The 288,358-nt window shown below is 40.3% G+C and overlaps 1 protein-coding gene across 1 annotated transcript; it reads right to left on the reverse strand.

Annotated features, from left to right (window-relative positions):
* Positions 1-880: 880 nt before the first annotated feature.
* Positions 881-196,276, reverse strand: mas (masquerade). The gene is made up of 9 exons (XM_067138673.2): positions 196,174-196,276; positions 92,650-92,909; positions 63,685-63,739; positions 47,610-48,335; positions 42,640-42,829; positions 26,700-26,921; positions 17,624-17,901; positions 13,822-13,976; positions 881-1,048 (listed from the first exon to the last, which is right to left on the reverse strand). Exons 1-9 carry the CDS (start codon positions 196,274-196,276, stop codon positions 881-883), a joined length of 2,157 nt encoding a protein of 718 aa, XP_066994774.1.
* Positions 196,277-288,358: the final 92,082 nt, after the last annotated feature.

The raw sequence follows: 288,358 nt of genomic DNA on the forward strand, positions 1-288,358 counted from the left end.
ATGAATTTAGGTGGTTTGGATGTGATAAGAGGATGGAAGAGAGAAGGACGCCACAGAGGATGATGGAGACCCAGATAAAAGGAGGGAGTACACGAGGGAGTGCAAGAGGGAGACCCAGACAAAGGTGGTTAAAAATGATCAAGAATAGTATAATTAGAAGAAACCTGGACTGGAACACAGCTAAGGAGGAAAAATGGTGGTTGGATAGAGGAAGATGTAAAGGTGCCATAAACGTACCAACCCAGTGGGAGCTGGACAAGGCAAATGGAAGATGATGATGATGATCTGCAATTCCTTCTCTGTTACTATCACTTAGTCATCATAATTGTCTTTAAAAACCCTTTCTGAATCTGAAGCATAGGTAATTATGGTAAGAACAACTGACTGAAGAAAAGCTTCTCAGTGAATGCTGTCACCTGATCACTAATTCTTATTTATCTTATTTTCACTGAACAATTTCTTGAGTCATACAATTCTGAAATGGTAAACTGGTTTGTAGTACAACATCTACTGTAATTATTTATAACCTAGAACATAGAAAAATGCTGGAAACACTGTCAAATGTCCTAACATATAATTCCAAAGTTCTTCTTGTCATGGGAAATTCTGTCAAAATTGTGGCACTATTTGCAAGTTTCCAAGGTCACAGACATTTAAAAGCATTATTTTTAAAGTCCTATGCTTTTAAAACATCATATTAGTTACAGGATTTCTCACTGGCATCAAAGTCACTGCTCTTGAGTCTTTTAATGATTGTCATGTTGAATGATTTAAGTTCTATAAATTATGATGATATATATACAAGATGACACTGAAATGTCTTATGAATAATGATGATCATGATGATGATTATAATGATGATTATGATGATGTAGGTACTTTATAAATTATTAACACTGATAATTTGGTTTATCCATCCAATAAATGATGAAACTTTGACATATACTCCAGGCACATCTACACGTCCACAGCCAAATCCCCAGGATACAAGTCCTGCCAGTTCATAGAATCCATCATCTTGACACACCAATGGACCACCACCATCTCCCTGGAAAGGTGAAATAAAGCATAAATATGGCTGTTTCATAACATTAATAACTAAGAGTGCATGGCATGTATGTAGATTAAAAGGATCTAGATATTTCATTCACGGATGGTTCATCATAATCAGCAACAACATTTGATTTTTGTTATTGTCATTGATAATTAAAATGCTAATAAACTGAAATATAACAGAGAATTGTCTTTGTGTACCTAAAATGATCTAGGTTACTTAGGAGTGCAATCACTTCCAGAGAATACTGCTGTATTCTGAGAATCAAATGACGTGACCTTCTGTTTAAGGCTCTTCAAGTTAAAGATCTGGAGGTTTATGAACAGATTAACTATCCTACTCTTTGATTTGAAATTTCTAGTGTACAATCAATAGAAATTAAGAAAGTAAGAAAAGACATTTAAGAGGAATACCCTATTGTTTAGACCCAGCATCATACCAATACCATCAAAATGTCTGGTCTCTTTCCTGGTATGTAGGGTACTACTCCAAATTCTATGTTATTGATTGACACAGAACCTACAAACTTGTGTGAGGCAGTGATTTGATAACAAATTCAGGTACTTCTGTACAGGAATGCGGATGCAGGTCAGTATAGTGTGTGCTCACCTCGAGCTGCAATACGTAACTTAAAGAACTGATAGTGAATCTACCACCCAGGCAACCCTAAATCCATATCATTGGTGATTGATTGGTTTGATGATTGAACCTCTTATTTCTTTCATTCTTAACTAATGACAACTTCAAACTTAAAAAAACAATTTAAGAAAAGTCTACGTAAACAACTGATAGGCAATGTGCTGCCTGACTAAAAGCAGATCATTGATTGATTGATTGATTGATTGATTGATTGGATTGATTGATTGCACAATATGGGGTCAATAAGGCCATGGACATGTTCTAGGAATTGTAGCCCATGTCCCACAGATATTTAATAGGGCTTAGGTCCATCTACCTAGTGGGCCAATGCAGAAGTGTAATGTCTTGGAGATCTTCTCTAGAGATGCCTGCAGTGTGAGGGCAGGCACCATCTTGCTGGAACATCCCATTTGCAATAGTCGCCATCAGGGGGACAACTACCGTACTGACAACTCTGTCCACATACTGTTGAGCAGTCATTGTGCCCTCAACAATCGCTAATGCGATTTCAGATGCAAGCCAATGCCTGGGGTTAGCCCTGTGTACCTCTTGACAATAAGATTGGTGCGGCCGCTCTCTCTAGTAGGTGATTGGACACGACTGCAACGATCATTGCAGCCAAAACCAAAGCACAATTCATCACTGAAGATGATATTATGCTATTTGTCATCTCAGCATGACTGTTTCTGACATCAGGACAGCCCCAGCTGGTGACAATGTGGGATCAGTGGAACACTTGCCACATTGCCACAGGATTGTAAGCCAGCTGTACATGAACCAGTTTTGTTACTGAGTAATGTATGGTGCCACGGTAACTTAAATTTCTGTTGTTTCCTGGAAGTCTATCCAGGATATCCAAATTATGTTCCGATCCTCCTGCACTGTTTTCCATCAAGTTGATCCTGTTGCAGGTCTCCAAGCATACTTACCATTACTTGACCACTGCAGCCATACGCATTGTACTGTAGATATACTTTGGCCAAAATATGCAGCTACAGCCTGCACAGATAACCCACCCTCATGCGGATCAATTATAAGGGCCCCCCCTCATCTGGTGACAACTGCTAATATCCCACTTGAACCATTCAGCATGGCATATTTTACAAGCAGAAATGATGGTTACTACTTTGTTGTTTTATTATATACTGTACTGTATGGCTGCTGTGACAGTATGTCCATAGTAGTAAAATTATAACACTAATATAACAGATCCAATCAATTTTAAACATAAACCTAGTGTATTAGTAGTATCAGAGCAGTGTCAGCTGAGCCTGCCATACATACTGTACATTAATGGTACAACCATCCATTTTGTATTACGTATCAGAATTGGAAGACACATTGTATATCTTACAAAATGAAATGGCGTATGGCTTTTAGTGCTGGGAGTGTCCGAGGCCAAGTTCGGCTCGCCAGATGCAGGTCTTTCGATTTGACACCATAGATGACCTGCGTGTTGTGATGATGACACATACACCCTGTCCCCATGCCAGGGGAATTAACTAATTATGGTTAAAATTTCCGACCCTGCCAGGAATCGAATCCGGGACTCCTGTGACCAAAGGCCAGCATGCTAACCATTTAGCCATGGAGCCGGATGTATATCTTACAAATCAAAGTCCTTTCAAACAATGAGCTTGACCAAGCCAAATGCAATTGTCTGTATGAATTTTTTTTTTCAATCACTACTGATCTGCGTTTAGGGCAGCCACCCAGGTGGCAGATTCCCTATCTGTTGTTTTCCCAGCCTTTTTTCTTAAATGACCACAAAGAAATTGGAAAATTATTGAACATTTCCCTTGGCAAGTTATTCCAATCCCTAACTCCCCTTCCTATAAACAAATATTTGCCCCAATTTGTCCTCTTGAATTTCAACTTTATCTTCATATTGTGATCTTTCCTACTTTTAAAGACACCACTCAAACTGATTCGTCTACTGATGTCCTCCCACGCCATCTCTCCACTGACAGCTCGGAACATACCACTTATTGCAGGTTATAAATTTCATTTTCTTTGTCCGTATTGAAGATCTACTTGTGATACAAATCCTTATAGTTTTGTTAATTACCATACACTGGAACCATACTCTAGTTGGGGTCTTACCAGATACTTATATGCCCTCTCCTTTACATCATTACTACAACCCCTAAATACCCTCATAACCAGGTGCAGAGATCTGTACTCTTTATTGACAATCATATTTATGTGATTAACCCAATGAAGGTCTTTTCTTATATTAATACCTAGGTACTTACAATGATACCCAAAAGGAACTTTCACCCCATCAACACAGTAATTAAAACTGAGAGGACTTTTCCTATTTGTGGAACTCACAACCTGACTTTTAACCCCATTTATCATCATACCATTGCCCACTGTCCATCTCACAACACTATCGAGGTCACCCTGCAGCCACTCACAATCTTGTAACTTATTTATTATGATACTCTGTACAAAATAACATCATCTGCAAACAGCCTTATCTCTGATTCCACTTCTTTACACATATCATTGATGAAGAAAACATAAAGGTCCAATAATACTGCCTTGAGGAATTCCCCTCTTAATTATTACAGGGTCAGATAAAGCTTCACCTACTCTAATTCTCTGAGTTCTATTTTCTAGAAATATAGCCAGCCATTCAGTCACTTTTTTTTTCTAGTCCAATTGCACTCATTTTTGCCAGTAGTCTTCCATGATCTACCCTATCAAATGCCTTAGATAGGTCAATTTGGCCTCCTGAATCCAGGATATCTGCTATATCTTGCTGAAATCCTACAAGCTGAGCTTCAGTGGAATAACCTTTCCTAAACCCAAACTGTCTTCTGTCAAACCAGTTATTAATTTCACATACATGTCTAATATAATCAGAAAGAATGCTTTCCCAAAGCTTACATGCAATGCATGTCAAAATGACTGGCCTGTAATTTTCAGCTTTATGTCTATCACCCTTTCCTTTATACACAGGGGCTACTATAACAACTCTCCATTCATTTGGTATAGCTCCTTCAACCAAACAATAATCAAATAAGTACTTCAGATATGGTACTATATCCCAACCCATTGCCTTTAGTATATCCCTAGAAATCTTATCAATTCCAGCTGCTTTTATAGTTTTCAACTTTTGTATCTTACTGTAAATGTCATTGTTATAATAGGTAAATTTTAATACTTCTTTAGTGTTACTCACATCCCCTATCTGGACATTATCCTTGTAACCAACAATCTTTACATACTGCTGACTGAATATTTCTGCCTTTTGAAGATCCTCACATACACATTCCCCTTGTTCATTAATTATTCCTGGAATGTCCTTCTTTGAACCTGTTTCTGCCTTAAAGTACCTATACACACCCTTCCATTTTTCACTAAAATTTGTATGACCACTAATTATGCTTGCCATCATGTTATCCTTAACTGACTTCTTTGCTAGATTCAATTTCCTAGTAAGTTCCTTCAATTTCTCCTTACTTCCATAATCATTTCTAACTCTATTTCGTTCCAACCTGCACCTCCTTCTTAGTCTCTTTATTTCTCTGTTATATATAATGGATCTTTACCATTCCTTACCACCTTTAAAGGTACAAACCTATTTTCACATTCCTCAACAATTGCTTTAAACCCATCCCAGAGTCTGTTTACATTTTTATTTACCATTTTCCAGCGATCATAGTTACTTTTTAAAAACTCCTTCATGCCTGTTTTTTCAGCCATATGGTGTTGCCTAATAGTCCTAATTTTAATACCTTCCTTTCTTTCACATTTATTTTTAACTACGACAAAAACAGCTTCATGATCACTAATACCATCTATTACCGTACTTCGGTTTCTCTATAGAGCTCATCTGGTTTTATCAGCACCACATCCAAAATATTCTTCCCTCTAGTTGGTTCCATCACTTTCTGAATCAGGTGCCCTTCCCATATTAACTTATTTGCCATTTGTTGTTCATGCTTCCTGCCGTTCGCATTACCTTCCCAATTGACATTTGGTAAATTGAGATCACCCACTACAATCACATTGCTTTCCTTATCGTTTCCCACATAGCTGATTACCTTATCAAATAATTCTGAATCAGTCAGCGCTACCCTTTCCTGGTCTGTACACTCCAAAGTTATCAAGTTGCCTATTATCTTTTGATCTGAGCCTTACACCCAGAATTTCATGTTTTTCATCCTTAACATTTTCGTAGCTTACAAATTCTTCTTTCACCAGAATGAGTACTCCCCCTCCTACCATTCCTATCCTATCTCTACGATACACACTCCAGTTGATGTAGATGTTGATTCCCATAGGGAATCAGAAATAATTGTTCCGAATGAGTAAATTTATAATACCAATATAAATGGTCCGTTATTGGACATTATAAATTTTCCAGCTAACTCATTCCTGGTTGCCAGCGTTTCGCCCCCGTGTGCTAGGCTGGGCTCATCAGTTGGTACCCAGCACACCTACCAAGACGCTGGACAGTGCATACTGTGGAGGCCACTGCGTAGGCTAATTGTAGCCACCGGCAGTGCCAATGCACTATGAGAGACATTGTCTTATTATCAAAAATTGTTGCCTGCTTGGCCATCAGATGATGTAGATGTTGATTCCCATAGGGAATCAGAAATAATTGTTCCGAATGAGTAAATTTATAATACCAATATAAATGGTCCGTTATTGGACATTATAAATTTTCCAGCTAACTCATTCCTGGTTGCCAGCGTTTCGCCCCCGTGTGCTAGGCTGGGCTCATCAGTTGGTACCCAGCACACCTACCAAGACGCTGGTCAGTGCATACTGTGGAGGCCACTGCGTAGGCTAATTGTAGCCACCGGCAGTGCCAATGCACTATGAGAGACATTGTCTTATTATCAAAAATTGTTGCCTGCTTGGCCATCAGATGATGTAGATGTTGATTCCCATAGGGAATCAGAAATAATTGTTCCGAATGAGTAAATTTATAATACCAATATAAATGGTCCGTTATTGGACATTATAAATTTTCCAGCTAACTCATTCCTGGTTGCCAGCGTTTCGCCCCCGTGTGCTAGGCTGGGCTCATCATTTGGTACCCAGCACACCTACCAAGACGCTGGTCAGTGCATACTGTGGAGGCCACTGCGTAGGCTAATTGTAGCCACCGGCAGTGCCAATGCACTATGAGAGACATTGTCTTATTATCAAAAATTGTTGCCTGTTTGGCCATCAGATGATGTAGATGTTGATTCCCATAGGGAATCAGAAATAATTGTTCCGAATGAGTAAATTTATAATACCAATATAAATGGTCCGTTATTGGACATTATAAATTTTCCAGCTAACTCATTCCTGGTTGCCAGCGTTTTGCCCCTGCAACAATTTTTGATAATAAGACAATGTCTCTCATAGTGCATTGGCACTGCCGGTGGCTACAATTAGCCTACGCAGTGGCCTCCACAGTATGCACTGTCCAGCGTCTTGGTAGGCGTGCTGGGTACCAACTGATGAGCCCAGCCTAGCACACGGGGGCGAAACGCTGGCAACCAGGAATGAGTTAGCTGGAAAATTTATAATGTCCAATAACGGACCATTTATATTGGTATTATAAATTTACTCATTCGGAACAATTATTTCTGATTCCCTATGGGAATCAACATCTACATCATCTGATGGCCAAGCAGGCAACAATTTTTGATAATAAGACAATGTCTCTCATAGTGCATTGGCACTGCCGGTGGCTACAATTAGCCTACGCAGTGGCCTCCACAGTATGCACTGTCCAGCGTCTTGGTAGGTGTGCTGGGTACCAACTGATGAGCCCAGCCTAGCACACGGGGGCGAAACGCTGGCAACCAGGAATGAGTTAGCTGGAAAATTTATAATGTCCAATAACGGACCATTTATATTGGTATTATAAATTTACTCATTCGGAACAATTATTTCTGATTCCCTATGGGAATCAACATCTACATCATCTGATGGCCAAGCAGGCAACAATTTTTGATAATAAGACAATGTCTCTCATAGTGCATTGGCACTGCCGGTGGCTACAATTAGCCTACGCAGTGGCCTCCACAGTATGCACTGTCCAGCGTCTTGGTAGGTGTGCTGGGTACCAACTGATGAGCCCAGCCTAGCACACGGGGGCGAAACGCTGGCAACCAGGAATGAGTTAGCTGGAAAATTTATAATGTCCAATAACGGACCATTTATATTGGTATTACACACTCCAGTTCCGTGAGAATATTTCTGCATCCATTATATCATTTCTCAGCCATGATTCAACTCCTATTACAATATCTGGTAAGTATATATCTATTAAATTAATTAATTAAATTAATGCTTCTACAATTGAGATATGGATGTTTCAATTGCAGTCATAAAATCTATCAAATTAATTTCAAATTGGGTACACACTTAGCTGTGCTCTTTTTATTATTACTGGTCTACAGAAAGTATATTATTTGAACTTATATTACAAATTTTTTAAAATTTCATCATTTTGTGGTCAAAACAATGAAGAACTCTTCATTTTAAATACTAATATTCCTTGGATTTGTAAAATTAACTGTGCAAAATTTTGGGATTGCTTGTCTTTGGAGATGTGTTTTTGTCTAAAACTTCCATTTCACCTTTTAAATTTCAACATTTTGCAGCTGCAGAATCAAGTGGATTGTCTCCAAATTTGACACATCTAATCTTGGAAATATACTGTATATTTGTTGGAGATTGATGGTCAACAGGAAGGACTTTTAAAATGAAACTTAAGTTTTGTCAGTTTTTATTCCATTACCCTTAGAGAAACACCAATGGTTATTATGGCCAAGGTAGACTGGTTCACTTGTCTCTAAATTGTATTGCACCCAAAGACTTGGAAGAATGGATGGATACTTCCTTTGCATGGACTAGGTTGCCACTTACTTTGGCATGGGCAGTGATAATTCATAAATCCCAAGGTCTAACTATTTCCAAGATTATGTTGAATGAAGGTCTGAAGAAGTTTACTTTTGGATGTTCTTATATTACATTGTCACAGATAAAGAGAATGAAAGAATATTCAAACCTAGTTTCAATGATCAATATTTTGGTTATATAAAGAAATGGAAATTATTTAAACAGATATTTGAGGAAGAAAACAACTTAGAAGCAAAGTTAAACTAGGAAATGAACACAGCCAAAGAGGAACATTAAACTCAGTATGGACTGAAATGAATACCTATTGACTTGAATAAGCACTAGTATGCAAATTAATCCGAACACAGTCATTTCTAAGTCTTGTTATATATATTAGCTAGCAAGATACCCGTGCTTCGCTACAGTTTTAAAGTGAAAGTTTTTTCAAAATTTAACATTTTGGAGAGTCTATTTTCAACTGAACCTGAAAAATACACCCTAAGTTTGTACGTCAAACAGTTTTGGGGGAATGATTATTAATTTTCTTATTTAACAGATATTTGAACCCTGTACAGAAGAATTGGAATGTTTTAAAACCCTATCTTATTTAACATCTAAGATGTAAAAGTGATCAACCTGTGAAATTTAGATGTTGTACATCAAACAGTAATGGAGGAATGAATGTTTCTTAGGCAGTGAAAGTTTTAAAAATTTTACTTAACATCTGGGATATAGAAGACTACCTACCCTTCATATAAAATTTTAAGATCATGCCTGAAACAGTTTCAGATGAAGGGATATTGTGGTTTTTGAGTCAACCACCATTAAATCCCTTAGGGAGAAATATTTTGAAGTATATGATATTTTACATCTAGGACATAAAGGAAGAACCTTCTCATAAAATTACAAATTTGTACGTTAAACGGTTTTGGAGGGATGAATAATTTTGTTTGCGGAGATAACTTCATTTAACACCTTAAGGGTGGGATGTTTAAAATATTTCCTAATTCACACCTAGGGTTTAAAATATATACCATTATTTGGAATTTTGTCTTCGTAGTTAAACTGTTTCGGAGGAAGGAATGAATATATCTGTTTTTGAATCTTAACCCCCATTTAAATTTAAATTTGTCTCAAACTTTCTGCTATTTAACATGATTTGAAATTTTAACTTAATAATTCAAACGATTTCATAGAATTGAATATTTTGTCATCATTCATCACCCCCCAGTCAGAACCCCTTAGGGGTATATTGTTTGAAAACCACTTCTTATTTAAAATCTAAGAATTTAGTATGTACAGAGGGCAGCACCAATATCTGATAAAAATCAAGATGAAACCTCCTTTATTATTTAGGCCTATTACCAAGTCGTTAGTAATTTGAGGGATTTAAATCTTTAAATATTATACATTCAACATGTGCAAGAATTTGTAGGTACCATTAATGGTATACAGTCTCAAAAAAATGTCCCTCCCGTTGTCTATAAGTTCAAGATTATTTCAGTTAAACCCCTGAGTTTTACAAATAGCTTTCTTTGGCAATAAAGGAAAGGAGTCGGAAATTTGGTCGAGTACTTGGCTGTTGTGGAGACTTAGTTTTTCAACTTCAACAACTTCTACACAATCCCAATCCTTACACGTGAAGTATTTTGAATTATAGTGGTACCATATTTGACACCTACAACATTCAAAGATCTTGTAAAATGTTAAGTTCATACGTCAAACGGTTTGAAGGGATGAATAATTTCATCATAAGTCATCATCTCCCAGCCAAAACCTCTTAGATGTGTATTGTTTTAAGATCTCGTCTTGTTTAAAATCTAAAACATATAGGAGCAACCAACATGTGAAATTTTGACCTCGTATGTCAAACAGTTGCATAGAAATGGATATTATGTCATCAGAACTCACCCCCTGTCAAAATCCCTTAAGGGTGTGTTGGTTTAAGACCACTTTTTAGTTAAAATGTAATGCACATAGGATCAATCACCATGTGAAGTTTCAACCTCATATGTCAAGGGTTTCAGAGAAATATCTCTTTTTTTTTTCTTTTTCTTTTTTTTGTCAACAGGCCCCAAACTCCAGTCAAAACCCCTTAAGGATATATTATTTCAAGACCACTTCTCATTTAAAGTTGAAGATATAAAAGAGCAACAATCATGTGAAATTTTAACCTCGTATTTTAACGGTTTCAGAGAAATAAATATGTTTGTCATCGGACATCACCCCCAGTCAAGAACCCTTAGGGGTGCACTGTTTTAAGACAAGTTTTTAGAAGATATTGAGGAGTAACCACCATGTGAAATTCCAACCTCGTATGTCAAGCGATTTCAGAGAAATTGATAATTTTGTAAACAGGCCTCACCCCCACCCCCAGTCAAAACCCCTTAGGGGTGCATTGTTTTAGGACCAGGTTTTATTTAAAAATGTATTACATATAGGACAACCATCATGTGAAATTTGAGGCCCATATGGCAAAAGGTTGGAGAGAAATGAATATTTATGTTTTCGGCCCCCACCCCTAGTCAAAAACCCTTAGGCGTGCATTATTTTAAGACTACATTTTATTGAAAATCTATGACATACAGGAGGAGCAATGTTAAATTTCAACCTCATATGTCAAACGGTTTCAGAGAAAGGAATATATTTGTTTTCGGGTATTAACCCCCATTTTACCCTTACAGTAAGGGCTGAATTTATTTCTAAACTTGTCTTTTTTAATATCTGGTACATAAGGAAGCAATCATTGAGTGCCATTTCAACCTTTGTGTGACCACTGGTTTCAGAGGAATTAATATTTTGGTCTCAGGGTTTTACCCCCATTTCATCCCCTTAGGGTTGACATTTTGTGAAACCCTTCCTTAGTGGGTGGCAATTGCCTTTTATATAGATATATACATACCAATTTTCACATGTGTAACGTCTTCAGTTTTAGAGATATAAGTATTCTCATAAAAAGAATTCAACTCCAAAAACCAATTTTAACTTCTATAACATCTTCAGTTCTTGAGATATACTCTAGATTTACTCATTTAAAAAAATCACCTATATTTTCAGATGAATGGATTTTCTGGTAACAAAAAGAATGTGTTTCTTTATTTTTAAAGGAGATTCCAAAGACAAATTTTCATGTCTGTAATATCTTCAGTTTTTTATATATAAGTATCCTCATAAAAGGAACTGAACCCCTTTTTCACTTCTTTTCACCCCTCTTAAAAGGTTCAGAGAAAGAAAAATCACATGCTTATTTATTTTTAAAGAAGATTCCAAATACCAATTTCTACGTCTCTAAACTGTCATGTTTTTGAGATATAGATATACTCATTTAAACAATTCAACCCCCCTTTTCACCCCATTAGCGATGGAATATCCAAAAATCCTCTCTTAGTGAGGAATGTAATGGAAATGTATTCCCTAAATTTCATTTCTTTATTTCCAGTAGTTTCGGCTTGGCGATGATGAATCAGTCAGTCAGTCAGTCAGTCAGTCGGTCAGGAAATGTTACTTCATATAGATAGATGTTGGCAGAATCATGTGTTCTGGCTAAATACTGTTCCTGTTTTCATATGAGTTGCATTGTAGATGTATGGCAGCATTATTGTTAACATAATTAGATGTTCTTTATAACACAGTCATTAGTTGAATGTTTTCTGTATTGTGTCCTGTTATTGCACTGTAAGTTGACAATGGACATCACCACATGAAAAAATTGTGACATTAGCTGAGCATACCTCTATGACATAAACACAAACTACTTCACAATTTGGTGTTGGTGTGGCTACTGTAAATTCAATTTTGAAGCGATACTAAGAAACTGGGTCCTTTTTATTTGCTGAAAGAAGAAAACTGTCTTGGTAAGGGCAAGAATACAACAAAAGAAAATCATTTACTCATTAGGATGAGTAAAATAAACCCTAGGCTCTGAGCTGTTGGCCTAAACTGTGATTTAAGTCAGACTGAGCTAATTGTTCACATTACAACAGTTCACAACAAACTGTTAGAGGCAGGAAGAAGAGCATATAGACCAGAAGCAGCTTTTGATGGATGTAATGTGCAAAGAGTGATTGATATGGGCTAAACTCCATACCGGTATGTACAAAACTGTGGAAGACTTAAGAAAGTTGTATTTTCAGATGAAAGTCATTTCGAAGTTTCCTTATATTTGTTTTTAAAAAAAATCAGAGAAAAAGTCACCAGCCCACATTCAACAAGTTCCTAAACATCCTCCAAAAGTTATGTTCTGTTTTACCAACAAGGGGCCTGTTACAGGTCTGATGACCAGTGAGCAGGACAGAGAAATCCTTCAAAGGAGGGTAGTGCCCGATTTACCAAAACTCTCTCCAGATGGTGATAGTGTTTTTAAACAAGATCTTGCACCATGTCACACATCCAAATAGGTGAACAAATTATTTGAAGATAAACACAGTCAAGTGCTCCCTTTGCCCACTAACTCACCCGATATCAACCCTCATAGAAAATTTATGGGATATTCTTAAGATGAGGATGACCAAACTGGATGTGATCATTTATCACGGTGTGGTTTCATGATAAGAGGATAAAGAAAATTAGCACAAAATTGGTAAAATCCATGCCAAAACATGTTGTTGCTGTTTTGAAGAACAAAGGAGATCACCTCAAGTATTAAACTGTGATTTTATGTAATTGTAGAACTGATTTTCAGTATTTTCAACTTTTAATATGAGAACACTTTTCTGTATCTTGTTTGATTTCATTTTCACACTCGTGTACCACATACGTGCTTACTGTGTATATCTTTGGTTATATGTTGCACTAACATCAGTGTCTATGACAAAGATACTTTCTGTTCACATTATCCACATTTTAAAATAATTATGTTATGTCAAATTATGTACTCACTTTTCATCTATCAGAAAGCTAATATATAATTCTGTTATCTGAAAGAGCAGCGAATGAGCAGCAGTGCATAATCAGTGAAGAGTTATGAATGGAAATATAAATCTATGTTATTATAGTTCAATCTCAGTTGGTGATTTTTCATGAGCATCTGGATTACAGGGTCCAGTTCATTGTCAAAATTAATAAATCCATAATAACTCTTTGATTCAGTGAGGAAATTCATTGATCCACAGTTCACCTAGCCTTAAGAAACATAATATCTTAAGGGAACACACTATCTGATTTGCCTATGTAATTCTAATTACGGTATCTAGGAAAAATTATTTATCTGTTTTCTCATTTGTATTATAGGCTATATCTCCCTGTATTACTGGTATTACAATTCTTACCTGGCAGGCATCATTGCCCTCTTCACCTCCTGCACAAAAACTGCTGGCTGGCAATATGAATATCTTTTCTGTCACTGCATTTATTTTACGAATACATTCTGCATCACTGACAATTGGAATTTCAGCTTCTCTGACTCGTAGTGGAATTGGGCCAGCTAAAACATAGAAAAGTTAATAAATAAACAATATTCTGATGGTGGAATATTTTTTACTTTTCAGGGTCAATGAATATCTGATATGCTTAAGATTTTATTTTATGTGTCACTGACATGCATAGATCTTATGGCAATAATTGGATAAGAAAGGGTTAGGACTGGAAGGAAGTGACCATGGCTTTAATTAAAGTACAACCCCAGCATTTGCCTGGTGTAAAAATAGAAAACTATGGAAAACCATCTTCAGGACTGCCGACAGTGAGGCTTGAACCCACTATCTCCCAAATGCAAACTTACAGCTATGTAATCCAAACCTCATAGCCAACCCGGACAAAACTGTCTTTACATTGGTTTGTTTCCAGACCAACTTTGCTTTATGGGAGTGAAAGCTGGGTGGACTCAGGATAATTTATTCATAAGTTAGAAGTAGCAGACATGATTGCTGGTACAAACAGGTGGAACAATGGCAAGAGGGTACTCATTATGAGGAGATAAATGCTAATTTAGGAATGAACTTGATGGATGAAGCTGTATGCATAAACTATATTTGGTGATGGGGTCATGTGAGGCAAATGGAGGAGGATAGGTTACTTAGGAGAATAATGGACTCTGTTAGGGAGGGTAAGAGGAGTAGAGGGAGGCCAAGACGATGACAGTTAGACTCGGTTTCTAACAGTTTAATGATAAGAGGTATAGAACTGAATTAGGCCACAGAACTAGTTACAAATAGAGGATTTTGGCGTGGTTTAATAAATCACAGAAGCTTGCAGACTGAATGTTAAAAAGGCATAACAGTCTGTAATCAAGATATATGTATGTATGTATGTATGTATGTATGTATGTATGTATGTATGTATGTATGTATGTATGTATGTATGTATGTATGTATGTATGTATGTATGTATGTATATTTGAAAAAAGTTTTTTTAAGTTTTGAATAATTTTGGAGGACCTGCATAACTGCCAGCAGTTCTATTGTCAACAAAATACAGGAATCGCATTATGAACTCACCCTGGTCCTGTTTCATAGTTTGCAGAAAATTGGGAACTCTGGAATGCATCCCTACTTAAATAACTTTCCAGAGTGAACTTCTACATTATAGACCTACCAATCAACATATTGAGACCAAACACCACATAAATTTCATAGGTCCTATCAAGGGACTTTTGTTTCACTGAAAGTATTGTTCAGCATATCTTTTCATGTTCTCTGCTATGATATTATAACCTACTCATCAAAGAAGTGAAAAACACATTTAAAACATCAGAAAAGTTCTTTTGAGGTCCCGACTGTCCAGTAAGGGGAATTTTCTGGTTGCCATACACAGTATGCAACTCATGTCATGCCTGCAGAATCTTCATAATTTTCTTCAAGACAAAAACATTCTTCTTGAACGTACCTACATCACCAGCAAAACATCTTACAGTAATGTGTTCCTCTGCTACTAGAGAACCTGAAAGATTATATGAAGTCCCTGCCATTTTTCATGGCTCTGACAAAACTACCTTCCTCTTTCATCTGTAAGATGTTTAAATTCTTAGCACTGATGACAGTCAGGATCTAGGTGCCTAGGAGTAGATAGTTTATATTTTGTGTCAACAGAGGACACATGGCAAGTTATACTTCACTTCAGTGATACATAAAGCAACAAGCTAATGAAATGTATTATTGTGAAATATGTAGATGGTCAGAAAGATCAAGTCTTCTAGAACACATTGGTATATGCAATTAACAACAACACTTCACTGATGACATACAAATGCTGTCTTCATATAGTACTGTGGAAAGAGTACACATATACGGCACACTGTTGTGGTGGCTGTTAAGCACTCTGTGTAATCATTGGAGACACTGTACCCCTGTTGCTGTGATCATGTCTGAATTCACTTCATCCACTCCATGCAATTTTCTTTTAGGCATAGATCAGGTGATCGGGGTGTCCTCTGAGAAGGCTTCCACATCTGACTGTTTCTCTTTCTCTCTGATCCGTTCAGCAGGTTGTTGAAATTATTCTTCAGGATATCTTTGATATCACATTCCATTCTGACTATATTCCGTTTTCTTCTAGTGCCTTGATGGTATCCATCGATTTCCTTTTGCCTTTGACCATGTTGTATATTAATTTCATATTGCCTCTGCTATCTTCATCCAGATTCTGTGTGAAAATTTCCCAACTCTTCGTCTTCCCATCTTGAAATATCCTTCTGACATTTGACTTCGTATCTCGGTACACCTGTTCAAGGTTTTGATTTTTGCAATCCATCAATCAATCATTGCTCTGCATTGGGCTGTCACTCAGGTGGCAGATTCCCTACCACCTCCTCTTCCTATACCTGAATATTTGCCCCAGTTTATTGTCTTGAATTCCAACTTTTATCTTCCTATTATGATATTTCTTACCTCTAAAAGCTCCACTCAAGCTTATTCTTCAACTAACATAATTTCACCGTCAGCTCGGAACATACCATTTAGTCAAGCAGCTTGTCTCCTTCAGTCTTCCCAATCCAAAGTTTGCAACATACAGTACATCATACTTCAGTTGCTTCCATTATAAAGATGTTTTCCAGTTGGTCCATTCTTCTTCTCTGGTCTTCACTTTATCACTTGGCAATTGACCTCTCATCCAGTCCTGATAGTTGGCTCTCTTGTCTGTTTCCTGAAGTTCTCACACCTTGATTTTTGGTATTTTCCTGGTCAGTATTATTGGTACATGAAAGTCTTTCAAACCTGCTACTAATAGCCAGTGGCCACTGGCAAGGCTCTCACTAGGTATTACTGTGACAACTGTCACAAGATACTCCTTTCTTCCAACACGTTAACAGCAATATTATTATAATGATAGCTTTACTTTGCATAACAATACCAGTATACAATAACAAGTTATCTACTAACTTATTTTACATAACCTGATGCAAAATGTAAATATAAATAAACATCATTAAAGGTACAGAGTAAAATGTGAAGAAACCCTATTTAGTTAGATATGGTTGCATCTGGATTGAATTTTATTTATGACTTTCACACTTTATAATCTATTCAAGAAACTATGCTTTTATACACTAAAGCACACAATCCTTATTTAAAATATCAGAGTAGTTTGACTGACGGTTTGTCTAAGTACACTACTCAACATGGAAATTAAAACACTGTGAGGGAACAGCAAAGCTGCAACTGAGATATGCTCCTTGATTCTTTGTAGTTGGATGCTGATTACCATTTTTGATTTCAACTTTGTGTCCAGTTACTACTGAAGTTTGATTTTGTTTTGTTTTAAACTACAAGTGAACATGAAAGAAGAAAATGTTAATTCAGTGATGCACTGAAGTCAGATTTCCCTTTTATAAGGAAAGCTACAACATTCTTCATGAATTCTTCAGACTTCAGTCAGACGTTTAGGATTTTCTACTATCTCATGTTAAACAAGAAACTCTTGAAGCAAATACATAGTTCTGAAAAATACACTTGAGGGGCTTTAATTATTATGTTATTTAAGTGTAATTTTCTTTGTTAGCTTGGGATAGTAAAGAAAAATTTGCTAAAATGAATGATACGCCAAAAATAGTGTCAATTTTAGCATTAAACAAACAAACAAACAAACAAACAAACAAACAAACAAACAAATACAGTATAATAAGTATGTCATTACCTTCTCCCATGTATCCATATCCAGTAACTGTACAGCGCTTGCCTGCTGCCTGGCTCACTCCCCTAGCTGGAAGACACACTAGACACACTCCATCCTTAAGCTCAGCCTGACCATGCAGCTTCAGCAATGCAATGTCATTATCCAATGTCTGGCTGTTGTGATTGTGATGTATGTATGTGGTAGCAACTCTCAGAGTCTGAGCTCCAGGACTACCATACTTGCGAGTCAAGTCATGATCACCAACACGCACGTAGATTGCATCACCCGATCGTACTATACTGTTGAAATAAGAAAAAATGATTAACAGATTACTGAAATTAAAGTTATAAGTTATTTTTTAAGGGAAAATGTGTAAACTCTCAAGCATTTCTTTACCATTCACTGAGTGAACTATACTATATGAGTGCCCTCTTAACCAGCCTCGGGTTTATTGGCTGACCCCATGAACAATATTGCTTCCTGTTTCCTACAGTTATACCTCCGCACTGCATCTCACCCTACCCCACTCTCAGACAGTCAGTTTCATATTGCTTATTGCTTATAATATAGATACCATTTTTAATCAGTTTGCTGATTTATTCAGTGCAGTAAACAGGTTTATTATTTAAGTGATTATTAAATTAGTGATGGGAAAAGGTAATAGAATTATTTAATAATCGATCAGAAGCTTAGTACTTTAGAATGTTTCAATGAAAGTGAGTCTGTGCAGTTAGTTTGTATAAATTAGGCCCTTTATTTTTATATTGCCAATTAACCAAGGGTCCAGTCCCAAGAAGGTCAGTTAAGATCATGTCCAGTGTGTATGAGAACTATAGTTTAAAGTTATTTTAGTCGATTCGCAGTAAATCATAGAAAGTATGTTCCGTACTGATCAATCTACATAGCCATTTCTGAATTAATTTTCCTGTGATCTTCTCTTCAACTTCAGTAATTAATCTGGGAAAGAACTTCTCCATTTACTGTTGTCTACTTTTTTCTAAATTCCTGTCTAACCTAAGTTATTATGATTTATACCTTTATATGGACTTAGTTTCATCAAATGGGCTTTGTGATGGACTGGTCATCTCACATTATATTACAGATCGAAGGAGTCCAGCTCAAGCGCCTGTAGGATGTTACAAATATGGTTCTCATATAGTTTGAGGTTAACCATGGAGAGGTGGCACTTACATGAATAAATACTAGAAGTGGTGCAGGGTTGTTTCCATCCTCAATGAAAAATAGCAGGGATATAACAGGGAAATAGAGAGATTAAGAAGGAGGTGCAGATTAGAAAGAAATAGAGTTAGGAATAGCTGAAGAAGAAGGGAGAGATTGAAGGGCTCAGTAGGAAATTCAATTTAGCAAAAAAGTCAGCTAAAGCTAAAAAAAAAAATTTGAGCAGCAACATGAATTTTAGGGAGCAATGGAAGGATATGTATACATATTTTAACCTTCCGTCGGTCATGCCGTATCTGTGAGATATGAGACTCTTTCAGCATATCATATTTCTTAAATGATAAGAATCATTGGCCCACATATTTTAGTAGCTGCTTATCACTGCCCTGGGAATTTCCTGTTGGGATTTCATGTCTTTGTGTCTACACGTTCCATATTAGTCTTGTCTCTGAATCATTGGGATACAGCACGACTGATCGTGACACAGCATGACATCCTTTAGTAGGCCTGCATGTGTTAGCGGCTGTAAACATGGAGCACTTCAACCCAGAAAACATAAATGATGCTGAATTAATTCATACAATTCTATATGAAAGTGACAGTGACTGAAATAATGAGTGTATGAGTGATTAGGGATCTGAAAGTGATTATGATTATTATTATTATTATTATTATTATTATTATTATTATTATTATTATTATTATTATGGCAAAAACAAGGATACATTATAAGTACATATAAATACATATAGTGATTATGATATTGTTGAGGAAAGAGACAGTGACTCAGAGTTAGATAGATGCGGATGACTCTTGTTCTGTTGAAGAGTCTGTTACATACTTTAGAGGAAAATATGGTGTGATGAAGTGGAGAAAGGTGCAGTATTCTTCCCAAGCCACATAACATACTGACTAAGCTACCTGAAGCCAGTGGTGAAGCAAGAAACGCAAAGACACCATTGGATTTGTGGATCTGTTTAGTGACCAAAGATATGCTAGATGATGTATTTCAGTATACACATCAGTACAAAGGATATGTACACGTTGATTTCAGCAGAGATCCGTCCGTCCGTCCATCCATCCATCCATCACTACTGATCTGAATTTGGGGCAGTGCCCAGATGACAGATTCTCTATCTGTTGTTTTCCTAGCCTTTTCTTAAATGATTTCAAAGAAGTTAGAAATTTATTGAACATCTCCCTTGGTAAGTTATTCCAATCCTCAATTCCCCTTCCTATTAATGAATATTTGCCCCAATTTATCCTCTTGAATTCCAACTTTACCTTCATATTGTGATCTTTCGTACTTTAACAGACACCACTCAAACTTATTCGTCTACTAATGTCATTCCACTCCCATATCTTCACTGACAGCTTGGAACTAACTGCTTATGCAAGCAGCTTGCCTCCTTTCACCCAAGTCTTCCCAGCCCAAACTTTGCAAATTTTTTGTAACTCTACTTTTTGTCAGAAATAACCTAGAACAAATCAAGCTGCTTTTCTTTGGATTTTTTCCAGTTCTTGAATCAAGTGATCCTAGTGAGTGTCCCATTTGGAGTCTTACCAGAGACTTTATATGCATTCTCCTTTACATTCTTACTACAACCGCTAAACATCCTCATAATCATATGCAGAGATCTGTACCCTTTATTCACAATCCCATTTATGTGATTACCCCAATGAAGATCTTTCCTTATATTAAAACCTAAGTACTTACAGTGATCCCCATAAAGAACTTTCACCCCATCCATGCAGTAATTAAAGCTGAGAGGACTTCTATTTGTGAAACTCACAACCTGACTGCTGTCTATCTCACAACATTACCGAGGTCATTTTGCAGTTGCTCACAATCTTGTAACTTAATTATTACTATATATGAAATAACATCATCTGCAAAAAGCCTTCTCTCTGATTCCACTTCTTTACTCATGTCATCTATATATATAAAAGAACATGTCTTGACTGACTGACTGACTGACTGATTCATCATCGCCCAGCCAAAACTATTGGACATAAAGAAATGAAATTTTGGGGATTTATTTATATTAACATGTAGGCGCTCACTAAGGGAGGATTTTTGGATATTCTGTCACTAAGGGGGTGAAAAGGGGGGTGAATTTTAAAAATGAAGATATCTATATCTCAAAATCTTAAAAGTTTACAGACGTAAAAAATGGTATTTAGAATCTCCTTTAAAAATAAATAAACACTTTTTTTTGTTTTTGTTTTTGGAAAATCCTATTTAAGAGGGTTAAAAAGGGGGAAAAGCACTTGAACACCTTTTATGAGGAGACTTATATCTCAAAAACTGAAGATGTTACAGACATGAAAATTGAAATCTGGAACCTCCTTTTGAAAATAAAGAAACACGTACTTTTGTGTTTTTGCATAATCTGATGAATAGGAGGGGAAAGGAGTGACAAACGGGGTGAATTTAAAAAAAAGATTATATCTGCAAATTATCTCAGACACGTAACATATTACAGATTTGAAAACTGGCATTTGGAATTTCCTGTAAAAGTAAAGAAACATAAATACTTTTTTGGGAAAATCCACTTAAGGGGAAGTGAAAATGGGATGAAATTTTAAATTAGCATATCTACAGTATATCTCAAAAACTTAACATACCAAATTGGTATTTGGAATCTCCTTTAAAAATAAAGAAACACTTCTTCTTTGGTTTTTGGGAAAAACCTTTAACAGGGCAGGAAGGGGGGGGGGGGGAGGTATTGAAAAATTAGTTGAATTATTTGTATTAGAATGTATATATACCAAAAAATCTAAAGATGTAACAAACTTGAAGACTGGTATTTGGAATCTCCTTTAAAAATAAAGAAACTTGCATTTGGTGGGGGAATCAACTTGGTAGGGTGGGGGGGGGGGGGGGATGAAAAGTGAGATAAATTCCTTTTACGAGGATACATATATCTCGAAGACTGAAGATGTTACAGTTGTGATATTTGGTATTTGTAAGCTCTTTTAAAGAAACATGTACTGTTTGATTTTGTAAAATTCACTTGATTGAGGAGTGTGAAAGGAAGTAAAAATATCGAGTTCTTTTTCTAGAGAAACTTATATCTGAAAACTGAAGGTTACAGACGTGGAAATTGGTATTTGGAATCTCCTTTAAAAATAAAGAAACACACATTTTTTGGGTGGGGGTAAAGCAACTTAACGGGCAGGGGTGAAATGAAAAAGGACTGATTAAGGGGTTGAATTCTTTTTATGGGGATACTTACATACCGGTATATCTCAAAAACTGAAGATGTGGGAATAGGTATTTGGAATCTCCTTTAAAAGAAACATGTATTTATTTTTTCGACTTGAGAGAAGACTGTTTCTCACATGTATAGTTCTATGTCACATGGTCGTCTTAGCCCCAAAAGGTAATACCACAAGCATGGTTTACAAATAATTTCTAAGGTAAATGAAACTCAATTTTTGGGTGAGTTTTTATACTTTAGGAATTTTCAGATAATGTCTTAGTACAATGCCGAGGAACGATTACTTTGATCAAATTACGAAATCCACGTGAGCGAAGCCACGGGTAATTGCTGGTTTTTTTATATAAGAAAACATAAAGGTCCAATAAGGCAGAAGTATTCAGTCAGCAGTATGTAAAGATTGTTGGTTACATGTATAATGTCCAGATAGAAGAGGAGGTGACTAATACTAAAGACAAGGGACCATAGTAGCGTGCATGTTCGAACTTGGGATGGGTAACCAAGATGGAGCAACATGTGCCTTACTGCATATGCAACTGCCATCATGCATGAGTGGAGCATGTAACCTAAAATGCCAGAGTTTGCTGCAATTCTTTTGACAGGGCATGTTCGAAGCAAAATTTGCTGACTAGCGAGGATGACCTTGCTTGCTTTACCAACATTGCAAACAATGTGGTTCATTCAGATATGAGTAAACCCTTGTTTACATAGAGCAAAGGCTGGTAATTTGGAGGTATACAAGGATGATGGAATGGTTGATTTAACCATTAGTTCTGAGCTGATGTTCACCATGCCATGTGAATTGACAGACAGCGTTATGGCTAAAATTCAAAGCAGTGAATATAAACTAATTAAGAGATTTTGACTCAGTTCTGATGTTTGGAAGAAATTCCTGCTTGTGGTCACTCCAGACAATCACCAGACAGGGTATGTTTCCTGTGAATTGTGCAATGCACTGTTAACATATAAATTTGGTACAACTCATTTAAATTAAAACACGTTTGCAAATTTAATGCTGGCTCTTCTCGCCAAGTATTGCCCAGCAATACAAAGCAAACCATGACTTGCTTGAGTGTTTTTATGTGTGTCAAAACTTTCCGACCATTTAACATTGTTGCCAGAGAAGGCTTTAACGAATTAGGGCAAGAACTATTTAATATCTGTGATCATTTTGGCAAAGTAAGTATTGTTGTTGATGGGTTACCACATCCTTCCACCATTAGTAGAAATGTCCAAGCAAAGGCAGGTGAAATACGAAGTGAAGTAATGCCTCTGATTATTTCTGCCATGTACGACAAATATTGGCTTGGCTACTTTTGATATGTGGACTGACTAGATCCATTATTTGTTTCCGACTATGCAGCGTATAGGCAGAGAGTGGAAGCTGTTCGGTAATGTGCTTTTCACTACAAAATTTCCAATTACAAAGAAAACAAGTGAAAGTATACTGTAATTGAGAAAGTTTATGAGTTAAACATTCTTCAGTGTGATTATATGTTTTTCATAAGAGATCAGGGTTCAAATCTAAAGAAATCTTTTGAAAATCATAGACATCTGTATTATGCTGTTCACTGCATAAATATAACAAATGTCCACGTATTTGACAAAATGAGATTTCTTGTGGAAGTTCTCCAAATTGTTGCCTTGTTGTGAAATCAAATGTTAGATGGCTTCAGCTATGAGGTTGCAGATCAGATGGTAGCTTTCCTTAAGCCATTCACTAATGACCTACAACATGAAATGGCACCAATAATTCACTCAATGCTCTTGTGGCAGCACTGCTCTGTCAGTTAATCAGACTGTGCGGTATTTATTAGTGGTTTACTTCTGCAGTTTGTCACTTAAGTAATATGCATAGAGCCATTACATTTATATTATGTTGAACCTTGATTATACTTTCAGGAAATCCATAAGAAGAAAAAGATCAGAGCTCATATGCTCTTAAGTGAAAAGGTACAGGTCTCAACTGTACACAAAATAGCTATATTACTATGGCCTCCATTCCGCCACCTGAAAATGTTAGAAGAAGATGAAAGGAAGGCCATAATGGATGAAGTCAGACACATCTGTATAACAGTTCTGTATATTATGTTCATAATATAATTTGCGTCCGTGGTGTATTAATTAGTGTGATTAGCTGCCACCCCCAGAGGCCTGGGTTCTATTCCCAGCTCTGCCACGAAATTTGAAAAGTGGTACGAGGGATGGAATGGGGTCCACTCAGGCTCGGGAGGTCAACTGAGTAGAGGTGGGTTCGATTCCCACCTCAGTCATCCTGGAAGTAGTTTTCCGTGGTTTCCCACTTCTTCTTCAGGCAAATGCCGGGTTGGTACCTAACTTAAGCCACGGCCGTTTACTTCCCTATTTCTTGTCTATCCCTTCCAAACTTACCATCCCTTACAAGGCCCTTGTTCAGCATAGTCAGGTAAGGCTTCCTGTGTGAGGTACTTGTCCATCTCCCCAGTTTCATCCCCTCGACACAAAAGTCTCACGCTCCAGGACACTGCCCTTGAGGTGGTAGAGGTGGGATCCTTCACTGAGTCTGAGGGCAAAACCGACCCTTGGGGGTAAATAAATTAAGAAAGAAAGAAAGAAAGAAAGAAAGAAACAAAGAAAGTATAATTTGCTGTAATTACCGTAAGTAATTGTATCCCAACATCCACCAAACACCTTGTTTAGTTAAAATGAGAAAAAATGTAACTAAACAAGGTGTTTGGTCTCTCTGTAGACCCTCCATGTCACACTGTGCATGCATCAACTGGTCTACAAGAGCCTCCGAAGAAAAAGAACAATTCAGTGAGTGAATAAGCGACAACTGAGCCGCTCGTGATGAAGTAGAGATGTACTGTGATATGAATGCTGGTGAAGATGACGACAACTGGGCTGGTGGAAGGAGCATGAAATCAGTCTGCCCACTCAGTCAGTAACTGCTAGACATACGTTGTGCATTCCAGCAACCAGTGCAAGCAGCAAAAGAAACTTTAGTAAAGGTGAAATTCTTTTTATGAGTCATAGGTGTCAGCAAGACCCAGACCAAGCCAATGACTTTTTAGTAATTCATAATAATCATAGTGGTAAATAGTTTGCATTTCATTCCCAATTTTGAGCTCGAGTTTCTGCACTAGCCATATATCCTTAAATAGAAAACCTTGAGCAAAGAGGACTTTTTCCATTAATTTTAATTTGACTTTATGTATTATAATGGCATTAATTTGCATAGTTCATACACAATGTCTTTGGTATGGCTAGGAGTGTAATATATGGCTTATGCATTAAAAATGTGTATTTATTTTTGTATATAGAGCAGTAACGTACGCTAGCCAGGAGGAATACACATAGCAGCACGTGAAATCCATTAACCATTTCTCTCAGTACAGCGTAGAAACATAGTATAAAAATATGAGTTTAATTATTGACAGTTCCGTTCCCAGCCAAGAGTCCACCACTGACGCAAAAGCATAATGTTTTGAGAGATAAAGGTATGTCAGACAAACTTAACAGAGTACCGCTAAGCAAGGATGGAGGGAGGCGAGCACTTCTACCTGTGACTCAGATAGCGCGTGAAGGAGTGATTATCAAGGGGCAAGGTTGAATGAACATAGCTAGCCTCGCCTCTAAGAAGCAAATTCAGCGATAGCTATACTCAACAAATATGAACCAAGCACAGAGCGTGTTTTACACGACACTAGTAGACAAGACAGACATGGTAGAAATAAAACTTTTATTGGTTTACTTTCTCTGGCTGGTGCACTGAGAGGCACCAAGCAGAGAACTCAGGAACTGTGGGGGAAGGACAGTTCACAACAGATGGTGCACACAAGATACTTTTAATAATCATAATGTACATTTTATGAACAACAACTGTGATTTTGTTTATAATTCTCTAACAAATTTTTTTTTCCAAAGAGTGCTATTTTATGGCCCAATTAAGTGGTCAAAACTAGTACTAGGCCCTAGTGTTTTTAAAATAATATAAAATATAATTGAACTTTAAATATTGTATTGAATTATAGATTCAATTGAACCAAACAGTATTCGGCTGGTTCTTGCTAGGTCCTGCTAATTCAGACCAGACACCAATGTGCGAAGGTTGCTGCTTAAAAGTTACTCGTCAAGGAAGGTTAGAAATAAAAGTCAGTGATATCGCCAACTATCAGCCCATCAAGAAGGGTTACCTTCTGCTAGTTTCTGATACACTCCTCAGCTTATCCCAGCTATTTCTGGTGTTTCTGGAGTCACTCAAGCTCTTTTGATTTTGGCCTAAGGCCAGCTGCGCTTTTTGATGCCACATCATCCTTGAGATGAAAATTTCAGCCCAGAATCGGCTAGGATTCAAACCTCAACCTTCTGGATGGGAAGCTAATGGCTAGTCACTGTCCCTCTGCATGTTTCTAATATAACCATGAAATAATCATTTTCTTTCATAAGAGATAACATCAATTCTGAAATTAATAAAACTACTGTATCAAAATAAAATAAAACATCAATTTTTTTCAAAAAACTCTGTGTGTATAATGTGAGATATGGGAATAAGGGAGTCTTGTGAAAGAGTGAGAGGCACATCACTTTGGAAATTGAACATTTAATATCCCACTTACTATTTCTCAGAATAACTGGAGCAAAAGTGAACCCAGTGCCACCCTAGAACATAAATATTCAAGTAATATATACTGGGTGATCATAATTTTACTTACTTTGTAACACAATGGGCAGCAGTAAGAACCCACTGAGTGCCAATAAGTGCTCCTCCACATAAATACTGGTTCAGTGAGTTGATGAGTGCCACCTGCCAGCACCATTCTCCAGGATCTCCATCTTCTCCTCCAACAACTCGACCTAGTCTGCTGTGACCTCGTGCTGTACCTTTCACCCCACAGATATACTTACTATAAGAAGGTGGGTGGGCTGTTGTAGAGCTCTGCGGAGGACCTGGGAGGAAGAACGCCAGTTAAATTTCATTTTATATAATTTAATAAAACAGAATCTATATTTAAGCATCAGTCTATTTACAGCAGTGGGCAGTATTGAGCTGTAATTAGCATTTAATATTTTAGAATTAGGTATAACATGCTGACATGAAAATAATAATTTCTATCATGCATTCATTTTTTGTCATTATATCTAGGCAATCCTACTTTCTGAAAGGGATCATTGCTTAACTTTGTTTAACTTTGCCAGTAATTACCCATGATCAGTACCATCTCCTCAATTTGGGAGGCCTGGGGTGTGAAAGTAAATTGTAGGGAAAATGACAAAACTAATTATTTTGTGCTGGTATTTGACTTTTTCACTTCATTGATAGTGATATCCCACTAAAAATTTAAAACTGTTATTATTTCCCTTATGTTATTATTATTATTATTATTATTATTATTATTATTATTATTATTATTATTATTTCCCTCAGTATTCTGATTGTAAACCTCAGCAAAGGAACCAAGCACCTCCATGAATACTGGTACCGGTACCTATGTGTGCTGCTAGCACAGTGATATCTCCCTCTCTTACTTCCATACTTCTTATACCTAAAATAGTTCTCCCTGTGCTTCTCTTCATTTCCAAGTTCACATATTTTGGATATATGCCTCACATGACCTTACCACTAAGGTTGGTGTATATTACTGCTTCATCAAATCTCTTCTTCTTCTTCTTCTTCTTCTTCTTCTTCTTCTTCTTCTACATCTTTTATTCTTCTTCTTCTATGACTGCATAGGATCACTTTAGTCAGTCCATCATTCAGGTCTCTTTGAAGGGATTGTTTGGGCTTTGCGGTCCTCCCAGTACTTCTTCAGATGCTCCAATCTTTGTGCCCTTTCCTCGGTTGAAAATGTATGTGCTGTGGGTTTGTTTTGCGCAACAGTAAAGCGGAGGTTTGTATTCTTGAGTTTTTTATTCAATTTTATCTTATTTGTGGTGTCTTCTATTGTAAGTCCAGTTTCCTTCAGATCCTCTCTTACTTCTCTGATCCATTTATTTACATCCTGTTGTGGTACTTTTTGGGATGATGTTGTGTTGTACTAGTTGTTTCAGAAGTCTCGAATCCTGCATCCTCATGATATGTCCAAAGAATCCCAGTCTCTTCTTACGCATAGTATCTGTAATGGGTTCTAGCTCTGTGTATCCGCCACTGTCTATCTTTCTGGTATTTTTGTTGATGCAGGTTCTTCCAATCCTCCTTTCAATTTTCTGAAGTTTGTCTGTCTTTGATTGTTTATTCAGATGCAAAAGTGTTTCTGCTGCATATGTAGCTTCCGGTTTTATAATTGTGTTGTAATGTTTTATTTTTGCATTTATTGATAGACATTTGTTTTAGTAGATGCCCCATGTTAATTTTTGTGATTTAGCTAAACTATTTGTTCTTGTCTGGATGAAGATTTTTTCATTTAACTTAGGTTATGTGTTATTACTTCTCCAAGATATTTAAATTGAGTTACTATTTTGATTTGATTACCATTTATGGTAACTTCTTTTAACTTGTGTTGGCTTTTGGGGCATAAGTTCTGTTTTTTCAAATGATATTTTGACGCCAATTTTATTTGCAATGTTTTGAAGTTCTGATATCTGGGCTTTTGCTTCTTTTATGTCAAATGCTAGTAATGTTGAATCATCGGTGAAACCCAGGCAATTTGTTTTGATTTTTCAGCCAGTCTTTATTTTTGAGGGAAATTTCCTAAACCATTCCCTCATTACCATTTCTCTTTATAAACTAACTTTACCTTTTATATCTTCATCAGGAATCCTTTCCATCAGCGTATCTAATATGTTTGTACCAGCTATTATCCTCACTAGTTTCACGTCTATTCCTTTCAGCTTATGCATAGTCTGGCTCTCTGGTTAACCCAAGGGGTTTTGGGTTTTGTTCCCAGGCAAATCGGGGATTTAACCCTTCATTCATTAATTCCTCTGTCTCAGGGACTGGGTGTGTATGCTGTCTTCAACATTAGATTTCATCAGGGGCGTCTCATCTTAAAGATCACATGAGCATGTGAACAACCTGGTAATCCGAAAACTCTTAAAATTTACACAATATTGTATGATGAAAACAAGATTCTTGTACATTCTGTATGTTGAGAATGTATTTACGAAGTTGTAAGTGCCGATTCACTTTACGTTTCCATTTGAATCATGCGCCACACCAGCCATATTGCATAGCTAGAGCTTGAAGGGGCAGTGCTATAGGTACGGCGAATATGATTACAGTTTACTGTGTGAACACGGCACTGTCTGTTCGATATGCATCCGATGGCTGCTTCATATCGAGCGGGCAGTGGATTACGAACTGCTGACCCGCTTCCAATGCCTTCTCTAAAAGTTCTTTTCAAATCCCAAAGATGGCAGCATGTATCGCGTAGTCCATGGCAGTGGTTAATGCACACAGCTGTTACCTCGGAATGGTTAACTGACTAATTGCATGGCGCTGTTGACAGTCGTGCATGTAACATAATATTGTTTGACGAACCAAAGAGGTGACACAATATAGGCTAACTGAGCTCTTGTTAACGTATTGACGGAATGAGGAGCAACTTAGGACTATATATCTGATTTTTTTATCTACTGTCAGCTCTGTGTGAACACCCAAAAATTTCAAGCATGCAACACCATTGGATTTCATCCTCACAGACATGCAGTTTGCCCATGACCACCAGGTCGGAAGATTTGCACCAGCTTTCTCCAGAGGCCATATGTCATTTAGGTAAACATTCCAAGTCCACTTAGATTTCATTTCTTTATAACAAAGTCAGCCTGGAAAGAAGGATAATTTTGTCTGTGAACTCACTTTCTTCTTACAAAACACTATTGGTTACGAATGAGAGCTCATTGTATTGTAACACATTGATTCAATTTCTCTTTTTACACTGCCATCTTTGTATAATGAAAACCTACAACCTGTTTTCCAGTCTTTGACTGGGTCAGGGATCTAATGAATGAATCATATATAGGCTATTAGTACGACGGGGTCGCCACTCTCAAAGTGATATATAATGACTGATAGATGCTATGAAATGAGAATGAAGAGTGTCACTGGAATGAAAGATGACAGGGAAAACCAGAGTACCCGGAGAAAAACCTGTCCCACCTCTGCTTTGTCCAGCACAAATCTCACATGGAGTGACCGGGATTTGAACCACGGTATCCAGCGGTGAGAGGTCGACGCGTTGCCGTCTGAGCCATGGAGGCTCTCCCATCTTTGTATAATGCATACTAAATACTGATTGGGTCCATCTGGTCTAATTCCAGTTTTTCTACATAACATTAAATCAACATAGTTTCGACCAGCTGACCTTTCTTATTCTTCAATGTAATGATGTTCATATCATACTACATCACAATTTTCTGTCACCTCTGGTACTGAAAAACCATTCACTGGCATAAGCTTAACTTTTTATGAGTCTACTCTACTGAATTTTCTCTTTTATGCCTTTTAGAAATTTTTACATCATGATATGTATACAAAACCAAAAGTACCTAAATTTATTTTTTGTTATGAAAATATACACACCTCCGTTGATCAGTACCAAAATTTACACCAAAGCACATGAGGCACTTGGAAAGGTTGTAGAGGTACTTTTATTATCCAATTCAAATTTTAACTTCGTGCTGCTGCGAGGGGGCACAAAACAAAACAAAAATCCACAAAATACGTAAAATATCAAAGTTGCCATAGAAGGACCAGACACAGCTCATTTTATACTCCAAAAAATTATATTTTAAGGTCCTAAAATAAACCATTTATGAGTTACTAACAAATGTACTTGTGCTTCACAATGGTATTCTACATTGTATATGGATTTCTACGTAAATTACCATACATGCAGTGAATAAGATTTTATTAAATTACATGTGTCTTGCATCATCTGAAAAACAGCATGGGGAGTTGTGATCATAATGGCAGGCCCCCTTTTCCACTGCCATTCACAATCGAGTTTGGGAGTTCCTGCTATAATGGCAGGCTCACTTGCCTACAGCCATTCACAACTGAGTTGGGGACTTTTCATTATAATGGCAGGCCTCCTTGCCTACTGCCAGTCACAATCTATTTGTGGAGTTTTCGTTATAATGACAGGCCCCTTTTCCTACTTCCAGACACATTCCAGTTGAGGAATTTTCATAATAATGGCAGGCACCTTCCTTACTACCAGTAAAAATTGAGTTATGCTGTTATCATTATATTGACAGGGTCCCCTTCCTAATGCCAGTCACAATCGAGAATTTTGATTATTATGGCAGGCCTCCTTGCATACTCCCATTAACAAACAAGTTGGGGTGCTTTCATTATAAAAGCAGCCCCCTTGCATACTATAAATTACAATAGAATTGGGGTGTCTTCATTATAATGAGCGGCTCACTTAATTACTGCCAGTCTTGGGGTGTACTCATTATAACGTCAGGTCATCTTTCTTACTGTCAGTCACACTCAAGTTGGGGAATTTTGATAATAACAGGCCACTCTGCCTAAAGCCAGTCACATTCTAGTTGGGGAATTTTGTTTGTAATGGCAGGCACCCTTGCATACTTCCAGACACAATCAGGCAGGGGAGTTTCAATCCAAATTGCATACTCCCTTGCCTTCTGCCAGTCAAATTGAGAAGGAAATTATTCATTACAATGGTACGCCCTCTTTACTAATGCCAGTTACAGTGGAATTGGAAAAGGCCCACTTTCCTATGCATGTTAACAATTGCAGACCTTTATTTCCAGATTAACTGCTGCAAAATGCTACATCATATCGACAGATTGCACAATAAGACACCCCTTTTAGTGGTCTACATGGATGGTCCTATGACATCTTCTCATATCTTCTTTATTTATGGATTAGACTGAATTATTAGCTTTGAATAGGGTGAAACTTTGGTAAAGTTTTCACATATTGCTTTATTTTTCAGATACTTATGTGACAGCTAGAAACATAAACATTTGGTTCGCATAAGGCCACTGGGTGTGCCAATGTTTGTGCCAAATTAAATGATTCTTTCCTACAAGTTTCTCAAACTATAAAACATATGTGTAAAAAGTGCCATATGTCACTATAGGTTTAATAAGGGTCTCATACAACTTATCTGACACTACAAACAACCCTGTGTGAGCCTTGGCCTCTTCTACAATAATCCATCTACTTCAATCCTGAGCGGCTGGTCAGCTTCAACTTCATCACTTGATCTGTTGTGGGGCCATCCCTTTGTCTTTTATCCATTCAGGAATTTTTTTTTTTTTTTGCTATTTGTTTTCGGCCGTCAGACGTGGCCTTAATTAAGATACAGTTCCAGCATTTACCTGGTGTGAAAATGGGGAACCATGGAAAACCATCTTCAGGGCTGCCAACAGTGTGATTTGAACCCACTATCTCCCAGATGCGAGCTCACAGCTGCATGCTCCTAACTGCACAGCCTACTTGCCCGGTAAGCATCCATTCAGGATTTAGCTATTTTTTCTTAGCATTTGATTTTCCTCCATCCTTTCCACATGTCCAAATCATCTTAATCTCTGTGCCTTAATGAATCTACAGTAACTACATCCTCCTGATCTAGTATATTTTGTATTTCAGCATCCATTCTTATCTTCCAAACATTCTGGTCTTCAATTGGGCCATATATTCATCTTTCTTTCAAATATTCTTAATTTGTTTGCATCATCAAATAAATGATTCCAGGCCTCTGAGCCATATGTCACTATAGGTTTAATAAGGGTCTCTAGACAATAAGTGAGACATAAAAAAATGTAAGGTTTGCACAATAGGCCCTATTTCCTGCCAGTACTCTAAGATGTATCTCATCACTATATGTCTTTTCACAAGAGTTTAATCCTGATGTAAACATGGTATGTCCACGCCTCCATCAAAGAAAGAGTTGTGATTCACTGAGCATGTAGTACTGACCTGCACCCCAGCAACGTCTCGTGTTCAGACGTACAGGACTACGCATCGGATACGATAACAGTGCGAAGATCTGAACTTCTGAATAAACGACTAAACCTGGATTCTGTTCACTTAGCTTATTGAACACATTCACAATGCACTGCCTATGGTCACTTCTGAGAGGTTTTCCTCTTTTGTGCTTCCTCCATTTCTCTCACTATGAATACTGACACTCACTGCTGCTGCAAGATGCAACACCTTATCTCCATGCTGTACAGCTTAGGACTTTCCCCCACTATGAGAAGACTTTCTGTATTACACCACGCCTTGTGCCTTTATTTCTCGTTATTTAATCAGTATTTTATTAAAACAAAACCATATATATATACACACTGGTATATATGAAAACCATATTTTAATTTGATTACATCATCATCATCATCTGTTTACCCTCCAGGTTCGGTTTTTCCCTCGGACTGAGCGAGGGATCCCACCTCTACCGCCTCAAGGGCAGTGTCCTGGAGCTTCAGACTCTTGGTCGGGGGATACAACTGGGGAGTATGACCAGTACCTCGCCCAGGCGGCCTCACCTGCTATGCTGAACAGGGGCCTTGTGGAGGGATGGGAAGATTGGAAGGGATAGGCAAGGAAGAGGGAAGGAAGCGGCCGTGGCCTTAAGTTAGGTACCATCCCGGCATTCGCCTGGAGGAGAAGTGGGAAACCACGGAAAAGCACTTCCAGGATGGCTGAGGTGGGAATCGAACCCACCTCTACTCAGTTGACCTCCCGAGGCTGAGTGGACCCCGTTCCAGCCCTCGTACCACTTTTCAAATTTCGTGGCAGAGCCGGGAATCGAACCCGGGCCTCCGGGGGTGGCAGCTAATCACGCTAACCACTACACCACAGAGGCAATTTGATTACATACTCTTACAAACTCTCCAAATGTAATAAACTAACTAAAATAAAATTAATGCGATGTACTACTTTTCTTCGAGCTCACATACAGTCAAGTGAGTGCGACGATTGCTTCTCCAATTAACTATGTCTATGTTCACGTGCATAGGCAAGGTGCTCCGCCTATTTGTTTAGATCAGGATTAAACTCTCGTGAAAAGTGGTATATTTTATTATTGTTAGTAAACATGTTTCCCAAATACTCAAAACTTTGTATAATCTCAAAATTATGACCATCATACGTATGTACTTAGATTTACTATCGTTTACCTCTAATCCCATCCGTTTTCCTGCTTCCTCCAAGTCAAGAAATATTTCCTTCAGATAATTGTTACAAATTTAACCGTGATCCTATTGACAGTTATAAGTTACAAGATAAAATGTTAATTAAGTCAACCTAATTGAGACCATTCCTGTATTACTCATAATGGGTTACAATTGTTAGTACATATTTCAGTTTGTTTCAAGTCATCATCAGCTGACAAACAATGGTAAAGAATAATCATTCTTTTATAAACTATAAGACATACATAAAATATACATTAAAAATGTCCTTTGAAAACAGTGGAATGTCATGTTGAAATCAAAGTACATACATATAATAAATGAAACTTCTTAGGAATTTTTAAATTAATGTTTCCAAAAAAAAAATATCATGTTAAAACACTGCACATGAATTTAGTGATAAGTGCATGAATCCTCAGTTGTATTATAAGGACTCATTAAATCAATTAACTTATACGGGGTGCGCATTTTCATGCTGTTTGAAGTTAAAGAATGTGTGCTGTTCATGGAATGGGGTTAAAAACATTTTAAAAAACTGTTATTTCCTTCAGATATTTATCATCGCTGGCCATTAACACTACATCATCTGCATAAGCACAAATTTGTTTAGATTTATACACAATATTTCTGGTATCCATAATATTTTGAAGAACTTGATTAATTGCCAGATTAAACAGAGTGGCTGACTCCTCTGTTAAGAGCAGACTCATTACCAATTCTTCCATCCACCATCACCTTTACCCTGACTTCTCTCAAAGTAATTCTTATCATCCTAATCAGTTTCTGTGGTATTCCTATTACATCCATGTATTCTTGTGTACACTATTAAAATCTTGTCTAAAATCTACAAACAACATATGTAGATCAATATTTTGCTCATAGCACTTTTTCATCACTTGACATACAACAAATATTTGATGTACCATGCTTCTATTTCACCTGAAGCTGCATTGCGCTTCATCCACTACCTTCTTAGCATATAGAGTCAAATATGGAAGTAGAACATTTGAAAATACTTTGTAACTAATACTCAGTACTGTAATTCCCCAATAATTAATGCATTCATACTTATTTCTTTTCTTGTATATTGGGAAATTTATTCTTATGGTCCACTCATCAGGTATCCGTTCTTCCTCCCAAATCCCAATAATCAGCTCATATATCTCTAGTAGCATTTTTTTACTGCAGCTTTTAGGTAATCTCTTCACTTGTTATTCTATCTTCTCCTGCTGATTTATAATTATTTAATTTCTACATCTTTTAATGTGGGGGCATTTATAAATTGTTCTGGGCCTCCCTGCTCTATCTGCCTTTCACTTTCTTCCAGCTCTTCCCTTTCCTTATTAGGGAGTTCTTAGAAGTATTTTGTCCATTTCACGTATGGTATTTCTTCTTCATTCTGTAATAGCTTACTTTCTTTATCATCAAAGCCACTCAGTCCTGTTTTATACCCCTTCCTGAAGTAATTAATTTCATTATATAAATCCTTTGTCCTCTTCTGTAACCTTTGTGTCTCTATACTCTATAGTTTTCAGTAGAGCATTTCTTTTTTCTTCCTCTTACAAATGTTTGTAGTTTCTCATCTACATTTCTCATATTTTTCCCTACTCGACCATGTTTCTCTCAGTAGCAGTTTTGCTCTTGCCACATTTTTCCTTCCAATTGCTTCCTCACACTTTGCATCAAACCAATTATTTCTTGCTATTTCCAAGGTTTCTTGTACTGCACATTGGATGGACCTTTGCATTTTCGACCACCTTTCCTCTATTCCAGATGCTTGTCCAATTGTCTGGAAAGTATTGTATATTTTTTATTTGAATTCTTGCTTTACGTCAGGTTGTTGTAGATTTTCCAGATTCCATTTCCTTCTTTCAGTAGGTTATTCCTCTGTCCTACTGCCAATTTTTGCGTCAAAACTGCTGTGATCAGAATGGATGTCTCGTAGTTGCAAACTGTCCCAGATGGAAATCCTTCTCAATTGATTCTTCGTTTAGTGTATATTTTTCTGCTATTGTCCTAATGCATTCTTCTTTCCCCACTTTTTTTTACAAGGTGAGGCCGTTGGGTGGGGACATTGATTTAGGAGCATCCTGCTCGTAGAAAGGTTACCTTCGCCACGGCTAAAGAGTCCCATCTACCCCGCCTACCAATCTGAAGGTCTCCTTCTCTGCCGGATCCGCCGCTAAGGTCACCCATAACCCTGGGCATGGGTTTGACATTATACCCCATGAGGCTGGGTTCCAGCCTGAATTTACCCATCCTTTTACACCAGCCTACTGGAGTAAAGGATGTCAACCCCCACCAGACAAGAATGACTCAAGTGAAAGATAGGGAAGGTGACCCTGTCTCTCCTGAGACAAGTTTATGGTTGTGTATCAGGCTACAACCAAAGGCAGGTTGGAATAAACAGATATAGGAAAATACTTAGTAAAAGCATTGTTTAACTAAAAAACATAGAGGAATGGAAAACTTTGGTACATATGATTGAAGCAAGTAATCCACAACTGAAAGCAATTATTACATATTCATGGAATTTAAGTTAATTTTACAGAGAATGAATTTCTAGATTGTTTTATAGTAAAATATAGCTGTAAAGTAAGCTATCATAGCAGGCCTTGAAGATTTAAAGAGGTATATTTTGAGGATGTAGGGAGATGACACCACAGAACATGCAGTTGTTGAAGTTAACCTTGCCAATTTTTAGCACTGTCTCATACGGAGCCCATACAGTTAAATGGGGCATATGGAGCTGGCATTACCACAGTTACAGCTGACCATTCCTTGATCAGTTTCCAGGAATGGAGAATTTTCTGGAAATCTCTACATATAAATGGATGTCTCCTTGGAGCAATCTATAAAGGTATAAAAATGAAAATAGATGTGAATTAATGAGGCACTTTGAAGCATCTTAGACTCTTAAAACTTGCTACCAGAGTAGCTGATGACCTCAGGATCGCAAGAAAAATAAATTTGGGGCTCAGTGTAAGAATGCAAGTGTAAACATTTCTTTCTTTTGTTCAAAGCAATGACCTATAACATTTCCTCAAAGTCCTGATTTTTACACCCTCCCCCCCCAAATCAAGATGGCGGCACAATCTACTGGACGAGTGACAACTTTGAAATTTGGCACAATTATGGCTTTTAGTCTGTAACCGATGGAAAAAATCTAAGATATTCAAATGTTTAACTTTTTACTTTTAAAGATAAAAAATTCATGATGTTCCGTATTGAACTGTATCACAATTAAATTGAAATACGGTAACAAATAATGTAGTTCAACCTATTCAATACAAGTAAATAAGAAATGTAGTGTTACATTCCTATTTAATTATAAGTGGAAGCAGTACCAGTTTCGACCCCAATTTGGGTCATCAGCCGAATAAAATGCAAAAACAATGCATAGGTAAATAAGAAATTAAAGGATGAGTCCTTCACAAAAAGAGTTGAAGAAGCAATATAAGATGATGGGGATTGGCACTGCGAGATTTTAAATTGTAAAATCTAGAAGAAGTAGAAGGTCGGTCAGTTATATGAAGTAAGGCGCAATCTTCTGAATAGTAGCACAACACACGCAAAGTACGGCACTGTGTCTCAAAATGTTTATGAGAAGAGGTGAACAGTTAAGTGAGCCAGACTGCATATACTATCAGGCGCGAAGTCACAACATAATTGAAGAAATATGAAATCCCAAAATGTAGAGATTTCCAGAAAATTCTCCATTCCTGGAAACTGATCAAGGAATGTGTGAGCTAGCAATTTGCTTCAATCAAGTGACTCATCTTCGATGTCTACACAATTTGGTACTTCATATTTCTTAAATTGTATTGTGACTTCGCGCCTGATAGTATATGCAGTCTGGCTTACTTAACTGTTCACCTCTTCTCATAAACATTTTGAGACACAGTGCCGTAATTTGCGTGTGTTGTGCTACTATTCAGAAGATTGCGCCTTACTTCATATAAGTGACCGACCTCCTACTTCTTCTAAATTTTACAATTTAAAATCTCGCAGTGCCAATCCCCATCATCTTATATTGCTTCTTCAACTGTTTTTGGGAAGGACTCATCCTTTAATTTCTTATTTACCTATGCATTGTTCTTGCATTTTATTCGGCTGATGACCCAAATTGGTCATGACTGCTTCCTTCCCGCTCTTAGCCCTTTCCTATCCCATCATCGGCGTAAAACCTATCTGTGTCGATGCCACGTAAAGCAACTTAAAAAAAAAAGTAAGTTTATTCCAACCTGTAGAGACTTCATTTTAGTCATGGACTGCTGCAACTGGAAAGTCTACTCTGAATCTTTCACCTCAACATCATTAGAGGAAATCATAACAACGTGCTTAGTAGTATAAACTGTTGCTCGTTTATGAGATTGACTGCATCAGTGTAATGAAGCTTTTGTGTTGATTGTAAACAAGGCTCAAGGACAATATTGCTGAAAGTAGCAAGGATTAAATTGTAAACTGGGTGTTTCTCTCATGGTCAATGTTATGTAGCTTGCTCCAGGGTTGGAACTCAAAAGAATGTATACATTTATGCTCCTAATAGTGTGACATGCAATACTATTTATCCTACACCACTGGATTAGTGATTATGTAGTTAGAAAATATGTGCAAATTTAATGAATTGATATTGATAATTATTTGCAATAAGTTCAAAAAGTGATCAAACTGCAGAAAAACCAATATAAGTCAATTTCTATTAGCGATGTATTTTCAAGGTTGTGTTGAAACACTTGATTGGTCTGATCACAAGAAAGGATCCTGTAAAAAGATTTTTGGAGTGATTCACCCTCTTAAATGGCAGAAAGATGTACCAGTATTTCTAATTGAGCTAAAGGCGAAACTAATACAGACACTGGTTCTCCCTATTCTTGATTAGTGTGATGTCATTTTATGGTAGTTGACATGACAAAGAGAAGAAACACTTAAACTTCATTGAGCACTGAATTCCTGCCTGCAATTAATTTACAATATCATGTGTGAAGTTCATATCACCCCATACTATCATTCTATCTTATGGCTGAAGCCTAATAAACGTTGGCAGCTACACATTTTAACGATGGTGTTTAGAGTGTTAGCTGAAAATCAGCCACTGTATCATCATCATCATCCTAAACCATCTCCAGTTTCCCGGGTGTGGTATATGAGCCTCCTCCATCTCATCCTGTCCTTGTACCATTCTTCCTCCACCAGCTTGTACCAATCATGACCTCTCAGCAGTACATCGCTCTTAACTAAATCTATCCATTTCCTTCGTGGCCTTCCCACGGGTCGTCTTCCTTCTACCTTTCTGTCAAATTCCTTCCTTGCAGTTCTGTTTATTGGCATCCTCTTCATGTGACCAAACCACTTCAGTCTTGATATCTGAATCTTATTGAGAAGAGAATCATCTATTCCTACTTCTTCTCTAATTTTCTCATTCCTAATCTTGTCTTTCCTGGTTTTCTGGATCATAGTGTGTAGGAATTTCATTTCAGCTGCCTGAAGTTTGGAATTATCTCTATTGGTCAGTGTTGTGGTTTCGAGACTGTACGTAAGAATTGGTGTATAATAGGACTTGTACAATGTCATTTTTGCTTTGCTAGTTTGTCATTTGATATAACGCTACCCAAGTATTTGAAAACTGGCACGCTGTCCAGTTGAGCTTCATTTAACATGACTATTGGTTCTGCTCCTTCCCCATACACTTTCATCACCACCGTCTTGGTCTTGCTGATGTTTAAACCATATTTCTTAAACTCCTCATTCCAGCTTTGTATTCTCTCTCCCAATTCCTCTTTTGAGTCACTCCAGATTGCAACATCATCTGCAAATGTGAAGGCTTTGATATCTCCATGTTCTTTCCTTTTAATTGATTTCATTACTACATCCATTACAATAATAAATAGAAGTGGTGACAATGAGCTGCCCTGCTGCACTCCTCTCTTTGTTTCAAACCAGTCCGACAAACCACATCCTACTTGAACACAGCTTCTGTTCCCACTATACAACATTTTCACTTTGTCTATGAGGCTGTCTCGCACTTGAAGTTCTTTCATGCATTGCCAAATTCTTTCCCTTGGTACACTATCGTATGCTTTCTCAATGTCCAAAAATATTAGAAACAAAGGCTTGTTCTTCTCCCAGTATTTTTCCATTAGCATCCTAATTGCAAATATAAGGTCTGTAGTTGACCTTCCTGGTCTGAAACCATACTGCTCTTCTTCCAAAATTGGTTCAACAATATCTCTGATTCTGGTCTCTATTATTTTTTCCAATATTTTCAGGACATGAGACAGTAGTGTGATACCACGGTAATTAGTACATTTTCGTTGGCTTCCTTTCTTGAACAGAGGTACAATGATGCCCATCTTCCAGTCCTCAGGAATAGTATTTTCCTCCCATATCTTGTTGAGCAGTCTGTAGAGCCATTGGATTCCTGGAATTCCTGCTGCTTTCAGCATATCTGCACTTAGTTCATCTATGCCCACTGCCTTTCCTTTCTTCATGCTCTTGAGCGCATTTTCAACCTCAAGCCATGTAATTGGTGGTTCAGTTGTGGTTCCTCGACTTGGCTCTCCTCTATCTGTTGTTATGTTTTCTGTATCTCCATTCAGCAGCTTTTCGAAATAGATCTTGAGTTCTTGTTTAATTTCTCCCTTTTCTTGTGCCAGAGTTCCATCATCACGTTCTATTGCTTTTATGGTCTCTTGATCCCTTCGCTTGTTTTTCACTACTCTGTATAGCAATTTCATATTTCCTCTACTGTCCTCTTCCAGTTTGTCTGCAAACTCATTCCATTTCTTCTCTTTTTCTTCCCTTACAATGTTCTTTACAGCAAGTTTCTTGTTCCTGTATACTCCTTGAAGTCTTTGTATTTCTTGTTCTTTTCGTTCTTGTCCCTGTTTTTGTTTTTCCTTGTCCAGTGCCTTCTTTATTTGGTTTTTTTCTTTCACCACTGTTTTCACTCTATCATTCCACCATGGTGTCTCCTTTTTCCTTTTGATAGAACTTGTAACTCCACATAGGTTTTTGGCTTCTCCCACAAAGGTGTCTTTGAAGGCCTTCCATTCTTCATTAACGCTGGTTACTTCACACTTTGGCAAACTCTGTTGAATCCTTAGTTTGTATTCTTCCTTTATTTGGACTTCTTGCAACTTCCAAGTTTTAACCCTTGGTTTTTTCGTAATAAGTTTCTGTGTTTCTTTTGCCTTATGTTTGAAGTCTACTACCAACAATCTGTGGTCAGTGTCCATGCTTTCACTAGGGATGACCTTTACATCTGTGATGTACCTGCCACCATCTTTATTTGTGATTACGTAGTCAATCAATGTTCTATACTGGCCATCCCAACTGTACCTTGTTATTCTGTGACTGTCTCTTTTTTTGAAGAATGTATTTTTGATTATAAGATCATTTGTTCTGCACAGATCTAATAGTTGTTCTCCTTCTGGGTTCCTTTGTCCAAATCCATGTGGACCAATGATGTTCTCGTACCCAAGTCTGTCTACCCCAACTTGCGCATTTAGATCTCCAATAATAATAACATTTTCCTCATTAACTGTATCTTCCAGGTCTTGCCGAAATTTCTCTTTGTCTTCCTCACTGCAGCCTGTCTGTGGGGTATACACTTGTATGATGGTGTACTTAATGTTCTCCAGTTTCATGAACATTTTAATGATTCTATCACTTTTGCAGATAACTTCAGCTGTAGCATCAGTCCTTTCGTTAATTAAGAATCCTACACCATTTTTCGCTACCTTCTCCTGTACACTTCAGTATAATTTATAACCTCCACGAAGTGTCTTACTTCCAATTCCTTTCCATTTGGTCTCACTTAATCCCAATATTGATATTTTTCTTCTATCCATCATGTCTAGGAGTTCTTCTAACTTTCCAGTTAATGATAGAATGTTCATAGTTCCACTGTATATTCCTTCCAAATTCACCTTTACATCATCATCTCACAACTTAAATACAGTACATGTTTGAGATCCTTTGTTTCTATTCCAGCGCACTGCACAAATAAAATTAATCGATCATTTGTAGTGACCAGTACCAGATTATGGAATTCCCTGCCAGCTCAGGTCAGAGAAAGTAGCTCTTTATGAAGATTTAAGGTCGCCTGCTGAGACTAGCTGCTTAGGACAGCTAACTGAATGGTTGAAGCATGAATGTGTGCATGCCTGAGGATTAGTCAGTTTAAAGAGTTTTTAATATTAATTAGTTTTAATGTTAATTTAGTTAGTAATTTATTTAAATTCATTTTAATTCTATTAATTGATGTAGTTTTAACTATTTTAAGTATCATAGCATTTTAATTATGATTTTAATTAGTATGTGGTTAAGTATAAGAGAGGGCCTCGAGCCCTATCTTCACTACTGTAAAAAGGCACTAATGAATAAAAAATAAAATATAATATTACGTTCTATCACCACAACAGTTCGTGCGTATTATTTCAATACCTCAAAACTTTGCAAGTGCATTTGTACGGATATTCATAAACAACATGATACATTATGTGCAGAGCCTGTTGGGAACTGCTAGTAAAATAATTATACTTACTTGTATGTCTCTGTGGAGATGGATGTGGTCTGGGAGTAGGCCAATAGGACTCAGAGACTGTCTCATTCCGGGATGCTGCTTTTTTACCATTCAGTTCATCTTGTAATTCTCGAACTAGAGTTTTAGGTGCACAACATTGAGTACCAGCCTTCCGACAGCGGAAGAGATCTGACATCTCGGCATTTCCTGAAGTAAAAAATTATATTTTTATTTTGTAAACATAAAAGGCAAAACATTTATGCTGAGATGACACATTGTTAGGAAGACCTTTCTAATGTAATAGGCAATTGAGTCTATATTAGCTTTCAAGGTAATATTAAATGGGGTTGGTTCAACAAGATTTTTACAGTAATGTTGCCTCATGCAAGTTTGTTACCAAATTCCCAAAGATCAGACAGAGTTCTAGAGACTAAGTAAGTTAATAAATCAAAGAAAATTCATTGTCTTGGTGCTGAAACTATCCCACAGCTATTTCAGATCCATCTGTGGGTGTATTATCATCAGACTGAGGGAGACCTATCTCTATGGAAGAATACACTTTTCTAATGGCATTTCTTTAGTATATTATTATCTGAATCATTGCAGGGTGCTCCCAAACATGTGGGAAGTTATCAGGGGTGGGGGGTGGATAGTACACCACAAAACAACACAAGAAGTCTCTGTGAACACATACAGTGTCAACGGTTCAGGGCAATAAATAGCATTTTTAAAATTTTACAATAAAGCAAATTAAAACTTCCTATGTTTGCCAGAAATCAACATGAAGATATTATTCCGAACTTTAGTTATTTAATGTCAGAGTTGGCAACAGTATCTCTGTACTCTTTTGTTTTGTTTCTTCTTTTCTTTGTAGTGTGTAATGGTTGAGTAAGCATGTTGGCCACTGACTTGGTACTGGAAAAAGATGTTTCATGATTTATGTTTATTAAACTTTTGTTGAATTGACTGAATATGACTTTGTTTCAATTTAATAAAATCTGATATGCCAGTGAGTATATATAACAAAATAAGAATAATATGGTTGCTGAAGAAGTATCTGGACTTGCCGATAATGGTAACAGTAGGAGAACTGACATCATAGCCTTCAAGGAATTGGATGATGTAGGATATATAATACACCCCACAGTTTGTTTTAAAATATCCACAGACAATCCAGAAGACTTTGCTAGGGAAAAGAAGCTTATCTATGATCCAATCATATCTTTTTATAAAGATAAATTTGGACTGAAGGATATTTAAAGTGGTATGATTAGAGGTAGGAGCTCAAGGTGCTATTACTCGATTCATAGAAAAAATTTTAAATCAATTTAATTTAGATTTTCTAGAATTACTAACTACTGTACAGGGTGGTCATAAAGTGTCATTATCCCCTGTGTATTACATAGATGTTAATGGATTGTTGTTTCTGATTGTTTAAGGTGTTGATACACATCTAAATCATGGCTGACGAGTCCACTTAAACCACCAAGGAATGGATCATAATGGGCGCATGGGCTGATGAATGGCCCCATACAGGAAAATGAATGGGATATGTTCAGCATGATTTCACTGTAAGGTTTCAGAAACCTTCTCCACCAAAACCAACAATTTTAGGGAGGGAGAGAAAGTTCTTTTCAAATGGTTGCATAAATGATAATCCCCGCTCAGGGTGACCATCACCACAACTAGAAACGTGTGCGGAGGCTGCTGCATCTGTCGAACGTTTGCCAAAAAAGTCCATTCGCAAGTGGTCACAGGAGCTGTGAGTTCCATACTTGACATTACAAAAACATATGAAGAAGGATTTGAAGTTAAAGGCATTTAAACTGAGGGATAATGACATGCAAGAACATCATCAGGCTTGTGGGTGAGTGGTCGATGTCTTTACAAACCTTACTTCGACTGGGAAAATGTTTATTTGGGATGAGTGTGCGATCATCTCAGTGCAAAAGTGTGAAACGTTTATTTCTGGAGTAAAGAAAATCCACATTTTGTACGAAGAGCTTGAACACAACCCATCACATGTCATGGTCTGGGTTGCAATCTCTGCAGCCCACTTGGTAGGTCCATATTTCTTTAATGGTGCTGTGAATCAAATTTATTCCACATCTGCAAGATCAGGGAATGCTTGGTCATGTACGGTTCCAGCAGGATGGAGCACCAGCCCATTATGCTATTGCCATTAGAGAATATCTCAATGAGGTATTTCCTGATAAATGGATTGGATGTGGTTCTGTCCATTGGAGTGGCCATTCCGAAGTTCTGAGGTGTTATCTTGCGACAATGCAGTATGGGCATTCCTTAAACAAAAAGTTACTGCCACACGTTATGAGAAAGTTGATGAACTTAATAATGCTCTTCGACGTGCATTTGCTGCTATCATTCCAGCAATGTTCACATCATACATGGAGGAGAGTCATACTCAATCAATCACTACTGGTCTACAGTTTCCCTATCTGTTGTTTTCCCAGCCTTTTCTTAAATGATTGCAAAGAAATTGGAAATTTATTGAACATCTCCCTTGGTAAGTTATTCCAGTCCCTAACTCCCCTTCCTACAAATGAATATTTGCCCCAATTCGTCTTCTTGAATGCCAACTTAATCTTCATATTGTGATCTTTCCTACTCTGTTATGAAAGTGATGGTATACACACAGACACTCTGGAATAGATAATAAAGAATAGTCACACTACCTCAAAGTTGTTCTCTGGCATGATCCCACATAAATACAATGCAACCATCTATGAAAATATGGGGGCAATGGAACTTTTTGATCACTCTGTATATCACTTAGCTTCATGAGGTTCAATTTCATTGCTTAGAAATCATTGCTATATGTTATAATACTCGTATTTTAACAATGTTAGCCAAAATTTTAAGTTTACTTGTCTAGTTATGCTTTGCCCATTGTGACAACCTTCAAATGATGGAAGATTTTGTAAATAAAAAAAGAGCTATATTGAAAAAATGTTCATAACAATAGCTGTGCAAAATATAGTTTCCAAGCTCTTATAATTCACGCATTTCGACCGTATGAGGAATAATACCTGAGACATTCATGATTATTAAATTTTTCATGAACTTCCAAGTTAAGTGGCAATGGTGCAGTAATCAACAATAACATTGTACTGACTACTATTAATAGTTGAGAAGTTCTCTGTCTCATTTACCCACAACTCATTCTTGCTAAATGGTATTACTGCTAAAAGGGTGAGAAAGGTAAGTTTCCTGCATTTGTATAAGATTAATTCGTCAATGATGGCCAAAACAGTTAGTTGTTTACAAAAAATATTTTTTTACATTCTTCGTCTATTATACTAATGGGCCATTTTACAGGTGTTATGAACTTTCAAGGTCATAAATTATGAGTCCTAGTCATAGATTATAATTAAGTTTTACCATTCTGATACCACACATCATTACAATATTCTCCTTATCCCACCAATCATTCCTGCTGCTTGGCTTGATTCCTGGCCAGGTTGAGGATTTTAAAATGATTAATTCCCATGGTTCATTAGCTGCGTGCTTGTGCTACCTCTAACATCCCTGCAACTCATACAACGCAAACAAAACTATCCTCGGGAATAAATATATATATATATATTACGATGCTGGATTTACAATGTTATACTAGTAGTATTTCTTGTAATATTTTCTTTCCATTCAATTGCTTGCTGTACCCTTCTTCTTCTTCTTCTCATTGTTGTTGTTGTTGTTGTTGTTTCTTAACTTTACTGTATGATCACTTGTAATGCTAAGCTAGTAGTAAGCTCAACCTATAGTATTGTAACTGTACGGTAGTGTTAAGCACTGGAAATACTTCAGTTGTCTGTAAAAGTGTATATGATGATGCTGGATTTAGAATGTTAAACTAGTAGTACTTCTTGTCGCATTTTCTTTCCACGGAATTGCTTGTGTACTCTAGTTGTTGTAGTAGTGTTGTTGGGTAGTTAGCTTTTAAGTTTAATTTATTATCAATTGTAATGTTAAGCTAGTAGTACGCTAAGCTATAGTATTGTAAGCCATAATGTTAAGCACAGGACATACTTAAGAATGTTAAAATGGTAATATATCTTGTAATATTTTCTTTCCATGGAATTGCTTGTTGTACTTTTGCTGTAGTACTGTTGTTGTTGTTGTTGTTGTTGTTGTTGTTGTTGGGTAATTATGTTTCAACTTTACCTTATTATCACACTACTGTAAATGACCATTGCCACCAGGATATTTCCCAATTGTGATGTAATTGTTCATAATAATAATAATAATAATAATAATAATAATAATAATAATAATAATAATAATAATAATAATAATAATAATAATAATAATAATAATAATAATAATAACAACACACAGTTTCCGATATTGAATATGGCAGATACCACCAACCCTCCTCGGTGGATCTGCTTTACAAAGGCTGCACCAGGCTAGCAATAGCCACATGAAATTATTGTTATATACCCTCTTATTCCAAAGACCCATTCTCGGAACCACTGACCGCAAACATCCTTTACTATCTCAGCTGATCCATGCTTCTTTGAGAGGCCCTCTCTCCATCCAATCCCCTCTTCACTTCTTCTGCTCACTTCCTCAATCCTAAATTGTGCTCAAAAAAAGAAAAAGCTACAAATGTGCACTTTGATAGTTAAACTGTATGTTGTTGAAGCGATACGTATATACATATTCACATCATATGTATACCTACTTTCATGTTTTAAAGAACAAATAATTATAATAAAGAAAATAAAAACATGAAGAAAACATCTTAGCCAAGAAGCTCCTTCTCCAGCCATTTTCACTAATCCAGATACCCTGTTTCTGTCACCTCCTTCTTATCATACTCCATAACTATCCCAAATCTCCTGGCCAGAGAGAGGGTGTTTCCTTTAGATGGCCCGCGCCACTTCCTCAGGATGGGGAATGAAAGTATCTTAAAAATAAACTGCTAGAAATCTACAGAAATGTACATATTTTAGAGGATACTTACGGAAGCAGGTGAAGGATAAGTAGGACACAATGCAAGAGCCAGGACAGTCTGGTCGTCCATCTGGTGGTGCTGGAGTAGTAGTCGTCGTGCTGTGTGGTTTAGGACGGGAGGGCCGCGAGGCTGAACTACTTCGAGTATTGTCACAGCACACTGAGCCGCGCTGGCAGTTGGTTGTGTACGGAATGAGAACCGATGGTCTCTCACAGAACGCCGCCATAATGTTGAGAAGACAAAATCCTGGACAACGTGGAGGAGCTGGCGTAGAAGTGGACACTGCCGTAGTTGTAGCGGGTCTGCTTGTCGTAGTGGTGATTGGCTTCGCTGTATTAAAACCACCTGAGCTTGGAGTTGCGTCCGAGGTGGGAGGATCGGAAATACAGCAACTACCCTCATCTGAACACACCGCTTCCGTGTCGATGTCATCACAGAAGAGCGCGAAGAATCCACTTACACATTGCCCTCGGCATGGTTTTGGGGGCCGTGACGGCTGGACTGGCCGTGTGTTGGCTGTTGATGATGTTGTTGTTGAAGGCCTTGGTGTGGAACTGGTGGGCCGACTGTTATTCCTATCCATGATGATGAGGTTACCAGGAGGATTGGAGTCACTGTAGACGTCGCTCGAAACACAGCAGCGGAGCCCCGACTTGCACAGCCCGTCCATAGCCAAGACAGCCTCACAGTATTCTGCTATTCTCTCAGCCACGCAGACGCCGGGACACGTCTTCACTGTCAAAATACAATGAATGCAATGAACTGTTCACAATTTTCAGTAGCTGGGATACACAGCAATGATACATTATGCTATTCATGCAGTAACTCATTAAAGCTCAAGTTACAGAACTATACAACAATACAACATAAAAATTAACTCATTAAAGCCCAAGTTACAGACCTATACAACATAAAAATATGAACGAATTTGCAAAACACTGAACTTAGTTTGGGCGATATGGGTCGTCCTCAAATACGATAGGAGAGCAATATCCCATCAAACAGGAAAGAAATATGCATCTTACAGTATAGGCCTATACAGAGTGTCCGGTAGATGGTAGAGCAAGCCGAAGGAGCAAGACACTTCACATTAAAATAAACGTAAAACATTTTGTTTCCGAATCCCATTAGGAGATACAACTCGTTGAAATTGTGATGATGCCGGGTTGAGTGGCTCAGACGGTAGAGGCACTGGCCTTCTGACCCCAACTTGGCAGGTTCGATCTTGGCTCAATCCGGTGGTATTTGAAGGTGCTCAAACAGGCCTACGTCAGCTTCGTGTGGGTAGATTTACTGGATGTAAAAAGAACTCCTGCGGGACTAAATTCCGGCACCTTGGCGTCTCCGAAAACCGTAAAAGTAGTTAGTGAGACGTAAAGCAAATAACGTTATTATTATTATTATTATTATTATTATTATTATTATTATTATTATTATTATTATTATTATTATTATTATTATTATTATTATTATTATTGTGTCCGCCTCCGTAGCGTAACGGTTAGTGTTATTAGCTGCCGTCCTCGGGGGCCTGGGCTCGATTCCCGGAAGTGCCAGAAATTTTTTTTTGCTAGGGGCTTTATGTCGCACCGACACAGATAGGTCTTATGGCGACGGTGATGGGATAGGAAAGGCCTAGGAGTTGGAAGGAAGCGGCCGTGGCCTTAATTAAGGTACAGCCCCAGCATTTGCCTGGTGTGAAAATGGGAAACCACGGAAAACCATCTTCAGGGCTGCCGATAGTGGGATTCGAACCTACTATCTCCCGGATGCAAGCGCACAGCCGCGTGCCTCTACGCGCACGGCCATCTCGCCCGGTTGCCAGAAATTTAAGAATGGCAGGAGGGCTGGTATGTGGTTGAAATGATACATGCAGCTCACCTCCAATGGGGGTGTGCCTGAAAAGAGCTGCACCACCTCCTCGGGATGAGGACATGAGTTTACTTTACTTCTTCTTCTTCTTCTTATTATTATTATTATTAGGAAACAAATTAGTTTGGAACTATTTATAGGATAACTGAAAATGGAAATTTTTTATGTACGGTATACGAGATAAATAACACCTGAAGTTGTACTGCTGAAAGTGTGAAAGATATAGGAGGATACTGTCAAGGAGCTAACTTGTTGATAAGAATAAACTAGGAATATCATGCTTGTTATTCATAAGCAAACACATTTGTCGTAAATTTTTTTTTGCTAGCTGCTTTATGTCGCATCGACAGAGATATGCCTTATGGCGACGATGGGATAGGAAGGGCCTATGAGTGGGAAGGAAGCGACCGTGGTCATTAGTAAATTATTTTAAGAAATGAATGAAAGCGTTTTCTTCTAAACAGGACACCGGGTTTTAATGAATGCAGCAACTGCCGTATAGATTTTGCATGTGAATTTCCGAAAACAATCAATGTTTTATGAGTCGACTTACCAGAAGCGAGAACGTAAGAGCTTTATAGTTGCCGAGCATATTTCTTTTAAAATGAGGACATGAACGTGATCATCTCTCAATTGATATTTGTTCTTCAGTTAGTGAGAGACTAAGGTGAACTTACAGAATTTCTGCCATCATTTGACTTTCTACTTGAATCAAAGTAATGCATAAGAACTATTATTTAATACATAGTTAATTGGTTTGTCAGTCGTCCAATGATGTCACACAGCATTCAAAATAGTTTGAAATATTCTTCCTCTTCTTGACGTAACATTTTCTACCGAATGTTAGATATCATTCTGGAATTTTGAACTTTTGATTTTGCAACTTCTAGGAGTGAATTGCTATCTTTGCCGTACCAGTCTCACAGGTTTCCAACCCATGATATTTAACGTCTCCCAAGTCCATGTTTTCAGAGAAATGTTACCATGGGGTATCAACTGAGGAGTTTATACTTTTCTTGTCTCATGATATAACCGGGACAACTTGTTCCTATACAAGTGCATGAGCCTTGAGGGAAAGGATTACCGGATTACCCTATTTGCTATTTTCATCCTTTCCATTACCAACTCCACCATTGCCGATCGCAAGTCCGGGGACTCATCTCGCAAGTGATGAGGAAGGAGGAGGGGGAGGATTAACACCTCGTTAAAAAACCTGAGTACATCTGGCTCCGGATGGTAGTACCCTGTAAAGGCCCCTGCCTAGGGTTACTAGGTGAAACCTGGTCAACGGTCTCAAAGACTGAAGAGGAGTTTCAGATTCCCAACGGCGGAGAGAGCGGAAGAGCTGCCTCTAGGACTCGCAATCTTGGTTGTATTTTCGTGGTCTTCGGGCCACTCTAGAAATAACTTTCATTAGTTATGCAAGTGTGTCAAAGTCCTTAATGGCAACTGTGGCGGGGATGGAGACCATCGGTAAGATGCAGTTGGCAGATGAGGCACTCTATCTTTCTGGGAGTTAATGCAGAGAGGAACGTAGCGTTTGTTTTGCAGAGGAGCGGCTACAAAAGGTGTCTGTTCTCCAGATCAGGAGCGGCCTAACTACCTGCTGGCAGCAGCTCTAAAATGCTTGGCAACAGGCTCCATGACAAGCCAGCCGTAAAATCATATCATCACATCTTTACGGAAATGTTGTCTCATGGAATCAAAACCACGGCTAGGGCGTCTTCAGCTGAAAGCGACGCGCATTGGCAGTGACGACTAAACAATCGAGCCCCCACATTCTGTGTAGCATCACTGAACGTCGGCACTATGTCTGGTTGAAGCAGCGAATTGGCCACAGCACTTAGACAGACCCCACATAAATGGGAAAATGCAAAGAAGATGATGATGATCCTTTCCAACACTGTGGTATTCCTCATTCCTTCGGCAGACAAGATGCAAAGCATACTCCTGTAACACTAATTTCTAAAGGACTCCAGCTTTTTGCAGTCATTCTGTGTTACGGCCAATCCTTCCATTCAATACAGCAATTTTAGAGAGACATAACATTTGACAAAGTTTGCGATTCACGGCTTTCACTTCAAAGTCGGGTGTACCGACCGATTCCATGAACCATGTGAAGGCTGTGTATGTTCCTTGTGTGGAAGGACTTTCAATTGATACCACGTTCTTTTCTGTGAGAACCAGCATATGTCGCTCAAGAACTATTGCTCAGACGAGACAATAGAGATTACAGACTGACAACTAATTATAGCATTTACGTATTTATTTATGTGAGTTTCTCTGTGACCGCTGGCTGCGATCTACGTATCTTTATAACACTTGAGAATGCGAACTCTTAAGATCAAGACCGCAGAATTTTTAAATTTTTTATGAATATATTTCGCGCTTGTTCAACTCTAACCTTGATTCCTAGTTAATTTAGATAGGCTCTACGATATTTATAATCCAAAACACGCTCTCTACTGTCTTTACTATGCATTAGTTGCATGTTAGTGTTCCTGTTACTACTCATAAACATAAAATTGGTCTCCTTAATATCTACTTTCAGGCCTCTGTTTTGCAGGCGATATTTACTCTCTAAAAGAATGTTGACAAACCTTCTGCCGTTTCAGCGAGTAAAACAGTGTCATTTGCGTAACATAAATTATTTTGTACGTTTTATATTATCTCTGATTCCTATTGTCGATAATGTTTCCATTGCTTCAGACATAATCGATGATGATGCTTGTTGTTTAAAAGGGCGTGGCATCTAGGTCATCGGCCCCCAGACATAATCATTTCAGAGTAGATATTACACAGGGGAGCGATAAAACAATCCTGGCGAATTCCACGACGAATTTTCATGTCTAGATTTCGATTCCGACAAGTATTCTAATTTAAATGGTCAAGTATTACGTACATTATATTTAATAGCTCTATTGATAACAACGCAAATATCTTCTTCGGAGGCTTAACAACGTTTGAAATGTTTGATTTGCGTGCTAAAGAGTTTCAGAACATGATCAGATTATCCGCAATACAATGCAGTATCACGTGTTGCGGCAGTCAGGCGCTTATGCGTAGTTGCATCGGCTGCCACCAGTATATCAAGCTGCGGGGCTTGTTTACAGCTGCTCTCTGTGTTGCTGCCGGCTGACCTACAGTATCATAATCGGACTGGGTGACAACAGCAGACCACAAGGCTATTTCTTTACTAGTCGCGTTGCTCTCCGTTTCTCTGGTATTGGGTACTCCAGTACTTTTACTAACAGGGGCAGATATAATGCGCCTTCCTAGTGTACGCTGCTGGCGCAAGTGGTTCGAGGAATTACAGTACATGCTAAACAGTTCTTAATTTGTCCGTCATAAATTACCTGCGCACGGAAGCCTTCAATTAAAATAAAGGAAGGTATCGCCTCTTTGATTTCCATACGATGTGCACGAATGCCATTTTTAACTGTAAAGGGATACTGAGCAGACCAGTCCTCTTGCCTCAGATCAATAACCTTCCCACATTTACTTAAGACTGTCTGGATTGAAAAAGTTGGTATTTCTGGTGGAAAATTTAACACTCTCACTGTTTTCAGTACCGCATCTGCTGCACTAATGTACCTTTTCCACCCGAACATCAGTTACCGTAATCCTGTGAGAGCCCTGGTATTTGACAATCAGGCTTTCAAACAGTTTGGATATAAGCTGCAGTTTCGAGGTTATCTAGTTGAATCACCTCAATCTGGTCTTGCGTCAGCTACAAGAATGCCTGTATCCACTTGTGAACTTCCCACGCTGTCAGCCTTTTTCCTCTATCAAAAAAACATTTCAGAGTGTTTTTCTATATAGTTATTGTCGCCATAATTCACAGATTGTTTACTTGAGTTGTCACAGTATAGTGAAAAACACTAGCGTACAGTCAAGAAGAAATCCTCACACAACACCACTTGACTAGAAGGCCTATGATTAGTTATACTCGTGAAGCTATCAGGAGTGAACCGTCTCGTAGCGCGTCCCAGGACAAACTTCCGTTGTTCGATGACCTAGGTAATATAAGAACTGTACATGGAAGGAAGGAAGGAAGGAAGGAAGGGAGGAAGGAAGGAAGGGAGGAAGGAATGAAGGAAGGAAGAAATGGCAATGAATGAGAGTGCTTCTTTACTGCTGTACCTTAAAATAATATTTGACGGATATACTGTACTGCCTTCGCTTAAAAGTATGAATTTTAAATTGTGTTTAGCTGACGAAGTTCAGATATTATTTATGATCTCAGACAAAAATTCAACTGAAGAAACTGTGTCTCATCATTAAGTTACTAGCAATTTCCACTTTAATCATTAGATGTCTACATATTTTCAGGAACACTGCGTAACACTTCACCCGATAATCCAACAGAGCTCAACACAAACAGGACTATGCGTACATTTTGCCATTTCTAACCTGTCAATTTAAAAGTAGAGGAGAGTGCCCGATTATGGAATTATTTTTGAATATCGAATACTCTTTTTTTCGCCAGTGTCTTTACGTCGCACCGATACAGATAGGTCTTATGGCGACGATGGGATAGAAAAGACCTACGAGTTGGAAGGAAGCGGCCGTGGCCTTAATTAAGACACAGCCCCAGCATTTGCCATGTGTGAAAATCGGAAACCACGCAAAACCATCATCAGGGCTACCGACAGTAGGATTCGAACCCACTATCTCCCGGATGCAAACTCACAGCCGTGCGCCCCTAACCGCACGGCCAACTCGCCCGGTGAACATCGAATACTAAGGTTCTTCTTCCAATAACTGCTGCACTCACGAAAAGGCAGGGACGCTTTGATTTGCTCTGCCTTCAAGCCAAAAAACGAATTTATTTGCGGTAAGTTAATAATAGGGGCTGATGACCTACATGCTAAGCGCCTTTAAACAACAATCATCATCATCATCATCATCAAGTTAATAATAATGTTATTGGCTTTACGTCGCACTAACTACTTTTACGGGTTTCTGAGACGCCAGGGTGCCGGATTTTAGTTCCACAGGAGTTCTTTTACGTACCATTAAATTTACCGACATAAGGCTGACGTATTTCAGCACCTTCAAATATACCGCACTGAGCCAGGATCGAACCTGCCATGTTGGTGTCAGAAGGCCAGCGCCCCAACAGTCTGAGCCACTCAGCCTGGCCTTTGCGGTAAGTAACATGTTTTGTGGTGTTGTGGTAGACTTCGAGTGAATTTAGTTGAATATATTGCAGCACTCAGCGTACTTGAAGATATCAGCTGGACGTAACTGTTCATGGTTCCATGTATAAATATATGCATGCGTACGTACTGTAGTTCAGCCATTACGTTCGAGGACTGGTAGCATAGCGGGATGGTGCCGTGGGAGCTCTCTGCTCGTACCAGCAAGACAGAGCTGCTTGCTTATAGCCTATACAGTGTTAACAGAATTATGGTCTCTACTGTGAAGGACAGTTGAATGTGCGCATCGAAATGTGACATTGTCCCTGTTTTTCAAATGAAGAAACATCAGGTTCTGCCAAAAGGGGGGAAATTCGCCATGTTAGGCTCAACCTATAATATTGTAAGCCGTAGTGTTAAGCACTGGAAATACAGTAATTATGTTGTGTGGGAATTTGTATATGTTGATTGTGGATTTAGAATGTTAAACTAGTAGTATTTCTTGTAATATTTCCTTTTATTATTAATTATTACACTACTGTAAGTGACCATTGCCACCGGAATATTTCGCATTTGTGATGTATTTGTTAATAATAATAATAATAATAATAATAATAATAATAATAATAATAATAATAATACTTCTTTACAATCCTACAGCAATGTTTTAGCAACTAAACCAAATGTCGGCAGACGTAGCGCAGTTCTTCTGAAATAGCTCCATATCGTCTCTCAGAATAGTCGCCACTGGCTTTTATGCACGCAACATCTGATAGAAACGGATCTTTGCAGACCCAAACAAAAATCCATTCTTTGGAAATGAGTAGGAATGTACGTGTAGCATATTCACATTAATGGATCTGCCTGTGCGCGGCCTGATCGCGTAACTCCAGCAACGCTCGAGTTTGCCGCCTTAGCTAGTGTGAGACTCGGCACTCAGTATATTAGCAGTGTATGCTGTACCTGTTCATAGGCTTCTTGTACGCGTCCTACCCTAACGTAAGTGTTATTTACAGCTGTAATTGTTTCACGCATTCATCATAAATTTTATGTACATTCTATCGATTCTATCATTAAATTATCACTGGCGCAAGTGATTTCATCTGTGATAGTACATATATCACACCACCGCACTGTGTTCAGAAGTAAGAGATAATACTGTCATTATTCGTATTATTATTAATAATTCATTTGTATATTTATTCTTAATATTTTAAGCTGGAAGGTCTCCATATGTGATATGAGTAATTTGTTTTGTACAAACGGATGGGAAAACAGTGCTATTTACAACTAGGAAATTTTGGGTAAGTCATATGGAACTACCCAGAATCCGTTGATGCTGTTATTGTCTTAGGGCGCGGAAGTGGTTCAGGGCGTGGTCCTGGTGTGGCAAGAGGATCTTCCACTCATGATTGGATGGCCAGGATCAACATCGACGTATCGTGTGAGAGAAGGAAGAAGCTGAGGTTTGTTTACGCAAGTGAGAAAACGGCGGAGGACTTGATTTAAAACGGCGGAAGAGAGGAGATGTCACTATTTGGAACGTGGTTTTATTAAGTTTGTGAACGTGGTTGACCTACAAACCGTGGAGAGCTTAGGCGCTTGGTATTGTATCACTTGTGGCGGCTTGGTGTCTCATATGTTGGTGAAAGTTATGGGGTACTGTGTCTCAGACTTCCCATAATTTATGTTCTGAAACAGCAAGCGTGTGTTGCTCGAGTGAATGTATCTTTAAACGAAGTGTTACAGTCAGCGAACACAGTATTAGAAAGGTACAGTACCTGTGTGGTACAACCTGTGACAATAAAGTTCGGTGAATGAAGTCAGAACGGTCGATCCGGCAACACAGGCGACACGCAACGCTGCATCTGCGTAGCAGCAGGGTTTGACCTCCTGCTCCCAACGATGTTCAGTTGAGCATCGTGTGTGTGCCATGTAAGACCTGTTTGACACAGTGCGTGTTTAGTGCGTTGGTTTTGAACTGCGAACAGGAACATGAACGACCAAAAGATCAATGAACACTTTCGTTTTAAGCTTGGCAAGACACTGAAAGGAACGCATGCGATGCTGGTACGTGTATATGAAGATCAAGCACTGTCCTTGAAGTGTCTGTACGAGTGGTTCGCCCGGTTTTGAGGACAGTGTTTCTGACAAGCCTCGTAGCGGAAGACCAGCGACCGCCCTCAGTGAGGAAAATATTGAGAAGGTGAGGACATTAATCACGAACGATCGGCGATTAACTGTGCGCATGATAGCGGATGAACTGCAGATTAACCGTGAATCTGTGCGACAAATCGTTACCCAGAAGTTAGAGAAGAGGAAAACGAGTTCTCGTCTCGTGCCACATCACTTCACTGATTATAAGAAGCAAGCACGTTTAGAGGCTTCACAGGATTTTGTCGAAACGGCGGATGCGACACCAAATTTCTTGAACTGTATCTTCACTGAGGATGAAACCTGGTGTCTCAGGTACGACCCTGAAACGAAACGGCAAAGCATGGAATGGCGTTCTCCGGGATCCCTTCGTCGGAAAAAGTCAGAGCCTATTCCCTCGACTCAAACTCGCTTTGAAAGGAAAGAGATTTGACGATATTCCTGACATCCAACGAAACGTGACAAGGCTTTTGAACACCATCCCAAAGGAAGCCTTGTTGCAAAGTTTCCAGGACATGTATCGCCGATCTCAGCAGTGCATAGTTATGGAAGGGGACTATTTTGAAGGACAGTAAGGTCACTGTCATGTATTGTTTATTTATGTTGGTAGTACAGGACTATTCACCGAACTTAATTGTCACAGGTTGTATAAAAGTGCCACTAATGAGAATATGCAAGTTGTGTTGATACACAGACAGTGAAGGGTATTCATCCACATATATATGTTTCAACGGACTGACTGCAGATGGTAGCTTGACCGTCGCTTTTGTTTCCCTACTGTTCTTGTTGTTGGTGTTGTAAATATGGATTCTTCCAGCAGTATTTTGTAAATGTGTTTTATGTACGAAGGGCGTACTACATTGTTTTACACTTAATTTTTTCTACCCAAATGAAGTACATTAAACATCAGTTGTTACGTTCACATTCTCAACATAATCTCCTTGTAACTGTATGCACTTTGGCCACCGATGTACCAGTCTCTCCAGATCTTCCTGAAACCATTCTTTCGGAGTGCTGCGTACCCATGCCTTGACAGCTGTATCCAGTTCTGCAAAATCCGCAAAACGGTGACTACGCAGAGTTCCCGAACAGGTGATAATCACTTGGTGCCAAGTCAGGAGAGTATGGTGGGTGTGGCAGCACCATGAATCCCATTTGATCAATGGCAGCGGTGGTCTCTCGGCTAGTGTAGGGCCGGGCATTGTCATGTTGCAGAAGCAAACCATTAGCCCATTTTCCTGGCTGCTTAATTTGAATGGCACGACGTAAGCGCTTAAGGGTTCACACATTTGCTGCACTGTTAATCGTGGCCCCAAATTCCAGACAGTCAATGAGGATGATGCCCTTTGTGACCCAGAACACTGTTGCCATTCGGCTTGCCAACTGATGGCACTGTTCGACATTTCTCTGGCGGTGGACTGCCCGTATGCTTCCATTGCATCGTTTGTTGTTTCGTTTGTGGTTCATGGTGATGGAGCCATGTCTTATCACCAGTCACAAGCCTAGCCATGAAGTCGGCTGGATCTTGATCATGGCGTTGTAAAAGTTCTCTGCACACGTCCACACGCCTCTGCTTTACGTCTGCAGACAATAGTCTAGGCACCCACGTACCTTCCCCAACTGTAAATGGCCGTGCACGATACGCTTCAGCGTGTTTCGGCTAATCCCCGAGGCTGTCTTCATTTCGGTAAATGTGATGCATTTGTTTCCTTGGATATCCTGTTCGACCCGGGCAATGTTGGCTGGTGTTGACACTGTCACATTCCTTCCAGAACTGGTTTACTTGTCCACCGATATGTGCCTTGTTTTCCAACCTTCCACCCAGTTGTAAACTGTTTTCCGTGACGGAGCATGTTCTCCAACGACTACACAAGCGCCGATGAATTTCTGCAGTGGTCTCGCCTTCTTTCCATAGGAGCCAAGTCGTATAGCGCTGTCCCTAACGGTAGCTTTCCATGTTGTCTGTTCCTATGCTGACAGTGTTGTTATGAAATGGATATGACGAGTGCATTCATTGGCTCCTGTGCGTGTGCTACTACCAAACGGTGGAACAAGACACTAGTTACACGTCAACACCTTCAAAAGTGAAATTTGAACCATACCCGGGCGTACAAAAAATAAAGTGTAAAACAATATAGTACGCCCCTCGTATATTTTGGTGTGTTGATGAGGTGCTCATGCACGAATGTTATTTAGAATATAGTTATTTTAGAATCATTGGAGTTATTGATCAACCTACAGTAGGTGCAGTTCCTACTTATTTAGTCGTTCTCAGAAGGTTAGGTAAGGCCTGAAGCAGATGTACCAGTATGCAGCTTTATCTACACGCCCTGGGAGAGTGAACTATCATGCTTTATCAAAATTCGAGGGATCCTTTCTGGTGAACTCTAGCGTCCATACTACGGACGTTTCGATGAATTATTTTTGTTAATGTATAATAATATTTAACTTCTATATTATTGAGCGTAGACAAAAATGTATCGTTGTTCTAGTCCTGTGTAGGAAAATGGATCGATATTTTATATTGTCTATAAACTACAGGTTGCACAGGACTAAATTTTAATGGGATGATGGACCAATCTGTGAGCATATCTATCTATGGTATGCATTTAAATCTCATTTCTTGCTTATACGTAAAACATTTTCAGTTTTATGGGCCGTTATTTGTGATTTCCCATTGCCAGAAGCTATGTTAGAAGAGTAAAAATACAGTTAAGGAGAGAGAGGTGGAGTATTTGAAGACAAAATCCATTTTCAGTGTTCCAAAATGCTCTTAAAATTACGTAAACGAAACACATTCCGAAGATAATAAATACATCAATTTGAAGAAACGTATTTTAGGCAATTATCTGGAAGGAGAATTGACCGAGTCCTGTAAAGTCATGGAGCGTAGACATTTTTGATTGCAGTTATCAGATATAAGACGCCTTACTTTTCGATTTACTTGATTAACAGTCAGTGGCGGTTTCTGGTATAGCGCAATGGAGCAATGCACCTCTAGTTTATATCAAATTGTACTCAGCTACTTAATTTTCACGATTCCCTTGTCATTCTCAAAGCTCGTGCTAAGCCCATCTGTCCGTAATATACTCGTACTGGCTTTTAATTCATGTGAGCTGCGCGTAGTCTGTGGCTGGAGACTCGTCTGGAATGAACCCCCATACAAGGCGGCATCTCCGTCCGTACTTAGGCGAAGGGACCAGTGAGGTGCGGGGGGAAGTCTGTCAGCATTAAGGCAAGACCTGGATATCGCAGAAAAGAATATCCGTGGTGTAGGCATGCGCAGTATGCCACTCTCTCTCAAGTCTGTCGCAAGTCGTGTTGTTGGGGTAAGAAAACTGTAATAGTATGTGCCTGCCATCTGTTGCCCTTACAGGAATTTAACCAGGCAGCAGAGAATAGTGTACATAATTAGCGCTAGTGTTGAACAGCATCATTACTACCAAAAGTCATATTAAATTGCCAAATTCCAATTGATACCTTGTCCCAAATATATCAATACTTACTAAATATCTATTCATTTGCCTTCTTTGGAATAATTACTTTTTTGGAGAGAAACATAGCTTAAAAATCATTGAGGCAAAGAGTAGCGAGAAGGTAATACCAATGAAAACGCTAATTGACCAGCTCACACTAGTTCTTAAAATTAAGTTACCAACATTGTGAAAAGTGCGAACATTCATTCCTATAGTTTCCTCGTGTTTTTCAAGTGTGAAACTAGTGTTTGTAAACGTTTGTACTTAGCAATTATCATAATTCGTAACATTATTGTACGCTGTGCAAGCGTGTGAGTGTTTTTCTGCACCGTTGTGCCGTTATGAAACTTAATTTTTAGGATATAAAGAAGTTACAATCTTTTGTCCGTGTGCGTGTGTGTGTTTTTGTGCGTTGTAGTTACGTCCACAATCTTTGTGCCCCGGAAAGGTAAGGAGCTACATAATGAGTTTGAACAGTGTCCAGATACTTAAGAAGACAAACTTTTTTTGTCTCTCCCTTGAGCGAAAACTTGAGATTAAGAATGCCGGGCGCCCAGTGCCTGATCTTGTTATAACGAGGCAGACTAAAAGTAAAAGTAAAGAAATCGTGCGTAAATTCAGAATGGATATATACAAAAGAACCGAGTGGATCTGTGGGTGCGAAGTTACTAACAGGTTGTTTTGTTTTCCGTGTTTATGCTTCGTTAGTGATGAAAGCGAAGGGACTTGGACCAAAGTCGGAGTGGTAGATTTAGGACATTTGTCCCAAAAAATAAAGAAACACGAAAGTTCTAAATCTCATATGCTTGCCCAGTTAGAATTCGATCTTCTGGGAAAACATGATATTCGGCAGCAACTTGATTGTGCTTACAGGCAGTCTGTCGAAAGACACAACGATCAAGTACGGAAAAATCGTTATGTGCTGTCAAAAATTATCGACTGTGTAAAGTTCTGTGGCGCGTTTGAGTTGGCATTGCGCGGGCATGACGAAACAAGTGAATCGTCGAATCCTGGCATATTCCGAGGCCTCGTTAATTTTAGTTCTGAAATTGACGTTGCATTAAAGGACCATCTGTCCAAAGCTACTGTTTTCAAAGGCACCTCGAAAGACATTCAGAATGAACTGCTTTCGTGCATGTTTGAAATCTGTCGCGAGAAAATAAAGAAAGAAATCACAACTGCGCCCTTCATTTCGGTAATCGCAGACGAGACCACCGATATATCAACTACAGCACAATTAGTTATTGTACTGCGCTACGTTCTTCCCAACGGTAAGCCAGTTGAAAGATTTTGGGGTTTCCTCTCACCGCTAGTCATGATGCTAAGACAATAGCAGAATGTTTAAAATCTTCTTTGAACGATGTTGTTGATAGCCCAGATAAGTTAATTTCACAAAGTTACGATGGGGCGAATGTAATGAGTGGTCGCCATTCAGGAGTGCAAGCTCTCATCAGGGAAGATTTTAAGCATGCACATTATGTTCACTGTTACGCCCATTCTTTGAACTTAGTCATGGCACAAGCGACAAGCCAGAATACGGATGTCCGTATATTTTTTGCAGATTTAAGTGAAATCCCCAGCTTCTTTAATAACTCCCCGCAGCGATCAGGTGTATTGACCGAAGTAGTTGGTAGAAGAGTACCTCATGCTTCAAACACAAGGTGGAATTTTAAATCAAGGACCGTTGAAGTAGTTTACGAGAACAGAGATGCCCTCGTCGAATGCCTGGATCAACTGGAAACTACCTCTCGACAGCCTAACATCGCAAGCAAGAGGTTTGCGTTTAAAATTGGAGCACCCGTTATTTCAGTTCTGGTTGGCTGTTTTCCATCAGATAATGCCTCATGTGGACATTTTATACAGTCAGCTACAAAAGCGAAATTCAGATCCGTTGGAAGTCAAAGGCGCACTTTCAGGTTTCGAGGCTGCTATAAAAATGGTTCGGGAAAATAAAATTGACCACATCGCTGACGAACATGATATACTGCCCCCGCCAGTGAAGGTATCACGAGGGCCGCTGCGTACCTCGAAACGAGTTGCGGCAAAAGAAGTTTGTGACACAGTCATTCTTCAAGCAAAGGAACGGTTTCAATTCACAAACCACCTTCTTGCAGCAAACTTGTTTCAAGCTGAAAATTTCGGCAGCTTTGAGAAGCAGTTTCCCCACTCACTTCTGTACAAAGCGTGTGAGGCCTACCCATTTCTCGACAAACCGAAACTGAGAACCGAACTTGAAATATTATACATGAGAAATGATTTTCGAACTGTTTCTGGGGCTACGACTTTGTTGCAGTTTCTTTTAGAAAATAAGTTGCACAGTGTCTTTGGTGAAAGCATAAAACTTTTAAATATAGTTATTCCCATGACGACATCTGAAGCAGAAAGGTGCTTCTCAACCCTGAAAAGAATAAAGACTTTCTTGCGCAGCACAATGACCGAGGATAGACTTAATGTTCTTGCTATGCTGTCAATTGAAAAGGACTTGGTTCGAGACTCTGTGGACTTCAACGAAGCAGTTATAGATAAATTTGCATCCCTCAAGGAGCGCAGGATGGATTTTTGTATAAGCTGTCTACATAGGTTAAGTCGATTGTGAAACATTTCTAATTTTGCATGTGGTAAATATCGGCATGTATTGTCTGCTTCTCTCGTATTCGATCACATTTTCAAAACTTCTATCATCTTATTTTGGGAGGTTACGGCCCACGACGGGAGAGGTGGAGGGGGGGGGGGGGTGCAATTTTTTTCTTCTGTTGAACCCCCAGTGACGAAAGTCACGCGCCGCCACTGTTAACAGTAGATCTGTGTCTAATACTTTCGGTGGATACATGAACCGTGTTCTGGTGTTAATACAGAGGTACTGGAAACTTTCGTTTTGTAACATTCGTCAATAACTTAAAAATTGAGAAAAGTTATTTTGTCACACTTCAGTCTATTAAAAATCTTATTTACATCACAAACACATTTATTCCGACATAAAATTAACGTGTGTGTATTGCCTATTTAGTACCTACTACTGAGTCTGATATCAGCAACCAACATGGAAAACCCTTGTAACCTACATTCTTCAGATAATATTGTTTTTTATTTCGATATATAGAAATTGCTGCAAATGTTATTAAACCGTTTAGCAAGGTAATTTTTGCAATGTAAAATTGAAATTTTTCCACATAAAAGTAGGTATTTTATAAAAGCAGTATCCTAAAAGTTTTGGGAATATTATACGATATTCGAACACCTTTTTCTAATGTAACAGGGTGACAGTCTAGATAAATCTAGCCAGTTCACTTAAAATAACCTTTTATATAACTGTTCAATTATTCGGTCATTCAAGAGATGAGTGTGATGACGACGATGATAGTAATAATAATAATAATAATAATAATAATAATAATAATAATAATAATAATAATAAACAATAGAGAAAGAATTGTTACTCACCAGAATCTTCTTTATCTGAGGCAACCTTCTCGGGCTTGCTGGTTGGATCAGGGGACTAGAAATGAAAGAGTAACTATTATTATTTTCTTCTGGAAAATTGTAAAATAACCACACCATTTAAAGTAATTAGAGTAAATAAACTGTGTGTTAAGGGCTTCCCGTAAAAGATCAGTATTTTTATTGGGAAAGCTATGAATCACATCCGGGAGATTTCAGACGGACGTAATTCGTACTCGAAATATCCTGTCGCTTCGGAAATACCTTATTTTCACACATTCTTTGAAGAGGAAATTCTGAAATCTATCGTACACACCTGAATAAAACATACTATTGATGATTTTCATTACGCAAGTCTCTTGGAACATTCCATATCATAATCTACAAGTTCAGACATGTGCAAATACTGCCTGATGTATACAGGCCGAAGTAAATGTGTGTTCAAAGGCCGTAATTTTACTTGCTTCCGAGAAGAGTTTGGGAATTTCAATTTTTTTACGTCGCATCGACATCGCGACGATGGGATATGAAAGGGCTAGGAGTGGGAAGGAAGCGACCGTGGCCTCAATTAAGCTACAGCCTCAGTATTTGCCTGGTGTGAAAATGGGAAACCACGGAAAACCATCTTCAGGGCTACCGACAGTGGGGTTGGAACCCACTATCTCCCGAATGCAAGCTGGTACATACGTGACCCAAACCGCGCAGCCATTTGCTCGTTTGAAAAAAATACTCTGGGCGTAAGGCACCCCGAGAATTTCTAGGAGTCGGGGTGACATGTTGATCGAAAAGACTTACATTATATTATTATCGAATCCAAGGTTCTCGGGGTCACTGAAATGAATTGTGGCATTCTGGGTGCCGTTTAAATCCAGTTTCAGCCTCCATCGGCATGGGGGTTGAGAAGGAGTGATAAGAAAATGTCTAAAATGACCGAGATAAGTGATGAATTCTTAGTTTTCAAGATCCCTAGGCTGATTGGTGACAGTCCCAATGGAAGTAGGAATCGTGCAAACATATAGAGTTATAACTTCATTTTATTATTTATTTGAAAGTTTGAACTACTTCCCAGACAATCTGGGCTGCCACAAGGACAAAGGTTAACGCGAAGTTAAATAATCTGAAAGAAGAACTTAAGAAATTAAACTCATAAGAATAACTCTACATCTACAAAAGAAGTTCGTAATATATCAATCAATTTGACAACACAGGTCTACAAATATTCATTTCAAGCAGGTAACACAAATCCCAAAATGAAATACTCTGTGGGTATGGCACCCCTAGCACTCAAAGGGTGGGGAAAAGGGGAGGGGGTGACATGTAAAGAAATAATTGAAATCGACCAACGTTAGTGCGGAATTCATAGTTATCGGGGTCGCTGAGATGATTAGCGACACTCCGGACGCCGTTTCAGTCCAAGTTCAGCCCCATCGGCGTGGGGATGAGAAGAGGTGTAAAAGATTAGTCCAAACTGACCCATATTATGAATGTATGTGTGTATGTTCCAGTACTGCTTTCAACCAAAATTGGTACACACATCGCTTACTATCTGGAAAAGAGTACTGTGGTGGGTAAACGCTACTAGCACCTCTCGGGGGCTGACATGTAGAAATAATGGAAAACGACTGACATTAATGTCAAAACTATAGGTTTTGGGGCCGCTGACATAAATGGTGGCACTCTGGATGTCATTTAAGAATAATTTCAGCCTCTATCGGCATGGGGATGAAAAGGCGTGGAATTCTTATCAATGTAAAAACTGTCCGAGATTAGTGTTAAATCCACAGAATTCGTGGTCCTTAGGCTGATTGGTGATATAGTTCCAGTTACAGTTGGAATTGTATACATCATATCTATGGCGCGATGCGTAAATACACACAGTATTCACTTAGTTTTATTATTTATTTGTAAGGACTACCCCTACTTTCCAGACAATCCGGGCTGCCACAATGGCAAAATTTAATTAAAGTGAAACTAAATTATCTAAAACTGAAACAAAATTAAACCCAAAACAATAACTCATAATCTACAAAACATCGCTCCACACAAAATTAACACGAAATACAAATTAAAAGTAAACATTCAGTAAAGTACCCGAGCAGCGCCGGGTAATACAGCTAGTAATGTATAACAGTGTGCGTCCACTTTTATCATCATGTATTAAATAAAGAAAATAATTATTATTATTATTATTATTATTATGGTATTGTCTAATTTCCTCAACCATTGAAATGAATTTAGAAAACACAAACATGACAAACAATAGCTGAATGTGTAAGCGTGCCCTGCTGTTTAGCTATACACGGGCGAAACTACTCTGATTATGGATGGGAGGGACACCTCATACACTAATACTTTAACTATACGCTCGTGGTTTGCCGGGTGAGTGAAGTCTTCGGACTTGAGAATCATTCTTCGTATAGTTAATGCTACTCACATAGTAATACTAAAACACAATATCCTCAAGGATAAGTTAGGGAATGTAGTTTGTTTGTATTCTGTCGTTAATGGTACGCAAAATAAGTGGGGAAGAGCTGTGGGACATTAGTCACCGTGATATTTTTATTTGATTCATTTCAAGTCATGAGGTTCAAAACATGTTGAATAATACCGATCAGGCTCTCTGTGATAGTGCTCCGATGTCTGTACAAAGAAGAAGTAAATACACTGACTGACAGAGCAAATGCAACACCAAGAAGGAGTGGTCAGAACTTTATGCCAATTGCAGGGTAGACTGACGTCACTGAGGTATGCTCATGATGTCAAATGCGCCGCTGTGCTGCGCACGTAGCGAACGATAAATGGGACACGGCGTTGGCGAATGGCCCACTTCGTACCGTGATTTCTCAGCCGACAGTCATTGTAGAACGTGTCGTCGTGTGCCACAGGACACGTGTATAGCTAAGAATGCCAGGCCGCCGTCAACGGAGGCATTTCCAGCAGACAGACGACTTTACGAGGGGTATGGTGATCGGGCTGAGAAGGGCAGGTTGGTCGCTTCGTCAAATCGCAGCCGATACCCATAGGGATGTGTACACGGTGCAGAGTCTGTGGCGAAGATGGTTGGCGCAGGGACATGTGGCACGTGCGAGGGGTCCAGGCGCAGCCCGAGTGACGTCAGCACGCGAGGATCGGCGCATCCGCCGCCAAGCGGTGGCAGCCCCGCACGCCACGTCAACCGCCATTCTTCAGCATGTGCAAGACACCTTGGCTGTTCCAATATCGACCAGAACAATTTCCCGTCGATTGGTTGAAGGAGGCCTGCACTCCCAGCGACCGCTCAGAAGACTACCATTGACTCCACAGCATAGACGTGCACGCCTGGCATGGTGCCGGGCTAGAGCGACTTGGATGAGGGAATGGCGGAACGTCGTGTTCTCCGATGAGTCACGCTTCTGTTCTGTCAGTGATAGTCACCGCAGACGAGTGTGGCGTCGGCGTGGAGAAAGGTCAAATCCGACAGTAACTGTGGAGCGCCCTACCGCTAGACAACGCGGCATCATGGTTTGGGGCGCTATTGCGTATGATTCCACGTCACCTCTAGTGCGTATTCAAGGCACGTTAAATGCTCACCGCTACGTGCAGCATGTGCTGCGGCCGGTGGCACTCCCGTACCTTCAGGGGCTGCCCAATGCTCTGTTTCAGCAGGATAATGCCCGCCCACACACTGCTCGCATCTCCCAACAGGCTCTACGAGGTGTACAGATGCTTCCGTGGCCAGCGTACTCTCCGGATCTCTCACCAATCGAACACGTGTGGGATCTCATTGGACGCCATTTGCAAACTCTGCCCCAGCCTCGTACGGACGACCAACTGTGGCAAATGGTTGACAGAGAATGGAGAACCATCCCTCAGGACACCATCCGCACTCTTATTGACTCTGTACCTCGACGTGTTTCTGCGTGCATCGCCGCTCGCGGTGGTCCTACATCCTACTGAGTCGATGCCGTGCGCATTGTGTAACCTGCATATCGGTTTGAAATAAACATCAGTTATTCGTCCGTGCCGTCTCTGTTTTTTCCCCAACTTTCATCCCTTTCGAACCACTCCTCCTTGGTGTTGCATTGTCACTGTCAGTCAGTGTACTTTATGATATGCGGTACAGCAGTATACAGCTAATGCTCAAAAATTGAATAGATACTGCTGACACATCTCTTATTGGTGGAATGGAGATGATATTGTAGGATAGATATCGAAGCTTTCAGTGTGCGGATGCCTCAGTTAATTAATGTTTCATTTCGTATACCAAAACGTCTCATAGTTGTGACCAGCAGTTTGTGAATATTCCTCTCGCCCTAGTACGAGCCCTATGACCTCGATATCTTCTAGCTTGTACAGTATTTGACCTTGCAGAATGGGATGGTAGGTACGTATTTTCCTTTTTTCCCTTCACCTACTTCTTGAGGTTGTTCTACACGGGTTACGAATATGATGATAATGTAATGCATGTATGTAGGCAACCTGTACACAATATACATAGAACGACGCGGCCAAACCTGGATAAGAATTTAATAGTAGTTTAACAAACCATAGAAGCTTCAACACCAAGATATAGACGGAGAGTTGTAATTTCCGTCGATACAGACTCATTATCTGAGTAATTTCTAGAACAAATTAATCACTAGCCTGGTACATCTAGGTCCATAAGACGACCAGATTCGCTACTGGCCTAGACAGTTTTAATATGTAAATTATAACTGGCGCCGAGCAGGACACCGCTACAGCACATAATCTATGCCATAGTTGGCTGACTGGACTACATCAATTATTTATTCATCTGAATGAGGACTAATATCGATTATACCGCATGTTTCGTGTAGGTATTGGAAAATATGTTTTATAAACAAAGAAGGATGTTTTTGCAATGAAACTTTCGAGGAATGGAAGAAATTTAAATCTCGACCAGCAATGATCGGGATAGGAAAAACAAGTGGCTGTGTATGATGCTGAATTCCATCCTTGAAATTGTCTTCTGTGATCTGATGTTAAATTCAAAAATTACCGAGCTCGATAGCTGCAGTCGCTTAAGTGCGGCCAGTATCCAGTATTCGGGAGATAGTAGGTTCGAACCCCACTGTCGGAAGCCCTGAAAATGGTTTTCCGTGGTTTCCCATTTTCACACCAGGCAAATGCTGGGGCTGTACCTTAATTAAGGCCACGGCCGCTTCCTTCCCACTCCTAGCCCTGTCCTGTCCCATCGTCGCCGTAAGACCTATCTGTATCGGTGCGACGTAAAACAACTAGCAAAAAAAAAAAAATCAAAAATCCTCAGTGGTGCGTTTCTTCAGGCAATGAATTATATATTTTTTTTTTTTTTTGGTGTGTTGATGAGGTGCTCATGCACGGATGTTATTTAGAACATAGTTATTTTAGAATCAGTGAAGTTATTGATGAACCTATGTGCAGTTCTTACCTATTTAGTCGTTCTCAGAAGGTAAGGTAAGGTCTGAAGCAGATGTACCAGAACCCAGGTTTATGTACACAGCCTAGGAGAGAGAACTATCATGCTTTATCAAAATTCGAGGGATCCTTTCTGGTGAACTCTAGCGTCCATACTACGGACGTTTCGATGAGTTATTATTATTATTATTATTATTATTATTATTATTATTATTATTATTATTATTTTTGCAAGTTGCTTTACGTCGCACTGACACAGATAGGTCTTATGGCGACGATGGGACAGGAAAGGGCTAGGAGTTGGAAGGAAGCGACCGTGGCCTTAATTAAGGTACAGCCCCGGCATTTGCCTGGTGTGGAAATGGTAAACCAGGGAAAACCATTTTCAGGGCTGCCGACAGTGGGATTCGAACCTACTATCTCCCGAATACTGGATACTGGCCGCACTTAAGCGACTGCAGCTATCGAGCTCGGTGAATTATCAGTTTACAGCGTGTCTGTAACTTATCTACTTTAATTATTTGTATCACAAACTACGCAGATATTACACTAAAGAAATACTACTTCAAGCTTGAAGAAAGTACTTCTTAAGATGTAGACGTAAATGATATATGAACAATATTTAGTTGTGTCCCGAGCACTGAGTGCAGGCAACATCATGTCTTCAACTGTACAACGCACAGAACAAGAACTGTACTGATTTTGATTATCTACGGTTTCTGCTATACCGTTCCCACAAAGAGTTGATTAGCGATGAACGCCTTACTTCTTCACGTTAATTCACGTTGTCCAGAAGGATCGTTAGACCTGCTTTCCCAGTATGATAGTCCGTCTTGGAGGCTTTCATTAGCCCAGATAAAAGATTCCTGATAAGTTATTGATTTTTAGATTTAGATCCTTATAAATGGCGAGATTCTTTAGCGGATGTCCTATAGCTCTATTTTCCCATCGTCGCCATAAGACCTATCTGTGTCGGTGCGACGTAAAGCAACTAGCAAAAAAAAAAATTTTCTGGACGTTATCACTCAGTGGATGTGTGAGGGAGCTTCACCTATACTCTTTAAGACTCCTATGATAATTCTGAAAGTATCATTTACAACAGATTACAGATATTCGCTATGGCATGGTCTACTCCAGATAAGGTAGGCCTACATATATTTAGCAGCAACGTAGCATAGAACTCAGGTTGTAGTCTTCGCTGTGCTCCTTTACGTGTTCCAGTGATTTTAGAAAGAACATTGTTTCCTACAGGAAACTTCTGTGTATTCCCTCTAGTGCCCAGGATAGGTCTGCATAGGAAAACAAATATTTTCATTCATATTTTTATTTATATGATTGTTCTAAAAAGATTCTACGCATTATTGAAAACTTCGTGGTATGTATTGTTACTGATCTGTCACAGTGGGCATTGGCGGAAGAAATGTTTCTTAGCGACAGTAAAGTACTAAATTTCCAATGTTACACGTATGTAACACGGGGCACTAGAGGATTATAATGTATAGATAGTGAGCTAAGCAGATGCGGACCATGGAAGGAATATCTCCGAAGATTGCAAGATATTTTACTTTCGAGCATCTCCTAAGTAACGGCGGTGTTACAGCGGCTAATCCTTCCAAAAGAGAAATTTGCTTCCCCTAGTTAACTAAAAGTACTTACGCCATTTCAGGTACTTCAACTGTTATGACTATGAACTAAAATCCTCTTAAAGGTACTAGTTTACCAGTGAACTAGTGACCTCACTCATGGTTAGAATTAAAATATTATTATGGAATTATTCATTTGAATGTGAAACGGGACCTGTTATATGGACGATCGGGAAGAATCACCAACCGAGATTCAACTATTATACTATTGCGGTCTAATTACCACCGTACGCCATTTCAGATAGCGTGATTATACCGGGTGAATCAGCTGCCCCTACCAAATTTGATTTATGCAAACCGCAGTTTTTACGTCCTGAAAGCATCTGACCTTCCGGTATGCACAGTAAACACAGTACAACGGGTATCTTTGTATTTACGGCCTACACAAAATAGGAATATACTATGCCATATTATTAAATAATAGAAAAGACGAGTGAACTTTCTAAATGATCGAATAAGTAAATGAAACGTCTGAGAACACGGAGTAGACTTTGCGACTGTGTTAAAACTATCACATGAGCTATAATCTGCACGCATTGCGCCGCGGTGCAGTATAGCGTAGATAGGAAGAACAAGCCGAGCTCTACGGTGTGCAAGTCTTACATGTGATAGGTTCGAGTCCGGGGCAGGGATAGTTCTTGTATGTCTGTTAGGTCATCAGCCCAGAGGCTGGTTGGATCCTCAAATAGCACCACCAAAGGTTACGCGGTTATAAGGAAACCCTCAAAACCAATGGCAGCGCCAAAATGAGGCGTACTAGGCAAGATGAGGAGTGAGGTAGTTTGCCATTGCTTTCCTCACTGGGTCAGAAAGTACTATTGCAGCACGCCTGACCCTATGAGCAGCACCTTTCATAACACTCAGATGCACTAGTCATGCTCTGAACGTCATTACTCAGCACTACCCATACCCCAGCAACTTCCGTATTGTCACAGCCATGGATGTTGACTGGCACTTAGGTGGAAGCTACACTTTACTCTGGCCTGTGCCAAGAGATGGATGCAAAAGTACTGTATCCATCAAGAAATGACAGCAGGCAGCGGATAGTTCTTATCTTTTATTAATGTACGTGAAGTATCCTCTTTTATGAACATTTTCAATGAATGAATGTACTGTATATGTGGCCCTAAGAAGGGCCGATATGTCATCAGGGTCGGACGATGATGAGAGAGGTACAGTAGTTGGGAGGGAGACGGGGGTGCAAACTACACTAGCAATGGTTAGTTACGTTAGCAAGTATTCGAAGTGATGACCTGCTTGCTTTATGGACATCTGGGCACGCCGCTGAAAGGATATTCTAGAGCGCAGTAGCATAGCCGGCCTATCTGATCTACAGGCTTCGGTGATTAGTTGCCGAAGGCGCCCCGAATATTCTGACTCCTGTGTGCAAACTGCTTGTTTCAAATGCCCCCACAGGAGGAAATCTAATGGGGTTAAATTCGGTGACCTGGCGGGCCAGGAGACAGGTCCTCCTGTTTTTTACCCATTTTCCTTGATGTGCCTCATTCAGATGGTTATGCACGGGTAACGTCCAATGTGATGGAGCTCCATCTTGTTTAAACCACATCGTTAACTGTTCTCCGAGTGGCATATTCTCCAGCAAAAGCGGGAGTTTATGGTGTAGAAAGTGCAGGTAGCGTGCGCCTGTTAAATGACCCCCTGATAAGGCGATCACCCATGATTCCACAACACACATTCTCTCTCCATTCGCCTGTCTCATGCAGTGGGAATTGTTAGCACTCTCACAGTGCGTGCTGTGCCGGTTGACGTTACTATTATTATGGAATTGCGATTCGTCTCCGAGAACAGGATTTTTGACAGGGATGCTGCATTATTTACAGATTTCCTAACAGCCAATAACAGAAATTCATTCGAGCTTCGAAATCAGGCCCGTGGAGCTTCTGGTTTAACTGTAGGTGGTAGGGGAGATATTTGTGAGCATGCAATATACGTAGTACGGAAGCCTGGTTGAAATGCATCAGTTGAGCAATTGTCTGTGTATTCATGTGTGGGTTATTGCGATCTGTGTACAGAACAGTCTTCTGAATCTCATCAGATGTTACGGTCTTCTCTCGGACAGGTGGTACCGTTTGAAGTACCCCTGTTGTTTGTAAACGTCTTTCAACACCGACAACGTCTGATATGGACGCAGTGCCTGCAACGAATTCTCTTTTGCTTCTCCACATATACGGAGCATGGCAACGTATTCATCAGTGGAATACATGGCAAATGACTGAAGCGACTTGTGTAGCAGTGCAGTGTGCACAACGCACAATAACTATAATACTGTTTTGCGTGTGGCACACACTGGTCTCTGTTTAAGCATTGATGTAACTATTTTGTACTATCAGTACTACGTTCCGTTAATTAGTTCTAGTTGCTTTACGTCGCACCAGCCCCAGGGGCTCTGAACTTTGGAGAGTGGGTTGGCGACCACGGGGCCCTTAGCTGAGTCCTGGCATTGCTTCCACTTACTTGTGCCAGGCTCCTCACTTTCATCTATCCTATCCGACCTCCCTTGGTCAACTCTTGTTCTTTTCCGACCCCGACGCTATTAGTGCGAGGGCTAGGGAGTCTTTCATTTTCACGCCCTTCGTGGCCCTTGTCTTTCTTTGACCGATATCTTCATTTTTCGAAGTGTCGGATCCCTTCTCTTTTTCCCTCTGATTAGTGTTATATAGAGGATGGTTGCCTAGTTGTACTTCCTCTTAAAACAATAATCACCACCACCACCACCTTACGTCGCACCGACACAGACACGTCTTATGGCGACGATGGGACAGGAAAGGGCTAGGAGTGGGAAGGAAGCGGCCGTGGCCTTAATTAAGGTACAGTCGCAGCATTTGCCTGGTGTAAAAATGGGAAACCACGGAAAACCATTTTCAGGGCTGCCGACACTGGGGTACGAACCCCGTTAATTAGTAGGCTAGCATTTGACCACATACGCTACATTACAACTGTGAGTGAGAATGGCCATAGAGTACGTTACTACTCCAGATTACTGTTTCGTGCGCTATCCACGTCACTTTATTGCGGTTGTAAGCGCTAGTTACACCAGGTTACTTGGCACGACGTCTTAACATAGTTACATGGTAGACTGGCGTGAAGTGATTGAAAGGAAGTAATATTTTTCGAACGGTCTATAGTCACATGACGGGAACGATAACAGGGTTCAGGATCATCTTGCAGGATGCGCTTACAGTACATTGGTACCATAAGGAATGCTAGCAGAGAAACATCTATATCGGGAGAAAGGGCCGTGCGGTTAGGGGCTCTCAGTTATGAGATTGCAACAGGTAAATAGTGGGTTCGAACCCCACTGTCGGGATCCCTGAAGACGGCTTTCCGTCGTTTCCCATTTTCACACCAGGCAAATGCTGGGGCTGAACCTTAATTAAGGCTACGGTCATGGCCGCTTCCTACCACTCTTAGGCCTTTCCTATCCAATCGTCGCCATAAGACCTCTCTGTGTCCGTGCGACGTAAAGCAAATTGTAAAAACATATATATGTCTACCTCGCGACGATCTCATACATTTGTTGGGCTGTAGAAAAAATATTAATAAGGGCAGCTGATTCACCAACAGTTTTCTAACAGGTGACAAATGACTCATCATTTAACATGCCATCATTTTATGAGTGAATGACACGAGAAAGAACTATCTTTCACATATACAGTGATATCGGTGTAATGTACCTACATAGCCTAAATAAAATCGTATGAGTTGCGTGTCTGTACATATATTATTACCGCAAAATTTCCTGATATTTATTCGTTTCGTACCTAATTGAACGTCACTGGGCGAAATACTGATCATCTGAAGGATTCTTCTCTTTTTAAATTTTGGTGTCTGTCTGTGTACCCAAAACTGGAAAATTGCAGGACGTATGTCAGCTAATCTCCATATCTGAAATCCATTCATGGTTGTGTTATCAATCACATTATATATAACTTCAAGGCCATCGCATGGAGAAGGGGTTTATATCAGATCGGTTATTCTAAAAAAATTCCGTTAGTGTTAAGTATCACATGAGCCAAGTTGGAGAAACGCAGTATTCGCACATGGCAATGCTAAAACACATGATGCCAACATCGTTTGGAGATTCCTGCCAGAACGCCATGCGCAATGAATGGAGTTCCGGCTTGAATCCGATCGAGCAAGTCTGGACTAACTGGAGCAACGCATCCGAGCGTGAAGTCTACCATCTCAAACACTACAAGTAATTAAAAATGCCCTTTCGGAAGAGTCTGCCTCAACTGAACGCGCAATACCTAGTCAAATGCAGGAGAAGGCGTTGTGAAGCTGTTATCCATGCGAGGGAGGCAATACTCCTTATTAAGACGTTTAATTATTACATAGCCATCTGTGTAATTCTGAACAATCCTCAATGTTATTTTTCCTATAAACAATTATGTCATCTGCATACAATCGTATTTTTGATGTTACATAGTTCCCTAAATCAATTGTGTATATTAAGAAAAGTAACGGACCGATTATACTACCCTGTGAAATTCCCTTCCATACTTTCTGTTCCTGTGATATGTTATTTCCTACTTTGACTTTCTGAACCCTTGAATTTAGAAATGTTTTTATCTAACGTATAACCCTTACGTCCAATCCTATTCCCTCCAATTTCTTTAATAATATTCCATGTTCCACTCTATCAAAGGCTTTAGAAAGATCTATGGCTATGCAATCTAACTGATCTCCTGAATCCAATGATCTAATATGTCCTGCTGAAATCCCACCAGTTGTACCTCACAAGAAAATTTCTTTCTAAATCCATACTGGCTCCTCATGAACCAATTTTTATCATCATATATCCCTCTGATGTACTTTGCTGTTGTGCAATGACGTGGAGGATTGAGTGACCAAGGAATGCTTTTAATTTCAATTCTTAATAGTATAAATGAAGAAGGTGTGTCTTAATTGCGTGTATATTTCCACTTTAATATGCATCCATAACATGCAGGTATGAACATTTAAAGAATGTGGCCAGCTTTATCTTTTGAGCAGTATGTACCCATAGCTGTATTACCCGACGCTGCCCGGTTACTTTATTGAATGTTTACTTTTAAGATTTGTATTACCTGTTACTTGCGCGTGAAGTGACTTTTTATAGATTTGTTTATTGTTACGTCGATTGATATAGTACGAAATATCTTCTAGTTTTAGAGTTGTTGTTATGCGTTTAATTTCTAGAATACTTTGTTTCGCATTCGTAGAACTTTGTCCTTGTGGCAGTCAGGATTTTTTGGAAAGTAGTTGATCCTTTCCTTGTTGTTTGAGTCAACAGTCCATGGACTTGTTCGACGCAGCTCTACATGCCACCCTATCCTGTGCTAACCTTTTCATTTCTACGTAACTACTACATCCTACATATGCTCTAATCTGTTTGTCGAATCCATACCGTAGTTTACCCCTACCGTTCTCACCACCTACACTTTCCTAAAAAACCAGTTAACCAAGTCATAGGTGTCATAAGATGTGTCCTATCATTTTATCTCTTCTCCTGGTCAAATTTCGACGAATCATTCTCCTCTCACCAATTTGATTCAGTATCCCTTCATTCGTGACTCGATCTACCCATCTCACCTTCAGCATTCGGATGTAACACCACATTTCAAAAGCTTCTAATCTTTTTCTGAGCTAGAAATCGTAGATTTCACTTCCGTACAATGCTAAGTTTCGGACGAAAGTTTTCGAAAATATCTAACTCCTATATCAGTATTCGAAGTGATCAAATTTGTTTTCTTAACAAAGGCCTTCCTTGCTCGCTCTAGTATGCATTTTACGTCCTAACTTCTGCCATCGTTAGTTATTTTACTACCTAAGTAGCAATATTCATCTACTTTCTTTATAACATCATTTCCAATTCTAATATTTGCTGCATCACCAGACTTTGTTCGACTGCACTCCATTGCCGTTTTTTGTACTTATTTATCTTCATTTTATAGTCCGTCTCTGTGGTGTGGTGGTTAGTGTGATTATCTGCCACCTCCTGAGGCCCGCGTTCGATTCCCGGCTCTGCCACGAAATTTGGAAACTGGTAGGAGGGCTGGAACGTGGTCCACTCAGCCCCGAGAGGTCAACTGATAGAGGTGGGTTCGATCCCCACTTCAGCCATCCTCGAAGTGGTTTGTCGTGGTTTCCTACTTCTCCTCCATGCAAATTTCGGTATGGTACCTAACTTAAGGCCACGGCCGCTTGCTTGCCTCTTCCTTGCCGGTCCTTCCAATCTTCCCATCCCTCCAGTAGACCCTGTTCAGTATAACAGGTGCGGCCGCCTGGGCGAGGTACTGGTCATCCTCCCGAGTTCTGTTCCCCGGCCCAAAGTCTGGCGCTCTTGGACACTGTCCTTGAGGCAGTAGAGGTGGGATCCCTCGCTGAGTCCGAGGGAAAAACCGAACCAGGAGGGTAAACAGATTAAGAAATAATAATAATAATAATAATAATAATAATAATAATAATAATAATAATAAAAGCAAAGTCACCTCCGTACAGGCCATGAAGGCCCTTGGAGGAATGGAAGGTAAAGGCTTCCACCACAGTTAATCTCGGTACGTGATGGAGTAGAGTGGTTAGCTCTACTCCCGGACGCCTTTGCCCCCAGGAATTAACCTGGTACTCATTTTTTGTGTAGGCTGTGTGAACCTCAGGGCCATATGGACCTCCAATAATAACAATAATAATAATAATAATAATAATAATAATAATAATAATAATAATAATAATAATAATAATAATAATAATAATAATAATAACCTCACCCGTGTGGGGATTTACCGGTTACCTCCAACGGGCGCGTCCCATTGGAATTGGGGAAGCTCGCTGGCTCTGCCGCCAACAGAGTCAGAGGGTAGTAGGGAAATAAAATACCACCGTGAAAAAAAACTGGTCCCTTGCCAGGGTTACGGCGAAGACTGGTAAATGACCAGAAGCCAAAAAACATCTTGAGCAACCTCTAGGGCTAACAACCCTAGTTGTAAAAAGATGGGTACCCGTCCAAAGCAAAGTCAAGTCAAAAAGCATGATGGCACAACATTTCAAGAAACATACCCCAGGGGGTAAATCTTCGGATAAATCCCTCGTCGTGAACGCCACGGCGCACGAGTCTCGTTCGGATTCTGGGGGAGACTCGACATCATGCAAGCGACGAGTCGGAGCGTCTCGGTGTACCCGAAGAGTAAAAAACTCAGGCCAAAATCTAAGACCTTTCTAGCAACTTTCAACATAAATTCACTTACACAAACTGGCAGTCTGAAAACCCTCACCAACGCTCTTCACGAAAATCAGATATCCATAATGGCCCTACAGGAAACAAGGTACTCAGATGAAGAGATTTTTGAATCCGAAGGCTACCGATTTTTCAAGAGCAAAGAGCAAAGAGGAATCCTCAATGGAGCTGTGATGCTTGGAACCGCGTTTGCTGTTAGAACCAAGATCCTTAAATCGGTTGCAAATTTCGAACCTGTGAATGACAGATTGTCTATACTCACAATTAAATGCGCGAACAAAACCTATTCTCTAGTTAACGCACATGCTCCTACAAACGATAAGGACAAGTCTGATCCAGGCGAAGTTGATAATTTCTGGGACCTACTGGATGAAAAATTAAACAAAATCCCCAAACACCATGTCAAGCTTCTTTTGGGTGACTTCAATGCCCAACTAGGTCGTGAACAGAAGTACAAGAAAGTTATAGGAAATTACCCTGCTCACAAAAGAACCAATCCAAACGGCAAAAGACTGGTGTCCATTTGCGAAAATCACAACCTGCAGGTCATGTCGACCCACTTTCGCCATCTACCCAGAAAGCAAATGACTTGGCGTTCTCCCGTCCAAGCTCTCGGAGAGTTCCAAATTGATCATGTTGCAATCTCCAGGAGAAACAGCCCTGAGATTATGAATGTCAAGATAAAGAAAGGCATCAATGTGGCCTCAGATCATTATATGTCTCTTATCAAATTCAAACCAATTCCCGCAAACACAAGGAAGACAACCAAACAGATCACACGCTTCGACAATGATAAACTTCGGCAAAGGGTCGAGGAGTTCCAGGAGAAGGCTAGACCAAATGAGTGTGACTTTAACAACGCCAAAAGTCTCCTTGTTGAGGCCGCCAAAGACGTTGCGGAAATCAAGAGAAGCAAAAAGCATGCCTGGTGGAATGGTACCTGCGAATCAGTCCTCCAGGAAAGACTCAATGAGTGGAAACAGTACTACTCTACGAAATCAGAAAATGATTGGGAAACCTACAAAACCCAACGTGCCCAAGCAGCTAGGGTGTTCAGAACTGAGAAACGTAAATACGAAATATCTCTCATTGAAAAGATAGAACAAAACTTTAGGAAGAATGAAAGCAGAGAGTACTACAGAGCCTTCAAACGCAAACTCACTGGCTATAAACCACCATCTCTATGCTTTGAGCGAAAGGACGGCACACTGGCGACGTCAAATGAAGAAAATTGCAGCATTCTGGCAGATTACTTCAAGAATTTACTTAATTGCTCTAAACCGCAAAGCGCCATTGATACCAAGGAACCCTTACTCAGGTACCCAGATTCCAGACCACCCGACAGAGATGAAATCAAGCGCCACATTGCCCGTCTCAAAAATAACAAAGCGCCGGGGGAAGACTCAGTAGTAGCAGAACTATGGAAATATGCCCCAGAGGAATCACTTGATATCTTGCAAAAGCAAATAGAAGAAATTTGGAACAAGGAGACCCTACCCGAAGATTGGAAAATAGCTTTGATCCATCCATTACACAAAAAAGGCAGCATGAAGAACATCAACAACTACGGAGGAATATCTTTGCTACCCGTGACTTACAAAATTCTATCACTTGCCATCCTGGAGCGTTTGGAAGCACAAGTCGAACATCAAATAGGTGAATACCAAGGAGGGTTCAGAAAGGTCGCTCAACAGCTGAACGGATCTAAAATCTCAAAACGATCATCAGATATTGTACACTAAGGTCCAAGCAGTATGTGTCTGTCTTTGTGGACTTTAAGAAAGCGTACGACTCCATTGACCGGGAAGTCCTGCTAAACATCTTAAATGAATTTGGAGTTGATTTCAAACTGCTGGCATTAATTAGAGCCACCCTGACCGATACAAAATCCAAGGTGAAGTTCCACGGATGTCTCTCGCATTCCTTTGACATCAAAACAGGAGTCCGACAAGGTGATGGGCTATCCCCGATACTCTTCAACTGTGTTCTTGAAAAGATCATCAGAACCTGGCGGGTGAGATTACAGGAAACCAACTACAGTCCATTGAGAATAGGAACCAAATCCAAGGGGTTCGCAACAGACTGCTTAGCATTTGCCGATGATATTGCTGTTCTCTCAAACGACATAGAAACTGCTAGAGCTCAAGTTGAAATTTTAAAGGAAATTGCCGAACAAACTGGTTTGCAGATATCGTTTGAGAAAACAGAAGTAATGACTAACATCAAAGAGGCTCCACCAAAACTCCATACAAAATACGGGGACATCACCCGAGTAGACAAATTCAAATACCTGGGTGAGATCATCATGAAAAATGGACTGGACAAAGAAGCACTTCAGGAGCGAGTACGCAAACTGGAAATAGCCTATCAAACATCCCGCACAATCTACAACAAAAAATGCCTTTCCCAAAACACCAAGATACGTCACTATGAAACAGTTCTGAAGCCAGTAGTTCTATATGCAGCCGAAACCCTGTCTCTAAATGCCAACAAAGGACTCCTTGAAGAACTGGAGAAAAGAGAACGCAAAATAGTGAGAGGAATCTTGGGATCAAAGTACAGAAAAGGAATCCATCAAAAGAGATCCAACAAGGAAGTCTACAGCAAAATAGAGAAAATTACCGACACAATCAGAAAAAGACGGGCACGATTTTACGGTCATCTGAAAAGAATGGACGGGAGAACGTTAACTAATCTTTCACTTTTTTGATTCAAACCCCGAAAACCACAATTCCCTGGTTTAGAAATACCAAAGAAGACCTGCAAATGCTACATATCTCAGCTGAAGACGCACTTAACAGAGATCTCTTCCGCAAGAAAATATTGACGAACGGGCTAAACCGCGACGAGCAACCGAAGAGAAGACACGGTGCGCCTTGGACAGAGGAGCGTAAGCAGGCCCACTCACGAAGAATGAGGGAAATTTGGGCTCTAAAGTAGGCCAAGTTCAGTGTCAAATGCAACAAGACTTAACGTGGTCCTTGATGGCCCCAGCGAATTATATATATAATAACCTCCGTGGCTCAGGCGGCAGCGCGACGGCTTCTCACCGCTGGATACCGTGATTCAAGTCCCGGTCACTCCATGTGAGATTTGTGCTGGACAATGCGGAGGCAGGACAGGTTTTTCTCCGGGTACTCCGGTTTTCCCTGTCATCTTTCATTCCAGCAACACTCTCCATTAACATTTCATTTCATCTATCAGTCATTTATCATTGCCCCAGAGGAGTGCGACAGGCTGCGGCAGCCGGCACATTTCCTATCCTCGCCGCTAGATGGGGGCTTCATTCATTCCATTCCTGACCCGGTCAGATGACTGGAAACAGGCTGTGGATTTTCAGTAATAATAATAATAATAATAATAATAATAATAATAATAATAATAATAATAATAATAATAATAATAATAATAACCGTTACTGACTCAGTTCGGTTGTATTTGAAGGTGCTGAAATACGTCAGCCTTATGTTGGTAGATTAACCGGCCCGCACAAGTACTGCCGAGGGACTAAATTTCAGGCAACTTGGCGTCCTTAAAAATAATTACGGAGAAAGATAGTTCGCATTATAGGTGGTGTGACCGTAAGATTACAGTCAAGAGATAGTATTGCTCACAACCCTCTATTGGCTTCCATGAAGATGGTTTTGCTTGGTTTCCCCTTTTCACACCAGGCAACTTCTGGGGCTGTACCTTAATTAAGGCCACGATTGTTTCCTTCCTACTCCTAGCTCTTTCCCTTTTCAGTGTTACCAGAAACATGTATATGTTGGGGGTGACGTTAAATCATAAGCAAGCAGTTTGAAACGCTCAGCTAACAATAAATAAGAAATATTTTCAAGTGTTTAGCACACAGAACTGAACGCAAACATGCTCCTTTACAGTTGATCGCAGTGTTCGGACAGGCTGTGTGTTTAGGAGACCAGTGGACCGTTATAATAATCATGTTCAGCTCCTGTAGAGACCAGGTCAGCTCGTCTAATGACTGGAAGCCAGTTGAGACTGTGAGTCGCACTGCCAACTTCTGCTGAATTGGGGTATTAAAACAATGTATCGGCTCTCTCCATTGCTTTTCTTGATACTGGAGTGTTCGTTGAAACATAAAACAGAATTCCTGGAGTAGGTCATATGAGTATTTTTTTACATACGGTATATTCTAACATTACTGTTATTGTTTTCGGTTCGTTTAAATGTTAGGATCATCACGAGCATATACCTACATTAAATGGGCCATTATTTCGTTCTAGGATTGCAATAAAAGTACTAAGGAATAAACTAATGTCTCTGAAATTGTACAGGATATGTGAAGAAGGAAGAAGGAATAAGGGAAATGCCGATCAATTTAATAATAATAATAATAATAATAATAATAATAATAATAATAATAATAATAATAATAATAATAATAATAATAATAATAATAATAATAATAATAAAAATAATAAAATTCAATGTCCGTGCCTAGTCAGCTTGCGTAGGGTTTGGCTCTGAACTGAGTTAGCGCTGGACGTTACCCTTCGTGAGATACGGGGGTGGAGGACTTCAGGTCTGACACAGCGCGTCCCAATGGCTGATAGGGGAAGTTCCTAGAGATATACAGGACAGGTGCGAATAAGGCTTAACCAAATAAACACCTGCGGATCAACTGAGGTAAAAAGGAAAATGGTCAACGGCCGCAATGGCGGAAGAGGAAAAACTACCAACGGCAGAGGGGGGTGTAAGAACCAGCTCTTTGGCTCACAGCTGTAGTTCTAACGATGGACAGATAAAACTACCCCAGATGGTAGCCGGCAATGTAAATCCACCGTCACTGTAGGCGACACACACGGACCTTTGGATTCTGTGGAGCCTGTACCAACATGCAGGATGGTGTCTGAGATATCAACAATTCTCACACACAATGAGATTCAGACCCACAAAACGGTGTATTTACCCAAACCCAACAAATTAAACAGCGCCACTACTTTGGAACAATCAATATGCAAAAATTACTCCAGACAGGGAAACAAAAACGAACATCAGATGAAATGGAACAGCAGAATATTCTTTTTATTATTTGCTTTACGTCGCACCGACACAGATAGGTCTTATGGTGACAATGGATAGGAAAAGCCTAGGAATGGGAAGGAAACGGCCGTGGCCTTAAGGTGCAGCCACAGCATTTGCCCTGGTGTGAAAATGAGAAACCACGGAAAACCATCTTCAGGCCTGCCGACAGTGGGATTCGAACCCACTATCTCCCGGATGCAAGCTCACAGCTACGCGCCCCTTACTGCAGAACATTCTGATACTTGCACTACAAGAGGCACGTTTCAAAGACTCAGATACTCTTGATTCAGGGAAATATAGAATATTCAAAAGGAAACATGGGCGGAGAAAGGGAAGAAATCTGCAACAGCTCGGTACAGCTTTCTGTGTAAACAAGCGAATAACTGACCCGATAACAGATTTTAGATCCCCCATTATCTACACTAACTCTGAAGTGTGCAAACGAACGATACACACTATTCCATGCACACGCTTCCATAAATGAAGGCAACCGAAAAAACCCTGAAAAGGTGGAATTGTTTTGGGACCAACTTGAGAACGAATTGTATAAAAACCCACATAACAATGTCAAAATTTGAATATGCGATGTCAATGCTCAAGTCGGAAAGGAAAGACAGTTTCGGAAGATAGTGGGCTATTATCCTGCCCACAAGAGAACAAACACAAGTGGTAAAAGACTTGCTGAATTGTGCGAAACCTTTGATCTTAAACTTATGTCTACATACCGAGTGTATGTATAAGTTTTGCCGGGTTGTGTGGCAAAGAAGACACGCAATTTTCAAGGGAAATTCATTATTTGTTTATTCAAAATATTGGCCATCGGCTTCTACATACTTCGTCCATCTTTCAGGTAAGTTGTGAATACCATGCCAGAAAAACTGCTTGTCTTTTGCAGCAAACCTTTCTTCGAGCCATTTTTCAACTTTCTCGAAATTGCTGCAGTGCTGCTCTGCATGCGCGTGCCCCATTGATGCGAAGAGGTGATAGTCAGATGGCATCAGGTCGGGATAGTACGGCGGATGCGGAAAGATGTCCCATCCAAGCGATTTCAAGGTGTCTTTCGCTGGTTTTGCTGTGTGAGACGGCGCATTGTCGTGTAACAAAATCACTTTGCCATGTCTTCTGGCCCATTCCGGTCGTCTTTCGATCAATGCGTGATTCAAATTAATAATTATTATTATTTCGTGTGTCTATTTCTAGCCGAGTGCAGCCCTTGTAAGGCAGACCCTCCGATGAGGGTGGGCGGCATCTGCCATGAGTAGGTAACTGCGTGTGATTGTGGTGGAGGATAGTGTTATGTGTGGTATGTGTGAGTTGCAGGGATGTTGGGGACAGCACAAACATCCAGCCCCCGAGCCGTTGGAATTAACCAATGGTTAAAATCCCCGGCCTGGCCGGGAATCGAACCCTGAACCCTCTGAACCGAAGGCCCGTACGCTGACCATTCAGCCAATGAGTCGGACATTCAAATTAATAATTTGTTGGCGATAGTATTGTGCATTAACGGTTTCGCCACGCTTCAACAGTCATTGCACTTCTGTGGTCTACCAGAGCGTGCACTGTCTTTCACATTGAAATCACCACGTTTAACTTGTGGCCGGCTCGGGGATTTTAACCTTCATTGGTTAATTCCGATGGCTCCGGGGCTGGGTCTGTGTGCCGTCTGCAGTATTAGAATTCATCACAAGTAGGACCCTATCCTCATAGACGCGCAGGTCGCCTATACGGCGTCAGCTCGAAAGACCTGCACCAGGCCTCTTCGGAGGCCACACGCCTTTTATTTATTTAATTGTCAAAACCATGTCTCACATGTTTTAATCGATGGAGCGTGTTCACCATATGTTCCTACCAGCAAACGATGACTTTACACTTTCTCGAAATTGCAAAACACAGCAAAACCAGCGAAAGAGGAACGGTTGGATTGTGTGGGCAGGTCGATGGTTCGTATAGGAGCTATGAGCTCAGGTCGGTTTTGGGGAGGTGCAGGGCGGCTTCTGCAACGGTCTAAGACTGGAAAACAGGTTGTAGGTTTTCATTTTCACCTATATCCACACAGTTTTAAAAGTCCCCTATTTACATTGATAAGTACAGCGGAATGAGCTTTTGGTTTGCCAAACAGCTGCGATTTCATCATACTCCGCTCGCTCAGTGATTCTCTCGCAGACGGCGGCGCCGCTGCTACCTGTAGTGTATTATTTACTAACTCTATGGCTGATACCGGAAAGGAAATAACACCTCTACGACGAGCACGCAAACACACATGGTGGAATGGAGATTGTGATACGGCAATAGATCAAAGAGCAGTGGCCTTCAAAGCATGGTATGCTGATAATAAAAAGGATAAATTTGATACTTACAGAGAAGTGCGGAAACAGACGGCTAAAACCCTCCCAGAAGCCAAAAGAAACAAATTATTGAAAGAAATACGAGGCTTTGAATCGAAATTTAGGAAAAACAACAGTCGGAACTTTTATAAGCCTTTCAAACGGCACTTGAAAGGTTATCAGGCACAAACCTTAAACTTTCGGAGAAAGGATGTGGATTGGCTGTAAGCAATAAAGAAAACTGAGATTCTAGCGAACTAGTTTGATGAACTGTTGAATGGTGATGAACCCAGGGATAAATGGCCAAAATTTCTTCTACAACAACAACAAAAAAAAAAAAAAAAAAAAAAAACAATTTCAGCCCCGCCAAATAAAGATGAAATTCGGAAGATGGTCGTAGAACTGAAGAACAACAAAGCTGCAGGGGATGATTCAGTCACAGCGAAGGTACTGAAAAGTGGTGGAGAAATAACCATCCAGGCGTTAGTCAACGAATTGGTTAAGATTAGGGAGACTGAAAAGGTCCCCGATGAGTGGAAAATGGCACTGATCCATTACACAAAAAAAGGTGAAAGAATGCAAACCAATCAATAACTATTGATCTGCATTTAGGGCAGTCGCCCAGGTGGCAAATTCCTTATCTGTTGTTTTCCTAGCCTTTTCTTAAATGATCGCAAAAAATTGGAAAATTATTGAACATTTACCCTGGTAAGTTATTCCAATCCCTAACTCCCCTTCCTATAAACGAATATTTGCCCCAATTTGTCCTCCTATATCTTCATATTGTGATCTTTCCTACTTTTAAAGCCACCACTCAAACTTATTCGTCTACTGATGTCCTCCCACGCCATCTCTCCTCTGACAGCTCGGAACATAACATTTAATCGAGCAGCTCGTCTCCTTTCTCCCAAATCTTCCCAGCCCAAACTTTGCAACATTTTTGTAACGCTAATCTTTTGTCGGAAATCACCGAGAACAAATCGAGCTGCTTTCCTTTTGATTTTTTCCGATTCTTGAATCAAGTAATTCTGGTGAGGGTCCCATACACTGGAACCATACTCTAGTTGGGGTCTTACCAGAGACTTATATGCCCTCTCCTTTACATCCTTACTACAACCCCTAAACACCCTCATAACCATGTGCAGAGATCTGTACCCTTTATTTAATATCATATTTATGTGATTACCCCAATGAAGGTCTTTCCTTATATTAACACCTACGTACTTACAATGATCCCCAAAAGGAACTTTCACCCCATCAACGCAGTAATTAAAACTGAGAGGACTTTTCCTATTTGTGAAATTCACAACCTGACTTTTAACCCCGTTTATCATCATACCATTGACCACCGTCCATCTCACAACACTATCGAGGTCACCCTGCAGCCGCTCACAATCTTGTAACTTATTTATTACTCTGTACAGAATAACATCATCTGCAAACAGCCTTATCTCTGATTCCACTTCTTTACACATATCATTGATATATATAAGAAAACATAAAGGTCCAATAATACTGCCTTGAGGAATTCCCCTCTTAATTATTAAAGCTTCAACAATTATCGTGGCGTCTCTGTTTTACCATCGCCCTCTACTATGACTGCGCTAATACGCCTTCTCATTCGCCCAGTCACACATGTAAACGAGAGAACACGGCGTAGTTACTAGTTCAGGCGCTTGGAGCGCTGAGAAGCTGGCATTACTCTGCTTAACGAGGCACGCTCAGTGATCATTGCTAATAGTGCTGGAGTAATTTGAGCCTGTGTTTACCTTATTTAGCTTGTTTCGTTGGTCGTGAACCGTTTTAATGTTTGTATACATAATGTTGTTTACTACTGTGTGCCTCAATGTAAGATGAAAAGCAGATCGGCATGTGGGATTTCGTTTCATGAATTTACTTTCAACGAGTAACAACGTCATAAATGGCTAAATGTTACTTCAAAACAGAATTTCCCGAAGAATTTCAATTCAAGATCATCGAAACGATATGTTTGCCACACCGAATAAATCCACACTTTCACGCTACGTAGGAGGTATAAACTGCGAGACTGGAATAACACTCTTAGTAAAGGAGCGCCTCTTAGCAGAAAGTCAGTGCCTAAATGAAGAAGAGAGATTGTGATTGTTGGTAGTTCATCGAACAACAGATGTTATATGACAAGAAACTCGACACCTTCTTTCAACAGTAAGACGCTTCATTCCATGTTAAGCGAATAAAAACTAGGTACTCAAGATGACTGTCATGCAAGCGAAAGTAGAAATCGAATTACCCCAGTCAATAACCTTTTCTGTTTTATAATTTCTGCTGTGACTACAAAATAAAGGTTGCAGCATCATTTTCTTGTTTAAGAGGCTTTTAGGCACAGAGCTACATACTTCAACACTCGGAATTCGAAGCTTGCGGTTTTTTCGTGTTGCGCATTGTGAGTGACAATCGTAAGACTAATGTTAGCAGAATAAGAAGAGTGTCTTCTTCAAAACAAATTAAACCGAAGATCTCTTGACCTGTTGATAGTGAAATACCTCTTCTTGCTTTCGACATATGGCACATTCTGAAAAGTAAGAAATTCCTTACTAAAAAATGATTTTATCAAGAAACTATATGAGAAGCAATCAAATGAAACGGTGAAACCGGTTCATTCTTCTTATATGCCAAAACATCGAGCCGCCTAAGTTTAAGAAAATGTTTTTTTTTGCTAGGGGCTTTACGTCGCACCGACACAGATAGGTCTTATGGCGACGATGGGATGGGAAAGGCCTAGGAGTTGGAAGGAAGCGGCCGTGGCCTTAATTAAGGTACAGCCCCAGCATTTGCCTGGTGTGAAAATGGGAAACCACGGAAAACCATCTTCAGGGCTGCCGATAGTGGGATTCGAACCTACTATCTCCCGGATGCAAGCTCACAGCCGCGCGCCTCTACGCGCACGGCCAACTCGCCCGGTTTTAAGAAAATGAATGTGCTGCGCGTGAAAGATATTTTCGCGACTGAAGTGATAACAGCCCTAGAATATTTAAAAAAAGACCATTCGTGTACAGATATGCATGATTTTTTAATGCAGGTACCACTGTCAAATACAAGTTATCGATAAAAAATTGATTCGACATACGTATCAGTAGCACAAATTTAGCAACATTGCAGCCGGACAAGATCCTTGATTTTTTGGACAAGACCAAGGTGTTCAACAGTGCTAATGGTCTTGACTTATAAAGGAGATTAAAACAGGCTGCAGTACCCATCTAATTTGTAACTGTGGATTTTGAAAATTATTCATGATTTGTATTTAAATCATAAAAAATCCTGTCTATGAGTGACTATTTAGTGCCTGTGTTACGTGAGTTTCCTCACTTCAGTCGTCCTGAAATCGGACATTCATTGTTACTGAGTGAAGTTATTTGCGAGTGTGCTATTCCTGTATTCTTAAATAACATAGCCACATAAATAACAGAGATCTTTGAAAGATTTGAACGCGAGAACGCGAAACACTTAAACAGAAAATTGTGTGAATATAATTTTCTACAGTATTTACTACCTGCCGTTAATTTATTTTGTACAGTTTTCGGAGGGGTACGTTCTTCACTGAATTTCTTTATTAAGGTGTAAGTTATGATTCAAATATGTTTTTTGAGTGATTGGCTATATATTTGAACAGAAATATAGTAAACACTTAACGCGTGCTGTAATGAACAATCGTGTTTCAATGCCAGCGAAGCAGCGCTCGGTGGAAGAAACGGGAACTAGGCCCATATCGCTCATATTGCTGTATTGGGAAGGCGTTTTAGCGCAGTCATAGTAGAGGGCGATGGTTTTACCTATAGCATAGAAAGTACTCTCGATAGCCCTTCGGACCAGACTAGTGGAGCAAATAGATCACCAAATTGGTGAACACCAAGATAGTTTCAGAAAAGGAAGGTCATTCATTGAGCAGATATGGATTTCGGAAAGAGTCATGGAAAATTACGCCTCAGAAGATCTGGTAGTCGTCTTTGTAGATTTCCAGAAAGTATATGATTCAGTCGACCGCGAAGTATTAATTGACATCTTGAGGGAATTTGGAGTGGATGATAAAAGGACAGAAATTATCAAGCAGACCCTAACTCTCACTCGCTCTAAAGTGAAATTTATGAGTGGATTTTCCAAGGAGTTTGAAGTTAAAACAGGATTATGGCAGGGCGATGGACTGTCACCGACTCTCTTTAGTTGCGTGTTGGAGAAGGTTACCCGTGAATGGGAAAAATAACTTACCAAGAAAGGTTTACTGAACTAAGTATATATTGGAGGTTCAAAGAACGGTGTCAAGATCAACTGTCTAGCTTTTAATATTAATGTACAACGGGTGATTGTTTAGCCCGCCCTGTCAATATATTAATATAATTATTTATACGTACATATTTCGGGAGCCTTAACTCCCTTCATCAGCGTATTTACATCAAATCAATCTTAACTAAATCTCAAGATACAACATCGTATCCTATTAACATTAAGCATTGTGCTGTATAACATCAACTCTAGACCAACATATGTACACTTTCCTTTTTATATTAATGCCTGTTGTAACCCAACACTTAGGGCATGGAACATATTTAAAAACACTTTTGATCAGTTCACTCATTCCTCCTATCCTTTACACTCTTACAACGTGTATCGTCACCCTGGATGGATCCATTAGCTGAGTCAGACACTGATTAATGTTACTTGTCACTGCTTGTATTGTTGCTGCCACTAGGAATCTACCATCTTATCGTCCAATTTTGAGATCTTGTTGAAGTTAAGACTCTTTATAGGATGCACTGATTTATTACAAAGTTATATACATATTAAAATTTAGCCATGTATGTGCCGTCAGGGCAGACGACGTTATGCTCAACTGTTGCAGGACCGGACTCTTTAAAACAGAGCGGAACAAACCTCCCGTTATGTTTCTACAAATGCTCCTCTAGTAATAAATAGTTAAAGCGGAGATGGCTTAAATGGTCAGGTTACATGGGTAGTATACATTCTGTTAGTGGTTGGCCGGCGAGCGGATAGGCTTCCTCCGGGGAAGCCACCGAAAACTATCTTTAGGGCTGCCGACAGTGGGATTCGAACCCACTATCTCCCAAATTCAAGCTCACACCTGCACGACTCTAACCGCATGGCCAACTCGCTCGGTAAATTCTTTGAATAACCAGAGTCGATGCATTGCATTTACTACATATATTTGTAACTAACTCGTAAGTATGATAGACACCGTCCCTGCGTTTACTTGAAGTAGACGGGCCACGGAGAAATGATTATACACTGACTGACAGTGACAATGCAACACCAAGGAGGAGTGGTTCGAAAGGGATGAAAGTTGGGGAAAAAACAGAGACGGCACGGATGAATAATTGATGTTTATTTCAAACCGATATGCAGGTTACACAATGCGCACGGCATCGACTCAGTAGGATGTAGGACCACCGCGAGCGGCGATGCACGCAGAAACACGTCGAGGTACAGAGTCAATAAGAGTGCGGATGGTGTCCTGAGGGATGGTTCTCCATTCTCTGTCAACCATTTGCCACAGCTGGTCGTCCGTACGAGGCTGGGGCAGAGTTTGCAAACGGCGTCCAATGAGATCCCACACGTGTTCGATTGGTGAGAGATCCGGAGAGTACGCTGGCCACGGAAGCATCTGTACACCTCGTAGAGCCTGTTGGGAGATGCGAGCAGTGTGTGGGCGGGCATTATCCTGCTGAAACAGAGCACTGGGCAGCCCCTGAAGGTACGGGAGTGCCACCGGCCGCAGCACATGCTGCACGTAGCGGTGGGCATTTAACGTGCCTTGAATACGCACTAGAGGTGACGTGGAATCATACGCAATAGCGCCTCAAACCATGATGCCGCGTTGTCTAGCGGTAGGGCGCTCCACAGTTACTGCCGGATTTGACCTTTCTCCACGCCGACGCCACACTCGTCTGCGGTGACTATCACTGACAGAACAGAAGCGTGACTCATCGGAGAACACGACGTTCCGCCATTCCCTCATCCAAGTCGCTCTAGCCCGGCACCATGCCAGGAGTGCACGTCTATGCTGTGGAGTCAATGGTAGTCTTCTGAGCGGACGCCGGGAGTGCAGGCCTCCTTCAACCAATCGACGGGAAATTGTTCTGGTTGATATTGGAACAGCCAGGGTGTCTTGCACATGCTGAAGAATGGCGGTTGACGTGGCGTGCGGGGCTGCCACCGCTTGGCGGCGGATGCGCCGATCCTCGCGTGCTGACGTCACTCGGGCTGCGCCTGGACCCCTCGCACGTGCCACATGTCCCTGCGCCAACCATCTTCGCCACAGGCGCTGCACCGTGGACACATCCCTATGGGTATCGGCTGCGATTTGACGAAGCGACCAACCTGCCCTTCTCAGCCCGATCAACATACCCCTCGTGAAGTCGCCTGTCTGCTGGAAATGCCTCCGTTGACGGCGGCCTGGCATTCTTAGCTATACACGTGTCCTGTGGCACACGACAACACGTTCTACAATGACTGTCGGCTGAGAAATCACGGTACGAAGTGGGCCATTCGCCAACGCCGTGTCCCATTTATCGTTCGCTACGTGCGCAGCACAGCGGCGCATTTCACATCATGAGCATACCTCAGTGACGTCAGTCTACCCTGCAATTGGCATAAAGTTCTGACCACTCCGTCTTGGTGTTGCATTTGCTCTGTCAGTCAGTGTAATATGGTCTAATGTAGGATTTTAATCCATTTTTTCTTCTGATGTGTTCCAGAATTCGTGCTCCAGATGCTCGAAAAGATCTTACATTCTTGGCAGAGGTGGGAATCGAATTCAAGCAAGCCGAACAAGAAAGTGATGTTTTCACCCCTTGACCAATAACACACAATAATTTTACATACATTTAAAGAGATACTTCAAAGACAATGTTATTACAGTGTCGATACATTTATGGGTAAGTAAAAGACACCCGTGGCACGAAATGTTGGCACCTGGATGTCTCTAAAAACCGTAAAAATAGTTAGAGGAACGTAAAATCCACAATACTATTGTTTTCTTACATTCCTAAAGCCCTTAATGAAAGATACATGCGTTTCACTTCAATTTAATCTTAGTGGAGTGATCATCCTTTATAATACATATGCCTGGTTTTCCTATAGAAAGGTCAACTGAATAAGATAATTTTCGTTAACAACTACAGTAGAAGGGATATTGGTAAGAGTAAGTGGAGGTGCATTAGGAGACAGTAGGAAAAGAGGAGAGCAGTATTTAACGCGTAACGGGAGAAAATATAGAATACAATATGAAGAGGATCAATGATTTAATTCAAGCTGTTAAATTGGCGCTAACCTGTGGCCTGGTAGCAGGCTTATTCGTTGTAGACGGAGGAGTGCTGTGTGGAGGCGGTCGTGCTGATGACGGGGTGGGCTTCGTGGAGGTGACATTGCTGCCCACAGACTGCGGAGGTGGCTCTACACAGCACCGCATGGAGGGCGATGGACACGCGACATCCTCTAACACCTCGTAACAGATGAGTGTCGCGATGGTGTGGACACAAACTCCAGGGCAGTCTTTACTGTCAGCTGTGGTCGTTATCGTATCCAGCAGTCCTGCAAGGAGGAAACAACATTATGTCACAACTACGTACAATAAATCACAGACAAGATAAATTAATGCATGTTGAGTACTCAGCTCGAAGGCTGTACGGATCCTCAACAGCTGCACCATCAGTTACCATAGGCAGCCAAAGCATCACTGAAGACGTGTACTAGAGAAATGAGTGAGGTAGTTTCCCATTACTTTCCCCACCAATCCAGAAATTGGTATTACATATTAGGGTTGGGCAGACCGGAACATTCACTTGTTCCGCAACATTAGGAGCTTTAGGCGGAGTGTTTCGGTACAGAGTGCCGAGACACGGGACACAGGACACAGGACTGTAACTGCGTCCTAGAGAGAACTTCGAGAGGCAACAGGACATGCTCCGCTTCAGCTGGAATGTGCCTGAACCGAACGTGCTGTGCCAAGGCCGCACTAGATAGATTAGTTCGCCTTGACTGTGTCTGCCTGTCGATACCGGCTGTGTGCCGCCCTGTGTTGGAGTGTCAACATTTTTTCACCCAGTTATATCTTTAATTCCAAAGCGATGACCCATGTTTTTCTTGGGCTTAAAAGTTTCCTTAAAGACCAAATTAATTTTTAACATCAATCCCCGAGAAAGCGTTGAGGGAAATTTTCGAGATATTGAAGAAAGTAAATGGAAGTTGAGAGGGAAGGAATTCGAAGTGCAGAGAGCATAACAGCACGAAAGTACATCAATGTTTTCATCCAGTTATATTTTTAATTCCAAAGCGACGACCCATATTTTTCTTGAGCTTAAAAGTTTCCTTAAAGTCCAAATTAATTTTTAACGTCAATCCCCGAGAAAGTGTTGAGGGAAATTTTCGAGATATTGAAGAAAGTAAATGGAAGTTGAGAGGGAAGGAATTCGAAGTGCAGAGAGCATAAGGCGGGGCGCACATTGGGACGCAGGCGAAGCAGCTAAAGCAGTGCAGCGCAGAGCAGGTTTTTGTAATCTACACAAATCATTGCACCATCGCAAGTTGACAGACAGGGCAGGACAGAGCAGAGCAGGTCGGTTCTGCACCTACTTCCGCCTACCACGCGCAGTCTTCGAAACACAGTTTCCTGCGCACGTGTCACGCAGTTAGTTAAGAAATGGAGGAGAAAATTACCACAGCAATTCAGTCTCACCATGTTTTGTAGGTACTATGTGAATCATGCGGACTGCAATGCAGTATGTATGTATGTATGTATGTATGTATGTATGTTCGTGAGAAAATGAACAGAACAGAATTTAATGAAAATCGCTATGTAAATTCGGGGAAAAAGGCACTACAGTCTAGGCTATAAATCATTTTAATCACGCTGCGTAACAAGGTAGTTTAGAGAAAGGCCTAAAATGTAATCCACCGAGCAAGTGGCCGTGCGGTTAGGGTCGCGCATCTGTGAGCTTGCATTCGGGAGATAGTGGGTTCGAACCCCACTGGCGGCAGCCCTGAAGATGGCTTTCCGTGGTTTCCCATTTTCACACTAGGCAAATGCTGGGGCTGTACCTTAATTAAGGCCACGCCCGCTACCTTCCCAATCTTCCACCCTTCCGTCGCCGAAAATCTTCGATATGTTAGTGCGACGTTAAACAAACAGCAAACAAAAGAATGTAATCCTCATATATCTATGAAACAATCCGTGACCCAAGTTCTCGCAACATATAGAATTTAAGACAAAGATCTAATGCTGATTATGGAGAGCATCATCGCCGACTCCGTCGCCGTCATCCATCATCACATTTATGTGAAGAGATAAATACGGAAAATCATTTATCATATCTTGTCAAATATAAATGCAAACGCGTTCACAACAGATTGTCAATGTTGATTGATTTTAGTATCTTGTGTCTTGTGACAACTAGATGAAAATCTAGCAGTACATTTGTAAATACATATTTTTCCCTCTCCCCCACTGTGATCCTATTAATGAATTTACCATGCAAGTTGGTCGTGCGGTTAGGATCGCCTTGCTATGAGCTTGCATTCGGGAGATAGGGGGTTCGAACCCCACTGTCGGCAACCGTGAAGATAGTTTTCCGTGGTTTCCCATTTTCACACCAGGCTAATGCTGGGAGGGCTGTACCTTAATTAAGGCCACGGTCGCTTCCTTCCCTTTCCTATTCCATCGTTGCCATAAGACCTATCTGTGTCGGTGCGACGTAAAAAATATAAAAAATAATCATGCATTAAATTCTTTGCTTAGTCCATATGAACGCCGAACATCGGTAACATAGAAATATTGTTCAGTCTTGTAATATGGCGAAGGTGGTTGTTTATTGCAATTGTCTTAAGCTGAATAACCGCGTTGCCATCAGCACTAGGGAAATTGTGAAGATGACTAACAAAATGAGAAAAATCGCGTATGCTTCAAGAAAAAAAAAAGAGCCTCTTTATACTGGATGCCCCAGTATCACAGAGTCTAAAGAAAACATGTTATTTCTGAAAACCGACGAGACCCTGCGTGGCAATGTGCGCTTACGTCCACTTCGCAGTTTCGTAAGCTTCGCGCTGTCCTGCTCTGCTCTTCCCTGCTCTGCGGCCAACTGCTTCTCAATGTGCGCCCGGCCTAACAGGACGAAAGTGCAACAATGTATTCATCCAGTTATATTTTTAATTCCAAAGCGACGGCCCATATTTTTCTTGGGCTTAAAAGTTTCCTTAAAGTCCAAATTAATGTTTAACGTCAATCCCCGAGAAAGTGTTGAGGGAAATTTTCGAGATATTAATTAGTCACTAATTACTCACAATACAGGCCAATACATTCAACTGGTGAAAATAATCTTGAATTGGTTACTTTTAAACACCCGCACGGCCATTGTAACCGTGTTATGCGTATTTTACATTGACCGGCAAAATCTTAACCTAAAAGCAGCCTTTAAACGTGATTAGTGGGTGCGAATTTCAGTGTTCCACCATGGCCATAACTACACACAGGCACACACCACACAGCACGTTCCGTGCAGGCACATTCACAGTTCCCACTAGCGCGGAGCATGTAATGTTGCCTCTCGAAGTTCTCTCTATACTGCGCAGTTACAGTCCCGCGTCCCGTGCGCCCGCTGCACAGTTAAGCTAGTAGGCGAAGGGCAGTGCATAGTGGCGCTTCTGATGCGACAGCGAGTCAGTGTCTCCGGCTCGCTTGAGAATGTTTCGGAACAATTGACACTCGGTGTTCTGGAACAGCGGAACATAACTGTGCACTGGCACATTGTGCCGAAACAGGGACATAGTGCCCAACCCTATTTACATATCAGCCTGCCAAGTCCACTGAAATGCATGCACCATCAGACACTTCAAGCAACATATTCACACCATTCGTAACAGAGACTAGCTGTATAAGAAATGATGTTCCTGGCATCTCTCATACCTCAGTCACATTCAAAGCCAAGGACGAGACTGAGACATTGAATGAAAATAACAAATGTGTTTTAGCCAGTACTAGGGTGACCAGATGTAAACATTAAAAACAGGACAACACTATTTAAAAAGGACGACAATGCCGAAAAAAGAGGACATAAAAATCCTCCATTGAGAGTCTGGATTTAGACCTTATGATTTTCACATACATAAACAACACTTATCCATTTCCATATTATACAGTAAATTCGTACAAAATTTAAACAATGAAACTAATTTACACGCCTTGCTGGTACTTTCCTGAAGATTCAGTTGCCTTTAGGGACTTTGGCATGTCTAACATAAAAAGCTACACATGTGAATTCCTTTGCCGGCCCCGTGGTGTAGGGGTAGCGTGCCTGCCTCTTACCCGGAGGCCCCGGGTTCGATTCCCGGCCAGGTCAGGGATTTTTACCTGGACCTGAGGGCTGGTTCGAGGTCCACTCAGCCTACGTGATTAGAATTGAGGAGCTATCTGACGGTGAGGTAGCGGCCCCGGTCTAGGAAGCCAAGAATAACGGCCGAGAGGATTCGTCGTGCTGACCACACGATACCTCGTAATCTGCAGGCCTTCGGGCTGAGCAGCGGTCGCTTTTTAGGCCAAGGCCCTTCAAGGGCTGTAGTGCCATGGGGTTTGGTTTTGGTTTGTGAATTCCTTTAGATTATATTGAACCATTAAGAGGATTTTCACAGATTCGGCTTTGAAACGGTTGTGCTGAGTCAATGAAAATACTCTTTCTACATTTGCATGGTGCCCTGATATAGAAAAAAAAATATCCTGCAAGTTTTAATAACTCTGAACTACAATCGACTTTGCCCATTTATGACTTCAAGGTAGCTTGTTCAGGGTCACTGATACTCTCACTCAGGAATTTTTTGAAATTTCAGAACTGTTCCACCCATCAATTTGAAAGCCAAATACAGAATATTTTCAGCATCACAATAATCAATGTTACTTTCAGCACCAACCATTTAAAACAGGCTTTCTTCAAATCCAGATAATCTCCTGTCGCTTGTCACACTGTCAGCTGTCACACATTAAAAATAAGAGTGTCCTTGCGGGGTACTGCTGAGAGAGAAGCATGCAATATACAGAATGCTAAATAGCGTCTATTATCACAATACAAGACATGCATAGAATAATCGTATGATCTGTATATCCACAATCACATTTCTCTATATCGATACGATATCGATGCTGCCGTCGCGTAATGAAAAATACTTCTGAAAACGAAGCAGTAAAACACATTATTCCAAACTAACCAGATTCACTAAAAGAGGAGGACATTTCGTTTCTTTAAATAATCTACCCGAATCCTGGACAGTAGTTTAAAACGGAAGACATGTCCGGATAATAGGGAACGTCTGGTCAACCTAGCTAGTATCAGAAAACATACCGCACTGCAAACACTAAGTCTTACGAACAAGTACAGAGCATGAATAATAATTCTTCCCTGTGTATATATAAAGAATCCTGTTTCATTCCTCTCCAGTGTAGATTCTTATCTCTGTCTGGCTCCTTGGCTGAATGGTCAATTCAGAAGGCTCCGGGTTCAATTCCCGACTGGGTCGTGAATTTCAACTGCATACATACATCGTCACTATAGACTAGTATGCCTTTCAGTCTGCAAGCTTCTGTGAACTTACTAAACGCCTCCACAATCATCTATTTGTAAGTAGATCGTGGCTCGTTTAGTTCCATATCCCTTTAGATCATTAAAAGTCGAGTTTAACCATATTCGTCTTTATTTCCCTCTACTTCTGTTCCCCACCATGAACGAGTCCATTATTCTGCTAGATAACCTACCTTCCTGCATTCGCCTCACATGACCCCACCACCGAAGCTGGTTTAAGCGTACGGCTTCATCCATCGAGTTCATTCCTAACTTAGCCTTTATCTCCTTATTCCGAGTACCCTCCTGTCACTGTTTTCATCTGTTTGTACCGGTGATCATTCTCGCTACTTTCATGTCTGTTACTTATAAATTACGAACAAGATATCCAGATGGTGGGTTCAAATCCCACCGTCGGCACCTGTGAAGACAGTTTTCGATGGTTTCCCATTTTCATACCAGGCAAATGCTGGGGCCGTATCTTAATTAAAGCCATGACCGCTACCTTCCCAGTCCTAGCCCTTTCCCACCCTTGCGTCAACAAACTTCCTCGATGTTTTTGTGCGACGTTAAACCACTAAGAAAAAAGAAAGATATATCCTGAGTTCAGTTTGTTAAAGCAAAGTACCGTAGGTTAAAAACAAACCGGTGTAAATGTACTGTAGTTTCTTCCGGGAGCTGATTTCTTACTCACAGAATACTGTTGATCGCAACTGCGAGCTCACTGCATTAGCATTGCTCCACGTTAAGTCAATCTCATCCTGGGATAATACGCATCCCAAATACTAGAAATTGTCTACCTGTTCCGATTTTGTATTCCTAATCTGATATTCAGTTCTGTTAGATTTCTTCCCTACCGATATTATATAGTCTTGGAAAGGCTAATGTTTATATCATACACAATGCACCTATTTTATATCTCAGGACATTAGATAGGCTATCAACGCAGTCTGCCATTAAGACCAAGTTGTCGGCATAGACCAAATTGCTTACTAAATTTCCACTTGACAGAATCCGCTGAGATGAGAATTAAGCTATGAACAACACAGGTGAAAGAATCTTTGTCTATCCCCTATACGTATCCTGAACGAGGAACTCATTCTACCATCAATTCTAACAGTAGAGCAATTGTCGACATAAATTTTTTAATAATCTACTTTAATCCCAAGGGGCTACCTGGCCGAGGCGGTAAAGGCGTGTTCGGTTCGCCCGGAAGGAAGTGAATTCGTATCCCCGTCAGGAAGTCGTAAAATTTAAGAAACGAGATTTCCACTTCCGGAGCTGCATATGGTCCTGAGGTTCACTCAGCCTACACCAAAAATGAGTACCAGGTTAATTCTTGGGGGCAAAGGCGGCCGGGCGTAGAGCAAACTACTCTACCCCATCACGTGCCACGGTTAACAATGGTGGAAGCCTTTACCTTCCACTCCTCCAAGAACCTTCATGGCCTGTACGGAAATGACTGTCTTGACTTTAATCCCATATCCCCCAGTACAGCTACCATCCTTTCCTTCGGTCTTGGTCATGTGCCTCCTCTAGATCTGCGAAACATTAAAATAACTGTCTATTCCACTCGTAGCATTTTTCGTTACCTGGCGCATACTGATAATCAGATCCTGACAGCTTCTCTGTAGTCTGAAACTACACTGGGTGCTCTTCAGGTAACTCTCAGACACGGATCGCACCAAGAAGACGATGGTTAGACTCAGTTTCTAACGATTTAAAGAGGTATAGAACTAAATGAGGCCACAGCACTAGTTAAATTCAGGATTGTGGCGAAGTTTAAAATTCACAGAGGCTTGCAGACTGAACGCTGAAAGACATAACGGTCTATAATGATGTATGTATGTATCTGTGTATGTATATATATATGTATTAATGTGGCATTTGTTGCAGTTTCCTATACTCTACCCTTGCCTTATGACAAAATATTCTCAATGAGTTCTCTTTTCAACGTCGCCTTCCCAGCCACAATTTACCCTATTGGCTGGGATTTTAGGACTGAACGAACGTTAAGAAATCATTACTTCTTCTTTTCCTTTATCTGCTTACCCTCCAGGGTGGGTTTTTCCCTAGGATTCAGCGAGGGATCCCGCCTCTACCGCCTCAAAGGCAGTGTCCTGGTGCTTCAGACTTTGGCTCGGGGGATACAACTGGGGAGGATGGCCAATACCTTGTCCAGGCAGCCTCACCTGCTATGCTGAACAGGAGGCATGCAGGGGATGGGGATATTTGAAGGGATAGACAAGGAAGACGGAAGGAAGCGGCCGTGGCCTTAAGTTAGGTACCATCCCGGCATTTGCCTGGAGGAGAAGTGGGAAACCACGGAAAACCACTTCCAGGTTGGCTGATGTGGGAATCGAACCCACCTCTACTTAGTTGACCTCCCGAGGTTGAGTGGACGCCGTTCCAGCCCTCGTACCACTTTTCAAATTTCGTGGCAGAGCCGGGAATCGAACCCGGGCCTCCGGGGGTGGCAGCTAATCCCACTAACCACTACACCACAGAGGCGGACAAGAAAATATTACTACTAAAATATTTTAAGTATGAAACAGTGTCCGGCTCCATGGCTAAATGGTTAGCGAACTGCCCTTTGTTCACAGGGGTCCCGGGTTCAATTCCCGGCGGGGTCGGGAATTTTAACCATCATCGGTTAATTTCGCTAGCACGGGGTCTGGGTGTATGTGTCGTCTTCATCATCATTTCATCCTCATCACGACGCGCAGGTGGCCTACGGGAGTCAAATCAAAAGACCTGCATCTGGCGAGCCGAACTTGTCCTCGGACACTCCCGGCACTTAAAGCCATACGCCATTTCATTTCATTTTAAGTATGAAACAGTATCTAGAAGAAGTGTGACCGAGCGAGTTGGCAACACGGTACGGTCGTATTGCTGTAAGTTTCCATTCGAGGCGGGTTGGAACCCCAACGTCCGCAGCCCTGAACAATAGTTTTGATAGTTACCTATTTTCCGAACAGAACTGTATCTTAATTATGGTAAAGGCTGCTTGCTACCTTCCCAGTCGTAGCCCTTTCCTTTCCCAGTGTCACGCGAAAAGCCTCTGTTTTACTGAGATATTAATCTTAATAAAAAATAGTAATTATTATAGTAAGGCCTCAGTAGTCCGGCCCCGCGGTGTAGGGGGCAACGCGTCCGCCTGTCACCCAGCGGCCCAGGGTTCGATTCCAAGCCGGGTCAGAGGCTTTTAATTTAAATGATTAATATCCCTGGCCTGGGGACTGGGTGTTTGCGTCGTCCTTAACGTTCCTTTCCTCACTTTCAACACTCTACACTTCCGCAATTTCACTTACACGCAGGTTCATATCATATGGTGAAAGTAGTGGCAAAAGATCTACAGAGGTCTACGTCACAAAAGAATATCATTAGAAAATAAGGCCTCAGGCATTTTCATTTGAAGCCATCTAGGCTGCCTCTGCGTCAATTTCATCATTCCGTTATTTTCTACCAGATGGTAGAGTAAATCAGATCTCTCTTGGGCGATCTATGGCTGAGTTTTCATTAATTTTGTCATAGGCCCTATGAACACCAAATGTGTAACCAGAGATCTTTTGTATTCTGAAACGAAGTGCAGAATTGATTTTTTTCTGCCCTTGAAATTTCTGATTTACTCTGACAGTTTTGAACCCACAGTCTTGACTTCCGGAGGCCGATATTCCATCACTGATCCACAGATGGTATTGGTGTGATATTAAACTCTTAGCAAGAAAAATAAAAGAAGTCTCGTCCTCCTGACTTATCTTTCTAGCACAATCAACCACCAAGTTATTACCTTCAGTCCCCTCTTAGCTAAGCTTTCGGTGTTCGTGATCACTACTACTACTACTACTACTAATAATAATAAAATGTTTTCATTCTTCCCCTGAAGGGGGATGCGGGCATCTTAGACGGTAACGCCATCTTTCAGGCTGGGAGATTTGTTACGGTGAAGGAGATGCACGGAGATGGTGAGGGGGTTCGCGGCCGTGGCCTATACTAGGAACTGTCCCGGCATTCGCCTTAGTGCAGGAGAATGGAAAACCATGGAAAACCATGCTCAGGACAGCCGACGGTTGGGGTCAGCCGTGAGGTCCGGCCCTGTCCGGTCTCCCGAATGCAGAGGCGTAGAGCCACGGTAGAGCCGTGACCACTCCTCCTCTGCTCGGTTGGCCGGTCGGAGTGCAGAGTTGTTGGACCACAGACCAGCCATGGCCACTTCGGGGCCGAGACCCACTCTGCATCCACCGACGTTTTTTGTTCGTCATCATTCCTTCGCTTATTTTTCATTATTTTCTACTGAAGTTCTCGTACGAGTACTATTACACTTTACCTCGTTCGCTTTTTATGGCTTTCGCTCTTCGAACTAGCAGCTGAACCAATCTCCTCCTGAGCAATAAACCGATTCCCATCCTACCCAGAATTCTTCGTACCTGGTGATACAAGTAACCTTATTACTTAATTACAGGTAAACACGCTTAGTAATTTCCTCGTCCATAGTTAAATTACTTCCTGTGTCGAAGTGGGGTCTTGAACGACTTTTTTGGGGAAGGGGTTTCAAAGATTTCACAGGAAGGATATTCTGCTGGAAATCCAGTTAAACAGCCTTTGGTGCATATCTAATAATAATAATAATAATAATAATAATAATAATAATAATAATAATAATAATAATTTAACGGACAGCTATATTGCAGGGTAGCTGCAGAAATACGGTGAATGAGGAACGGAGAGGCAGGTGGTTCCGGTGTAGGGTCTTGGTATGCCATAACTTCTGGGAAGCAGTATGAGCCAGTGGTAGCCATATGTGTGTTCCTGTCCCGTTACAAGCGCGTGACGTCACAACCCGTTACTCAGCTCCGCTGTGCGCTCCATACTACGCTACTACTCCACAAAGGTACTCAAGGCCGGGCTCCTGGATTGCTGTCAGTAGTGCGAGCGCTAGCCCGCCCCTGGCAAGAGCAACAAGACTACTGAGGAATTCCTTCAAAATAACCGTGAACAGGAACACGGACTGCTTATGTGTGACCAGTAGCGTTGGTTAGATGCTTATCTCTTCAGGTTGTGGCAGTCGGAATTGTCCAGGTTATTTAAATGCTTGAGAGTCGTATCAACAGATTTACTGACATATTAATGAACGCCTTATTTCAGGATAGTTAGTTGGCTATGCGGTTTGTGTCGCGTATCTGTGAGCTTGAATAATAGTGGTCCAAATCCCACTGTCTGCAGTTCTGAAGATGATTTTCCGTCGTTTTCCGTTTTTACACCAGGTAGCCTAATTGTCAGGGCCGCATCTTAGTTAAGGCCGCAGCCGCTTTCTTCCCAGTCCTAGCGCCGTCCTATCCGGTAGTCGTCATAGGACGCCTGTCAAATGCTGGGGCTGTACCTTAATTAATGTCACGGTCGCTTCATTCCCAGTCTTGCCCCTTTCCCATCTCATCGTCGCCATAAGACCTATCTGTGCCGGTGTGACGAAAAGCAAATTAAAAAAAAAGACAACTGCCTGTGTCGGTGCAAAGCATTCAAGAAAAAATTCCGACACTCTGGCTCTTGATCCCACCAAAGAGGAGGTACTCTATCGTGTGCCGAGAAATAAGTGCAAGTCCTACAAATCAAACAAAAACACGTAATGCAATAGGCCATTCGGGCCCCTTGTACTGCCAAAGTGACCGCTGGCCAGTCATATGGCCTGCAGATACTGCAGTGTCATGTTGGCGACATGACTCAGCTGTTTTGCTTGGGTTTCGCGACCGGATCCATTGCCTCCCATACCAGCAACAGAACGTCGTTTCACAAGGCGAGTGAACTCTGTTCCAGCACTCTGTCCAGAATTAAAACATCTGGACTCCAAACCTTGTGAAACGAAAGAAAGCAGCCAATTTCAGTCACATCTTCCGAGTTTTTTCTTCTTAATAAGAGCCATCCCTACGTTCGCTTTAACGTTAGGAAGGGTAACCTCATCGCCCTTGTACAACTTCGACACATCGCTGATCAATAAACTCACAACTCCTTGATTTTACATGGAAAATAAACATTCTGTACTGGATAATTTGAACATTTTATTTGATTTCTAAATCCAACGTTTTTCTTTTAAAAAGTAAGGTAAACCACCATACCTCAAAGATAGTTACTTCCTTATTTGGCATAAGCATGCTTTCCAGAAATTTATTTCTTTAACTTAATCAAAACTTCCGACAACCTGCAAATGCTTAATAGTGTAGGAATATTGGCCTAAGTTCCATCATCGGAGGCGTCTTCATACACGATCTGAAATGGCTATCTCATTTTACTCTGACGAAGACATAGAATTATTTCCTTATTCATCTCACCCATTCAATTATTATCAACGCCGGGTTCTGAACAATATAGCTTCGCAGTAGAATCGTTGATGATAATATTCAGCTCGCTCAGTTTCCAGGGTGTGTCAGCCGTTGGGTACAAGTGCTACTACAGAAGCAATATCAGCTAAGGGTCAAGTAGTCAGGTACTAATGTTCTATAGTAGCATCTGCAAGAGAACTCCTTAAGTTCCATTGGAATCCTGGCGACCTAGTTAATGCGTCCTTCGTGATATTCTTCAGCTAACACGAGCTTGGACAGCTCGCACGAACTTCTGATGTTTCGCTTCATATACCAGGTGTATGATTACGTTTTTGCAGGTTTTGGGGGTAAAAGAAACAGGTAATTTTCAAGGGAAATTCATTTTTTATTTATTCAAAATATTGGCCATCGGCTTCTACACACTTCGCCCATCTTTCAGGCAAGTTATGAATACCATGCCAGAAAAACTTGCTTGTCTTTTGCGGCAAACCATTCAATCGAGCCATTTTCCAACTTCCTCGAAATTGCTGAAGTGCTGCTCTGCGAGCGCGTGCCCCATTGATGCGAAGAGGTGATAGATGACTCCAGGTCGGGAGAGTACGGTGGGTGCGAAATCCAAGCGGTTTCAATGTGTCTTTCACTGGTTTTGCTGTGTGAAACGGCGCGTTGTCGTGTAACAAAATAACTTTGCCATATCTTCTGGCCCATTCCGGTCGGCTTTCGATCAATACGTGCTTCGATTCCAAGGTTCGGCATTAATGGTTTCGCCGGGCTTCAAGAGTTCATAATACACAATACCGCTCTGGTCCCACCAGACACAAAGCATGGTCTTCTTGCCGATTAGAACATGTCTCACATTTTCTAATCGACGGAGCGTGTTCACCATATGTTTCTACCGGCAAACGATGACTTTCCACAGCCTTTTACTTTTGATTAAATAAGAAAAGCTATGTGTGCCGCATATGTTCTTTTTAAGACACCAACGTCGGCATGATCACTGAACGATACAACACAGACGCTAGTGTTTGGCGTACTCAACTTGTGTGTGTTGGTAGATTAATGTCAGACGAACAAACTGACGTATGTGTCAAATTCATACGCTGCGTACTTTTTACTCGCGCTATCTCTTAGTGAAACCGGGAAAGACTTATGTATACACCTGGTGCAGTAGTATATGATTCAGATGGCACTTTCCGCGGGTTGTTGTTGGACTTTTCTCTAAACCAAGGACTTTCTCTCGAAAAATCCATTTGAATATATTATAGAGAAAAGAGAAAATATTGCGCACAACTATTTTATTTACATAGTCGAGAAGTGCCCTGAAAGGAATTTAAAGAAATAAACTAGAAAATAATTATCAGATGTAATGCAATCCCAACAAGTGCACTGTTGTCCGTCGTTATATACTGTTTACGCGCCATGCGAATCTAAATTTCGCACGTTTCATTGGGCGAAGCTGAAGATGCCATAGAATGAAGGAACAAACAAGAATAAAATGAGTGTTTTCTACGACCTATCGGACAAACTGAGAGTCGACACCATTGACGATGAAGTGCATTGTTTTAAATAGAACATAAAGACGAAAGAAACAGTGATCTATTTCTTTTTATGTAAGTAAATTTGAACTTAATTTTCCAGGAGCTCCATAGTATTGCGATTGAGCTTTAGAAGTTTAAAGTATTTTTTAGAATACTGTAGAATCATTTAACAGGTCTACATGATTTGTGTAGTGGCTTAATTACAAATACCGTAGAAATAATAATAAGAAAGTACAGTACACTGTATAGAATTAAATTTACAAAACGCTATTTTTCTCTCGGTGTTTTCGTACCACCTGCTAACATCTCAATATACTCGTTAAGTGGATGTGTATATATTCTGGGAATCTCATTGCTAAACAAATAAATGTTATTCTTAGCTTATTAGCTTAAGCTTCACGGTTGGCGTCTCGATGATTATAGAAAATTTCCGGGCTTGTAGGTCGTGTCTGAAATGAGTTCCTAGCTCAGAGCGTTTCACTGAGAAGTACGCATTTTAAAGCATCCGCTAGTACCAACCATGGCCTAGAAGCCCAGAATTGGTTTATTTATTTCTTAACGTTCGTTCTAAGAGTTTAGTGCTGTTCCAGTGATCTAACTCTACGAGAGTCCTTGATTCGTATCCAGGCGTGTTTGGGTAGCATGGCAGAATGGTGGCTGGAAAGGCATTCATTCTTAGATTTATGTTCCAAATTCGATCTGTGTACTCCAGTTACCGTTCCTAATCATTGGCTCGTAGAAATGAAAAAGAAGACATTTTAAATGTCCGTACCAACAGTGGACGGTCTTACCTGATATCAGGAGCTCGCAATTTTGTCCCACAGGACTTTTATGATAAGCTGGAAGGCAACGATGTCCAATAGAGTTTTCACGTTTGAACATTCTCAAAATATGAAATATCATTGACCTGAGCTAGGACAGAACCATTTATCGTAGGAAAAGACCAAGGGTCAGGCGACTGAGTGACTAGTAAGGGTACCGCTTGGATTGCACGGAAACTTGGGTGAATGATCAATACACATATCCTAAATACAATGATACACTAATAATCCGTTCTCCGTACAATCATCGATAATGTTATAATGAAATGGCGTATGGCTTTTAGTGCCGGGAGTACTGAGGACATGTTCGGCTCGCCAGGTACAGGTCTTTTGATTTGACTCCCGAAGGCGATCTACGCGTCGTGATGAGGATGAAATGATGAAGACGACACATACACCCAGCCCTCGTGCCAGTGAAATTAACCAATGATGGTTAAAATTCCCGACCCTGCCGGGAATCGAACCCGGGAACCCTGTGACCTAAGGCCAGCACGCTAACCATTTAGCCATGGAGCTGGACGATAATGTTATAATTAAGTGCTGAAAAATAGCTGGTGGCTCCAAGCAGTTTGCTGAATACTGCCAACTTTCTATCTTCATCCGTTTACCCTCCAAGGTAGTTTCTTTCCTCGGACTCAGCGAGGGTTACCACGTCTACCATCTTAAGAGCGTGAGAGTTTTCGTCTGGGATACAACTGGGAAATAGGACCAGTGCCCCACCCAGGCAGCCTCACCTGCTATGCTGAACAGGGGCCTTGTGGGGGGGGGGATGGGAATATCGGAAGGGATAGACAAGGAAGAGGGAAGGAAGCGGCCGTGGCCTTAAATTAGGTACCATCCCGGCATTTGCCTGGAGGAGAGGTGGGAAACCACGGAAAGACCTCTACTCAGTTGACCTCATGAGGCTTAGTGGACCCCGTTCCAGCCTTGGTACTATTTTACAAATTTTGTGGCAGAGCCGAGAATCGAACCTGGGTCTTCAGGGGTAGCAGCTAATCACACTAACCACTGCACCACAGAGTGAAGACTGCCCACGTAGGGCCTATAGTATAAATATTCCGGCAATTCCTACAGAAAATAGTTAATAGTTAATACTGAAAATGAGATTTCCACAACATGAAGAGAATTTACCCCTCTACAAACCTATTTTACTAACACGCATATTATATGTAATATTACGGTTCGAATACGTCTTTATCCTTTATAATGGAGGCAAGGTATTATACTGTATTATACCAGGCTATCTAAATATTTGTAACAAACGTCGAGGAGTGATTCCTTGAATCAAAACAATAAAAAGAATATACAGCGGAACCCCGAAATCTCGAATAACCTCGGGAGCTAAATTTTACTTCGAGTAATCGAAATTTCTAGATATAGAGAATGCCGATTTTGAGCACGTATAGCACATAATTTAATCATATGTATCTACGGGCTTATACTGAATACTTTTAACAGTATTTAAAAATATACAAACTATTTAACGGCAACACTTTAATTATAACCCTTATTGTAGTAACTTTTAAGAGACAGGATACAGTACATACTGTAGTAAAACAAGAAATATACCTCCGTTATCACCTTTGGAAAACATCTGTTCCTCTCTTCTGTTTGTTACTGTTAACCTTTCCTCCCTTCACGTTGACATTTCTCGTCAAATACCACGCAGCCGAGATTCATAAATCATCCGCGACTTCGGGGGTTGCTTTTTCGTACGTGACCGGTAATTAATTCACACCCGAGAAATAGCGAAGCTTCACCGATTTCCCGATCACTAGAAGTTTTAGGTTTTCGGTTCTCGTCATATTAGCTCCCAGCATCATTACTTGTTAAATGTTCCTCTCAAACCACAAATGCCTCATTGCACAGTTAATGTTGCACAAAATTCGAGTTAGAGTATTTTTTGCTTCAAGGGAGGACATGTTTGCTTTGGGAAATGGAGAAATTCGTGTAACCGAATTTCGAGTAATAGAGAAATAAATACACGTGAAGAATAGGACAAACGGCCGGGAAATTTTACTTCGAGATACTGAAAATTCGAGTAATAGAGGTTCGATATATCGAGGTTCGACTGTATATGAACGTATATCCTACAACGCGATGTAACTGAGTTACATGAGACGGGAGTTACAGGACGTTCATTGGCCACATCACGCTTCAAATGCCCGGAATGAGCATCCTCAACACACACTGGCGAAGGCGCTTGAAGATGCCTGGGCCCTGTCGAACAGCTGCTCAGGCGTTATTGATGTATTGTTCACGGCTGTTGATGTCGTTAACCGGAGTAGCATACACCAAACTTTTCATGTATCCCTACAGATAAAATGTCCAGTAGATTAAGGCCAGGAGATCAGGCAGGCCAATGCACTGGACCTCGACGCTCCATCCATCGTCGTAGGAAGGTGTTGTCCGAAAAACCCAACTTGGCAGGTTCGATCCTTGTCCAGTCCGGTGTTTTATTTGAAGGTGCTCAATTACATCAGCCTCGTTTTGGTAGATTTATTGGTACGTAAAGAAACGCCTGTGGGACTAAGCTCTGGCACCTCGGCGTCTCCGAAAATCGTAAAACAGTAGTTAGTGGGACGTAAAATGAATAAAACTATTATTTGTCCCAAAACAAGTGTACATCCAATCCGACGTGTGCAGGAGTCCCATCATGCATGAACTACGCGGCGTGGTGAACTACTAGTGGCACATGTTCCAGTAGTACAGGCAGCATGTCACTCAAGGTCAGATATACTGATCCAATTACTCGTCGCGGTCACATGTACGGGCCGATCAGTTGATCCTGGATGTCCAAGGACAAGTTCGGCTCGCTAAACGCAGGTCTTTCGATTTGACGTCCACAGGTGACCTGCGCGTCGTAATGAGGATGAAATGATGAAGACGACACATACACCCATCCCCGAGCCTGGGGAATTAACCAATTATGGTTAAAATTCCCGACCCTGCCGGGAATCGGACTCGGGACCCCTGTGACCATGTTCATAGGGACATTTTTTCTTGTTTTGAAACCTGACGTTCGTTCCAAATGTTTAGATACATAATGTACATACACATGTGCATAATGTTAATATAATATTTTATTAGCACAAAGGAAGCTGCCGGATTCCTGTTAAGAATCATTCACTCGGTCATGGTGTGGACAGCATATGCAACTACCATAGGCGTGCAGCGATATCCTGATATCTTAATTGATCATCCTGCCAAGATTCATAGCAATTGATGCCTTCGATAACACCCCGGTGCTGCAACAAACTGATAATTTTTAAAGTCTATAAATTTTATGAGAATTACCATGAAGTTTATCATGTATTAATTATCACTTGAGTCACCGGTCTTGAACTATCATCGCCTACTTACTGATGTATTAAAATTATTCTTTGTCCAATAACACTAACCTAACTCTGATAATTAAATTTTACTCTTGTCTCTTATTCATCATATTAGATAACATGCTTCGACTCTGGGTTACTGTGAAATTTAGTGATTTTTATTTCGAAATCACACAAAAATGCTGTACGACTGACAGGAAAAAAATTCGAAGACCTGTAAAATGCAATGCAGAATATTTATAGAGCCAAGATGATCACTATAACATGCGTCTACTACACATTTGAAGAAGTTTGTTTAAAAAATTCGGTCTCCTTCTCGGATTCAAAGAGTCATAGCATTCTTTAGCGTGATGCAATATGACCAATTTCACTTACGCTGTGGGTCTATATCCATAAACCATATTCAGGAAATTCAGTAGAGCAGAAGTGTGTCAAACGAAAGTTAAATGACTACCCAGTGTGACTCAAGGCCCGGATGTAGTATGAGAGATAGGCACGAGATGTCACTTGATGAGTCACCTCTCTTGAACTATCATCGGCCACTTACCGATGTATTAAAACTATTCTTTGTCCAGTAACATTAACCTAACTCTGATAATTAAATCTTACTCTTGCCATTCATCACATCAGATAACAGGCTTCGACTCTGTTACTGTAACATTTAGTGATTCTTATTTCGAAGTCATGCACAAAAATATTCTTCATAGACATAACTTCCGGGATACCAAATTCTTCACTATATAGGCACCTCATATGTATAGAACTTGTGAAGTTAATCAAATAGAGAATTCATGCAAATTCTTGCAGAAATATTCTTGTGGTAAGGTATTTACGAGAATCAGTAAAACGCACTTTAAAGTAATGAGCTAAAACTGCTAATTTATAGAATTTTCTTCAATACGTTCAACTACTGTCCTTTCTAAACGAGCGTGTATTCACTAAATTGCTCAGTAAATCCAGTTAAGGATACCTTCTGTACAGAGCGTAGTATGGTAGCTATACATTTTTATTCAGAGGTCGGTGGGTTCGAAACTCGTCACCGACAACCTTGAAGGTGGCTTTCTTTGCTTTCTCAATTTTCACGCCAGGCAATGTGGAGCTAAACCTTAATTATTACCACGGGCACATCCTTCCCAGTCCTAGCTCTTTCTCATCCCTACATGCATAAGTGCGACATTAAATAAGTAGTTAGATAAAGCTAAGCATGACACGACATCTACGATTTGTAACGAAAAACAAAAAAGCAGAAGAAAGCCTAATCAATCTCGGACTACTTTCAGCCTAATTTTAGAAGCAGATATTTTGGAAGTGAATCACAGAAAAAGACTCACACTGATCTCAAATGTGTGTATTATTATAGTGTGCTAATAATTAGAAAAGGAAAGAATATTGAGAATGTATGAGACGGTACCTTATTCGAAAACAAGCTACAATGTAGCAGGGGCGTAGCCAAGTGGGGGTTATTGGGGTGTTAGAATACCTCCCCCATTGACATTTTTACAAAAGAAACTGACAATAAACTGGTGAAAGTCAGCTGATGGTTGAAGATTCACAGAGACATAATTGTAAAACCAACAGATATCTTGAATCTATTTTCTGAGAAGCCTCGAAAGTTGGATTTAAGATTGTAATAAATGTAATGTTAGTAATTACAGACCAATCTCAGAATTACCTCCTTTATCTATGATTTTAGAACAAGTCGTTAAAATTTTTTTTAGATATTTTTGTTAAATAATAAATTTTTATCCATTTCAATAGGGTTTCCTACCTCACTCGAGTACCAGTAATGCTATTGAGGATATTATTATTATTAAACTACAACAAGCTTACTCTCAGGTAGGCCTATGTAAGTAGCTTGTTTATTTATAGATCTAGGATTTTGCCACAGTTGATCATAACATTCTATTACATAAATTAGAAGTAGAAGGCATTAAAGGTATTGCATTGGATTGGTTTGTTGATTACCTCTCTAACAGGGAGCAGTTTTTAACATGTAATTGTACTCAGAGTAATGTAAAGGTGATCTCAATTGTGTGCCTCAGGGTTCTGTACTGGGGCTTTTATTGTTTCTTATCTTCATTAATGATATTGGTCAATTTAAGTTAAGTTAAATGGAAGACTATCCATTTTTGATGATGACACTAATATTTTTTATGCAGGTTCTAGCAATCGTGAACGTGATCAAAATATGCAGCAGAATATGCTATTGTTTGAAACATGGCTTAATTCCAACCCGTTAACTGTATCTAACAAAAACAAACTAAATCATTTTTCACAAGCGTTTATATGCATTCATTTTGAATATAAATCTTCTTTTATTCAATCATAGAGTAATAGAATGCAGAGTACTAACTTATTAGGACTGATTTTAGATGAAAATCTGCCGTGGAGTAATCAGGTGGAGACTATTTGTAATAAAATTTTCTCTGATTTGTATCCTTAGTAGATTGAGATATAAAATCTCTCGTGGGTTGTTGAGGAGTATTTAGTATGCTCTTATCGAAAGTCACATCTCTTATATGATACATGTCTGGGCATGCTGTAATAAAGAATTATTTGGAAAGGTAGAGGTTCTTAGGAAGAGAGCACTAAAAATAATTTTCTAACTTCCCGTTATGACACTGACCGAAGATTTGTATAAACATAATGGCTTCTAAAATTACGATCTATAAAATTCAAAACAAATTAATCCGCTCAAACACATCAATAATTACCAATTCACAGATTCATAATTATGAAACAAGAATTATTTATAATATTCACTGCAGTCAGATTCATTCTACTAGTTGTGGAACCGGGCGAGTTGGCCATGAGGTTAGGGGCGCGCAGCTGTGAGCTCGCATCCGGGAGATAGTGGCTTCAACCAGGGTGCGAAATCGCGGGGAGGATGGGATGGTTTTTCCCCCACCGATGATTTTCTCTCAAAAGTCCTCCCCCCCACTAAAATTGTCCAGGGGGGATTCTTTCATTATAAAATGAGGACATTGTAACACATATATTACTGAAATCAGTGTATTTTACTGTGCATATTTACACGTAAGTTAGAAATAATAGGAAGACTGCCGCATCTTGAGCAATAAAACAAGGCAATGGTGGCAACTCCAAACATGCAACCTATTTTTCATGTTTCATTCTGGCAAGTCCATCTGAAACCCGGGAATAATTTTCCATTGAACATCATTCTTCTTATAACAAAAGAATTCAAACAAAAACATTTTAAATTTACATTGTTAAAGGGAGGGGGTAATTTCTTTAGAAGGGAATTATATACCCTTATATACTGTTTGAAATAAACACTAGTAGTTAAGCCCTACGATCCTTCTGCCCCCCCACCATTTTTTTCGATTTCGTACTCTGGTTCGAACCCCACTGTCGGCAGCCCTGAAGATGGTTTTCCGTGGTTTCCCATTTTCACACCAGGCAAATGCTGGGGCTGTACCTTAATTAAGACCACGGCCGCTTCCTTCCCATTCCTAAGCCTTTCCTGCCCCATCGTTGCCATAAGACCTATCTGTGTCGGTGCGACGTAAAGCAAATAGCAAAAAAAAAAAAAAAAAAAAAAAAAAAAAAAAAAAAAAAAAAAAAAAAAAAGCAAAAAAGAAACTAGTTATGGTCAAATTTTTCTTTGGTTTTTTCTATAACTATGTATAACTCTCATCCAAAAAATATAAAAGATTCACCAACTTTATCTATTTTCAAGAGTAATATAACTAAATACTTAAAGTAGAATGGTAATTATGTTTTGGAAGCGTTGTCCTATTTTCCCTCTCTAATTTTCCCACTCTATTTTGTTTTGTAATTACGTTGTGAATATAGCCGCCACTGCAACTTATCTGTATTGCACCAAGAAGAGCCTTGGCTCAGGTGCCTTTATTAAAATGAACAAAAAAAATAAAAAAAAAATAATGAAAGGTTACAACTTCGCATAACAGCTGAAGTTGAGGTTCGTAAGCGGATCAGCCAAACTTGAATTTGGACATGTGAAACTAGTTATTTTTAAGAAGGGGATAGTACTGCACAGACATGTAAAACATTAATAATAATAATAATAATAATAATAATAATAATAATAATAATAATAATAATAATAATAATAATAATAATAATGGCTATGTTTCTAGAAAATAGAATTCAGAGAATGAGAGAGTAGGCGAAGCTTTATCTGTCGCTGTAATAATTAAGAGGGGAATTCCTAAGGCAGTATTATTGGACCTTTATGTTATAAATTTATCTATATATATCAACTAGTAATTGTACCCGTGCTTCGCTACAGTATTCCAGATTGTACACGGATATCGAAGTAAATTACTGTACATGAAGTTAATAATAATATTTAAATTGCATGTAAATTGGCGTAATCCGAGAAAAAGCATAAGGAGGTCCGCAGACGATGTTTCCAATGTAAAGTGCGAGTTGTGGAGTTGTGATGATAACGACAGGTGCATTTGTCTACCACAATTCATTATGTTTTAGAAACGTTGAATAGGGTGAAATTTGTGTAAGATTTTCACACAGTGCATTACTTTTTAGATACTTATGCAACAGCTTCAAACATAGAATTTGGCTCACATATGGCTACTGGGTGGGCCAATATTCGTGTAGAATTTGATGATCCCATCTTTCCTATAAGTGAATCAAACCATCAAGTGTAGGTGTACAAAGTGCAAAATTTAGGTAAATCCAGAAATAGAGAAAAATTTAATGTACTCGTATAAGGGATAGAGATACGACAAAAGGTCATAGGACCGAAGTTGTAGTTGTGCCATCCATTTTGTGATACGAATCACCGTTTAGCCGCGAAATACATCCAAAGGAAGGACTGCACCGTCATTAAAATTGCCTCCATATTTCGATTTTTTCGGGGGTAAAAAAATTAAAATTTTAAACATCTCGTAAATTTTCTGTCGGTTACATGCTAAAAGCTATAATTTTGCAAATGTTCATTTTCTAACTTGTCTGGGAGATTGTGCTGCGATCTTGATATGGGGGAGTGGGTTAAAAATCAGGACTTTAAGGAAACTTTTAAGCCCATAAAACCTGTAGGTTCTGGATAAATATCACTGACTGTGTTCTTATGCAGGTTTGAAACTTCCAGCATGTACTCCTCAGAGAATTATGAGAATTTGAGATTTTTCTAGGGATCCTGAAGTCATCAGGTTGCCTGGTACCAAGTTTTAAATTTCTAAGATGCCTAGAATGGTCTCACTAATTTACGGCTGTTTTCATGCCTTAATTTATATATATACATATATAGTACAGTATATATAGATCGCGTCAAACAGACTTCCATTTATTAGTATGGATAATATTTACCCGCTTCCCTAGTGGTTCTAGGGGCGTCTTACTCCCACAGTACGTTTTCCAGGTAGTAACTCATGCTTGAAAGTCATACTGGAACATACACACGTCCATTATCTCGGTCATTTCTGACAATTTATTTTTTCACCCTTTCTCACCACCTATGCCAAAGGGGGCTGAAGTTAGACTTTAAACATCCGGAATGTTGCTATTCATCTCAGCCACCCGGAAAACTATGAATTCGGCAGTATATTCGATTACTATTATGTCTCACTCCCCCTTCTCCCACCCTAAAAGGGGGCTAAATTTAAGTTTTAAAAAATCGGACTGTATGGATTCGACACTGCTTTCGATGATTTGTATATCTCAGTCCACTTGCCCCTCCCCCGCCCCTAAGGGTTCCTGGTGTGTTTTACCCCCATGTGGTTTGTCTCCTGATACTGAAAATTCGGAGTGTCACTATTCACCTCAGCGACTATGTATTCGACACTATTATTTCTATATATCATTATTATTTCTATATGTCACTCTCCCATCGCCCCCCCCCCACCACGCAGTGGGCTGAACTTGGACTTTAAAAAATTCCGGAGTGTCACTCTTCATCTCAGCGACCCCGAAAAGTATGGATTCGACACTATTTTCGATTATTTTTATATCAGCCCCCTCGCCCCCCCGCCCCTAAGGGTTCCTGGGATTTCTTACCCCCACGTTGTTTGTCTCCTGATACTAAGAATCCAGAGTATACAATTCACTTCGGCGACCCCCGAAAACTATATATTCGACATTATTTTCGTTTAATTTTATATATCACTCCCCCCTCGCCCCTCATGCGAAAGGGAGCTGAAGTTTGGCATTTGAAAAATGGGGAGTGTCACTGTTCATCTCAGCGACCCCGAAAACTGTGGATTCGGCACTTTTTCGATTATTTTTGTACATTGCCCCCCCCCCCCCCGACCCCCATCCCTAAGGGAGCTACGGATGGCTTACCCCCACAGTGCTCATTTCCAGATAGTAAGTCATAAGTGTACCAAGTTTGGATGAAATGGCTCCAGTGGTTTAGGAGGAGATGTGTCATTTACACACACATACATACACGCATACACGCATACATCCATTTTTATATATAGTAAGAAGAAGAAGATTATGCTTGCTTTATTATTACATAGAGATATTTTATTTTGAACACAGCAGAGATCTAATCTTAAACTGTATATCCGAAGAAATTATTCGAATCCGAGGAATGAATATTACTTCGCTCGCGGCATGCCCAATCATGAGAATGGCTTCGATAATATTAGTCATCAGTTTCAGAGTCGTGTTCATTGCAGAGGGCAGGATTCTTATTCTTAAGAAGGATAATTGGTGCCACAATCATCCGCTCTAAGATGTTCGAGGGTACTCCAGGTGACTCCAAGTCTTTCGAAGCTCTGTCGTGTAGTCGATAGACTTGTAACTGTGTAGAACATCGGGTAATTCTTGTAAAAGTTGCTTGTTGAAAGAAATGAATGACATGATAGCAAGAATGAAGAGGATGAAACCCGGCGCCGGCACATATGCCACTCCTCTCGAATAGCTCAAGACTTAACGTCTCGATCCGACGGACGAATAATCATCAACACCGTCATATGCCCTCACACCATATAAGATCAAAAACATCTTCCTACGTCCTGGACGTAAAATGGCTCCTTGAATATTGTGTTCTCTACCTATCTTATGTACGTTGCCTAGCGACAGCGACTCGATGCATTTAATCTTGGTGACAGCACGTTGGATTGTCATATCCCAACGCACGTTTTCCGATGGTTTTTCGTTCATAACTCACCAACGAAAGCGAAAATGAAAATTCCGGCTTCGAGGTGCATTCGGACCCCTTTCCATCCAACTATGTTCAAAATTTCAGATCTCTACGTGCTGTAGATTTTGCTGGGCATCGCGCACAGACAGACAGACAGACAGACAGACAGACAGACAGACAGACAGACAGACAGACAGACAGACAGACAGACAGACAGACAGACAGACAGACAGACAGACAGACAGACAGACACTTCCTTTTATAATATTATAAAGATATAGATATAGATGATATGTGTAAAGAAGTGGGATCAGAGATCAGGCTTTTTGCAGATGATATCATTCTGTACAGAGTAATAAATAGTTACAAAATTGTGAGCAACTGCAAAATGACCTCGATGGTGTTGTGAGATGGACAGTAGGCAATTATATGTTGATAAACGGGGTTAAAAGTCAGGTTGCGAGTTTCACAAATACGAAACGTCCTCTCAGTTATAATTACTGCGTTGATGGGGTAAAAGTTCCTTTTGGGTATCATCGTAAGTACCTAGGTCTTAATATAAGGAAAGATCTTCATTGGGGTAATCACATAAATATGATTGTAAGTAAAGGGTGCAGATCTCTGCACAGGGTTATGAGGGTATTTTGGGGTTGTAGTAAGGATGCAAAGGTGGGGGGGGGGGCATATAAGTGTCTGATAAGACACCAACTAGAGTATGGTTCCAGTGTATGGGACTCTCACCAGGATTACCTGATTCAAGAACAGGAAAAAATAAAAAAAAAGCAGCTCGATTTGTTCTGGGTGATTTACGACAGAAGAGTAGCGTTACAAAAATGTTGCAAAGTTTGGGCTGGGAAGAATTGGGAGAAAGGAGATGAGCTGCTCGACTAAGTGGTGTGTTCAGAGCTGTTAATGGAGAGATGGCGTGGAATGACATTAGTAGGCGAATAAGTTTGAGTGGTGTCTTTAAAAGTAGGAAAGATCACTCATGAAGATAAAGTTGGAATCCAAGAGGACACATTGGGGCAAATATTCGTTTATAGGAAGAGGAGTTAGGGAATGGAATAACTTAGCAAGGGAGATGTTTAATAAATGTCCATTTTCTTTGCAATCATTTAAGAAAAGGCTAGGAAAACAACAGATAGGGAATCTGCCACCTGGGTGACTGCCCTAAATGCAGATCAGTAGTGATTAATGATGATAATAATAATAATAATAATAATAATAATAATAATAATAATGATAAGGCGTGAGAGCCGAGTGGTATCATTACTGTATTCTTTCCAATGTTGAAACGGTTCAAATCCCAGCCAAAGCATGGGATTTTTAATTGAAAATTCACGTTTCTGAGGTAGTGATTCCACGTAAAACTGGAAATCTCGTTGGTATTACCACGATATTAACAGCCACGTGCATCTATAAGCTTGCCTTTTTAATAATAATAATAATAATAATAATAATAATAATAATAATAATAATAATAATAATAATAATAATAATAATAATGTGATTAACGACAGAGACTGCTTAGCCGGGGCGGTAAAAGTGTGCTTGGTTCGCCTGAAAGGACGGTGGTTCGATATCCCGTCATTAAGTCGCAACATTAATTTAGAAACAATACTTGTGTTTCCGGAGAGGCTCCTGGCCCAAGGGTTAGCTCAGCTTACACGGGAACTTTGTACTAAGTTAATTCCTAGGGTCAAAATGGCCGGGCATAAAGGGAACCACTCTACTCCACTTTGTGCCGAGATTACGGAAGGTGAAATTGTTTGTTATCCAATCGTTCTTGGGTTTCCATCGGCCTATAAGCCTATACGTAGATGACTTTATTCTGACTCTTCACAGGTATCTGTATGTATTTGTTGTTGTTGTTGTAGTTAAAGTGTGTGAGTTATTAGCCATACGCTAAATAAATAGGTTTAATGCGCGTCAAAATTGCTTCGGTTGTGGGAAACACTAAAGTGCCAGAATTGTGACTTGAAAAGGGGTTCTTTAATGTGCCAGTAAATTTACTGGCACAGAGTTCTCACTCCCACTCACGGGCTTAATTCCCGCTTAGCATTTAAGAGTGAAGTGTTGAACAGCGAGAGTCTGGAGTTATAGACGTAATGTCTGTTCATAACCCTTATTTCAGGGAAATATTCTGGCAGTCTGACATCTCCTAAAAATATACAACTGTTGCATTATTATTATTATTATTATTATTATTATTATTATTATTATTATTATTATTATTATTATTATTATTATTATTATTATTATTATTATTATTATTATTATTATTATTATTATTATTATTATTATGTCCGCCTCTGTGGTGTAGTGGTTAGCGTGATTAGCTGCCACCCGCGGAGACCCGGGTTCGATTCCCGGCTCTGCCACGAAATTTGAAAAGTGGTACGAGGGCTGGAACGGGGTTCACTCAGTCTCGGGAGGTCAACTGAGTAGAGGTGGGTTCGATTCCCACCTCAGCCATCCTGGAAGTGGTTTTCCGTGGTTTCCCACTTCTCCTCCAGGCGAATGCCGGGATGGTACCTAACTTAAAGCCACGGCCGCTTCCTTCCCTCTTCCTTGCCTATCCCTTCCAATCTTCCCATCCCTCCACAAGGCCCCTGTTCAGCATAGCAGGTGAGGCCGCCTGGGCGAGGTACTGGTCATACTCCCCAGTTGTATCCCCCGACCAAGAGTCTGAAGCTCCAGGACACTGCCCTTGAGGCGGTAGAGGTGGGATCCCTCGCTAAGTCCGAGGGAAAAGCCGAACCTGGAGGGTAACCAGATTATTATTATTATTATTATTATTATTATTATTATTATTATTATTATTATTATTATTATTATTATTATTATTATTATTATTATTATTATTATGTAAATTCATCTGCAAACTTCTACCGAGTAGAAACGTTAAAAAAAACATAACACACTAGGTGCTCTGTCAAGATTAACACTAGGCCTCAGGTGTCTTTTGCCCTCCGCTGAAAATTGCACGAGATTCACTGAACATTTTTCGAACACGAAATATGCACCGTACATTGCACCACCTGGTTTACAGCTATTTCTCCCGCTGCCGAATTCTTCGAATGCCAAATTTATCTAATTCAACGCTGTCAAATGTATTTTGGAGCGTGTATCGTAGAGATAGAATGGGAATGGTAGGAGGGGGAGTATTCATTCTGGCGAAAGAAGAATTTGTAAGCTACGAAAATGTTAAAGATGACAAACATGAAAATCCACAGCCTGTTTCCAGTCATTCGACCGGGTCAGGGATGGAATGAATTAAGCCCCTATCCTAGCGGCGAGGGTAGGAATTGTGCCGGCTGCCGAAGCCTGTCGCACTCCTCTGGGGCGATGATTAATGAATGACAGATGAAATAAATGCTATTGGAGAGTGTTGCTGGAATGAAATATGACAAGAAAAACCGGAGTACCCGGAGAAAAACCTGTCCCGCCTCCGCTTTGTCTAGTACAAATCTCACATGGAGTGACCGTGATTTGAACCACGGAACCCAGCGGTGAGAGGCCGGCGCGCTGCCACCTGATCCACGGAGGCTCTAAAGATGACAAACATGATTTTTTTTTTTTTTTTACAATTTGTTTTACGTCGCACCGGCACAGATAGGTCTTATGGCGACGATGGGATAGGAAAGGCCTAGGAGTAGGAAGGTTGCGACCGTGGCCTTAAGGTACAGCCCCAGCATTTGCCTGGTGTGAAAATGGGAAACCACGGAAAACCATCTTCAGCGTTGCCAACAGTGGAGTTCGAACTCACTATTTCTCGGATACAACTTAATGTTCTGCAGTGAACAGACCGGGAAACGGTAGCGCTGACGCTGATTCAGAATTATTTGATAAGATAATCAGGTATGAGGGAAACGACATGAAAAGGAACATGACTGTAGCGGTTGAACTCAATTTACCAAATGTCAGTAGGGAAGGAAATGCGAACGGCAGGAAGCATGACCAACAAATGGCGAATAAGCTAATATGGGAAGGACAGCTGCTTCAGAACGGGAGGGAACCAACTAGAGGGAAGAATTTTCTGGACGTGATGGTAGTAAAACCAGATGAGCTCTATAGAGAAACCGAAGTAATGGATGGTTTTTAGCGATCACGAAATTGTTTTTGTCGTTGTTAAAAATGAATGTGGTAGAAAGTAAGGTCTTAAAAGTAGGACTATTAGGCAGTAGCATATGGCTTATAAAACAAGCATCACAGAGTTTTAAAAATGTAACTATGATCGGTGGAAAACGGTAAATAAAAACATAAACAGGCTTTGGGATAGGTTTAAAGCAATTGTTGAGGAATGTGAAAACAGTTTTGTACCTTTAAAGGTGGTAAGGAATGGTAAAGACCTACTACATTACAACGGAGAAGTAAAGAGACTAAGAATGAGGTGCAGGATGGAAAGAAATATAGTTAGGAATGGTTGTGGAAATAAGGAGAAATTGAAGGAACTTACTAGGAAATCGAATGTAGCAAAGAATTCGGCTAAGGATTGTAAAGAAAAAGGATAACATGGTGGCAAGCATAACTGGCATTCATACAAATTTTAGTGAAAAATGGAAGGGTATGAATAGGCACATTAAGGCAGAAACAGGTTCCAAGAAGGACATTTCAGGAATCATTAATGAACAAGGGGAGTGTATATGCGAGGGTCTTCAAAAGACAGACGTACAATATTCAGTCAGCAGTATGTAAAGATTGTTGGTTACAAGGATAATGTCCATATAGAGGAGGTGACTAACACAAAAAAAGTATTACAATTTACCAATGATAACATCGATAATTACAATGAGATAAAAAATTTGTAAACTAGAAAAGCAACTGGAATTGATAAGATTTCTGGGGATATACTAAAATGGTACATGTTTGTGGGTTACTGTAGTCACGTCCTTGTTCGTGAACCATGGGCAACGGCTGAGTGGCCTAGTAAGTGGTCCTGAGAGTCGGGATACCAGTTGCTATGGAATGGGAGTGGGCATCTCGGACATATTCTGAGTCGTGGCCCTCCTTGTGCTCAGGCGGCTAGGATTATACAATTCACCGGTGGTCCATAACCCGTTAGAGGAGAGATCCTCACTTGGACTATGTGCAAGTAGGGCAGCATCCTGCTTCATGAATTTACCGAGCTCAGAACACTTTAAGCAAGCCTCGGACGTATGGGAGTAATGGAGTCCCACTCCCATTTGGCAGGCGAGGGACTCCTTGGAAACAACTTGGCGAACGAAATGGAATTCGATGGGGAGCTATCAATATTAATGGGGCTTATGGAAGAAAGAAGGTAGAACTGGCTGAGTCAGCAAAGAGGATGCATCTGGTTGTGCTAGGAGTAAGTGATATTCGGGTAAGGGGAGATAATGAGGAAGAGATAGGAGATTATAAGGTGTACTTGACGGGTGTTAGTAAGGGAAGGGCAGAGTCTGGGGTAGGGCTCTTTATCAGGAATACCATTGCACGCAACATAGTTTCTGTTAGGCACGTAAATGAGCGAATGATGTGGGTAGAATTGTCAGTGGGAGGAATTAAGACAAGAATTGTGTCCGTGCATTCACCATGTGAGGGTGCAGATGAGGATGAAGTTGACAAGTTTTATGAAGCATTGAGTGACATCGTGGTCAGGGTCAACAGCAAGGATAGAATAGTGCTAATGGGCGATTTCAATGCGAGAGTTGGGAATAGAACTGAAGGATACGAAAGGGTGATTGGCAAATGTGGGGAAGATATGGAAGCTAATGGGAATGGGAAGCGTTTGCTGGACTTCTGTGTTAGTATGGGTTTAGCTGTTACGAATACATTCTTCAAGCATAAGGCTATTCATCGCTACACATGGGCGGCTAGGGGTACCAGATCCATAATACACTATATCTTAACAGACTTTGAATTTAGGAAATCTGTTAGGAATGTAAGAGTTTTTCGGTGATTTTTCGATGATACAGACCACTATCTGATCTGTAGTGAACTAAGTATCTCTAGGCCTAAGGTAGAGAAAGTGAAATCTGTCTGCAAACGAATAAGGGTAGAAAATCTCCAGGACGAGGAAATTAGACAGAAGTACATGGATACGATTAGTGAGAAGTTTCGAACAGTAGACAGTAAGCAGGTTCAGGATATAGAAAGTGAATGGGTGGCATACAGGGATGCTGTAGTAGAAACAGCAAGGGAATGCCTAGGAACAACTGTGTGTAAAGATGGGAAAAGGCGAACATCTTGGTGGAATGATGAAGTGAGAGCAGCCTGTAAACGTAAAAAGAAGGCTTATCGGAAATGGCTCCAAACAAGGGCCGAGGCAGACAGGAATTGGTACGTAGATGAAAGAAACAGAGCGAAACAAATAGTTGTTGAATCCAAAAAGAAGTCATGGGAAGATTTTGGTAATAACCTGGAAAGGCTAGGTCAAGCAGCAGGGAAACCTTTCTGGACAGTAACAAAAAGTCTTAGGAAGGGAGGGAAAAAGGAAATGAACAGTGTTTTGAGTAATTCAGGTGAACTCATAATAGATCCCAGGGAATCACTGGAGAGGTGGAGGGAATATTTTGTACATCTTCTCAATGTAAAAGGAAATCATCATGGTGGTGTTGCAAACAGCCAAGCTCATGGGGAGGAAGAAAATGATGTTGGTGAAATTATGCTTGAGGAAGTGGAAATGATAGTAAATAAACTCCATTGTCATAAGGCAGCAGGAATAGATGAAATTAGACCTGAAATGGTGAAGTATAGTGGGAAGGCAGGGATGAAATGGCTTCATAGAGTAGTCAAATTAGCGTGGAGTGTTGGTAAGGTACCTTCAGATTGGACAAAAGCAGTAACTGCACCTATCTATAAGCAAGGAAACAGGAAGGATTGCAACAACTATCGATGTATCTCATTGATTAGTTTACCAGGCAAAGTATTCACTGGCATCTTGGAAGGGAGGGTGCGATCAAGGAAGTTGGATGAAAACCAGTGTGGTTTCAGACCACAGAGAGGCTGTCAGGATCAGATTTTCAGTATGCGCCAGGTAATTGAAAAATGCTACGAGAGGAATAGGCAGTTGTGTTTATGTTTCGTAGATCTAGAGAAAGAATGACAGGGTACCGAGGGAAAAGATGTTCGCCATACTGGGGGACTATAGAATTAAATGTAGATTATTACAATCAATCAAAGGCATTTATGTTGACAATTGGGCTTCGGTGAGAATTGATGGTAGAATGAGTTCTTGGTTCAGGGTACTTACAGGAGTTAGACAAGGCTGTAATCTTTCACCTTTGCTGTTCATAGTTTACATGGATCATCTGCTGAAAGGTATAAAATGGCAGGGAGGGATTCAGTTAGGTTGAAATGTAGTAAGCAGTTTGGCCTATGCTGACGACTTGGTCTTTATGGCAGAATGTGCCGAGAGCCTGCAGTCTAATATCTTGGAACTTGAAAATAGGTGCAATGAGTATGGTATGAAAATTAGCCTCTCGAAGACTAAATTGATGTCAGTAGGTAAGAAATTCAACAGAATTGAATGTCAGATTGGTGATACAAAGCTAGAACAGGTCAATAATTTCAAGTATTTAGGTTGTGTGTTCTCCCAGGATGGTAATATAGTAAGTGAGATTGAATCAAGGTGTAGTAAGGCTAATGCAGTGAGCTCGCAGTTGCGATCATCAGTATTCTGTAAGAAGGAAGTCAGCTCCCAGAAGAAACTATCTTTACATCGGTCTGTTTTCAGACCAACTTTGCTTTACGGGAGCGAAAGCTTGGTGGACTCAGGATATCTTATTCATAAGTTAGAAGTAACAGACATGAAAGTAGCAAGAATGATTGCTGGTACAAACAGGTGGGAACAAAGGGAGGAGGGTGCTCGGAATGAGGAGATAAAGGCTAATTTAGGAATGAACTCGATGGATGAAGCTGTACGCATAAACCGGCTTCGGTGGTGGGGTCATGTGAGACGAATGGAGGAGGACAGGTTACCTAGGAGAATAATGAACTCTGTTATGGAGGGTAAGAGAAATAGAGGGAGACCAAGACGACGATGGTTAGACTCGGTTTCTAACGATTTAAAGATAAGAAGTACAGAACTAAATGAGGCCACAGCACTAGTTGCAAATCGGGGATTGTGGCGACGTTTAGTAAATTCTCAGAGGCTTGCAGACTGAACGCTGAAAGGCATAACAGTCTATAATGATAATGTATGTATGTATGTATGTATGTATGTATGTATGTATGTATGTATGTATGTATGTATGTATGTATACTAAAGACAATGGGTTGAGATATAGTACCATAGGTAGAGTACTTATTTCATTATTGTTTGCATGAAGCTATAACAAATGAATGGAGCGTTGCTAAAGTAGGCCCTGTGTATATAGGAAAGGGCGAGAGACATAAAGCTGAAAATTACAGGCCAGTCCGTTTGACATGCATTGCAAGTAAGCGCTGGGAAAGCATTCTTTCTTATTATATCAGGCATGTTTGTGAAATTAATAACTGGTTCGATAGAAGGCAGTTCGTGTTTAGGAAAGGTTGTTCCCCTGACGCTCAACTTGTAGAATTCCAACAAGATATAGAAAGTATCTTAGATTCAGGAGGTCAAATGAACTGTAATGCGTCTTACCTGTCTAAGGCATCTGATAGGGTGGATCATGGAAGACTTCTGGCAAAATGAGTGCAATAGGACTAGACAAAAGAGTGACAATGGGTGGATATAATTCTAGAAAATAGAACTCAGAGAATAAGAGTAGGAAAAGCTTTATCTGACCCTGTAATAATTAAGAGGAGAGTTCCTCAAGGCAGTAGTATTGGACCTTTATGTTTTCTTATATACTGTAAATATAAATGATATGATTAAAGAAGTGGGATCAGAGATAAGGCTACCGGGCGAGTTGGCCGTGCTCGTAGAGGCGCGCGGCTGTGAGCTTGCATCCGGGAGATAGTAGGTTCGAATCCCACTATCGGCAGCCCTGAAGATGGTTTTCCGTGGTTTCCCATTTTCATACCAGGCAAATGCTGGGGCTGTACCTTAATAAAGGCCACGGCTGCTTCCTTCCAACTCCTAGGCCTTTCCTATCCCATCGTCGCCATAAGACCTATCTGTGTCGGTGCGACGTAAAAGCCCCTAGCAAAAAAAAAAAAAAAAGAGATAAGGCTTTTTCTGTTATTCTGTATAGAGTATTAAATAAGTTTGTGAGCAACTCCAAAATGACCTCGATAATGTTGTAAGATGGACAGTAGTCAATGGTATGATAAAGTAAACTCGTGTCCTCATCCCGAGGTGGTGCAGCTCTTTTTAGGCACACCCCCGATAGAGATGAGCTGCATGTACCATTTCAACCACATACCAGCCCTCTCGCCTTACTTAAATTTCTGGCAGTACAGTGAATCGGACCCGGGCCTCCGAGGACGGCAACTAATTGTGCTAACCGTTACGCTACGGAGAGGTGGAAAATGGTATGATAATAAAAGGGGTTAAAAGTCAGTTTGTGAGTTTCAAAAATAGGAAGAACACTCTGTTTTAATTACTGCGTTGATGGGGTGGAAGTTCATTTTGGGGATAATTGTAAGTACCTAGGTGTTAATATAAGGAAAGATCTTCATTGGGGTAATCACATAAATGGGATTGTTAATAAAGGGTATAGATCTCTACACATAGTTATGAGGGTATTTAGGGGGTTGTAGTCAAGATGTAAAGGAGAGGGCATGTAAGTCTCTGGTAAGACCCCCAACTAGAGTATGGTTCCGGTGTATGGGACCCTCACCAGGATTACTTCATCCAAGAACTGAAAAAAATCTAAGAAAAACAGCTCCATTTGTTCTGGGTGATATCGGACAAAAGAGTAACGTTAAAAAAATGTTGCTAAGTTTGGGCTGGGAAGACTTGGGAGAAAGGAGACGAACTGCTCGACTAAGTGGTATGTTCCGACCTGTCAGTGGAGAGATGGCGTGGAATGACATTGGTAGACGAATAAGTTTGAGTTGAAAGATCACACATGAAGATTAAGTTAGAATTCAAGAGAACAAATTGGGGCAAACATTCGTTTATAGGAAGATGTTTAATAAATTTCCAATTTCTTTTCAATTATTTAAGAAAAGGCTAGGAAAACAATATTTAGGGAATCTGCCACCTGGGCAACTGGCCTAAATGCAGATCAGTAGTGACTGATTGATTGATTGATTGATTGATTGATTGATTGATTGATTGATTACTTTGGTAAATGCTCAGTTCTATAAGGCTTATGAAATAAATTGCAGGGAAGATGGGTTTAAACCACTAGAAAGTGAAGAATATTTTGATGGAAGTATATGCAGTATAAAAATATATTCTTAAACAAACATAGATATTGCTTCTTCATTTCGCTTTAAGGAAATGTTTAGAGTTTTTAGACAGTCTGATAATTTGAAGTAGCCTACTCCTTTTTTGTCCACATTGAGCAATATGCATTCAATCGTAATGGGTCCCCATACATCAAGAAATGAAAACAGACGAAAAGTTTGGCTACCGACCGTTGATAGTGCTCCCCAGACCGCTATGAGAAGTAAGATATGAAAGGTTGAGAAGGAATGTGTCGGACGGAAGAGGACTGCCATAGTGTCCTGTCTGCCGGAAACAGCAGTCTGGAATGTGAACTCATTAGAGGAAGGTGTGTTATGAGGACTGTTAGGCTGATTCAGTTATAACAGCCTGTTTTAGAACTTTGTATACAAGTAGCCGGACTGTTAACACAGAGAATACGATCTTGGAAAGTAATAGTTTACTTCCTCAATATTTACATTTTAATTATTCTGTTCTTCTTCAGCGTTACTTTTTGATATCGAAGTTCATACGAACACTTGTACCAAGAAGACAAAACTAACATGCTGGAATACGGGCCACAACGATAACTGGAATGTGGTACCTGTCTTTATAGCCGTACGTACAAGCAACCTGGTACCTGGAGGATAAGACTGGCAATAAGAGGGGCGACTCTGAGCTACTCTGATAGCTTATACTAGTTGATTTTATTTACGCTACGTGTTAAAAGCATGAGTTTGTTAATGTCTTATCTAAGCTGTTAAGTCTTTAGGCTTTTTTAAATCGCGAAATTACCAGCGTTTCGCCCCAGTGCAGCAGCGGGTTCATGAAATTAAATTATAGTTTCCTTCTGGGAGCCTTACTTTTTGATTATTATTTAGTTTGCCCCTCGATGTTTATGTAGTGACTAGAGTTGAGATATTTTGGTCTTGGAAAAAGGCAATTTGATATTGAAAACTGTATGCAAGTCACCGTTGTTTGAAATTTTAGGCTTCGTCGAGAAGGATCTATTTATTTATTTCGTTATTCATTACATATACTAAAACAACAACCCTACGGCGCTACAGCTATGATGGAACTTGGCCTACCAAGCGATCGCTGCTCATCACAGAAGCGTGGTCAGTGTGACGACATTCTTGGCTTTCTATACCGGAGCAGCTAGCTCACTGTCAGAATCAGTAGCTCCTCAATTGTTCTCACGTAGGCTGAGTGGTCCTCGAACCAGTCCCAAGATCGTTTTAAAAATCTCCGGCCTCGACGGGAACCGAACCTCGGAACCTGTTGGTAAGGGATTATATATTCACAAAGCATAAAATGAAGCTACAATGAACTTGTCTCACTTGCACTGCCAACAGACAAATCGTTTGGAACAATGAAACAACCATAATAAACGAGTTGAACGCTAAGAACTGTCCAAATCGAAAATCAAGAGAATGTCTACGTCCATAGCCACGTCGTCATAGGTCAAGATGGCAGCAACGCGCTTCACATTTAACAGCATAATTAATAATTACTATGTCCTGCCATATATCTTCACGTGATGATAATGTTATGTGACGCTAGTGTCCGAAAGTAATGTTACTGGGAGACGCATTTCTCTTGGAATGATGTAGGAACACGGATTTAAAAGAATGTTTGAATTATTGGGTGCTGGGTGTGAGGAATGTGAAGAAGGTACTAGACTCATTTTCACACCAAGCAAATGCTTCCTTCCCACTCCTAGCCCATTCTTATCCCACCGTCGCCATAAGATATGCATGTGTCGGTGCGACGTTAAGCAAATTGTAATCTAAAATCTGTTATACTTTTCAGTCTCCAAGCCTCTGTGATTTTATTAAACTCCACTACAAGCCTGTATTTGTAACTAGCTGTGATACCTCGTTTAGTTCTACATCTTTCCTCTTTAAATAGGTAATTAGAAAGTGAGTCTACTCATAACTATTTACCGAGCGAGTTCGCCGTACGGCTAAAGTCACGTAACTATGAGTTTTCGTTCGGCAGACAGTGGGTTCGAATTCCACAGTCGGCAGCCCTGAAGATGGTTTTCCGCTGTTTCCCATTTTCACACCAGGCAAATTATTGGGCTGTACCTTAAATAAGGTCACGCTGCTACCTTCCCAATACCAATTCTTTCCCATTCTTCCGTCGCCGTAAACCTTCAATGTATTAGTGCGATGTTAAATAATTAGCAAAGAAAAAATAAGTTAGAGTACTGTTACCTTTTTATTCTAGTAAGGAATGATTTTTTCTAACAGTGTTTAAAATAAACAAGTTTTTTTCTTTCTTTTTTGCAAGTTGCTTTGCGTCGTACCGACACAGATAGGTCTTATGGCGACGATGGGACAGGAACGGGTCAGGAATGGGAAGGAAGCAGCCGTGGCCTTAATTAAGAAGCAGCCCCAGCATTTGCCTGGTATGAAAATGGGAAACCACGGAAAACCATCTTCACGGTTGCCGACAGTGCGGCTCGAACCCACTATCTCCCGGATGCAAGCTCACAGCTGCGCGCTCCTAACCGCACGGCCAACTCGCCCGGTAAAATGAACAAGTAGATAAGCGAAACATGTAATATATAAGTAGGCTTATTATAAACACACTGACCACGGCAGAGAACACGCATGCACTATACGGTTGTTGTTTGCGTGTCACTTTTTATCAAGTAAGTCCTCCGAAAAGATGCGTTCAACGTTAAAAGATTTCTGGTCCCATTTCTGTTAGTTTTCGGTCTGAAGAGGATGGCTTTGATACATGCTTCTCAAACAAATATTCGGGTTTACCGTACAGGAGGTCACTATTTTGAAGATCATATTTCTTTTGCTATAAAGGCCTAGTATATTCTTACATCGAATGTTACAGAAATAATAATGACTATTAGAAGTGGCAGAAACAAAAGGAAGTGCTTTAGACGCGAATATGACGAGATATCATTAACACATCAAAGGAACGCACAGGATGAGGAATACCTCATATAGTTGGGCCCACAAGAGTTGAAGACTGACATTTGAGCGACGAAAGCAGTAACTACGAAGTAAGCTGCGTTGTCATAGTTACAGTACCTCAGTCTGCGGCATATCACCCTTTCATACAGGCTGAATATTTAATCAGCTATGTTGGCCAAATGCAATTCAATAAACATTGACCCGTTCCTAAGCTCGTGCTAATAATCCCGGCATTTATGACAGAACACGTCATTATTGATAAATATGAGATTTCATATTCACTGAACTGACAATAACCTCAACAAATGCACATGTCAAATAGAGAATAGAACTGTACAACCAAATACAGTAGAGACAATACGCGACACTTACGGATTTAGCCTTGTTAAAATGGGAAACAATTCGACGGTGGCGCTCCTAGTGACTTGACCTGAAAAAATCGCGCTAAATTCAAATATCAATGGAAATGTATATACGGAAATGGATAAATAAATTACGTCTAGAAAGAAAGTGTTATTGAGATATTAACTTCGAAGTTGCTAAAACAATTCTGGATAAATGAATGAAGAATTGTTTAAAAGGTTATTATTCAAAGACTGAAATTAGACATATAAACAAGGTGTTAAATGGACTGCTGTGAAATGGCTTGATTTTTCATTTATGCATTATTTTTTTAGCTTTAACATTCCTGCCTGAATTCTTACGGTTGGATTTGTCTTTTTTCTCATTTAAAAACATTGTATCATCACATTAAGACACCTGTCAATAAAAATATCGGCACATTCCTTACACATATGGTGCAATGAATCAACATTTTATAGCTGGACAACTTTCCTCTTAACATGAAGCCTACTAACAGAAAGAAAATCTATAAAATCCCGGATTTAATCTGAGAAGAGGATAAAAGAAAGAAAGTTATGAAAATGTTGTCGATAATGATGCTTTGAGGAATATTTACGTACAATTAAAGTAAAAAATGTAACATACCCTTGGCTGTATAGTCGAGGATTTTTACAGTCGCTGGCCTGGAAATGATCTGAACAGATCTTATAATTCTTATATAAGCGTAACGTCCCTTCTTTCTTGTACACCTTATCCAAATCACTTCTGTGACATTTCAAAACCCACAGATCACACCTACAACAACACATCGGTATTGAAGGTAAACTGCTGCACTATACAATAAAATATGCGTATTACATTTTAAGCCAGTTAAAACATGGGTCGAGCAGGTCAGACGATTATGAAGTACTATAAAAATCTCTGTCACTGGAAGAATATATATGCAAACACAATATTACTTACATTTTCTTGCCACGAGGGAACCTGAAGAACGACCGCGCATTCTTCTCTACTTCATAGTTACTGCAGCGAAACACAGCACCTACCTTTCCCCTCATGTTGAGAGGAAATATCAAGGAATGACACACGCTACTATTTAATTATGTCAACTCACTGAAAACGCATAAATAACACCAAAAACTTCACACAAAAATACACGTGCTCTTATGACAGAGCTCCAATAGCTGTCCCTCGATATCTCGCTCATGGTCGCGTATTGTCTCTACTATATTTGGTACAACTAATCACTGATTAACTTAAAACAATGAAATAACAACGAAAATAATATTCAGGAAAGAAACAGTTAAATTATTACAAAAACCAGCAACAACTAACGCAGCTAACTACTCCGAATAATATCATAAAAAGCGGCTGACAGTAAGCCAACCCACGTGGCGATAGCGTTTTTAAATGTGATATCTCTTTTATAGTTGCCATAGCAACAGACCATTTTCGAGCATCGTTAGTCAACGTTTTCTCGCCGGTGGCGCTAAACGCCAGACTTCAACTCTCGTGGATCCAACTGTAGTTGTACTTTTGGCATCTAGTAGAAACTAACTTTTTACAAGTGGGGCCTCTGGGTCTACAGTATTGCAGTGACTCTGTATGTACAGTGTGGCCAAGTCCAGTCTGGCCGCCATGTTTTAGCCAAGTACTCAGTCGGCTGATAAATGAAAGACAGTAGTCCGACTCGTTGGCTGAATGGTCAGCGTACTGGCCTTCTGTCCAGGGTTCGATTCCCGGCCGGGTCGGGGATTTTAATCTTCAATGGTTAATTCCAGTGGCCCGGGGGCTGGGTGTTTGTGCTGTCCCCAACATCCCTGCAACTCACACACCATACATAACACTATCCTCCACCACAATAACACGCAGTTACCTACGCATGGCAGATGCCACCCACCCTCATCGGATGGTCTGCCTTACAAAGGCTGCACTCGGCTAGAAATAGCCACACGAAATTATTATTAATGAAAGAGAGTGATATTATTGTTTCAATAAAGAATAGACTAGTTCAATGTTTTAAGATGCTACCTGTATTTATTTTGCTTATACTGTATGTATCTAGGCCTGTCAACACTTGTTATATTCATAGTATGACTACCTGACATACGACTTCAAAAGTGAGATTTATACGTTGTATAAACTTACAAGAAGTCACAATTATTTAAGAGGTTAGAAATTATGTGTTAGTAGCTAGGCCTATAATAACATTTATATTATAATACATGTGACATAAAATAGTAAAATAGTACAGTCATTGTCTTGATTGATGTACGTGATGACTGTAAAGTCAGACTACATTTAAATAAAAAAATTAGCATTACCATATTCCTGGTTACATGGTTTTCCATATCAGAATATACAACGCAGTATAATCAAAATATACATAGAAATGTACCGTTTTATGTATAACTTATCGACACGTATATAATCTTAACATCCGCAGAAGATAGAAAATAATATGTTTACTTAACCGATGGGTAGACAAAATGATATTGCCTAGCCCATATTTATGTCAACATAATATACTGTACCATTCTACACATGGTACTAATATAAATAATAATGAAAACATGCTACTCTTTAGTGGTGAAAACAAGCAACTACCGTGGCCCCGGGTTTGTCTATAGTGCTCCGTTAATCACGTTTTGGATTTGATCCCGGCAATGAGCAATTAAATATAGATATCACCATACAATCTAGTTTGAGAAAATACTACTTGTTGCTCGATGAAAACAAGCAGTTATCCTAGTCCCTGAGTACGTACTTGTATTCAGGACTCGGATACTGAACACCCGCGGTTCGATCCCCGTGATGTGCGACTAATTCTGTGCCCCGGTTCGGTTAGTACTGGTAGATATCCGCTGTATTTTAAAAATTCTATTTGCTACTACTGGTTTTGCTGATACATTGTTGCTATTGTCATCATTACCTCCTTCTTCTTCTACCGCTCTTCCCACAACTGTGGGGTTGTGGGTGCGAACTGCGTCACACATGTGGGTTGGGCCTGTTTAACGGCCGGATGCACTTCCTGACGCCAATCCTATATGGAGGGATGTAATCACTATTGCGTGTTTCTATGGTGGTTTGTAGTGAGGTATGTTGTCTGAATATGAAGAGGAGAGTGTTGGAACAAACAAAAGCACCCAGTCCCCCAGCCCGAGCTATTCAAATCCACGACCCGGCCGGGAATCGAAGCCGGGACCCTCTGAACCGAAGGGCAGTACACTGATCATTTAGCCATGGAGTCGGACTATTATCGTTATTATTTTGTAAGGGGAAACTCAACTTAATGTTAGGCAGTACTTATAAGCTGGTCCTTTAAGAGATGAATAGCCATAAAAGCTTGAATAAATTCGAGAATATATCCACCATGATATCTCATACGGTGAAAATGAATGATCGGAAGTGACATTTCCTGTTACTTTTGTTATGTACAGGTTTTAGTTAAAACAGATATTTTCGGGGATATTTGGAACTTTGTGAAAAATAACATAATCGTGAACATATCCGTTTTCTTTTCTAACAAGGTAAAATCGAACGAAACGTACAAGATCGGAAATTATATTCTAAACAACTTTAATTATGTACAGGTTTTCGATACGGCGAATATTAACGGAGAATTCTGACATTTACTGCCTTGACCTCCATAAAATTACTAACCCATTTTGTTATTATTGTTACCATTATAATGCATGAGACAACTCTACTCGTTGCTGGGAGCATCTTATAACGTGCCACTTTCAGGCCTGAAAACAATTACCCAATTTGATTTTAAAACCTTTTCCGGATCTGCTTCTGCATCCAAAGAACAAAGCCTCAGAAATACGTAAATTCACACACGTTTCGAATCAATAATACTAAATAATGCCCCGTGTTTAATAAAAACATATTTTCGGTAGTATTCAAGTTAAAGCAGGTACCCTGTACTTCGCTCGAATTGCGTAAAGAGTGATCCTACCTGGTGCAGAATACATAGAGGCCTATGTTTAAATCAACTGAAGGGGCGTTTGGCTAAAAGATGGCGGAACCAATCAGAATGAAGCACTCACTGCCCACTCTGTACATATAGAGTCACTGTGACAGAGGTGGTCTAAGTGGAAAGAAGGGTAAAGTGAAGGCTACTTCCGAAATAATATTCCCTCTTTACTGCTGGTATGAATTTTGTCTCACATAGGCCTAACAAAATGAATTTCTTGCGGTATTTCATAATGTATGGTTAGAGAGCAAAGATTAGAGAAAAATAACCTCCAAGGCCGTGCGTGATAATTCAGGTACATTAAGGAATTCGATGTTTACTGGAGCAATTTTTATGTCGTAATTATTAGTTTGATTTTTAAAACGATATTCTACGCTAACTCCAGAAACGTTTTGACAGTAATGGGTCGTTTCGTGTGCCGTAACAATTATAGAAGTAGGAGATTCTAACGTATAAGAACGTTTAGAAGTTTCAACTTACAGCAACTATACCGTATAGTTCAGTGCAATTCCCTTTCTTGATTTAGGTATGTATATTTGAAGATATTTAAACGGTAAGGACATAGATGTTCTCATCGTAATAAGAAGTAAGGGTTATTCTGCCCGAAGGCAGGTCCGAACCTCCGCAGAGGTGTTCCTGAGCCGGAGTTTACGTGCGGTAGGGTGGCCAGTTCCTTTCCGCTCCTCCATTCCCTTACCCCCCACCAACAGCGCGTGGTAATCCATCCAACTCCTGACCACGCCCAATGTTGCTTCACTTCGGAGATCTCACGGGATCCGGTGTTTCAACACGGCTACGCCCGTTGGCCCGTAATAAAAAAATCAGTTGATGATCATGGCCGGCCTTCAGCCATGTTTCGTATTGATGTGTACCATTTTTAGCCTTACGGAGTCTCGAACTCATTACATTAAATGAATAGTATAAGGCTTTTGCACGTAAGAGTCGCGCAAAATGAGTAGGACGCATACTAATATCACCAATACGTGGTTCTTTGAGGGAACAGATACTGAGTAAATGCCACGATTCGTTGTTTGAAGGATACATTTAGGGCTGTATATCCCTGTAAAATCAGTTATTTCAAATAAAGTTCATTTTATAAACGTCTATCTAGGACGGCCTTATAGCGGTCTAGTTACTGAAGTCTTCACACGTAAATGATCTATGTAATCGACAATATGTCAAGACTAATGTTAACACGGGTTGAACAGCTTCGCATTCCATAGAGCTACAGCATCAAGCAGGTTTGAATAACTTTTACTGTTACAAACCACACCTCGTCATTCATCCTACGTTCGTGTTGACCCGACCGGGCAACTCGTGTGCAGACGCAAAGCGAACCGGAATATACTGTATAATCAGAATTTGAATGTAATAATAATAATAATAATAATAATAATAATAATAATAATAATAATAATAATAATAATAATAATATTTCTATTTCTTTAATGTCTATTCAATTGTTATATATGTTAAGGGATTGTAGGTTATTGGCGTTTTTCCAGCGCTGGAAATCTTCAACGAGAAGGAAGTCAACGACACAGAGTTGTTGCATTTACAGACCCGCAAATACTATCGAACTCAGTCAGGAATTTATGATGTATTTACGTTTCTAGTCAAAATTGTAATACTATTTCACAAAGCTTTCCGGTTAGCAAAAAATCTCATATTCATTTATGAAATTTCCCTCATCATCTTAACAAAATAGCAATGCAAAGGATTACAGAATCATTCAAAGGGTTGTATTCGAGGAAAAAATAGAAATACTTCACGGCAACTGAACATGTTAACTTTCATTTCACAATATAACTGGGAAGTTAGATGGTTTGGATTCAGTACCTGAGCGTGGTTATCTTGTAAATGAATTTACATACAGTACATTCCAAGAAAACAGACAGTACTGTATGTTATATTTAATCTAATGAAAAACTATTATTTCGCTTGAAAAATTGTCCACCGAGCTCGATAGCTGCAGTCGCTTAAGTGCGGCCAGTATCCAGTAATCGGGAGATAGTGGGTTCGAGCCCTACTGTCGGCAGCCCTGAAGATGGTTTTCCGTGGTTTCCCATTTTCACACCAGGCAAATGCCGGGGTTGTACCTTAATTAAGGCAACGGCCGTTTCCTTCCACTTCCTAGGCATTTCCCCTATCCTATCGTCGCCATAAGACATATCTGTGTCGGTGCGACGTAAAAAAAATTGCCTGGAAATGTTTCCTTACAGTTGAAGACATAAAAGCAATATATATAAATACAACTCTGAAGTGACGTTTCGCAGCCAAACATGTTTGAATTTCATCATACGTTCGTACCTTTAAATGAAGTGTTTTAGTGTTATGATAGGAATCCGCGTGTTGGTGATCGTAGCAGAGGCGATATTACTTTTAATTTCATTCCAAGAGCTGTTTCGTTTTCAGATATTTGCCTTAAATATAACTGGAATTGTCACGATTGTCCAGCGTATTATCACACGTTTTTGAGTCTTCGCTATCTCCACTCTCATGCAAAATTTTCAAAATGATTTACTCCTGCTTATTATAAGACGTATTGCTTACTAGCATTTGCTCTATTAAGAAGATGGCTATCCTCAAATTCAGCAGAAATGGTCTATGGATAAACAAACATGACCCATAATATACCTGTAAACGTTTCCAGCTTGAATACACGAGACCGCTTGAACTTGTCACTGCACAAGGAAATAAAAGTGGTCGGGGGGTGGGGGGTAGGAGGCGGTCGTGGCTGCTGGGTGTGTGTTAAAAATAAAGTGAATGTGCAGAATTTAGGACTTTCCTTTTGCGAATTTTGTCGAATCACACTATTTCCAATCTTCGTTGATTCGATTACATCTCCTTGAGTATGTTCGGGCGTATCTACCTCCATAGGCTAGATAGGAGCAGTAGACGTACTCGGTTGTGACGTGCGGCGCTCGGCCGCGTCGGCTTTCTTACTTAAGTGTAGGCTCTCTTACGCTTAAACCACGATATTTTGGTCTTGTTCGATTCTTTTTGAATCGTTATTTATTCGTGTTTCCGTTTGTGGCATGTTTGAACCTTCTTTAAATTAAGATACTGATACATTTTGGAAATTTCCATGAAGTTCATTACATTTGCTATTGGTTTTACGTGACATCGACTCAGGTCTTATGGCGACGATGGTAAAAGACAGAACTACGACAAGAAAGGGATTAACTGTGGCCTTAATAAAGTTAGGCTACAGTACAACCACAGCATTAAGTTCACAACTACTTCACAGTTTCACGTACCTAATGATATGGGTCGAACTGCGTCATCCTACATGAAGAGAGTGAGATAAACCCCTCTAAAAGGTAAGTTTTGTCATTAGTATCTAACACAATTGAAAGAAGTTCGTAATCCTAATATGAATGCAAAATCATGTCACTGAGGTTACTAAAATATAATTTCACTGTTCTTTGAATTTCCTGACCATTCTAGCAGATATCCACATACAAATGAATAAGAAAGATGGTTTCTGTTTGGATTACTTCTCGGTTCTACTGAAGATTAAAGGAAGAAGAAAAGAAAAACACAAAAATAGCAGGTGTATGCATAAGTCTTTTCCGGTTTCACTAACAGATGGCGCCTGCGAATAATACGCAGCGTATGAATTGGACACGTCAGTTTGTTCGTCTGACATTAACCTACAACACACACAAGTTGAGTTCGCCAAACACTAACGGCTGTGTTGTATCGTTCAGTGACCATATCAACGTTTGTGTCTGAAAAAGAACATTTGCGGCATACATTGCTTTTCTTATTCAATCAAAAGGAAAGTGCTGTGGAAAGTCATCGTTTGCTGGTAGAAACATAGGGTGAACACGCTCCATCAATTAGACCATGTGAGACATGGTTTCGACAATTTAAACGTGGTGATTTCAATGTGAGAGACAGTGCGCCCTGGTAGACCACAGAAGTGCGAAGACGAGCAATTGCAGGCGTTACTGCATGATGACCCAACTCAAACTCAACAGCAATTGGCACAAGCCATTAAATGTGTCACAAGAAACAATCAGCAGATGTTTACCTGCAATGGGGAAGATCACTAAACTCGGTAAATGGGTCCCACACGATTTGATTGAACGGAAAATGAAAAATCACAAAATCACTTCTGCTTCAGCACCACGAAAGAAAATCATTTCTGTACCGAATTGTGACGGGTGACGAAAAATTGATTTAGTTTGCAAACCTGAAGCGGAGAAAATCGTGGCTGTCACCTGGCGAAGCCGGTCCTTCAACACAAAGGCCAAGTCGCTTCGGCAAGAAGACCATGCTTTGTGTCTGGTGAGATTAGAACGGTATTGTGTATTATGAACTCTTGAAGCCCGGCGAAACCGTTAATGCACAACGCTATCGCCAACAAATGATTAATTTAAATCACGCATTGGTCGAAAGGCGACCGGAATGGGCCAGAAAACATGGCAAAATAATTTTGTTACACGACAATGCGCCGTCTTACACAGCAAAACCAGCGAAAGACACCTTGAAATCGCTTGGATGGGCTATCCTTCCGCACCCGCCGTACTATCCCGACCTGGCGCCATCTGACTATCACCTCTTCACACCAATGGGGTACGCGCTCGCAAAGCAGCACTTCAGCAATTTCGAGGAATTCAAAGATATGAGCTTCATTGATGTTTCCGTACTGAACTGAGATCACAGAGATGAGATATCTATTACGTTCAACCTATTCAATACTAATTACGTGTTGATGTTACTAATAACTTTCATTTAACATGGGACCGGTTTCGACATTTAAAATGTCATCATCAGCCATAAAACAAATCACAAATATATAAGCAATGACATAATAATCAAAACTATTGTGGATACACATCGAAATATGTTCATTAAAAGTCTTTAACCGTCCATTCACACCATGTGTTAAGATAAATCGCCATAACAGAAGAGCAACGGCATAATAATTAAGTCTGGTGCAGTGACACATTGAAATATGCATATATTCTCTCACTGTTCAAAGAATAAAAGATGTTCTTCGATATGTAGTCTTTGTGTATCCGTTCAATAGAAGGCTCCAACAGGCTTCCAAAGTAAAGAGTCATTTAAAACACTCACACATGCTATGCATATCGAACTAACAATAGAAATATGGATATCATATATAAAACCAGCCCAATTAACAAGACTAACATTTACCAAAAGTCGGGAGTCTACAGATTCCAATGTCAGAACTGTCAATCCTCGTACATTGGTCAAACAAGGAGGAACTTCAAAATCAGATACATGGAGCATGTAAATGCTATAAAATATAATAGATACTCGGCAGTTGGTCAGCACATTCAAGATTCAAAGCATAACTTCAGAAGCATACAACAAGATATAAAGGTGCTCATGAATATTCTTGACGTAGCAGAAAATTACTTCATTCACTTAGACCAGTTCTTCAAATCCAATTCGAGTCTGAACGAAATCTCAGGAAAAACTAACATTCTGTTTGATTTGTTAATTAAAGTATTTTAATCTTCCGAATATAAGGTCAATATTTAGCGCGATACACAGCACCCTATCACGTTACAAACCCCCACCACACTGTTCACAAGACCCACCTTAAACCTACTTCTCCCCTAACAAGATCTTTTTCTCCCCCCCCCCCCCATCCGCCTTCTCCCCTCCAGACCTACCACATATAACACTTGATATCTCCTTCTCATAAGACTAACGTCTTTTACCACTGACTGATTTCATATACATCAGTGTTAACATTGTATCAGGCATAGATTACATACCAAATAATTCCAATAAGTTCCCGACGTTCTGGTTGACGCATAGCATGAGTGTTTTAAATGACTCTTTACTTTGGAAGCCTGTTGTAGCCTTCTATTGAACGGATACACAAAGACTACATATCGAAGAACCTTCTTTTATTCTTTGAATAGTGAGAGACAATATGCATACTTCAATGTGTCACTGAGCCAGATTTAATTATTATGCCGTTGCTCTTCTGTTATGGCGATTTATCTTAACACGTGGTGTGAATGGACGGTTACAGACTTTTAATGAACATATTTCAATGTGTATTCACAATAGTTTTGATTATTATGTCATTGCTTATATATTTGTGATTTATTTTATGGCTGATGATGACATTTTAAATATCGAAACCGGTTCCATGTTAAATAAAAGTTATTAGTAACATCAACATGTAATTAGTATTGAATAGGTTGAACCTAATAGAAATCTCATCTCTGGAATTTCGAGGAAGTTAGAAAATGGCTTGACGAATGGTTTGCCGCAACAGACAAGCAGTTTTTGCGGCATAGTATTCGTAACTTACCTGAAAGATGGGCGAAGTGTGTAGAAGCAGATGGCCAATATTTTGAATAAACAAAAAATGAATTTTCCTTGAAAATTACGTGTTTTCTTTACGACAAAACCGACAAAAACTTATGCATACATCTGCTAGTATCGGTACACGGCATCGCTGTCCGATGAAAGCCTTCATTCAAGTAATGCTATTTGCAGTTAGAAATTCGTTTCGGTTATATTGTGCTAGACAAATCTGGTGGCAATCTGGACATGCAGCAGACCTTTTTTTCCAAATAATATTGTTACGGCGAGTAATGCTTTACATGTAAGGAAGGCATTCAAAATATTATCTGAAGGAGATGTTTTTCTAGATGTCCCCGTTGTATTTTAAAACAGTTTCCTAAAGGCACGTTTTTATGGAATAAAATAGTCATCACGGAGTGAAGTTTGTAACTAATAAACTGTTGGCATAATGAAGTAGTGAATTTTATTTCATCTCTGAGGGCTATTATAGGCTGTGTGATCGTAACTTAATTTGTACCATTTTATGGATATTCTTTTGTAATTGCAACCATTTCTGTGGCCATTTGTAACGTTACATACTTGTCTCCCAGTTGGTCATTACTGATTCTACTTGAAATAATAAAATATGATCAAAATATTCGTAAATGGGCACCAGAGTTCACCAAAGTGGGTCCTTCGAATTTAAATACATTTTGGAGCATGATGAATTTCTCTTCTCTCAGGGAGTATACATGATGCTGTATTTTGATTCACCTGCTCTGGACGTTACCTAACTCTTGAAAACGACTAGATGAGTAGAAACTACGCCTAGTTAGGAACTGCACCTAGTTTAGCTATCTGAAAGGAGTTCTCCATGCTGACTATGAAATAACTTCCTACATAATCTTTAGCAATTCACACTGAGGAGCTCTTTCAATATATTTTTAAACAAAATCCAAAATAAGACTAAATGGGACGTACTCCTTAATATTAACGCAAAATATATAATCTGAAGTAACGTGCATGAAAAAGGCATTTACTGACAGCCTAAACTAGCATTTATAATTATCATTTGGAATAACAGCGAACACACAAATGACGACACCCTCCACTCTGCTTGTGTAGATATACACCAGCTGTACCATTGATATATGGTTCTGTTGTCACAGTACAGTAATAAAGCTTCTCAATATGAGTATTTGTTGGAAATATACTGTTCACTTTTTCCAAACACATGCCATAATTATGACGAATATTTTCTAGACCTCGCAACCAGGTCTAACTTCAATCAATCAATCAATCAATCAATCAATCAATCAATCAATCAATCAATCAATCAATCAATCAATCAATCAATCAATCAATCAATCAATCAATCAATCAATCAATCAATCACCACTGACCTACATTTGGGGCAGTCCCCAAGTGGCAGATTCCCTATCTGTTTTTTACAAAGTCTTAAATAATTGCAAAAAATTTGGAAATTTATTGAACATCTCCCTTGGTAAATTATTCCAGTCCCTAACTCCTCTTCCTGAAAATGAATATTTGGCCCAATTTGTCCTCTTGAATTCCAACTTTATCTTCATAATGCGATCTTTCCTACTTTTAAAAACACCACTCAAACTTATCCGTCTACTAACGTCATTCCACCCCATCTCTCCGCTGACAGCTCGAAACATACCACTTAGTCGAGCAGCTCATCTCCTTTCTCCCAAGGCTTCCCAGCCCAAAATTTGCAACATTCTTGTAACGCTACTTTTTTCTGTCGGAAATAATCCAGAACAAATTGAGCTGCTTTTCTTTGGATTTTTTCCATTTCTCGAATCAAGTGTCAAATCAACTAGTGTACAACAGCCAGACAGACAGACAGACAGAACAGACTGACGTTCCAACAAATATGATGGGAATATAATCTCGACAGACACACTATCCTACCCGCAACGGTCGTCTTAGCCAGCCTGTGCTATAACCTATCAGTTATATAGCCTTCACTTCCTCTTACTTTTAGAATTAATTTGTCGTCCCAAAATCTTCCAAAGGAGAGGCTACACGCAGCTATATTCACCACGCCAGTGTCTTACTGCATGAAGGTAGCAGCGACTCGTGGCAAGTTCCGAAATAATTGGACTTGACGAGTTTCAGAATATAAATGTATTACCAGCATATGTTCACAATGTACAAAATTAGAACACTTCCCAGTTTCTACATCTGACTTAAGAAATAATACTGCATAACCGTTACGAATATATCGTAAGGGAAGTGTGATAAATGCACTATCGCATCTAGTTGAATTATATACAACATAATTTAGTACAAATTATAATATTTGATGAGGAAGACAAACTCAAAATTTGAAATATAAGACGAGGATTCCAGTAAAAGGAAATGGTGCATAGAGTGATAATAATCTCCTGTCATATGGGAGTTAACTGTAGTGTTAAAGTAATGGTATCCAAATCACTTGAAAGGCCGTGATGGACCTCAACGCGGGCCTCCGTGGTCTCTGGATGTCTCACTCTTAGATTTTACTTATTATCTGCAATTATTAGGAAGAACAACAATTGTCTTTACATCGCAGGGACAAAGATGGGTCATATGGCGACAATGGGGTAGGAAAGGTCTAGGAGTGGGAAGGAAGCGAACTTGGCCTTAATTAAGGGACAGCCCATTTGCCTAGTATAAAAACAGAAAAACGGAAAACCATCTTCAGCGCTGCCGACAGTGAGGTTCGAACCCACTATCTCCCGAATGCAAGTTGACAACTACATGACTCAAACCACGCAGCCACTTACTCGGTTCATTAGGAAAAATTACCACCACTGCAAAGCATGTAAGGCATCGTTCCACCATTATTGCGGCTACCACGCATTCACATTTCAGATTTTTGTGGAAACTTAAGGAGGACAATTCGAGCCAAACCTGAACTAACCGCAGGCACATTAGATTCGCTACGTTCTGTTCTGTGATCATTTTCATTTTCTCTCTCTTGTTTACTGTTACAATAACAAGTTATGAAGATATCATCTTCTGTTACCATTTGAATCTTTTCTTTTCTTCTTCTTTATCTGTTTACTCTCCAGGGTAGGTTTTTCCCTCGGACTCAGCGAGAGATCCCACCTCTACCGCCTCAAGGGCAGTGTCCTGGAGCGTCAAACTCTGGGTCGGGAGATACAACTGGGGAGGATAACCAGTACCTCGCCCAGGCGGCCTCACCTGCTATGCTAAACACGGGCCTTGCGGGGGGATGGGAAGATTGGAAAGGATAGACAAGGAAGAGGGAAGGAACCGGCCGTGGCCTTAAGTTAGGTACCACCCCGGCATTTGCCTGAAGGAGAAGTGGGAAACCACGGAAAACCACTTCCAGAATGGTTGAGGTGGGAACCGAACCACCTCTACTCAGTTGACCTCCCGAGGCTGAGTGGACCCCGTTCCAGCCCTCGTACCACTTTTCAAATTTCGTGGCAGAGCCGGGAATCGAACCCGGGCCTCCGGGGGTGGCAGCTAATCACACTAACCACTACACCACAGAGGCGGACGTTGAATCTTTTCAAAGCAGAATTTTCGCAGCTCGTTGGTAATACAGATAATAACTGCCATATGTTTTGTGATTATTCATACCCTACCCTAACATATCCTATAACCGTATGTCATCTAAAGTTCCCAACTTCAGATTTATCTACCCTGTACACGATTATGCATCTGAGTTATGCGACATTCAAATATGACCGCAGTGTTCTAAGAATTACTTCCTTTTGAAACACTGTTGACACTGAAATGTTCAAAATCTCCACTTCTGCATGCCTCAGCTTGTCGAATCATTGAGGTTTTAACTCACTCCAACATTTCTGGCATAGTGCTTACTGTTTGGAAAGCTCAGAAATACTTGGCGAGAATTGACTGCAAATTTGTATATACCAGAGCTACAGAAGTAATTATAGGAAATAAACATGTTTTGTTCAGAACCGTAACTTTTAAAGCTAGAGTTAATTTAAATAATTTGGTTCTCTGACTCGATCAACACGCCATAAATCTTCAAATGATAATAATAATGTTACTAGAAAATGTTGCGCTAGCGCTTACATATGTTTTCGGCGTCACTAGGATAACATAGGATGGGAGTGAACATTCCCAGATTTGCCTTGTGGGAAAATGGAAAATCAAGGAAATGCTGCGAAACGCAAGTCTATGGCTAAACATCACATAACCTACTCAGTCAGTAATTACCTCACTTCCAGACTAATAACAAAACTGATATGACGTTAGACCGCCTCTGTGGTGTAGTGGTTAGTGTGATTAGCTGCCATCCCCGGAGGCCCGGGTTCAATTCCCGGCTCTGCCACGAAATTGGAAAAGTGGTACGAGGGCTGGAACGGAGACCACTCAGCCTCGGGAGTTCAACTGATTAGAGGTGGGTTCGATTCCCACCTCAGACATCCTGAAAGTGATTTTCCGTGGTTTCCTTCTTCTCCTCCAGGCAAAGCTGGGATGGTACCTAACTTAAGGCCACGGCCGTTTCCTTCTCTCTTCCTTGTCTATCCCTTCCAATCTTTCCATCCTCCTGCAAGACCCCTGTACAGCATAGCAGGTGAGGCCGCCTGGGTGAGGTGCTGGTCAAAACCCAACCGTTGATCACCAAACGGAGATCCGTTTGTTCCTCTGCATTCCAGTAGAGTGGAACGGAACGTCGAAAGTGACACGCTCATGGTCTAGATGGAGTCAAATTAAAATGCCTTCACACGGTAGCTGAGGCCATATGATTACGATTATTAACCGTAATATTATCCATTTAATCGTGGCCTAGGTCGTGGAAATACAATATTCATTGGCTTGGCCCGCAACGGGCGGCTTAAACGCACTCTGCAGTGTGATGGCAGTAGTGCCAGACTTGTAACTTAGATCATCTCCAACAAAACAAAGATGACCTAGGCCACCATAGCTCAATTGGTAGAGCAACCGGAGCGAAATCGGGAGGTTGTGGGTTCGGATCCCACTGGTGTCCTGTTGGCCATTTTTGTTCTGTACTTAACATTTCTTCAACACGTACTAAATGTAAGTAACCTAATAGGTTGAAAGTCGATTTCGATTACAATGCGGTCGCGAAAGTACGATATTCATTATCCATTTCATCTTTTAGCATTTGCTATATGGTGTATTCTCATACCAAAACCAATTACGTATTTATTTTTCTTTCCGTTCGTGGAGCACTGTCAAGGGAACTTGTCTGATATTCTATGTTATTTTCGGTAACCTCAAAGATTTGAGGACGAATAGTTTAATAAATGCAATACATAAATGGGATACTTTCTACACGAAGGAAAGAAACGATCTTAACACGAAGTATATTGATTTTGTATATATTTTTCACTTCACGCCTTCTGGATAAAAAAGGAGAGAAGGCATCGAGATTCGAATACCAGCTTTCGCAGGCCATATTCATATCATAACCAGACTTAGGGACGGACAAAAGGCGAAGGAGGAATACAGTATTTCCGGGAAGGTTTAGCGGCTGGTCCCGGAACAGTGAAGCCAAGACAGACAAGACAGCAAGGTAACGGGATATGCCAGGCCACTGACCCTCGTTGGGTCTGTCCCCAAGGACGTGCGCATTCCTTGCTCCGTGGGACGAACAGCTCTGGCGCCCAATAATTAACCACACGCACCTCTGATAGGACCAACACCTTCCGGGAGCTCTAGGTAGTTCAAGGACAGACTGCGCTTGGCTCCATCGAGCAGCACTCAAAACGTATTGTAGTGTTGTGCAATACGAACATGCAACATCGAGACTCGACATCGATATAAATGCAGGGTGCGATCAACATGTACCTCGACGATTGTTGGGGCTGAGCTCTCTGTCTCATTAAAATTACTTCCATAAATGAATAGTTAACTATTTTAATTAATAATTAATCCTTAATGGATTATGATTTCATACGTGTTAACGTTGCTTCCTAAGCTCATTGGCGCAGTCGGATAGTCCTTGTCCTGTTGTTCCCAAGAGAGCATGTTCGATCTCGGCTGATGGAGATTGTATTTGAGGTTGTTTAAGTGCGGCATCTTCTTACCGTTCGTTTCTGCCACGTTAATGTCCTTCAGCAAGAATATATCTGACAACCATTTGTCTCCTAGTACAGTATTGATTGCATCTGAAAAGTCGTTAAGCAAGTAGCATTATTATTATTATTATTATTATTATTATTATTATTATTATTATTATTATTATTATTATTATTATTATATTTATTATTTGCTAGGTGCTTTACGTCGCACCGACACATATAGGTCTTATGGCGACGATGGGATAGGAAAGGCCTAGGAGTTGGAAGGAAGCGGCCGTGGCCTTAATTAAGGTACAGCCCCAGCATTTGCCTGGTGTGAAAATGGGAAACCACGGAAAACCATCTTCAGGGCTGCCGATAGTGGGATTCGAACCTACTATCTCCCGGATGCAAGCCCACAACCGCGCGCCTCTACGCGCACGGCCAATTCGCCCTGTATTATTATTATTATTATTATTGTTATTATTATTATTATTATTATTATTATTATTATTATTATTATATGTTATACATTTCAGCCTTCAGTCTGCAAACCTCCGCGAATAAACTATGTACCTCTACAATCTATATACAGTATTTAAAATAAGAGTTTTGTCTGTACATTGCTCAAAATTTGAAAAGAATGGCATTTCTGTATCGGTCATGTCCACAGTAACAAGGCAATGCACTGTTTACTTTTCCGTAATTTCAGTCTGTCTGTATGTATGTATGTATGTATGTATGTATGTATATATGTATGTATGTATGTATGTATGTATGTATGTATGTATGTATGTATGTATGTATGTACACGCATCACGAGAAAACGGCTGAAGATAATTTGATGAAAATCGGTATGTAAAGTCGGGGGATGAACCACTACAATCTAGGCTATAAATCATTTTATTCACGCCTGAAATTTAATTTTGAAATATTTATATTATTAGTGGTCCTATCGATAAATATTACATTACTAAAGTTATATAGAATTAAATTTCCAATAATTTATGACTCATACATGTTTACCGTACCGGCTATGATAACAGAGATATTCATGAATTTGTATTTTTGTTGCTAAGTCCATATCAACGCCGAGCCAGGAGAAAATGGGTTAACAGAATTTAATTAAAATCGGTACATAGAGTAGGGGAATAAATAACTACAGTCTAAGCTATAAACAATTTTATTCATTCTGGATGAAATTGTAGTTTAGGGGGAGGCACCTAAAATGTAATTTTTGAATACCTACAGTATGTTATTGGTCCTATCAAAAAGTACTGCATAACAAAAGTTAGAGAGAATACAATTTCCGAACATTTATGTTTTATTTAGTTTTACCGTACCGACTATGATAAAGAGTGGTATTTCAGAGTCGGAGGAAAACTAAATGTGAAGGCCTACAATATCGAAAGCGCATAACATTAATCAACAATAACATTATATTGACCATTGTTTGTTGTGATGTTATTTATCTTAAGCTGCCACTCAACTCCGATAGATGGGATTACTGCTGCGTACCGAGTATAACATCCTAACTGAATATCGGCGGGAAATAGCTGGGGAGTTAGAAAACTTTCTTCTTTAGCATTCCATTCCTCTGGTTCATGCATTTCCTGATACTGCTGGTACGTAACACACTGGTTCATTATAGTAGCCTATTCCAGCTATTCGATCCCTACTCTGACGGGCTGTTTTAATGAGCAGTGTGTTCATTTAAGGCAGAGGCTCACTTCGTAGTAATATGAGCTGGTCTAGAATTATAATTTAGGCCTATTCCAAATTATAGCACAACAATACAAAATTCAACCCTGAAAAGAGCCGTATCTTAAGAAAAGCTTCTTCCGCTTTACTTTTATTAAATCTACATTCATTTTATTCCAAATTAGCAGTGAAGAGGGGCTTTCTCCCCTGGCTTGGGAGAAGAACTAGCCCCCAAGTCAGATAGTTCTTTCCGCCGCCAGTGTAGTGAATTGAGATTTTCCGATTCATCGAGTATTCCTAGAAAACAGATTAGTAAAAGGGCTTAGTTTTTGCTCTGGGACTTTCCACTATACGACCCCCCCCCCCCCCCCCGCCAAAAAACGACGAAGAGTGTTCACGAATCACGGCTGTCTGCGGCTTGGCCATTCCAGCTCTGAAAATTTCGATTATTAGATCGGAAACGTAGTACTGTTCGTTAAAAGTGAGAAAATGCGTGTTTTTTTCATTTAATAGAATATTTCATATGAAAACATTTATTTTAATCGTGTCATTCCTACTGACGTCATTGTAATGACCTATGTTCATTTCAGTTGGGAAAATTACTAAGACAGTCTTTCTGAGGATGTAAAAAGGCAGGTGGAGATTAAGTGTCTGCCATTATAATGCTCCTCGACTTGATTGTGACTGATGATAAGCAAGCGGGCCTACCGTTACAATGAATATTCCCTGACCCAGTCTTCACAATGAGAAGAGACGTTTGGTGACTTCTCCGTCGCGTTTCTAGGGTAACGTTAAGAGCTATGCAATTTAATACACTGTTGCTTACAACGCGTACACTACCTAACCTAGAATTCTGTATACAATGTAGAATTCCGTAGCGAAGCACGGGTACATCAGCTAGTCCTGTATATGGAACTAGCTATGTGGCCTCGTGTAGTTTACACCATTTAGTTTTACATTATGAAAAACCAAGCCCAACCATCGTATCTTTGGTCTGTCCCTTACCGAGCTCGATAGCCGCAGTCGCTTAAGTGCGGCCAGTATCCAGTATTCGGGAGATAGTGGGTTCGAACCCCACTCTCGGCTGCCCTGAAAAATGTTTTCCGTGGTTTTCCCATTTTCACACCAGGTAAATTTTGAGCTGTACCTTAATTAAGGCCACGGCTGCTTCCTGTCCCATCGTCGCCATAAAACCTATCTGTCTCCGTACGACGTAAAGCAACTTGTAAAAAAAAAAAGTCTCTCGCTGCTTCTCTCGCTCTCCGTGGCCGTGTTAGTTATTTTCCAAGATAACCAATCCTCCATTCAGCTCATCAAAGCACAGTTTCATCCATCGAGTTCATTCCTAGTTCATTCCTAACTTAACTTTCATCATATCATTCCGATAACTCTCTCCCTATTGTTCCCACCTATAGTCTATGCACCAGCAATGATTTTCATTACGTTCAAATCTGTTACTTCCAACTTTTGAAGAGGCCTACGATATTCTGTGTCCACCCAGTTTTCACTACCGTACAACGAAGTCCGTCTGAAAGCATCATCATCTGTTTACCCTCCAGGTTCGGTTTTCCCTCGGACTTAGCGAGGGATCCCACCTCTACCGCCTCAAGGGCAGTGTCCTGGAGCTTCAGACTCTTGGTCGGGGGATACAACTGGGGAGTGTGACCAGTACCTCGCCCAGGCGGCCTCACCTGCTATGCTGAACAGGGGCCTTGTGGAGGGATGGGAAGATTGGAAGGATAGGCAAGGAAGAGGGAAGGAAGCGGCCGTGGCCTTAAGTTAGGTACCATCCCGGCATTCTCCTGGAGGAGAAGTGGGAAACCACGGAAAACCACTTCCAGGATGGTTGAGGTGGGAATCGAACCCACCTCTACTCAGTTGAACTCCCGAGGCTGAGTGGACCCAGTTCCAGCCCTCGTACCACTTTTCAAATTTCGTGGCAGAGCCGGGAATCGAACCCGGACCTCCGAGGGTGACAGCTAATCACGCTAACCACTACACCACAGAGGCGGACCCGTCTGAAAGCATACCGATGCTAAGATAGTCTCGTCCGAGTGCTGACTCCTCTCTTACAGAATACCACTGATTATTATTATTATTATTATTATTATTATTATTATTATTATTATTATTATTATTATTACTATTATTATTATTATTCAACATTGTTTCAGTTGCTATTTAATTTAAAAAGACACAAAACTGTCGGAGAGGTGCCCTGTGAGGGATTTTTTGATGTGCTATTATATCTCCTGACTTAGGTTACTCCTACGTTGTTAAATTTCGAATAATTACACCGATTTTGATCCGTGGTAGATAAGAGCACTGTTCTTGCTGCATATGACCCTGTAGATCACATCAGTTTAGCAAACCCCTTTACTAACAGGTGGTTCTGATTATAATTATGCATTATGTCCAGCGTCCGGTATTCGTTTGTAATTGTATACTTCCTTGCATAACAAGTAGTCGGCTGATAATTTTCCTTGTCCGAGTACAAACACGACTAAACGAAGGAGCGTATTGTCTGCAGCAATGTCCGCCTCCGTAGCGTAACGGTTAGTGTTATTATCTGCCGTCCTCGGGGGCCCGGGTTCGATTCCCGGTACTGCCAGAAATTTAAGAATGGCAGGAGGGCTGGTATGTGGTTGAAATGGCACATGCAGCTCACCTCCAATGGGGGTGTGCCTGAAAAAAGCTGCACCACCTCGGGATGAGGACACGAGTTTACTTTACTTCATCTGCAGCAATAAAAGACAGCCCCAGAGAGAATCTGGAGCTGGAGTTGAATTTATTCTGATTATCTAGCGAATAACTACAAAACTAAATACGTAATGATAAAAGCGCATAAATATTAAACAAATCCAATGGATAGGTACTCATAGCCTACACAGAGAACGCAACTATGAGCTCGGAAATATATTGTTTTATTTCTGTATTTAAACTCTTTGAGCCACAGTTGTGAGATGGACAGAAGGCAATGGTATGATGATAAATGGGGATAAAAGTCAGGTTGTGAGTTTCACAAATAGGAAAAATCCTCTCAGTTGTACATACCTAGGTATAAATATAAGGAAAGATCTTCATTGGGGTAATCACATAAATATGATTGTAAATGAAGGGTACAGATCTCTGCACATGGTTATGAGAGTATTTAGGGGTTGTAGTAAGGATGTAAAGGAGAGAGCATATTTGTCTCTGGTGAGACCCCAACTGGAGTATGGTTCCAGTGTATGGGACCCTTACCAGGATTACTTGATTCAGGAACTGGAAAAAATCCAAAGAAAAGCAGCTCGATTTGTTCTGGGCGATTTCCGACAAAAGAGTAGCGTTACAAAAATGTTCCAAAGTTTGGGCTGGGAAGACTAGGTAGAAAGGAGACGAGCTGCTCGACTAAGTGTTATGTTCCGAGCTGTCAGTGGAGAGATGGCGTGGGAGGACATCAGTAGACGAATAAGTTTGGATGGTGCCTTTAAAAATAGGAAAGATCACAATATGAAGATAAAGTTGGAATTCAAATGGACAAATTGGGGCAAATATTCGTTTATAAGAAGGGGAGTTAGGGATTGGAATAACTTACCAAGGGAGATGTTCAATAAATTTCTAATTTCTTTGCAATCATTTAAGAAAAGGCTAGGAAAACAACAGATAGGGAATCTGCCACCTGGTCGACTGCCCTAAATGCAGATCAGTAGTGACTGATTGACAGTCTCTCAATATGTCGACTTTCGGCTTCATTAGCATGACACACTTATGTCTTATTAATTGTGCCCTCTCTGGTCAAATGCATAACTGAAGAAATTTCAGTGCGCTATTCTGATGAATTTATTTTTGAAAAAGTACAAATGGGTATGATGAAATGGAAGTGAACACGAAAACTACAGTGCTGTGGCGATAGATAGCTGTTAATTGGTTGAAGTTCTTGAAATTCTTGGAACCATGAGCTAAATGGTCATAGACGTTTCTTGCATAGGAAATCCATGGAGGTTTATCTACACTTTGACAATAAAAGGGTACACTTCTCTGCTTATAGAACGAATTTGAAGAATAACATTAGCTATAAATTGCTCCAAACACTCGTTTCACTTTTCTTAGGCCTACATAATAAATCTACGCCAGTTTATTGGCAAAGCGTGCGTTATACTAAAGAGGTACACATATTTAATCTCGAAAGACCGTAACACTAGAAAGTTAGGCCTATACAAAGATCGACACTGATTCTTCCGTACAAGAGTCTCCTCAGCTTTTTTGTCGTGAATGTTGCCGTGATGTTCGTAATTATTACAAATTTAATATCACTCATTAACTGACAGATTCTATTTTACTTTAGGAGCTACTGCGAAAGAGTACAGTTTGGTAAGAGAGCTTCAAGGGACACACAATTAAAACGAGGCAGCCATAAAGGGTATTGAAATATTTTAAAGCATTGATTAACCATTAAATTACCGGGCGAGTTGGCCGTGCGTGTAGAGGCGCGCGGCTGTGAGCTTGCATCCGGGAGATAGTAGGTTCGAATCCCACTATCGGCAGCCCTGAAAATGGTTTTCCGTGGTTTCCCATTTTCACACCAGGCAAATGCTGGGGCTGTACCTTAATTAAGGCCACGGCCGCTTCCTTCCAACTCCTAGGCCTTTCCTATCCCATCGTCGCCATAAGACCTATCTGTGTCGGTGCGACGTAAAGCCCCTAGCAAAAAAAAAACCATTAAATCAATGATTTTGCCAAATCGATAATTCTTTATAACCTCAAACTACTCAATGAATATATAATAAATTACAGAGGATTAGAACTCATGACTAATGAGGATATCATTGCCATCCCAGTATCGATCTCGTACACCAGAACTGCTTGTTAAGAAGGTTGGAAATCTCTTCCGCAAACTCTGCTTTTGCGGTAGTTTGTGCGTTAAAACAAAACACATTGGTGTCTCATTTCAAAAGGAGTGGATAATCTATGAGGGTACTGTATTTCAATTTTTAACAGATGATCTCTAGGAAAAAAAAAGCATTCTTAAATTAATAATAACTAGCAAATGTACATGTGCTACGCTACGGTATTTTACCTTGTATACGGAGCTCTACGTAAGTTACTGTACACGCAGTGAGTAAGATTATATTAAATTGCATATTTTTAGCACTATCAGAGAAACAAAACGGGCAAGACCCCATACTTTGTTTCCGATGTAAGGTGCACGTTGAGAAATTATGATAATGGCAGGCCACACTTCCTACTGCCATTCACAATCGAGTTAAGGAGTTCCTACAATAACGACAGGCTCACATGCCAACTGCTATTCACAATAGAGATGGAGAGTTTTCATTATAATGACAGGCCCCCTTTCTTAATGCCAGTCAAAATCTAGTTGGAGAGAATTGAATATAATCGAGAAATGCTGCGTCATCTGAATTATAAAGAATCGCGATACGACAATCAAAGCATAGGATCAAAGTTGAAAATCTTTCCAAATTTAGCAGCGATTGTGTAATCTATTTTGTGAAATGGCTTACAGTTTAGAAAGCAGTTACCACGAAACGAAGGTCTGCGCCGTTAATGAAATTGACTCTATATTTCGATATTTTTCGGGGCCTAAAAGTAATACATTTGAACAGCCCGGAATTTTCCTTCAAAGGAAAGAGTGTCTAGTGACCAAGCGAAATTATGTAGGCCTACATAACAAAAGCTGTTTAATATGAAGGAACGTTTCATATATCGTCCACAGAATTTACAGAAAATCAATAGTAAAAGAGAAAATGGAAGAAAACTGTTGCGGTTTCCCTAAAAACCTCCAGTCTATTCATTGTTTTTCAAATCATATGCTCTAAAAGTTTCCCTGGATGAGTATACTCTATATATGAAGTTTGATCGAGATCTATCTGGCCATTTCACCGTGATGGTGGAACAGACGGACAAACAGACACTATTTGAAGACGATTGTAACCTCGAACGGTATTACGCAAATATCCCTCAGAATGGCAGCATGACGTCTCTCCCGCTTTCTACGCAACGAACAACCACGAGTTTATAGAAATGTTGACGAAAATTACATTATGTCACTTCCCTGCTGGCAAGCAGCCAGAGACGTTGCCATGGTAACCGGTAGGTTCGTTGTCGGTCTGTCGACCACTCAATGCAGAGCATGAAACCCGCAGAAATTAGGAGTTTTATCCGTCATTTGAAGAGTAAGCGAAATTATGCTCAGAACAAAAGTTGTTTAAATGAAAGGACGTTTCACACATAGTCCACATCTTTTACAGAAAATGGATAGTATAAGAGGAAAAGGAAAACTGTTGTGGTTTTCTTATAAACCCCAGTCTCTTCAGTTTAAATCATTTGCTTATCTGTACGTATTAAAATATTTTAAAGCATAGATTAACTATTAAATCAATGAAGTTTGGTCGAGATCTAACTAGCCGTTTCGCCGTGATGGTGGAACAGACGGAAAAACAGACACGAAAACTAAAAACCTATGACACGGACTTGAATTGACTTAAATCGGATAAATATCTGAAAAATAGGCAAGCAAACGAAATTACTAACAGCGGACCCCCTACAACTTTATTTACATAAATTAAGTTGAAGTTAAGAATTAGCAAATTAGACAGTAATTCAGTGAATAATACTTGATCAAGATGTAGTAGCTTTAGGGCGATTTCCGTTTTATATTTTACAAAAAAGTATTTATTATATACTAAATACGAGAGAAAAAGCATACAAAAGTTGTGTATTGCCCAAGCTACGCACTGAACACTTATTTATTTAATGTCGCACTAACGTCTTAAGGTTTCCGTCGACGATGAGAAAGGAGAGATTCAGAACTAGAAAACAGCGGCCGCGGTCTTTCTTCCCAGCGCTTGCCTAGTGCGCAAATGGGAAACTACATCAAACCGTATTCAGGTCAACTGACGGTGGGGCTTGAACCTATTATCTCTCGAACGCAAGCTTATAGCTACAGGACCTACAGGTATAACGCGTAGCCAACGCACTCTGTACGTACAGAGCAGTTTCGACGTTTGACACAAAGTTGGACATGGGCCTTATGAAATATCGTCGCTGTTCGGGCAAAAGGTTATATCTCAAAGTACTCTTCCCAACCATTCTTTTCCTTAAGACTGGTCACGTCTCCCAGCCACATATGGATGCGCAGTCCATCAGAACAATTTTCGTTGTGTTCATTTTCGTACGTTGACGTGTAAAGAAAAATTAACTTTAGGTACATTATACTGGAAGAATGCGTAAATAAGTCGTGCAATAATAGTCTACATTCCTAGAGCGCGTTACGTAAGCATAGGAAAATGAACACAACGAATATAACATATTTTCTACGTATTTCTTATCAAGAGACCTATGAACTAATATCTCTTCTAGAACACAACATTTATCTCTCAGTTTGTTCTATGCATGCCAATATTTAATTCCCAGTGACACGTCCCTTACATGGCTGTATCACTTTTGGTGTTCCATCAACTAGTCCGTCAAGTCATGGCTGGGGCAATTAGTCCAAGTTTTCACTGCCGATTCTACACAGGTCTTTCAGACTGCATGGTCTGTCAGTAGGTCCGAAAACTTTCTTTTAATCGATTATCATTATTATTATTATTATTATTATTATTATTATTATTATTATTATTATTATTACTGAAATTATTGCTATTAATTATTTAATGACAAACCATGATTATATTTAAATATGTTATAATTCATTTTAAACCTAAATATGTGCACGGTTTTTATTTATTTATTTATTTATTTATTTATTTATTTATTTATTTATTTATTCATTTATTCATTTATGTATTTATTTATTTAAATATGCATGCAAATACAAGCTGACGTCGAATTTTGCACCATGGGAGCTCAGATTGTTAAGTCAAGATTGTCGAGCTATTTTAAAGCCCACTCAGAGGCATTCAGAAAGACCTCCACAGATCCAGAAAAGGCATTAGGTGACGATATGGCGTGTAGTTTGCTTTGGCGCTCCACAAACACAGTTGGGGGAAGATCTCATACCCCACTTAATAAGCAATGAACCACATCGTCCATGGATGGTTCGGGCTCTGTTCAACGCAACCCAAGTTTTGCATTGCAAATCAGAACCAGCTGGAGAGAAGTGGGTGTTAATAATGTCTGCCACTCATTTGGAGCTGCGATGGTCCATTTCAATCGCCATTCAATTGCTACATTCAATTCAATTGCTGCATTATTGTTTCTGCCGATGCTATCTTGTGGTATTTTAACTGGTGGTAAATTTGATTTTAGGCCTACACATTCTACAGCTATACCTTCATCGACGAGGAAAGCTAGGTTTGATTATATTTTCGTGCACTTTCAGACTAAGTTGTTCATTCTTCTGATTCCTGGAGGTTCTTTGTGACTAAGTTCAGGCTACGAAGCATCCATTTCCAGGATGAGAAGTTAGGAAGTCACTCTAGTACGACAATTTGTCATCCATGAAGATTACGGAGCTCGATAGCTGCAGTCGTTTAATTGCGGCCAGTATCCAGTATTCGGTAGACAGTGAGTTCGAACCCCACTGTCGGCAGCCCTGAAGATGGTTTTCCGTGATTTCCCATTTTCACACCAGGAAAATGCTGGGGCTGTACCTTAATTAAGGCCACGGACGCTTCCTTCCCACTCCTAGCCCTTTCCTATCCCATCGTCGCCATAAGACTAGTCTGTGTCGGTGCTACGTAAAGCAACTACCCCTAAATGCTCGAGATGATGTGACACAATGTTACTGAGGAACATTAAGTTTGCTCGAATGAATCACGAGGGGCGTACGGAAATGCAGTCCTTAAACATCACCCATCTCCATTTCTTTGCACTGTGCCTTTCTAGGCGTGCAGTACTTCCTGATCAGGCCCTCTAAACACGTTGTCATGAGGAAGACATACGTGACATTCATAAATATTATACTGTACCTTGCTCCAATACTGAACAGGACGTCCTGCACATTGCCGTGCTCATCTTATTATGTGCCTCATGTTGTCGAGGTGCAGAAGTTATACCAAGGCCATCAAGACTGAAATTAGGCATCGTGTAAATGTTTCATGTATATTTTAAACCCACGTCGTCCTACGTTCACCTAAGCATGGTAACTTTAGCGTTGGCATAGCATAGCGTATACGTCGCAGATATCGGTCATCTGATGAATTCGTAGCCTGTAGATTGGTGGTTCTCAACCGCCGGGCCCTGGAATCAATGATATCGGGCTGCGAGATATTCCTTGGAATTTAACATTTTGCTTTTCTATACAAATATATATTTTATAGTGGAAATATTCAAGGAAATCATTTTCGTGATTATATCGGAAAGTGTCCGCCTCTGTTGTGTAGTGGTTTGTGTGATTAGCTGCCACCCCCGGAGGCCCGGGTTCGATTCCCTGGAACGGGGTCCACTCAGCCTCGGGAGGTCAACTGAGTAGAGGTGGGTTCGATTCCCAGCTCAGCCATCCTGGAAGTGGTTTTCCGTGGTTTCCCACTTCTCTAGGCAAATGCCGGGATGGTACCTAACTTAAGGCCACGGCCGCTTCCTTCCCTCTTCCTTGCCCATCCCTTCCAATCTTCCCATCTCCCCGCAAGGCCCCTGTTCAGCATAGCAGGAGAGGCCACCTGGACGAGATACTGGTCATCCTCCCCAGTTGTATCCCCCGACCGAGAGTCTGAAGCTCCAGGACACTGCCCCTGAGGCGGTAGAAGTGGGATCCCTCGCTGAGTCCGAGGGAAAAATCGACCCTGGAGGGTAAACAGATAAAGAAGAAGAAGAAGAAGAAGAAGAAGAATTGGAAAGTGCAGACCCAGGTCGTCTCTGAAGTGTAAATTCTAAAATCTAACTAAAATGTATGTGCGAAATGTCAGTGACCTGGCCTATTATTTTCGCATGAACGGGGAATTTTCAGACTTAGAAGAAATCTTTCAACATTCGGGAAAGTGATTGCCACTGTCATAAAAATTGCCAACAGGATGATTATAACAATGAGCGGTGAATCCCCTGTTCTCAGAACTGAAAGAAATAACATCATTGTTGCAGATGCCAGTGACCATTTAGATGGGAAGTTAAAAAAAAATCACTTCCATTGGAGATTAAGACGGTCTGTATCCGGTTCTCGATAACGAATAATAATAATAATAATAATAATAATAATAATAATAATAATAATAATAATAATAATAATAATAATAATAATAATAATGACGGGTGGACTACGGAGAGGCCTAGTTCCAGTCTTTCAAGCTGACACCAAATAGGCGACCTGCGCGTCTGAGGATGGGGCCCTACCTACGATGAATTCTAATGCTGAAGGTGGCAGAAACAACCAGCACTCGAGCCATAGGAATGAAAGTAAAATTCCCTGAACCAGCCGGAAATCGAGCCCCCTTGAACCAAAGGCTAGCATGCCGACAATTTAACCATGGAGCCAGACAATAGTCACAGAGAATACTATCTCTTCGCAAGTTCACATGTTCGTGCATAAGTGCGTGTTTCAGAACCAGAGTATCTTGAATTTTCAAAACTAATGGGTGACATATTTTAGTGTTAATATGAACAAGAGAGTTTCGATGATCGGAAACGTTATTTTAAACATATAGTTATATTTGTTTATGCTAGTGGCTTTACGTAGCACCGACACCGATAGGTTTCATTTTTAGTGTAGGCTGAATGAACCTCAGGGCTACGTGCACCTTCGGAAGTGCAAATCTCGTTTCAACTTAATGACGGGGAACCAATCCCACGTCTTTCCGAATGAACCGAACATACATTTACCACCTCGGCCAACCAGCGCATTACTATAAATATGTGTCCATTTTTTTCAACGTTCATGTACATTTAACTAACGTAAGTATTAGTATGCCGTAGTGTACTTTTGATTATCCTGGACTTGGCAGGTTCGATCCTGGCTCAGTCCGGTGGTATTTGAAGGTGCTCAAATACGACAGCCCCGTGTCGGTAGATTTACTGGCACGCAAAAGAACTCCTGCGGGACTAAATTCCGGCATCTCGGCGTCTCCGAAGACCTTAAAAAGTAGTTAGTGGGACGTAAAGCAAATAACATTAATTATTATTGATTATCCTGGAGATCGTTTCGTGGACTTCAAGTGAATGTGCCACTAGTTGTTGCAACAGACACCTTCAGTATGACATTTCTTAACTCAGTACCAAAATTAAGCAAAGTACCGGGCGAGTTGGCCGTGTGGTTAGGAGCGCGCAGCTGTGAGCTCGCATCCGGGAGATAGTGGGTTCGAGCCTCACTGTCGGCAGCCCTGAAAGTGGTTTTCTTTGGTTTCTCATTTTCACACCAGGCAAATGCTGGGGCTGTACCTTAATTAAGGGCACGGCCACTTCCTTCCTATTCCTAGGCCTTTCCTGTCCCATCGTCACCATAAGACCTATCTGTGTCGATGCAACGTAAAGCAACTAGCAATATATATATATATTTGTATTTATATATTTTTCTTTTGCCAAGGTCATGGGCACTGAGGTATGATTAACCCGCTTGCCGCGCGCATTCGTCAGTCTGGTAGTCTATTCAGTGTCTTATTTTCTTAGTGTGTAGTCGAATACTAAATTATTTAATTGTATTATCACGCCGTACTTCTATTTAATTGTAATAAATGCGAAATATTGTTCCTTTGGTGAAACTTTTATTGTGTAGTATTGCATCAAAAAAAAAAAAAAAAGGATTATTACCGCATTTAATTCGGTAAACTCTCAACCTTTACCTCTCTGTCGAAATTCGCTCAGAGGGCATCAAAAACACCATTTTGTAGCTTGTTTCTTCAGTTTTTGTGCATATAACATTCTACCACCAACCCCATCCGCTATATCTCACAAATCCGGGTAATGTTTGTTGTGTGTATATTTTTTGCCCCCCCGCACTTTTAATCCCCAATCGCCGCTACTGTTTGTTCTAGCCAACACCAGAAGTGTAAACACTAGGTCTTGCCAGAAAAAGCACGAGAATAACATAGTTACGTTAATGTAATACTGAAGGCAACTGACAACACAGAAGATATGAATATTTTTACGTTCACTATTCTGATAAATTTATGCAAAACCAAGTGCACCTAAGCGAGTTATTACAAAAGAATTAATACGCATTCGATTATTAATATTATTTATTTTTGTAATTTATTTATTTATTTATTTATTTATTTATTTATTTATTTATTTATTTATTTATTTATTTATTTATTTATACTTTTTGCGAAATACAGCAGATGATCGGTCGAAGTTCATAATATTCTTGGACAAATTTGGTTACTGGAGCCATGAGCTAAACGGTCGACTTAAAATCACGTTTTACTCACCTAGTATCCTCTAGCCTTTGTGAATAAGAGTCGGAAACGGTAAAATTACGTGTCTGTCACTGATTAGCCTCAATCTCAATTTTAATTCAGCATTGTGAAAGTGATTGACTTAAACCCAAAGCTAGTAACATGATTTGTTATTCAGCCAGTACCTGTGATGAATAGTTGGAAATTGTACCGTATGAGATCGCTTGGTGTATATCACTTATTGCAAGCTCAAATGCCGACAAAATATATACAGTGCCAGCATGAAAAGTCAGAGCAGATTACGGAACAACAGTAGGTTTAGCGGGATTTTCTCCCAGAGGAATGGTTGTACTGGAAAGAAAGTAGGTTACACCACTAAATTTGCCAAAATTCAGAGACATAATTTTAACCTTATTCAAAGTCTTCCTTAGCTTTGTGCATTGTGAAGGTCTGACGTCAACGCAAGATACTGCTCCTGAATTGGAGTAATTTGTTGTTAAAACTACATCTAAAACTTATCATAATGAGATTATTATTATTATTATTATTATTATTACTGCAATAAAACACAATCATATATAGGCCTACTCCTTGCCGTCTTACAACTGGAGTGTCGAGAGGTCTGACCTTCCGGTTCGGGGCACGAAGAGCTATGGACATAGGCTTGTAGCAAAACGATGGTAAGAGTCACCTGTGGCCTTTTCTGACATGGCTGGTGTATCAGATTTTTTTAAGAATGGGTTTTACGTGGCACCGACACAATAGGTCATATGGTGACGATGGGATAAGAAAAGCCTAGGAATGGGAAGGAAGCGGCCTTGACCTTCATTAAGGTACAACCCCAGCGTTTGTCTGGTATGAAAATGGGAAACCACGGAAAACCATCTTCAGGGCTGCCGACACTGGGGCTCGAATCCACTATCTCCCGGATGCAAGCTCACAGCCGCGCGCCCCTAACTGCACTCACCCGGTGTATACAGTTTAGTGTGCTTGGTAGACGGATATATAATCACACCTTCTCGAACAGAGAATCGACAGGTCTAAAATATATAAATATAATGTATTTATAATATCTACATATTGTAATCGTATGACAGTAAGTATTGAGTAAGAATAACACTTTCGTCGTAGCTATGTCGTGCTAAATGAATGAATGAATTAATGGAGTTGGACTGGATTAGCATACCTAATCTCTTCTGAGAAAATGGGCTATATCAATGCTTGACGCAATTGAATATCTGTTAAAACCTTATTTAACACTTATTATAGATCATTTGTTCATTCATCAGTTTGAAAATATGACGACTTTAGCGTTAATTGATTCATGCTTGTCCTTGTCAAGTCCCGTAAAGAAGTGGCAGAAGAGCGTGGATAAAGCTCAGTGGACCATTCATGAAAGTTCTTTGCCTACTTGTTGCAAGCTCTTCATGGCAAGAAACATAAGATAAATGTGTCTCAATTGGTGTGCATTTTCCCGTGACCCAACCTGGATGAATATGGATAAGGGAACAATTTTAACGGCATATTTGTATCCATTATTCAAAACCATTAACGGCATAAACATCTGTACCCTACTTACGACAAGGAAGACTTATTACAAAAGATTAGGGCTAAGTTTAGTCTTGAAAGCAGTCATGCGGTGTATGGTTGCTCAAAATCATAATGAGCGTACTGCATTAATATTTAATTTATTTAATATTTCATCCGACTTAATTTTAATTACTAGCAAAATACACTGACTGACAGAGCAAATGCAACACCAAGGAGGAGTGGTTCGAAAGGGATGAAAGTTGGGGGAAAAACAGAGTCGGCACGGACGAATAATTGATGTTTATTTCAAACCGATATGCAGGTTACACAATGCGCACGGCATCGACTCAGTAGGATGTAGGACCACCGCGAGCGGCGATGCACGCAGAAACACGTCGAGGTACAGAGTCAATAAGAGTACGGATGGTGTCCTGAGGGATGGTTCTCCATTCTCTGTCAACCATTTGCCACAGTTGGTCGTCCGTACGAGGCTGGGGCAGAGTTTGCAAACGGCGTCCAATGAGATCCCACACGTGTTCGATTGGTGAGAGATCCGGAGAGTACGCTGGCCACGGAAGCATCTGTACACCTCGTAGAGTCTGTTGGGAGATGCGAGCAGTGTGTGGGCGGGCATTATCCTGCTGAAACAGAGCATTGGGCAGCCCCTGAAGGTACGGGAGTGCCACCGGCCGCAGCACATGCTGCACGTAGCGGTGGGCATTTAACGTGCCTTGAATACGCACTAGAGGTGACGTGGAATCATACGCAATAGCGCCCCAAACCATGATGCCGCGTTGTCTAGCGGTAGGGCGCTCCACAGTTACTGCCGGATTTGACCTTTCTCCACGCCGACGCCGACGGCACACTCGTCTGCGGTGACTATCACTGACAGAACAGAAGCGTGACTCATCGGAGAACACGACGTTCCGCCATTCCCTCATCCAAGTCGCTCTAGCCCGGCACCATGCCAGGCGTGCACGTCTATGCTGTGGAGTCAATGGTAGTCTTCTGAGCGGACGCCGGGAGTGCAGGCCTCCTTCAACCAATCGACGGGAAATTGTTCTGGTCGATATTGGAACAGCCAGGGTGTCTTGCACATGCTGAAGAATGGCGGTTGACGTGGCGTGCGGGGCTGCCACCGCTTGGCGGCGGATGCGCCGATCCTCGCGTGCTGACGTCACTCGGGCTGCGCCTGGACCCCTCGCACGTGCCACATGTCCCTGCGCCAACCATCTTCGCCACAGGCGCTGCACCGTGGACACATCCCTATGGGTATCGGCTGCGATTTGACGAAGCGACCAACCTGCCCTTCTCAGCCCGATCACCATACCCCTCGTAAAGTCGTCTGTCTGCTGGAAATGCCTCCGTTGACGGCGGCCTGGCATTCTTAGCTATACACGTGTCCTGTGGCACACGACAACACGTTCTACAATGACTGTCGGCTGAGAAATCACGGTACGAACTGGGCCATTCGCCAACGCCGTGTCCCATTTATCGTTCGCTACGTGCGCAGCACAGCGGCGCATTTCACATCATGAGCATACTCAGTGACGTCAGTCTACCCTGCAATTGGCATAAAGTTCTGACCACTTCTTCTTGGTGTTGCATTTGCTCTGTCAGTCAGTGTATAATTCACCTCCTATGTATGCAGTACACGTACCTCCAGAATAAGCACAGCAAACATTAAGTTCTATTGTTTCTGAAAAAACCGTCCCTGCGAGGAACTTATACAATATTATTGTTTTGAGCCACTGAACGTGAGTTGTGGTTGAAGAAAATAAAATATAATCAGTTGTGCTCGAACCTACTTATAGTCAACATTTCAGTTGCACTCTGAGTTTTTATCCCTTATATGTGGCAACACAAACCAAACTTTATATAGCATTTGATGCATGATTTCCTCTCAAAATTTGGAATTCAGATACATATTACTTTTGAAATAACTACAAATGCATGTGAGGTTTTCACGGAACTTTCTCAGTGCGTATTCACAATTTTGTAGACGCTATCGTTCAAAAACGAGTATATACAATACAATTAATTATAGCACATAGAAAATGCTAATAGAGTCAATACAAAATATAAAAACCTAAATAGGAAGCTGCAGAGCTGATTTCTAGTATACTACAGTTCCTCAAAAACGTTAATTATTATTATTATAAACATAAATATTTATCCTCAACTAGTAAATGTATTTTTGTAAGTGTCAAGCCGAGATATTATTTTACTGTTTAATCAAACAATGGTTTCGTAATGTTTTTTTTAGTTTATTGACAATTCCTGTAAGAATATGTTTTCAATTAAAAGACAGCAAAACGTAAAAGAAAAATTGACAAACCCAGAAGAAAATACCAAAATACCGAAATGAAGCGCCAAGAAATGGGGTCCTCCGATGTTTTTAAAGAAATAAGAAACAAATACATGATCATTTCTCTCCTATGCCAGTCTTTTATAAAGGACCTAGAATCTGTAAAAGGAACAAATTAGACTGGAAAACTCACAACATAAATTTACATTTTGGTGCCCGAAGTCCATGTTGGTTACAGTGTACAATTATTTTTTGTCACAGAGTACGTTGATAGCAAACTGTTCCGCGTAGAATCGTAAGTCTCAATAAAATGGGTAGGAAGTTGACCACCGCGTGCAGCTGATGTATACCCAAATTTAACTACCGAACGCAAATGATGCGTTCCGATTACGTATAATTTTATCTCGAGTGCAGATGAAGAGCTCTCACGGACACAGGTAGCCTATATCATGTCAGCATGTTCTTACGTTGGTTTGGGCAAAAGGAATATTAAATTATGAAGAGATACGGCACCTGACAAAGTCCGATTGGTCTTACTCGTGCTGTAGTAGTGGAAAACTGAGACATACGTTTCGTTTAGCCTTATTATTCAGCAAAATACACATAGCAAAGCCTCTTAAAAATTGCCGAGCACATCTAAATCTGTTTCTTCACATGATGAACACACTGATATATTCCTCGTACTAATTCGTACAACCAGAAAATCTACCATAGGGCTTTTGTTAGAAGAGCTTCAGCTACATAGAGTTTTATATAATACAGGGTGTACCTTTCATTCCTATAACACACTTTCAAAGACTTGTAGGGGGAACAGAGTAGATAACTCTTTGAATAGGAACCCATGTTCGTAAAAGTATCGTTTCCCCGCTACAAGCAAACCACCACCATGCGTTTAATATCCCGCATCAGCTGCGTCAATGAGTGAAGCGGAGTACGCACGTTTTTGCAGTGCTTCTGCGTCCATCTACAGCAACTTACAAGAAGAGTTGTATTTACCCCGGAAGAAGCAATCTGACTGTGATAGCGGACGGACGTACATGCCTCCGCTGTCTCTCTTGCTCATCAAGGCTATCAGTACGTACCAGTGGAGTACTTCTAAGTACGACCGAGAGCATTGTCTGTCGCAGTGTACTTTTAAGTACACATAAAGAAAGCAGCAGTCTTGCACTTTTTTAAGTGCAAATTCACTTTCAGAATTTCTTTGCAGGTACTCGGGAGAGATGGCAGACAAGAAGAAGGGACCTGCTGACTTCAACTACGTGGCTGCAGTGGCAGATTTCATCCACCGACTCCATGAACTTGCGCTTCCCGGCGCTGATGGTGTATCATCGCTGGGGCAGGTACAACAACAAGGAGGCGATTGTAATCGATTTTCTTGCACCGCTTATGGAGCGCCTTGGATGAGGCGAACCTACCCAGCTCGTCGATGTGCTCCTCGCCTGGGTGATAATAATTCGCCCTGAGGATCCGGAGCTCATCAGCTTCTACAAGGAGCAGCTCTTTCTCGTTACTTTCAGGTCGTCCGCCTACCAGAAGCCCGAGAAAGCCCAGACGTCGTTGACAGGCAGGAGGTAGCCAGCCAGACGCTACAGGAAGAGATGATGACCACCACCACCACCGCCGCCACGCAGACTGCCAGGAGGCAGAAGCACAAGCAGGTGGGCACGGATCTGTGCTCTTCGGCCGCCGTTGAGCTCACAGCTGCGAGGACCGGTGTGGACGGCGACGTACCCGAGCGTCACGACGGTGCGACTCAGGTAATGCTGGCCCACTTCTCAAAGTGGACGCAGACGACTAAGGCCGTCAGCCACGAACGTTAGTTTCTTGCGCGGGCCACCCAGGCCCACCAACCGGGCGCTAACCAGGACGGCGGACGGGAGTGGAGATGGATGCCCTCTGGCGTTCCGAGGCTGCTACCCAGGTATCCCTGGCTAGCAGCGCCTCCCTCATGAGGCGGACATTAGCGTGTACCCTATAAGACAGGAAAAACACTACGATGCCGGCAACTAGCGACGCCGCCGCCAGCCAAGAAGAAGAAGAATCCAGCAACGCAGCGGGGCTACCATTCCCTCACGGTCCTCAGGCCGGCAGGAAGGTCACAGCCAAAACAAGGCCTCCTCCCTGCTGAGAAGAGACCGACGCCAGGACAAGCACGCCGTCCCCATACCAGGAAGAAGATACCGCCGGTCCACCAGAAGAGCGCTACCCAGCCCCAACTCATGACTGCGCCCAGGGTGGCAGTTGAAGGAGGAGTCAATCAGGAGAGGACCTCATGACGAAGAAGAAGAATAAGAATAAGTAGTAGAAGAAGAATAATAATAAGAAGCTGCAATCAGGCGGGATCTGAACGCTCCACCTCAGCAGCTCTTGCAGTGTTTCCGCTGTACGAGGTTGGGCCACCATCAGGGGAGCTGTAAGATCCAGGTACGCTGTAATCGCTGTTCTGGAGATCACCACATAGGTTGTATGGCACCTCGGGAGGCGCCGGTGTGCGTCAACTGCACGGAGGGGGGGGGGGCACCCGGCCTCTCATCGCAGTTGCCTGGTATATAGAGCCATGGCTCGAGCAGAGAAGAAGGAGGCCCATGGCCATGTGCCTGCTCCTTCCAGTAGTCTCCTCCTCGGCGGGCGTGGCCGCATTCTCTCGGAGACTAGGTTACCAAGGACCCAAAGGGGATCTGGTTGTGGAGCAGACTTTAGGATATTTGGCAGCAAGGCTTGGTAATCGGCAAGATCCCCGGTCGTGAATTTATTTTGTTATTACTTCATTGATTACCATTGAATATTTTAGTATTAAAGGGAGATTTATGTATACTGTGATTATGTTTAAATAGTTTAATATAAAATGTTGGTTTGTGATTCCAACGATGTAGGCGACTAGAAGGACTGATCCCTTGAATTACTGGACCGGCTTGGAATGGGTTATTGATTTGTGCATGATACCTGCTCCTAACTAACAATTTTACCTGGACATATCCAGCTCACGTCCTTGCATGTACTATTTACCTTTTCATTTCTGCATGTGTGGTTTTCTCCTGACCCTTACTACCCCATTACACCTCTTTGATACCTCATTTGGCCTGAGAGCAGTATCACAAAATTCTCCGCCGTCTCTTTCTGTTCGTAGAAATAATAGCATGTCGGAGGCGAAGTAGCTTGAGATGATAGCCACGTGGGGAGTGAATTTCAAACATAGGAACGTCTTCCTCTTCTTTTACTGCTGCTTCTCCACACCCTGGTGGGGTCACAGGTACGAACGTTTCCAGACATGTGACTTGGTCGCGTTTTACGGCTTGGTGCCCTTCCTGACGTAAACCTTATGTTGAGGGATGTATTCTCTATTATATGTTTCTCTAGTGGTTGTAGCGTGGCGTGTTGTTTGTACAGTATATGAAGAGGCGTGTACCGTATTGTGACAAATCCCAATCCCCAAGCCAGAGGAATTAATCAGATGTAGTTTAAATCTCTGACCCGGCTGGGAATGGAACCCGGGATCTTTCTGAACTGAAGGCCACGACAATGACCATTAAGCTAAGATGACGTGAGTTTTAATTTCACAAACCCCAATTGCATAGATCGAGAATCGAATCGCGGCCGTCCCAGTGAGGTATTCCTTTATCACAGCTCCTTCATTTTTACTCCATCGAGAAAGTCTGCAATTCCCAATAGATATATACAGGGTGTGTCCAAACATCTGTAACTTGTAACAAGTGTGGTGAGGGTGAGGAATTTGCTGGGATCAAAACATTTGTCCTGCAAGGCACTGTTACTGAGTTACAGGACGTAGATCGGCCACATCAAAGGGGAAACTTGAAGTTCCCGCCATGAGAACCCTCAACACGGACTGCTGAAGTCGTTCGAAGATGCTCAGGTCCTGCTGAACAGCTGCACAAGCGTTCGAGGCTGTTCCAGGCCGCTGACGTCCTTAACCGGAGTAGCGTACACCACACATTTTATGTGTCCGCACAGATGACAGTCAATGGATTAAAGTCAGGAGACCGGGCCGGCCAATGCATTGTACTTCGACGCCCGATCTACCGTCGAGGGAAGGTGTTGTCCAAAAACAGGCATACATGAAAACTGAAGTGTGCGGGAACTCCACGGCGCGGCGAACTGCTAGGAGCACACATTCCTGTAGTACAGGAGCGAGCCCTTCAAGGTCAGATACGCTGGTCCATTCAGTCGTCGGGTTAGCACGTAAGAGCCTGTCAGTTGATCATGGATAATACCACACCATACATTGCCCAAAGTGCTGTTGATGATTAACAATAAGCGTACTATGGGGATTTTAACCACCTACGTGTGTGTGTAATGGAAGTCTACGATGCCATCTCTTCCAAATGTGGCCTTGTCGGTGAACAAAACGGATGACGGAAGACAAAAGAAGAAAGCTGCATTTCCAGATAAATGATGTTCCTGACTGAAGACTACTCGACTATCAACTATGCAAAGAAATCATTCATCCAGCGTGCTGAATATCGTTTCACTTTATACTTACATGATTTCTTCAGTATGACAAACATGATTACCACTTGGACAGCTAGACAGTGTTTACAGACGAACTTTCCGTGTTATTCTATCAGTTACTTTGCGAACGTTCTTTGTAAATGTTAATGTATCTAATAAGGAAGTTGACGAGGATACCTGGATCCTTACTGGGTACCTTCAGAGCCATATCGAACTACGAATTCGTAAAATAAGATTATATGAAGTACTGTAGCCTATAGGAAGAGTCAAGAGTATAAACGATTTGTGGGACATGTAGTACTCGTAAATATTTCCTGTTGAAACTTATTTTAAATTATCTGGAAAATCATCAAAGCACTGGACACTGGACATCTCAATTGAACTGAAATTCAGACACAGAGTTCAGTGACGTGGATGGGTTTAATATTAAATTGAAAGCTTGGATTATATCAAAATAGAGGCGAGAAATTCCATAGATAAATTTCATTCTAAGTACCTTTTTTATTTCTATCATTTTAGTATTACAATGGATTAACGTAATGTGTTCTAAATTAGCAATCATTGAAGGCAGAAAATCATGGAAAGAAAAATAAAGTTATGCTTCGAATATATAAAGAACAAGATGAGATGTAATGACTGCAAAGATATGATGGGAAAGTTACAGATAGAGAGGAATGTTTATAACAACAAGGCCTTTTCCGAAAATCATAATGGTGATACTTATTGGTTCTTTGTTCCCGAATTTGACTCCGTAAGCTTCAGATCGCATCGACACAGGTAGGTCTTAATAGCGACGATGCGATAGGATACGGCAAGGACTGAGAAAGAAGTGATCGTGGCTTTCTTTAAGGTATAGCCCTAGAATTCGCTTGGTGTGGAAAGGGGAAACACCGAAAAACTATCTTCAGGGCTATCATGAGTGAAGTTTGAACCTACCATCTCTTGAATGTAAGCTCAGAGTTAAGAGACTCAAACCACGTAGCCATCTCGCTAGGAGACTCCACTTTAATACTACAATGTTTCCCCGACGTTTTCTAAAAGGACCGTCAGCAGGAGCAGCATCATGCAACAGTTTTACGATTTCGAGGCAACAGTTTTTGTTATGAATTCGTAATAGTTTATCCCTCTTCTCCCCTATCCCTTTAAACAGTTTATTACAACAGTATAGTTAACTTTCTATCGGCCACTATGTGATAGTGATTAACCGAGCGAGTTGGCGACACTGTTAGGTGCGCGCAGCTGTGAGCTTGCATTCAGAGGATAGTGGTTTCGAGCCCCACTGCCGCCAGCTCTGAAGATGGTTTTCCGTGGTTTCCCATTTTCACACCAGGCAAATGCCGGGGCTGTACCTTAATAAACATCACGACAACTACCTTCCAACTCCTAGCCCTTTCCTTCTTCATCGCCGTAAGACCTATCTCTGAAGCAACTTGTAATAGTGACTGATCAAGGAAGAAAAAAGCAAAAAGCAAAGCCATCTCTGTACAGGGCATATTCGTAACCTCAGCACTGGGTGGGGTACAGTGGTTTGCCCTACGCCCGGCCAACTTAGCCTCCAGGAATTAACCTGGTACTCATTTTTGGTGTGGGCTGAGTGAACCTCAGGGCTATGTGCACCTCCGGAACGTTTCTTAAATTTCTCGACATCCTACCGGAGATTCGTACCCATTTCCTTCCGGGTGAACCAAGCATGCTTTTGCCACTTCGGCAAGGCAGACCCTACATTTAAAAGGCACAATGATACACAGTATAATTTCTTGCTCTTAACGATCAACTGTGGTGATTTATTCCATCATTCTTTGTGAATCGGACAAAGAAGAATAACCGAATGTTTACGAATACTGTAGGCCTATTTCCTTATGTAACTAGGGACGTGATACTCACTCTCCTGGCGCTACAGCCCATGAAGGGCCTGGCCTCTTCAATAGCTTTCGCCCACTTCTTTCGGTCCAGAGCTGTCCTTCTCCAGCCCTGGATCTCTAACGTGATAGTCGAGTTATACCGTCACCAGCCTCTCACTGAGGTCTGATACCCGGCCGATGCCCGTGGGATGTTTGAAGTGGAAAAAAATAAAAATAAAAAAAGTTCATGTGGGTCAAACTCCACGGAAAACTCAGGTTCCATGGTTATGACCACTATATCAACAGCCACGTACAACATCAAGATTCCGTCTGGTAACTAAATGAAAATGACCACATGATTGAGAAAATAATAATAATAATATTAATAATAATAATAATAATAATAGTAATAATAATAATAATGCAATTAGTAAGAGTAATATAGATTCTTATTATTCTTCTACTTTACTGACCTTTTTCCCAATTATACGGGGTCGGCAATAATGAGGATTAACCCCAGTTTTATGGCAGAATGCCCTTCCTGACGCCAATCCCCGTGTGGAGAGATATTCACTATTGTGTGTTTCTGTGGTGGTATGGTGTAGTATGAAATGTTGTGTAGAAAGCAAGATATGTATTAAATAAAAGCCCCCGAGCTAGAGGAATTAACCAGATGTGGTTAAAATCCCTATCCCGGTCAGGAATCGAACCTGGGATCCTATGAACCGAAGGCCACTACACTGACAATTCAGCCAAGGAGCAGACTTACAGAAGTATAGCAACGTAATTAAATGAAGCCATAAATTATGTAACGGCAGTGATGCGAAACATGCCTTTAAGTTGCTTTTTAGTGAGTGAATTGGAAACATGGTCATTCATATATTCATAGCGCAAAATGCTGTAAGTCCTACGTTATGTTTATTATCCCTACTACGAATCGTACGCCTCAGTACTCAAAGCTGTTGATGTCATGGAACTATCTCACAGAATAAATTGTCAGGGTATGTATTTCCTTCATAAAGTAATAAATAACACAATTGATGATAGTAAAATCAGAGAAAGAATCGACATGCATCTTCCAAATGTAACTCCCAGTATATTCCGGAATATATTCCTCATACCGATAATACTCACACAACAACTCCCCTTTGTACAGAATTATGACTCGCTATAATCTAGTACACCATACTGATATAGACATTTTCAGGATGTCTGAAAAACGAGTTTGCTACATCCTGTGAGAGAGTACTAGTCTTTGTAAGATAAATGACGCCGTGATGTAACTGAACGTATCCAATATTAATGTTATTTCCTCTTCCTCTATCTCTTTCTTTTGTAATTAATTTCTGTTATAAGTACAAACCATATATTTACTGTATTAGTTGCTGATAATATTAAAAAAAGTAGTGAACTGTGTAATTGGGGAAACCTGTAATGTTCACAACAATGCATTAATGAAAATGAAAATGAAAATCCACAGCCTGTTTCCAGTCATTCGACCGGGTCAGGAATGGAATGAATGAAGCCACCATCTAGCGGCAAGGATAGGAATTGTGCCGGCTGCCGAAGCCTATCACACTGCTCTGGGGCAATGATGAATGAATGACAGATGAAATGAAATAATATTAGGGAATGTTGCTGGAATGAAAGATGACAGGGAAAACCGGATTACCCGAAGAAAAACCTGTCCCGCCTCCGCTTTGTCCAGCACAAATCTCAAATGGAGTGACCGGGATCTGAACCACGGAACCCAGCGGTGAGAGGCTGGCGCACTGCCGCCTGAGCCACGGAGGATAACAATGTATTAATAAATAAATAAATAAATAAATAAATAAATAAATAAATAAATTACTTTTTGCAAATAGTTGATCTCCAAACTCTCCTCAGTCGTTGCGTGTTTGACTTCAGGTGCCACAGTGAGCTTGAACCGCAAGTTGATATCCTAAACGTGGCCTCACTTCTTTTTGCCTTACAACATTGATTGTGCAGTTCTTAGTAGAAGAATTTTCACTTCATCCTTGGCAAAGAAAACATCTCGTTGAACTTGGACGAGGAACCGCTACTGAACATCCATATTTTCGAAATGAGGTCAAGTTCAAGGACCTCGAAGAGCAAGGTTTGGTCCAGGAGCTGGCGGTCGAGCGGTCGCAAGGTCATTGATTCTCAGCCGCACTAGGACAAACACGTCATCCATTCATTGCTCCCTTCGAACTCCGGGGAATTCCCTTCAAATATAGCAAGTGTAAAAGGGAAATTTCAGTGCAAGATCGAACACTTAACGAATAAGAAATCAATGAGACATTTAAATGAGGATGGAATATTACGCCTGTATCTCTATACATGCTTATTCTAAATTAACCTCGACCTTCACCTCTTGATGGATGCAGTAATTTTGTATTTGTCTCTTGCCACAGGCCAGAGTAAGGTGTAGTTTTCACTGAAGTCTCAGTATAATTTATAGCTGAAGCAGTACGGAAGCTGCTGAGAAATTGTGGTGTTGAATAATGACGTTCGAAGCACGTCTAGTGCGACTGGATGTTAAGAAAGGTGCTACTCACAGGTCCAACCGTGCAGCAATAATACTGTCTGACCCAGTGAGGGAAAACAGTGGTGAACTGCCTAACTCGTCATCATGCCTTATTCGCCTCATTATGGAGTGGCCATTGGTTTTGGAGGTTTCCGTACAACCACATACATTAAGGATCCAACCGGCCTTCAGGATGAAGACTTAACAGAATCTCGAGTTGACACCCATAGGTAGTGTCCGTCTCAGTCTGAGTCTGACATTTCTTGTACTATATTATTAAACTCTCCTAGACGAGCTAATTGTAGCGGAGTTTTCGTATGAGAATTATAGGCTATGAGAGTATTGAGTATTGTAAAGTATCGAATGATTTCCTTTTTAAATATTATAGTTTATCGTAATAATAATAATAATAATAATAATAATAATAATAATAATAATAATAATATTGACTTTGCCTTCCATCAACTAAATCTACGTTTTTTTTTTTTTTTTTTTTTTTGTTTTTTTGCAAGTTGCTTTACGTCGCATCGACACAGATAGGTCTTACGGCGACGATGGGATGGGAAAGGGCTAGGAGTAGGAAGGAAGCGGCCATGGTCTTAATTAAGGTACAGCATCAGCATTTGCCTGGTGTGAAAATGAGAAACAACGGAAAACCATATTCAGGGCTGTCGACAGTGCGGTTCGAACCTACTATCTCCCGGATGCGAGCTCACAGCTGCGGGCCCCTAACCGCACGGCCAACTCGCCCGGTTACGGTTTTCTGAGACGCCGAAAATGTTTTCCCATAGGAGTTCTTCTACAAGCGGGTAATTCTAACTTTTAAGACTTCAGTACTGAGCTGATCGAGTCCACCAACAGGGGCAGGTAAACAAAAGGAAAGGAGTGGATTATACTATAAATGTAACCTCTTCCCATTCGTTACCCAATAAGCAGATTCTCATTTTATTCAATTGTTGTCTTGCTTATACCAAATCTGTGATGTATACATTCGAATTTCACTCACTGTCAAGATTATATTTTTCATTTAATTTAAGACTTTCACCATGAAGACGCATGCTAAAAAATGCACTGAGATATCTCCTGTTTGACGTATCGAATTTAAAGAATTTTGTAGCAATCGCGTAATTTGAAAACAAAAATGACGCAACTTTCATACCGATGATTCCATACGATGAATATCTGAGTTGTTTGAATAAGACAAGAAATTTACCATTTGTGCTATCATTATTGTTGTAATAATCTACCTATCAATCAATCTATATAAAAGTGAAACTGTGTGTATTTGTCTCCTATGGACTCCAAAACTACTCGACCGATTATCCTAAAAATTTCTGAATTTCTCCGTAATTACTCCAGAGACGGTTTAGGAAGCTGTTTGAACGAAATCCGATGGATTTAATTTCGTGTGGCTATTTCTAGCCGAGTGCAGCCCTTGTAAGGCAGACCCTCCGATGAGGGTGGGCGGCATCTGCCATGTGTAGGTAACTGCATGTTATTGTGATGGAGGATAGTGTTATGTGTGGTGTGTGAGTTGCAAGGATGTTGGGACAGCACAAACACCCAGCCCCCGGGCCACTGGAATTAACCAATGAAGGTTAAAATCCCCGACCCGGCCGGGAATCGAACCCGAGACCCTCTGAACCGACGGCCAGTACGCTGACCATTCAGCCAACGAGTCGGACATCCGATGGATAGTTTTTTATGATGAGTAATTTTATATAATTTATTTAATTGCAAAGCCGCACCAAGACTGGATCGACATACGCTGTAACATGAGAGTCCGGCCAGAAATGCTGTATATAGGAGGATGGGAACACGTCGCCGTGTTTTATAAAGTACCTTTTTTGCTAGGAGGTTCATGGCCGTGATTGTTATTTGGAAATAACAATCCAAAATGCCGTGATCGAGATGTACTTTCATGTCATGGGACCATTTTTAATCAGTCTGCCAAGTTTGAAGAATCCAGCTGTGTACTAGATGTAATCTTTTTTAAAGAAACTGTGAAAAATCAAGAGTGGAATGACACGAGTTACCACCCACTCTAACAAAGAGCACACGGGTTTAGGGGCGGAGACCCCAACGAACAAACGCCAGTCCATAATTATAACCTTTCTATATAGACCTATAAATGTCATTGAATGTTTGTATGTGTGTTTCACATCTCTTCCAAAACTCTGGAGAGATATAAATCAAACTTGGCAGACTTATGACTTAGCAGCAGGAGACAAACGACGTGGGGAAAAGATACTCCAAGCACATTTAGGAGTGGGGGACGAAGGGGATGAGATATAAAAATAATCGAAAATAGTGCCAGATCCAAAGTTTTAGGGGTCACTGAGATGAACAGTGACACACCGGATTTTTTAAAAGTCCAAGTTCAGCCCCTTTAGCATAGGGGTGAGAAAGGGTAAAATAAAACGAAAATACCGATGTTATGGATGTATGTGTGTATTTTCCACATAACAATCAACTAAATTTGGTACAAATGCTATTCAAGACACCCCTAGAACTCTCAGGGGAGGGAAAGATAAATATAAATATTTATATTTAAATTTTAAATATCTCTGTTTAACAATATAATTTCGTGTGGCTATTTCTAGCCCAGTGCAGCCCTTGTAAGGCAGATCCTCCGATGACGGTGGGCGGCATCTGCCATGTGTAGGTAACTGCGTGTTATTGTAGTGGAGGATAGTGTTATGTGTGGTGTGTAAGTTGCAGGGATGTTGGGGACAGCACAAACACCCAGCCCCCGGGCCACTGGAATTAACCAATGAAGGTTGAAATCCCCGACCCGGCCGGGAATCGAACCCGGGACCCTCTTAACCGAAGGCCAGTACGCTGACCATTCAGTCAACGAGTCGGACTGTTTAACAATTAAATATATATATATATATATATATATATATATATTAGACTATATGTGTACAAATTGTAGAGCACATAACGTACTACAATATGTTCGCAAGACCAAATACCCGTAAGTTACAGTATTTCTATAAAAGTTCGGCCACAACAATATTTTTAATATTTCATAACAGTAGAAATGATTATGCATTAGGTACGGGAATAGCATTCCATAACTCGAGGACTACTGGAGCGATTTCTACCAAACGTAGTACGCATTATGACTTCCTATGAGGAGACTAACCGCGTGGGATTAAGACAGCCCTAGCACCCTTAGAAGGGTGTGATATAACAATCGGAAATAGTATCGAAACCATAGTTTTTGGGGTCACTGAGATGAATAGCGATCCTCCGGAGTTTTTTTAAAGTTCAAATTGAGCCCCTTTTGGCACAGGTAGTGAGAAAGGGTGGGGAAATAAAATAACCAAATTGACCAAGATTATGGATGTATGTGTGTATTTTCCAGCACAGCTGTGAACTAAATTTGGTGTAAGGTAAATCCGGGACAGATGCCGCCCCGGTAGAGATGCCGCATACACTGTAGCTAAAGGTTCCCATCGTTACAGCTAGATGACAATATGTGTGGTTTTTCAGTTTCTAAGGAAGAACTACTGTCTGCGAGTGTGACGAAATTTGCTCGTATATTACGCCAATTATAGCCGATATCATGAGGCGAGTACATGTTTCCTCCTGACAAAGTTTTTGCGTGTGTTAATTTATTGTATATTAAGTTGGCTTCAAATGCTTAAACCAGACGTTTTTAGTACAGTAGACGTCAGAAACATATCTGTAGTTGAGAGTAAGCTAATTTTGGGCCATGATAGCCTTGAGGTATGAAAACAGGAGGGTGCGGCGTCTCTCCCTGATAGTAGGCCTTCGGGCTGAGCAGCGGTCGCTGTGCAGGCCAGAGCCATTTCAAGGGTGTTAAGTGCCGTGGAGTTTTATATAACACAGTGAAGAATCCATTGCACATGCACATTTATAGTAAATCGAAATTAAAATATGATTTTAATGTTGTAAATTATCAGATAGATTTTTTCCATTGAATGATTATATTATGTGGATATAATTGTCTTGTAGTACGTTCTAGTGTTCGGTTATATTAAAGTTGAAGAAATTGGCTTAAATTTGATTTTGTCATTAATTATTTTACTCGCGGCACCTCTCCCGAGCAAAGTCGGCATCTATACCGGGATCCAGGGAGAGACGCCGCAGATGCAACAATTCCTTTGTTCACTCCTTTTTCCCATTTACTTTCCATTGCCAATATTTTGTTCATCCCTGATCAAATGTACATGTTTTCAAATTATGCTCGATGAATTTGCAACAATTTTTAAAGTAAATATACCGAGATATAACAAAAGACATAAAAATGCGGCAACTCTCCCGGAATTACCCTAATCTGTGAAAAATGCTATGGGGGCAAGACAGCCCTAGAAACCCTAGGGTAAGGGGTGAAATAAAAATTTAAATACAAACGACCAATAGTGCCGTATCCATAGTTTTCAGGACTACTGGTGCGATGTGAACCAAGCTTGGTACACGTATGACTTTGGGGGCAAGACGCCCCTAGCACCCTTAGAGTGAGGGTGAAGAGGCGGAACATAGAAACAATCAAAAATAGTGCCGATAGTTTTCTGGGTCACTGAGATGATCAGTAACGCTCCGGATTTCCTTAAAATCCACGTTCAGCCCCATTCGGGAGGGGAGGGGGGAGAGGTAGTGATATATGAAAATAATCTAAAATAGTGCCGAATCCATCGTTTTCGGGGTTGCTGAAATAAATAGTGACACTCCGGATTTTTTATGAGTCCAAGTTCAGCCTCTTTGGGGTGGGGTTTGATGGGAGAGGGAGATATAAATATAATCGAAAATAGTGTCGAATCCATAATTTTGTTGTTGTTGAGATGAATAGAGACATACCGATTTTTTTTATAAAGTCCAGGTTCAGCACCCTTTTGGGTAGGGGAGAGTGAGAGATAGAAATAGAAAATAGTGTTGAATCCATAGTGTTTGGTGCCGCTGAGATGAATAGTGTCACTCCGGATGTTTTAAAGTTCAAGTCCCTTTGTGGTAGAGGGCGAGGGGGGGGGGGGGTGAGTTATAAAAATATTCGAAAATAGTGTCGAATCCATAGTTTTCGGGGTCGCTGAGACGAACTGTGACACTTTGGATGCCGTTTAAGACAAAGTTCAGTCCGAATTGGCAGTGGGGTGAGAAAGGGTGAAGAAAAGAAATGTCCAAAGTGACCGAGTTTGACATACGTGCGTATGTTCTAGCCTTCAACCAAACTTGGTACACATACAGTATGACTATTTGGAAGAAATTAATATGGGGGTACGATACACCTAGCACCCCTAGGGGTAGGGGTGAATTATGTAAAACACAGAAAAAGGGGTGAACTTTAAAAATAATAGACAACAACAAATTAATGTACAGTCCATAATTACTATTAATAATCTTGACCATAATGGCCGGTATTGGGTCCGTATTGACTTAATCACAGTAAATAGAGAGATGGATGATCCTCCTAGTCAATACTATGTATTAATTTTTTTAATATTTACATTTCACATTTACATTATATCTAGTACATGTTTCGATAATATGCACATTCTCTTCTTCAGCTAATTAGGTTAAAATTCGTGTATCCAATAAGACCTACACGTGTATACAATATAAAAGAAAATCAAATACCACATAGTATTGACTAGGCGGATCATCCATCTCTCTATTTACAGTCCTTAATTTTCAGGGTCGTTGAGGTGAACATTGACGCTCCGGATACCGTTGAAGTCCATGTTCAGCCCCCATCGGCATGGCGAAGAGAAGGGGTGGAAAGGAAAATATCCAAAATGACCGAAACTACGGATGCATGTGTGTTTCTTCCAGCATAGCCCTCATATAAAATTGGTACACATATGACTTACTATCTGAATAAAAATACTGTTAGGGTAAAACACCCTTAGCACTCGGAGGGGAGGTGGTGAATATAAAAATAAACAAAATGACTGATAGTAATGTCGGATACATTATTTACGATGTCGCTGAGTTGAACTGTGACACTCTGGATGCCAGTTAAGTCATACTTCAGCTGCAATCAGTATGGAGGTTGAGAGGGTGAAAATTAATGTAAAAATAACCGACATTATGGATGTATATGGGTATGTTCCAGAATAGCTCTCAGCGAAACTTGGTACACATATGATTTACCATCTGGAGAAAAAAATAGTATGGAGATGAAACATCTGAACCCCTGCTGGGGGTGGGCAATGGGAGGTGATGAGATGTAAACATAATGGAAAATAACCGACATTAATGCCGAACCCATTGTTTATGTGTCGCGGAGACGAATTGTGACGCTCTGGACACCGTTTGTTAGTCCACGTTCAGCCTCCATTGAGGCGGGGGCCTAAGATGTGCTTAAAAGTAAATAGTTTAAAATGACCGAGATTAGTGTTGAATCCATTGCTTTTGGGGTCGCAAGGCTGATTGGTGACAGTCTCAATGACAATTGAATTCGTGTACATCATATCTACAGCGCGTCGGGTAAATATACATAGTTATCACTCATTATTTTTAAAGGATCATTTACATCCCAGTCAAATTCGAGCTTCCATAATGACAAAGTTTTAATCGAAAATTAAATAATCTAAAATTTGAAATTAAACATATATGAAAACTCTAAAACTACAGAACAGATCGTAAAATCAACATCTCAAAAATAATTTATAAAAATTCACTTTACACATAACTAACTGGTAATACAAATATTAAAGATATACATTCAAAACCTATCCAGGCAACGGCAGGTACTACAGCTAGTGTTAAATAAAATTTCTGTCCACCTCCTTAGTTTAATGGTCATAACTTTATGTTGCAGCTTAGTACTAACCTTGATGCATCGGGTTCGACTCTTGACGCTTTAAATAATTTAAATATCTTGACACTGACTTACACGATAACTCTTATCCAAGCAAAAGCCATATTTGTAGAAGTCACGAAGGCCTATGGAGGAGTAACAGGTAAATGCTGCTACTATCTGTGAACTCGACACTAAGTACAATAAGAGTGGTTAGTTCTAAGCCCCGCCGTCAGACTGAGAGCTGGCCTTCTGAGCCGAAATAGGTGGGTCGATAGATTAAAAAAATGCTTTACGTCGCACCGACACAGATAGGTCTTATTGCGACGACGGGATAGGAAAGTGCTAGGAGCGGGAAGGAAGCGACCGTGGCCTTAATTAAGGTACCTGATTTGGAAGTGGGAAACCATGGAAAATCTTCAGGGCTTCCAACAGTGGGGTACGAAAGCACTATCTCCCGAATGCAAGCTGACAGCTTTGTAACCAAACCGTGCAGCCACTTGCTCGATATGTACGTTAATATCGGAAACATCGTGGATATGTTTAAAGCATTCGAAACATTTGTTCGTGTTTCAACAAGCATTATACATCTAAGTCCAATCAATTAAAGAACTTACCGTACTTTGTTCTTACACACATACATACTGAACCCGACAGGGGCATGATCCAAGGACCTTGGGTTGATATCGATCTCAGTAATTACGCACGCAATGCTATTAAAGGGAAAGAACGCTGAAAATGATTAATATTCATATCATTAATAGAGGCCATACCGAAACTAATTAATATTCATACCATTGAGATAGATAAATTGTGTATTTTAAAATTATTTAATGAGATTTCTTTGTCTGCGACCTATTGCGCAGTATTATCCTTTGTGTAGCGGGGGCCCCGCAGATGAAACCAAGCCAACTTAGACCCGGGAGGGGTTATGAATGGGGATTCCCTGTGACATCTCTCGAGAGAAGACATCCCTCCCCAAGGCTCACAGAATGAGGGGAAACTAACTTTTTCGAAACGGAATATAGGAGCCATCTTGGAATCGGACTGGCCAACTTAATTACCGACGAGGTAGAAAATTAATAAAACTCGAATTAGGGGCTCATCTCCCGATTTAAAAGGGATGAATGCTACTGGGACATTTATTTAGAGTGTTTAATGTCCTCTTCCGTGATAACTTTCAGCAGGAGAAAGAATACTGTGTTGTTTCTGCGTGGAAAAGTACTGGGGCCATCTGGTTAGTGTCATGACAGCTCCTCGAGACCGGGACTTCACCCCGTGTGGTGGGGGAAGCAGAACATATTTTAATTAATTTAAAGAGATTCACCGAAGGATAATTGAGTGGTTATGTCTCAATCGCACCAACTAGATACTGGTCACCGTCCAATCGTACTATTTTACCTCGAGTACGCCGGGAATAGGCGATACGCAAATTAGTGGAAGGGGTATCGCTCCCTAGTAAAAACTACTGCAGAAAGGAAGATGCGTCAGTCGGGATTTGTGGCTTACAGGCGGCGGAGCTACGTGTCGTCGAGCTTCCAGTGATCTTTTGTTTGAGTAAATTTCAATTTAATTTACAAGTGAAATCGCGTACTGTGCGTAAATATTGCAGAGATTGGATAGACGTGATGCTAGGGTCTAAACTTTAAAGATCAGAGACGTGTCGCGAACATTAAATATAATTTGTAATAATATTATTATTATTATTACTACGGCGCTACTGTGTCGAGTAGTGACAAAGGTACGCGGAATCCGATACTGAATCGCGGATTGCGGAGTGAGGTCCGGTATCGTGGCTGGACGTTCACACCGAATGTAACTAAATAAATCTTGGAATAAATAGTGACGTGTTGTGTGCCTCAGGAATATTGCCAGCGGTTTCGTCAACCTAGAACAATGGACTCCCAGTTGGAAAGAAGAATGGTGCCTCCAGTAACTGCTGTGGTGCTTATGGGTCAGCACTAAACCCACAATGGACTCCCTGAGCTGACAACGGGTCATCGAGATGGAGATGAGTATAAATCATAATTAATATGACGTAATCAGATTGGGCGGGGAACAGTTATCATTACCTGACGCTATAATGTTAAAGATTGTAACTTCAGTAATGTAGATGTGCTATCATGATACACGTAGCTTCTATTTACTTTATTTAATTAGTAACACGTCTGAGCAATCAATTGTAAATAAAGGGGTAACACGATAAGTTTGCATGCAGTAATAGATTGACTTAATCATTTTATTTGGGAAAACTTGTAATTATTGATACGTCAGGAGACTAAATTTTAGTAATTCAGAGTAATTCAAGTTAGGTTGTAGTTAGTCCAGCGAGGATATTGCATGGCTGGTAAATAGTGTAATTTTATTCCGTGAGCACCCAGAGCTACGAGATATGACTTCGGAACTGACATCCCAGGCCTCCACTGATATATATTTAGATAGGAAGTGTACAATTTTAATTGGCAGGCTTATCACAATTTAAGTGCAAATTGAGGAATATTTAATTCATAATTGTATTACCGTGTGACGATTTATCAGAAATCACAATTTAGATATGGATTAATTACACCGTCATTACGAGGAAGTTAATTATGATCACGCAGTATGGTCTAATTTCCAGGTAAGTCGTGTAGGGAGATGGTGTAATGATGAACCCAATAATAATAATAATAATAATAATAATAATAATAATAATAATAATAATAAATTGTAGTTATGGTAATCAAACAAGTATTGGTATCATAGAAACCGGTGTCGCGTCGCGGGATCATGATGTTGTAAACGAATATGTGTGTTGAATTGAAGTGAAGTATTGAGAGCCGATGTAATTTTGTTTAAGGAACAATGAGGCTCAGTTTATTAGTGAACGATCCCCGAGATGGGGTGTTTTGTTAAGAAAGGGCGTTATGCCTGTGAAGGCCGAGGCCAATGACCACCCGCCGTGTGGGGGCTGAGGGCAGTTGACCTACTGAGGAGAAGTGTCGGTTTTTTGTGTATTCTCGTCCGCTCGTGTAAGAGGGAGCCTTGAGTTGAAGTGAATGAGGGCGAAAGAATCGCTTAATAATGAAATATTCAACACGCCAGACTGATGTAGTCGCTAATAAATGACACGGCGATTGTTACCAGTACTTGTTAGTTTACTGCCATTACACACTTGAGTATAACGTAGTTTAGGGTTTTCAGAGTCCCACTTCCATCCCAACGGGTGTCAGTTCAGTTCCCGACAGCGGCATTGGTACCCCAATGCTCAACCGAAGGCTGGATGTCTCACGTGTTTACTGTATATAATTTGTGTTCTTTAAGGGTTTATGTATCTTGTTGTGATTATAATTGAGTTACCGATGGTGTTGACCATCGGGGTGGTGAATTTTTTTTTACAAGTGAGGGTCGGTTCAAACCCGGGCGTTTGTTCCACATTTTTATGAGTTCCTTCGTGGTACTTCGTTGGGGAATAGCTGTGTGTTTAGTATAGGGATTGCTCAGATTCGTTGCATGCATGTTAATCCTATTGGTCAATGATATCACATAGCCTCAGTGTCTATGATAAGTGTTTTCCCGTTCGAATCTCGTCATAATGGATCGCTCTGCGATAGATAATACTCGGATCCATCACAAACGACTGAAAGTCGATAACAAACAGCAACAATTGATAATAATCCATGTAATTCATTTGTATATAAATGCGTCATTACCATCATCATCATTAAGGCCTAATAAACCACGTGCATTAATCTAAACTTTAACCCGAATGTGTTCTCATTGTAATTAGGTATGACCCGTCTCCTACCCTGTATGCCCTTAAGCTTAGTCGAGTTAAGCGCCCATTTGTTTTATTCCAACCCGTTAACGCCCTGTAGACATCATGCCGGAGCCATTAGGTGTAGGGACGGGCACAATACATACATACATACATACATACATACATACATACATACATACATTATCATGATAGACTGTTATGCCTTTCAGCGTTCAGTCTGCAAGCCTCTGAGAATTTACTAAACTTCGTCACAATCCTCGATTTGCAACTAGTGTTGTGGTCTCATTTAGTTCTATACCTCTTATCTTCAAATCGTTAGAAACCGAATCTAACCAACGTCGTCTTGGTCTACCTCTACTTCTTTTACCCTCCATAGCAGAGTCCATTATTCTCCTAGGTAAACTATCCTCATCCATTCGCCTCACATGACCCCACCACCGAAGCCGGTTTATGCGTACAGCTTCATCCATCGAGTTAATTCCTAAATTAGCCTTTATATATCCTCATTCCGAGCACCCTCCTGCCATTGTTCCCACCTGTTTGTACCAGCAATCATTCTTGCTACTTTCTTGTCTGTTACTTCTAACTTATGAATAAGATATCCTGAGTCCACCCAGCTTTCGCTCCCGTAAAGCAAAGTTGGTCTGAAAACAGACCGATGTAAAGATAGTTTCGTCTGCGAGCTGACTTCCTTCTTACAGAATACTGTTGATCGCAACTGCGAGCTCACTGCATTAGCTTTACGACACCTTGATTCAATATTACCATCCTGAGAGAACACACAACCTAAAAATTATCGACCTGTTCTAGCTTTTTATCACCAATCTGACATTCAATTATGTTGAATTTCCTACCTACTGACATCAATTTAGTCTTCGAGAGGCTAATTTTCATACCATACTCTTTGCACCTAATTTCAAATTCCAAGATATTAGACTGCAGGCTTTCGGCACAATCTGCCATTAAGACCAAGTCGTCAGCATAGGCCAAACTGCTTACTACATTTCCACCTAACTGAATCCCTCCCTGCCATTTTATACCTTTCAGCAGATGATCCATGTAAATTACGAACAGCATGAAAGATTACAGCCTTGTCTAACCCCTGTAAGTACCCTGAACCAAGAAAATAACTCATTCTACCATCAATTCTCACCGAAGCCCAATTGTCAACATAAATGCCTTTGATTGCTTTTAATAATCTACCCTTAATTCCATAGTCCCCCAGTATGGCGAACATCTTTTCCCTCGGTACCCTGTCATATACTTTCTCTAGATCTACGAAACATAAACACAACTGCCTATTCCTCTCATAGCATTTTTCAATTACCTGGCGCATACTGAAAATCTGATCCTGACAGCGTCTCTGTGGTCTGAAACCACAATGGTATTCATCCAACTTCCTCTCAACGACTGATCGCACCCTCCCTTCCAAGATACCAGTGAATACTTTGCCTGGCATACTAATCAACGAGATACCTCGATAGTTGTTGCAATCCTTCCTGTTCTCTTGCTTATAGACAGGTGCAATTACTGCTTTTGCCCAATCTGAAGGTACCTTACCAACACTCCATGCTAATTTTACTACTCTATGAAGCCATTTCATCCCTGCCTACCCACTATACTCCACCATTTCAGGTCTAATTTCATCTATTCCTGCTGCTTTATGACAATGGAGTTTATTTACCATCCTTTCCACTTCCTCAAGCGTAATTTCACCAACATCATTTTCCTCCTCCACATGAGCTTGGCTGTTCACTACACCACCAGGATGATTTCCTTTTACATTGAGAAGATGTTCAAAATATTCCCTCCACCTCTCCAGTGATTCCCTGGGATCTATTATGAGTTCACCTGAATTACTCAAAACACTGTTCATTTCCTTTTTCCCTCCCTTCCTATGATTCTTTATTACTGTCCAGAAAGGTTTCCCTGCTGCTTGACCTAGCCTTTCCAGGTTATTACCAAAATCTTCCCACGACTTCTTTTTGGAAACAACTATTTGTTTCGCTCTGTTTCTTTCATCTACATACACATCCCTGTCTGCTTCGGCCCTTGTTTGGAGCCATTTCTGATAAGCCTTCTTTTTACGTTTGCAAGCTGCTCTCACTTCATCATTCCACCAAGATGTTCGCCTTTTCCCACCTTTGCACACAGTTGTTCCTAGGCATTCCCCTCCTGTTTCTACTGCAGCATCTCTGTATGCCGCCCATTCACTTTCTATATCCTGAACCTGCTTACTGTCTACTGTTCGAAACTTCTCACTAATCATATCCATGTACTTCTGTCTAATTTCCTCGTCGTGGAGATTTTCTACCCTTATTCGTTTGCAGACAGATTTCACTTTCTCTACCCTAGGCCTAGAGATACTTAGTTCACTACAGATCCGATAGTGGTCTGTATCATCGAAAAATCCCCGGAAATCTCGTACATTCCTAACAGATTTCCTGAATTCGAAGTCTGTTAAGATATAGTCTATTATGGATCTGGTACCCCTAGCTTCCCATGTGTAGCGATGAATACCCTTATGCTTGAAGAATGTATTCGTAACAGCTAAACCCATACTAGCATAGAAGTCCAGCAAACGCTTCCCATTCCCATTAGCTTCCACATCTTCCCCACATTTACCAATCACCCTTCCGTATCCTTCAGTTCTATTCCCAACTCTCGCATTGAAATCGCCCATTAGCACTATTCTATCCTTGCTGTTGACCCTGACCACGATGTCACTCAATGCGTCATAAAACTTGTCAACTTCATCCTCATCTGCACCCTCACATGGTGAATACATGGACACAATTCTAGTCCTGATTCCTCCAAGTGACAAATCTACCCACATCATTCGCTCATTTACGTGCCTAACATAAACTATGTTGCGTGCAATGGTATTCCTGATAAAGAGTCCTACCCCAGACTCTGCCCTTCCCTTTCTAACACCCGTCAAGTACACTTTATAATCTCCTATCTCTTCCTCGTTATCTCCCCTTACCCGAATATCACTTACTCCTAGCACATCCAGATGCATCCTCTTTGTTGACTCAGCCAGTATACTTTCTTTTTTCCATAAGCCCCATTAATATTGATAGCTCCCCATCGAATTCCATTTCGTTCGCCAAGTTGTTTCCAAGGAGTCCCTCACCTGTCACATGGGAGTGGGACTCCGTTACTCCCATAGGTCCGAGGCTTGCTTAAAATGTTCTGAGCTCGGTAAATTCATGAAGCAGGATGCTACCCTACTTGCACATAGTCCAAGTGAGGATCTCTCCTCTAACGGGTTATGGACCAGCGGTGGATTGTGTAGTCCTAGCCGCCTGAGCACAAGGAGGGCCAGGACTCAGAATATGTCCGAGATGCCCACTCCCATTCCATAGCAACTGGTATCACGACTCTCAGGACCACTTACTAGGCCACTCAGCCGTTGCCCATGGTTCACGAACTAGGACGTGACTACAGTAACCCACAAATATGAACCATTTGTTCTTATCCACGCTAAATTAGCAGACACAGAAAACAATCAGGAGCTGTAGTAGGGGTTCTTTTCCACACAATTTTTTAAAAATATCAGGTGTGCAGTACGTCAGTCCCACAGCACAACAAAACCTGGCACCTCGGTAACTCTGGGAAGCCAACATTCTAATTCCTTCTTTACCTCATTCATCAGACGTGGTCTGTATTTGACATGTCACTAGTGTTGGTGATTCGTTCCTTGCAGTGAATTATTTCTCGATCACACACTTCCGTACCTAAGGACGAGAACATATTTTATCCGTCAAGAAAACAGGGACGCGTCTGTTAGTGATAGAGATCTACAGAGATGTACATAAATCGCAGCATGTGAGGGCGGGAGAAAATGAATGTTTTGATCCAGGACACATCGTCTTTCATCTTCTTTTAAGCTACCGGTATACTCTAAAAGTTGTCTTTGTCAAGCATTTTTCATATTTTAGTGATTTCAGTTTTCCCAAAACACAGACTAAACGATTAATCAGTTATTAATTAGTATTTGCAGGGCTTAATTTAATTCTCATATAAATGAACACTAAGAAATATAATGTTATTCTTTGGAATTCTCTTTAGTGAGACTACATATGGTAGTAAACTATTTTTATATTACAACACTAGATGAAATGGGAGAAAGATACAAATATCAAAATTAACACAATATTTGGAATTATATTTTTGGAAACTTTGTCGAATTTCATTAAAAAAAAAGAATAAAGTGATTTAAAAATCTCCAGAGTTATTTATTTTAATCTCAGTAAAATGTAGGAAAATTCACATCTAAGAAAAATCAGACCTTACACTCAACATCATATTAGTTTTGGAACTGCTGAAAATATTAATTTTATTAAAACGTATACCATACCGTATATTCTAAATATACCATAAATATAAAATTAATTCTTCGTCTAAATTCATAGTTCTTCTGTATACAGTATTCCGTCAGGGCCTAGAGAAAATTCATATACTTTAAATATTAAGGAATAAAGGATAATATCAAATAATAAGAATAAGCTGGGAATCTGGAGGTACAATACGTAGTAAATTTATATGCCAGTGGCAAACAATAGTGGACAGAGTGTGGAGACACACAATAGCTCGGAAGAGAAAGTGGTGACAGTATTATGAAGTAACAACGTACTCAAGGGAGACAAGTACGACAAGAAGCTTCCTATTTGTAGGATTCTGATTATTGTTCTCAACTTTCAGCAATAGAATGTCTCGGGCTGCAGAAACTTAACGGATCTACACTGTATGGGAAAGTGGGCAATAGGCTGTATGGCTACCAAGAGTTATGTTACAAAATTTGCTGAATCGGTGAGAAAATGGATTCCGAATTTCTTACGAAGGATTTCTTCGCGGTGCTGAGTGGCTGAGATGATAGAGCGCTGGCTTCTGAGTCCAAGATGGTGGGTTCTATCTTGGATCAGTTCAGCGGTATTTGAAAGTGCCAAATTCGCCAGTCTCGTGTGTCAGACTTACTGGCGCATGAATGAACTACTCTCGGTCAAAAATCCGGTGAACCTGGAGACTTTGGTGAGAGAGAGAGAGAGAGAGAGAGAGAGAGAGAGAGAGAGAGAGAGAGAGAGGTAGGTATGCTTTATCTTTAACATGCAAATTATTCCATTTCTAAATAATAATAATAATAATAATAATAATAATAATAATAATAATAATAATAATAATAATAATAATAATAATAATAATACTGTAATAATAATCGTGTTGCTATTTCTAGCCAAGTACAGTCCTTGTAAGGCAGACCCTCCGATGAGGGTGGGCGGCATCTGCCATGTGTAGGTAACTGTGTGTTACTGTGGTGAAGGATAGTGTTATGTGTGGTGTGTGAGTGCAGGGATGTTGAGGACAGCATAAACACCCAGTCCCCGAGCCACTGGAATTAACCAATGAAGGTTAAAATCCCCGATCCGGCCGAGAATCGAACCCGGTACCCTCTGAACCGAAGGCCAGTACGCTGACCATTCAGCCAACGAGTCGGATATAATAATAATAATAATAATAATAATAATAATAATAATAATAATAATAATAATAATAATAATAATAGTAATAATAATATCTTAGACCATTTGTAAATCCATTTCAGTAAGAACCATGAAGCTAGTAAATATTATCGGACAACTACAAAGTATAAACATGGTAACATCGAAATTCCAGATTTTGTTTGGTTGACAAAAAAAGCTAATTATAACACTTCAGTGTTTTCAAATAAAGGAACTACCGGCGGCATGCTATTTCATTTCAGCTATTGGGAAATGTATTCATTTTGAACACTGTTGTCCCTAAACTCTTTTACAAAACTTATGTTACAAAATGAAGATTACATCAACCTGCTCTCTTAGAGATTCCAAGCTGGAAAGATGCCTTATTAAAATCTGTAGCGGACCTTTAATGGCGTGTGACATACAAGCACGTACACTAGTTGGAATGCAACGGACGGACGGTCAGGCCTGGATCCGTTACATGACAGAACTGTCAGGATCACGCGACTTGCATATTCAGGTCTGCCTCGATATACTGTATTGCATGGAAGAGTGTGGGTGAGAACGAGCATCGACTAACTTAATCTATTCTTACTGACAGCGAGATTGAAGGAGGCTTTGTGAAATAAATATACTGTAGGTTAACACTTGGTCTCAGGTGTTCAGTATTATACCACTGAACACATTGTCCAACGATGTGACACGATAGCCTACTGTCAGGTTGTCTGTTTCCACTTTCATGGCTGTGTTCGACAACCATTAGTGCCTTGTAATATTTATCGGTATACATGGCTTTTGTTTTGAAATAGACAGTACAAGCATGTCCAACATTTTGGGGAGACATGCAGTTTTATAAAAGATATATTCAGAAGAGTTTAGGGACAACAGTGTTGAAAATGAATACATTTCCCAATAGCTGAAATTAAATATCATGCCGCCGGTAGTTCGGTTATTTGAAAACAGTCAGCTATAGCCATTTATGTCAAGAGACCAGAAACTATATGTTGATATTTGTTAGTTGCAGTAAGAATAGTTCAGCATCTGATAATGACGTGATGTCGGTAATATACTGTACATGGAATGTTGTTCAAAATCATAAAACATGCAAACAAAAATACCACCTGGACTTTATACTTTATCCACTTTTATTTAGACGTTACTTTAACTTCGATGTCTCTCCATCACCTTTCCTGTCCAGTCTCATTTGGATTTCCACCATGAACCCATTTTCGCTTCATTCATCGAGATGTCAGGCGTCATTCCTCGCTCCCACACATTTTAAACTGAATTCTCTTCTTCGTCATCATGAACAATAGCAGAGAAATAACTTAAATAATGAAGAATGTGAGAAACGTCTATGACCTATCTGTGTCTGTGCGATGTAAAACAATTAGAAAAAAAGAGAAAATGTAGAAGTAAGAGGAAGTCCATGCGTCTCGTTTGGTCCAGACATACCGGTAGCGTATTGATGAGAATCTAGAATGGGTATCGCCTAAAGATAATATTGTTTTCAACAAGCTCCTAATGTAGAACTACCGGACGAGTTGGCCGTGCGGTTACGAGCGTGCAGCATCCGGGAGATAGTGGGTTCGAACCCCACTGTCGGCAGCCCTGAAGATGGTTTTCCGTGGTTTACCATTTTCACACCAGGCAAATGCTGAGTCTGTACCTTAATTAAGGCCACGGCCGCTTCCTTCCCATTCCTAGGTCTTTCCTCTCCCATCGCCGCCATAAGACCTATCTGTGTCGGTGCGATGTAAAACAAATAGCAAAAGAAAAAAAAATAAAGAAAAAAATGTACAACTAAGAGGAAGTCCATGCGTCTCGTTTGGTCTAGACATACCGGTACCGTATTAATGAGAATCTAGAATGGGTATCGCCTAAAGAGAAGATATTGTTTTCAACAAGCATCAAACTGTGTGTGCCATGTGTTTGTTTGTGTACACTAGATTGAGTGGTGTGTAAACTTAAGTAACACAACACTAGTTAGTGATTAATTATATGAGATACTGTTATTGAGATCAATTAAAAATATATGAATGATATTTCTTTAATATTAAATTTGAGAACATGTGAAAGTTATTATTCTACAATAATTAGTACTGGTTTTTTTTATTTGTATGTTTTCCTTTTTGTTTTATTTTGTTTCTTCTTCTTTCTTCTTCCTTCTTTTCTTATATTTTCTGTTCGATATTGAATCTGTATTACTTGTATGTTGAATGTGTCACTGAATAATTTGGGGCCTCGGTGTCTCCAAAAACCCGTCAAAAAGTAGTTAATGGGACGCAAAACAAATACCATTCTCATTATCTTCTTCTGCCGCTAAATGCTTGGCTCCTTAATCCATTTTTTTTTTGTAGGCTGCTTGGTCGCGGGCATTTCTTTGTTGATTTGCGTAACTTTCTAACAATGCGTCCATTACACTGGCAGTTTCCCTCTCTTTCGGTTTAACCTCCTCTAAAAGCGAAAGAAAATCAAAGTAATCTCCATACAGGCCAAGAAGACCCTGGGAGGAGTGGAAGGTAAAGGCTTCAACTACTCATTTTTGGTGTAGGCTGAGTGAACCTCACGAAGTGTTCAGCTCATCTGCATTCGGTAAATTCACATAGTTCCATTTCAGCCAGTCTCTCTCTCTCTCTCTCTCTCTCTCTCTCTCTCTCACACACACACACACACACACTCTCGCACGCACACGCACACACAAGAAATTTGGCTACGTGGGGTAGCTGTTAGCTTGCATTCGGGATTATAGTGGACAACCCTGAAGATGATTTTCCGTGGTTTCTCATACCAGGCAAATGCTGGGATAGTACCTTTAAGGAGTCGCTTTCTTCCCAGTTCTGCCCGCCCCCCCCCCCCCCGCATCGTCACCATAAGGCCTACCTCAGTCGGTGTGACGTAAAACGAAAAGCAAAACAACACGCATAACTGATATTAAAGAACGACACATTACTGGACAGATTTGTTTTCAGTTTTATTTAGGGCACAATGTTTTCATAACCAACTCCAGTATTGCGTATTGCGTATTTGGTGAATGCTATTTTAACTGAATTCATTTTGATGCTCTCTAAACAGTAACTCGTTATATTTATGTTATGTTCCCACTGGTCACTTTACCTTAGTTAGACATTATGATTTTCGTACCCTTCCAACTTATTACAACTAGTGTACTTATTTTTATGAATAATTTTGAACCTAGTGAGAGGCTGCGTGGTTTGGATCATGTAGCTGCCAGCTTACATTCGGGAGATAGTGGGTTCGAATCCCACTGTCGGCAACCCTAAGGATGGTTTTCCGTGGTTTCCCATTTTCGCATCCGGCAAATGCTGAGGTTCTACCTTAATTAAGGCCATGGCCTCTTCCATCGCATTCCTAGCCTTTTCCCATCGCATCGCCGCCATAATACCTACCTGTGTCGGTGTGACATAAAGAAATTGGTAAAAACATAAATAAACACTAATTATGATTGTTCCTATAAATGTTCGTTCGTTAGTAAATATTTATTTCTGATGTAAATATTTGCAGTTCCTTCACATTATTGTGCACGACTATATACTAACATGTAGCCTACGCGAATATGGATGTGGAATATTTAAAACTGGATGTCATCATTCTAACATAAACCAAGTGACATTAAGACGATTTCGAGGAAAACTGGCAAAACTTTGGCCCATCTCTATAACTTATTTCCTTACAGTATGAACACATTGCATAGCTGTTGCTGTAGAAGAAGGATTTACTTACATTTTACACACAATAAAACCCGTGGAGCACTTTGCTAATTATATAAAAAAAATATTACCACATTACATAACATGTTATGAGTGGAAAAGTTTTAAATTCAAAATCATTAATTCATTAATAATAAAATAATAAAAATGAAATAGTATTGTGCAACCTTTCTGAGAAGTTCGCAGCTACGACAAGGTGATGCCAATAAGGGCAAACACGTGGTCAGATAATACATGCACCTTTTCGAAGAGATCGCTATTGACAGTAATAATTTTACTTGCTTTACGTCCCACTAACTACTTTTACGGGTTTCAGGGACGCCAAGGTGCCGGAATTTAGTCCCGCAGGAGTTCTTCTACGTGTCAGTAAAACTATCAATACGAGGCTGACGTATTTGAGCACCTTCAAATACCACCGGACTGAGCCGGGATCGAACTTGCCAAGTTGGGGTTAGAAGGCCAGCGCCTCTACCGCCTGAGCCACTCAGCCCGGCTCACCATTGGCAATCTGGTCTTCAAATGTTATACAGAACTATCAATCTTGATCTTCAGAAAGGTAAGCTTGTTGATGCTCTTTGTAAAAAAATTGTTGTTCAATACTCCCACGAACTGTTCTAGGGTTTGATGCTTATTCCATATCACACAAATGCAGGACTCCTTAATTAGGTAGGCCTACTCTTAAATTCCGATTGACTGTGTCAGCATTTGATCCCACAACCTTAACAGCAGGAATCTATTAACTAACCAAGACACAACCAGCCATGCATGAGTAATATGAGAAGTGCACCTTTAGTCCTGTTTGAGGGCAAGTGGCCGTAATTAATACGCTGTTATCCAAAGACGAATGCCTATCAACATCACTTCTTCGTACAGTGAGGAATAAAAAGCGACTACCTTCGTATCTGATCGGAAGTTGTACTCCTCTTAAGGATCGGTTTGAATGACAAAGTCACAATGTTCGTGATTACACAGACACAGCTGAATTGGCATAGCGGTCATCTGAACAGGAAGTAGAATACCACGTGCGATTCGTTGTCCGAATTCTCCTTCGGAGAAACATTCTTAGTTCAGATTTTCTTCGAATTTTTCCTTGTCCAATCCAATTAATGCCACGACAACATACAAAATTCCTACTTAACTTCGTTCGCAGAACCTCAAATTCCCGTCGGCATATATCCTCTCAGACAACTATGACACGCGATCAACGGTACCCATACGTGGACCTACTTGGGAAGAGAGTTTCGAATGGCTGTTATATACACAATAATAGTAAAAAAAAAAAAAAAAAAAAAAATACCGAAATCTTGTAAAGCTACTACACAGATAAGTCTTATGGCGACGATGGGGTAGGGCGAGAAGCGACCGTGGCCTTAATTAAGGTATAGCCCCAGTAATTGTCTGATTTGAAAATGGGAAACAACTTAAAACTATCTTCAGGGCTCCCAACAGTGAGGTTCGAACCCACATCTCCCGAATACAAGCTAACAGCTACCTGAATCAAACCACGCAGCCAACTCATTCCGTTTTACAAAGCTAGACCCATGGTTTAGGGGTAGCGTGCCTCTTACCTGGAGGCCCTGGGTTCGATTCCCAACCAATCCAGGAATTTTAATTTTGGACTGAGAATTGGAACAACATTCATTCAGCTTCGTGCTTCCAACTGAGGAGCTGTTGATATACGGGGCAGAGAACCCAGTCAAGAAAGCCAAGTTATACGGCTAAGTATGTCGTTACGCTGACCACACGTGCCACTCCAATATCGCGTTTGTTTTGCATAGTGGACTTAGTTATGGAGAAGACAGATAATAATAATAATAATAATAATAATAATAATAATAATAATAATAATAATAATAATAATGATAATGATAATGATAATAATAATAATAATAATAATAATAACAACGGTGTATGGCCTCCGGAGTGGCCTGGTGCAGGTCTTTCAAGTTGACGCCTTATAGGCTGAAAACAGCATACAGACCCAACCCCCGAGCCGTCGGTGTCAACCAATGAAGGTTAAAATCTCCGACCGTTCAGGAATCGAACCCGCGATCCCTTGTACCAAAGGCCAACACGATACCGTTTATTCATGGACCCGGGAGAAGACAGATGCTTTAGTATATGTCTTTAGCAGAAGGGTACTTGCTGACAGCAGGTACCATTCACTATGCATTCTTTATTCACAACACATCACACTCACGTACACAGGTCAGGACTAGAGCTGGTCATAGCAGGGAATCATCTGAAGTATCCTGCGAGTGCGTTGGGTGCAGTTTGCCGATATATTTTAACTGATATGTACGGATATGACTTGCTCAAAGTTCAATCAAATACTGTACAATTCTTACAGGGAAGAGATTATTTGAAAAATTTCTCACTCATGAACACCGTAGTTCAGCTCGTAATTATATGTTACGATACCACCAGGAACGGCATTGCGGAAAATGAAGCCATTGCATAACCAAAGGAAATGCAGACCTCTCCGAGGTCATGTAACAAGGCAAGCTAGTCGAAACGAGTCCTTCGTTTAGTGTCAAGGAACTCCACACGATAGAAACTCTAATCAAACTCAAAATGCAATTTCATACTTACCAGTATCGTTAACACTTATCCTTCACATTCACACTGCGCTAAGTAACCAGTACCTAATTAATTTGATCTCCTGATGAAACGTAACACCCCCTCACTGGTAACAATCTTCTCCAAAAGATTACTTATATTTTGAGAGCGTCACGAGCCATTCTGGTTAATGTGGAACACTAGTGTTGCAGAGAGATACTTGATCTCTCTCATTCTTGCCTCACTTGATAAACACTTGCCGAGCTGGGGAAGGTCAGTACACAACACAAGTGACCGATATAAGATGCTCAAAATAGTGACCCAATGACCTCACTAGAACTAAGGCTACTGACCCGACAGGAAGCTGGTAGCGATGGACTCGCCATCCTGAGCGACGACCTGCGATGGTGCAAGCCATTGCAGCAGCAGGAGCAGCAGAGGACCTCGTGTCTTCATGGTAGAATGGCCTAGACTGACATGAGCATTGCCCGCTCGCTCCACTCTGAGCCGCTCTTGTGACGTCACAGCCGGCCAATACGTCACTTCACACTTTCCCGCGAAATGGCCCCTCTCTCAACCCTGATTCACGCTTCTTCGTTACAGACCTTGAGACGGGAACCTCCTGAAATACAAGCAAGAGTTCCGCAATCCAGTGCGGAACATGCAGGAACGCCACCACATTCCTAGCGTAATACATGTTTTCCTTTTGTGTTTAGAAATAAAATGTCCTATTTAGTGGTGCTGTCGGTTAGTCATTGTCCTTCTGTTACCAATATAGCGGGTTCAATCACGACTGAGATCGGAGACAACTGCTAATGTTTAAAAGTCAGTTCCGTGTCATTGAATGTCGGCACGTTTAATATTATTATATTTTAAATGTATGTACGTAAACATAAATAAATAAATAAATAAATAAATAAATAAATAAATAAATAAATAAATAAATAAATAAATAAATAAATAAATAAATAAATAAATAAATAAATAAATAAATCTGTCTGTACCTTGCTCAGAATTTAAAAAAACGAATGGTATTTCTGTATCGGACATGTCCACAGTAACAAGGAAATGCACTTTTTACTTTTCCGTAATTTATGTCTGTCTGTATGTATGTACGCGCATCACGAGAAAACGGCTGAAGAGAATTTAATGAAAATCGGTATGTAAAGTCGGGGAATGAGCCACTACAATCGAGGCTATAAATCATTTTATTCACGTCGAGTGAAGTGGTAGTTTAGGGGAAGGCCTAAAATTTAATTCTCAGATATGTTATTAATGGTCCTGTCGATAAATACTACATAACTACATTTCCGATCATTTATGTATTATACATTTTTTACCGTATCGGCCATGATAACAGAGATATTCATGAATTTGTATTTCTGTTATAATCATTTCGTGTGGCTATTTCTAGCCGAGTGCAGCCCGTATAAGGCAGACTCTCCGATGAGGGTGGGCGGCATCTGCCATTCGTAGGTAACTGCGTGTTATTGTGGTGGAGGATAGTGTTATGTGTGTTGTGTGAGTTGCAGGGATGTCGGGGACAACACAAAAACCCAGCCCCCGAGTCATTGGAATTAACCAGTGAAGGTTAAAATCCCCGACCCGGCCGGAAATCGAACCCGGGAGCCTCTGAACCGAAGGTCAGTACGCTGATTATTCAGCCAACGAGTCAGACTGTATTTCTGTTGCCTACTCCATATCAACGCCGAGCCACGAGAAAACGGGTAAACAGAATTTAATGAAAATCGGTATGTAGAGTCAGGAAATAAGAAATTCCAGTCTAGGCTATAAATTTGTTCACCCTGAATAAAATGGTAGTTTGGGGGAAAGCGCCTAAAATTTTATTTTAAAATACCTATGTTAATGGTCCTATCCAAAAGTACGACATAACAAAACTTATAGAGATTACAAATTCCGATCACTATGTTCTCAGTTTTACCGTACCGACTATGATATGAGTGGTATTTCAAAGTTGGAAGAAAACTACTGTACAATATAGAAAACTCATAAAATTGATCAACAATAACATTACATTGACCATTGTTTGTTGTGATGTTCTTTGTATCTTATGCTACAACTCATCTCCGATAGATTGGGTTACTGCTGCGTACCGAGTATAACAACCTGCCTGATTATTGGTGGGAAATAGCTGGAGTTAGATAACTCTCTTCTTTAGCATGCCATTCCTCTGGTTCATACATTTTCTGATACTGTTGGTGCGTAAAACACTGGTTCATCATAGTATTTCAGCAGTTCGATCCCTACTCTGAGGCACTCATTGGAATGAGCAGTGAGCAAACTTAATGACATAATGGCAGAGGAGTGAACACGGCTGTCTGTTGGCTGGTCATTCCAGCTGTGGAACTTTGGACTGTAATCGCGACATTCCTACTGACGTCATTGTAATGACCTTTGTTGATTACAGTTGGGAAAACCACAGTCTTTCTGAGGATGTAAAAAGGACAGGTGGAGAGTGAGTGTCTGCCATTATAATGAAAACTGCAAGATGGCTTACCATTACAATGAAAATTCAACCCAGTCTTCAAACGAGAAAAGATGTATGTTGATTTCCCCGTCGCGTTTCTTTGGTAACGTGGGATGAGCTATACAATTTAATACCATCTTACTCACAACCTGTACACTACCAGACCTAGACCTCTGTATACAATGTAGAATTCCGTAGCGAAGTATGCGTACATCAGCTAGTAAATAAATAAATAAATAAATAAATAAATAAATAAATAAATAAATAAATAAATAAATAAATAAATAAATAAATAAATGCATTTCCAGTTACGCGGTCTCAGGCTCTCCTATGAATTAGGCGCGGGAACAGAAATAAAAGCATGAAAATGATTACTGGAATTTCATGCTTGATGAATGAAAATAAATAAATAAATAAATAAATAAATAAATAAATAAATAAATAAATAAATAAATAAATAAATAAATAAATAAAATTACGACATCGGCTTTTGTGAAAGCTTGTCTTTAATGACTAGTAGGGTACTCTGGTCCCGCCAGATTCTTGTGACGTTATGGCCGGCCAATACGTCGCTTCACACTTTCCCGCGATATGGCTCCTTCCTTATCCTGATTCACGCTTCTTCATTACAGATCTTGAGACAGGAACCTTCTGAAATACAACCAGGATTTTCGCACTGGATTGCTTTTCTACCTAGGTTAAAAACAGTCAAAAGCATCTTCTATATTCCTTCAGGTAAGCATTCGTGTATTATTGAGGTTACACACAAAAGCCTTTACTTGACACTTCCTTATATGACCTTCATGTAATTATTATTAGATATTTTGGTTCTTTGTGGTGCTATAATCTACAGTGCTTAATATGTAATGTTCTAGAATGGGACAAAACACTACCATTTCTATAGATTTGTTAACTCTCCTCTTTGGCTTCAACAATATGGAAATGACTGAGGCGTGGGCGATGCAAATATAGTATTGTAACAACATTCCTTAAGTTGAGAGTTCCTTTCATGGGTGGTGTAAGTGGTCGTAGAATCATTTGTTACGCACATTCAGTGGTATTGATAGATTGATATATAACAGCAACTTCTGGCTCGGTGCGGAAAGCAACGGAACACTACCTCACACATTATTTCCCTGCACTATCTCTTATGTTTTGTATGGCAGCTGAAGATGGGGCTACTGGGGGACCAACCAAACTTCCGCCTGAAGGCTTGACATATATGATGATGATGACGACGATTATTATTATTGTTAGGGAGCTTTCCGTGGTGGACAGAGGTGAAAGAAGGTGCGGGTATGAATGGGTCGATATAAGACAGTCAGAAGATTAATTTAAAACTTTAAAATTAGAGATATATTTCATTCTCTGCTATCTTTTGTTTATTTTCGAAGTCTAAACTTTGCAATTCAGGTACACAAGTTCATAAGATTGGGTAACAATAGAATAATTATTAATTAACAACTTTGAGATTGAGCTCCCTAATTATACATTCTCCATGAGCGCTGCGGCTCCTTTCAACAAACATTCAAGGTGACGGCTCTCCCAATTTCTTTTATATCAATAGTAATAACATAGTATCCAAAATATACGATCTTAAAGGAGCACCTTTGCTCCACGAAATGATCTAGGAGACTAATCTCCGAACATTATAACATGACAGCCTTCCAAACGCACCATTCAACCTTTACATTAATAGAAATAGCGCCTTTGTTCTCTAAATTTACACATAGGAACCTATTTCCAGAAATGCTCAGGCCAATCAAAGGCACAACCTACATTTTACAAAGTATTAACTGTCTTGAATGCTCAACGATCTGATATCTTTAACATGAAAAGGAACGACATTGACTGTAACAGGGGTAGCACGTTCCCACACTACAAGGCCTTTGGTAATTTAAAAAAAGTTAACTTTTTGGCTAGAATGGAAAGGAGGCGATCTCTTGCACTCCTAGAAATTTAAAATAGAATGCATAAAATCCTATTAGGGCTTATGGCCCGACGTTACAGAGGCTAAGCCTATACTACTGAGGTGACTAGATGGAGAGAATATTATGTTACAAAATCATAGTCACCTCAAAAGCTAGCTGAAAGGGAATTCGAGAGGGTACCTCACTCTCTATTCCCTGATTTCGGCTAAGCTCTTTTGACTTGTTTGAAATTTACATTTAGAGTTTGAAAATTACATTCTAGAAAAATGAAGTTACATTACTAAAAGTTTGAAACCTTCGCCTTGAGCTAGTTTTGAAAGACTATATGATTTTAATCAGGATCTGCCATTACCCTGAGCTGGTGGGCCTCTTGAAGATGGACGAGGCACCTCCGCCACCTTTGCAAACACACACACTAGACTAGAACGATGAATAACACAACCTGGTCCGAAAATGTGCCAGCTTTTATAGTCAAGGGTAAAGTTACTGAAAGCCCTGGGCTAAGGCTCGACACACCCGTAATTTTAATTGGATGATCAAATAAATACCAGAAACCTTTGATTGGATGAAAAATAAATATAGCAATTTTCTATTGGCCAACATCTTAAGTTAGCGGGAAGAGATAGAAGTGTCGTAAACTTTAACGCACCAAAAACAAAGAATAACCAATTCTGTTCAGGAAACCTTTACATACAAAATTACTTTAGAATTTTAATAAATCATCTTCACACCAGAGGGCATAACATAAGTTTATAGTAGCGACATCTGTCGAGAAAAGTCCAAACTTCTTGTATTAGTTATTGCAAAGTTCATATATCAGATGGCGTTCTCCACGGCGCTTAATTTAAATGAACGGGGCGGGTGTACCTCCGGTACAATTACTGTTATTATTACTATCATCATCATCATCATCATCATCATCATCATCATCATCATAATCATCATCATCATCATCATCATCATCATCATCATCATCTACTCTTGTCTCCCATTTCCTTCAGCCACATATTCCACGTAGAAACTTATGTTAGGACAGATGTCTTGTTTCGATTTTAAAAGTCCTCATAGTTAAACCAGTCGGATTCCCAAACTTCTCAACAGCTGCACAGACTCTCCACTGAAAGTGAACTTTATTGGCTCAAAACTCTTTTCTAAAGCAGTTTGCCGTGGATGGAAGGTATAAAATAACCTCCTGAGGGATTTAATTCTACAACCGCAATCACCGACGCTTATGCTCCATACAGCTTGGTATGGTGATTCCTTGGTAAATGCGTAGTAGAGATCGCACAAGTACAGCGACAACGATGTAAATTGTGTGGAGGTAATTGGAGGTTAGACACCTACGTTAAGGGCGACAACCTCTCAAACACAATGACAGTGTGGGCGCACAGGCTCAGTATTTTATTCTGTGATAGAAGAAGGCTGACAAACGCAATTTTTGACATCTTCATCTGCTGGAGATAAAATCTCATACTTGAAGATTAAATAAACTAAGCATAAGAAAATATGACATAATAATAATAATAATAATAATAATAATAATAATAATAATAACAATGTCTGCCTCTGCGGTGTAGTGGTTAGTGTGATAATTGCCACCCTCGGAGGCCCGGGTTCGATTCCCGGCTCTGCCACAAAATTTGAAAAGTGGCACGAGGACTGGAACGGGGTCCACTCAGCCTCGGGAGGTCAACTGAGTAGCGGGGGGGGGGGGGGGTCAATTCCCACCTCAGCCACCCTCAAAGTGGTTTTCCTGTGGTTTCCCCACTTCTCCTCCAGGCAAATGCCGGAATGGTACCCAACTAAAGGCCACGGCCGCTTCCTTTCCTTCCGATCTTCCCTTTCCCCTAAAAGACACCTGTTCAGCATAGCAGGTGAAGCCGCCTGGAAGAGGTATTGGTCCTCCTTCCCAGTTGTATCCTCCCGACCCAAAGTATCACGCTCCAGGACACTGTCCTTGAGGCGGTAGAGGTAGGACCCCTCGCTGAGTCCGAGGGAAAAACCAACCCTGGAGGGTAAACGGATTAAGAAAGAAAGAAAGAAAAGAAAAAGAAATAATAATAATAATAATAATAATAATAATAATAATAATAATAATAATAATAATAATAATTGTACCGGGAGGTACACCTCTACGCTGCACATTTAAATCTTGCGCCTAAAAGAACTCCTCTACTGGAGGAACCGTGAACTTGAAACTAGGCCTACTTAAACCTTTACTCAGAAGATGTCACTACAGAAATCTGATGAAATTTTGTTATCGTGAAGTTTCCTGTACTGTGTGAATTTCTATTTGTTTTGTTTGCCCTTCATCAAGAAGTTTGGACTTTCTTCAATAGATGTCACTGCTAAAAACTATGATCATGCACCCTGGTGCGAAGTGAAAGAACTTTGGATTTAAAGTTTTGTATTCATAAGTTTTTTTTACTAAATGATGTTCATTTCTTTTTGGGTTGGCAATATTTTTCTTTTCTTTCAGCCAGTTTTGAATCTAGCCAATCCATAATTTCTGTAATTAATTTTCCACCTATCACAACCTTCTTCTTCTTCTTCTTCTTCTTCTTCTTCTTCTTCTTCGATTTTGTGTGTAACTTTTAAATCCACCAATAAATTGAGTGGGTGTGGCTGGTTTATTCGTGAAAGGTGTCGAACATTCCCCGACGGTTTATAAACTGCGGATTTTCACGCCACTTGGCCATTTGATCGTCATCTATCTAAGTGTGTGTGTCAAGCAGGAGGCGGAAGGCGCCTCTTTCATCAGGCAGCAGTTCTTCAGCAAGGTAATGGCCATCTAACATCTTACGTTTATGCTAGCTCCGCAGTTTAACCCGAGGGAAAGGTTCGAAACTTTAACTATGTAACCAACTTTTTAAAAATGTAAATCTCCTTTTGGGTCATGTAAATTTTTTATAAATCCTTAACTGTAAATCGGGTTAGAGAGTGATGTACCCTCTCGAGCTCCCCTTCATCTTAGTTTGAGGTGACTACGTTTATAGCTATTTTTCATTCTGTAATGTGGTAAATTACTTTCTTATACGAGTCACCTCCATAGTTTGGGAATAGCCCCTGTTTCGTCGGCCTAGTGCCCCTTAGGTTTTAAGAATTCATATCTAGGAGCGCAAGCATTCGCCTCCTTTCATTTTGTGTTCGGGCCATTTATTTAACTGTTATTTCTTTTTACACGAAGGCGCTATAGGTTGGGTACGAGATACCCCTGCTTCAATTTGTAAGTTGGGCCATGGAAGGCCAAAAGGTGTAAGATATTTTTGGTGTTGCCTTGAGTAGGCTTGGGAGAACTGAGAGCACGTTCGCTCTTTTCTAGTGCTGTAAAAGTGCCTCTGGGAGGCTTGATATTGTGTGTTGGGAGCAAGCGCTCCATGTATTGAGGGATTTTTGCCCTTGTGTAAATTTGTGCTCCTTGTATATTTGAGCTGGGAACTCAAAAATTGTAAAACCATGGGCTTGTAGCCCAAGAGAGTTAAAGTATTATAATCTTGGATTTTTATATTTTTGTCACTGTTATCTCACTAAGTGAGAATTTGTTAACTTGTTGCTTTTCAAAAATATAACCTTCCATTTCAGTTTTAAATTCTTTCTTGACATTGTAGTTAGACCCATTCACCCCGGCACCTTCTTTCACCTCTGCGTTCCACGGGTAACCCCGTAACAATAATAATAATCTGCTCTTATCAGGGCATTGGATTCTGGGCGCCCTGTACCACCGTGTGGTGATCAGTCGGAGGTTCTCTCAGCCCGTAAGACTGGGGCAAATAGGAAACGTTTCTTTGGGAAGATGAACGTGAACACTCTCTTGAGAGTTGGCAAACAAACAGAGGTGGTCAAGGAATTGGAGGAGTATTAAATCAAGATCCTTGTAGTACAAGAGACAAGATTTCTTTCAGATGAAATATCCGCAATGGGTAACTACAGGATACTAAAATGATTAAGGTCTGTTAGGGAATATAGAGTAGGTAATAAAATAAATTCTCGGCCTGATGGCCATGATCGTTAAGACGTTGAAGTCTAAACAGTCTGGCACCATGGTTAGCCGGTTCGAGTCCCTTTCGTCGAAAAATTTTCACCATCCTAATGCCGGCCGGTAGGGCACGGGAGGTGGTGGTATACAATTTCTAATCACTAGATGGCGTGGCAAAAGCCTGGGTTAAATTACAAACCTCTGCGCAATGCTTATATGGAGTGAGACATATGTCGCTGTTGATGGCGATTCGTCCGTCGGTTGGGGACATTAAGCCTTGAGCAGACTCCCTGGTGCTATTCGACAGGAGTAGGCTATGTGCCGACACCGGGTTTCAACCGCTCCTTTATTACTATCATATATCACGTCATTCATTACATCTCATTAGCTCCTATGATGAGGTTGACGTCAGGGAGGGCATCCGGTCATAAAAACCCGCCACGACAGATTCATCTCACCTCATACCCGATTCTGTAGGAAAACGGGACAAGGGTTAGACCAACAAACAAACAATAAAAGGAAATCTCCATCAATTTTAGGAACTGCCTTCTTTGTTCATAAACCAATCACAGATGCTATTATTGAATTTAGATCATCATCTCCGAGGTTTTCGGCCTTAACTTTGAAGAGTGGAAATAAGCCGTACGCGAATTTTAATGGACATGTCCCAATAAATGATGACAACAGAAAAGAACCCTGACAAACTCGACTAATTCTGGTCTTTGCTGGAAAAGAGTTGTTAGAAACACCTGATCATATGGTTAATATGCACGGCCAAAATCATCAGGGATGTTAAGCGTAGGTACTATAAGGAACAGCTGGACAGAAATGAGGAAGAATTCAGGAAAAATAACGCGACAGATTTCTATCGAACGTTCAAGAACAAGATCGAGGCATTCACCCCCTAGGAGTATATCTTTCAAAGATGAAGAAGGGAAACTTACCCATAATAACAATAATAACAATATCTGGCCAGCTATTTCAGAAACTTAATTGTGATCCTCCACAGGGCACAACCTTTATGATTTAAGGAAGTTCTCAAGAACTTGGAAGAAGTGGGAATCCAGGAGGGAGATATACAGGAAAGAACAACCTTTAGGAAACAAATTACGGGAATGAGGGACGTATCGGAGAAACTCGTCAATTCGCGCAATATCTTGGTTGAAGAATGTCAAAGAAAGAAAAAAAAAGGACTATGTTTGGAATATAGAAGATCTGGTGGATTGTGTAAAGGTATTCCATAGACGACCTTAACGAATGTAATTAATTGAAAATCCACAGCCTGATCCAGTAATTTGACCGGATCAGGAATGGAATGAATGAAGCCCCCATCTAGCGGTGAGGATAGGAATTGTGGCGGCTGCCGAAGCCGGTCGCACTTCTTTAGGGCAATGATTAATGAGTGACAAATGAAATGAAATGATATTGAAGAGTGTTGCTGGAATGAAATATGCAGGGAAAACCGGAGTAGCTGGAGGAAAACCTGTCTCTCCTCCGCTTTGTCCAGCACAAATCTCACATGGAGTGACCGGAATTTGAACCACGGAACCCAGCGGTGAGCGGCCGGCGCGTTGCCGTCTAAGCCATGGAGGTTCTAAACGAATGTAATTAACTAATAAACAATAATAATAAAAAAAATAATAATTCGTGGACGTATCGCAGTACGCTTAATTTATGATTGCTGTCGGGAATAATGTAGTTAGCTCATGCACCATTAAAATGGACATTGCAGTGGATTCATACACGTGATGTTTAATAATAATAATAATAATAATAATAATAATAATAATAATAATAATAATAATAATAATAATAATAATAATAATAATAATAATTGTTCCGGGGTATTTGTGGACCGCAAAGGTGAAAGAAAGTGCCGGGATGAATGGGTCTAACTACAATGTCAAGAATAGAATTTAAAACTTAAGGTGAAAGTTATATTTTCAGACATCAAAATTGACAATTTTTACAAGTAGCAAACGTTAAATAAGATTGGTAAAAATTCCAAGATTCAGAATCTTAACACCTTGGGCTTTAAGCCCCTAGCTTTACATTTCCTGAGTTACACGCTCATGTTTATAAAAATCACAAACTTACTCAAGGGCAGAAATCCCACTAATTCATGGAGCACTTGCTCTCAACATTACAACACCTAGCCTTTCAGAGGCATTCCGAAATCTTACTTTGAAAAAGAGCTAACAGGCTCTCAGTTTCTTCTAGCCTATTCAAGGCAATATCAGAAAATTACAATCAGTCGCCATCAAGGCACAACTTGGAAATTTGAAACAGGGGTATCTTGTACTCAACTTATTGGGCCTTTGCGGAAAAGAAGAGGTTAAGTAAATGGCCCGAAACACAAATTGAATGGAGGCGTGTACTTTCACTCCTAGATATGAACTCTTAAAACCTAAAGGGCACTAGGCTGATGAAACTACTGAGGTGACTCGTATAGACTCGTATAGAAATAACTTTAATACATGGCAGAAACGAAAGATTACAAAACGTGGCACCTCAACCCAAGATGAAGGGGAGCTCGAGAGGGTACATCACTCTCCATCCCTAATTTACATTTGAAGATTTTATGTTATTACATTAGCCGGCAGAAAGTTAAATTTTTAGAAAAGAAGGTTACATATTAACGATTTCGGACCTTTCACTCGGGTTAAACTGCGGACCTAGCAAGAAATAAAGATGTTATGTGGCCATTACCTTATAGAAGTTCTAGCAGCTGACGAAGAGGCCTCCCGCCTCCTGCTTGACACACACACTCAGTAAGATGACGATCAATTGGCCAAGATACTTGAAAATACGCAGTTTATAAACCCTCGGGAAAAGTTCGGGACCATTCAAGATTAAACTAGCCACACCCTCTCATTTTTATTGGGAAATTTAAAAGTTACACTCAAAATCGAAGAAGAAGAAGAAGAAGACTGTGATTGGTAGAAAATTAATTACAGAAATTAGGGATTGGCTGGATTCAAAACTGGCCTAAAGAAAAGATAAATATTGCCAACCCAAAAATAAATGAACATCAATTAGTAAAAAAACTTATGAATACAAAAGTTCTTTAAATCAAAAGTTCTTTCACTTCGCACCAGGGTGCATGATCATAATTTTTAGCAGTGACATCTATGGAAGAATATCCAAACTTCTTGATGAATGGCAAACAAAACAAGTAGAAATACAGTCAGTTCAGGAAACTTCACAATAACAAAATTATATCATATTTTAGTGGTGACATCTTCTGAGTAAATTTATAAGTTGGTCTAGTTTCAATTTCACTGTTTCACCAGTAGAGGAGTTCTTTTAGGCGCTAGATTTAAATGCGCGGCGGTGGGGTGTACCTCCCGGTACAATAATAATAATAATAACAACAACAACAACAATAATAATAATAATAATAATAATAATAATAATAATAATAATAATAATAATATCTCGATATAAAAGCAAAAGCCTTGACTCAGTTACTCATCACTAATTATCACACTTTCCACGAAGATATAGGGCTGAAATTCGTCACAGCTGTTCCTTGAAATATAATTAGAAAAATTAAAGATATATTTTTCCGATATTTTGTGGTAATGGGATGAAATTGGGGTAACTATTCTGAACACAATATCACTAAGTAGCACACTTCCCACAACGCTATAGGGATATATTATGGAACAGAAGTTTCTTATAGGCCTAAGCTAATTAGGAAAAATAGTAATATTTTATTCCGATGTTTTCTTGAAAAACGGGGTGAAATTGGGGCAAGTACCTAAAGCATAATAACAGTAAATCGCACCGCACACTTCTCACAAATGTAGAGGGCTGAAATTTAGGACAAAGGTTTCTTATAAGCTTATTAATAAAAGTAAGGATGTTGTATTCAGATATTTGTGATTAAGAAACGAAAGATACCGCATTATTTCGCGCGAATAACGGACAGTCCGCTAGCAAAATAATAATAATAATAATAATAATAATAATAATAATAATAATAATAATAATATCTTATTCATAAGTTAGAAGTAACAGACATGAAATTGGCGATAATGATTGCTGCTACAAAGAGGCGGGAACAATGGCAGGAGGTTACTCGGAACGATGAGATAAAGGCTAAGTTAGGAATGAACTCAGTGGATGAAGCTGTACGTATAAACCGGCTTCGGAGGTGGGGTCATGTGAGGCGAATGGAGGTGGATAGGTTACCTAGGAGAATAATGGACTGTGGTATGGAGGGTAAGAGGAGTACAGGGAGACCAAGACGACGATGGTTAGACTCAGTTTCTAATGATTTAATGATAAGAGGTATAGAACTAAATGAGGCCACAGCACTGGTTGCAAATAGAGGATTGTGGCGACGTTTAGTAAATTCAAGAGGCTTGCAGACTGAACGCTGAAAGGCATAACGGTCTATTATTATAATAATAATAATAATAATAATAATAATAATAATAATAATAATAATAATAATAGTAATAATAATAATAATAAACTTTCTTCAGATTATCCCAGTTATTTCTGGTGCCGTTTTGGTTTTGGCCGGGGTTTTTAAGACCGGACACTTTTCTGAGGCCATGTGATTTTGAGGTGGAAATCTCAACCCGAAATCAGCCGGTATTCGAACCTCAGCCTTCCGGCTGTTAAGGCAGCAGCTATGTCAATGAGTTAATCACCCTGCTTACTACTACTACTATAACTACTACTACTACTACTACTACTACTACTACTACTACTACTACTACTAATAATAATAATAATAATAATAATGATGATAATAATAATAATATAATTATTTCTTGTGGTTCTGACTAGCCTGGTACTGCTCTCTTTAGACAGACCCTCCAATGAAGGCGAGTGGCGTCTGTTATATATAGACAACCGTTTGTTTATGTATTGGAGGGTAGTGTTGTGTCAGGTTGTAGGAATGTTCGGGACAACACAAGCACCCAATTTTAACCCATGTAAAAATAAAACATTCTTTTTAAAATCACATAAACATGAAGGAAAACGAGTGACAAGAAAATTACAATTCGAATAGCTCTTAGAGTTCTTTGTAAAAAAGAACGTAAAGAATAGAGTGCAAAGTTACCAGCTGAAGAATATCAGAGAAAGAAAATGAAAACGTTGCTGGAATTACAAGAATACCAAATTAGTTCGCATGATTCAGTGATGGAGACACTAGCCTTGAATACATATCTTGCTGAGACGACCTTCGGTTATCAAAAATAAGTTTCTGGTCACTGTGTTCGAAGATCAGTCACTTTTCAGCATCCAGAAAATGCCGACAAGCGTTGGTGTTTCGAAAGCTACACCTTTCGCATCTTCACCAACTTGCCATTGTGCATAGGGTAGATCTATACAAACGGATCTCGGTCCAAACCTGGGAGGGTTTTTAAAAGCAAACATCTTCTTCTTGAGTAATCCTGAGAAATCAATGGATATTTCGTTAGAAACAACTTTAAACAGTACGGTAGTTCATTAAATCGTTTTGAGGAAAAAATGCGCACTGAGTTTCATTAAACGGTGCTTCACCTAACTATACACGCCTGCGTAGAAGTCAATAATAATAATAATGTTATTTATTTTACGTCCCACTAACTTCTTTGACGGTTTTCGGAGACGCCGAGGTGCCGGAATTTAGTCCCGCAGGAGTTCTTTTATGTGCCAGTAAATCTACCGACACGAGGCTGACGAATTTGAGCACCTTTGAATACCACCGGACCGAGCCAGGACCGAGCCTGCCAAGTTGGGGTCAGAAGGCCAGCGCCTCAACCGTCTGAGCCACTCAGCCCGGCGCGTAGAAGTCAGAGTCACTGCTCACAACACAGTAAGGGTAAGGTAAGGGTGTATTCTGCCCGAAGGCAGGTCCGAAGCTCCGCAGAGGTGTGCCTGAGCCGCAGTTTACGTACGGTAGGGTGGCCAGTTTCTTTCCGCTCCTCCATTCCCTTATCCCCACCAACAGCGCGTGGCAACCCATCGAAATGTTGATCACGCCCAATGTTGCTTAACTTCGGAGATCTCACGGGATCCGGTGTTTCAACACGGCTACGGCCGTTGGCACTACACCAGTGGTGCTACGGATATTTACGCACAAGTTTCCAACATACAGAAAGGCTGTTAAATTGCAAGAGTAATTTTCTCGTTAAATAAGGTTCAGTGGCACAAACTCTCGAATACGTATCTGCGTATAAAATATAATGTACCTCCAAAATTTGAAAGAAATCGATGATCCCTTAGCTGTGTTGTTGGTGGTGGTGATTATTGTTTTAAGAGGAAGTAAAACTAAGCAACCGTCCTCTATACAGCGTGGTCGGAAATAACGGGTATATGGGCGTTAGAGAGTAGGTCTGACTGATTAGTAATTTAAAAAAATAATTCAATATCTCACGCAGTTTGTCATTTGCTGACGTTAGTGATTCAGATCGCTTCCCGGGCGAATTGAATTGTGCTTTGTGCAGCGGTGTTGCGAAATATACACGTGACCTAAGACTGGCTAAAGAGCACCAATGGGAGGAAGAAACTTCGCCATGGGAGGGATTTGAACACGGGACTGCGAGCTGACACGATAGTGCCATAGCAAATACGCTACAGTGTCACCGGCTGAAACCCACTTGGTGTTTGTGTTTGATGCTGATTTCTCGTCATGGCTCTCACGTTGTTTCCGACCTGTATAACATTCATTCATTCATTCAGACTCCCGGTCGGGGGATACAACTGGGGAGAATGACCAGTACCTCGCCCAGGCGGCCTCACCTGCTATGTTGAACAGGGGCCTTGTGGAGGGATGGGAAGATCGGATGGGATAGGCAAGGAAGAGGGAAGGAAGCGGCCATGGCCTTCGCCTGGAGGAGAAGTGGGAAACCACGGAAAACCACTTCGAGGATGGCTGAGGTGGGAATCGAACCCACCTCTACTCAGTTGACCTCCCGAGGCTGAGTGGACCCCGTTCCAGCCCTCGTACCACTTTTCAAATTTCGTGGCAGAGCCGGGAATCGAACCCGGACTTCCGGGGGTGGCAGCTAATCACGCTAACCACTACACCACAGAGGCGGCTGTATAACATTAATCAGAGAAAAAAAAAATAGAAGGGGTCTGACATTTCGATGAATATTTTGCTATTTGCTTTACGTCGCACCGACACAGATGTCTTATGGCGACGATGGGATAGGAAAGGCCTAGGACTGGGAAGAAAGCGGCCGTGGCCTTAATTAAGGTACAGCCCCAGCATTTGCCTGGTGTAAAAATGGGAAACGACGGAAAACCACCATCAGGGCTGCCGACAGTGGGGTTCGAACATACTATCTCGAGATTATTGGATACTGACACTTAAGCGACTGCAGCTATTGAGCTCTGTTTTCGATGAATAAAGGTATCAGCCAAAGAAAGACAAGGGCCACGAATGGCGTGAAAATGAAAGACTTCCTAGGCTTTCATACGTAATACCGTTGGTGTCAGAACAGAATAAGTGTTACCGGGCGAGTTGGCCTTGCGGTTAGGGGTGGCAGCTGTAAGCTCACATCCGGGAGATAGTGGGTTTGAGCTCCACTGTCGGCAGCCCTGAAGATGGTTTTCCGTGCTTTACCATTTTCACACCAGGCAAATGCTGGGGCTGTACCTTAATTCAAGCCGCGGCCGCTTCCTTCCCACTCCTAGCCTTTTCCTCTCCCATCGTCACCATAAGACCTATGTGTGTCGGTGCGACGTAAAAGCAGATTGTAGAAAAAGAGTAAGAGTTGACAAAGGGAGGTCAGATTAGGTAGATGAAAGTGAGGAGCCTGGCACAAGGAAGTGGAAGCGATACCAAAACTCAGCTAAATGCCCCGTGGTCACCAACCACATTCCGAAGTTAAGAGCCCCTGGGGCCACATACCTGTGGCCTTCATTCGTAAGTAACAACACCATAAAATAATTGATAGTCTTCGGCTCAGAAAGAAAGCAACTTTGAAACACGAATACCAACATTTAACATCTGAATACATTTAATTATCCTAATTGTTGGACCAGATCTAGGAATTAGGAACCGAATAGAAATTGCAATAATAATAATAATAATAATAATAATAATAATAATAATAATAATAATAATAATAATAATAATAATAATAATAATAATAATAATAATAATAAGGACGTTATTTTGTAACAACGGGTCAATTTAAAACTCTGGTCAACTCTGCTCTAAGGAGTCGAAGTTTCGACCGTTATAATAGACTACCATCAAACGATTAGAAGCTCTAGAACTATTGCTTCATAGAAGAATGTTCCGAATCTCATGGATTCAAAATGAACAAGTATTACAGAGAGCAAACTGCGAAAGAGCACTGCTGACCACCATCAATAGCAGAAAAACATGTAATATGACACAGATGATCACCATTATCCGGGAGACAGGGCAGGGCACGTAGAATAAGAAGAAGAAGGAGTGCTCGTATATTTTGTTCGTAAATGACAAATTATAAGATGGAATGAGAGCCAAGTCACGAGTTCTCACTCTCACTTGGAGAGAAGAAGGAACGTTTTAACAGTATATTCCAGTCATGACCGTTGTTGACGCTGAAATTTGAACTACAAACCTTCCCATTCCGAGTTCACTCCTTGGCAATCAGTTGATAAACAGTTATAATATTAATAATTATGTCCACATTCTTGGTGGCTAGTCTAGAAAGAGAGCGGCTGCTCCTAACTGTATTACAGTGTACACTAGTTAAGGTAGTTTATCTTCATCCGGGCAGCGGGAACACCTGCACAGCAAGGCCGGAAGTGGATTGTATAACTGTTTCACCTCTCGACACCAATATACAAATACATCACGAGTTCTACTGAGCGGCTCCTTGGATCATAATATTTAAAAGAGCTAGAGGTAAATTACAGATGCACATGCGCGGTAAATCAAATGGGAACATTATGGAAATTATTTTAAGGGGCTACCACTCTAATTAGTTATATAGGAAAATGTCACCTGAGTGTTTGTCATTCTATTGTAAAAATATACTTCTAAAAGTTTAGAATTAAGAGTTGGATAGATAAAATCATTCACACCATTACTATAGGCTACGCTTAGTAATATCCATTTTTTCGAATAGCATAATATTAAGGAAGCGATATAACACATATTACTTTCGAATGTCCGGCTCCATGGCTAAATGGTTAGCGTGCTGGCCTTTGGTCACAGGGGTCCCGGGTTCGATTCCCGGCAGAGTCGGGAATTTTAACCTTAATTGGTTAATTTCGCTGGCACGGGGGCTGGGTGTATGTGTCGTCTTCATCATCATTTCATCCTCATTACGACGCGCAGGTCACCTACGGGTGTCAAATCAAAAGACCTGCATCTGGCGAGCCGAACATGTCCTCGGACACTCCCGGCACTAAAAGCCATACGCCATTTCATTTTACTTTCGAATGAATCGGAACTTGTTAATATCAACAACATATTATTGGTCTTGTCCGCCTCTGTGGTGTAGTGGGTAGTGTGATTAGCTTCCCCGCCCCGGAGGCCCGGGTTCGATCCCCGGATCTGCCACGAAATTTGAAAAGTAGTACGAGGGCTGGGACGGGGTCCACTTAGCCTTGGGAGGTCAACTGAGTAGAGGGAGGTTCGATTCCCCCCCAACCATCAGCCATCCCTGAAGTGGTTTTTCGTGGCTTCCCACTTCTCCTCCAGACAAATGCTGGGATAGTACCTAACTTAAGGCCACGGTCACTTCCTTCCGGCTTCCTTGTCTATCCCTTCCGATCTTCCCATTCCTCAACAAGGCCCCTGTTCGGCATAGCAGGTGAGGCCACCTGGGTGAGGTACTGCTCCTCCTTCCCAGTTGTATCCCGCCAATCCAAAGTCCCTCGCTCCAGGACACTGCCCTTGAGGTGGTAGAGGTGGGATCCGTCGCTGAGTCCGAGGGAAAATCCAACCCTGGATGGTAAATGGATTAAGAAAGAAAGAAAGAAAGAAAGAAAGAAAGAAAGAAAGAAATATATTGGTCATACGTCCCACGAACTACTTTTACGGGGTTTTCAGAAGCTGAGGTGCTGGAATTTAGACCCACAAGAATTCATTTACGTGCTGGTAAATCTACTGACACGAGTCTGGCGTATTTAAGCACCTTTATATATGACTGGACCTAGCGGGGATCGAACGCGATGGGAAGGAAATGTATAATTCAAGAACAATACAGTTTTGGTATTTCTATATTTGGCATGTGTGCCATAAAATCGGTTAAAATTTAGTGCACAGCCCATCTTAACTGTCGTCCTAAGAGGTCTGAGATTGATTCACGATATGTTTAGAGATATAACACTGGTAAAAAGACGATACGCGTTTAAAGTGATCTACGGAGCTGAAAGGGACTTGTAATTTACGTATATAATTGGGCACAGGACAAAGGTGAGCAAAGATCTCTTACGAACAACCATATTTGCTACATCTAAAAAACATACCGTGAAATACTCTTATTTTGAAAACAAATATAGTTGACGATAAATCTGATCTTCTACGCCCAATTAGCTGACAATATTGCTGACTACAACTCTGATTGGTTATACGGGAGGATATCAACCGCGAATTCGTTATTCTATTGTGAAAATCCGCCTGCTGCCATTTCTTGATGGATACAGTACTTTTGCATCTCTTGGCACAGGCCACAGCAAAATGTAGCTTCCGCCGAAGTTCCAGTTTCATTGATGGGTGTGACTATATTGAAGCTACTAGGGTATGGGTGGTGCTGAGTAATGACATACAGAGCATGTCCAGTGCGTGTGATTATTATGAAAGATGTTGCTCAAAGGGTCAGTCTTCTTGCAATAGCACTTTCTGGCCCAGTGAGGAAAGCAATGGCAAACTATCTCACTCCTTATCTAGGCTAGTATGTTTCATTTTGGCAGCACCATTGGTTGTTGCGGTTTACGCATTACTGCATAACCCTCGGTGGTGCTATCTGAGGATCCAACCAGCCTCTGGACTGATGACCTGACAGACACACAAAAATATTCTTACAAAAATGTAGAATTAAGTGTTGGTTATATAAAATTATTACTGCCATTCCTCTATGGAACACATTTCTCGTTACTGGCTCTGCGGATTACGCCCATACGCGCACAGTACATGTGGGAATCTTCGAAAGACGTGAGAGACCCATCCTACCACAACCAAGCCGACTGGTCACTGCAATAATGCATGCGGATTTAGAGGCAATGATTTAATGAGGAAAGAAGATCTCAAGTTTGGAACGCGCTGGAAGTACATTTCACCGCCAACCAAATATGAAATGAACCGGTGCACTCTCTGTACTTGTCACGTCGAATTAGCTCGAAGAATTGTTTCGAGGCAGGACTAGAAATTGGACTGGGATCAGTTGTGCTGGATGCTACTGTACTAACCTGTGGAGCATAATGATTATAATATTCCGTTAGCAACAAATAGAGGTCAATTGTGCGTGAATAATTGTTTTATCATGTCAATTCTTCATGGTAGTTTTACGCTCTGCATTCACTGCAAATAGGATGAGGTCCATGTACCTACCTGAACATGCTTTCTGAACTCTGTAATAGGGTACGGCAAGTCAGACTGAGCACGATAAGTTGCTTCTTAGTCAGCCTTGACATTTATTTCAAAATATTTATTCCTTCCTTCCTTCCTTCCTTCCTTCCTTCCTTCCTTCCTTCCATCCTTCCTTCTTTGCTACATTCCTTCCTCACTTTCTTTCTTTCATTCTATTTGCCTCTCTTTCATGTTGTAGTTGTTGTTTCAGTCATCAGTCCATAGACTGGTTTGATACAACTCTCCATGACACCCTATCCTGTGCTAATCTTTTCATTTCTACGTAACTATTTCATCCTACACCTGCTCTAATCTGCTTGTCATATTCATACCTTGGTCCACCCCTACTGTTCATACCGCCTACACTGTCCGGCTCCATGCTAAATGGTTAGCGTGCTGGCCTTTGGTCACAAGGTTCCCGGGTTCGATTCCCGGCAGGGTCGGGAATTTTAACCATCATTGGTTAATTTTCTTGGCACGGGGGCTGGGTGTGTGTGTTGTCTTCATCATCATTTCATCCTCATCACGACGCGCAGGTCGCCTACGGACGTCAAATCAAAAGACCTGCACCTGGCGAGCCGAACCTGTCCTGGGATTTCCCGGCTCTAAAAGCCATACGCCATTTCATTACCGCCTACACTTCCTTCAAAAACCAATTGAACAAGTCCTGGGTGTCTTAAGATGTGTCCTATCATTCTATCTCTTCTTCTCGTCAAATTTAGTCAAATCGATCTCCTCTCACGAATTCGATTCAGTATCGTGATTCGATGTATCCATCTCACTTTCAGCATTCTTCTGTAACACCACATTTCAAAAGCTTCTATTCTCTTTTTTTTTTCTGAGCTAGTTATCGTCCATGTTTCACTTCCATATAATGCCACTCTCCAGATGAAAGTCTTCAGAAACATCTTTCTAATTCCTATATCAGTGTTTGAAGTGAGCAAATTTCTTTTCTTAAGAAAGCTCTTCCTTGCTTGTGCTAGTCTGCATTTTATGTCCTCCTTACTTCTGCCATCGTTAGTTATTTTACCACCCAAGTAACAATATTCATCTACTTCCTTTAAGACTTCGTTTCCTAGTTTAATATTTCCTGCATCACCTGCCTTCGTTCGACTGCACTCCATTACTTTTGTTTTGGACTTATTTCTTTTCATCTTTAACTCCTTACACATGACTTCGGCCATACTATTCAGCAACTTCGAGATCTTCTGCAGTCTTAGATAAAATAACAATATCATCGGCAAATCTCAAGATTTTGATTTCCTTTCCTTGGATTGATTCCCTTTCCAAATTCATCTTTGATTTCCTTTACTACCTGTTCTATGTAGACATTGAGAAGGAGAGGGGCGGGACAGACTGCAGCCCTGCCTCACTCTTTTCTGGATTGCTGCTTCTTTTTCAAAGCCCTCGATTCTTACTCCTGCAGACTGATTTTTATACAGATTAGATAACTCTTCGTTCGACTCGTTGGCTAATGGTCAGCGTACTGGCCTTCGGTTCAGAGGGTCCCAGGTGCGATTCCCGGCCGAGTTGGGGATTTTAATCGCTTCTGATTAATTCTTCTGGCTCGGGGACAGGGTGTATGTGTCCGTCCCAACATTCTCTACATCATATTCAGACAACATACCACACTACTAACCACCACAGCAACACGCAATAGTGGTTACATCCTGCCATATAGGGTTAGCGTCAGGAAGGGCATCCGGCTGGAGAACAGGGCCAAATACACATGTGCAATACAGTTCGCACCCGTGACCCCACTGGTGTGGGAAAAAGCGGTAGCAAAAGAAGAATAAGAATAAGGAAAAGAAGGAGATTGTTTATAATTCCTCGTTCTCGGTATCTGATCCCAATCACCTTCAGAATCTCAAATAGCTTGGTCCAATCAACATTATCAAATGCCTTTTCCAAATCTATGTGAGTGTATCCTTTTTAATTCGATCCTCTAAGATCAGATGTAAGGTCAGGATTGCTTCACGTGTTCCTACATTTCTTCTGAAACCAAATTGATCTTCCAACTCAGCTTCAACTTGTTTTTCCATTCTTCTGTAAATAGTACGTGTTAAAATTTTGCAGACATGTGATTCTAAACTAATGGTGCGGTAGTTTTCACACTTATCAGTACCGGCTTTCTTGGGAATAGGTATAACAACATTCTGCCGAAAATCGGATGGGACTTCTCTTGTCTCATACATCTTACACACTAAATGGAATAACATTGCCATGCTGGTTTCTCCTAAGGCAGTCAGTAATTCAGAGGGAATGTCATCAATTCCAGGTGCTTTGTTCCTAGTTAGATCTCTCACAGCTCTGTCAAACTCTGACCTCAAAATTGGGTCTCCCATTTCACCTGCATCAACAGCCTCTTCTTGTTCCAGAACCAAATCATCGACATCTTTACCTTGATACAACTGTTGGTAATGTTCCTGCTATATTTCTTCTTTGTCTTCTTTCCCTAGAAGTGGCTTTTCATCTGAGCTCTTAATATTCATAACCCTAGATTTCCTTTCTCCAAAGCTTTCCTTGATGTTCCTGTATGCAGCATCTACCTTTCCTAAGACGATACAACCTTCGACATTCTTGCACTTCATCTTCAGCCATTCTTCCTTAACTACCTTGCACTTTCTATCCACTTCATTCTTTAATCGCCTGTATTCTTTTCTGCCCTCTTCATTTCTAGCATTCTTGGGCATTTTCGTCGTTCATCAGTCAGGTCTAGTACCACCTGAGTTATCCACTGATTCTTAGTTGATCTTTTCTTCCTTCCTAACATTTCTTCAGCAGCGCTACAGACTTGATTTTTCATGACTATCCACTCTTCCTCTATTGTGTTTCCTTCAGCCTTTTAGTTTAGCCCTTGTGCCACATGTTCCTTGAAACAATCCCTCACACTCTTTTCTTTCAACTTGTCTAGATTCCATCTGCTTGCGTTCCTTTCTTCAATTTCTTCGACTTCAGATGGCATTTCATGACCAACAAATTGTGGTCAGAGTCGACGTCTGCTCCTGGGAAAGTTCTTTAATCAAACACCTGGTTTCGGAATCTCTGCCTAATCATAATGAAGTTTATTTGATACCTTCCAGTGTCTACAGGTCTCGTTCACGTATACAGCCGTCGTTTGTGGTGTTTGAACCAAGTATTAGCAAGGACTAAATTATAATCGGTGCAGAATTCAACCAGCCGACTTCCTCTTTCGTTCCTTTGTCCCAATCTGAATTCTCCTACTGTATTACCTTCTCTTCCTTGGCCTACCACTGCATTCCAGTCTCCCATCACAATTAGATTCTCGTCTCCTTTTACATATTAGTCTATATAAAATCTTCTATCTCTTCATATATTCTTTCGATTTCCTCACCATCCGCTGAACTAGTAGGCATATCGACCTGCACTATTGTGGTGGCCATTGGTTTGGTGTCTACCTTGACGACAATAATTCTTTCACTATGCTGGTCGTAGTAGCTTACCGGGTGCCCTATTTTCTTATTCATTATTAAACCAACTCCTGCATTTCCCCTGTTTGATTCTGTGTTGATAATTCTGTAGTCGCTTGACCAAAATCCTGTTCTTCCTATCAACGTACTTCTCTTATACCAACTATATCTAACTTTAGTTTATCCATCTCCCTTTTCAGATTCTCTACTCTACCACAACGATTCAAACTTCTAACATTCAACGCTCTGACTCGCAGAGTGTCAGTTTCCGTCTCTCTGATGATTGCCCCCTCCCGTTTAGTCCCCACCTGGGGATCCGAATGGGGGACTATTTTACCTCCGGAATATTTTACCTGGGAGGAAGCCATCATCCGTACATAATTCATACAGAGAGAGCTGCATGTCCTCGGGAGTTATTAACGGCTGTAGTTTCCAGTTGCTTTGAGCCGTGTTTCAGTGTCAACACAGCTAAGCCATGTTGAGTATTATTACAAGGCCATGTCAGGCAATCATCTAGACTGCCACCCTTGCAACTTCCGAACTGCTACCCCTTTTTCTATGAACCATTCGTTAGTGTGGTCTCTCAATAGATACCCATCCGATATGGTTGCACCTGCGGCTCGGCTATTTACCTGATTGGGACGCGCAAGCCTCCCCACCGCGGCAAGGTCACATGGTTCGCAGGGGAGGCTCTCTTTCATATGGAATATAATATGTAGTATGACTACTACGCTGCTTTGTAATTAAAGCTGAAGAAAAAGGAGCCATGAGGCCGAGGTTCTTATGTATTACTGCATGTTGCTCCCATTGTTAAGGGAAAACCACTTCCGTTTTGTATGATTACACTTTTGTTGACCATTTACTGAACAGCTCCACAGAACCTGGTCGTAAGGATCCGAGTATTTTTTTTTACAATTTTCTTTACGTCGCATCGACACAGATAGGTCTTATGGCGACAGTGGGGCAGGAAATGGCTAGGAATGGGAAGGAAGCGGATCCTGCTGACGAAGCTCTCCCCAATATTGATATCGACCAAAGTCTGAGTCCAATAGACGTCTGGAAGGAGATACGAGAGAGGAAAAAGTTGACATTCTATTTCTTAATTATAAACAACTTAAAAACCATGAGTTCCATTTAATTTTTCGCCCGAGGGACAGCAGGTGTACTCGGTTGATACATCGGCATAGCGGAACATGGCTCATTTTCTTCACCTTTCCAAAATTACAAAATTACTACAAATCACTTTTCAAATTAATTAATTAAAAAGAAAAAACAACATGACAGTTTAAAGAAATGCAGTGAGCTGAAAACCATGAGCACACCTGTATTATTGTATAAGAGTGTTGAGACTAACATAAAACACAAACTGCACTTTATAATTTAAAGAAAGAAATACAAAAATTAGAATAATACTCTTGAAAAAAATACAAAGCCATCTCATTGTTGTCAATTCTCATTACAGCACCGTCTAAAATATATAAAATAAAAATTATTTAAAAACGAAACAAATGTTTCGCAAATTTCTCTATATTGCGGTTTTTTACCATTTCCCAACGAGCAGTGTTGATTGAAGTCCGCCTACCTCCATCCACTCTTATCGTATTAAGTCAAATTCCAATGCATTGCCAAGTTACAGCATTCACTTCTGCTTTCTCTGCCAGTTGAAATTCTCCAATCATTAACTGCTCATTCGATAACGAAGATATACCTCCTTGTATTTTCTGCACTGTATTGACAGTCCATGTCCAGACATGTCGCACTTCCCGACAAGATGTAACTCGGTGCACTGTGCTATCGACCTCGCCGCAATTTCCACACTTATTATCTTCAGACAAGTTGTGACGAAAGCGCTTTTTTTCTAGTGGAACGATGTCATTAATTACCGAGTAGACTGATGATTTCCACTGTGTTGGTACATGTTCATTGTTAGCATTTGACCACACCGTTTTCCATTTCCTTTGAGGTTTTTTTTTTTTTTTTTTTGTTTAGTCGGTACTGGTCTCTGTAATCCTTTCAGCAGGTAAGTGTAGAAATTCTTCGTCGAATGAATTCTTTTATTTCTTTTCGGACCTGCGGGAGACTCTCAAGAATAACAATAACGGTTCGGAAAGCAGGATGTAGGCCTATGTGCCTACTGTATGTCGACCACCTCTTACATCAGGCTCTGGAGGTTGAAGAAATGTCAGTTCTGTTCGAGGCTGCAACCTTGATAGTGATTTAAGTATCGTTCTTCCCAGTAGAGCCTTAAATTTCAGGTCTATACAACTTAGGTTTAGTCCTTCATGTGTAATCGGCAAGCACAGCTGATCACGTCTCACCCGAAACAGAGAACCTCTCCAAGGATAGTGATCTATACAAAGTTCTATACGCGGTGTTATTTGTTTTGTTGCAGTAGGCATCTCCCTCATCTGATTATGCACGTTCCTTCACAGTTACAGACAGTGATACGGCACTGAAGGATCTAAAACCTTTTAAGGCTCCTGGATTTGATGACATCCACCCTGAATTTATGATTCGTATAAGAGGAAATGCTAAGAAATGCCTGGCAGAATTCTGTGGATAAAGCAAACACATTAATATGCCATACTTTTTGGATAAAATTCAAAGACCTAGTATGCTGATGCATTAAGGTGTTTCTATATCAGTTATCGACGCCCAATTCTCAGTTAGCATATATTTAAAATTTATCGGAAAACAATTCCTAAGATCTTCAACTTAGTTGCAATGGGCAGTGATCTATTAGGCGCAGGTGATTGATGTCCGCTGAGAAGCAGCATTACGGACTTTTTCTTATTTACCTTCGATCCGGATTCTTCCTCAAATTCGTGGATTATATTTAGAGTTCGCTCTTCGTTGGGTGGTTCTGTTAGGATAATACAAACGTCGTCAGCATACACTCGTACTGTCAATTTTGTGCACTGAGTTATAGACTAATTTATTCGGTGTAGAAATGGTTCTAACGCTACGATGAACAGAAGCATCCTTGACGAACTGATTGCCGTATAGGTATTTTCAGAGTTAGATGTTCACTTATATTGATTCTTGAGGTGGCTGTTCTATACAGTCCTTTAATGCAGTCAATCAATTTAGATGGAAACTCTCATGGCACTCGTCCACCTTAAATTTGAGACGCTCGCGGATAGCCGTTTAACTGCCGACATTGCCAATTTTTGGATTTTTGGAACTCTGATAAGACGTTGTATTCTCTGGAATGCGTTTTTGATTGAAGATTTTGAAGCTAATTATTTTCCACTTGTGACATTATTTTACGAAGGTAATAAATAATTAAATAAATAAATAAATAATGGTAGATAGGAGAAACGTTTAGCACTTCCTCGCACCAAATATTCTTCAAATGTCCACTGTTTAAATTATAAGAAACATGCCAGATATATTAGACGACAGCTTCACGACCTGAAGACGATGGCATCTCCCTCATCTGATTATGCACGACCCTTCACAGTTTCAGACATTGTTACGGCACTGAAGGATCTCAAACCTTTTAAGGCTCCTGGATGTGATGACATTTATCCTGAATTTCTGATTCGTTTAGGAGGAAATGCTAAGAAATGGCTGGCAGAAATTTTTATCGACCTCCTGTTGACTGATCTCTCCCTTTGGAGTTTAAGAAGGCGAAGACAAGAGCTATTTTGAAACCTGGAAAACCAAGCAACGAGGTAGAAAGCCCCATAGCTCTTCTTAGAAGCTATTAAAAGCTTCTCGAAAGGGTGGTCTATAACACAATAAGTAGCAATATCCTAGAGCACATTCTATTTGATCAGGCAGGCTTCATACCAGGACATAGCTGCTGTGACCAAGTGTTATCTTTTGCATCCTTCATAGAGGCAAGGCAGGCTACCAAATGAAGTTAAAAACAACAGTGATGTTTATAGATCTTACTACTACCTTCGACACTGTTTGGTGGGAAGGCCTAATCTACAAACTTCTACGAATCATACCCTGCAGAACGATGGCGGGACTTATTAACAACACACTGAGCGATCGGAAGTACCAGGTAATCACTGGAAGCAAGATAAGCAAGGAGAGGAAGCTTAACAATAGACTGCCCCAATTTGTTCTACTTGTACGTATCTGACTGCCGGGACACCCAGACAATTCTTCTATGCCGACGATCTGACTCTAGCCGTACAGCACAACAAACTTGAAAAGACATCAGAGATGTTGACCAAAGACTTGTCTATGCTGGAGACTTACTAAAAAATCTGGCGATTTCAACCCAGTGTGAACAAAACAGACGCGTTTTTCTTTCATATGAATAATAATTCGACGTACATGAAACTGAATGTCAGTTTCAGAGGCAGAGTTCTTCACCATAATTCGAACCCAATATATTTTGGTGTCATCTTGGACCAAACACTGTCTTTTAAGCAACACCTTCTGAACTTAGCTCAGAAATTGAATACTTGTAACAATATTCTCCATAAATTATGTGGAACTACGTGGGGATCCTCAACAACCACCCTGCGATCATCAGCCTTGGTTGCTGATTATTGTGCACTTGTTTGGATAAATAGTCATCATACAAGGTTCATTGACACCCAACTGAACACTACCATCCGCATAATATCTGGCGTAATAAAATCTATTCCCGTTCACTGGCTTCCACTGCTTGCGGTTCTCATGTCATGTGGTTTCCGCAGATCAACTGCACTTATCAGAGAATTCCACAAGGCCTCCAAGAATAGGGACCTGCCAATTTTGAATCTTAAGAGGCTGAAATCACACCATCCAACTCTGCATGATGCTGCTGATATGGTAGCCAGGGATTTTTAAACCTCTTTTAGAATGGAAAGGTCGAGGGGAAACAGCAACAGAAGTGCACCTGCATAACATCCTGTCAGGTGCTAAACTTGCAAGTGGATTTCAGCTATCACGCAAGACCTGAACTGCCCTGAACAGAATCAAAACGGGCCATGGCAGGTGCAAACATTCACTACACAAGTGGAACAAGCTGCCTGCTCAGACTGACTGCGGAGATCTACGCCAAACCATTCACCACATTGTCAGCTACTGCAAGATTCGGGCCTATCATAGTAGTGAAGGAGATTTCCTGCTGACAACTCCAGAGGCTGTGCTGTGGGTTCAGGGACTGGACATTCAGTTGTGAAGCACATGTAACCCTGCTGAATTTATTGTTTATCGATAGTAAATATGTATAGATTTCATGCATATGCAGTTGTCAAAATGCTGTATTAGCCATACGCTAAATAAATAAATAAATGTAAACTATTTTTGATGAGACGAATCAAATAACATCTGACATGACGAGCTGCCGTGATACAACCTTGAGCTACGATAATTGGAAACCGCGCGGCACGACACTTTCAGTACCTGAGGATAGCAGCGCTGTTACATCACCAGAAGACGTGAAACAGAAGTTCCTAGTTAATGACCTCACGTTGGGCTAGTCATTTGCACCCTTTAAAAAAATCACATACTACAGGCTCGACTCATTAATATAAGCCCAACGCTGATAGCCGGTACCTGTACCCTTATACACACCTCCTATGTAAGGAAATGATCGCACTATCGTTTATCTTTGCGTCGGATATAAAAAAATCCTCAGGGTGCGTTCGGTCCTTTACAATTGCGGTAATTAAATTAACAGGAAATAGTGGAAGAGGTGTCCTTAACTTAGTGAATGAGGAACTACAATTTAAATACTACATTTATTCACTAAGACATGGTACATTTATTAACATACTTTGTATACTGGGTTGGAACCCTTAATTACATATAAAAATCTGGGGTAGAACTCATAATTAACTAAGTTCGAGAGTCTTTAATTCACTCACTACGTTAAATTAGGCTTTATATGTTTGTGCGGCTTGCATATAATTAAATGAAGGCAAGTGTTACTATTGCATAATTCTCTACTGCGATTTGCATAACACCAGTAACCTTGGCAACATTCACGTATTTTTCTAATCCGACAGGGAGATTCCTACACAAATAAAACAAAATTGTACTGGTGAAGTGGGACCCCTAACTATCTCTAAACATAAATAATCGAACAAACGAAACCGCAATATAACCACAAAATCTTACATACCGCATCGAATTAACACTAGCGTTTACGGCCGCTCTAAAAACAAACTTGAGGTCATAACTCAGGATATTCCACAAATAAGACACATCACCGATAAGAGAACAATGGACCACAGGCAACCAGACACGTATTTGGGTATTGTGGACCCCTGGGCCCGACAAAATTTTACACCCCCAGTTGTTTGCACATGTCTTCATATATGTATTCAGTAAAAGAACATAAAGAGTGTATACATAATAAACATTAAAGGTTCTTGACAAACAAAATAAAGGTAGAAATGATCGGAACCAACAAATATACAAAATATTGGTACCAAGTTTCCAACTACGATTTATCACTGCAACAACATACAATTCTTCTAGGCAAATAATTGTATTGCTTTTGTACTAGCGAACACACCACTACATTTTAAAAATCCACAGTAAGGTCATTTCTATTGATGAAATGAAATGGCGTATGGCTTTTAGTGCCGGGAGGGTCTGAGGACAAGTTCGGCTCGCCAGATGCAGGTCTTTGGATTTGACCCCCGTAGGCGACCTGCGCGTCGTGATGAGGATGAAATGATGATGAAGACGACACATACACCCAGCCCCCGTGCCAGCGAAATTAACCAATTAAGGTTAAAATTCCCGACCCTGCCGGGAATCGAACCCGGGACCCCTGTCACCAAAGACCAGCACGCTAACCATTTAGCCATGGAGCCGGACATTTCTGTTGAAGAGACTGAAGCATCGAATAGGTGATCCTCTGGGTCGATGCCATATTTCTGGAGACCATATACTCTGACTGGAGAGGGAAATATAATTATGATGAGTTTATTGTTTTATTTATTAGCTCCTCTTTACTTCAATTGATCTCTCAGATGACTCTAAATACCAGCAAGAATGAATGTAAACTGGAGAGGCAGAGACCGGAGGTTTTCAATAATTCTTTCTTCTAAAACGAGTGTTTGCTCTAACCACGGAAAGCCCAGCGGGCGGCCGCTAGGGACAAAAGATAGACACGCAAGATACACGTCTCCCTGCTCGAAAACATACGGCGCTCTTCGATTCCATAAAACAAACCACTCAGAGAGATAACGTTAGGGCCTGCAAAGCAGACAGGCCCGGGTCTTAAGGGGCCCCACAGACTTCCCAAGATAAAGTGAATACATTAATACATAACTTTATCCGCATGCTCCTCTGCACGGCAAAGGTGACATCGTGGTGTATTTGTAGAATTGGCCGAATAAGTTTGTTTTATAGTACGTATGTAGAGTACATGTCGGTTGGTTGAATCTGCCTGCAATTGTCGTTAGGCCTATTGTGTTGAGTCTAAGAGAGCTGTCTCTCGTAACACAAGTGGCACGCTCTCCCACAAATATCTGCGGCAAGTTATTATTAAAGAAACAGTTAAAATTGGTACCAAAACATCAAATTTTAGACCTAATTCATCCCGTTGCTCTTTCTTCTACAAAACGACAATTTTGGAAATTGAAACTTACAAAGTACTACCTACAAAATGTTGATCCAGGACAGACTCTGTGAACTTAACCTCTTCAGCAATGAATGTGTCATCCATGGATATCATTGAAATCGTCAATGCCTTTGCATCACAGGAAGTACGCTGCATGGTCCAGTTTCTTTAGAATCAAATGTGATTACAGTGATGTTTTAAAAATGTAAAATGTAAAAACAAAAGATACCTGCAAAATACTTAACTTTCAAAATAAAATCAATTATAAATTAATTAGTTTTGTAATCTTACAGTAAGTTCTTTGTATAATACAGTGAGTTTCTCTTATCGGTTGGCCGGCAGGAGCGCCCAGCTTATCTGTCTCCTGTTGACTCATCATTTCCCGTTACACAGCGCAGCGGCAGCATGGGAATGCCCGCACTTCGCAGTTCAGATCCGTGCTTAGAACGTGAATTAGGGGATTTTCTGGCCATGGCCGTCCTCACATCTGGCGTTTGAAGTGTTCGATTGGACATTTACACCTCACTCAAGACGTCATTACCCTTGTTTGATCTCAGTTACCAGTAATTCTGCAAAAAAATATTCATCATTAATTCACCGAGTGCTGTCTCTGATTTTTAGACATTGAGAAATATCTCTACCAAGTAATTACAATTTTTAAAAGCTATAAACTCGGGTTGATAAGACTGTTATTTGAAAATGAGATATGGGTTCCAGAGTTTTACTTCACTCTCATTATCATTTCTGTGCCCCGCTCTCGTTCACACATCATCTCTGTCTCCTTGTTGGCGTGACTCGCTTTCTACTTCTCTCCCTTTCAAGCTACCTCAGTGTTTTAACCCTCTCATACTTGGTAATAGTGGGCTTCCTAATCATGGCTATGTGGCGTCAAATTGTATCAAAATATACAATTTATATACTTTTAATAATTACGAAAGTGCTGCCTGAGGTCGCAAGGGCCTTCCTCTCTAAAATTAGGTATTGGGCAATATCGTCGCACATGTATAGAAATTACTGGAAAACTTCAACTTTTTGTAACACTCACCGCCCCGAATACGGATCCGAAACTATAGATATATTATACGTACTTTAAAAGTCTGAAAAATGTGTGTGTTATTACTTATTAGATACGAGATAGGTCGTAAGAGTCACTCAAATAGGGCGGGTCCATAAGAGCTGAACCAATGTCAAACCGCAAGGCGTAAACACTGAAAAATAACAAAACCCTCTCGAACCGGTCAAGGAAACTGCTGTCCAGTCAGCTGATATGCAAATCTTGGAGTGTCAAGTAGTCATCGTGCTGGCTTTCTCAACCCCGTTGTTGCTACTTGGGGCCCACCGTCAGAATTGTTTACCAGTTAGGACCCGGGCTATGAAGTAAACAGTACTAGTTGAGTCGCATACATGTATATAAATAATATTATAATTTTTCTTGTACACTTCCAATTTTTGCCTCATACTTCGTATTTATCTCGGATTAGGTATACATCATGGGAAAATAGCTAAACACCATTTCTTGCATCTCGGTGTTTAGGTTCACGGATAGCTGGGGTGTGCACTAGGCTATATATATTCTTATTAGTATACAGTGGCGTAGCAATATTAACTGGACTAAAGAAAGGAAAAAAGAAGAATATTCGTTAATAACAGATTTAGCGGAAAATTTTGCATAACAGTTTGTACAAAATATAATTTTCGATCTTTTACGTTTGATGTTTTTTTGCCGTACAAGAATAATAAGGGATATTGAACCGAATAATTTCATGTCATTGGCATATGAATACGATGTAATGAGAAAATAATATAAGGGAAAGAAGAGTTCGTACTGAAGCAGGATGTATGTGGAAATCCGGCCGGCTGAATCATGTCTTCAATGGTACACGTGTAGAGGATTGGCGGATGTTGCATCAGAGAGAGCATTGCAATTTTCCATTTGGTAGAGAGAGAAAAGTGAGAACGAGATGAGACAGGTCTAAAGGGATTTATAGGCGGAGATTTTGAACCGACGAATCACAAGGCAATGCGCAAAGAAGTAACTGATATGGTAGCAGTAGTACCAATGTGATAACACTGCGAAGAAAGGTTAAATCCATAAGATATTATTATAAAACCTGAATTATCCTGGCAATTTGTGAAGTTAAATATGCGATCACCAGAGACAGAAAGTATGGTGAAATCCAGAGGGGAATCCCTGACGTGAGTACTGTGGGCACACGGGCCGCATGACGCCACGCGCTGACAAGGGGCTCATTCCGAATTTTGAAACTGAACGGGCCGGACGTGTATCTAAGATCGTCGCTTGAAAAACGTGGAGTTAATATTGGACATTCCTGTTGGCAGGAATAATAACTTTAAATCTTGAATACGAACATAATCCGCAGGGACTTTTCCATAAGGGAACGATTAATGGTTAATTGTCACAAATTAGTACGTATAGCTGTGTGAAGTGCCGAGCCATTTGTTATGCAAGCAGTGTGAAATTTTATAAGTAATGAAGTCGCGAGTCAAGCTAGAACTTGTAATCAATACTAAATAATAGATGCCGGTGGAGAATAGACTACAGCTTGAACTGTTACGTGGATGGAGTCTTGGGAGGGATTATGTTATTATGTTTCTTTAAATTGATACTGTATGTTTTCTATGCGCAGTGTGTTTCGACTTGTACGGGACACGATTTACATTTGTGCCGGGAAACAGATTGTTGTCGGGTCAATGTACTTCAGAAGAAGAACCATGGACGAGAGCTCTAAGGACTGTCATATTTCCAACGTCATGATGGAGTGAGCGCAGCATCTATGGGCCGACCCGATGGCTGAAATGGTGCATTTTTGAATCATGGACCGCCGCGGACAAGGATGAATACATCTGATTTTATTTAATCTTCGAAGCAATAACTTCCGGCTAGAGGAATAAATGTGTGCATAGTGATTTCTCGCATGTAATATTTAAATTTATTTGAGTTAATTTGTAGCAAGGGTCAGCTAGATTAGTATAAGTCATTATTATCGTACTAATACCTTGGGGGTTTTAATTTTTGTGTATATAATTTGTGTGTGATGGTGTTAATTTGATCTTCGGAATATATTCTTGAGCGTTTGTTGAAATAATCTTCTTACAGTGATATCAGCGTGTGTTAACGTAATGTTTGTAAAGATTAGATGACATTATGCACAGTTAAAGTAGTTTGTGGGAGCTTGTTAGTTGTATGGCATGTTGGGTGATTATTTTTGTTCTTCGAGAAAGGCCCATCAGTATCGTGCTATGGACTCGAACCAGTGACCATTAGTGAATGTTAGAGTTTATATTGAAAGTTATCGTACGAGGATAAGTGATTTTATTTTGGTTGAGATACCGATCTGTGCTGTGAGGTAGTTAATGTTCTTTGACGATTCATTATTGTGTTTACTTTGTGGTTTCTTGAGATATGATATATTTAAAACATTCAGAACGGCAGTGAGAGGAAGGAAATAAGCTATAAATATGACATGAGATATTATGAAATTGATAATTAAAGGCAAGAGATTGTGTATTTCTGATCATAGATTTTGTGGAATATTTTGTTAATCCTGGTTAGATTTGAACCAGTGGATGTTTTTAGCCCGAGAGAGGTCAGATTATAAAGTATTTGGAGAAGACTGAATGAGCTTGCCTTGTCATGGAGATATCGTATGGAACGCTGACATATATGTTACGCGAGAGAGCGTTGAATGGAATATGTTTATTTTCAAGTTACGAGCCTTCCAGTGACTGCGTCTGAATGCGAAGGATTATATCCTCTTGAGATAGGGTCATTGAAGATTAATTATGATGTTATTTTATACAATACCAATTTATTAAGTAGAATATTTAACGTCATCTGAATATCACTTTGGTTGGAAGGTAGGGTAATTGGAATTGGGTTTTTCCCTGTTGGTTGTCATCCAGGATTTACTTATTTACATGCGTGTTTTATAATTTCTTGTATGTGTATTTTGACAACGCAAATTCTATTTTGTAGTTGTTGTGATTTATTGATTGTGGACTTAGTTCCATGTGGTTGCCATGTCTTGATGCGGGGGTTTCTTTCCCACTGCAGTAAAGCCAGTGTAGTTGTAAATTTTGGGGGATTTTTGTTTGTTTATATTCCGTAGAGCCTTTCGCTACATATTTATTATTAGTGCGATTTTATTAACGTGTAATTCCATGTTGGTGGAATATAGTAATTAGACAGCTGGTTGTGTTTATGAGATTGACTTTTTGATTGGATTTACTCATGACAGTATTAAATCGGATATGCTCGTTCAGTCCGTGTTCTGTTCGGTGTAGTAAATTGTAGGGATGATTTATCGAAAATGATGATTTAATAAATGTGATTTAATTGATTGATTAAATAAATTTAAATTCATTTTGGATGTTTTACTTTAATTTTGATTTGATTTAATTTGATGTAATTTAACTTAATTTGCAAATGATAACACAGGTCAGCTTTATTTTTCGAACAATGATGTTAGTAATTAAATAATGAAACCCAATAAGAGAATAAACATAATGAAATGATATGTAAAGTGTTACGTCGGTAAATACTTGTGTCATAAACCAAATCATATAGATAGATCCAAAAATTATGTAACGAAGCTTCAACCACTCTATATGTATTTTTCCTAGGAGTTTATGGTTGTGAGGGAATGTGGTATTATGCCAGTGATTTAATGAGTGGGAATGAATATTTAGAAGAAAACGATTTAACAAATTTAACAAATGATGCATTTGTGCTATATTGAAATGGTACTTGGAAGAGATATAATGGAAGTGTGTAATATCGGTATGAATTATTATTATTAATGGGTTTCAGTTGACCTTGTGAGTTTTGATTAATGATTTTATCTTTTTTATTCAGGTCAGTGGTAAGTGATGAAATGAACGATAACAAAAGTTACAAATATCCATCATTTATGCCTGGTATGTTTTACCAGATGACCGTTGGCAACAGAGACATTCACAGACTTTGTGTGTCTAGTCCATCAACGCCGAGCATCACTCATATGGAAATATTATTCGCTGATGACATAGAAATTCTCCCTGGAAGTATAGAGATTGCCTTAGAAAGAAAGAAATAGCAGGACAATTTGGACTTCAAATATCTATCGAGAAGGCTAAATTCAAGACCAAAATGTGGGATTCACCCACAGCACTAGAAAGCAGAGAACGGAAAAATTAACAAGATTAATAAATTTAAATACCTAGGGTAAATAATTCAAATTAATGGACTCGATAAGGCAGCAAACAGATCAAGAGCAAGAAAACTGTAACTAGCATACCAACTGACTAAAGATACCTGCAATAAGAATAATCTCTCAAGGAAAACTGAAATCAAACACTCCAACGCAATACAGTAATGAAACCAGAGAGTATGTATGACACAAAATGCATATTCTCTGCGAAAACCGGTGAAATAGAAGACACAGTGCAAAAGGAATGGAAAATATTGAGGACAATCCAGGGAAGGAGAGTTTAGACATAGAAGAAATAAAGATCTATACAAGGACGAAGAAAACGAAAGGATGTCAGACACGAACAGAAATAGGAGAATTACATTTTTTTGGTCACGTGTTGAGGATGGGTTGACAAAACAAGTGTTAAACCACATTTACAGATGCAAGGATGACAATCAGTGGATCCAAGGTGTAAAAAGAAGACATGGCAGAGATTGGAATAACGGAAGATGTAACACAAAATAGACCAACTTCCGAAGATTGATACAAGATTTCAAGTGTTTCCAGAAGAGGAAATGTAACAAACATTTCGACACAAGGGAGAATGAAGCAGCAAAGTAAGAAAATGAAGATCTACTGGAAGTCAAGATGAATACAGAGGGTCATTTTATGTAGTCCTTATATGGCTATGTGATTCCCAGAGATCACTGACCCGGTGTGTAGCATCTGGTAAGGGTCCCAGCACACGGTTACGAGTGAAGACCTCAACGACATCTCCAGCGGAGAATGCAGACTTCGGTACGGTGGAGACGGCGGAGGAGGCAGTCTTGCACTCGGGCATCAATATGAGTGCAACAAAGCCATTAGGTCAACGGTTTCCAGAGCGGAAAAGGAAGATTTCCAACGGCTTGGAGGGCGAAAGAACCAACTCCAGGTCTTACCAACTTGGTTTTACTCCTGTAAAGTCCGCGCCAACTCGTTGGTCTTAGGGAACAGGATTCTGGGATTCTATCCCATCATATTTGGATCAGTCGGAGGGTCCATCACCCTGCAAGATGAGGACGAAACAGAAAGACTTCTTTGGAACACTCATTGTAAACATTCTTCTGAAGGCAGGTAAATAGATGGAACTCTTAAAAGTACGGTAATTGAAAATATCAGATAAAGCTACTAACCAGCCATGAATCAAGGTACATATCAAATGATATCTCAGTAGCAGATAACTTCAGGATACTAAAGGGAAAACCTGCCATTAAAGTTAAGAAACGATGGTAATACTTGGTACAGCCTTCGTTGTTCACCACTCAACAGGAGAATCCATCGTGGATTTCAGATCTCCATCTCCAAGACTGTACTGACCCTAAAAAGTGGCAACAAACTTTATACTGTCTTCAGTGACCATACCCCTATAAATGACAACACAAATATCCGCAGAAAGTAAACGAGCTCTGGTCTCAACCTGAAGGAGATATATTCAGAATTCCAGACAGGCACATCAAGATTCTAATGGGAGACTTTAATGCTCAGCTAGGGAAAGAAAAGAAGTACAGAAAGGTGATAGGTAAATACCCAGTTCACCATAGGACTAACAAAAATGGTGAAAGGTTAATAGATATGTGTGAATCTTTCAACATGAAAATAATGTCCGCCCAGTTCAAGAGGACCCCAAAGCAAATGATCCCATGGCGGTCACCCAACCCTCTGCTAGGAGAGTTCCAAATTGACCATGTTGCAACCAATAACCCCAGAGAAATAATGAATGTTAAAGTACAACGAGGAAAACCCTTCGATTCAGACCACTATCTGACAAGGATCAAAATGAAATTCATTCCAAACAACACCAAGAAGGAAACTTTCAGGATATAAAGGTACAAAATTGAAGAACTGAAAATAAACCAAGATATGATAGAAAACTACTAGAAAGAACTGGATTATTTGAGCACATATAAATGGGATTAAATGGCTCGAAAAATCGATGAAGCTGCAAAACATACAATATTTATTGCTAAAAGGAAATAACATCCATCGTAGAATGATGAGTGTGAATCTGCTCTAAAGAAACCTTCTGAGGCATGGAATATATGGAACTCCACCAAAGAGGATTTTGACGGGTTCAGATGTCAAAGGAAGTTGAGGGCCAAAGTTTTCAGAAACGGCAAACGAAAATTTGAAAGAGACCAATTAAGGGATATTGAACTTCAAGAAAAACAGTACAAGAAACTTCTATAAGACCTTCAGATCAAAATTTAGAAAATATTCTCCACCCACTATCTGCTTCAAGAACGATTCCGGTAAATTAATTCTGAACAGTAAAGAAAATTGTAAACATTCGGCCAAATACCTTAAAGTATTACGGAACTGTAAACCTCTAATGAAATAGATGTCCTTCCAAGAACCCCAATCCAAACTTCTCGACTCAGTCCCACCAGCCAAAGAGGAAATAAAATAAATCAATAAGAACCTCAAAAACAACAAAACATCCGGTAAAGATTCAATTGTGGCGGAACTTCTAAAATACTCAGGGGACAAAGTATTAGAACTGTTATTGAGACTCTTCCAAAATATTTGAGAAATGGAAAAGATAACAGATGAAAGTATGCTATCATTCACCCGTTACATAAAAAAGGAGACAAAACTAATGTTAACCACTCTAGAGGCATATCACTCCTGTCAGTCGCATACAAGATATTGTCCAAAGTGCTCCATAACAGAATAGAGAATCACATAGATCAAGGGTTGGGGCGATACCAAGCAGGATTCAGGAAAGGGTAGTCCTGTGTGGAGCAGATATTTACCATCAAGACTTTAATGAAGTGTCTGATAGAACTAAATTAGTGAAGTGGAGTGAATAAGAATACAGGGTTAGACATCATAACGTGTGCTTAACAAGTACACTGTGCGCGGTAGAATTGATTACACTGTCCAAAGATATTCCATCCCGGGAAGTTGGATTAAACCCGTGTGGTACAGCGTATAAACTGCAGGATTCGAGTGTGGCGCCATTAACTGTGTGTATCTGTGTGTCTCCACCAAGCTGAGCGAGGGAACTCCAGGATGAAAAGAGGAGAAGGGTTATCCCGACCACAAGTTGTTTGTGAGTGGTCTCAACTTGAAGAAGAAATATTCAGAACTCCAGACAGGCACATCACGATTCTAATGGGCGACTTTAATGCTCAGTTAGGGAAAGAAAAGAAGTACAGAACCTAACCTAACCTAATCTACCCAGCAAAATATTTACATTTTCACTGATTTCTGATATGGCATACCCTGGACAGCAGGAGGTGCCATTTTGACACTTATACAATACTAGCAAGATACCCGTGCTTCGCTACGGTATTATACTGAAATTTATAATTGAATGCTTATTGTTTTAGATACATAATCCGCCGAAATTCGCGATCTGACTCGTTTTCTGCGAGAATCCAACAAAATTCCCGATCTGACTTGTTTTCTATTAGATTACGGCACGTTTCCTCCCATTTTTCAATCTTCCTTTCCAGGAATCGATTTCGTACTTCCCGGGCTAGGCTCAGGTATTCCTCCCGGTCAGTTGGGTCCGTAAATCTTTGCCATCTTTTCCTATAATCATTTTAATATGTATAAAATCCTTCAGGAGATCCGGCGTGGTGTCATATTGGGTGCTTTGGCGGCACTGAACCCGCGGCCGGACTGCATTCTCAGTCATTACCCGTCCAGGAGCAGTTTCCAACGCGGTCCGCACATTTGACGACGGTCCGGAACATTATTATTATTATTATTATTATTATTATTATTATTATTATTATTATTATTATTATTATTATTATTATGTGTTGCTGGAATGGCTGATGACAGGGAAAACCGGAGTATCCGGAGAAAAACCTGTTCCGCCTCCGTTTTTTCCAGCACGAATGTCACATGGAGTGACCGGGATTTGAACCACGGAACCCAGCTGTGAGAGGCCGGCCTGCTGCCGCCTGACCAACGGAGGATACTTATAAGTACATTAAGAACAGTAAAATCAATAGGTCTCACCTCCTTCTACACCCCACCGCCGTTAAGTTTATTTACCGCCACCCCCCCCCCCCCCAAAATTAAAAGAAGGCTTGTTTCTTCATGTTTAAAGGAGATTCCAAACACCAATATTCACGTCTATTGCCTTCAGTTTTGAGATATAAATATCCCCATAAAAATAATTTACTTTTTTCACTTCATTTCACACTACTCCCCCCCCCCTAAGTGAATTTTCACGCAAAAAATATTTGTTTCTTTAATAGTAAACGATCTTCTAAATACCAATTATCACGACTCTAAATTCCTCAGTTTTTGATTTGTGTCCTCATGAAAGGAATTCAGCTCCTTTACACTCCCACCCTCCAAGATGGTTTCCCCACCAAAACTCGTTTTTCTTTGTTTTTAAAGGAGATCGAAATACGAATTTTCACGTCTGTAACAACTTTAGTTTTTATTAGATGTATGCATTCTCATACAATTAAGTCAATTAAATTTTCAATTCTTTCACCACCCCCCCCCCTCCTTTCATTGGATTTTCCGAGAATACGTCTTTCTTTACTTTTAAAGCAGATTGCAAATATCAAATTTCACGTCTGTAACATCTTCATTTTTGAGATATCAGTAGCCTAATTAAAATAATTCAACACCATTTTCAGTCACTTTTACCCACCCCCCCACCACCCAAGTGGTATTTCCGAAAACTAAAAATACACGATTCGTTATGTTTAATAGAGATAAAAAATACCATTTTTCACCTCTGTAACATGTTAAGTTTTTTTAGATATACTGTAAAAATTCTCATTTAAAAATTTCACCCCTTTTGAGTTCCCCTTAAGTGGAGTTTCCAAAAACAAATCACCTATGTTTCCTTACATTTACAGGAGATTCCAAACACCCACATTTTACGTCTGTAACATTTTACGTTTCCAAGATATTCTGTAGATATAGTCTTTCAAAAAATTCACCCCAATTTGTCACTCCTGTTTAACCACCATTAATTGGATATTCGAAAAACTAAAAAATACGTGTTTCTTTATTTTTAAAGGAGGTCCCATATACAAATTTTCAGTTCTGTAATATATTCAGGTTCTGAAATATAAGTATACTCATTAAAGGCATTCAACCCATTTTTCACCCTATTAGGATTTACAGGAAACAAAAAAATACGTGTTCCTTTATTTTTAGAGGAGATTCTAACTACCAATTTTTACATCTGTAAATTTTAAAGTTTTAAGATGTAGACACACTCATTTTAAAAACTTCACCCCCCTTTTTCACCCCCCAATATTTGGATTTTCCAAAAACGAAAAAATACGTGTTTCTTTACTTTTAAAGTAGATTCAAAATACCAATTTTCAGGTCTGTAATATCTTCAGGTTCTGAAATATAAGTAGCCTCATTTAAGGCATTCAACACATTATTCACCCTTTTACACCCTTCCTATTGGGATTGTCCGAAAACAAAAGAATACGTGTTTCTTTATTTTTAAAGGAGATTCTAAATACCAATTTTTACATCTATACACTTTAAGATTTTTGAGATATAGATACACTCATTTTAAAAAATCACCCCCCTTTCACCCTCCCATTAATTGGATTTTCCAAAAACAAAAAAATACGTGTTTCTTTATTTTTAAAAGAGATCAAAAGTACCAATTTTCAGGTCTGTAATATCTTCAGTTTCTGAGATATAAGTACCGGTATCCTGATTAAAGGCATTCAACCCATTTTTCCCCATTTTCACCCTTTTTCACCCCTCCTATTGGGTTTTTCTGAAAACAAAAAAATACGTGTTTCCTTATTTTTAAAGAAGATTGTAAATACCAATTTTTACATCTGTAAACTTTTAAAGTTTTGAGATATAGATACACTCATTTTAAAATTTCACCCCCTTTTTCACCCCCTTAGCGAAGGAATATCCAAAAATCCTCTCTTAGCGAGCACCTACATCTTAATATGAATATATCCCCAAAATTTCATTTCTTTATGTCCAGTAGTTTTGGCTCGGCGATGATGAATCAGTCAGTCAGTCAGTCAGTCAGGACAAATTATTTTATATATATAGATTCCTTATTACAGCAGTTTGCATTGTCAGACAACAGTGTGTATCCAGCCATTATTATTAGTATAGTTGACCTCTTACGGTCAGATGAGCCAGGCTGAGTGGCTCAGACGGTTGATGCGCTGGCCTTCTGACCCGAACTTGGCAGGTTCGATCCTAGCTCAGTCCAGTGTTATTTGAAAGTGCTCAAATACGTCAGCCTCGTGTCTGTAGATTTACTGGTACGTAAAAGAACTCCTGCTGGACAAAATTCCGGCACCTCGGCGTCTTCCTAAACCGTAAAAGAGTAGTTGGGGGACGTAAAGCAAATAACAATATTACTGTTAGATGAGTGTTCTAGTTAGCCAGATTATTGTACTCATCTCATTATTTAGAATGTGTTATTCTTACAAGCATATCGTGCTGCGATCGTCTTTCTGCTGACGAGGTGTCTCGTATGCTAGAAAATTCAGACGTTGAGTCTGAAGCTCAACTATCCGATTCAGATCGTGATTTTTTGCTTGAGACGAGAGAGACAAGTGAGGACGAAGATAACAACGAGACAGAGTCCACAGGAGAAGCTGAAAATACTAATCTATCTTCGAACTCGCCCCAAATGTCTAATCTCAGTTAGGTGCTTCATCAGTGAAGATGGTTGCCCGTTACGGAACAGAGTGGGAGGTCTTGGATTCGAACTCTTCATCTGGAAGGCAGTCTTCAGTGAACGTCGTGAGGGAGCGGGGAAGTCCCACAAAATATACTTACCACTGAGTTTACGACTCTGCCATTAGTGTCTTTCGTCTTCTCTTTGATGAATTGATGCTTCGTCTAATGAACTGACATGCAGAATCAAACGCTCAGAAATAACTTCATGAAGTGGGCTGTGTCGCTCGAGGAGTTGGAGGCTATGATTTCCATCATGAATACACGCGGTGTCCTGTGTTCGAAAGGTGTGTGTTTGTGGATGAACTATGGTCGCGTTCTTGTGCACAGCAATTCATGAAGTACATAATGTCAAGAGGTAGATTTCGAGAGCTTCTCAGATTCCTCCGTTTCGACGAGAAATCAACCTGAGCTGAGCGCCTGCCAGCTAACAGGTTCGCCCTTGTCTCTCAAATCTGGGACAAATTCGTGGAAAACTGCCTTCACTGTTACTGCCCAAGTGAAAATATTACAGTCGATGAACAATTACTTCCCAGCAAAACCAGGTGCAGATTTACCCAATTTATGACAAACAAGCCCGAGTGGTCGATCAAATGTCCCATAAGTATACCACCAATGATGCATGCAGGAGGTGGCCAATGCATGTTCCTTCAGCTGGCAAGTGAACTAACAAAGCGGGACGAGCAAGGGCAACAACAACAACAAGAGGAGGCTGTGGGACCGTGTCCATCTAAAAAGCGGAAGAAGTGCCAAGTTGGTCTGTGTAAAGGTAACAAGTCTAGCGATGTCCGCAGCAAGTGCCTCAAAGCAGTGTGCGGAAAATGTGCACGAAAAGTAGAAATTGTGTGTGCAAAATGTGTTTAGCGTGTTTTTAATTTGCCTAAAGAATTACTGAAAATGTATAATTGTTGCAATGTGGACGACTAAGAAAAGGTGTTCATTTGGATAATTTTGTGAAAACCACTTGACAGCGGGAAGTTCTTGAGTGAGTTGAAAATCGGGACAGATATTTAATTTATTGTTCTGGATTGTGCGATCAGATTTCGTCCGGGCGAGTCTTAACCATCTTATAAGATCACTGGTCACCTGATTTTCGCACTATTACGCCTCTAATACCCCGTGAATAGGGAGTATGGAAATGTTTAGAGGGGTGATCTTGCTAGTTGATATAAGAAGTGGGAAGCGTTACCCGCCGTTATTCTTCGTTTTTATCTCGCGGAGGACAAATGTGTCTCGATCGTGAACCATAATTTTCCTTTGTATGTGAACTGTGAATACAGATATCAGTGAATATTGTTCAAATTAGAAATATATATAGCAGTAGAACTCATACCGGAGAAATAATTGAGTGCGTGGAGGTGTTATTTGGATTCATATAGATCCCGTACTGGAATTAATATTGTCATTAATATCTTATATCCCTGGAAGAAGTATCTGATATAACTAAATTAGTGAAGTGGAGTGAATAAGAATACAGAGTTAGACACCATAACGTGTGCTCAAAAAGGATGTTATGCGCGGTCGAATTGATTACCCTGTGCCAAGATATTCGATCCCAGGACGTTGGATTAAACCCGTGCGGTACAGAGCATAAACTGAAGGATTCGAGTGTGACGCCATTAACTGTGTGTATCTGTGTCATAGATACCAATATTTCCCAGTGATCAGGACTATGGATCTTCGTCGCAACAATCCCAGCCAGCGCTTTGTATTCATCGCCGTCAACACAGGCGCTATGGGCCACTACACTCAGGAGGGACTTCCCGTTGTTGACGGAGGCGTCATGAGGAAATGAATGCTGAGGAGTTCCATTGTTATTAAGCATGACCCATAGTCTATCGGAAATTATTTCAAAATAAAGCAATAATGTAAACAGCAATTGATAGTATTCATTTAATTTAAAATTTAATTTAAAATGTAAATGTGCTAGTGAATGGCACCGTGTTTTATTTAGTAACAAGTCTGAGTGACTTAGATTATGTACATATGGGAAGTTTTATGTTTTTGTGAGAAGTTTGTATTTCAAATTATTATTTTATTTCATGTTTCGTTGGTGTTGGTTGTTTTGTTGTAAAATGGTGAGTAACATTAGTTTTCAAGGGAATGATAACGTAAGATGGTTTTGGTACTCAACAATATATAATATATAAACAACATATAACAATATATAAACAATAAAATATAAATATAAACAATATAAACAATATATAAACAATATATAAAACATATATGCCAGGTAAGTTTACTGTAGAATAGTCAAGTTGATGGAACGAGTACAGCAGTGATCTACAGAGATCCGAACCATGCCCTCCTTGAATTTAGTTAGGTTCCCATTTTCATTAGAATTTTAGTGTGACCATATTTTATTTTAGTCCAGGTAAATAATTTTCGGATTTTTGTTGTCACTAATTAATTGTAAGGAAAGGATGACAGTATTACGTAGGAGCGGTGTTATGTATGCCATTGACCTGGATGTTAGGGCCTAATATAATAATAATAATAATAATAATAATAATAATAATAATAATAATAATAATAATAATATGGTGATTTGCTATTTATGTTATTGTTATTTTGGGTTTACCATGTTATGTGGAGGTGATTGAAGTCAGGACTCCTCGTGCGAAAGTCGAAAGCCTTGACGCGGTTTGAGATATGCGAGAGCTCTATTGAATCGAGAAATAAGAAATGAAATATGGGCCACCTCATTGAAATTAGTGTGTTGAATATGTGTTATGATATGAACGAAAGTCCAGAGTCAACTAATTTGAGCGTTTGGAAAGAGAGAGTTAAAGGGAGGAGATGACCACCCGTTCACAGTGAAAAGTTATATCTGTTCACCACGCCTATCTACGAGATGGGGGTATGGGTGAACGGCCTTTCCTACGGGAATCACTATGTTATTTTTTTATTTTTTAAATATCTTTTGTTCTCGTAATCCACACGGCGAAAGAATTGGCTTACACCAGAGATAAGTAACAGGTTTTAAGGACTTTTGCAGTGTGGAATGCTAACCGATTCATTTTCCCTCAGCTGACCTAATTAAAGACAGGAGATAACGACCCTTTCTTTCCCGTTTATTTGTGTTTAGTTTACTTGAATATATCTAGTAGGGTTTTCAGCCCCTCTGCAAGCGCCTAAGTTTCTGAGTTCGGATTTCGCTAACACCCGCATGTGGCGGTTTTTTCACTGGAACCAGCTGTTTTGTGTGTATATTTTTGTTTGTATACGTGTGGTTTTTTGCTTGTACATGTTATTTGTACGCATTCAGGGTTATCGTTGGTTTTGACCCGATGTGTTTTCAGAAAATGTTGGTGTGACGGACTTTATTGAATACACGATCGATTCGGTTTCCGTAAGATTTTCTCCCTACAGATTATCCCCACCTAAAATGAAGGCCCTCAAGGAAATCATAGACCAAATGCTAGGGGATAGAATCATTCGACCCTCAGAGTCAGCGTATTCGTCACCCATTTTTCTTCTGCCGAAACCTCAAGGCGGCTTTAGGCCAGTAATTAACTGCCGGGTTTTAAGTCGTAAGATTGTACTACAATGGGTCCCTCCTACCAACTTGTAATCGTGTTTTTCTTGGTTTCGTAAGGCTAAGTTCTTCACCATCCTAGACATCTACTAAACCTATAATAATAATAATAATAATAATAATAATAATAATAATAATAATAATAATAATAATAATAAAAATAATAATAATAATAATAATAAATATAATAATAATAATAAATATAATTAATAATAATAATTTATTTATTCTGGAAAAATTAGGGATGTATTCCCTTACACTTAACCAGTCTTAACCTAGGACAATGTTAATAATAACTATTGATGACAATAATATGAAATCAATTTTAATAATAATAACAGCAATAGTGTTAATAAAAGTAATCACACGTAAAAAACACAAATCATATCATCTATATCGTATATCATCGTACGTAGAATAGGCCTACATTAAAGATATATGACTAATGAGTACTATAACTGCTACTTAGAGAAAGTTTAGAAAATATATACATTTCTACAATATACCGAGATATCGCCTTCAATTGAGAGATGAAAAGAAGGATTAGTAACAAGAAGGAGAAGAAGGCGAAGATCTGTGAATGGAAGAGGGAAATAATGATGAATAGCGGTAGGAGGAAGTGTTTTCAGGTCAGAACTTGATTCATACGTGTTTACCTAGTATTTCGACACAGGCATGCTTAAAAGCTGAGCTGCTGGACATGCTTTGACGTCCACTGGTAAGAGATTCATTTGTCGGGCGGCGGTAACATTGAATGACTTCGTGTAGATTGCTATTCTGTTCAGGAAGGGATAAACACACGGTGCTGCAGGATCGGGTATTCTTGTTATGGTCTCTGGAGAGGAGCTTGATGTGATCACGGAGATAGGCTGGCTGAGAAGTTTTTAGATCATTATGCAGGAAGCAAAGAGTATGAAATTTGTGTCGTTCTTGCAGGCGAAGTCACCCGAGCCGTGTGTAAGACGGTGTGATATGGTCAGCGTAACGAAGTCCACAGATAAATCTTACACAAGCATTTTGAGCACACTGTAATTGCCTTCCTCAGTCTACTCCTAGGTTGTTGTAAACTATATCGCAATAATCAAAATGATGTAATGCGAGTGATTCAATAATAATTTTCTTTAGTTTCAAAGGGAAAGTAAATTTGAGGTTTTCTGAGACAGTGTAGTGTTCCGTATACTTTTCTACACACATATATAGCTTGGGCAGACCAGGACAGATGTTAGTCAAATATTATGCCAAGATTCCTTACGTTTTGGCTATAGTGTATGAGAGTACCACATATGGACAACTGTGGTAACGCTGTTCGATTTTGCAAAGTAATTTAGGGTAACTAATAAGTATTGCTTGGGATTTTGATGGGTTTAATTTTAATCCGTGTTATTTGGCCCATAGTCTTCATTCAAGTGAAGTGTTTCTCAAATACCTCTGTCGGATGAATCGAAACATATGACTGCTTTTGCTACCGAAATAAACCTGTATGAATACAATCACGTGCCTTTCTGACTCCCCACAGGCGCGGTGGTTCTTACTAGGCTGCTAGATAGGGTCTTCTCCAACATTAAATGTAAATATTTGTACCATTATCTAGATGATGTTGTTATTTTCTCTGAGGCCTTTGAAGAACACTTAGCTCATCTGGGGTAAGCTCTAAAACGCCTTCGTAAAGCTGGATGACGGTCAAGTTGTCAAAGGGATCTTTCACTAAACCATCCATGTACTTGTTGCGGCATATTGTGTCACCTGATGGAGTTTCAGTCGATCCTTCCAGAACGCACGCAATCCGTAACTTTCTTCCAAAGATGTTAAAGGGGTTGCTAGATTCACCGGCATGGTGAATTTCCTAACCCCCAACTTCGCTAATAGGGCTGTGGTGTGTGAGTTTCAGGAATATTGAGTACAGCACAAACACCCAGCCCCCGAGCTATTTGAATTAACCAACGAAGGATAAAATGCCGACCTGGCCGGGAATCGAACCCGGGACCCTCTGAACCAAAGGCCAGTACGCTGACCACTCAGCCAAAGAGTCAGACACTATCTACAATGTGGAAGCAGTATCATACTTTGAAGGAGACCACGCTATTTTTTATGCGGTGTCTTTAATTGTGCGATTATATCCTTACTCTGTATCACTTGATTATTGACATTATATAATAATAATAATAATAATAATAATAATAATAATAATAATAATAATAATAATAATAATAATAATCATAATAATAATAATAATAACAACAACAACACAAACGACATACCAAAATATCAAAACTACCCGGTCTTTTGCACAGCAAACCCCAATACTCAGAACGATTTTATAAGACTACTATCTACAACATGAAAGCAGTAGACCCTATTACACTTTAAAGCTTGATGATGATGCTTGTTGTTTTAAGGGGCCTAACATCGAAGGTCATCGGCCCTACACTTTAAAGGAAACCACGCTTTTTGTTATGCGGTTATTCTAATAATATTATAATCAATTATTATTATTATTATTATTATTATTATTATTATTATGGTGCATCGTGGAAAATCACAAGTTGCCAGGAAAGGTAGAAAATGTTTCAAGGTGTGAAACTGAAGACGGACTCTTCTTGTTCTTCTCCTCTTCGTTTGGGCTGACTGTGGATCACGTTAATTGCATTTCAGCTACTCCCAGACTTTGATTCGTACCTAATACTCCCTCATTCTTTAGTACTATATTTTTCTTCTTTCTTCCCCCTATTGTGGTTGAGTCCAGTGTCCAGTGTAATATTTTCTTGGAAAATCTTGGTATTTGTGATTTTACATTAATATGTAGGCTTTCCTGCTGCAGATTTTCGTTCCTTGAATTCCTATTACTTCAAGGTCCTTTTACCACCTCCTGATGAAAGTATATCGTAGTTTTCCTGGTTTCAAAGAACCTCAAAGAACCCCACTTTCTGCTTGGTTAACCCCCGGGTCCATTCTCTGAACGTGTCCGAAGAACATGGCTCTCCTTTCCCGGATGGTGTCTGAGATCTTTTCCGTCTTGAGATACAGTTCTTAGCTTTTTTTCTTTCTATACAGTCCATAATAAATTCTCCGAGGTCTCAGTATCTTCCTCATACTCTTTCTGTTCACTAGTTCCAATTTCTTGGTCAATTATGATTTCGTCATATTTATCCATTCAGCTACGTGTAAGGCTTCTGGACATATCACTCATTGCCTGTTGGTGTTTTAGTTTTGCGTTGAAATGAAATGTCGTATGGCTTTTACTGCCGGGATATCCCAGGACGGGTTCGGCTCGCCAGGTGCAGGTCTTTCTATTTGACTCCCGTAGGCGACCTGCGCGTCATGATGAGGATGAAATGATGATGAAGACAACGCATACACCCAGCCCCCGTGCTGTAGGAATTAACCAATTAAGGTTAAAATTTCCGACCCGGCCGGGAATCGAACCCGGGACCCTCTGAACCGAAGGCCAGTACGCTGACCGTTCAGCCAACGAGTCGGACAGTTTTGCGTTGATAGATATCTTCTTAATGCTGTGTGTGTCAGTGGTTAGTTTGTACGCGAGGTACATCTTGTTGATCGATACCAGTGCGTTATATTCTGACAGGCTGTTTTCCATCCATTCTCCCAGGTATTAAAATTCTCCACGTTTTGGATTCTTTTTAATCCCCTTTATTTACCCATTTGAGTGTTGTTTTAATGTTCGTCATGAACTGATCTGTAAGCCTGTCTCACTCACTTGTTCGTGCAGCTGGGAAATATGGTTCCATGCCTCCTGTGATGATTGTGGTAGAACCGCAATATCATTCGCAAAGGCTAGACAATTATTATTATTATTATTATTATTATTATTATTATTATTATTATTATTATTATTATTATTATTATTATTATTATTATTATTATTATTATTGTCCGCCTCTGTGGTGTAGTGGTTAGCGTGATTAGCTGCCACCCCCGGAGGCCCGGGTTCGATTCCCGGCTCTGCCACGAAATTTGAAAAGTGGTACGAGGGCTGGAACGGGGTCCACTCAGCCTCGGGAGGTCAACTGAGTAGAGGTGGGTTCGATTCCCACCTCAGCCATCCTGGAAGTGGTTTTCCGTGGTTTCCCACTTCTCCTCCAGGCGAATGCCGGGATGGTACCTAACTTAAGGCCACGGCCGCTTCCTTCCCTCTTCCTTGCCTATCCCTTCCAATCTTCCCATCCCTCCACAAGGCCCCTGTTCAGCATAGCAGGTGAGGCCGCCTGGGCGAGGTACTGGTCATACTCCCCAGTTGTATCCCCCGACCAAGAGTCTGAAGCTCCAGGACACTGCCTTTGAGGCGGTAGAGGTAGGATCCCTCGCTAAGTCCGAGGGAAAAACCGAACCTGGAGGGTAAACAGATGATGATGATGATGATGATGATGATGATGATTATTATTATTATTATTATTATTATTTCTGTCTTTCTTTCTTTCTTTCTTTCTTTCTTTCTTTCTTTCGTTATGCCCATTCAAATAGTGCATCATTTGAAATTGTTCGTTGGCCTGATGGTTTTTGCCTTCTTGTTCTCCAAAAATCTCTCCATGGCTGCACCGTGTTGCATCTTGCATTCTGTGGAACACTTCCTACCAGTTTTTCTTTTTAGGCTTCTCCAAGAATTTGAGCTTGGCTACTATTGTACTCCACGATCTTCTATGATGTCATCCGAGATATTCATTTCTTGGAGGTCAGCATTTGTTTCTCCTAGCCAGTTTATTTTGACCTTGTTTGAGTTGATTACTTTACATAATATTTTTGTAAGTCTGTTGCTGTCCATTAGATATGTAGAATTTCAGTCGTCTCTTGCGTACGGCATAAGTCAACCTGTCAGTTAATGAGCAGAGGTCCGCTGTTCTCTACTTAATCCACATTCCATTTTTACCTTTTAGGACGATAAATTATCCGGAGAATTTTCCTTTCTTGCTTTTCAATTTCTAGAATTTTCGAGTGACCTCAAAAGGATATGGTTTCTTAGGCGTTTAACTGTTTTGTAGTGTCGTAGTTTGTACTCGTATTACGCCATATGACTCTGTTGTAGTAATTCCACGTTAGTCTCTTTGTCTTCTGCAGTTAGGTGGCTCTTTCTACGTTATTACGATTATTATTATTATTATTATTATTATTATTATTATTGGTGGTTTTGTCTTTCAGCCGGCCCCGTGATATAGGGGTAGCCTGTCTGCCTCTTACCCGGAGGCCCCGGGTTCGATTCCCGGCCACCGAGCTCGATAGCTGCAGTCGCTTAAGTGCGGCCAGTATCCAGTAATCGGGAGATAGTGGGTTCGAGAACCACTGTCGGCAGCCCTGAAGATGTTTTTCCGTGGTTTCCCATTTTCACACCAGGCAAATGCCGGGGCTGTACCTTAATTAAGGCCACGGCCGCTTCCTTCCACTTCCTAGGCATTTCCTATCCCATTGTCGCGATAAGACATATCGTGTCGGTGCGACGTAAGGCAAATAGAAAAAAAAAAGATTCCCGGCCAAGTGAGGGAGTTTTACCTGGACCTGAGGGCTCGTTCGAAGTCCACTCAGCCTACGTGATTAGAACTGAGGAGCTATCTGACGGTGAAATAGCGGCCTCGGTATAGGAAGCGAAGAATAACGGCCGAGAGGATTCGATGTGCTGACCACACAACATCTCATAATCTAGAGACCTTCGGGCCGAGCAGCAGTCGCTTAGTAGGCCAAGGCCCTTCAAGGGCTGTAGTGCCACGGGGTTTGGTTTTTTGGTCTTGTCTTTCGTCTCCAAGCTCGATTTTCAGTGGCTCTGATTCTGACAAATTCGGTAGGGATTTTCAGCAGGGCCTGTGCGAGATGGCAGGAATTCTATATTGCCCTCCAGCCCTTATGAGGTCCCAAACCGACCTAGGTGTTCCATGTTAATATAATACTGGAATAAATTCGTCTTCTCATTATTATTGTGTAACGTGCGGGTCTTTTCCAGTACAACTTTCAAAGTTATCTCTCCCTAATTTTTGCTGGACAGAATGGCTGGGACGGTTGAGGCGCTGGCTTAATGACCACTACTTGGCAGGTTCGATCCTGGTTCAGTCCGGTGGTATTTGAAGGTGCTCAAATACGTAAGCCTCGTGCCGGTAGACTTACCGGCACTTAACAGAACTCTTAAGGGACAAAATTCTGGCGTCTCGGCGTCTCCGAAACCGTAAAATTAGTTAGTGGGACGTAAAGCCAATAACATTTTTATTTAGTATTCGCCTTAATTAGTCAAGGGCACAAGCAGCTACTTTGATGGTGGTATATCGTGCACGTGGTCAAGGTAGTGGACAGGCCAGTAGAGCAGGCGGACGGGCCCTCACTTTCCGCCAGCACACTCCTGGGTGAACTAACGGAGCATGGGCCGCGTCACTTTTACAGCTCACTGCCTAACTGTTCCACTGTTTCCTTTCGTTCTACTCGCCAACAACCGTCATCTTAACTATACTACATTAACAGTTGGTTCGTCCTTGTTTGTTGTTATCGCTTTGGTGATGTTGTTGTTTGATACCCATGCACATGTACAAGTCGGGGTTCAGGTGCACTAGGGTAGCCATTTCCATATCACTCCTTTATTTACCGTGGTATTGGAAAATTCGTCAACCATTTTCACGAGCCTTGAACAGGTAGTGCCATTCTTTGTATAAATGAGAATCAAACCCAGAGCATCCCAGTCACCTGTCTTTTATTATTACTACTACGTGGCCCGTTCAGAGGTCGCAAAATAAATCTCGTGGCGTTACAGCCCTGACAGGCCTTTGCCTATAACGCAACCAATGCTCAGCCCGAAAGCCTGCAAAGTACGAGGTGAGGTGTGATCAGCTTGATGAATCCTCTCGACCATTATTCTTGGCTTTCTTTACCGTAGGCTGAGTTGAGCTTAAACACGCCCTCAAATCCAGGTAAATTCCCTCATATGGCTGTGAATCGAACCCGGGACATCAGTGTAAGATGAAGGCTCGTTAGCCCTAGATCGAGTGATCGAGTTAGAGAGACCATACACATCCATATTGTCTGGCTTGAGTTTATACAACTTAGACTTTACAGTCGGTCAACGTATTGCACAGTTCAGATCTGTTGGGCAGGTGATCAAACTAAACTAATGTATATAAAAGCTTAGTAGCTCTATACTGTAAAGACAAAATTGCTTTTTATCTCATCATCATCATCATCATCATCATCTGTTTACCCTCCAGGTTCGGTTTTTCCCTCGGACTCAGCGAGGGATCCCACCTCTACCGCCTCAAGGGCAGTGTCCTGGAGCTTCAGACTCTTGGTCGGGGGATACAACTGGGGAGAATGACCAGTACCTCGCCCAGGCGGCCTCACCTGCTATGCTGAACAGGGGCCTTGTGGAGGGATGGGAAGATTGGAAGGGATAGGTAAGGAAGAGGGAAGGAAGCGGCCGTGGCCTTAAGTTAGGTACCATCCCGGCATTCGCCTGGAGGAGAAGTGGAAAACCACGGAAAACCACTTCCAGGATGGCTGAGGTGGGAATCGAACCCACCTCTACTCAGTTGACCTCCCGAGGCTGAGTGGACCCCGTTCCAGCCCTCGTACCACCTTTCAAATTTCGTGGCAGAGCCGGGAATCGAACCCGGACCTCCGGGGGTGGCAGCTAATCACGCTAACCACTACACCACAGTTTTTATCTCATAACAAATATAAAAATTAATTCCTTTGGGTTTGAAGATGATTGATTGACGGTTGATGCAATATTTAGCCCGACATTTTCTCTCGAGGTGTAAAACTTTATTTTTCTTCTAGAAGGTTGTGTTATTTGATCTCTAAAATCCTTTTCTCTCGTTCATTTTCTTGTCAGTTATCTAAACGATCGATTCGATTTTTTAATGCATTTTTTCTATCAAACACGTCTTTTCACATTGTTTTAATTGAACCATTCGTAGAATTAAGTTCAATGAATTTATTTGACGACATCGAAGGCTATATATTACTCATAATAACTGTTAATCTGTTGGTGACAGTAGTAATAATGTTGTTTGTTTCACCAGGCCGTAGACTGGTTTGATGCAGCTGCCCATGCCTCCATATCCTGTGCTAACCTTTTCGCTTCTTCGTAACTACCACATCCTACATCCGCTCTAATGTGCTTGTCATATTCATATCTCCGTCTACGCCTACCTTCGCCTACGCTTCCATCAACAACCTACTGAGCAATGTGTCCTATTGTTGTACGTCGTCAAATTTAACCGAATAGATCACAATAACAATAATAACAATGTTTTATTATCTTGTTATTGTTATTGTTAATATTTCGTGTGCAGCTGTTTATAGCATGTTGAAGCCGTATTAAAGCAGACCTTCTGACGAGGCCCGAAAGCCGAGACGCTGATCAGTCAATCGCTGAGCTAGCCAACCATTACGAGTAGACGAAGAATAAATCTTCCCCGTGCATGCCAAACATGTCCTCTATTCGCACTAGAATACACGCCTTATCTCGTATGTTCTCATGTAAGATAGTTTTCCTGGTTTGAGGGTTAGTATAATAGTTTCATGCCTCATTGGCCTGAACTGGATTCTCAACGCTGTCAGAGATATAATAATTACTGCGGCGTGCATCAGGCCAAGAGATTACAACTGAGAAGAGAAATGGAATGGAATCCCAGTCTCGGCTATCCTAGAAATGTGCATTTTGGTTTCTCTGCAAGTGGATGTCCGTATTGTATCTTATATACAGGACATAGATAATCCCTTATCCTTCCATTTATCAACACTATAACAGTGTCTACACCAAATATGCAAAGAAACTAATTTTGCACATGTAAGGTACAAAGAGTCTTAGGAAAATATAAACAAATATATATATTTCTAAAACTATTCGAATACAATTTATATATTTTGTAACATTAAAAGAAACATTTTCTCAGTGATGTGTCCAAAAGATCTTGATGATTTTGTAGTCTGATGTTTGCGAAGTAGGTGGTTGCTCTAAGTGTACCTTCGATTAGACTGCCCGCTGAACAGGTAACACTTCCTTTTTACTTACGGTAGGTATATTCGAGTTGTATTGATTACTGTGAGGAGAGTAGGTATGAGTGTAAGGAATCAATTGACTTTCTTCACTTTGAACAACTTAACATTATTAAGAGATTCTGTGGATTTCTATTTAATTTATGAGAAGTATTACACTCCACAAACTCATTAAGGAAGTTTTACTGCCAGCAGTCTTTTCATTGAGCACTCCCAAGCAATAGGACATTTACAGCAGTTCCCTCAACACTAGCTCCTTGTTATGAAGGCCATTCTGTCATTCAAGACAGGTTTCATATACAACTTTATACAACGATATTTTCTCGCTACTTGATACTGTAGTTGTTTCTGTTATTGATGAGAATAAATAAGATGAGAGTAAAGAATGATATTCATGCAAGCAAGCTTAGTCATTTTATTGTACGAACTAAAAGGCCAAATTGTACTTCTATTGAATTACGTTATTTTTAATTTATGTGTACTCAAAACGTACTTACACTTATTCTACAAACATAGGCCTACTGCCCAACTGATAGCCTATTTTTATAATAAATCGGAAGTATTTTTACTTCTCACGTCTACCATCACGTTGAAATAATACTTGGTATTTTATCAGCATCATCATCATCTGTTTACCCTCCAGGTTCGGTTTTTCCCTCGGACTCAGCGAGGGATCCCACCTCTACCACCTCAAGGCCAGTGTCCTGGAGCTTCAGACTCTTGGTCGGGGGATACAACTGGGGAGAATGACCAGTACCTCGCCCAGGCGGCCTCACCTGCTATGCTGAACAGGGGCCTTGTGGAGGGATGGGAAGAGCGGTTGGGTTAGGCAAGGAAGAGGGAAGGAAGCGGCCGTGGCCTTAAGTTAGGTACCATCCCGGCATTCGCCTGGAGGAGAAGTGGGAAACCACGGAAAACCACTGCGAGGATGGCTGAGGTGGGAATCGAACTCACCTCTACTCAGTTGACCTCCCGAGGCTGAGTGGACCCCGTTCCAGCCCTCGTACCACTTTTCAAATTTCGTGGCAGAGCCGGGAATCGAACCCGGACCTCCGGGGGTAGCAGCTAATCACGCTAACCACTACACCACAGAGGCGGACGGTATTTTATCTCTACTGTTAAATGAGACTAGACTGGTAGGGAATGGCTGAATGGATTGCATATGCAGAATGTCAGGTTTGATGAAAGTGGGAATTGGACATGTCATTGGATTTCTAAAATACATTGTGGTCGTTGTCCTTCATTTTAAAATATTTATGGAGCGAATCCATTGATTTGTCTCGGCTCAACATAGTTCCAAGCTCCTGGGGTGTAATATTTTGATTATTAATGAGAGGGACGTCATACATAGCTCAGGCGATCTGATGAACCTGCAACACGTTAAAAAAATTCTTACAACTAGGAAAGTAGCAAGAATAATTGCTGATAAAAACCGGTGGGAACAATGGCAGGAGGTTACTCAGAATCAGGAGATAAAGGCTAATTTAGGAATGAACTCGATGGATGAAGCTATACGCATACCAGCTTCGGTGGTGGGGTCATGTGAGGCGAATGGAGGAGGATAGGTTACCTAGGAGAATAATGGACTCTGCTATGGAGGGTAAGAGAAGTAGAGGGAGACCAAGAAGACGATGGTTAGACTCGGTTTCTAACGATTTAAAGATAAGAGGTATAGAAATGAGGCCACAACACTAGTTGCAAATCGAGGATTGTGGCGACGTTTAGTATATTCACAGAGGCTTGCAGACTGAACGCTGAAAGGCATAACAGTCTATAATGATTATGTATGTATGTATGTATGTATGTAGGCTATGTATGTAGTATATTATTATAAAAAACTAGATTATAGGTCCCGTACTGCTCCACAACGGTCGTTATAAATAACATGTCTTGATATAAACTTAATCCTTGCGTTCTCCGGGTACTTTTCTGAATGCTTACTCTGAGGATTTGTATTACATGTTAATTAAGTGTCAAGTGAATTTTTGTACATTTCATTTGCTGTGAGCCAACGGCCGTAGCCGTGTTGAAACACCGGATCCCGTGAGATCTTCGAAGTTGAGCATCATTGGGCGTGGTCAAGATTTGGATGGGTTGCCACGCGGGAATGGAGGAGCGGAAAGGAACTGACCGCCCTACCGCACGTAAACTCCGGCTCTGGGCACCTCTGCGGAGGTTCGGACCTGTCTTCGGGCAGAATACACCCTTACCTTACCTTTACTGTGAAGTTAATTTATATTTTACTTACTATTTTGTAGTTTTAGATTTTTTTGCGTGTTTAATTTATAGTTTATAGTTTTAGTCTTAGATTATTTTGTTTCGTGTGGAAGTTTCTCCTTGTTGCAGTCCATATTGTCTTAGAAGTACTGTAGTTGATTTCTTGAAACAAATAATAAAAATATATGATCATGCTATGTACTTACGCGTCGCGCTATAGATATGATGTACATGATTCCAACTGTCGCTGGGACTGTCAACAGAACTGCAGATTCAACACTAATATCGGCCATTTTGGATATATTCTTTTTCAACCCTTTTGACACCCAACGATGGAGGCTGAACTTGGACTTAAACAGCATCCGTAGTGTCACAATTCATTTCAACGACACCAAAAAGTATGGATTCGAGACTAATATTAGTCGTTTTCGATGGTTTTTACATGTCCCTCCTTTCCAACCCCCAATCGTGGGGGTGCTATGAGTGTCTTACCCCCACATTGTTTTCCTCCGGATAGTAAGTCATATGAGTGCTAGAACATACACACATACAAACATAATCTCAGTCATTTTGGACATTTTATTTTTCACCCCTCCTCACCACCCATACCGATATTGGTTGAACTTGCACTTAAATGTTATCAGCCTTCGAAAACTAATTCAGCACTAATATAGGTCGTATTCGATTGTTTTTACGTCACTCCCTCCCGACTCAACCCCTCGGGGTGCTAGATGTGTCTTACTCACACAATATTTCTCTCCAAATAGTATTAAGTCATGTGTGTACCAAGTTTTCCGACCCCATGGATAGGGGAGGCGCGCCTTCCTCTTACCCGGAGACCCCTTGTGTGATTCTCGGCCAAATCAGGGATTTTTACCTGGATCTGAGGGTTGGTTCGAGGTCCACTCAGCCTACGTGATTACTAGGGCCCGGATGTTTATGCAGTAATAGTATAGAATGGAAGCTTATTGAAGCGAGTAACAAGTAGAGTCTACCCGCACGACGACAATGCTATGAGGATTGCATAAACATTGGGGGTTCGGCCCATTAGAACCCCTAGAATTTACGTTACTCCCACTACTTTGCGTTAGAGCGGGGTAGTCGACATTTCCTACTAAGTAATTTTGTTACTAAATAATTTTGTTTGCAGGAAATGTCGATTAGCCCGCTCTAACGTATTGTAGTGGGAGTTACATAAATTCTAGGGGTTCTAACGGGCCGAACCCCTGATGTTTATGTAAACCTCATAGCACTACCGTCATGCGGGTAGACTACTTATTACTCGCTTCAGTAAGTTTGCATTCTAACCTATTACTGCATAAACATCCGGGCCCTAGTGATTACAGTTGAGAAGCTACCTGACGGTGAGATAGCGGCCTCGGTTTAGAAAGGCAAGAATAACGGTCGAAAGGATTCGTTGTGCTGACCACATGACGCCTCGTAATCTGCAGGCCTTCAGGTCGGGCAGCGGTCGCTTGGTACGCCATGGCCCTTTGGGGGTGTTGCGCCTTGATTTTTTTTTGTGTAGCAACTTTGGTTGAAGTTGCGAATTTGTGTATAGTCACAGTCATTTTAATCGTTTAGCTTCACCAATATCTTTACGTAAAGATATAGCTCCTTAACTGTTTGTAGCCCGATAAGTACAGAATGTATTGCGGGTTAAGGTAAATGTTGCGTCCGACGAATCTACATATCGGACGCACGTAACAAGGTGCATTTCCATAGGTGCACAAATACAATTCTGAAACAAGTCAGATGGAGGACCAGACTGCCCTAAACGAGCAGACACAATACATCACTCAGAAGGTGATTTAATATATTTATTACACACAAATAAATGAATAAACACCACATATTTACACATATATAAACATTGTAGAGATACACCAAGATGCGTGGACTGCTGTCGGTCGTCATGTTCAGTCTGCCGATAATATAGGACGCGGCAACGCGTTGCCAACTGTGGAAATGACAAAATGAAATGCATCAGGCGAGTTGCCACACAAAAGCCGCAAAATATTCCCCCGTTTGATGGATATCAACACTCAAAATCAATGTCAAGTGTCTTATACACAATCACAGAGAAATGAATTAAAAATGGATACATACAACAAATACAAAATGTCCAAATTGTACAAAATCTTTGGGATATGGGCACAATTTCACTATGGAACTGCGAAGGAGACCATTTTTTGTTTTCACAGTGACTACATGAGCAATATTATCACAATCAGTGATAATGCTCCTGGATTATACCAATCTTCCAAACAAGAGGAAGGTTATCCTCCCTTAGAAGCTCCAAGCCTCCTACAGTTGGAGTCCATTTTCTTGTGAAAGACCATTTACTGTATGTCTTTGTTGAAGTTATTGTATGCATTCCTTTGACCACCTCTGCCAAAAAACGTGATGCAGCTGTTGCACCAAATTGCACTTAGTTAGACAGAGGCGGGAGCTGTTGGATATGTCTGGAGAGGGGACAGACGTCAATCGTCTCCCTACTAGAAAATGTCCAGGTGGCTAATAGCATTGATCATTGGGGTCGTCAATCATTGAACAGAGAGGTCTCGAGTTCAACAAAGACTCAAATTGATACAAAAGAGTACTCAACTCTTCAAAATTAAGAATGGAATTTCCTATGGTCCACTTCAAAAGTGATTTTGTGGACCGTATTCCAGCCTCCCAAAGCCCACCTAAATGAGGACTGGAGGGTGGAATAAACTTTCATTTCACATTGAAGTTAGATGTATATTCTTCTATTCAAGTACAGTTAGCTTTAATAAATCTTAATAACTCATTGTTGGCTCCAACAAAATTTGTGCCATGATTGCTCAAGATGAGATTTGGAAATCCTCTACGGGCCGTAAACCTTCTAAATACAGCGAGGAAGTCCTAAGTCGTTGGACTCTTCACAGGTTAAAGATGTATTGCCTTAGTGGCAAGAGAAACAAAGAGAGCAATGTATGCTTTAAATCTTTTCTTACTTCTCGGGTTATCATCTTTCATGATGACTGGGCCACCATAATCAATACCAACCTTAACGAGGGGTGAAGGCGGTTCAACTCTATACGAGGGTAACTGACCCATTATGTGAGTGGTGAGTGGCTGTTTGCTTCTGAAGCACTTGTAACACGAATGGATCACACCACGAGTAACTGTCTTCCCACGTGGAATCCAGAATATGTTACACAAAGAAAACAGTACAGCCTGAGGGCCGGATGCAATAGCATCTCACGCTCATGTTTAACAATCAATTTAGTAACAAAGTGTTTCGGAGGTAGAATAATAGGGTGTTTTCCATTATACTCCAACTGAGAATTCATGTGTCGACCACCGACTCTCATCAACCCCTAATCATCCAGGAACTGATTCAAAGTTTTTAATGTGCTCGAAGAGGCAACTACATTATTAGACCTCAAGTCATGAAGTTCCTTCCCATGTTCACTAGCTTGCATTAGACTTATTATTTTCATTTTACTGATCCTCATTTCTTCAGAGGTAAGTGACCTAATGAAACGAGTATCCTTAGTGGAGCGGACATTGGTAATTGATCTCAGAACATAGCTATAAACTCGATTGAGTTTGAGATAGGAAGAAAATTTCTCTATCTCGGGTGGATGTACCTTGATTAGCAGGACTCTCAAAGAGTTATTCGATTCTGCATTCGCAGCAGATGGTATACTACTGAAAACAACTACTGGGGACAACTCGTGCAACCAGGAGGGACCATGCCACCATACATCAAGAGAAAACATTTGTGAGGGTAAAACACCTCGAGACAAGTGGTCAGCTGGATTGCTGTGGGTTGGTACATGTCTCTAATCTAAGACTGAAATGAGGGACTGAATTTCAGGAACTCTATTGGAAACAAGGTTTTTCAACAGATGGCGGGTTTCTATAACCAACACAGAACTATCATGCTGTCAGTACAGAAGTATGTGAAAAAATTAATGTACAATTTCAGAGATTTACTAACCTTACTTATACGGCGAGAGAGCAATAAAGTAGCACAAAGCTCTAAGCGGGCAATAGACTGCTGTTTCAATGGAGCAACTCTCGATTCGGAAGTCAACAGATACCTCATCATTATCAGATATTGTCCTAACATACACACAATAGCCATAGACAGCTTCTGCAGCGTCAGAAAATCCATGGATCTAAACAACTTTAAGCTTAGCAAAGGGCATTACATTTCTCTGTACTCTGAGTTCATTAAGGAAGGCAGCTCACTGTATATAGCATTCCAAATTTCAACAATTTCATATGAAGGTTCTAACGGATCATCCCAATCGATTTTCAGTTGACAAAGAGACTGCAGGATATGTTTGCACTTAACCACGGCACATCCTAACAATCCAAGGGGATCAATTATGGAAGCAATGAGTGTGAGAATGCTTCTCTTAGTGACTTCCTTAGGCGCCTTCTTCAAATTAATTTGAAACTGAAATTCATCACATGTAGGATGCCACACAATACCTACTGTTTTAATAGCTTCATCCTTAATGAAGACAAGGTGACAACATTCCTCTATCTTCTACAGGGACATTGGCAAGAGATTATGGACAATTTGATGTCCACTTTATAAGACGAGAAAATACACTATCAAGCACAGAAGAAATTTCTTATTGAAGCTCCTTAGCTTCTTCAACTGAACTAGTACTTGTCAGCAGGTTGACATCTCTGTTTTTATTACATTATATATATAGATAGATAATATTGTTCTTCAAAATAAAGTCCATAATTTTGGATGAACAGAGGGAGTTGTCCGTGCGGTTAGGGTCACATAGCTGTGAGCTTGCATTCTAAAGATGCTGGGTTCGAATACCACCATCAGCAGCACTGAAGATAGTTTCCCATTTTAACACCAGGCAAATGCTGAGGCTGTACCTTAATTCAAAGGCCACGCTGCTACCTTACCAATCGTTGACCTTTCCATTCCTTGCGTAGCTGAAAAATTTCGATGTGTTAGTGCGACATTGAAAATCGACGAATTTCACTTATCACTTTGTAAGTGTTCGAATTTGTAGCTAATACAAACCCTTGGGTTTGGAGGCGACACGACTTTCCACAGGTGTTTCTGGTTTCTTTAAGACGATCAAACCACTCTCCTCGAAAATATTACACCATTGACACGTTATATGCCACCAGAACGTTTGCAGTGCAAGCGTGAAAGTTCAGAGCGGATGACACGACAACAGCAGGTTCACTGAGTAGAGAAAAAACATAGCACGGCAACCACATGGTTTCGTCCGCAAGTAAGAGTTTACTCTCTTACAAATGTTTACATTCAGTAAATGAAATCATAGGACAACCGGACAAAGGAAAAAAGCTAGAATTTGATATATATATTCAGCGTATGTGGTATTTATAGAGGCATTTTCTTACAACTAATGGCTTATAAAATTCTCTCGAAAGCATTATTGAGCAATCTAGAAGAACATACAGAACACATAATCGGTGATTACCGAGCTGAAAGTAGAAAATATAGATCTTGTCTAGAAGAGAGCTTCAATCTCGAAACAATCCTTAGAACCAGAACGGTACGAAACACAACACAGTCGCAACTGTCACGATAAGCTTCATTTGGAGAACTGCCATTACTTGTCAGGGCATATAAATTGACCAGCACTGTCCAGGAACTGTTTAACAAACTCGCAGTCTGAAAATGGTTTTTATATGTTTACAATAATTTCCCATGCTATTGTATATAGCTTGGTTGACAGTCGATTTAGACAGAGTGGACATATTCTTAAACGAAAAATTGTCACGAAGGCTTGAAACAGACCCTCTTCGGTTCATGTTTTCCTTTTTCCAACTTCGCAATGTTTATTTATTTTCGCTGAATGTGTTATATGTTGACCTTGATTTTGCTACAATACGTACATTTTCCAAATTCCCGTTTGATGGCAGTAATATTACTCAATTGGTACAGAGTGGTATTTGCCTACCGGATTTTTTTTTTTCCAGACTTTGCGCCTTAAGCGAAGATTCGATGTGAAGCATCTTTTCATGTATCGTCCGTGGAATTTGCATTTGTGTTGTAAACAGAAGAAAAATTAAACATGTTTAATATGATTAATATTGTCAACCAGTCACTTCTGATATTCATTTAGGGCAGTCGCCCAGGTCGCAAATTCGCTATCTATTTCCCTAGCATTTTTTAAAATGATTTCAAAGAAATTAGAAATTTATTGAACATCTCCCTTGGTAAGTTATCCCATTCCCTAACTCCACTTCCTATAAACGAATATTTGAAATAATTTTTCCTCTCGAATTCCAACATTATCTTCATATTTTGATCTTTCCTACTTATAAAGAGACCACTCGAAGTTATTCATCTAGCAATGTTATTCCACGACATCTCTCCACTGATAGCTGAGAATAGAATAGCTGAGACGAGCAGCTCGTCTTCTCTCACACAAGTCTTCCCAGCCCAAATTTTGCAGTATATTTGTAACGCTACTCTTTTGTCGGAAATAACCCAGAACAAATCGAGGTGCTATTCTTAGGATTTTTTCCAGTTCTCGAATCAAATTATCCTGGTAAGGGTCCCATACACTGGAACCATACCCTGTTTGGGGTCTTACCAGAGACTTATATGCTCTCTCCTTTACATCCTTACTACAACCCCTAAACACCCTCACAACCATGTGCAGAGATCTGTACCCTTTATTTACAATCCCATTTATGTGATTACCCCAATGAAGATCTTATATTAACACCTAGATATAATTACAATGATTCCCATAAAGAACTTCCACCGAGCTCGACAGCTGCAGTCGCTTAAGTGTGGCCAGTATCCAGTATTCGGGAGATAGTATGTTTGAGCCCAACTGTTGGCAGCTATGAAGATGGTTTTCTGTGGTTTCCCATTTTCACACTAGGCAAATGCTGGGGCCGTACCTTAATTAAGGCCACGGCCGCTTCCTTCCCACTCCTAGCCCTTTCCTGTCCCATAGTCGCCATCAGACCTGTCTGTGTCGGTGTGACGTAAAGCAACTGGCAAAAAAAAATCCACCGGGCGAGTTGGCCGTGAGGTTAGGGGCGCGCGGCTGTGAGCTTGCATCCGGAAGATAATGGGTTCGAATCTCACTGTCGGCAGCCCTGAAGATGGTTTTACGAGGTTTCCCATTTTCACACCATTGTAATGCTGGGGCTGTACCTTAATTAAGGCCACGGCCGCTTCCTTCCAATTCCTAGGCCTTTCCTATCCCATCGTCACCATAAGAACTCTCTGAGTCGGTGCAACGTAAAGCCACTAGCAAAAAGAGAATAACTTCCACCTCGTCAACACAGTACTAAAACTGAAGGGACTTTTCTTATTGCTGAAACTCACAACCTGACTTTTAACCCCGTTCATCATCATACCACTGCGTACTGTATATCTCACATTATCGAGGTCATTTTGCAGTTGCTCACAATCTTGTAACGTATTACTCTATACAGAATAACATAGTCTATAAAAATCCTTAACTCTGATTCTACTTCTTTACTCATATCATATATCATATAGGCCTATAAGAAAACATAAAGGTCCAATAATACTGCCTTAAGGAACTCCCCTCTTAATTATTACAGGGTCAGATAAAGCTCCGCCTACTCTAATTTTCTGAGATCTATTTTCTGGAAATATAGCCACGCATTCAGTCATCCTTTTGTCTAGTGTAATTGCACTCATTTTTACCAGTAGTCTCCTATGATGCACCCTGTCAAATGCCTTAGACAGGTCAACCGCGATACAGTCCATTTGACCTCCTGAATCGAAGAGATCGGCTATATATTGCTGGAATCCTACCAGTTGAGCTTCAGTGGTGGAATAATATTTCCTAAACCCGAACTGCCTTCTGTAGAACCAGTTATTAATTTCGTAAATATGTCCAATATAATCTGAAAGAATGCTTTCCCAAAGCTTACATGCAATGCATGTCAAACTGACTGACCTGTAATTTTCTGCTTTATACACAGGGGCTAGTGTAGCAACTCTCCATTCATTTATTATAGCTCCTTCATGCAAACAATAATCAGATAAGTACTTTAGATATGGTACTATATCCCAATCCATTGTTTTTAGTATATCCCCAGAAATCTTATGAATTCCAGACCCTTTTGTAGCTTTCAACTTTTGTATATTATTGTAAATGTAGTTGTTGTCATAGGTAAGTTTTAATACTTGTTTTGTATTAGTTACCTCCTCTACCTGGACATTATCCTTGTAACCAATAATCTTTACATACTGCTGACTGAATACTTTTGAATTTTGAAGATACACACATACACATTCCTCGGATGTCTTTCTTGGAACCTGTTTCTGCCTTGAAGTACATATATACCTTTTCATTTTTCACTAAAATTTGTATGACTGCCAATTATGGTTCCCATCATGTTGTCCTTAGCTGGCTTCTTTGCTAGATTCTCAATTTCCTAGTAAGTTCCTTCAATTTCTCCTTACTTCCACAGCCATATCTATTTCATTCCAGTCTTTCCAGTCTTTCCTTCTTAGCCTTTTTACTTTTCTGTTATAATATAGTGGGTCTTTAACATTCCTGACCACCTTTAAAGGTGAAAAAGAAAACCTTTCTTATATTCCTCAATAATTGCTTTAAACCCATCCTAGAGTCTGTTTCAATTTTTATTGATCGTTTTCCACCGATCACCGTTACTTTTTAAGAACTCTCTCATGCCTCTTTTTAACATCTATATGGTATTGCCTAAATAATCCTACTTTTAATATCTTCCTTTCAATCACATTTACTTTTAACTACGACAAAAGCAGCTTCGTGATCACTAATACCGTATATTACTTCGGTTTCTCTATAGACCTCTCGTCTGGTTTTACCAGCACCACACCCAGAATATTCTTCCCTCTAGCTGGTTCCATCACTTCCTGAATCAGGTTTAACTTATTTGCCATTTGTTGGTCATGCTTCCTGTCATCGTATTGCCTTCCTAATTGACATTTGTTGAATTGAGATCTGTGGCTGCAATCACATTCCCTTCTATATCGTTTCCAGCATAGCTGCTTATCATACCAAATAATTCTGAATCAGCGTCAGCGCTACCCTTTCCTGGTCTGTCTCCACAGACATCAAGTTGCCTGTAATCTTTAGAAATGAGCCTTAAAACTAGAATTTCATATTTACCATTTTCGTAGCTTACAAATTCTTCTTTCACCAGAATGAATACTCCCTCTCCTACCATTACTGTCCTATCACTACGATACACACTCCAGTTCCGTGAGAAAATTTCTGCATCCGTTATATCATTTCTCAACCATTATTCAACTCCTATTACAAAATCTGGTAAGTATATATCTATTAAATTACTTAATTCTATTCCTTTCTTTACAATACTTCTACAGTTGAGCACTAACATTTTTAAGTCATTCCTACTAGACTTTTAGATCCCTGTACCCTTATCATCGCTCCCTAGACCACCCCGTTTCGCTTAATGTACCACCTTATAATCCTTATAAGCAAATTTACTAACTAATACGTACCACTGCGGTTTAAGTGAAGGCCATCTGAGCGCAGATGCCTATCTCCTACCCACCTATTAGAATCTAGAAACCTCACTTCCAGTTTCTCACATATCTACTCCATTGTCTCATTCAATTCCCCAATCAGCTTCCAGTCAGTATCCCCCCTACACAGTATTCTACAGTATTCACACCCGTGCTGTATTTACCAGATCGCACACATCCACAACGATGTTGGTACCGGTACTTATATCTGCTTGCCTTACGTTGTTGGTACCACCGTGAAACACTACCACCTTCTCCATTGTATGACAATGATTATCTCACAAGATAAAGTGATTGACAAAAGTACCTTGTGGACGATGGTGAAGTTTAACCATATTCATAGGAGGCGCATTGGTAAGTTTCGTAATCATTATTAAGTTATTATGAGTAAAAGACTAATAAAATAAAAGTGGTCTTGTATGAAGAGAATGTCCATATCCGTAATTAAAATAATTATTAAATAGAGATGTTCGACGGTCAGTGATATTTTGTTTGCTTTATAAAATCTGAATTTTTTCGTTCATGTCTATGTATTTTGGGGAATCAGCCCCATCAAACCCCATGAGATCTCCGAAGTTAAGCAACATTGCTCCGGCTCAGGCACACCTCTGCAGTGTTTCGGACCTGCCTTTGGGCGGAATTCACCCTTACCTTACCCCCACCCACACCGAATTTGTCCATTGCTTTCTCAGAGAAAAGTTTCACTGAATAATTCCCCTTTTTCTTTCTCTATGTTTACTCTGGAATGCGCTTCTATGTCTTGGTTTATGCAACTCAGTCAGTAGGATATAAATAATTATTAATGAAGTTAATAACAATAAGGAAAAAAAAATTGTAATTTATTTGAATGCCCAACTTATATTTGAGTAATTGTAGTAAACCCTGAACAAATAATTTCTCAGCTGTATCAATTTTTGTCTAAAAATGTACTTTGTCGCAATGCAGCTTCTACACGAGAGGCAGTATTTCATACAATAAAATAAATTATTCCATATTCATTGCAATCTGCATGTTATATTCCAGCATATTTTCCTGATCTGTTTCCTGTCATCTTGTAAGTAATATTATGCAATATTGATAGAACGCTATATTTAATGAACTAACAAGTATAATTGCTTTACATTCCCTCAGTGTAATCACCCACAAAGTATATTTCCTTTATCAAATATCGGGAATCCCTTGGCAAGGGATGACAGCGATGGAGCGCCCTACTACGTAGAGTGCAGACGCCACGTCAGGATATCTGTGCCCTCGGAGGGGTTCCTTCAACTTCGTTAACAGGTCGAAGTCAGAAAGACTCATATCTGGTAAGTACGGAGGGAGTCCCAAGACCTCGCAATGCCACCATTACAACAAGAGCGTTGTCATGCAACACGACAGGGCGATCGTCTCGAGGGCGTTTGCGCTGAATAGCCGGATGTAGATATCGCTTCAGTAAACGACAATAGTAGTCACTGTTGACGGATTCTTTCTCCGCTACAGCATGCTTAATGCGTCTCCGTTGTGGTATCTGCCCAGGTGGATGCTAGCCGGTGCCATTTCTCTACGTCGGTGAGTTGACGTGGAACCCAGCGGTACGCAATTTTCCTCATTTTAAGACATTTCGTCAGTATGTGCAACACCGTTTTCCTGACCGAGGCCAACCTCTACAGATAATTCCCGGACAGCCCATCGATGGTGTACGGAAAAGAGACCACTCATGATGTCAATCTCATCTTGCGGAATGGACGGCCGACCTGTGCAGTGCAAATCCGCAGTCTCATTCCGCACCGCACGAAACGCCTTGACCCATCGTGCAACCGTCCTATACGGCAAGACATTCTCTCCACAGGCTTCACGTAATCTTCCAATAACATTCTGATGCATTTTAGCCACGGGCAACTTCGATTTGAATACACGAACGCTGATCACCTTTTGAAAACATGCTTTAGAGCGGTGAAATGGACACTCTTCACTTCAACGCCACACAGCAACAACACTCCCGACTAGATATCCCTCAAAAGTACCTACGCTACACATGAAATGAATAAGAATAAGAAAATCATTTTAATTAGAATCCCCAACGGCCCCAAATCAAGGAAGAGATGTCCTGATATTTGAGTAAATGTACTGTAGATAAGCCAGCCCCGCGGTGTAAGGGTAGCGTGCCTGCCTTTTACCCGGAGGCCCCGGGTTCGATTCCTGGCCAGGTCAGGGACTTTTACCTGCATCTGCGGGCTGGTTCACGGTCCATTCAACCTACGTGATTACAATTGAGGAGCTATCTGACGGTGAAATAGAATAACGGCCGAGAGGATCCGCCGTGCTGACCACACGACACCTCGTAATCTGTAGTTCTTCGGGCTGAGCAGCGGCCGCTTGGTAGGCCTTGGCCCTTCGGGGCTGTTGCGCCATGGGGTTTTTTGTACTGTAGATAATCCTATACATGATAGAATTATTTTCATTATATTTAATTTCATATCTATTGCAGTAGCGACCGATAGGGTGGTTATAGTTACAAAGTAATGATAGAACATACTCAAGGTGCTTGTGCGTGTGTGGTGCGCGCATGCATGGGTGTCATTATAACGACGCTGTTACATGTAAATTATGTTAATATTCAATTGAAGTATCGGTACACTACAAAAAACTTACTTTAAAATGCAGAATAAGAACAATATAATCAAGGTCAACACTTTTACAGTGAAGAATAAGTTCAGATTACAATATAAAGTTCAACTTTCGGGGCTTCTTAGAAAACGGACTCAAGAGATCTGTTGGTTTTACTAGTATTTCTTTGTAAATGACCAAAAGAGCCAACTCATTGAGTCGACTTTCAATTGTTCATTGCCAGTTTCTATTTATTTTGTTTTGTAAAAATTTCATGGGGCGAGGGAAGGGGCTAGACGTGGTTGACCAGAACCTCGACGGCGAGTATGCCTGCCCTCACGTTTCCATGCAGTCCAACATCGCGCCACTCTCACATCGACCAACCGGCCAAATGGAGACCCATGATCAGGCCCCTTTCGAACTCTGTCAGGTGCTGATAACGTTGTCTCAGACGAGTACGCGAGATCCCTGTGTCTTTCACAGTGATCAGTCAGCATCGCGCCCCTTATATAGTCTAACCTACCAGACCTGGTAACACTAAACACGAGCAACACTCTGGTGGCAACTCTATTCATTTACAAACTCGCCGTGTACGAAGTTACATTGACATCCGACCATTTCTTCTGGGTGCTTCAATTCTTTTGTCAGGAAGCGTAATTGGATGAAGAGGAAAAATGAAGACTTCTACCGAATACATACCTCGTATGTGTGTGAATATCAAGAGAATGCGTTGGAACAAACACAAACATTTCGTTCCCAAGAAAATAACAGATAAATTACAATAAGAAAGAAGAAGAATACAATGTTATGGATACCTTCCCGAAATGAACAACAGGATAACTAGGATGATTGTTGATTACATCTCGAAATTAAAAGCATCACAGGCTCACTGCAAGAGACAAAAGTCTACAAAGACTAAACATCACAGATGACATCATAATTCCTAAAATTATGGAAATCTGAGGTAAACTGTCTCATTGTTAAACTCCTTCCACTCTTCTCTACGACTTCATTCACTCTGATTTGCCTTGCGGATTCTATACTAGAAGCAGACCAACGAAATATATTGCATATCTTTTTATATCGTGATACACTAATATTCACAAGACCTCCAGTTGTATGTGAATTCTGAATCATAGAGACCTACTTTTTCATTACAAAAATAACACACATGCATACAGTATATAGATATACAATCCTGATTGACTGAATTCAAAATGCGGTCGCCTTAGTGAGAAGCCAGTGATGACGTCACCCAGCTGTCACTTTCCTTGTAGGCTATACCAGTATTGTAATCAGTACTTGTAGAAAGGCCCCCACAATTGATATAAGAGATCCAGGGAGCCAAACTTGACAAAGGGTTGTTTATGCGGTTGTTAAGGAGAATTTAACAAAACAAGTTTATTTTGATAAAAGGAACATTCTGATCCGATTTTCAGTTACTGAAGACTAAAAGTAACGCAAAGGGAAGGGCGAGGTGAGGAGAAGCACAGACAAAACCGTTGAATGGACTAGTGTGCCATGGAAGTAGTTATTTCTCTCTTGGTGGTTTGAACCTTTGTGTTTTTAGTGTGAACGTCTTTAAATAATAGTTTTGAAAGTGGACTTACAAACAGGTATAAAATTGGACGTCTAAGATAAGCTATCTCACGTTGTTTGTGTCATCAGTACATGGTCTGAAGCAGCGCTCTATGCCATCTTTTCCTGTGTTAACCTTCTTATTTCTACGTAACTACTACAACCTACATCTGCTCTAATCTGTTTGTTATATTCATACCTCGGTCCATCCCTACCCAGAAGCGGCGCTAAGAATCTCGCCCCCCCCCCTCCACCACAATAACTGAAAATGGCCCCCTCATTTCGTAGTATATTATTACAATGAACAGCGACGATGATAATAATAATAATAACAATACAACCTGTGACAATAAAGTTCGGTGAATGAAGTCAGAACGGTCGATTCGGCAACACTGGCGACACAAACCGCTGCACCTCTATAGCAGCAGGTTTTGACCACCTGCTCCCAACGTAGTTCAGTTGAGCATCGTGTGTGTGCCGTGTAAGACCTGTTTAACACAGTGCGTGTTTAGTGCGTTGGTTCTGAACTGCAAACAGGACATGAACGACCAAAAGATCAATGTACAGTTTTGTTTTAAGCTTGGCAAAACACCGAAAGGAACGCATACGATGCTGGTACGTGTATATGAAGATCAAGCACTGTCCTTGAAGTGTGTGTACGAGTGGAGTGGTTCGTCCGTTTTCGAGGAGGCCGGTAAAGTGTTTCTGACAACCCCCGTAGTGGAAGACCGGCGACCCCCGTCAGTGACGAAAACATTGAGAAGATGAGGACATTAATCACGAACGATCGGTGATTAACATTTCGCATGATAGCGGATGAATTGCAGATTAACCGTGAATCCGTGCGACAAATCGTTACCCAGAAGTTAGGGAAGAGGAAAACGTGTTCTCGTCTTATGCCACATCACTTGACTGACGACCAGCAGCAGGCACGTTTAGAGGCTTTACAGGATTTTGTTGAAACGGCGGATGCGACGGCAAATGTCTTGAACTGTATTGTCACTAAGGGTGAAACCTGGTGTCTCAGGTACGAACCTGAAACGAAACGGCATAGCATGGAATGGCGTTCCCCGAGACCCCCTCGTCGGAAAACGGTCGGAGCCTATTCCCACGACTCAAACTCACTTTGAAAGGAAAGAGATTTGACGATATTCCTGACATGTAACGAAACGTGACGAGGCTTTTGAACACCATCCCAAAGGAAGCCTTCTTGCAAAGTTTCCAGGACATATATCGCCGATCTCAGCAGCGTATAGTTATGGGAGGGCACTATTTCTAAGGACAGTAAGGTCACTGTCGTTCATGTGGATAGTACAGGACTATTCACCGAACTTTATTGTCACAGGTTGTAATAATAATAATAATAATAATAATAATAATAATAATAATAATAATAATAATAATAATAATAATAATAATAATAATAATAATAATAATAATAATAATAATAATAATTTCGTGTGGCTATTTCTAGCCGAGTGCAGCCCTTGTAAGGCAGACCCTCCGATGAGGGTGGGCGGCATCTGCCATTTGTAGGACACTGCGTGTTATTGTGGTGGAGGATAGTGTTGTGTGCGGTGTGTGAGTTGCAGGGATGTTGGGGACAGCACAAACACCCAACCCCCAGGCCACTGGAATTAACCAATGAAGGTTAAAATCCCCGACCCGGCCGGGAATCGATGGGACCCTCTGAACCGAAGGCCAGTACGCTGACCATTCAGCCAACGAGTCGGACTACAGGTTGTAATAGTGATAAGTTACACAAATTAGTGTTCAAATTCGAAGGAATTCAGATAATACACGCATATGGTACAAACACACACGTACACACACACAAGAAATGCACATTCCAATCATAGTAAACAAAACACGCTGACCGTCATAACATAATCTCGTTCCTAGGACCAAACAATTTACAACTCAATCGTCTATCGTAGGCCTACTTAGCTTCACTGACTGCCGAGAGTTATAAACAGGCTCCAAATTTTAGTATTTAGAGTTTAGATAAGGAGGATGTCTTTGTTATCGCATCTTCGCTGACAATTGGGTTCTCAGAAATGGCTAATTACTTCAAAAGCCTTATTGATTGTTGTGAGTGGCAGCAAGAGATGGTTATTATTGGAATAGGCTGGGAACCCACACTCTTTAAGAAATAACTACCGTACTTCAATTGATGAAAGAAGCTCCGTACTACGGTGGCCTAAGTTTGGAATAACCCTCTGTAATACAAATAATACTGTGTTGTGTGCTGTAGCTTTAATATGTAAACTCACTCTTCACCTACTGAATTAAGAAACAGTCATAAGCCCCTCGCAAGCCATGCCCCACCCCCACCCTGTGGGGTCTACGGGGTCCTTATCGTTGCCACTGCCCCTATCGTTCTTACCTCCTACATTTCCCTCAAAACCAACTGGACAAGTCCTGGGTTTATAAACATGAGTCCTATCATTCTATTTCTTCTTCTCGTCAAATTTAGCCAAATAGATCTTCTCTCACCAAATCGATTCAGTATTTCTACATCCGTGATTCGATCTACCCATCTTTCCTTCAGAATTTTTCTGTAACACCACATTTAAAAAGCTTCTATTATCTTTCTTTCTGAGCCAGTTATTGTCCATATTTGACTTCCATACAATGCCACACTCAAGAATTAAACATCTTTCTAATTCCTACATCAATATTCGAAGTGAGCAGATTTATTTAATTCATTTAATTTAAGAAAGGCATTCATTTATTGTGCTAGTCTATATTTTATGTCCTCCTTACTTCTGCCAACGTTAGTTATCTTACTACCCAAGCAACAATATTCACCTACTTCCTTTAAGACTTCATTTCCTAATCTAATATTTCCTGCATCGCCTGACTTCGTTCGACTGCACTCTATGGTACTTTTGTTTTGGACTTATTTTTCATCATGTGCTCCTTCCCCAAGACTCTGTCCATACTATTCAGCACTTCCTCCAGATCTTACGCAGACTCATATAAAATAACAATATCTTCGGCAAATATTAGGGTTTTGATTTTCCCTTCTTGGATTGTGATTTCCTTTCCAAATTTCTCTTTGATTTCCTTTACCATCTGTTCTATATAAAAATTGTAAATGAAGGGGGACAAACTGCAACTGTGCCTCACTCCTTTTTGGATTAATGTTTCTCATCACTGCATATTGATTTTGTACATATTGTAGATAATTTTTCTTTTTCGGTATCTGATCCTGATGATCTTCATAATCTCAAATAGCTTGGTCCAATCAACTTTTGGTCCAGTCATCTTTACTGAATACTTTTCTAGATCTACGAACGCCATATATGTGGGATTGTCCTTCTTAATTCGGTCTTCTACGAACAGACGTAAAATCAGGATTGCTTCACGTGTTCCTATATTTATTCTGAAGCCAAACAGATCCTCTCCCATCTCCGTTTCAGCTTGTCTTGCTATTCCCCTGTAAATAATACTTGCTAAAGTTTTGAAGATACTAAAGTAGTGGTGTGGTACTTCTCACACTTGTCAGCACATGCTTTCTTGGGAATAAGTATAAAAACATTCTGCTTTAAATTGGATGGCATTCTCCTGTATCATACATCTTACACAATAAATGGAATAGCCACGCTATACTGGTATATTCTAAGGCAGTCAGTAAATAAGTGTATGTAATCAATTCCGAGTACCTTGTTCCTATTTAGGTCTCTCAAAGCTCTGTCGAATTCTGATCTCTTATCAGGCGTTATCGTTAAGTTGGATGAATTATATTGACCCATTTTCTTACTGGTCTTCATACTTACTCGTCTAACGATTGCGTTAATTATCACAAACATCGCCGATTCAATTTGAATATTAGTCTTGTATATTTATATGATGATGGTTATACTAGAAATCCATATCCTCTTGACAAAAATCAGCAGAAAATGAAAGAGAAGATTTACGGCCATTTGGAGAAAGAAAGAAAGAAAGAAAGAAAGAAAGAAAGAAAGAAAGAAAGAAAGAAGGTATTGGAATTATATTAGAAGGGCCACAAAGGCGTGAATATGAGAGGCTATCTAGGCCTCGCAGGAATAACTCTTTCGAGGTCGGAAGAGTTGACCAAGGAAGGTCTGAGAGGAAGAAATGAAAGCAAGGTGCTTAGATTAAGTACTGTAAGTGGAGTAAATTCTAGACTTAGATTAGTGGCCCACGCTTTGTATCCCAAATTTCAAATTTGGGAATACCTTTTAGTCTCCTCATACGATAGGCAGGATATACTGATGTTGATGATCATGATGCGGATGATGTTGATGATGTTGATAATTGTTTATTAAGGGGTCTAACATCTACGTCATCGACGCCGTAGGAAATACCGTGGCTGTATTCTACGCCGCCACCTACGGAGGAAGTACAGTACATTCAGTCAATGGCCTGATTAGTGGATAGACCGTTTTCCTTCTTGGTATTATTCTTATGTTTATGCTATAAGGAATGCATATCTATCTAACCATTTATATAGGAATATACGAAGAAATGTTGAATTTATGAATGCGGATTTTATCTCAGAATTTGTATAAATAATCTACCTTCCCGGGACGAAATCACAAACAAAACACGTATTCTTAAATGATCAACAGTCTTTGAACAAACGAAAAATCTATGATAGTTCCAAAAACTGTTAAACATATAAGTACGCATATTGGGATGCGTTAAGTTCCTCACAACAAGAATGTTTCAACAGCAGAAATTGGTACAAGATATAGATTGTAAGAAATATGTAATGAACCTCTCAAAATCACGGCATTTGTATCTTTTAAAGAAGACTTCGTCTTTTAGTGAAGTGGTTGTCGCGCATTCTCAAAGATGACGCGTGCAGCTCCTTCTATCGGCATAGGTTCGAACTGAGTCCATCCCTGATTTTTGTCACTTTCAGCAGTGATACTGAGAAAACGATGTTTGGAAGACTAAAACTGGCACCAGAAGCAAATACAAAGATGATAATCATCTTAAAATTATTTGGTGAAAAATAACATTTGAGTGAAGTGAATGAATCATCTTCGCCATTCTGGCGTACGAACATGTGATAGAACCTTATCGCATAGACTGAGGAGTGAATCTAATAATTGTTGATCTTAGATGCTCCGTTGTAGGTATTTTTCATGGTGGAGATCTGATTCTGGCATTCTTCGCATACTTGGTTCTCCTGCAACGAGGTAGGACGGTCATTTTGTTGCACGTAACACTATTTCCATTATTTATAGTGTAGACCGAAAGTCCTGTAAGTCTTACTTCGTATGGAGAGCTATTTCTGACACAATGCATGATGATCGTTGAAGATTCGTTGTAGGTGGTTGGCAGAAAGCACATAATAACATAGGTTTGGCGATGCGTGCTTGAATGCATTCGCTCGCTGATGTTCGAGTCTTCCGCGAGTCTTCACATTGGTAGGACTGTCAGTGGCAGCCAACGAACATAAAATAAGATAGAGCCACCAATTTTCTATCAGAATTAAAGTTAACGGATACGCCTGGCCGCCATATTGCTTGGGCCAAAACGTTAGGAACCAGTTGTTGTCTGTTTAATTGAATCGATTATTTCAGAAACCATTTTTGGGAAAATGAAAAATACTGTCTAGCATCAGACAAAATGTTATGGTAGGGGTTTTAATATTTTAGCTTGAAAGTATTATATCTCTTAATACTTTCTGTCTAAGGAAAAATATTTTTTGCTTATTAACTTTGCTGTAAAAAATTCCGAAAAGTTGTCCACTTAACTGGTTTCTGAACTAAACGTATTTTTATGGGATAATTCTTGAATTTTTAAAGGATTTTGTCATAAACTCCATATTTGTGGAAATATAAAATATTTTAATAGATTTAGACTGCAATGCTGATACAAAAGGATGAAATCAGCAATGCCTGCTCATCAGGACAGGAGGTAATCAATCTTCATAAACAAACTCCACAGCACATTCTGTCTCTGTAGTAGGCTGTCATAAAAGTGTTCATATCCCATCACGTAACGTTTTAAGGCATTTAGGTCATGTATGTTCTTGATGTTGGCGGGCACCTAAAACAAAAAACAACAAAGAATAATGTAGGGCTCAGACCAGGTACTTCCTTGCCGGAGTAAGAAATATAACCTTCTCCTTTTACCCTTGCATTACGAATAATATTTCGCGTGCGAGTATGTTTGTCTACCACTCCTCGTTTCCTTTTAGATACAGGTTCGTCTTCTGAACTTTCAGACCTATCACTACTGGACTAAACAAAATAAACAATATTTGAATCATTTGTTCACAAAACTACGAACATGAAATTCCAGAAACACAACAATGACAATAAAAACAGCAGAACAGCTGGCTGTTCTGGATTCAGAACAGCATCGCCAGACAGAAAGGTGCGGCACATCACAAAATGTACCAGCATTTTACTGCAGAAACCAGCCAAGCGGTGTACCTTAACTGGTTTCTGAGCTAAATGCGAAATTCAGCGTAATACCTGACCATTATAGGAGTACGTTTCTTGACTGGTTTCAGTGCCAAAATGTGCATTTACCCTCTTAGTAACATATTCTGCCATTAACTCATTTTTTCCATTTTTTGGCACTTGACTGCTCTCTGAAATAATCGATTCAATTGATCAATGCACGATGTTTGAAATAAATACGGTAATTCTGTATTATGATTTTATCTTATTGTGGTGTTAACATGAGATGCAACAAACATAAAGGGATGCACTTAGGAAACAAAATGATAAATTTACATATACTTGACAGAAAACTGAAACCGAACGTCAGTTTAGGTGCACAAGTTTTTAACCACTTCACAAGATTTCTAACGTCAGAGCAATTTCGATTTTACTTCCCTACTGTTCTCGAGCATTGTTCAGTCATGTTTAAAAGGTACTGTATTATCTGGTCCTTAATTAAGATTTTTAACTAAAAATGTATGTTAGAACTATAGATTGTAACTAAAGTGAATGGCTTCTAAAACTCAGCAGAGGAGAACTAGGCCAAAATTATTTTAACGATGTTTCAGAAAACTAGATTTTAAAGAATATTGTACAACATTTATTTGGTTCTTCTTTGCATCCAAGCGAGAATTCTATTATATGCCTTACAAACCAACAGGTTAAGGTTATCAAACATTTTGAAATGTGATAAAATAACGTAGGCTATAATATCGTTCACTCTGCGATGATGTTAATGAAGTCGCACAGTACTGAGTTGAATTCAGGTACGCCACCTCACAAGTTGAAATTAAAAGTTGGATGCGTCGTGATTCTTCTGCGCGATCAAAATACTAATGCTGGTTTGTGCAACAAGATTGACTGTATTACAGGTAGACAAAAAATATCGTTCATGCAAACATTCTGACGGGCTTAGTTGCAGGAATACGATGGTTTATTCCAATAACAGGTTTTGGCATCTTTTTATCCTTAAATGAGGTAAATTCCTCTAAATTTAATCTTCTCTTTTACAATCAGTAAGTCACAGGGACAAACTTTGGATAAATCATTCCATTCCAGTGTTTATCATTAGCAAACTGTAGGTAGTTTTCTCAAGAATACTCAGGTCTATAGACTTCAAAGTAAACCCCCCATCTACAGGTAAACTCATTACTGTATATAAAGAAATATTAAAATACATGTTTGGATTCTATACAAACAATATATATTATGTAACACACAAATGATCATTTTTATTCATAAGAAACGTTAACATATTAACTTTAATTTTTCACTTACTTTTCACACAGTAATTTCGACTGTCGAAAACCGAGCAGAGTGGTCGCGCGTGTTAAAGCGCTACTGCTATGGAGCCAAGCTCTGCATTCGGGAGACGCGCGGGTTCGAAACCCAACGTCAACTGTCATGAGAATGGTTTTCTGATGTCTCCCCATTTTCACTTACAAGCAAATGCCGTGGAAGTTCCAATCCATATTCCACAGCCATGTCCTTCCATCTACTTACGAATTTCATTCGCCATCGTCATTTTTATCTTCATTAGCTCCTCAGCTAAGGTGGCCGTATAAACATGCCATGTAATTTAGTCTCACCTCAACCCCGACCCTGTCTCAAGAAACAGGACTAAGGGATAGACAGACAATTTCGACTGTCGAAGACAGCCTTATATACTGTTAATATATTAATTTATATAGAAAGAAATGGCTTTGACAAAATTAAAGTGACTGAGGTATGAGTGATGCTAGTAATGCCATTCCTTCTGCAGCCAGTCCCTGCTATGAATGGTGTGAAAATATTGCTCATAGGGTCGGTTGGTGCATGCATTTCACTGGGCTTGGCAGACTGATATGTAATAGCAAACTTCTGGCTCAATGAGGAAAGCAACGGGAAACTACCTGACTCCTCATTTCCCTAGTACGCCTCTTCAGTGATGGCTAGGCCATCTATGACAGCTGATGGCGGACCTCTTGAGGATCCAACCAGCCTTAGGGCTGAGGAGTAAACATACATACAGAAGGAAATGCAGTTTTTAATTTTCCGCCAACTTCGCCTGTCTGTGCGTATGTATGCACGCGCATGACGAGAAAATGGACGAACAGAATTTAATAGAAATCGGTATGTAAATTCGGAGAATAATGTCCTCCAATTTAGCTTTAAATAAATGTATTCACGCTGAGTGAAATGGTAGTTTAGAGGAAGGCCTAAAATATAATTCTTAAATATCTGTGTTAGTAGTGGTTCTATTGATAAATACTAGATATTGAAAGTTATACAGAATTTATGTTTTGTATAGTTTTAGCATAACTTACCAACTATGATAACAGAGTTCATGAATTCAGACATTTGACGCTTGGTCGTTACCAACATCGAACATCACTCTTCTTCTTCTTCTTCTTCTTCTTTGCCTACCGCTTTTCCCACACCTGTGGGGTCGCGAGTGTGAACTGCGTCGCACATGTGGATTTGGTCCTGTCTGACGGCCGGATACCCTTCCTGACGCCAACCCTGCATGGAGGGATGTAATCACTATTGTGTGTTTCTGTGGTGGTTGGCAGTGAAGTGTGTTGTGTGAATATGAAGAGGAGAGTGCTGGTACGGACACAAACATCCAGTCCCCGAGCCAGAAGAATTAATCAGAAGCGATTAAAATCCCCGACCCGGCCGGTAATCGAATTCGGGACCCTCTGAACCGAAGGCCAGTACACTGACCATTTAGCCAAGGAGTCGGACCAACATCGAACATCACTAACATCGAAATATTGTTCAATCGTATTAACTGGCGATGGTGGTGGTTTATGCCGTGATTATATTAAAGTGAAAAACCGCATAGACATCAGCCCATTTCGACAAGGAAAATGGTGAAGGTGATTATCAAAATGAGACAAAATAGTAAAGAAACGATCGCTTGAAGAATGAGACAAGAGGTGACATGAAAGGAGGTTGAACGACTTCCTTCACATTCGATGCTCTAATATCAGTGAGTCAGAAGAAAACTAAATGTGAAGGGCTACAATATCAAAAGCCCATAAAATTTACCAACAATAACATTACATTGACTACTGTACATTGTTACGTGCTTTGGCTCTTCTGGTGTCACTCATCTCCGATATATAGACTTATTGCTGTGTCCCGAGTAGAACACCCTGTCTGAATATTGGCCGGAAGTAGCTGGAGAATGAGCCAACTTTCCTTTTTTGCATGCCATTCCTTTGGTCCCGATAACTACCGGTACATTACACCGTGGCTCATCATAGTATTCCAGCTCCTAGGTGCTGATACTAATGAGGAGTGTGCACACTTTATGGAAAACGGAAGAGCAGTGTTGAGCGCTGTCTCTGGCCGGGCCATTACAGCTCTGAAAATTGGCGTTGTTAGAGCGCCAACGTAGTACTGTCCGTAAACAGTAAGAAAATGTGCCGATTTTAATCTGATTCAGCATTTCATACGATGAGATTGCTTTTAACCGCGATATTCCAATATGTTAGTAATGTATTATGACAGGAAATCTGACGTAATTGTAATGGCATGTGTCGAGTTCAGATAAGTATTTGCCCGTGCCTGTTACAGCATTCGGGGGACAGTGGCCTTAAAGGCTTTTTTTTATTTTTTTTTTTATTTTTTAGTTTCCCATTTTCACTCCTGACAAAGGGCGAGGTCACTTCCTTCCAACTCCTAGCCCTTTCCTGTCCCATCGTCGCCATAATACCTACTATCTGTGTCGGTGCGACAAATTGTAAAAATAGTAAAAACAATATGACGCTCTACCTCTCTGGTGGGGATACGCAATTGTGTTTATTATTTACCGCCGGATTATTTCCTCTGTATATAGGATCATATGGAAACCCTCCTGTATTTCAGTTATTTTCTATTGTTAAAACGATGACTGCTACACGGCCTGTTGCGCTAAATAGGGTGGTTTAATACTAGATCACCTTTACTATTAGGTCCTTCGCTCTGCGTCTAAACACTGGTCTTCATTAGCAGGACGGAATAGTAGTAGTTGTGATAAGTTGTTATTTTTCATCATCGTCTCCTCTCATAATGCCATCCGTTTCTTATATGTCTCGTAGGGATAAAAAGTCTACCATCGGATTGCAATACACTGAACGTATAAAGTACTAGACTGTTCGTAACCACTAGATCTAGTAACATACAACAGACATGATTATAACTTATCATCGATTGCTAGGGTAGTCATGGTAAAGACAGCGTTGTGAAGACAAAACAAGTCTAATGAACTTCGGGAGCTGCCCTGGAAGGACAAGGTACCAGGCTAACCTACTTAGAGCATCTAGCGCACAACTGGGAGGCTCAGACAGGTGATGAGAGGCCCACAGTACCTACTGTATGGTAAGTTATTCACTATGGTTCACATGTACAAAAGCAAAAATTACCGTGTGTGTAAGCATTAGGCTCATATAAGCTACTTCTGTGACCAGATTCGTATTCCTTGCACGAAGATTGACCATGTTTCCGCTGAAGGTATTGATGTTGTTAGATTTTATTGATATTTGGAACATCTTTGGTTACATCAGTCTTACGATTGTGTGTGGAGCAGATGTCTGATAATCTGAGTTATTTTCAGTCCTGGGTAGTCCATGTTACTGTAATGATTTGGCATAGTTAAACTTACAAATTTAGTGAGTAACATGTCTCGTAGCATGACCAATATTGAGACGGAAAGAGCTTGCTCACTAAATATTCGTATATAGTGTAAGTTTTCACTGGCAAAAAAAGATGCAAGACAAATAATATGATTCAACATTCAAGATTAATTTTCTTAAAAAAAAAAAGCTTTACACGTTTTTTGTATATAATCTGAAGAGGTATTACAAAATTCCCTTATAAACCATAAACTGAATGTTTCATCAAATAATAATAATAATAATAATAATAATAATAATAATAATAATAATAATAATAATAATCATAATAATAATAATAATTTTAAATATAGTCTTCATCTGCAATGGTGTACCTTCTTGAGAAGCGACAGGGACCTGTAACACGAGTCCCAACTGTGGATGAGAGCAAAGAATATCCCTTGTCCGTCGTATAAAGCGACTCTAAACGACGATTCTCCTAGGACTCTGAACTTCGGTGTCAACCTAAGGACACATATTGGAGTCTGACATTGCTTTAACTCACTTTAGCCAGGATAATTACTTCCAATTTTATTTCCTTTCTCATTGTCCTCGGTCAACGCTAGCTCTCTTCTGGCTTCGACGGTATTTATGTTTACGAAGCTTCAGAAGTCCTTCATTTTCCCACCCTTCCTCACCCTTTTCTTTCTTTTTCGCAGATACCTTTATTCTTCGAAGGGTAGGAATTCTTCCCTGATCAGAGTTAACAAGTCGCATATCCGTTTGTAACTCCTCATGCAACATAAAGTTCAAGCATAAACAGCGATTTACCACTAAGGAACTTCCACGAAAAATGGCAAGCAAATTGAGTTTGATGGAGTGGAGTGTAATAGCCGAGTAGCATTGTCACTGGTTTCTCAGTAAGGTGGTCGCGGTTCGAATCCCGGTCAATTCATGTGGGATTTTTGAAATGAGATGCCATGTCCGTGGTTCATAATGCATGTATAATTAGAGGTCACGTGGCTATGATTTCCATATCGACAGGCACGTAAAACTACAAGTTTGCTTTCTTTTTGAATTAGTGGGCTCCTTAAAAGTCCTCTTATTACCATTATCTGGGATACCCTCTACTATATATAAATTAAAGGATAGAAGTAGAGTAGCATTAATACTGGTAATCTATTTACAAAATTATGGAAAGGATAAACTTAGTACAGATCTACAGAGCTAAGTAAAACTTTAATTAATATAATAATAATGGTAAAGTCCACCTCTGTGGTATAGTAGTTAGTGTGATTATCTGCCATATCCGCCACGAAATCTGAAAAGTGGTAGGAGGACTGGAACGGGGTCACTCAGCCTCGGGAGGCCAACTGAGAAGAGGGGATTCGATTCGTACCTCAGCCATCCTGGAAGTGGTTTTCCGTGGTTTCTCACTTCTCCAGGCAAATGCCGGGATGGTACCTAACTTAAGGCCACAGCCGCTTCCTTCTCCCTTCCTTGACTATCCCTTCTTTCAATCTTCCCATCCCCCCACAATGCCCCTGTTCAGCATAGCACGTGAGGACGCTGGGTTGGAAAAGGGTCGGAAGCATGTGACAGGATTTCAGTTACCTACGTCGTTTAATGCAGCAGCTGCACGAACTGACGACCTCCATGGTCGATACAGAGTTGCGCGCGATGTTGTATGGGACGACTGGCACGTTGTGACATCTCTGGCGTAATGGATCGGCATGCCTCGATGATGAGCTTTTTAAGGAGACTAAGTTTGGCCGGCTCCTGTACATACACCAGTTGTTTTATGTGTCCCCACAGAAAGGAACCCAGGAGCGTAAGATTGGGCGATCTGGAGGGCCAGGTGACAGGTCCTCCCCTTCCTATCAGCGTACGTCACATGGATATGGTTCCGGACAAGCACCGCCGCGTGCGGTGGAGCTCCGGCATGTTGAAACTACATCCTACTGCGGCCAAAAAGAGGCACGTGTTCCAAACAAAGTGGTAGTTCACCTTGGAGAAACCGCAGATAGCGTTCACCGTCAGAGGTCCCTCAAAGAAATGGGGACCAATGATGTAATAATAATAATAATCGTATGGCCTCAGCTACCGTGTGCAGACATTTCAATTTGACGCCATCTGGCTGTCTGCTCGTCAATTTCGACGTTCCGTTTTACTCTAGGCCCCCACTAGATGGCAGACCGAGTAAACCGAAACTCTCTTGGGCGTCTATGGCTGAGATTTAATGAATTTTGTCGGGTAAACACCAAATGTGTCACCAGAGATCTTTAACATGCCGACATCGAACGACATGGAGTGTCGAATGGACTTTTTTCCGCCCTTCAAAAATCCGACTACCTCTGCCGGGTTTGAACCCGCTATCTTGGGATTCGGAGGCCGACACTCTACCGCTGATCCACAGAGGCAGCTACCAATGATGTGATCACCCACGATGCCACATTATACGTTCACGCCCCACTGTAGCTGAAAAGCTGCCTGTCTCACCCAATGTGGATTATCCACACTCCAGTAATGCATATTAAGGCGATAAACGGTTGCATTGCTGTGGAAAGTACGGGTGAAACCGCTGGGTATGCAGTATCCGCATGACAGACGCCCGGTTCATGTTTGTTTGCTGTGCAATGGCCCGTGTGCTGTTGTGAGGTCCAAGACAACCACTTCATTGCGAGCAGACGTCTCGGGATGATCTCGACCAGGCTGTATCCTTCCCAGGGACGCAATAGCCCGCAGATATCTTTCCACACTCCGAAATGTCATGCCTGTTGGCTCTCTATCCGGATAGCGTTATTGATACAGCCGTTGTGCCTGTTATGCTTTCTGTCTAGCTTTTCCATAGATGAGAAAATATCCACATACTCGTCGCTGCCATACATCATGTGTCAGTGTCAAGCTCCTTGGCTGAATGGTCAGCGCAGTGCTCTTCGGTTCAGAGAGCCTCAGGTTCGATTCCCGGCCGGGTCGGAGATTTTAACCTTAAATGGTTAATTCCCTTGGCTCTGGGACTGGTTGTTTGTGCTGTCCTTAACAACCCTGCAACTCGCACACCACACGTAACACTATTCTCCACCTCAATAACACGCAGTTACATACACATGGCAGATGCCATCCACCCTCATCGGAGGGTCTGCCTTATAAGGGCAGCACCCGGCTAGAAATAGCCACACGAAATAAAAAAAAATATGCGGCAGTGAATGAGCTTTGTATTGTGTTGTGACTTGCCTCGAAGAAGAGGAGTTCACGCAGCTACATACCTACCAGCCATCGCATATGTTATCGTTCCAATGGGACACACTTTGCCCTACATGTGGTCTATGCAGCTTGGAACATGTACGACGTAGGTAACTGGTTGCCTGTGTCTTAGACACAGACCTCCTCATCCTCGTCCAACCCAGCTCCATACTCTATACAGGAGTGGGAGCTGAAGAGCATTATGAGCTTGCTCTGGAAGAATGGAATCTAATTTACTAGCACCTAAAAATGTGTGCTTTAACAATGAGCGCAACGAGCGATTGGCCGTCCGGTTAGAGGCGCGCAGGTGTGAGTTAGCATTCGGGAGATAGTGGGTTCGAACCCCACTGTCGGCAGCTCTGAATGTTATTTCCCGTAGTTTCCCATTTTCACACCAGCAAAATGCTGGGACCGTACCCTAATTAAAGCTACGGCCACTTCCCACTCAGCCTCTTCATGTCCCATCGTCGCCATGTGTTGCTGCGACGCAAAAATCAATTTTAAAAAGAAAAGAAGACAATTCGCTGTGCTTTATGCACTGCAGTGTCCAGAAAAACGGCATCCAGATGGCAGTATGTTCCGGAACGTAGAAAGAAAAAAATGGCTAAACCAGCATGGTATGCTTCCTGTGACAACTCGCCCATTGAGAATACGACAAAGGGATTCGGAAGTGAATATGATGAGAGAAACTGATGCTGTAGAACCTCATGCAAGTATTGGAGCTGTGGCACACACATTTAGAATACGTTAGTTAAAACATATTTTGAACTGGCATTCGTTCAAACGGCGCCATCAGATGATCTTACCCGACGCGAAGCTTTACGCGAATGGATCTTTGATCAAGAGACTAGCGCACATCTGAGCAAAAATGATTTATTGGTGTGGTAAATTCACGCCTGCAGTGTCTCGTGTTTATTTGCTTTGCTTGTTTACGTCTTCAAAGTCACCCGATTACTCTCTCGAACTTCTTTATGCGCCTATTTGTGCGATAAAATTTATGCAGGTCGCTTGTAAACAGGGCTGACTTTGTGAGTAATGTTCGCGCAACAACAACTATGTCTCTGGAAAATTTAAAAAGTTAAAACGCTGGCTGGTCCTGGTGATAAGGCTGTTGGTCAAGTACTAAACAGATATTCAGCTTTAAGGGCCAGCCTTTCCTACGGTATGTCGCACCTTATACAACAAAATTGTAAGGTTTATATGTATTATGTTCACAGTCTCACACTTGTTCTTTCTTTTTATTTATCTTACAGTTGATCTCAACAGGGCTCCATCTTAAGTCATTTTTAAATTCAGTTTGACGACACACCCATGAGAACTTAAATGTTGTAAATAGTTTTAACACTGATGATGGACCTCGGAGTCCGAAAACTGGTTATGTAATAATATATTGTGCTGATAAGACTGTTGTGAATAATAATAATAATAATAATAATAATAATAATAATAATAATAATAATAATAATAATAATAATAATAATGTATGTTGGGTATTCAGCCCGAAGGCTGGTCTGATCCTCCACAGCTCCACCAAAAGCTATCATAGACAGCCTAGGCGTCACAGAAGAGGCATACTAGGGAAAGTAGGAGTGAGGTAGTTTGCCGTTGCTTTCCTCACCGAGCCAGAAGTTGCTATTGCATATCAGTCTGCCAAGCCCACTGAAATGCATGCACCAGTCGACTATATGAGCGATACTTTCACACCATTCATAACATGGACTGGCCGCAATAATAATAATAATAATAATAATAATAATAATAATAATAATAATAATAATAATAATAATAATAATAATAATAGCGTCCGCTACCAGCGTACTACCACCACACAATCAAAAAACAACAACAATAAAACTAACAAAAACAACAACATAGTCATCAGATGTTTTTTACTTGTTGGTAAACCTATGGGAACAAGAATGACGTATTTCAGCCCTTCAAGTACCACTGCACTGAGCGGGTATCGAACCCACCATTTTGGTCTCAGAAAGCCAGCGTTCTGTTATCGGGGACCACATAGTGTTATTTATGTCTCAATATTCCTTTCTGTCTGTGTCACATGTGTTCTTTCAGGCAAATACTTTGACTATCATAAAATCACACCATCATCATCAACAACAACAACAAACAACAACATAGTCATCAGATGTTTTTTATGTTTGCATTCCTGTTGTCTGTCTGTTAGGTCATCAGCCCAGAGGCTGGTTGGATCCTCAAATAGCACCACCGAAGGTTATGCGGTTATCAGGAAACCGCAAAAACCAATGGCAGCACCAAAATGAGGCGTACTAGGCAAGAGGAGTAAGGTAGTATGCCATTGCTTTCCTCACTGGGTCAGAAAGTGCTATTGCAACACGACTGACCCTATGAGCAACACCTTTCATAACACTCAGATGCACTAGTCGTGCTCTGAATGCCATTACTCGGCACCACCCATACCCCGGCAGCTTCCATATTGTCACAGCCATGGATGAGACTGGGACTTCGGTGAAAGCTACACTTTACTCTGCCCTGTGCCATGAGATGGATACAAAAGCAGGGGCGAAGCGTCAGGGGAGACAGGGTAGACAGCGTGTACCCTTAACATTTTGTGAAAGAAATATTGTCTAGTTAATTCAATTACTTTTTAGAACATTATTTATTTCCAGGTTCGTGACATTATTCTATTCCTCGCTTTACTTATTTTCGTCTCACTTCGGCAATGCTAAGGCGGCTCGCGTTAGTTATACGAAGCACGTAGGCAAAAGTAGACTCTGTCCATTCTGTGTATTTTCCCTTTGATTTTCAAAGCTTTCAGATAGAGCAACACTAACGCTATCTGTAGGTGCTGACTGCGGAACTATGACTTTCCTACAGCGAGATGTCTCCGCCCATTAGACAGACTTATCAGCGTCTCTCATTGGCTAGTGTTTGGATCTCTTATAAAGGTGCTCTTATTGGCTACCATCTTAGACATGCTTTTAATGTTATTAATTTGAATTTACTTTATTATATGACACGTCTAAAAATACATTAATAATATTTAAAATACACCAAATACAGTAGAGACAATACGCGACACTGAGCGGGATATCGAGGGACAGCTATTGGAGCTCACTCTAGCGGATAGACCTGAACAGTGCTGATTCTCTCATAAGAGCACGTGTATTTTTGTGTGAAGTTTTTGGTATTATTTTTGCATTTTCAGTGAGTTGACATAATTAAATAGTAGCGTGTGTCATTCCTTGATATCTCCTCTCAATATGAGGGGAAAGGTATGTGCTGTGTTTGGCTGCAGTAATTACGAAGTAGAGAAAAATGTGCAGTCTTTCTTTCGCTACCCTCGTGACAAGAACATGTAAGTAATATTGTGTTTGCATATATATTCTCCCAGTGACAGAGAATTTTATAGTACTTCATAATCTTCTGACCTGCTAGACCCATATTTTAACCGGCATAAAATGTAATACGCATATTTTATTGTATAGTGCAGCAGTTAACCTTCAATACCGATGTGTTGTTGTAGGTGTGATCTGTGGGTTTTGAAATGTCACAGAAGTGATTTGGATAAGGTGTACAAAAAAGAAGGGACGTTACGCTTATATAAGAATTATAAGATCTGTTCAGATCATTTCCAGGCCAGCGACTTTAAAAATCCTCGACTATACAGCCAAGGGTATGTTACATTTTTACTCTAATTGTACGTAATTATTCCTCAAAGCATCACTATCGACAACATTTTCATACTTTTCTTTCTGTAATCCCTCTTCTCAGATTAAAGCCGGAATTTTATAGATTTTCTTTCTGTTAGTAGGCTTCATGTTAAGAGGAAAATTGTCCAGCTTTTAAATGTTAATTCATTGCATCATGTGTGTAAGGAATGTGCCGATATTTCTATTGACAAGTGTCTTAATGTGATCATACAATGTTTTTTAAATAAAAAAGACAAATCCAACAGTAAAAGTTCAGGCAGGGATGCTAAAGCTAAAAAAGTAATGCATAAATGAAAAATCAAGCCATTTCACAGCAGTCCATTTAACACCTTGTTTGTATGTCTAATTTCAGTCTTTGAATAATAACCTTTTAAATAATTCTTCATTCATTTATCCAGAATTGCTTTAGCAACTTCGAAGTTAATACCTCAATACCACTTTCTTTCTAGACGTAATTTATTTATCCACTTCCGTATATACATTTCCATTGATATTTGAATTTAGCGCGATTTGTTCAGGTCAAGTCACTAGGAGCGCCACCGTCGAATTGTTTCCCATTTTAGCAAGGCGAAATCCGTAAGTGTCGCGTATTCTTACACCTAATAAATGAATGACAGCATCAAAACCCTTCAAGTACGTGCATTTTCTTGTCCGCCAATATTAGTTGCGGTATTATAACCCCAACAACTATTGGCTTCCAGTCTTAATAAGGTACTCCATAGTACGCATACGGAAAAAAATGCTTAACTTGATGCTGTATATTCCGTTAAAGTCAGTTTCCAGTGAACGCGCTATGAGTGCATTCAAATGAATTAAAACGTACAGTATTTATGGAATTGGATGACTAACCAGAGACTGTCTAACTTGGGAACCCTAGCTATAGAGAAGAAATTTCTGTGGAATCTTAGCAAGACGCTTGATTTCAAGACGAGAGTAATAGATATATTTGCCGAAATGAAGGACAGGCGGATTAAACTCACTTACAAGAATATTGTTTAAAGCGACTTGTACGAACAACTATATATTTCTTATTTCTCTTATTAAATCTGCATAACAATGAAATATATTGCTATTTTTATTCTAAAAGTATGTTGTTATTTGACAACTCCCGCGGCCTATTATTTAAAAATAAAGCAAGTGCACGTAGGGTTATAGGTTGTTATAGGGTTTGTCCTATTTTCAGAGTCATTAATACAGATGTATGCGTCGAAAACAAAATTCCATATAATAATATGATTAAAACAGTTTAAACAAAAGAAATCTCTGTCTACCCCCTTACTTAGTTCACGCTTCGCCACTGTACAAAAGTACTGTATCCATCAAGAAATGGTAGCAGGCAAGCATTCCTGTTATGAGTGAGAAAATAATTATGCTTAAATTTATTATACTCTAGTCACTATATAAGGTACCAATGCGGGACTAAACGCTAGGAGAGAAGAAGAAGAAATCATTATATAATATAATTGTTTTTAAACTGTCCGACTCGTTGGCTGAATGGTCAGCGTACTGGCCTTCGGTTCAGAGGGTCCCGGGTTCGATTCCCGGCCGGGTCGGAGATTTTAACCTTCATTGGTTAATTCCAATGGCCCGGGGGCTGGGTGTTTGTGCTGTCCCCAACATCCCTGCAACTCACACACCACACATAACACTATCCTCCACCACAATAACACGCAGTTACCTACACATGGCAGATGCCGCCCACCCTCATCGGAGGGTCTGCCTTACAAGGGCTGCACTCGGCTAGAAATAGCCACACGAAATTATAAATTATTATTATTATTGTTTTTAAAGTGGTGAGAGTACGTAAGAATACATAAGTGCATCATTTAAGTAATTTAGAAGAAGAATAAATACCTCCCGCAGGTATAACATTAATCTTAGAGTGACGAGTTACGAATAGTTAATTCTCATGGATGCAATATACTCGTCTCTCAAGAAACAGTATCGCGCAAGGAAAATAATACAATTTTACAGCAGAAGGAAAGAAACGCATAAAATAAAGCATCTCGTCTAATGTGTAAGTAAAAGAGGAAACATCATTTCTGTACGTATTTGTTCATGCCAATACTGCGATATTAAACTGTCACATCATGTTCCTTGACCGGTCGAAGTCGAAATGATTCTATTCCGGTCTCTAGTTCATGAATGAGTTATATGTGCATAATCATATGTTTAGCATCCTGTATATACCGGGAGCGACTTTACAGAAATGGAAGCTGGCAAGATAAAGATGATGATAAATATTATGAGGTACAATCATTTAATCTTCGGATGTGGGCAAGTTTTTTCGCGTGATAAAATTAGAGGTACTTTTGTTTGTCATCGCACCAAGAAATCCATTTTCAATAGCTTTTGGAATTGCCGAAAGAATGACATACCTTATAGATTCGGCATAAGGGATATTAATGGGAGCTGTCTAGCCAATGCGGAATAAACAGACTCGGCTGGATCTTTCATGCTCGGTTTTGCTATGCAATACTACTTCAAATAAACATTTGGTGGTCAAATACTTTCATTTAACTTATGGTCTTGATGATGATGATGATGGTGATCATGTTCATGTATCCTCAAATGTTGAAAGCGCTCCAGTATGAAGCAGCTAAAATAGCTTTATCACTGACTGTTATGATGTCTTCATTAGGTTTCCACAGGGCACTGACATCGAGATCTTGAATTGCACCACAGTCGTAGTAGGCATTGGTTCTAAGCATTCCAGTTCTTATCCTATTCATGGTCTGCCCGATAGGCTAAGATTGCGAAGTATATGCTGGAGGTCCTTGATTCCAATCGGGTAGTGTGGACTGTTGCTGCCAGTATTAATTCTTAAGAACACTTGGTATGGCTGATGCTCGCCTGGTGTTATTAATTAAGCTCCTCCGTGATTGGAGACCAATAGCGTAGCCAGGATCGGCCGAGTTACAAAATGATGCTAGAACACTATGAAGATGCTTGTGTGGTGCGCGCATGCAAGACTTGTCACTATATGGACACTGATACAAGTGAAGAATGTTGATATTCATATTGCAGTGTGCTACAAAATCTTGTATCAAAATACAGAACAGAACAATACGATCAAGGACAACAGATTTACAGTGAATGGTATGTTCAGTTTACAATATAAAATCCAAATTTCGAGGCTTCTTAGAAAATACATTCAATAGATCCTTTGGTTCTATAATTATTTTTGTTTGTTTCTTTTTATTTTCTTTTTGTAAAATTTCCACGGTGGCGTGGGGGTCTTCTAACCACCCCCTTTTTTTAGTTTCTCAGTTTCTGCTGGTACTTGCCATCGGATTGAAGGTGGAGCTATACCACTGTGATATAACGTTTCGACGTTTGTTGGTTTAAGGCACGTAAGATTTATATCATGAACATTACTTCAAGACAGTTAACACTAATATTTTT

This window comes from Anabrus simplex, chromosome 1 (assembly GCF_040414725.1).
Source record: "Anabrus simplex isolate iqAnaSimp1 chromosome 1, ASM4041472v1, whole genome shotgun sequence".
NCBI lineage: Eukaryota > Metazoa > Arthropoda > Insecta > Orthoptera > Tettigoniidae > Anabrus > Anabrus simplex.

What these genes read in the sequence shown, in the direction of transcription:
- mas (XM_067138673.2), bottom strand. Translation starts at nt 196,276, where the DNA reads ATGAAGACACGAGGTCCTCTGCTGCTCCTGCTGCTGCAATGGCTTGCA. An exon ending in AGCCTGCTACCAGGCCACAG is followed by an intron (nt 63,740 to 92,649) that starts GTTAGCGCCAAT and finishes TTTCATTTCTAG; the next exon opens with TCCCCTGATCCAACCAGCAA. An exon ending in CTTATCCTTCACCTGCTTCC is followed by an intron (nt 42,830 to 47,609) that starts GTAAGTATCCTC and finishes TTTTTACTTCAG; the next exon opens with GAAATGCCGAGATGTCAGAT.